The sequence below is a fragment of the Sciurus carolinensis genome, chromosome 3, assembly GCF_902686445.1.
Source record: "Sciurus carolinensis chromosome 3, mSciCar1.2, whole genome shotgun sequence".
Classification (NCBI taxonomy): Eukaryota; Metazoa; Chordata; class Mammalia; order Rodentia; family Sciuridae; genus Sciurus; species Sciurus carolinensis.
Genome location: NC_062215.1, coordinates 65279707 through 65562958, shown reverse-complemented (window position 1 = coordinate 65562958; position 283252 = coordinate 65279707). Strand labels below are relative to the sequence as shown.

At 49.9% G+C, this 283252-nt stretch overlaps 3 protein-coding genes, 2 long non-coding RNA genes and 1 pseudogene across 16 annotated transcripts; 2 read left to right on the top strand and 4 right to left on the bottom strand.

Annotated features, from left to right (window-relative positions):
- Positions 1-903: 903 nt before the first annotated feature.
- Positions 904-6307, bottom strand: LOC124979419 (nascent polypeptide-associated complex subunit alpha-like; annotated as a pseudogene).
- A 44668-nt stretch (positions 6308-50975) lies between these two features.
- Positions 50976-196879, top strand: Ksr1 (kinase suppressor of ras 1). Of its 9 annotated transcripts, none has more exons than XM_047543352.1 (21): positions 50976-51415; positions 132334-132474; positions 155892-156039; positions 160152-160611; positions 163039-163043; positions 165266-165326; positions 167306-167389; positions 168489-168550; positions 168650-168756; positions 170344-170512; positions 172762-172803; positions 175003-175057; positions 175796-175844; positions 176587-176966; positions 178869-178965; positions 182185-182318; positions 182927-183058; positions 184181-184316; positions 189324-189457; positions 192017-192097; positions 193910-196879. In XM_047543352.1, the coding sequence occupies exons 1-21, from the start codon at positions 51209-51211 to the stop codon at positions 193986-193988; spliced, it is 2763 nt and encodes a 920-aa protein (XP_047399308.1). In that variant the 5' UTR covers positions 50976-51208; the 3' UTR covers positions 193989-196879. The 9 variants fall into 9 exon arrangements, with proteins under 9 accessions (XP_047399308.1, XP_047399309.1, XP_047399312.1 ...); XM_047543360.1 differs by lacking the exon at positions 50976-51415 and adding an exon at positions 117436-117489; XM_047543353.1 differs by lacking the exon at positions 172762-172803 and having other exon boundaries at positions 50978-51415.
- Positions 183342-193059, bottom strand: LOC124979109 (uncharacterized). Its single transcript, XR_007107634.1, has 3 exons — positions 192531-193059; positions 184231-184298; positions 183342-183680 (listed from the first exon to the last, which is right to left on the bottom strand). It is a non-coding gene; the product is annotated as an uncharacterized LOC124979109 (long non-coding RNA).
- A 5104-nt stretch (positions 196880-201983) lies between the features above and the next one.
- LOC124980650 (uncharacterized) lies at positions 201984-218793 on the bottom strand. The gene is made up of 3 exons (XR_007107836.1): positions 217886-218793; positions 205665-205746; positions 201984-202118 (listed from the first exon to the last, which is right to left on the bottom strand). It is a non-coding gene; the product is annotated as an uncharacterized LOC124980650 (long non-coding RNA).
- Positions 218794-221426: 2633 nt separating this feature from the next.
- Lgals9 (galectin 9) lies at positions 221427-237102 on the top strand. 3 transcript variants are annotated; one of them, XM_047547087.1, is made up of 11 exons: positions 221427-221527; positions 226818-226909; positions 229177-229378; positions 230188-230298; positions 231129-231215; positions 232786-232821; positions 233328-233378; positions 234001-234042; positions 234510-234598; positions 234754-234916; positions 236480-237102. In XM_047547087.1, the coding sequence occupies exons 1-11, from the start codon at positions 221489-221491 to the stop codon at positions 236624-236626; spliced, it is 1059 nt and encodes a 352-aa protein (XP_047403043.1). In that variant the 5' UTR covers positions 221427-221488; the 3' UTR covers positions 236627-237102. The 3 variants fall into 3 exon arrangements, with proteins under 3 accessions (XP_047403043.1, XP_047403044.1, XP_047403046.1); XM_047547088.1 differs by lacking the exon at positions 231129-231215; XM_047547090.1 differs by lacking the exons at positions 231129-231215; positions 234754-234916.
- A 1953-nt stretch (positions 237103-239055) lies between these two features.
- On the bottom strand, positions 239056-283015 carry Nos2 (nitric oxide synthase 2). 2 transcript variants are annotated; one of them, XM_047544471.1, is made up of 27 exons: positions 282850-283015; positions 281091-281286; positions 269130-269214; positions 268295-268408; positions 267120-267268; positions 262564-262726; positions 261611-261702; positions 260634-260775; positions 260373-260512; positions 258937-259111; positions 258744-258845; positions 255207-255401; positions 254085-254167; positions 253577-253721; positions 253383-253487; positions 252108-252157; positions 251568-251742; positions 250484-250616; positions 248848-248926; positions 247743-247924; positions 246624-246787; positions 245504-245711; positions 243885-243972; positions 243362-243483; positions 242125-242273; positions 241092-241286; positions 239056-239595 (listed from the first exon to the last, which is right to left on the bottom strand). In XM_047544471.1, exons 2-27 carry the CDS (start codon positions 281198-281200, stop codon positions 239500-239502), a joined length of 3441 nt encoding a protein of 1146 aa, XP_047400427.1. In that variant the 5' UTR covers positions 281201-281286; positions 282850-283015; the 3' UTR covers positions 239056-239499. The 2 variants fall into 2 exon arrangements, with proteins under 2 accessions (XP_047400427.1, XP_047400429.1); XM_047544473.1 differs by lacking the exon at positions 281091-281286 and having other exon boundaries at positions 282850-282883.
- Positions 283016-283252: the final 237 nt, after the last annotated feature.

Genomic DNA, 283252 nt, shown 5'->3' with positions numbered 1-283252 from the left:
AGCTTCCCCGGCACCCAGTTGGGTAAAGAGGCAGGAGGAAGCTGAAACCCAGGGAAGACCGAGGATGGTCAGGGAGAGGGATGGGGGACCTCCTGCATTCTGGAAGTTCAAGCCTGGTCCCAGAGGTCATTTGAATGTCCCTCCATTGTGACTGGATAATATCAGCTTCCTCCCCATCCCTTTCCTCCAGTGGCCACTGCCATCTCTCTCTCAAGGCAGCTCTGTGGGACCCTGTGACTGTGGCACCCCACTTAGCATTCAGGAAGGTCTGTCTGCTGCCTTCTCTGGACTCATTTGAAAATTCTTTAGATTTCTCCACTTCAGTTTACTTCTGCTTTCTGCATACTTTTAGTGGTTTCTCCAGGGATTACAATGCCTATTCACAATCAACCACTTACCATTACCCCCACTTACCACCCTGTGCTTTGTACTGGGATTACCACATGGATTATAGCCACAAACTTTATAAATTCCACAGGGACTGTGTTAGAAATCTCTATTCTCTTTTCCTCTCCTCTCTCCCCTACCCTCCTCCTCCTCTTTCTCCTTTTTTGTTCTTTGTGGGCCTGAGAATTGAATCCAGGTGTGCTCTACCACTGAACCACATCCCCAGTCTCCCCTCTTTTTTTGAAACAGGGTCTTACTAAGTTGCTCAGGCTGACCTTGAACTTGTGATTTCCCTCCCTCAGCCTCCCCAGTTGCTGCTATTACAGGCGTGTGGCCCCACGCCAGCAGAAATTTTTCTTTAAACAGTCAAATCTATTTAAAAAAATAAAGAGGGAAAATAATCAAATTGAGTCACCCAGATATTTTTCATTTGCAATAACATTTGTTTTTCCCTCCAACAAGGAGCCACGACTTTAGTAATGACAGAAACAGTGTTAATTTCCAACTGAGCTGCAGTTACCCTTTCAAAACACCCAAAGAGTTCTTCCCTTTCCGATGGTTAAGTTGTACTGCTATTCTTCTTCGGGCTGGGACTGTCTTTGCTCCCAACACATCTGCTTGTGACATGGCCAGTTCTGTGTACTTCAGGACCACATCTGTTTTATCAACCTCTTCCTCTTCACTCTCCTCTTGTATAGTTGTAGTTGTGTGTTATCTTGAATATTTTCTCTTCTTATTTTTTATTTTTTTGGTACCAGGGATTGAACCCAGGGGCACTTTACCACTGAGCCACATCCCCAGATCTTTTTTGTATTTATTTAGAGAGAGGGTCTCACTGAGTTGCTTAGGGCCTTGCTAAGTTGCTGAGGTTGGTTTTAAACTTGGATCCTCCTGCCTCAGTCTCCCAAGTTGCTGGAATTACTGGCATGTGCCACCATGTCCAGCTTCTTGAGACAGCTTGACCTTGAACTTTGAATTTCACAGCAACTGCTAACTGTGCTTACTGAGAGAAATCCTCAATCCTGGCTTCCCCTAGAACTCTGCAGGTATCTCAAACTGGGCTCTTATAGACATATGGTTTTGTAATCACAGAGGATATTCTTAGGTCTTCAGATAATGATTCTAGTAATACCTTGTTGAAGACCCAGTTTAGACAGAGTCTTCCTCTTTTTTTGTTTTTGTTGTTGTTGTTGTTTTCGTGCCAGGGATCAAATCCCAGGCCATGAGCATGCTAGGCAAGTGCCCTACCACTGAGCTCCACCCCAGTCACTGTCCCTCCTTTTCAGTCTGACTATCGTGATCCACTCACTGACTCTTCATTGATTTCAGCTGCTGCCGCCAGTTGGCTTGTTTGTGGTTTCTCCTGTGGAGTCTTGTTCCTCGAGCTCTGGTATTGATTCATCACTGTCAGATTCTGTTCCAAACCTACATGGAGAAAGTGGAACCAAGATGGTGGCTGAAAGGGAGGGAGAACATTTCTAATAATCTTTATTCCTTTTTGAAGATTTGGATTTTCATGTGGCATCATTTTCCTGTAGCCTGAAGAGCTCTTTTTGACATGTCTTATTAATGAACAAATTAAATTCACAAATTCTTCATTTCTTAGTTTTTTTTCAGATGTTTTTATTTCTCTTCCTCCTTCTCCTCCTCATCCTTCTTCTTTGACCAGGGATTGAACCCAGGGACACTTAACCACTGAGCCACATCCCCAGCCCTTTTTGTATTTTATTTTGAGACAGGGTCTTGCTGAGTTGCTTATTTATTTTTATATGGTGCTGAGGATTAGACCCACTGCCTCACAGATGCTAGGCAAGCACTCTGCCACTGAGCTATGGCCCTAGTCCCTCATCTTCATCTTTGAAAGATAGTTCGTCCTCAAAATATTATTTAATTAATTTATTTTTTGGCACCAGGGATTGAACTCAGGGGCACTTGACCACTGAGCCACATCCCCAGCCCTATTTTGTATTTCATTTAGAGACACTTAGCACCTCACTGTTGCTGAGACTGGCTTTGAACTCATGAGCCTCCTTCCTAGCTTCCCGAGCTGCTGGGATTACAGGCATGCACCACTGAGCCTGGCTCATTTTTTTATTTTTACTTTTTCCATAGGAAAGATAGTTTCAACTACGAAAAATAAAATTTCTTTTGTCACTTTTTAGACATTGTTCCACTATCTTCTGACCTCCATAGTTTTTGATGAGAAGTTGGCAGTCAATCAAATTCTTGATGCTATGTATGTAGCATGTTGTTTTTCTCTGGCTGCTTTCAAGATCTTCTTTTTATCTTTGAACTTTAGATATCAGTTTGATTTGATATGCTTTGGCATAGTCTTCTTTTAATTTTCCCTGCTTAAGGTTTAGTGAGCTACTTGTGTTATGGTGAGATCGTAATAAGTTACCAAATCAATCTTAAAGCAGGAGATGGAACCATCTTTATTCACCAGTTGGTGGTCCAGATTCATCAGCTGGTGGGATGGAGGGGCAGACTGAAAGTCTGAACCCTTTGACCCCCTCTAGGGGTTAGAGTATACCTTTTATACCACAAGTAAAGCATGTCAGTACATTAATCATAAGTGGTTATTGCTATGACTAAAGAATCGTTACTAACATCTAGACAATTCTGACAGGGTACATTGTCCAGGAAAAATGGGAACCAAAAAGTTATGCTAAGCAACTGTTGATGGATACAGAGGTGTGGTGTTCCCATGGGAGAAACATTTCCTATGTGACATGGAGTCTCAAGGTAAAATGGAGTCTGTTTGGTCATTGCCCATATAGCCTGGCCCATAACATTTGAAATTTTTAAAAAATTGATGTATTTCATCAAATTTGGGAAATATTTGGCTATTTTTTTCCTCCAAATATTTTATCCTGCCTCACTCTTTTTCCTCTCCTTCTAGAACTCCAATTACTTGTATGTCAGGACTTATGATATTGTCCCACTGACCCCTGAGATGCTTGTTGCTTTGCTTGCTTGTTTTTTTCTCTGTTCTTCACATTGAATATTTTCTGTTCATCTGTTTACACATTCACAGAATAGTCTCCATTCCGCCTCTATTCTGTTATTCAATCTATCCCTGAACTGAGATCCTGCAGAATATTATATATTTCTGTTCTTGAATTTCCATTTCTTTCCCTATGCCCCACTCCCAATTGCCCTGCAATTTGGTTCTTTAAAAAATCAATTTTTATTTCTCTTCTGAAATTTCCTATGTTTTCACTCATTCCTGGTCAGAAGGCTCTAATTTTAATAAAGTTCAATTTGTTTTCCTTCCTTCCTTCCTTCTTTCCTTCCCTTCTTTCCTTCCTTCCTTCTTTCCTTTCTTCCTTCTTTTTTCCTTCCTTCCTTTCCTGCACCAGGAATTGAGCCCAGGGGCATTCTACTACTGAATACACCCCCAACACTTTTTATTTTTATATTTATTTATTTATTTGGTACCAGGGATTGAACCCAGGGGTGCTTTACTAATAAGCCACATCCCTAGCCTTTTAAAAATATATTTTATTTAGAGAAAGGTCTTCACTAAGTTCCTGAGGCTGGCTTTGAACTTGCTCTCCTCCTGCCTCAGCATCCTGAGCTGCTGGGATTAGAGGCATGCACTGCCACATCCTGCACGCTTTATTTTTTATTTTCAGACAGGGTCTCACTAAGTTGTCTAGGCTGGACTCAAACTTGCAATTTTCCTGCCTCCGTCTCCCAACTTGCTGGGATTACGGGAGTAAGCCACTATGCCTGGAAAGAACATACGTCATAAAGGAATAGGAGTCTATTCTGCTGTTGTGGGGACTCTAGTTTCTGTTATATTTCTCCAAAATATGTTGATTTAAAAAGAAAAAATTTTTTTTCTGGACAATTCACTTCATTCTCTCCTCTTGGATGGCTGCTCAAGTCTCAGTTTAGTTTCCCGCTGAAATGTTTTCCATGTGTGTGGTTCAGGGATCAGTCGGAGATTTGGGGCAGAGTTTATATACAGGATCTAGAGTTCCCTGTCTTTGGCTCTCTTCTATGGGGTTCGGTGTTTCATTTTCCAGAACCTGTGATTGCTCTGAATTTTGTCCTCTAGTTCTTTAGTTTAGAAAGACTATAGGTTTCTTATCTGTGCTACACAGATTGCCCTACCCTCAAGATCAGGACCACTAAAAAAAAAATGGGTAACTCAGTGGCAGAGCACTTGCCTAGCATGAGCCAGGCTCTGAGTTTGATCCCCAGCACTGGGGTCGGGGTCGGGGAGGAACTTATTACATGCCATTCCCTTCCTGTAAATGCTGACCGTCATCCTGAGTCTATTTATTTTATTCATTTGGCACTGCCTTGTGGGCTTTCTTTCTTCTTGTTCTTCTTTTAAAATCTTATTTTGTCAGGAGTTGTCATCTGCCAGGTATGGTAGCACACGTATAATTCCAGCTACTCAGAGGCTGAGGCAGGAGGATTGCAAGTTCAAAACCAGCCTCAGCACCTTAGTGAGTCCCTAAGCAATTCAGTGAGACCCTGTTTCTAAGTAAAATATAAGGAAGGGCTGGGGATGTGTCTCAGTGGTTAAGTGCCCCTGGGTTCAATCTCTGGTACTACTTCCGCCCCCACAAAGAAAAGACTAAATGAGCTAGGTCATGTGAAATTCAGAGGATTGTGCTTGACGTACAGTAAGCACTCGTTAAATGAGACCTGGTAGGGTGTTTCTGCTCTGAGTTGGAGGTGATCAAGGGGATGGCACAGGGGACTGGACACTGCTGGAGAGGCTGGCTACTTGGGATGGCAGCCTGCTAGGTGGTCTTCTGCTATCTCAAGGCAAGTGGCAGGACACTCTAGCCCGGTGTGAGCAGGTCTGTTTTGTGGGTAAGGAAACCAAGCCCAGGGACCTTTGTGGCAGAGGCAGAGGTCAGGCCAGCTCCCCTGGCCTGCCTCCTTTCCATCCTGCTGAAGTGCCCATTCCCCTTCAGGGAGCCTGGACAGTGGGCCAGGACCTGTTTTTATTTTTCTCTGGTAGGCGGTACAGTTTCTAGAAGGCACACAAAGAGAGGAGGGAGGTCACTTAAGAAGGAGAGGAGTGGAGGGGGAGGGGAGCTGGCGGGTGGGACTGGGGAGGGAGGAAGAAGCTGTGCTGGGCTTGGGCGGTTCTGTTTCTGGTTTGGGGCTGGATGTGGGCCAGCAGCCAGCACGGCAGCTGCCAGCCCCTCTTGGGGAGCTGGCACCACATTGCGACAGAACGAGAAAGCAGGGAGGGGTGCCCGGGGCCTTGCCAAGGAAAGGCCTGCGTATTGGGCTCTGATCACGTTATCCCTTTCACCCATGTGTTTAGTGTTCCAAAAACCTCCTCCTGGACAGTCTAAGGGTCTCTTTTTCACAGATGGAGCTCAGGAGGCTCAGAGAGGGTCCATTAGGAGCCTGAGGAAGCTCAGTTTGCAGAGCTGGGACGCTCCTCACCATACATGGATCTGCCTCTGGCATCCCAAGTTGTGGCCTGGCCAGGTGAGGGGGACCCAGGCGGCTGCCTGAGCGAGTCCTCTCAGTCTCATTTCTCTGTCCACACATGGCAGGCTCTCCCTGGAACCCATCACACAATCCCCAGCATTCTGTGCACCAATTCCGGGGGAAACCAGTGAACAAGTCAGGTACCATCCTTCCCTCTCAGAGCTCCAGGACAGCGGGGGTCCTAAGGAGACTGCTGGGTGGGGGTAACTTTAAATCCTCCCCAGCTTCCACACAGTGCGCCAGTTCTGAGTGTGGTGAGGGTGCCACCTCTTTACCACAGCTGTGCCGGTGTCACTCCCAGGCCGCCCAGCCACAGGGGGGCGCTGTGAGGGCCGAGCTTGGGATTTCTCAGACCCTACCCTCTGGCTATCGCAGGAACCACAGCTCTGTCTATGCCCCTCAGGGCCTTTCCAGCTCCCCAGTCCATCATGACGACCTCTAAGGCCATGATGTTTCTCCCTTCCTGCTCCAGGTATGTGGGGAAGACCAAGACCTATGTCCTCATCCTGGCCACACCTCAATGTTGTTGCAAAGCCTCATGGAGGCCATGTCTCACCACAGCTGCAGGAGGTCCCTGGGTCCAGCCGGGCCTGGCTCTCAGCTGAGGACACGTCCTATCCTGTGACCTCTAGACATGCTCCCCATCCCACCCCACTTCCCTTCCGACATGCCAGACTTTCTCTGGCCATTCAGGTTCCAACCGGGGCTGCTTCTGCCCTTGCCCAAAGACCCAGCTCTAAGTCGGGCAATCAGTTGGGTGTTTCCCACTGAACATGAAGTCGAGGCTCTTCCTCAAAGTTGATCCCCTTTCCAGGTGACAAACCTTGGGAAAAGCGCGGGAAGCCATGGATTCGGATCATCTGACTTCCTGAAGTTGGTGGCGAGAGGTCAATTGGGTGTCTGCCTCCATGTTGGGGAGAACACTCTCTCTGGGGCTGCAGCTCAGTGGTAGAGTGCTTGCCTAGCATGCTGAGTTCCATCCCAAGCACCATAAAAACAAACAAAGAAATAAATAAGCAAAACCCCCTTTCACAGTTCTGAGAGTGACCCTGTGGTGGGACTTACTTTCTCTATTTGACAGAGGAGAGAGAGGTTAAGCAACATGCCCAAGGACACACAGCTAAGACACAGCAGATCTGGGATCTAGCACCAGTGCTCCTATTCCTGTGCCACATTGTGGTGCTTTCTGGTTCTCCCACCACCTTCCCTGAACCCTGAGGACAGCGGTGCCCACCTCTTCCCCTCACTCCTCCCCCTTTCATCTCCCCAAGCCATTGAACATTGCTCTTCATCTTTTGCTCTACTTCCCTCTGACAGTCAGAATCCCCTTCCCCCTTAGTGCTAGAGAGGGTTCCAGAGAGAAGCACAGCACTTACAGGTCACAAACATGCTGGGACACCAGGATCCAGGTGACTCCCAAAGGGATCCTAGGGCTTCTCACTGAACCATGTGACCTGAGCTACAGAGATTCTGGTTGGTGACCCAAGAGAATCAGGCACAGAGAAATCAGGCCAGAGATGTTTTGAAAGATGACATGGTCTGAGGGGTACCAGGGGCCCCTGGGGCTGCCCCCATGATCAGGAGGTCGGATTTCTCACCACCCATTCTATTCCAGCCGCAGGCTGCTTTAAGCCAGGGTTATAAATAGCTGGGAATATAAATGTTGGGTAGAGAGCAGAATTCAGCTTGCTCCTGGGCTGGGAAACATGAAGTGGGAGGAGGGTGGTTGGTCTGGAACCAAGCTCGGAGTTTGCTAGAAAGATGTCTCCACCAGGAGCAGCTGTGAGAGAGACCTGGGCTGTGAGCTCCACCCAGGGTGAGCTATCATAGGATCCTGGGATTCATACCCACCCTGCTCTGGGTACCAAGGGTCTCTAAGTCCATCCTGGATGACCATGGACCCTTCCTCAGGGCTGGGGATGCTCTGCTAGGTGTTGGGCACTGCGCACAGCATGATACCATCACCGAGACAAGGGCATTAAAGATGACCACTCTCCAAGCAGCCTACACCAGGAAGCACGTTCAGCACTTTATATATGATGCTGTTGTTGTGTTGTGATTGTTAACATCAACGGGACACAATAACAGTAGCTACCATTTCTTGAGCATCTTTTATACTTGAGGCACTGGCTTAGGCTCTACAGATTACCAACACAACCACCGCCTCCTCCATAACCAGACTATCATTTCTAGCCCACTGACCCCTACCATGTAGGAAACTTATATTGTCTAGTTTAACTTAGTTGATCTTTTTTTTTTTTTTTTTTTTTTTTTTTTTTTTGGTGTGGTACTGAGGGTCAAACCCAGAGGCATTCTAACACTGAGCCACATCCCCAGCCCTTTTAAAATTTTTTATTTTTGAGACAGTCTCACTAAGTTGCTGAAGCTGGCCTCAAACCTGTGATCCTCCTGCCTCAGTCTCCCAAGTAGCTGGGATTACAGGCATATGCTACCATGCCGGATTTAACTTTGGCTAGTAAGTAGCAGATGGGGATTTGAACTCATGTCTCTGACTCTAAAACCTTAGCTCTTCCCAGCACACATCCTTTCCTGATGGAGAATGGACAATGGAATGAACCAGTGAATAAAGGACCCTGTATTTGTCCAAGGTGACATGCGGGATTTTTCAAGCCCTGAGAGGTCAAGTGGGTGGTTCAAGGTTGCAGTGCCGACAGTGAGGCAAGGAGTCCAGCTGTGCTCTCATGCGGCTCCCTCACAAACCTGACTCCTCAGAGCAGGAGTTGCCCCTTTTTGGCAACTGCCTTGCCCTTACTCACGCCTGGGATGTGGTGAATTCCGATTTCCATGCCGACTCATTTCCCACCCTTCAGGGAGCCTGGCGGATTGCCAGGCCCAGGCCCTGCCCCTCTCCAGGCAAGCAGCTAACTGCCACCGGCTGCCAGGTACTGGATGGTCGGTTTACTATCTCCTCTAGAGTTGGAGGGCTCTCCCAGATCCTGCTGGGCAAGTAGGTGCCTCAGGGCTGCTGGGTACCTTGAACCTCCCCACCAGGGCTTCCTGGGACCACAGACGTTGAGGGTCAGTACAATGGTGTGGAGACAGCTTTGTGGCCAAGGGAACACCACGACCTCGGTTGTTTTGTGAGTGGCGTCGGGTGTACTGGGGATTGGACCCATGGATGATCTGCCATTGAGCTACACCCAGTCTTTTTAAAATTTTTGTTTTGAAGCAGGGTCTTGTAATCCTCCTGCCTCAGCCTCCTGAGGAGCAGTGACCATAGGACTGTGCCATCACGCCCAGCAAGGTCCCTTTTTTTTTTTTCCCTAATGGGGCGATGGGGAGCTGGCCCCCCTGGCTCTGCACTGTCTCCTGGGCTCTTCCCCAGGAGCCAGCCAGGCGTGACTGTGCACACACCCCACCCCACCCCCGTCGGCTCCTGCTTGGATGGAGTGGAGGGGCGGGGCCTCCTCGGGGCTCCTGCCGGGCTCCCTGGAGGGCGGGAAATGAGTTGGCATGGAAATGAGAGTGTGCTGTTAATCGGAGCATGAGCGAGGGTGAAATTGGTGCCAAAAGTTCCTGCTCAAAGCATCAAAGCAACAAGGAAATTTGTGAGAGAAACCCTGTGCTCAAGCCATGGGAGGCAGACGGGTCTCCGACATAGGTCATCTCGCTCGTCAGGGGTTTCTGGCAGGCGACAGAAACCTGACTCAAGGTAGCTTAAGAAAAAAAAAAAAAAAGGTATTTGTTGACTCACAGTAAATAAAAGAGTAGGCAACCCCATCCGAGAGGCTCCAGGGCTCATCCCTGCTTCTCTCTGCACATCACCTTTTGTGACAAAGTTCCCCACTTGATAGCCACACCCTACTTCCTCTTTAATAATAGAATCCCTTTATTGTTGAGGAACGGCAATGGGCCCATTTACATTTCTTAGGGGAATGGACAAGGAGACATAAATGGAAACCTTCAAGTGGGGTTTCTAAAATGCTCTTAAAGGACTTATCCTTGCCTCTTCTCTCCTCTTTCTACCTGGAAGGTGGGCTTGAGGATTGGTGCTGAGGCAATCATCCTGGGGCTAGGAGAATCATCTTGGGCTAAGAGAACCTAAGAGAACTTAGCCCTGACACTGAGCCAACACACACAATGCCAACTTCTGGAATTCTTTCCATGTGAAAAGCCACTGCGGTCAAGCCTGTTACCTGGGGCTAAACTCGGTTTTCCAAGAATACATCTTCCCTCTTTGGGACTGTTTTTTTCACTGTCAGGGAACATGTCTCCAATAGCACTGAACCTGGTTCCTCAGAGCTTTATGACCAGAGAAGAAAAGGAATGTCTCTCCCTGTTCTAATTTGAACTCAAAGGGAAGGACTCTGGCCCAGCACCAAGCACCACTGGGACCAAGCACCACTCTCTTGGTGGCAATGAGTCTAGGAAGCAAGGTCCTTTGATTGGCTAGGCCTGGGTCACATGGCCTCCCCTGTGACCCAGCAAATGGGGTCTGCTGCAGAAGAAGAGAGAAAGGAGTGCTGGGAGAACAAAACAGAGTTCTCGAGCTTCATCAACTCTGGCTCTACTGTCCATGTGTCTTCAACTGTCGTCCAGTTGTGTCAACACCACCCCGGAGGATATCCGGATGCGACTCACGCCCGGGACAAGGTCCATACATCCATCTTGTGGGCTTATTACTATTTAATGGTGCAGTTTGAGATATTGGGTGCCCACCACCTGGCCAGGTGCATAGACAATGTTCTTCAGAGAAGAGAGGATGAGTGTGCCCAGGGTCGAGCTGGCTGATAATATATGTAATTCTCCTGGGAAGAAATGTGCAGATTCTCAGGCAAGCTTCTTTGGAAATCAAATCCCACGTCAATCATTTGATATTTGAATTCAAAATGTTTCTTCTCGGTTGAGCTGTCTAGCCATAAATCAGTTGTGGGCACATTGTGTAGGTCTTTGAATCTGGTGACATTTAAATTGATGATGTTTTTGTTCTAGTGATTCTGGTACAAGCATGTGGTGGAGATTTTGATTATCTAACTAAAGAGACAGGTGTGACTGGTCATGCTCATAGATCCTGGTCTCCATCTACTAAGGGCCTCTTTCTTTCTCTATAAGAGCCCACCTCTCCACTTGGGGACTCCACTTGCCCTATATACTAACAATAAATATTGTCCGTTCTTCTACACATTTACATTCTAATGGATGTGCAGTGGGATTTTGTTTCCTGATCACCATGACCCATTAATAAATAACCCATTTAGTGGGTCAAAATGTTGGATTTCTTTTGTAATAAAAATATTTAAAAATTGAGTGCTGAGGTTGTAGCCCAGTAGCAGAGTGCTTGCCTAGCATATCTGAGGCACTGGGTTCAAGACTTAGCACCACATAAAAATAAAATAAAGTAAAGACATTCTGTTCATCTACAATGACCAAAAAAAAAAAAAAAAAAAAAAAAAAAAGGGAGGGCGCTGGGTTAGGGTTTAGGGTTAGGGTTAGTAACTCAGTGGTAGAGCGATTGCCTTGCATGTGTGAGGCACAGGGTTTGAGGCATCACACATAAATAAATAAATAGAAAAAGGTATTATGTTTATCTATAACTAAAAAAAGAGTTTAAGAAACAGGATAAAACTTTTAAAAAATATTTTAAAATTGATTATGATAATTGCCTGTGAATATACTAAAAACCATGGAATGGTACTTCTTAAATACGTGTATTGTGTGGTACGTAAATTCTATCTCAACAAAGCCTCCCAGGCAAAAGCCGATCTTCAAGGAGCTTTGAAATGGTGTTCCTAAGGAATTTACTTGGGAAACAAAGATTTAAGTCGGGCCACCAGGGTTTCCCCTGGTGCCCTGGAGGACAAGATGCTTGATTCTCTTTTGGCACTGGAAGGACTTTTCCTCTTTTTTTTTTTTTTTTTTTTTTTGTCTTTTTTGGAACTTGGGGTCGAACCCAGGGCTTTTGCGAATGCAAGGCAGACGCTTTGCCACTGAGCTACATCCCAGCCCGGACTTTTCCTCAATGAAGGCAACACGGTTTCCTTCACCAAGAGAGGCAGAGTTAGGGTAAGTGCCCTGCATGATGACAGTCTCTTTTGACAGAGCAGGGACAGAACCAGCCTGGGTAAGTGTGGAGCACATTTCGTATCTTCATTCACCTGTGCATGTCACAGACCATGAGCAAGTGAACGTGCTGAGCTCCTCAGACCCAGGCAGCGAGGACAGGCCCTTTGGTGCTCATTGCCAGCCTCACCTGGGACCCAGCAGCAGCATTTCTGGCCCTCCTGGGTGGTACCCTCTGTCCTGGCCAAGGGAGTCAGTCACAAATAGCACAGTCTGGGACACCAGTTGGGAAGCCAGATGGGAAAGTCTGGAGCCTGGGGAGGAGCAGACACAGCTTTGTTCTCAGCCCTGCTGCTTCCTGGGTGACCTTGGGTGCAGCATTTGGTCTTTCTGGGCCTCTGCCTCCTGCTTTGGGAAAGTAGAAGTGAATTTCTGCTCTTCTCCCTCCATAAGCCTTCGGGAGAAATTCAGCTGGAGACTTGAGGTTGGAAGGGCCTTTGGTGCTGGAATCTGTTCTCCACTCTCCCAACCAAGTGACCTGCTCAAAGCCCCCCATGACCAGGAGGCTCACTACCTCCTGTATCACAGCTGGGCAGCTGTGGCCATGGCTATCAGCAAGCCCTTCCTTATATTGAATTGGTTTCTGTAAACTCCTCTCATTAGTCTTAGTTCTCCCCCTTGGGACTTATGAAGCATAACAAACCCCTTTGCTGGGAACCCGGCAGGGCCCATTTTATTTGGCCCTCTGGCTTCCCTAGGAGCCCTGAGGTGACTCCACTCAGGCAGCCTAACCTTTCTTCCTTGTTTAGGGCCACATCTGCCCATTGCAGCCCTCAGGCTCCTGGCCTGGCCCTTACCTCTCCGGCCTGGGCATCTGCCCCAGCCTCCCAACCCCTCTGAGGCCTGCTGCGCTGCCCAGCTGCCACTTCTGCCTGCTGCCTGTGTGACCCCACAGCTTCCATAAAGATCTGACAACTCCTACCTGGCCCCAGGAGGCCCCTGCACCCCACTGTGGCTGGTGCTCCTGGTCGGGACGGGGGTTGTCCCAGTCTGAGCATCCCCATCCAGCACAAATACAGTGAACAGGGCCCCAGGTCCTTGATGATGGAGACCATGCCTGTTCATCTCTGTGTTCGCATCTGCTGGTGAACCCCAAATCCATCTACACCATCCAGGAATGCAGTGCCTCACGCTGACCCTGGCCTCCAATGAAGCCTGACTCAGGCAGGCTGACCCTCGCAGGAGTGGGCGGGACAGAGGAGCATTACCTGTCTCTCCTTCTAGAAGCCACCTTCTATCAATGCCCACCTCTTTAAGATCATGGAGAGAGAAATCTCTAGCCACCTGGGAATGCCATCCTCCTTAGGTGTGTTGGTATACATATGTCGCACCCTCATCCCCCTGGTTCAGTACCCTGAGGGTCATGAAGTCCCACCAGATAAAGTCCCCAAGATGGCTAGGCTGTGAGACTTCACCAGGTTCTTCCTCTTGGTCCTCAGGCCCAAGCCTTCGCTTCCTTGTCTGTGTGTGGAGAAGCTGGGTCTGCCACCCCAGACTGGTGCTCCTCGGCCAGCACCAGGCTCCCTCACCCCGCCCTGCGTGACCCTGCTCCATCAAGGGTCTCAGCCCACCACGATCCCTGGACGGGTTGGCTAGAAGCAGCCACGTCCTGCACATGGCTGCTGTCTGGGTGAGTCACTGTACCACGGCGTGTTTATTAGGACGGCAGGAGCTCATTTGCCAACTTTGGAGCCACGGGAGCTAGCTAAGTTTAGCACAAGCCGTGAGCGTGAGGACGCTGTGTTCCTTCTCCTTCTGGCAGAAGAGGAGCCTTGAGCTATTCTTTTCATCCTTAGCTTCATTTACCACTAGATCTGCCTTCTCCCAACACAACGCCTCTGTAATTAAGGGGGAAACACCCCCAATCGTGCTAAGGCTGGAAAGCTTCGAATCACTGGAATGTCTTAAGGAATAACAAAAGCTCAGGAAAAAATAAGATGCTTTAAAGCCTTAACTTAGATGCGCTTCAGTGGGTGCCTGTGGATGGGCTTCGTAGGGTGCAGGGGCCTTCTGAGTTCTTGTGTTTTTCTTTGGAAAAAGTGGCTGTGGCTTTTATTGGATTTCCGAAAGAGGTTCACAACTCCTCCCTAAAAGCCATCAGTCTGAGATTTAGTAGAAGTCCACCTTGAACCTACGTGGTAGAGTCCTCCTGAGCTTTGTGGTTTCCATGAGTAGGTGTTAGAGCTCTCTCAGAGTTTGCATTGTGAACGAAACCCCAGAACCTGCGACCGGTTGGGTGTGCTCCCGGCTAAATCAGACACTGACTGGGTCCCACATAGGTAATCAAGGGCTGAGCGGCGCTGGTCCCTCCCGTCCCCTCTGTTTGGTCCATGCACAGTGATTTGCTAGTTCTCATCCTGGAGAATTTGTCTGCCAGACTTTAAAGCAGGTGCTGCTTCTGCCATGGGCTACCTTTAATCAACAGAGCTCCTCCCTGTCCACCACCTTGAACCCCTAAGTCCTACAAACTTGTGATGCTTGGTCTTGGCATGAAAATTCATGTGAGTGTAGCTGAGGTCTGAAGTAACTGGGAAGGTAAGTCTGCTGTAAAAAGAAGACATGTGATGTGTTCAGCTGTCAGAGCCCACGACTGTTAGGGTATCTACAGCACCTCCAAGCCTGTTGCTGGCCCCACAAGGTTAATGCGGAGTTATGTATATCCTGCCCTAGGTCTCCAGGATGTGAAATCAGGAAAGGGCAGAGTTCACCTGGCATTCTAAGTGGTCAGGAATTAGTTCCTATGCTAACAACTCTGCCTCTGTTGTATGGTCTGGCCATTTAACTGATGGCTGCTGTTTGTCTTAAGGGCCATATGGGATCCAAAGGCCCAGACTCAAGATTGATATCAGTTACTTGTAGCGTGATCTCTGGGAAGTCACAAAACCATTAAAAACTTTATTTTTCCAATTTAAAAAAATAGTGGAGATAATACATCTCTGCTTATACCTCTAGGGAAGGGTTTGGGAGGGAAAAGAACGAAATGTTTATTGACTACTGTATGCTGTTTATAATTGTTGTCCTTTTAAAACTCTACAGTCTCCCAGAAATCTCCTGGAGTTGCCACAAGAGCACTGAGAACCAGAATTCGGTAGCTGTCTATTGAGCACTTTCTTCTAGGTACTGGGGGTACAGCAGTGGGCAAAACAAAGGTCCCTGTCCTGGTGGAGGTGACATTCTAGTAAGAGAAACAGACGATAAGCAAGTGAATATGTACAATGTGTTGGGGCGGGGAGGGGATGACGAAAAATGAAGTGGAGGTGGGCTTGGGGTGCAGCTCAGGGGCAGGCACGTGCCTAGCATGTGTAAGGCCCTGTGATTAACCCTTGCAAAATAAATAAATACATACATACATACATAGGAAAGAGAGAAGGGAGTGTATCTTTTTTTTCTTTTTTTGCACCCGGACAGAGACTTGAAGAGTATGCACTGCTCTGTGATAGGGTGATGTGTCAGGAGTAAATCAAGAAAGTGAAGGATACTAGGTGCAGTGGTACAGACCTGTAACCCAGCTATGAGGGAGGCTGAGGCAGGAGGATCCTAATTGGAGGGCAGCTTTAGCAGCTTCACAAGACCCTGGGAATAAAATTAAAATAATAAAGAGGACTGGAAGGAAAAAGAAAGAAAGAAAGAAAGAAAAAAAAAAAAGTGAACGAGCAGGCCAGCCTCTGAAGAGAAGGCTGGAATTCTCTGAGAATTCCAGACAGAACAATGGCCCTGAGATGGGAACATGTCTGGATTATTTGAGGAATGGCGAGTGGTCCCTGGGACTGTGGAAGAGGGACCCTGGGGAAAATGGTAGGAAGTCAGGACAAAGTAGAGATCCTGGGATTTGGGGACCATGGATGTGTAAATGTATTGCAAATAGTTAAGCAGTGTGCATGATGCATGCATCTTTCCAATCATCTGAACTTCAGAACTTGGAATCTTTTAAATTTTTTAAATGTAAATATATTTATTTTTATAGAGGTACATTTTGCATAAGTGAAACACTACAGATTATAAAAGTGCCATCCAGTGAAACCACCACCCAAATCAAGATACAGAACACTTCTATCACCCCAGGAATCTCCCTGTACACTTTCCAGTTGATGGCCCACTTCCCGGAGGCAAACACTGTTCTGATTTCTATCACTAAAGATAACTTTCCCTGTTGAACTTTGCATAAATGGAAGATAATGTGTTAATTTTTAAAAATGTTTTAAGTTGTAGATGGACACATTTATTTCTATGTGGTGCTGAGGATCAAACCCAGTGCCTCACATGTGTTTGGCAGGTGCTCTACCACTGAGCCACAACCCCAGTCCTATAATGTGTTATTTTCTATAAGGTTTCTTTCACTTAGCATCAATTTTTTTTTTTTTTTTTTTTTGGTATTGGGATTGAACCCAGGGGTGCTTACTTGCATGAGCCACATCCCCAGCCCTTTTTCTTTTTTATTTTGAGACAGGGTCTCCCTAAATTGCTGAGGGTCTTGTTAAATTGCTAAGGCTGGCCTTTAACTTGAGATCCTCCTGCTTCAACCTCCCTCATTGCTGGGATTACAGGCGTGTGCCACCATGTCCAGCTTCAGCATCCATTTTTTAGAATTAGGTATTGAACCCAGGGATGTTTTACCACTGAGCTACATCCTAAGCACTTTTTATTTTTTATTTTGAGACAGGTTCTCCCTAAGTTGCTGAGGCTGATCTAGAACTTGTGATCCTCCTTTCTCAGCCTCCTGAACTACTGAGGTTACAGATATGCACCACTGCACCTGGCTTGATGTTTTAAATTTTGATAACAAATTTACCCATTTTTTAATGGGTAATACTTTAATGTCCTGCCTAAAGAAATCCATGGCTACCCCAAAGATCAGAGATATTTTCCTATGTTTTCTTTTAGAAGTTTTGTAATTTTATCTTTTTTACCTATAGGTGTGTGATTCATCTTGAATTATGTTTTGTGCGTGGTGTGAGGTAGGGGTAAAAACGCTCATTTTTTTTTTTTTTTCATACTGACATCTATTTGTAGAACATGGAAGTCTTTCCAGTTCAATCTCACACAAAAATTCTCCCATGAAAGTTACGATTAACACTCTCTTTCCTAGGACTTTCTCCATCTGCCTCAGCCTCTGAAGATGAAACGATGAGTCTGAAAGAGACAAACCCCCAGACTGAGAAAAGAAACCTCAGCAAAGCCTCAGTTGCCCATTTGTCATTCCATGCAGCTTTAGCCTCCCTCCTTGCCTAGGCTGCCTTTCACATCCCAGGCTCAGAGCCAAGGAGGGCAAAGACATGGAGCAGGATGAGTCAAAAACAGGAGTGAGGGTTAGGAGATCCCCCCGGGGCTGAGCTAGGATAGATAGGTTGGAAGCTGGCTGATTCTTCAGGCCCTGCTCTAGCGTGAACTTGTGTGTCCACCTCCAAGATGCATGTTGAAACTCAAATCCCCAATGTCACAGTATCAAGAAGTGAGGCCTTTAGGAGGAGATTGGGTCACTGAGCAACCTTATGAAAGGGATGGAGGGCCCTGGCTGGGTGCCTCTTTCCCTTCTGTCTTCTACCATGTGAGGACTCAGCGTTCACCCTTCTGCCACCTGAGGATGCAGAAAGAAGGCCCTCACCAGACACCAAACGCCAGTGCCCATGTCTGGAACAGAAAGGGTTGGTTGCATCGATGAAGTCTGCAGGAATGTCCAGTTGTTCTCACATTACTGAAATGACTTTGAACTGGATTTTCTGTGATATGAGCAAATTCTTGAGTTGGGCCTGAAAAGCTCTTTGTTTCACAGGAATTTTAGGTTGTTTTTGGAAAATGTGCAGTGGGAAATGCCCACATGTGTCTTTTTTGCTTGCTTGTGAGTTCCTCAGGAGGGAAGACCGTGACCATGCAGTGGTCTGACTGCTTCAGCAGCACATGGTTTGGAAGGGCTGGACCACAGGGGAAATGAACTACTGTGGAGGGAAAGGTGGAAAAGAGAATCCGAACTCCCCATGTAGGACTTGGGAGGTCCTGGGAAGCATACTCAACCTCCAGGATCCTCAGTATTCTTGTCTGTGAAATCTAGGGGCCTAAGTATGGCTCTTCTAAGGTGTTAGGGTCAATCTAGTGAATAAGATAACCTAAGCAAGTTCTGATCACAGTGCAGCTGCAGAGGGTATTCTGGCCTTGTGGGAGGAAAGGTTTTCTCACCAGCCCACTTGTCTCACAACTCTGAGACTCAATTTTCTCAGTCTCTACAAGTCATAAAAGAAAGACAAAGAAGCTAGTACTTATGATTTCTGCTGAACGTCTGTCTTAGTCTACCTGTGCTGCTATAACAAAATACCTGAGACTGGGTAATTTATAAAGAACAGAAGTTTATTTTCTCACTGTTCTGGAGGTGGGGAATTCTAAATCAAGTCACTGGCGTTTGGTGTCTGGTAAAGGCCTTCTTTCTGTATCCTCAGGCGGCAGAAGGATGGAACTTTCCTCACATGGTAGAAGGCAGAAGGGCAAGAGGCACTCAGCTAGGTCCTTCTGTCCTCCTTTTTATGAGGTTGCTGATATCAAGGTCCAATCACCTTCTAAAGGCCCTGCTCCTTAACACTGCTGCAGTGGGGACTTGAGTCACCCCTGGTGACTAAAGAATCACCAGGTCTTTTGCACAGCACCATACCTTTGCCAGGGGGTGCCTTTTATCCTCAAAGTCAGCTCCCTCGTGCATGTCTTTCCTGCTCCCACAGCTGACTGCCCTCATCTGTCCTTCCACAGCCCTTGTCCAAACCTTAATTTCCAATGTCTCCTGGACTGTATTATTTGCCCTTATGTCCACATCCCCTGTTAGAACATGAGTCCTTGAGACCAGGACCTGTTATCTTTCACTTCTGTGTCTCCTTTCCTAGCACAGGATCTGTCCAGGTCGCCTTCGCTAACTGCTTAGTATTAAAAGGATGGTTCAAAGAAGGTGCCAGAAACCTGGAGACAACAGCTGAGTCAGTCTGGAACTTCCTAGTGCATAGGTGTTTGCAAGCTAGTACCTAAGGCCCCTTGCTAGCCATGGGGTGCCTCAGCTTCCTCGCCTAGAGGAAAGGGAATAAAAATAGCCACGACTTTGTGAGATGGTGTAAGGATTGCCTGGTCAGCACAGGGAAAACCCTGAGCTCTCTCTGGCATGTTTCATACACCATGAATTTGTCCAACCATTGTAGTTATTGTGATTTATGATGATAGTATCTTGCTTTCACGTCAAGGCCACAGGGTGCTAGGCTGCAGCCTGAGTGGCCCACCCCAGGGCATGTGCATCTGGTACCTTGTTCTCTAGCTCACCTAGACAGGCACCTGGGCCTGGGCAAGGCAGAGGGGACGGGGAGAAGGGACATGAGGGTTGGCAGCTAATGCTGAGAGGTGTGTGTGGTCTGGACAAGTTGGGTGGACTGATATGGCCTCACCTGAACGGGGGAATGTGGAGACCTATGCATGGGACACCCAAGTGCCCACTAGCTGGTGCAATGGCCTCAGAGCTGGACATTGGCCAGCTACAGGCCAAAATTTCCTTAGTCTTTCTTCTTTTTTTTTTTGTTTTCTTTTTTTATTGTAAACAAATGGGATACATGTTGTTTCTCTGTTTGTACATGGCGTAAAGGCATACCATTTGTGTAATCATAAATTTACATAGGGTAATGTTGAGTCTTTCTTCTTTACTGGGACTATTAGGTGACTTTTAGTGTTTCAGTACCCTAGATAATCTTGGGACCCATGTCTTTGAATATAGAGCTTCCCTTACTCCATGTTGGGAGTGTTTTATTAATTTTTTATTTTCCTGCAGCACTGGGGATTGAACCAGGGCCTCATGCTTACTAGGCAAGCATGTTACCACTGGGTTACATCCCCAGCCCTGGGACTATTTTCTTAAAGTAGATTACTAAGAAGTAGAATTAGTTCTTGAGTCAAAGGTTAAGTGCTTTTAAACAACGAAATTATTTTCCGAAAGTTATTAATAATAGTCTAAACTAAATGGAATAAACAGCTGGGATTTAAAAAAAAAAAATCTGTCCCAAATCCTCTTTTTTAAGAAATTGTTGTTTTTCAATCCAACTGATCCTGGTGGGCCGTCACTCCAGCTACCTCTTCCGAACCCAGGTGTCCTCCCCCAGGAATGGGCACACCACCAAAACTGAGACCCAAATAGGCCCAAGTAGGGCTGATCACAATCCTTTTTGGGATGTATGTATGTATGTATGTACGTATGTATGTATCTGTTTCCCCAAATAACTGATTGCTGATCTTTCTTTCTTCCCTCCTTCCTTTCTCTTCCTTCTTTCTTTCTTTCTTTCTTTCTTTCTTTCTTTCTTTCTTTCTTTCCTTCCTTCCTTCCTTCCTTCCTTCCTTCCTTCCTTCCTTCCTTCCTTCCTTCCTTCCTTCCTTCCTTCTTTCTTTCTTTCTTTCTTTCTTTCTTTCTTTCTTTCTTTCTTTCTTTCTCTCTCTTTTCCTCCCTCCCTCCCTCTCTCTTTCTCTCTCTCTCTTTCTTCTATTCATTTTTTTTACTGGGGACTGAACCCAAGGGTGTTTTACCACCAAGCCACATCCCCAGCCCTTTTTATTTTTTCCTTTTGAGACAGGGTCTTGCTAAGTTGCTTAGGTCCTTGCTAGGTTGCCTGGACTGGCTTTGAACTTGGTATCCTCCCATTTCAACCTCCTGGGTCACTGGGTTACTATGTGAGCCACCATACCGGGCAACATCTGATGTTTCTGTATGAGTAGATTTGGATCCCGCCTCTTGGAATGCCACCCCTGTGCAGTGTGATCTTGTTATCCTAGCAAGTGGTGCCATTTTGACTTGCCCCATTACTGGGATGTTCATCTTGTCACTTGATTAAGGTAAGGTCAGATAGCCTTCTCTTTTCTCCTTTGTAATCAATACTTTTTTGTGTATGGGAAGTTACTTTGAGAGAATGTAAATATCCTATTTCTCATAAAGCACTCAATTTATGTGTTCACTTATTTATTTATATCAGTATGGACGCATTGCTTTCTATTTTGGCCAATGGGTTATAATCTATTTCTCTCATTACTTATTTTGATACTCAAATTGCCCTATATTAAGCTAGTAGGAGTTCCTTCAAGCCAGTTTTTGTGTCCTTTTGACATGTCCCATTCTTCTTTAAGAACTTCCTTGCTTTCTGGTTTAGTAAGATATTTTGGGTTCATTTTGTACTTTCCCAGGCTCAGCTTTGGAATCAGCCATTTCTCTAAATCATCTTAGTTCCTTTTAGTGTAGAGTTGCATTTAGAAGCCCTGGTCTAGACCCTAGGTGTGCTTAGGGGACACCCTCCATCTCTCTCAATCATACTCTCTGTGTTCACATCTTTTGGGGAGTTTTGTCATGGACTCAGAAAGACAGTCTCTTTCTGGAATTGCATCTTCTAAGATCAGGTAACCCTGGAAGCTATGGGAGAATCTTAGCTCTACATATGAATGAAGTCAAGCAAAGGCAAGAAGATCTAAGAGGCAGAGAAATGGGGTCTCATGACATCATTAGATCTGACCATGCCTGAATAACTTGAACATCTTGGTTGCATTGGCCAATATGTTTCTTTTTGAATTAAAGATAATATGAATCGGGTCCCTTGCAACTGAAGGATCCCCGATCAACATACTAAATAGCTAATGAGTGACTCAGCTGTGCCTTTGTGTTATAAGATGTGGGTTTCAGCTTTTTGATTTGTTTCCCTCCAGAGCTGGAGGGCGGGGAGTTTATCTCTGTCTGGCTCCTTGTATATCAGTATTTGAAGCTGCAACTACATCATTACCTGAGTCCCTAGAGTCCCTTATTGCTCCACATAGACTCCCTTGCTTTGATGTTAGTCTCTCCTGAAATGACGTTGTACCACTAGACATGGTGGCACATGCCTATAATCCCAGTTGTTTGAGAGGTTGAGGCAAGAGGATCACAAGTTCGAGGCCAGCTCTAGTAACTTAGGGAGACCCTGTCTTAAAAGAAAAGAAAAGGAGATGTAGCTCCATGGTAGAGCTGGATTCAATCCCAGTATTGAAGAGAGAGGGAGAGGAAGAAATGTAATGAAGTATTTGGAAAGAACATTATTAGCTCCTCCATGGGTCTGTCCCAAGCATGAACAAAGACTGACCTTCAATGTTTCATGGCCGACTGGGCTGCAGTGGTTAGCTCAGCCTTACTGAAGGCTTGGCAGTAGCAGGAGGCAACTGCGAGGTTGGAAGAATGGATTTAAAACTGGAAGCAAACAAGGACTGTTCTTGGGGGCCTCTTGCCAAAGCTCCCACCCAGGCTCCTTGTTAGCCTCTTTTCTGCTCTAGAGTGCTGCCTTTGCCTCCTCCCCAGATCAGGAGGTAAACCTTCAGCCCTTCTGTTTTGGACTTCCCATTTGCCCTTAAGCTTCCCATTTTTCTAGGTTAACTGGTTGAGGAGCTGGGGGACCCTCCTGGACATGCCCTGGACCACCCCCATGCCACATCTACGCACTCACAGGTGCCTGTGCTGTCTTCTCCCCCAAACCAGTGATTTTTAAAGGAGTTCAGTCAATGTCTGTATACTGAAAGGGGAAAATCCTGTCCCTAAAGATAATACCAATAGCAAAATTCCCACCTGTGCACATTCAAAGCAGCCATTGAGGGCTGGTCCTGGTCCACCCAGCAAAGGATCGGGTCTCAGTCCTGGAGTGTTTTTTCCCAGAATAAGAGGGACCTTCCAGCTAGACTCATGGAAGGCTTTTCCTCCTCCAACACAGAGCAGGGAGGCTTTGAAGTGAGTGTTTCCAAGACAGTTTCCAAGGTCTCAGATGAATGTCTGGACAAAGCTTAAGGTCCCAGCCTGTGGACTTCCCATCCCCCTCCCCTCTCCTCTTGCTAGGGACTCTGGCAAGTCGGGCTGACCCAGCTCAGCCTGGGGAGTGGAAGAGGCCCCTGCTCTCCAGGGCAAGCTGCAGGGCACGGGGTGGGGCATCTCTCTTGTCCTCATTAAAGACCAGCCGGGTTCTGAGGAAGGGCTGCAATGATTCTCAGATGCCCATGGAACCTGGAATGAAGCCAGATGTCAACTCCAGAGGTTGGAATGAAGTAACCCAAGGTCACACAGCTCGGGACAGACTGACCTAGGAGTCCAACTAGTGCCTATAGAGCCTTTAGTTAGGCCAACAGCCTCCACAAACTATTTGCAGAATCTGCAAGTTTCATCTACCCAGACATGGCTGCCTTATTCTTGCCCTCAAGGAAGTTTCTCCTTGTCTATCCTAAGTCTCTCTTGCTGTCTCTCCCACTTTGTTTCCTTTGCCCCATGCAGAAACACTCCTTTGGCAATGTTAGGTCCTCCAGACCACAGCCTTCTCTCTGTCCTCACACAATCAAGAAGTCCACCCCAGGCTGGGAGTTTAGATAAAACCTTCCTTCCAAGCCTTTCCCTGATATCACCTGTGTTTCAATATTGACAACAGGCACACACTTTTGTAACTAAGTGTTTCCATCTAATCTATATAAGTCATAGAACTCTACCTGTTCTCTCCATCTCCTCTGCTCCAGATCCTGGAGGCTCCCACTGGGGTCATTTCCTGTAGAGACAATGGCTTCCTTCAGTTAGTATGATGACAAGAACACAGTTCTCTGGGCACCTACCAACTGTGGCTTTGTGGGAGTCTCTGGCCCTCTCTGAGCGTCAGTTTCCTCCTAAGTCTGTGCACACTGGACGCTTTTAAGGATCAATGGGGGTGTTTCTTCCATTCTGAAAAGACTTTTTCTTTAGTGGGGACATGTGTTGAGTGTCAGGCATTGTGTCACAGCTAGGCTCAGTCGCTTTCGATGAAGCAAGTAAGGTGTCCTCTGTACGTGCCTGACACACTCTGGGTGTTGAAGAAATGGGTTGCCCTCCTCCCTCTCCAGTCTGGGAACGATCTCTTTATATTTATTTCACTGGAAAATTTCCCATTTCTCTGCAGTTTCCCAGGAACAAGCAGTCTCTGGTGTAGTTTTGCAAATTAGTACATTGCTCTGCAGATGGCAGGCCTGAGATCAGAGAAGCACAACACGGTACAAAGTCACGTGGCAAGCTTGTAGGTGGTTGAGAAGACGGCGCCCCACTGAGCTGTGGGCTCTGCTTCCCGGCAGGGAAGATCCAGGCTTGCTTGGCTCCCCCTCCCCCATCCGCACCATACAGGTGTGCCGACTGCTCTCCAGCTTATACCTGCTCCAATAAAAACGGGACTTTATTAACTTGTGTATCTGAGTAGTCCAAGGACGGTGCAGGCGTGACTGGATCCAGAGCTCAAACAAGGTCTGCAGGTGGTGTCTGTCTTATGTCTTTTCTGTTTCCTTCTCTCTGTTGATTAAGTCCTCTGCTGACCTTCTTCCTGCAGTGAGGAATTCTCATGTCAGCCCTGCTTTTGTTTCCAAATCACTTAGCACCTCAGTGGGAAAGATTACCTCTCCCAACGGATGCAGTTGGAAAATCCAGAGAAGTCTCTGATTGGTCTGCCTGATCATATGTGAGTTCCTGAACCAATTCCCGTGGATGTGGTATGGGAGTTTTCTTTTCTACTTCTTATTTTAGTTTATTTTATTTTGGGACCAGGGTTTGAACTCAGGGGCAGGCGACCGCTGAGCCACATCCCCAGCCCTATTTTGTATTTTACTTAGAGACGGGGTCTCACTGAGTTGCTTAGCGCCTCTCCATTGCTGAGGCTGGCTTTGAACTCACAATCCTCCTGCCTCCTGAGCTGACAGGCGTGCACTACCGCATCTGGCTGGTGTGGGCGTTTTAGCAGGGGCCTGCATCTGCCCTGGGAGCTGGGATGAGGAGGGGGGTGGGGCAGCTGGCCAGCACCATCTGGAATGAACACCCTTCACCCCAGGAAGAAGGTTGTGCTGCCAGCAAGGGGAGGACTGTGGGATGGACAAAAGCGGCAGGCGTGGGCCTCCAGTGGCCTGAATTCCAAAGGCATGGGACTATACCCAGAGCTGCTGGCAGGGCCTCCACTTCTCGTTCAGAGAGGCTGCAGGGACGGAAGAGCATGGTTATTGGAGTCAGGTAGATCTGTGTGCAAAGTGTAGTGCTGCTCCTTATTAAGCTATGTGAGACTGATCACATTATTAATTACATTATTATTATTAATGTGACACTGATCACTTTCCTTAATCTGTCAAAACTCAAGTTTCTGACTGGGTATGGTGGCCCACACCTATAGTCCTAGTGACTTGGGAGGCTGAGGCCAGAGGATAACAAATTCGAGGCCAGCCTTAGCAACGTGGAGGCCCTAAACAATGCAGCAACACCCTGTCTCAAAATAAAAAATGAAAAGGGCTGGGGATGTGGCTCAGTGGTTCAGTGCCCCTGGGTTCAACCCCTGGTAACAATGACAACAACAAAAAACCCAACCAAACAAACAAAAAATTGCGTTTCCCTGTGTGTGAAATACGGATAACCGTTTCTGCCTCACAGCGTGCCATGAGGGTGGAACAAGTCAACAGAAGGGACCGTTCATCAGCTCTGATCTCTTGGCCTTCATTCCTGACCTCCAGCTGGACTTCTGGGTCTCAGCCACAGACCTGCACCGGGCCTGGTCTGTCCCTGGAGCCCACGTGCCCCTACCCGCGGGTGGAACTCACTGGGGGCCTCACTCTGACAAAGCAGCATCAGGTCTCGCCGAGAGATGGTGCACGTAGATTTTGTTTGTTTGTTTTTTCCCTCTTGGTGGAGAATGTATGGTTTTGACAGTGTCACAGAACAAATAGAACCTTGACTTATGGGCCTCTGTTTATGTGCCCGATTTAACTAATCATGCTTCAGCTTCCGTCGTCTTTCTCTTCCCAAGAACGCTATTTTCCTCAGGGATCGCCTTTCTTCCTATCTCCCTCCCTCCCTTCCCTTCTTCCTTCCTCCCTCCCTCTCTTTCTTCCTCTTGCCCTCACTCCTTTCTAGAAATACTCCCGTGGTCCTCGCGGGTGCCCGGCTCTGGGCTAGGTGCTGGGGGTCTGGTTGTGAACAAGATGGACACAGCCCTGCCTCCATAGAGCTTATCCCGGGCCCGGGGATTCAGATGTTAAATGGCGGTCATTCAAGTCCAATTGTGAGTGCTACAAAGGAAGAACACACAGCTATGAGAGGGCAGTTGGACCTGGCCTGGGCTAGCCAGAGGGCTTCCTGAGAGAGGAGTCATCTTAGCCTGGCTGGAGTTATTTGTGGAGGGACAAGGGGAGTGGAATGAGGCAGGAGATCCCATAGCAAAGACCGAGCGAGGGGCACGAAGGGAAGGGGAACTGGGCCTTCCAGAAGAAGACAGGGCCAGCATGGCTAGAGGGAACAGGGCACTCGGGAGAGCAGCCGGAGACTAGGCTGGGAGGCACTCAGGGGTCAGATCATGCAGGACCTGAAGGCCACCCTAGGCTTTTGGCCTTAATTCTACAGCCTTGAGACTCCAGACTGCACTGTGATGTAGAAGCGAGACTCTCACCAGGAGGTGGCACCTAGAGGTATTTTGCTAGTCATTTCCAACTTGATGAGAAACTATCCACTGCTTCAGTCACCACGCAGAGTGTCACGGCACAGCCAGCTCACGGCATGGGGACCAGCGTGCCCTCTGCTTCTGTCTACTTTCCCTGGTCTCTGCCTCTGGCCACCTGACCCACAGTCCCTGCTGGTCCCTCGTCCTATTCAGTTCAACTCTCTGCTTGGCCCCCGCTGCGAGCTCTGGCCCCCTGCTCTCTGGGCTCATGCAGCCCTGCCCTGGGCCCTCAGGCCTCACTAGGAGGCTCTGCACTGCTTCACTGGGCCGGAGTCAGGGCCCTCTTCACATTCTGTGTCCGACAGAACCTCAAGGAGTTGATTTTCTCAAGCACCCTTTTGTTCCAGATGCTGCTACTGAATCATTGAACACCCTGATAACATCTGTTCTCTCAGAGGCCTTGTAAATAGTTTTCCTTGGAGGCAGGAGCTGCTGAAGAAAACAGCTGCCTGGAAGGTCCAATCATCCCATGGAGTGTTTTCTGGAAGAGTCACTACCTGCCAGGCCTGTGCTAGGCACTGGGATATACCATGAATGAGGCTGGATCCCTGTTCTCTAGGTGCTCACAGTTTAGGGAGAAGTCGTGGTGGGAGATGGCCAAACAGATGTCCACAGTGTCATGAGATAAGTGGTGTGCAGGTGTAAGTTTTCTGGAAGGCCAGAGGAGGAGCCTATTTCAGCCTGGGGAGGCAGGGAAGGCTCCCTGGAGGAGGTGTCCCATGGCTCAAGCTCTGGAGGATTCATAGGTGTTAAACAGGCTGGGTCAGTAGGAGGAAAGAGACCCAGGCAGAGAATTGGCTTGAGCCAGAGGGAGCCTGGTGCCCTTGGAGAACTGCAAGGTAACAAGGGCTTTGTGGCATGGAGCCTCCCAGATTGGAGATGCTTGGCAGGCCAGGGACCACAGTCTTCCCTAAGGGGGCACCTGAGCTCTTTCTGGTCCTTCCCTTCCATGCCTCCTGAACTTTCCCTGCAGCCCTGGGGCCCAGGTGTCACCCATCTTTCTGAGTATACTGTGTTCAGGTGGGAAGGACTCAGCCCTTGCCCACAATTCAGCATCCAGGCTGGAGACGAGAGACACGGAGCTGTGGATGTGCAGCCTGTACCGAGCCCACAGGTCTCAAAGGCAACACATCAGTGACGCTTAAAGACTCGCTCCTTTTTGTTTCTTTTTTTCTTTTCTTTCCTTTCTTTCTTTTATTTTTTATTAATGCAGGGTCTCCTAAGTTGCCCAGGCTGGCCTTGAACTCTGAATCTTCATAACTGGGATTGCAGGCATGTGCCACCACACCCAACTAAGACTCATTCTTTAAAAAAAAAAAAAAAACAAAAAAAACAACACCAAAGTACAAAAACAAAAACAAAACCCAAGGTACAGCCAGGAGCAGGAGCACATGCCTATAATCCCAGTGACTGGGGAGCCTCAGCAATTTAGCAAGACTTTGTTTCAAAACAAAACATAAAAAGGGTTGGGGATATAGCTCAAGGGTAAACACCCCGGAGTTTAACCCCCCCACACCCACAAAAACAAAAACAAAAAACAAAAAACAAAAACACAAGGTACAGCTAGATACACATAATGAAGAATCTGGAAGATGTCACACCATGAGGTCATCCTCTTGGACTTAGCTGAGGAGGAGGGATTGTGGGTATTCTTCATTTCCTTCTTAAAATTTATCTGTTCTTTGTGAGTTTATGCAATTGGCAGGTACTGTTTTTGTGATTAGAAACAGTAAAGGTATGGGAAGCTTTTTTTGGGGGGGGGCACTGAACCCAGGTGTGTTTAACCCCCGAGTCACATCCCAGCCCTTTTTTATGTAGAGGCAGGGTCTTGGTATGTTGCTAAGGCTGGCCTCCAACTTGTGATCCTCCTGCCTCAGCCTCCAGAATGAGAGGGATTACAGGGATGCACCCCCACACCCCATACGGGAAACATTTTGTAGAAAAAAGCCTAAAAGCCAATCACATCTACAATAAAATCTCAGTTTTTTAATAGAATATGCAGAGAAGAAACATGGAAAAGAAATGCACAAAAACATTAAGAGCAGTTGTCTCTGGGGGCTGGGGTCATTAGGAGGCCCACCTCTCCTGTCAATGTCATCTTTATAGTGTTCCTACCCAGATTTTAATGTACTGCATGAACCTATTCCTTAAATAGCCTCCTAATTTGTCTCCAGACTTCCACCTGACCCACCCAAAGGCTTCCCATGGCATTTGTACTGGAGAAAGTACGTCCTCCCCAGAAAAAGTCCCCATTCTCTGTGCCTGGTTCACTTTTACTCATCAGTACTCAAGATCCCGCCAACGTCTTTACAGATTTCTGTTTTTTGCCCCCCATACTGAAGATAGAACCTAGGGGTACCCTCAACCACTGAGATACATCCCATCCTTTTTATTTTTTTATTTTGGGTCAGGGTCTCACTAAGTTGCTGAGGTTGGCCTCAAACTTGTGATCCTCCTGCCTCAGCCTCCCCAGTCATTGGGATCACAAGCATGGACTATGGCACCTTGTCTAGAGAAGACTTCTGCAGTGACATGCCACCCAGGTGTCCATTTATTCCAGGACCAGGGTCTTAATTCCTCAAGCTGAAGTTTGACATTCATGGAGAATTTCCCTGTGGGAAATGTTCTGGCTGAACGGTGCTGCCTGGGACAGCCCACACCCATTGCCTAGTCCATCGAATGAAGTGGCAGGGAGTGGTAATAAAGGCCCAGACCGCTGGCATCACTTCAGAGTGACATGGAAGACTCATCTCTCTGAGCTTCATGTGGGCTTGACCAAGACCTTTGTTGTAGCTACAGTGCAGTTTGTCTCTGTACCTCGTCCAGCTCCTTCACTCTCCCGCCAGTGCTGGTCCCGGCTCTTCCCAAGACACCTCCCTACCCAGTGTCACCTTCCTTGACCTCCTAAGCCAGGCAGCCTCCTTAAGTACATGCTCTTCCAGGGTTCATGCTCCCTGGTAAGTTGTACATCCACCGAGTAGTCTGGCCAACGTCAGCCTCCGCCATCAGCCGGAGCAGGCCAGGGTGGGAGTCCTAGCTGAGCTGAGCACCGCATTCCGCCATGCTCACGTGTCGCCGAGGAATATTTGTGGAGTGAACAAACGAGCTTATTAACCATCTGATCTGCTCCCTCAGGAGGTCTTCCACTTAAGACTATGGGTTGTCTCATTGGTTCATTCAATAAATATTTACAAAGAAAAGCTGGATCCCCTACCTCTTAACATCAAAATCATTCCAGATGGATCAAAGATGTTTATGTATGTGTAAGAAAATAAAACCAAGAGAGTTCTAGAAAAAAAGACAAGTTTTAGAAACTAATTTTGAAATATTAAGAACCTTTATAAACATGACACACAAAACATGACCACATGGAAATCCCTGGTACCCATCCTCCAAAAAAACGTGCAAAAATAAATGGGGGCCACTTATCCATGGGTCTTGGTTCAATAAATTGTGAGGGATCCTTGGAATGCAATTCTTGATTTTTCTTTTCTTTACTTCCCTCTCTCTCTCTCTCTCCCTCTTTCCTTTTTGGTACTGGGGATTGAACTCAGGGGCAGATGACCACTGAGTCACATCCCCAGCCCTATTTTGTATTTTATTTAGAGACAGGGTCTCACTGAGTTGCTTAGTGCCTGATTGTTGCTGAGGCTGGCTTTGAACTCGTGATCCTCCTGCCTCAGCCTCCTGAGCCACTGGGATGACAGGTGTGCACCACTGCACCCGGCTCTTGGAATGCAATTCTTATACATGCATTTTAAAGAGCGAGGCCTCCTCTATGTGCTGACATGTACTGGATGCACATTTGGACTGTGCATGCATTCTCTATGTATGGGGAGAAAGAGCATCAGGGAAAAAAAAACAGGGAAAAAACATGTTGTAAAGTAGGCATTTCCCGTTTTGGTGGGGGAGGGAAATATGAAGATGTGTGTGTGTGTGTGTGTGTGTGAGAGAGAGGGAACGTGTTAACATGTGCACAGAAGATGCATCTGAGGAGGCAGCACCAATATTTACCCAAGAGGACCCAGGGATTATGAGCAGCTCTGTCATGCTTTTCCTTTGTGTTCGACTTAGTGGTGACAAGTTTTCATTACTTTTGTAAGTGCACAGGAGGGATGGTGTGTGCAAACGTTGGAAGAAATAGATGCATTTCGGACAATGTGAATAGTGGCCCAAGGAAATAGCAGGAAGAAGGGAGATCAGGCAGGAAGATGGCTGCAGATGGGCCAGGGTAGCCGCTCTGGGGAGGAGCCCACTCTTCATCCTCACCTCCTCTCAGACTCTGTTGCTGCCTCCTGGGCTCTGCCCACCTTGGACTGCAGGATTTGCTGCAGCCTGCTCCTGCTTCCTCTTCTTTTCTCTAGCTGCACTGTCTTCCTCTGAGATTTCACCCATGCTCCTGGCCATGAAAGTTCTCCATGGGGCCACTCCCACCTTCTCTCTGCTTGGGCTCCCTCTGTGCACAGGCTCAGGTATGGAACTGCCTCTGGGCATCGAGTTGGCATCTGTCTTAGTCCATTTTATGTTGTGTACAAAAATGCCCAGGACTAGGCTGTACAAGAGAGGTTTATTTGACTATTGGGTCTGGATGCCATAAAGTCTAAAGTCATGTCGTCAGCATCTAGTTGCATTTGGTGAGGACCTTTCAACATAGCAGAAGACATCACAGAGAGAGACACGGCCAGTGTGCTTGCTCAGGTTTCTCTTCCTCTTTATAAAGTCACCAATGAAATCATGGGGTTCCCACCCTCATGACCTCATCTCATCCCTAATACCTCCCAAAGGCCCCACCTCCAAATACCACTAATGCATGAGCTCAGGGATTAAGTTTCCTAAACTTGAACTTTTTTTTTTTTTTATTGTAAACAAATGGGATACATGTTGTTTCTCTGTTTGTACATGGTGTAAAGGCATACCATTTGTGTAATCATAAATTTACATAGGGTAATGTTGTTTGATTCATTCTGTTATTTTTTTCCCTTCCCCCCACTCCTCCCACCCCTCTTTTCCCTCTATACAGTCCTTCCTTCCTCCATTCTTGCCCCCTCCCTAACCCTAACTCCAACCCTAACACTAACCCCTCCCACCCCCCATTATGTGTCATCATCCACTTATTAGCAATACCATTCGTCCTTTGGTTTTTTGAGATTGACTTATCTCACTTAGCATGATATTCTCCAATTTCATCCATTTGCCTGCAAATGCCATAATTTTATCATTCTTTATGACTGAGTAATATTCCATTGTGTATATATATATATATATATATATATATATATATATATCACATTTTCTTTATCCATTCATCAATTGAAGGACATCTAGGTTGGTTCCACAATCTGGCTATGGTGAACTGAGCAGCTATGAACATTGATGTGGCTGTATCTCTGTAATATGCTGATTTTAAGTCCTTTGGGTATAGGCCAAGGAGTGGGATAGCTGGGTCAAATGGTGGTTCCATTCCAAGTTTTCTAAGGAGTCTCCACACTGCTTTCCAGAGTGGCTGCACTAGTTTGCAGCCCCACCAGCAATGTATGAGTGTACCTTTCTCCCCACATCCTCGCCAACACCTGTTGTTGCTTGTATTCTTGATAATCGCCATTCTAATTGGGGTGAGATGGAATCTTAGGGTGGTTTTGATTTGCATTTCTCTTATTACTAGAGATGTTGAACATTTTCCATATGTTTGTTGATTGCTTGTAGATCTTCTTCTGTGAAGTGTCTATTCATTTCCTTAGCCCATTTGTCGATTGGATTATTTGCATTCTTGGTGTAGAGTTTTTTGAGTTCTTTATAGATTCTGGAGATTAGCGCTCTATCTGAAGTATGATTGGCAAAGATTTTCTCCCACTCTGTAGGCTCTTTCTTTGCATTGCTGATAGTTTCCTTTGCTGAGAGAAAGCTTTTTAGTTTGAATCTATCCCAGTTATTGATTCTTGCTTTTATTTCTTGTGCTATGGAAGTCCTGTTGAGGAAGTCTGATCCTAAGCCAACAAGTTGAAGATTTGGACCTACTTTTTCTTCTATAAGAAGAAGGGTCTCTGGTCTGATTCCAAGATCCTTAACCCATTTTGAGTTTAGTTTCGTGCATGGTGAGAGATATGGGTTTAGTTTCATTCTGTTGCATATTGATTTCCAATTCTCCCAGCACCATTTGTTGAAGAGGCTATCTTTTCTCCATTGCATATTTTTGGCCCCTTAAACATGAACTTTTGAGGGACACAATCAAATCACAATGGTGTCAAACTCACCACATCAAAAACTCAGCCTTTGACTTTCACCCTCTCTGCCAACCTGCTCCCCAGCTCTGCAGTCTTCAGCTCTGTAAGTGTTGCTACCATCCACCCTGTGGCCTGGGCCAGCCACATAGAGATCTCCTGACTCTTTCCTTTCCTTCTATCCTCCTTCCTATCCATTAAAAACATTGACCTGGGGGCTGGGGAGATAGCTCAGCTGGTAGGAATGCTCGCTTCGCAAGCACAAGGCCCTGAGTTTGATCCCCAGTACAGCAAAAAAAAAAACAAAAAACAAAACAAAAAACATTGACCTGTTTTATCTCCCAAATAGTTCTCAAATTGTCCTCTTCTTCTCCATCAGTTTTGCCATCCCTAGTTCAAGGTATGGAAATAAATGAAGACCACTCAAATGAGCACAGGCAAGGATTATTTATTCAGAGGTTGCTAAAAAATGAAGTCATCCACCATCATCTGTGTTTGGCAGAGCCTTTAAAGTAGGCAGAGGGGTGGGGAAGCTTTGGGGAGAAAGAAAAGAAACTCTCAGATGGCCAGATTGGAGGTTGTTGGCATAGGGAAGCTGGAGGTAGACTAAGTAGAAGTGGGGCATCCTCTCTGTATTAGTCTGTTTTCTGTTACTGTAATGAAATACTCAAGGCTAAATAACTTACAAAGAAAAGAGGTTTACTCAACTTACAGTTTCAGAGGTTCAAGGGGATGGTGCTGGCATCAGTGTGGCTCTGGTGGGGGCCCTCTTGGCTATCTCACATCTTGGTGGATGGCATCATGGTGGGACAGAGTGCTAGAGGGAAAGGTCACATAGTGAAATAGGAAGCCAGAGGGTGATTCAGAGATCAGGATCATTCTTTTATTACCCTCTTATGAGAACTAACCCAGGGATCCGTAAGAATTACCTCAATTCCTCCTGAGGGCAGCACCCTCAACCTCAATGACCTAATTATTTCTCACCAGGCCCCATTTCTTAAAGGTTCCACTGTCCTTTCTAAGATTGCCATACTGGGGTGAAAATTCCAACACATGAACCCCTGGAGGATACATTCAACCGTTTCCAAACCACAGCACTATATGATTGGTTTGGGACACATATTTGGTTTTGTCTGGTTAGTCTGAAGTTGGAAGGAGGGAATGAGAAGGCAAAATAAAGGATACTGGCAGTTATTGATCAAGTCCTGGCAATTTTAAATCAATCGCCATAGGGGTTATGGTTTAGCTTCTTGGCTGCTTGCTGTAGACTGTAGGTCAGAATTTCATTTGTTTGTTTGTTGGTTGGTTTATTTTTGTAGTGCCAGGGATGGAACCCAGGGCCTCACACATGTGAGGCAAGTGCTCCACCACTGAGTCACCCTCTAGTCTCCAGAGTTCTCTTTTTATACAGGGTCTGGCCGTTATCTGTGGGTATGCTCAGTCTCTCAAAAATGGCTATCACTGGGTGCTGTGGTGCTCACATGTAATCCCAGTGGCTCAGGAGGCTGAGGCAGGAAGATCGCGAGTTCAAAGCCAGCCTCAGCAACTTAGCGAGGCCCTAAGCCACTTCATGAGAACTTGTCTCAAAAATAAAAAGGGCTGGGATGTTGCACAGTGATTAAGCACCCCTGGGTTCAATCCCTGGTACCAAAAAAAAAAAAAAAAAAAAAAAAAAAAAAGACTATCACCTGTCACTCCTTCAATTCCATAGCCTTCAGATGGTTCTCTCTGCTTCTACCCCTGCCCTTCGAACTCTGATGTACCTTTGAAGAGCTCTATAGGAGAGCTCCTCCAACCTGCTACCCCTCCTCCCATGGCTGCCCTCTGCACGCAGAGTAAAACAGGGTTTCCTCCCTCGTCCTGTCTGCTGGCCCCGCTTGTTCTGCCTCAGGGACTATGCCTGTGCAGTGTGGCCCCTGCTCGCTCACCCATCCCCAGGTCTCTGCGTGAGGACCCATCGTCCCAGGTTCAGATGGAGTCTGGACGACCCTGTCTGAATTTACACCCACCTACCCCTGCCGAAACATCCTTCACAGCCCTTCCTCACTATCTGAAGTTATCCTACTCCCTCATTGTTTTCTTGTTCATTGTCCACCAGAATATCATCTCCACGAGTGCAAGGTCCATGACTGACCCTTCAATAAAGGGGCCCCTCCTGCTGAGCTTGGAATCTATTAAGTGTTCCGTGCGTGCGAGCTCGTGTGCATGCACACACACACACACACACACACACACACACACACACACTATAAGTAGAAAAGGCAGGCATTCCTAGAGATCCATTCAATGTTCTTTTGCCCTAATTCTGGGGACAAAATATATCAGGCTACAACTTTGGCCAGGACTCTGCCTAAGGAACTCAGAAGCCTTGCTGGGGGACATGAACTGCAGTAAAGGAGATTTACGGTCACTGGGGGTGGCCTATTCTTTTGTTCTTAGATCATCTCCCCAAGGACCCTTTAGCCAGGTGAAATTGAAGCAGGAACCTCCTTACCTCTGATTTAGCATCTTCAGCAGCCTTGCCCTCTGGGAGATGTGTCTCTAGGATGCAGACTCTTAGGTGCCAACCCCAACCTCCAAGAGTGCCCGCTGGCTGGTCTGGGTGAGGCCTGAGAATCGGCAGTTTTTAGTTTTAAAACATGGTGCTTGCTCATGGCCTCAAACAAATAAAAAAGAGTCAATATGAAAAGTCAGTATAACCTCAAAGACGGTCCCCACAAACCCACAGCAAATATTTTACCTCTTTTAAATGATTATTTGGATTTTCCTATTTGCTTTTTTTAAAACAAGTTTGCATGACCATAAGGGTTTCTAGTTTTAGCATTATGTAGTAGCTTCACCCTGTGCAAAGTGAGGGTTTAGCTCTCTTTCTCTCCCTGTCACCCACTCTAAGGCCCACTGTTCTGGACCTCCTGGAACCACTTCATTCTACTTTGGCTCAGAGAACATCCGGGACTCATTCGCACTGCCGTAATTACAGCAGAACAGTAGCAAACTCTGGTTAGTTTCCTGTGCTGGTTTGTTTTCTTGGGGGTCGTCATCACTTTGTTTATTGTTTGGTTGCTTCTCAGCTTAGTTGAATCCTTTTCCACTGGTCCATTGGCTTTCCAACTTCCAAACTTTGGGAGCTGTCGGGTCTCCTGCGGCTCCCTTCTCATATCTCTTCTCATGGAGAGAGGTCATCCTTTTCCTACTGTTCTGATGGATTTTGGGGAAGGAGTGAAATTAAGTACAAAGATCTTCTACCAGTTTATAGTTTGTCTTTTCACACTTTCTCCTTCTCCTTCTTTTTGGTACTGGGGATTGAACCCAGGGGTGCTTAACCACTGAGCCACAGCCCCAGTCCTTTTTATATTTTATTTAGAGACAGGATCTCACTGAGTTGCTAAGTGCCTTGCTAAATTGCTGAGGCTGGCTTTGAACTTGCAATCTTCCTGCCTCAGCCTCCTGAGTCACTGGGGTTACAGGTGTGCGCCACCACTTTTTTTTTTTTTTTTTTTTTTCAGTGCTGGGGATTGAACCCAGGGCCTTGTGCTTCCAAGGCAAGCACTCTAGCAACTGAGCTATATCTCCAGCCCCACACTTTCTTAATGGTGTCCTTAAAAGAGCAAAAGTTTTAACTTTTAAAGTCCAATTTAGCAAATTTAGTGTGTTGCCTATCTATAAAATTTTCATGGGCATATCTATTTGAAAATGCTAGGTGACAGGATTTGTTAATGGATTGGATGTGGGAGAACTGAAGAATTAAGATGGAGTCCTGTGTTCTTGGCTGTCCAAGGGGAAGATTGGTGTTGCTGAGACGGGGAAAGACCACAGGACAGCAAGTTGGGGTGAGGGATCAGGAGATGGGTCCTCTACACACCGAGCTTGACTTGGTTAGAAATTCATGTGGTGATGCTGAGAAGCAGCTAGAATCCAGAGTTCTGAGGTCAGCTTATAGATAAGATGGCTGAGTGAGTCCAGAGGAGACCCTCAGGGACTGAGGGTGACAGACGGTGATAATGGAGATAAGATTACATCTGAGATAAAATCTTACTGGAGATTCCATGGTGTTTTCAGCTCTTGTGTCTTTGCATGAGAGGATTTCATGTAAAATATAACAGTTTATTAGAAAAAAAAAAAAAAAAGAAGGGGGAAGGACCCTCAAGGGAGAAAGTGGGTTCCCTCAGAGAGGAGAGTGACAACTCACTTCTTCGTGTCTCAGCTCTTGTGTGGGTAGGAGGGAGATTGTTAGAAGGTCTCATCCAAGTATCACCTCTCTGCTATGGACTGACAGACTCCGGTGGCTAAGAACCTAAAGGCAACTCTTGGTCATCTTGGCACATGCTGACAGGTCCTAAATGGAACTGGGTTTACAGAATCTTTGGTTGGTGGGGTCCAGCCCTAATTGTCCTGCTTTCCTGGGTCTGGAGATCTCTGGTCTATGGTATTTGCACAGGGCCTTGCTTAAGATGTCTTAGCTATTAGGCCCTTTTGAGTGAACCTGTCCTGGCCCTTTGGTTCTAACTCCCTGAATGTATCTATCTTTCTCCTGTCGTGGGAGGAGTGGATTTCAGCACTGAGACCAGGCAAAGGTCCTAAAATAGCATCCTGTCAGACCTAGCTTTGCCACTGAGGCAGGGCTGCTGAGGAACTAATTTGCTCTGGACTGAATATTTTCTTAAACTCCTGACCTCCTGCTCATGATTAACTGCTACCTAATAACAGTAGGAGGAGACCATGGCCTGAAGGGCCCCAGGGCCTCCGCAGTTAGAGGCTGAATGAAGGAGGCCCAGCAAGAAGACCAAGGAGCAGCCTCTGGGATGCAGTTCATCTTCCGCAACTTCAGCTTCCCATAATAACTAGGGATTAGTAATTGACATACTTCCCCTGGGTGGAGATGAGGCTCTGGAGATAGCATCCCAAGTGCCCAGGGCGGTGCCTTTCGAAGTAAGTGTTCAGTATGGAAACAACTACCTTATCTGAACCTTCTGTAGAACCATCACACCTTGCCTGTGGCCTCGGCTGTGAGGTGATGGCATCTATGGAGCAGGCTGGAGCCCCATGTGGCCAGGCAGCTGGGCAGCACAAGATGCCAGTGGCTGGGGTGGAGAATGGGACACTGCCAATGACTTACAGTAGGCTTCGCTCCCCAGGGAGGCCCAGACTCCCTCAGGCATGTGGTCTGGCTGAGTCCTGTGATTAAGGAGGGTGAGAGTTGTAATTTTGCTCTGAAACCTCATTTTACACCCCTGATCCTTGAAGTCTGGATTGAAGGATTAGTCCTGGTTGCCCGAGGCTGACCACCACTGGCTATGTAATTTGTAGAACCCAAGGTAAAATGAAAATCACACCTCATGAAGAATTTCAGATGGTTACCGAAGAGCATTAAATCAGCCATAGGGTCCCTAGTGCAGGGTCTGGGTAACCAAGTCATGGACCCTGAAGCTGGCCCTATCCAACACTGCCTAGTTTCTATCCGAATGATGGGGAAAGGGGACGCTGGAGGGTGTGAAGAGGAAGATGCTGGCTACCCATGGTTTGGAGAGAACATTCTGGCATAGTGTGGATAGTGAGTCAAAGGGAACTGCTTGCTGAGATGGGGTGAAGCCCACTTTAGATCTGTTGGGGAGGAATTCAAGAGGAGTGGAGCCTCTCTCTGGGACATGGCCCTGCAGCTTCCTGTCTCGCCACATGCCTGGCTCCCTAGGCCCTTTCTGTGTTCTCGGCAGAAGTCTCCTGGGACTGCCATTCTGGGATGTGTGTGTGTTCTTTTATTCCACTCCCTTTTGGTAGGAAGAGAAGCTTCCCGATTGACATGGGGCTGAAGACAATTCTCCCTGATGACAGCAATGTGGAGGCCACAGCCCCTCCCTCCCGGCACCATTGATATCCCTCAGGGAACTGTGGGCTTGGGATGTCCTGTTGAGTCATTTCACACTGCAATCCTGGCACACAATGTCAGTGACATTTATAGATACAAATAGAACAATACAACTCAAAAAAAATAATAATAATGAGCCTGAGCCAGGTGTGGTCGTACTCACCAGTAATTCCAGCAGCTCTGGAAGCTGAGGCAGGAGGATCTGCCTCGGCAGTTTAGTGAGGCCCTAAGCAATTTAGCAAGACCCTGTCTCAAAATAAAAAATAAAAATGGGCTAGGGATGTGACTCAGTGGTTAAATCCTTGATACAGTCCCTGGTACAAAAACAAAACAAAACAACAACAAAAAAAAAACGTGTGCAGAAGACAGTAAATGGCCTGACCTGGTGATATATCCCCGTAATCCCAGTGACTTGGGAAGGGGAAGCAGGAGGATCACAAGTTCAAGGCCAGCCAGGGGAATTTAGCATGACCTTGTCTCAAAATAAAATAAAAAGGGCTGGGATGTAGCTCAGTGGTTGCCTATCATATGTGAGACCCTGGGTTCCATCCCCAGCCTAGCGAAAAGAAGAAAACAGCACACTGTTCCTGAAGGCAGAATTCCAGGCACAGGGGTCATTATGGCGAGTGCTGTGTTTGCAAGCAGGTGCCAACATCTTCTTCTGTCTGGGATGAGATTAGTGTTGCCCCTAGTCCCAGTGAAACAGGTCCTCCCACAATGTTACATCCAGCTGTGAAACATCTTTAGGTTCAGTTAGCCTGCTTAATGAAACAGGGAACCACAGACTTTATGGAGTACCATGATATGTACCAAGGTCCCTCGCTCAGAGAGCTCACAGTCCACTGCAGAAGGCAGAGGAGGAAACAAAGATTGAGGGCAGGAATGCCCCACCACACTTGGGACAAGCATTGGAGACTTTGGCCTCCGGGAGGAAGTGAGCTGGCGGGCCTGGAGGTGAGGGAATGGTGCTTCCAGGAAGAGTGACCCCGAGTTCTGAGTGGTGGGTTGGATTGCAGGAGTGAAAGGGACTGGGTGGTCTGTAGGCAAAGGGCATTTGAAGATCAATTGACTTGTGACTCCATAAGCCTAAGGACTTAGGCTACATTTCTGGCTGTTCCAAGAAGAAAGCCCAGAGTAATACCGACTCCCTGTGACTACCAACCCATCTGGAAGGTGAGGAGGGTGAGCTGGCTCAATGGTGAAAGGACGTCTAGGTGTTACAAGAGCAACGGGACTCTAGAAATGCGATGCATGATCACTGTTAATTATATTACAGGTGTGGGAAGTGACTTTTGGTATTTGGCTCCCAGGAATGTTTGAACCAGGGCTCAGAAGTTGCTGGAATACCTACAGGCAGGCCACCAAAGCAGGGACACTGGAAAAAATGAAGAGTTTGGTTTCAGAGAATTTACCCAGAATTATGCAATCAGAAAATCTAAAGAGGCTCTTTCATTTTAGCATACACTTGAATTTTGTCTTTTGTGGGCTTCTTCTTTTTCGTTTTTGCAGTGCTGGGTATTGAATCCGGGGCCTTGCACATGTCAAGCATCGTTCTCTACCACTGAGAACCCCCAGCCTCTGGATATCATCTTTATTTTAACTCATATTGGTGGAAATGGACACCATAATCTCCTCAATGCTTTGACCCTGGAAAGACCACTGCATGACCTGTAATTTCTAGTCACTTATCAACCCCTTCCAAACATCCTGCCATAGCCAGCCACTGGCCCTCGGTTCAACGCCCCAGTCTACCTTCATAGCTCCCTTTGGCTGCTTATGACCATTGGGAAGCTTCTGGAATTGGAAGATCTTATAATAGTTATGGAAATGACTAGTATTATTGCAATGTGCTTACATGCTCAGGGCTCAGAGACGGGATTTGCATGCATTGTTTCCTTAATCCCTGTGACAACCTGCTCAGGCAATTTACAGATGACACTCAGAAAGATAAAGTGACTTGGTTAAGGTCACACTGTTAATGAGGGTTAGAAGTGGAATTTAAACCCAGGGCATCTTCTGCAGCCCTGGTCCTTGATCTTTCCTCATGTTGCCACATGGAGCCTAGAACTAGAGGGGCAAAGACAAGATCTCACTTTAAGTCTTCAGTTTTTGGAATTAAATGACAATGACATGGGACCTTATCTACCTCCTACTTCAGGCTGCCAAAGTCTCTGCTCAGGTTACTTTCATGCATATGTGTAATGTATGTAAGTATAAATTTAATAGGAAAGGAAGATTCCTTCAAAGAATCCAGTATAGGGACAGGGGGTGTAGCTCAGTGGTAGAGCACTTGCCTAGCACATGTCAGGCCCTGGGTTCAATTCCCACTACTGAAAAAAATCCATCAGAATATTTACATGTGTATCAGGAAATCCGGTCTTGCAAAAAGTACAAAACCGTTTTTAAATTATTGACTTCATCTTGCTATGTGACATTTGCAAAGTCTTGTACTCTTCATCTCTTCTGCAACTATTTATTTAGCACCTGCTGTGTACTGTGCACTGTTTGAAGTACCAGAGATTTAGGAATGGACAAAACTGCTGGATAAGAAATTCCAAGATAAGCAAGGAAACAAATCTGCACACCAACCAGGATGATAGACAGCTACATGGAAGGAACAAACAGGGCAGCATAACACAGTGACAAGGGCCAGGGGTGACTGTTAGAGAGTTTGGCCAGGGAAGGTCTTTCTGGGAAGGTAGCATTTGAGGTGACAGCTTAAGGATGAGAAAGCACCATGCTTCTAGTTGGGGTCAACCTGAGAGAGGAGCCAGCGAGAAGTTTAAGAAGTATCGGTCAGAGGGAAGGAGGTCAAACAGAGTTGTTTAAGGTCCAGGAAGCCAAGAGGTGGTTTTTTTGTTTTTGTTTTTGTTTTTCTTGTTGGTACCAGGGATTGAACCCAGGGGTGCTTAACCTCTGAACCACATCCCCAGCCCTTGTTATTTTTTATTTAGAGACAGGGGTCTTGCTGAATTGCTTAGGGCCTTGCTAAGTTGCTGAGACTGGTTTTGAACTTGCAATCCTCTTACTTCGGCCTCCCCAACTGCTGGGATTACAGGTGTGCACGCTGGCTAAGAGGGTTGTTTCAAGGAGGAGGATGTGGCAACGGTGCTGGAGAGACTGTCCTTGCGATTTGGAAGGTGGAGATCACTGGTGACTTTAAAAAGAGGAGTATCAACTGGCTGTGGTGGTGCATGTCTGTAATTCCAGCTACTTGGGAGGCTGAGGCAGGAGGATCCCAAGTTGGAATCCAGCTTCAGAAACTTAGGGAGACCCTGTTGAAAAATAACCAAAGGACTGGGGATGTAGTTTAGTGGTGGAGCCCCACTGGGCTCAATTGCCAGTACCAGTAACATGCACACACACACACACAGAGGAACTTCACAGAAAATTTTTTGGGCTGTGCAACTAGTGGGCTGGAGAAAGTCTGCATGGTGAAGAAGTTGAGTGCAGACAATTCTTCCGAGAACTTTTGCTATAAATGGAGCAGAAGCTGAAAGGGGATTTGAGGACAAGAGGTGTGCTAGAAAATTTCCTAGCCAAGATTTGTGCTCTGCCCATTTGTGTCCCACTCTGAGCTCTGGGAGAGGGATCCTTTTGTAGGGCATCGCAGAGACTCTTGCTAGGTCACTTCAAGATGCCTCCAAGGGGAGGCAAAGGCAGGAGAGCTGGAGGCTGGAAGAAGGAGAGGTGGGTGCTCCTTCCCTCTGCTTAGGTGAGAGCAGTGTCCCCTACATCTGCAGTCCTTTTTGGGCTGCCTGGTCCTTGATGGCTCTCAGAACACTCTCCTTCCCCTGGTCCTTTCTGCACAGGAGTTAGTTACCACACGCTTGTCTCTGAGGGACTTGACTTCCTTGTTTGTTCTTTCTCTTTGTAACCAGCCCCTTCTTTGATGTCAACTAAATCATCTGAGTGAATTCTAATTTTAGCCTGACAGAGCTAGCTAGCTTGCCTTCTTCCTTCCTTTTCTTTTCTTTCTTTCTTTCTTTCTTCCTTTCAATTCTTTCTTTCTTTCTCTTTCTTTCTTTCCTCCCCTCCCCTCCCCTCTCCTCCCCTCCCCTCCCCTCCCCTCCCCTCCTCTCCTCTCCCCTCCTCTCCTCTCTCCTCTCTCTCCCTCCCCACCCCTTCCTGGGAGATATCAGAACATGTTTGTGTGCACACGAGAATGACAGGGCAGAAAGGGAGAAAACAATGATTGAGGGAAAAGCAGGATACTTGCGGAGTGGAAGCTAGGAGCCTGCTTGAGAGGATGTGATCCAGAGTCCAGGCAGAGGTCATCGGCCTTAGGCTTGAACAGGATGCCTCTTGTGTGGTCCCAGCAGAAGTGGGACTCCTGGGCACAGGGGCAGGAAGGCTGGCGGATTTGTCTGTTGGCTTCTGGTTTCTCCGTGAAAGATGTGCCAGGATCCTGAGCTGAGGAGTGCAGGGTGTTTGTGGAGAGAGAGAAAAAAAAGTATGAAATAGCCATCCTGGAGAACAGGAAAATGAACTTTCTAGGAAAGGCTGGTAGGATTGCCAGGCGTGAGGAATGCCAATTTGAGGTTTGTGGTCATGAATTTAAAGGGCAACCCGTCAGCCAGGCTGCATGCTTTCCCCAGCATCGTTTGGTCACTGGAGAAGGTGGAAGGTTGGGTTTTGTGAGGCTGGGAATTAGCCAGGCTCATACCGTGGAAGGAAGGGGACAGGCTTGTTGGATGTCAGCCAGGGATCGATAGCCAAGATGGAGTGTGGGTCTCTGTAGGGCAGGAAGGGATAGAAGAACATGAACCAGTAACAGTGTAAAGGTGATGAAAGCGAATGAGAGCTGGGCACAGTAATCCCAGCGGCTTCGCAGGCTGAGGCAGGAAGATCAAATGAGTTCAAATGTGGCCTTAGCAAAAGAGAGGCGCTAAGCAACTCTGCAAGACCCTGTCTCTAAATAAAATACAAAATAGGACTGGGGATGTGACTCAGTGGTCGGGTGCCCCTGAGTTCAATCCCCAGTAACTCCTGCCAAAAAAACAAAACAAAACAAAACTTAATGGGCCAGGCATCGTTCTCTACCACTGAGCTACACCCCCAGCCTCTGGATATCATCTTTATTTTAACTCATATTGGTGGAAATGGACACCATAATCTCTTCAATGCTTTGACTCTGGAAAGACCACTGCATGACCTGTAATTTCTAGTCACTTATCAACCCCTTCCAAACATCCTACCATAGCCAGCCACTGGCCCTCGGTTCAATGCCCCAGTCTACCTTCATTGCTCCCTTTGGCTGCTTATGACCATTGGGAAGCTTCTGGAATTGGAAGATCTTATAATAGTTATGGAAATGACTGGTATTATTGCAATGTGCTTACATGAATGGGAGGCTGAGGCAGGAGGATCACAAGTTCAAGGCCAGCCTGAGCAATTTAGCAAGACCCTGACTCAAAATAAAAAATAAAAAGGGTTGAAGATGTAATTCAGTGGTAGAAAAGAAAGAAAGTGGCTGGGAGATTTTGATGAAGTGTAGGAATGGAAGAGAGGAAGCCAGAACCCACAATAAATGAGCTGAAGCGATCTGGAGATTACTACAAGAAAACAGAAGGAGCCAGAGCACCATGTAATACCTTGATGGCTTCCAATGGGCAAGGATTTTGGAAGTAGAGGAGGATAAATGGTTTGGATGGCAACTGGAAGCAAGGAGAGTACACACACCACCTCCTGATCTTTCCCTGCATCTCCCAGAGCATTTCTGTGTCTTGCCAGCTTGCTGACAAAGTCCATGATAACGTGGGTGTCTTTGGTTTTAAGGATGAGCAGATTATTTTTCAACTTGGTTCCTTCTTGCAGCCTGACCCAGAGCCTGGTTCTGTCCACGCTGCAGTGGTGGTAGTGATGCGTCTTCTAGAAAGAGCATCTATAGGTCACAATCTCTCAGTATCCCTAGAGAGAAGTCCTGGTTTCTTTGCCTTTGAAGTGCATTCTGTCCTTTGTGTTTTATTTACTGCTGTGTGTCATTCCTTTCTGCTTCATTTTCTTGACCCCTCAAGTGTGTCTACCCTGCAGGGAGGGATTATTTTATTCTTTTGTGTCTTTCTCTCTCTTTTTAAAATGTGGTACTGGGGGGGCTGGGGAGATAGCTCAGTTGGTAGAGTGCTTACCTTGCAAGCACAAGGCCCTGGGTTCAATTCCCCAGCACTGCAAAAAAAAAAATAAAAAAAATGTGGTATTGGTGTCAAAACTCAGAGTGGCTCTACCACTGAATTGCATCCCTGGACCTTTTTATTACTTTTTTTTTTTTTTTTAAGTTTTGAGACAGCAGAGGCTGTCCTTTGAACTTTCAATCTTCCTACCTCTGCCCCCGGAGTCACTGGGATTACAGGTGTGAGTCAGGCTTACTACACTCATTTTTAGGGATGAGGAAATAACACCTCAGGAGGTGAAAACCTTTGCCACGGTGAGGTAGGGTCTACTGAGTCTGAGGAGCCTTACTATCCAGCTGGGGCGACAGGTAGGGGAAATTAAAATAAGCTCCATATGCAAAATCCTTTGGGAACCCAGAAGTGAGATTAATTCTGCTGTGGAGAGGGGGGAATGCAAACTAGATCTACAGGATGAGTGGAGATATGTAGGGAGAGGGGCTGCTGACAGAAGAGAGGGTCTGAGCAGACACTGTGACGTAAAATCGTGACCCAAGACTGTTGAGTAAGGTCAGAGGGAATCTCTAGTTAGGCAGTGTTCCTAACCTTGTCTATAGACCTGGGGTTCAAGGCCAGCCTTGTGGGTCCCCCCCAACCCCATGTTGTGAGCCAGTCTCGTGGGTATCTCTGTATTATACATTCTGGAGAGATGCTTTTAACTTTCATTACATTCTTAAACTGGGACATTGACTCAAGCTTATCTGGGTAGCAGATAAGCTTGGAGAGGTCAGCAGGGCCTGGGAAGGAAGGGCCTTGGGAGCTTTGCTCAGGAATTCACGCTTCACTGTGAGGTCCACTGGGAACCTAGGGGTTTCTAGCTGCGGAGCTGGAGCCACGTGGGACAGGGCTTAGGAAGACACATGGGCGTACTGCCCCTTAGAGGGGACATTCTCTTATAAAGTGATGTGCAGTGTGCTCGCCATATCCATGAGTTCTGCATCTGTGGAGTCTGCCAACCTCAGATCAGAACTACTTTAAAAAATTCCATCTGTATGAATATATATAGATTTTTTTCTTTCCCTCAGGGCTGGGGATTGCGCCTAGGGCCTTGTGTGTGCTGGGCAAGAGCTCTTAGCACTGAGCCATGTCCCCAGCCCCTTAGACATTTTTCTTGTCATTATTCCTTACACAAATCAGTAGAACAATTATTTACATAGCATTTATGTTGTATTAGGTATCACAAGTAACCCAGAGATGATTTAAAGTACACAGGAGGATACAGGCAGGTTACGGTCAAATACCACACTGCATTTGATTTGTTTTGCTTTGGAGACAGGGTTCCCTCTGTTGCCCAGGCCTAGCCTCCCTAGTAGTCTGGGCTACAGTTGTGTGCCACGGCGCCTGCCTTTACCATTTTATATAAAGGACTTGAGCATGTGCAGATTTTTGTGTCTGTAGGGGGTCCAGGAACCAATTCCCTGAAGATACCAAGAGACAACCATATTATTCACTGCTGTAACCCAGTGTGGCCCAAGGCTGAGCACATATTTGGGATTTAGTGAATATTTGTTGAATGAATGAAGGAGTGAGCATGGATAGTGTATGTGATAACAAGAAAAGGGATCTCTTGAGGGTGACTCCACACATTTCTTGAATGATCTGACTGAAGGTGGAATCCAGGACCCCAGGGTTGGCCCACGCTGCCCTAGGCTCTAACAGGAGTCTGCTGACTCCTAGGTGATGCTGGAGGTGGGGGCGGAGGCAGGGGAGAGTGGGTGTGGCCACACTTGGTGACCCAGTGTCTTTGAAGAAGTGGAGGCTCTGCTGCCAGGATAGCCAAAATGCTTTCTTTCTTCCTTCCATGTTCAACCTATTGGCTTGTCCTGTTGATGTTGGCTCCAAAATGTGTCCTCTGTCCCCTCTGCTTCCTCCATTTCCTCCACTCCCATCCAGTTCCTGCTTCTGTTCTTGCCCTGGCCATCACAGTCTCCAAACCAGTGCCACTTCTGCTCTGGTCTCCCTACTGCCCACTCTCCATGTGGTGGCTAGAGGGATCTTTTAAGATTTCTTCTGCAAAGAATGTGTCTTTCTTTCCATATACTGAGAGAGCTGTGTTTCCAAAAGTTTAATAGACATTTGGGTATTTTGCTGAAATGCAGGCTGTGATTCAGTTGATCTGGGGTTGGGACCAAGACTTCATTTCTAACAGGCTCCCAGGCCAGGCAGTTGCTGCTGCTCTTGGACCACATTAGGAACAACAAAGAATTAGAGAAAAATTCAAACTTCCTCCCCATGTCCTACTTTATCTGGCCCCTGCCCAGCTGTCCTACGTCATCACCAACCTCCTTCTTTCTCATTGCACTGTGGCCACATTGGCCTTCATTCTGTTTGTGGAGTGTGCCAAGTTTTCCTGCCTCAGGGCCTTTGCACGTGATGTTTTCACTGCTTGGAATGACACTTTTCTGGTGTATACATGGCTTCCTTCTTTTCTTTATTCACATCTCAGTTTAATGATCAGAGACTACTTCTCTCACCATCTCATAGAATGAGGTACTTCATCCCCTTGGAACTGTCAGGTATTTGCTTCGTAAATTTCTTTACAACACCCATCAGTCTCTGAATTTATTTTGGAAATTTATTTATTTATTTATTTATTTATTTATTTATTTTCTGTGGTGCTGGGGATTGAATCCAGGGCCTTGTGCTTGCGAAGCAAGCACTCTACCAACTGAGCTACATCCCCAGCCCGGAAATATATTTATTGATCGTGTTAATGTTCTGCCTCCATCCTTTCATGTGTTCCACATGGATAAAGACTTGGTGTCCTTTACTTGGAGTCTATCCCCAAGCCTGACACACAGCAAGTGTCCTTTTCACTTTCGTTGGGTCTATGCATGAACACGTTCCCATGGTTGCTTTGTGGTTCAGATGCATGTGGGGGAAAACTGAGAGTGACATTAATGGAGGTGCCTCAGACAGAGGGGTGGGAGGAGGGAAGGAGCAATCTTTTTATACTGAGGGTGCTTGCAGAAAGGTCTCAAGAAACTGGAGATGATATTGAACCTAAGAATCAGCACATGATACTTGCATTCATCTAAGAAAAGAGACTCTGGAAGGTGGGGAAGAGAGTAACTCATATAAGTGAAGTGAGTTGGTGAATCATTTGGAACAGTGTAAGGACACACATAGTATTTATTAAATAAATAAGTTGAACACTTATTTTTATGACCATCACTTCGCATAATCATGTTTACCCTGAAGACATAGTATCTCTGTCTTGCAAATGAGGAGCGGTATGATGAGTTAGAGGACTTGCCCAAGGTCATACAACAATTCAGAACAAGCTGACAATCCCATTTCCTAAAACAGCTTTATTCAACATTGTAAATGCCATACTGCCCTGTGCCTGGTCTTTGCTTTCTGCTCTGCCACATTGCCTGTTAACACCAGATGTATTGTGCATTCTACTTGCTTATCTGTCTCCTCAGAATATAAATTCCCTAAGAGGAAAGATCTTTGTTGTGTTCACTACTGTTTTCCAGAGCCCAGAACAGGGCCTGCCACATAAGTAGACACTTAACAAATACTGAATATTCAAGGGATGAGTGAGGCATATTTTAAAGTCCTTTCTTCTTCACCTCTAAGAGGTGGTTCTGTAAACGTGTGGCTGACAGAACATTTAAATTCAGTTCCAAGAGCTGAAGTCCACCTGAGATGGACTGGGAAGGACAGCTGAGGCCTATGAGACCGAATGCTCTCACCAACAGAAGGAAGAGTGACCACAGAAGAGGGAGCAGCTGCTTGCAGCCTGGTGGCAGAGCAGCCAGGGAGCTGACCTTGCCCAATCTCCAGCCCCGACGCCACCACTATGGTGGCATAGATAGGTGTAGATGCCACAGGCTAGCAGTGGCCTTTCTCAGGATGTGGCTTCCCACAGAAAGTGGCCCTAGAGGCCCCAGGGCAATTACAAGCTGAAATAAGTGCATAAATAGGCACTTACCAGGAAATCTCTTACAAATCGTGTTAGTCAGTTGCTCAAGTCTGGCAGCTGGAAGTTTTGAACCAGTCAGGCAGAGTTGTGGATGGTCCCTTGAGATGGTTCTCTCTGGCCTACTGACCTTTCTCTGGACCATGGTTCTCAGAGTGTGGTCCCCACACTAGTAGCATCAGTATTACCTGAGAACGTGCCCAAAATGCAAATTCTCCAGGCCCATCCTCGACCTATGCAGTAGGAAACTATAGGGGTAGGACCCATAATTTTAGGAATTAACAAGCCTTTCAGATGATTCTGATACATGTTTGAGTTTGAGAACCATGATTTCAGTTTCTCTTTCAGGGTATTTGTTAGTTTGATGCAATGGGTGGGGTAGGGATAAGGTAAAAATCAGGGCTGGGGGACTCAAATATAGTACGGGGGTCCTGTTACAAAGTGAGGACTGAATCAGTGATTATTTATTTATTTGGTACCAGGGATTGAACCCAGGGCTGCTTAACCACTGAGCCACATCCCTAGCCCTTTTTATATTTTATTTTGAGACAGGGTCTCACTAAGTTGCTAAAGGCCTCACTAAGTTGCTGAGGTTGACCTTAAACTTACAATCCTCCTACCTCAGCCTCCTGAGTTGCTAGGATTACAGGTATGCATCACTGCATCTGGATTCTTAATGGGAAGGGACTTCCCATTAAAAACTTCTTTTTATTTCAGAAAATCCTGAGGAGGGGTTGTCAAAAGTGCATTTTAAAGTTACCATAGTTTTCTTTTTAAGATCTGATATTTAATTTATTTTGAAATGTCAAATAACATTAAAGGAAGGTATGATACAAACCACCACCCAGTACTGATTGTTTTAGTGTCTGTAGCTCAAACAAGAATAAAATTCTGGGATCTCACGTCCTGTCCCATCCTCAACCTCAAAAACAAAAACAAAAACAAAAACAAACAAAAGAAAAAGACTCAATTCTATCCATTCACAGCCCCCTCACCACCCCAAGTGCCAAGGCCTCAGCTGGTCTGAGAGATAAGAGAAATCTGGCATAGGGCCTGCCTAAGAGCTCATGAGATTGGTTGCACAACCAAATGGAGCCTTTATGTGGGCCAGGCACTATGTTGTTATTTGGCTCTGTGAAAAGGGTGCAAAGATAAATTAGCCAGCGGTTTCTGTAATCCAGGAGCTTAAAAGAAATAATTCAGAGGGGGGACATTTCTTTTGTTTGGCAGATGTTGGAAATACAGAGGAGTGGGACCTTTGATCAGAGTCTTGTTTTTTCAGAATTGCCAGATAAAAGAACACATGAGGTAGACTGATGGCAGAGGAGGGTGAACGCCTGGGATGGGGTTGGAATGTGAAGTAGGAGGAAAAATACTGGTCCCTAGCTGTCTTGCTGCCATGCCCAAGGACTTCGTGGTCCAGGGCCTTATTAGGAGGGCTGAGGTTAGACAGCAACACTTGGTAACATTTACCCATGCGTCAGTAATCACGGTGGGTGCTGCACATACATAATCTTTCACGGGAACCCTATGAGACAGGCATTATTACCATTCCATCTGACTGAGAGGGTAACTCAGGTGCTCAAAGGAAAGGCACTTGCCCAAGTTCACACACCAGTCAGTGGTGGAGTCAGAATCTGAACCCAGGCTGTTTTGCTTCACAGAGCTCAGCAGTAAGTACGTGGTGACAAGACTATGCACTGCTCCCGGTGTCCAGGCTGGCCTGCTGGGTTGGGGATGGCACACTTATTTTGGTGAGTAAATAGGGTCCTGAAAATCCTTTCGTTTTTCTTCATGCTGGATCATTCCCTTTGATGTATACAATCCAGAATAAAGTGCTATGTGAAACAGATACAGGATTCGCCCCTCCCCCCCAGGGCTGCGGATCAGCCCAGCACATGCTAGGCAACTGCTCTACACTGAGCACACCCCTAGCTTGGGAAAAATTCTTTAAGCACCTTCCTATTAGATGGCGGCCCCTAAATCCACATACAAATTCCGGAACCTCTACAGTCCCCATCTTCCAGGGATCAGCTGCGGCAGAGGAACTGCAGGAGGAACCCCCTCCTCCCGTCTAGGGGGCCACGGGTTGCTGCCCCGCCCCATCCGGGGGTCGCGGGAAGCTCCTAGGCGGGGTTGCAGGGAGGGGAGACTAGGCTCCCCTGACTCTGCACACTGGGAGGAGCCGGAGCTGAGCAACCCCTCGCCCGGCACCAGGCGGGGCCCTCTCTCACCGCTCGTGCCTGCTGGGAGGGAAGGCCCAGGAGCGCGGCGAAGGGTGCGGGCGGGGGCCCCCGAGGGCGCGGGCCGGGTGGCAGGTGCGCGGAGCGGACTACAAGTCCCAGCATGCCTGGCTACCCTGACCCGGCCCCCGCTGCCGCTTAAAGGCTCCGGGAGCAGCAGCCGTCGGGTCGCCGAGGCTTTCGCTTTGCTGCCGCGCTTGGGCGGCGGGAGGAACAGACTCAGCGGCCGACTCTCCTGCAGCCCCGACTTGAGCTGCACGGAGGGCTCTCCTGGTCCAGCCCTCCAGGTTTGGGGCTTCCTTGCCGAGGCGCCCGTGCCCCCGGGCTCCCCGCCTCGGCCCCCCGCGGCCCCGATGCCGAGGCATGGATAGAGCGGCGCTGCGCGCGGCGGCGATGGGGGAGAAGAAGGAGGGCGGCGGCGGGGGCGCCGGGGCCGCGGCCAGCCGGGCTCTGCAGCAGTGCGGGCAGCTACAGAAGCTCATCGACATCTCCATCGGCAGCTTGCGCGGGCTCCGCACCAAGTGCGCTGTGTCCAACGACCTCACCCAGCAGGAGATCCGGACCCTGGAGGTAAGGGTTCGCTGCCCCAGAGGGTCGGGGACCCGGGCTGGGTGCGAGAAGCGGCCCCAGCTCACTCCTTTCCGAGTTGCATCCTGGAGCTTGGTCTCCCCCTTGAAGGCTTCCTCCGTCCCCTCCCTCGCTGATGCGGCAGCTCGAGGACCCAGGATCAGCACTCACCTTGGGCAGGATTTTTGGAGGAGGGGGCGCGGAGTGGGAACCGGGATGGGAGCTGGAGGAGCAGGTGACCGGCGTGGGCTGTGTGTTGAATTCCCCTGCCAACCTTCTCTTCGCCCCCCACCCCCTATTTCCAGGGTCTGCCGGAATCATTGTCCCACTGAGTCACGCGTTGGACTTTTCCTCGTGGGCCGGGGTGACGGGGAGGGGGAGGTCCCTTGAAATGTGAGCACAGGTCAGCTGCTCTCTGCCTTTCCCTCCTGCCCTGGTCCGGTTCTTTTCCCTTCCTTTCCTCTCCTCCAGGTCTTGTCTGTTGCTTTTCATAAAGTGTTTGCTGAAACTGCATTTTTGCTGTTCAGGCGTTTGGTACTTTCCTTATGCCACAGCCTTTCATTCCTCAAAATGTAATTACCCACTGCCTCCCCCAGCTCCCCCCTAAACGTGGGGTTTTGGCTTAGGAAGGATTATGCTGGGGAAGGAAGCTTTTGGTGGGAAGATGACACTACTTAAGGGTTTCTGGTAGAGTCTGCATCAAGTGTAAAGAAGAAATAAGATAGGTGGGCCTCCTCTCTCAAATTATAATCTGGGAAGTACAGCATTAAAAGGATTTGGAAGAATCAGCCAGAAGGGTTGTTTCGGTTCTCAGAAGGGGGAGCTCCCCCATCCCCTTACACAATAGAGGGAAACTAGTACATTCCCAACTTGCTTTTGTCCAGGGACTGGTAGACCTCTGAAATTCTAGGGGCCAGTTAATAGCTACCCTGCCTTGAAGAGGGTCCTTGCTATCATGCATTGCCACATCTGGTCTCCTGTAGGTTTTGGGGATGTTTTGTTTTATTAGATCCTCAGTGCACCCACCCCCTTGTTATTGCTAATTGCCTCTGCCAGCTGTCAGAGGGCAGATAGGATGGTCATTGCCATAATTATTCAAAGACCAGTCCTCCCTTCACACACACTGCAATCCTGAATCTTTGTTTGATCCGAAATGCTGGGAGTGACTCTCCCTTAGTTTTATTTTCTTAAAAGCTACAAATCCAGGAACATTGGAAGAATCCAATTAGTGTTGGCTATTATTATTATTATTATTATTATTATTGATGTTCTAGCAACACTGACCAGGGCATTGCTTAAAAACCAAGCCAACCAAGTCCTCCAACATGTCTTTCTGTATGTGGGCTGCCGTTTTCCAAGTGAAACTGAGTTCTGGAACACAGCTGAGTTGTTTGCCCAGCAAAGTTCAGTTTTTAAGCCGACACAATAGGGGGCCTGTGTGGCTTAGTTCTGGGAGGAGGGGTCGTTGTCCAGCAGTGTGTGTCTGGTTGGACCGCTGTGTTGTTGGGCTGAGAGAATGTTCTCTGTGTTGGCCTGTGTCGGATGGTCCCCGTGTTGCTCTGAAGTGTTCCTGGATTCCAGGGTGAATGTAGGAGAATGGTGTGCTGTTCATTCTCTGCAAATGGCCTTTTATCCTCCAGGTAAACTGACTTCTAGTCTTGCTCATTTAGATAAAGGTGCAGCATTGTGACACCCCAAAGCGTCCAGCTGTTGGGGTCTCAGTGCTGGTTTACTCAGTGGCTTCTCTGATGAGTGTGTTTTAATGGTCATCTCTGGCAGTCAGAAGGCCAAGAAGGCCCAAAGGCAATTTGCAGTGTGAATGAGGCTAAGGCCTACCTCCCTGTTCTTTCCACTGTGGTATGGATTTGGGGTCACCTGTTCCCTGAAAAGGCAAGATGGGAGATGCTCTTTGGGTTAGGAATTTAGACCCCTGGAACTAGTTTCTGGAGCTGCCACCAGCTAGTTTGGGTGAATAACTTTTTCCTGGAGGCTTAAACCTTATCTGCAAAATGAGGGGGCTGGCATGGGTCTCTGAGGGCTCCCACAGCTCTGCCTTCTGTGCTTTAGTGAAGGAGACTTGGTCGGGTTGAATGAAGCATTAGTGAACACTTTTATTCATATCCATATTTTAGAACAATTCTAAAATCCAGATTTACCGGACTGATAAAGTAGAAGCTAAGTTTATTACTACAAGAATCTTGATAGGAGCAGTGTAGTGAAGCTCACAGCTTTGAAAGCCATCTTGACTTGGTCTGTGTGGCCTTGGGCAAGTCCCATGACTTCTGTCAAGCTCCCTTGTCTGTTAAATGGGGATGGTCTGCTTACACCTGTGGCATTTTAGCTAGAAGCTCCCTGGTGAGTATCCAGTGGTATCCAGGCCCTAGGGCCTCTTTCAGAGAAGGAACTTCTTACAGCTGGCTCTGATTTCCTAGAGGTGGATGACACAGTGCAGGAAGTAATCCCAGCAACTGGGTGGGGGTGGCCCACCCCCAATCGCACTGGAGAGGCCAGGCGGGAGGCCAGTGTCCCTTTGGCTTTCTTTCCTGTTCTGCAGACTCCTCTTACCACCAGACCAGGCCCCCAGAGACTATGCTTGCGACATTGGATTCCTGGCTTTTGAAGAAGGGTCTGGCCACAGGGCTTGGCTTATGCAACTACATCAGACTTCTTACAGAACCTTAGGAACCACAGCCCACTCTGGTCCTCATTAAATGAACACTTAGGAGGAGAAGCAGCACGTGAGATGTCTCTGGAAGACCCTGATCAGAGGCAGGCTGCTGTTGCCCAAGATCTCAGGTTGTGACTGGCGTTCTTGGCTGCCCCGTGACAGATTTTCTCTGTGGAGCCATTCAACTTGGATTGAAAATGGTGGAAGAGGCAAGGTGTAATGTTACACACACACACATACACATACCCTTTTCCTCTCTGAATGGAATGGGCAGGAGAAACAACCAGAGTCAATCTATAGACAAGTTGTAGGACTCATTTTATCCTGATTGCTCCTGGTGCCTTCTCTCTTTGTCTCAGACCCCTGAAAGGCAAGTGGACTGTTCCCACTCCCCAGTTGTGCTTAAAGAGGGATACTTGGGGGCTGGGGAGATAGCTCAGTTGGTAAAGTGCTTGCCTTACAAGCACAGGCCCCGGGTTCGATCTCCAGCACCACAAAAAAAAAAAAAAAAAAAAAAAAAATAGGGATACCTGGCCTGCCTCACAGCTGGGTCTGTCTCAAACCAGTTCATCCCTTCATCCTCTGTGGGTTCCATATGTGTTCTGTGCTGGTGAGATAGGAGTATGCAAAAGCAGATGTTCTCATCACCTGGTGAGATTCACTCTTGGGGGGTGTACCAGGGATTGAACTCAGTCATTCAACCACTGAGCCACATCCCCAGCCCTTTTTTGTATTATTTAGAGACAGGGTCTCTCTGAGTTACTTAGGGCTTTGCTAAGTTGCTGAGGCTGGCTTTGAACTTGTGATCCTCCTGCCTCAGTCTCTCCCCAGATTCACTTTTTTTGGGTATGTTGTAACTTGCTCATCCCTGCCAGCCCTCTAGCCCTTCCCAGATACAGTCTCGGCCTTACCCAGGCTCCCTACCTTGTGCTTATGCAAGCTGACTGGAGACATGCTCCCCAGGGGAGAGGACATTGGGGGCCATGGTAAGCATAGTCTTTGTGCACTTTGACCACTTCTTTGAGAAGTTGCTCTGGAGCCAAGAGGTACTGGGGGCGGGGGTGGTGGTGGTGGGTGTCAGGTCAGAGAGGCCTGATCCTCACTCAAGTGGACTGTGCAGAGGTCAGATCCCTGCTGTATGGAGGACTTCAGCTTTCCCTGTGCCTTCCATGAGCATCCACATAGTACAACTGCTGGAAGTGGTGAGGGGCATCCCGTGTCCTCGGATCAGGTCCTTGGGGCACACGTGGACATGCTCAAGCTGCTGCTGTTTCCTGAACTCCTGCTGGGCAGCTCTTTGGCAAGGGTTCTGACAGGTGGGATCCCCTCCTGTCTTGGGGCTTGAGGGGCACTTTCAGTCTAAAGGGGGGTTGCATAGGTGGACAGCAGTGCCTCCAGTGCCCCGGCTCCCAGGGAATGCTAGGCACTGGGCCCTGCCCTGGGAATCACACTGAAGTGTTAGCCAGTCCAACTTCTTGGCTCCATGGGAAATAATCCTAGAGACTTGGTGACTTCTCCCAAGTGGCTCATCCCTGGCAGAACTGAGACTGAAAGCTGGCTTTCCTTTCCTGACTCAGCCACTGTCCTGGAGTGTGGCATTTCTCTGCCTTGGTTTTAACCCTGTGCCTGGGTGACTGTAATCTTCCTTGAAGGAATGCAGAGTTGTGGTACTGTCCCTTTTGGTGTCCACTTTCACCTTGGCAACTTTTTCTCGGGACAAACCTACTTCCTGAGGGCCTGGAGGGGGACCTGCAGTTTCCAGAGACTGTGAGCTGGAGAGGGCTGGGGGTGCTGGAGGGAGGCCTGAGCACATATGCAGCCCAGGACAGTGTAGGAGCATGAAGACTGGGGTTTGCTGCCTGGGGACAGGGGTGGGGATGCTTCTTTACTTTCTGGGCTGTTTCGTCTTCTCCCTGTGGCCTGGGTTAGCTCAAAATCCTGGAAAGTGGCATTCTACACCAGAAGTATTCTCATCCTGCCTGCCGTCTGAGTCTGGAGAGGGACCATGCAGTGTTGATGACCTGTGGTGACAGTGTCTTGCGGAGAGGTGTGGAGAAGTAGAAAGCCAGTGACCATGTCTCTGAGCTGTGCTTTAAAAAAGGGCATCCTTCCAGAACAGGCTGTTGGAAATCTCTCTTCACGTTCAGCTCAGAGGGAAGCTGAATAGTTGCCTCTGGGGTTGCCAGGAATGACCTTTGCACGGAGAGGACCCACGCAGAATGAGGAACATTCTTGGCCACCTGCTTTGTGTCGAGCACTCTGCTAGACTCTTGCCTTATGTCACTCTGTTGAACACTTAAGATGACTCTGTGAGGTTCTATCCCTGTTTTGAAGATGAGGAAATTGTGACTCAAGAGGGATTAAGAGACAGAGTAGGTAGTTGAACCTGAGCTGACTGTCTTGGGAGCTCACATTCTGAACTTTACAGCTGTCTGTAGACATGGTGGTGGCGGTTCTGGTCAAGGTCATGACTGTTGACACCAAGGAAATGGCCAATAACAAAAATCAGGCCCAGGGGCATATGGTGCCTGGAGTCTCCATCACTGGGCTGATTGGTGGTCACCCCAGGCTGTCCAGCCTTTGGCATGGGGCTGTGTCCCTCATGGCCAGCCAATCACATCCTCACAGACAGGCTCTGTCGGCAAGCCCTGAAGCAACCGGCCCAGGGCTGGTCTCATTCTGAGAAATGAGAAGCTGTCTGGAGATCAACTTACTCATAATTTTTTTAATGACTCCCTGCCTTATTCTTTCTAGACAATTCTTCTGATAAGTAGCATGTTCTTTAGCAGTCTACTTTTAATTAAAATATTTTTAAAAAGGCAGACCAAAAAAAATCCCTCATAGTATCACCTCTGAATTAATTCCTGAATATTCTTCCAGCCTTTCTACTTTCTACTCTCTGTATTTGCACACAAGCGGACACCAGTGCTTATCAATGCCTTGCACATGTTGTCTTTCTCAGCACTGTGGCCCGCGGCACCACTACGGTGACTGCACTGTGGTTATACCAGGCATTCTTCTAATCAGACCCCAATGTTGACTCTTCAGGCTGTTTTTTCAATAAACTATGCTACAATGAGTATCTTCCTAGAAGTGGAATTGGCTGGATCAAAGCTCTGTGAACACATTTGATGTCTGTTCATTTAAAATCTCCAGGGTGTGACATTTTCCCCACTTCCCAGTGGGAATGCCAGGGTTTATGAAATGGTAGCCTTTATATGTTTATCCCTTTGTTACTACATTTTTGGTCATGTCCAAGTCCAGGTTTTTTATTTATCTTTTTATTTTTGCAGTACTGGGATTGAACCCAGGGCCTTGCACATGCTAGTCATGTGCTGTACCACTGAGCTGCATCTCACTTTTCGCTATTTTTTATTTTGACACAGGTCTTTCTAAGTTGCTGAGGCTGGCCTTGATCTTGCCATCCTCTTGCCTTAGCCTTCTGAGGTGACAAGCTAAGGTGACAAGCTTGTGATCACTGTGCCTGGCATGTGCAGGGGTTTATATAAGGAATGGGACATGACCTGGTGGCTGAAGTCCTGTCAGGATTTCTGGGTTCTAGTTTTGTGGTTGCTTGTGTCTGAAGTTCTGGGTTATGTGTCAAGGATTGTGGGTTCTAGTTTCATGGTTGCCTGCAGCACAGGGGAGTCCCCTTGGGCTGACCAAGTAGAAGGACCTTTCCTGGCTCCAAGACAGCAGAGGGGGAGCACTGGACTTGAGGTCTCTGTGTCTAGGCACTGGTGGCCTTTGGGCAGTGCACAGTGCCTGGTGAAATCTTGCTCCCTGGAAGCTCAGGACACACTTCACGTGCTACAGCCTGGGTTCAGCAGTTACAAATATTGATCAGAGGGCCTTTGGGATGCCTGGCTTTGGGGTCGATTTAGTAGACTTGGAATTGAACCCGGGGCACTCTACCACTGAGCCATGTCCCACACCCTTTTTTAGTTTTCATTTTGAGACGGGGTCTCCCTAAGTTGCTGAGGCTGCCCTTGAACTTGTGATTCTCCTGTCTTAATCTCCCGAGTGGCTGGGATTCTAGGTGTGCACCTCCATGCCTACCAACCCTTTCATCATGCAGGTGTGGAAACAGAACATGGGGAAGGGACTTGCCAGGAGCACCTGTCAGGGAGAGTTAATTGAGAGAGGTCAATAGAGCACCGAGCTGGGAGTCAGACCTGGGGGCTCAAGGACTTATGAATGAGGGGGCTGGGGAGATAGCTCAGTTGGTAAAGTGCTTGCCTTACAAGCACAGGGCCCTGGGTTTGATCCCCAGCTCTGCAAAAAAAAAAAAAAAACAAAAAACAACTCATGAATGAGACATGATACTACCTTGAACTTGCTTTGCTGACTGAGGGGGGACACAGCAGGCTTCCAGTTCTATTTTCCAGGGACGTGGGTCTCTACCTCAAGGGTTTTCCTGCAAGAGGAAGCAAATGGGTATGCTCCTTGCCTGTCCAATGTCTTAGGGATCCTGAGGATCTGACAGATTCTTGGAGAGTCCTCTGGCTCAGCTCATGTGGATCATCTTGAGTCTGTGGCTGCGAATTTCAAGGCCTACCCAGTCTTCCGTGGAGATCCCCTGAAAACCTTCACTCCTGTGGGGCCTGGTGTTTGTCTTAAAAATTCATGCAGATTTTTCATTCTCTATCGCAATCTATTTTTGCTGGTTTTGCTGTCAAGATAATGTCATAAATTCTTTCCAGCTTCTTCCAAGAAGGTACCACCTTTTCATCCAGTATCTTTGTGTCCGTCTTGGCTTTCTTCCTGATTCCAGAGCAGGAGAGGGCCAGGTAGACTCTGAGGACAGCTGTCGAGATGAAAAAAATGCTTTGTCATTTATTCCCAGGTGACTGTTTCTCATCAGTCCAAGCAGCCGCCAGTGACATAGCAAATCTGCATATTTCTGTGTGTCTGTATTTCTGTGTTGTCCTGGCATTTGTGGCGGCAGTGTGCTTTAACCGGGCAGACTGCCTTTCTGGATGACAGGGCTGAAGTCATCCTACTTGCTTGCTATTTTTCCTCCCCCTTTTCATTTTTCTACCCTCAGAATAATTGTGAGAATGAATTAAAACTTGTGTTCAAAGTTAAAAAAAAAAAAAGGACAGGAAAATAAAATATGTGGTATGTGAACTAGGCCAGCTCTGATGATTAAAATAACGTTTTGAGCAGCATAAAGTGTATGCTTGTATTGGCAACATATTGATCCCCAGGGTTTTGTTTTCTGTGAATCTAATGAGATGAATGGGGTGGTGGGGCCTTCTTTCATGTGGTCCCTGGAAGTTTTGAGTGCCAGATTAGCCAATTAATTTGTTTAGTTTTTGGTACTGGGGATTGAACACAGGGGTGCTCTACCACTGAGCCACTTCCCCAGCCCTTTTAATTTTTAGATACAGGGTCTCACTAAGTTGCCCAGGCTGGCCTCGAACTTGCAATCCTCCTGCCTCAGCCTCCTGAGTTGCTGGGGTTACAGGCATGTGCCACTGCGCCTGGCTGGTTTACTTTTAATATGGATTAGCAGGACCAACCTCACTCCTGGTGCACACAGAATTTTTTCTGATAAGTGAAAACAAACAAGAAAAACAAAGTTACATGTAATTTTTGAAAAGTGACCTCAGTGTTCTCACTCATTCAGCACTGTCTTGAGGACTCTTACCCCATCAAGAAGCCTGGGACCCTTGGAGAAAAAAACAAATGCAGCCTTTCCCATACTGTATCCTGCAAGATGCTCCTGGGAAAGAGGGATTCGTATAACTTTGAATGTGTCACATGTCTGACCATCTCCCTTCTGGAGGTCCCGAGCATGAGGATTTGTGTTTTAAAGGCCCTGAGAATTCCTGCAGCAAGGGTTCCCAAACTTACTCATCCAGAGGGTCTTTGCCCCTTTGAATGTGGTTGGAAGCACAGCCTCAGCCATGAGTTGGGAAAGACCGGAGCTGTAGGCTGAGTGTTAGCTAGTGTTTTTTGTTTTAGGTTTTATGAAATGGGGGTCTCTTTTGGAGTTGCAGACAGAATCGGGCCTGGTGAAGAGAGGCTGGTGTCCCTGCAGACTCAGCCAGCCTTGAGAAGTTGATTTTTGTGGAAGGAGGTGTTTTACTAAGGGTGGCAGAGGGCTCTGGGCCCCAGATTAGCACTTAAAGACATGGTTCACCTTTCCAGCAAGAGGGAGATCGTGGAGGAAAACCGTGCCCAGAGCCATTGTATCTTGCCTTCTCTTGGCCTCAGGTGTGCCTAGCTGGTGCCGAGGACCCTCCAGGCCCACGGGGAACCTCAGGGTCCCTCTGGTGGGCAGAAACACTGCAAGAGAAATGCAGCCAACTGTGGGTGTGTTTGAGCCTGGGGCTGAGTGGAGGGAAGGGCTGGGCTGCAGACGAGGAATGCTTTTTAAAAACAAAAAAGGAAATGCTGGCTCTGAAGGGAGAGGAAAGGAAGCAGCTTCCTGTTGCTGGTGGTGGCTTTTTGGAAGGCGGAGCTCTTTTTGGCCCCATGACCCTCAGAGGCCAGGGCTGGCTGGGGCCGCTCTGGGGGCGCTAGAGGGTGGCTCCCACAGAGCTTCTGGAGGTTTCAGAATGACAGCGCTGCTTCTACTCCATTTCATCTTCCCCAGATCACTGAGTCAAATGGATGTGTGGTTTCCAAAACAACCATCTATACCTGTTACAAAATGGATGTGTCATCAGAGCTGACATTTACTATGAGCTTACTCTGCTGCCTGGTGCCCTGGGTAAGGGCTTTGTGGGGCTTGTACGCCTCAGTAGTCTTGGAAGGAAGGTCCTCTCATTACCCCTGTTTTACAGATGAAACTGAGGTGCAGAGAGGTTCAGTGACCTGCCCAAAGTTACACAGCTAAGGAGAGACTGAGCTGTCACTTGAACCTGGACAGTCTAATTTTTCCTGCCTCCACCACCCAGCTGGCATTTGTAAATTCCTTTCTGCTCCAGCTGGAAAATCAGTAGGCACAGTGTAATTAATTGAGTGTGCCTTCCTTGTGCTAGGTAAGCGCTCTACCACTGAGCCACACCCCCAGCCCAAGTATTAAAGACTTCTGGTGGCCTTTGGGTTCCAGAGGGCAGGACCAAAGCTTGGGCCAGGCCGTAGTGATTCTTGGCTGAAATACTTGGGTCTTAAGTTCACATTTTTTTAAAACTTTATTGTGGAAATGTTCAAACTTATACAAAAGTCGAGAGAAGGTAATGATGATTCCTTGGTGGTGACTCTGCAGTAACCAGCTCTGGCCAATCATGGATCATCTAGCACATTTACACTCTGCGTAAGCCTGTTTTTTAAAATTTTTATTTTTGTTTATTTATTTATTTTTTGGTACTGGGGATTGAACTCAACCCCTGAGCTATATCCCCAACTCTTTAAAAATATTTTATTAGATACAGGATCTCACCGAGTTGCTTAATACCTTGTTGTTGCTGAGTCTGACTTTGAACTTGCCATCCTCCTGCCTCAGCCACTGGGATTAAAGGCGTATGCCACCGTGCCCAGCTATTTTTATTTTTGGTACTGGGGATTGAACCCAGGGGCACTTTACCACTGAGGAGCATATATATATATATATATATATATATATATATATATATTTTTTTTTTTTTTTTTTTTTTTTTTTTTTTAAAGATAGGGTCTTGCTAAGTTGCTGAGGCTGGCCTTGAACTTGGGATCCTTGTGGCAATCCTTGTGCCTGGTATTATAGGTGTGTGCCACCATGCCTGACTTTGAAGGGAATTTTCTTTTCCTTTTTTTTTTTTTTTTGTGGTGCTGGGGATTGAATCCAGGACTTCATGCAAGCTAGACAAGTGCCTTACCACTGATCAACACTCCCATCCTTTGAATGAGTCCAGTTTTGGAAATGATGACCTTGGGCCTTTAGTGTCAAGGAAGCAGAGAGACCCAGTGAGATCTTCTAGTCCAGACCTTTGTCCCCAGGTAGAGCTGTACTCAGCAGGCTTTTATTTATTTATGTATTTTTCTGTGAAAAGGTGGTTTTGCTTGCCTTCACTGTTCCCAAGCGGGCTCTGACTCCTGCCAGCCTGCACAGCTCCTATTGTACTGGAGACCACTGTCGAGTGAGAAGCCTCTTCCCTCTTCCTGCAGCCCTGTCTGGGGCAGTACTGGGAGTGTGTAAGGAGGCCGAACACCGAGCCCTCAGTCACACTGTGTGACCTGCCCTGCAGTCCTGGACACCCTTTTCCATGGCTCTACTGATGCCTTGTTGCATTGTCCACATCATGAGGATGAATGTACTTCTGTCAGCATCTATTGAGTGCTGCTGCGTGTGGATCCCAGGAAGAAGTGTCTTTGAGTAACAGGCCGATGCTATTCTCTCCATTTCTGAGGTTCCCACCTGAGTGTGCCCCAGCATCCAGAAGGAACTTTCATGTCCTTTGCGGTTCCATCTCATGGCTCTGCTTGGTCCTTCCCGAAATTCTTTGCTCATGTCTTTTCTCTGTGGTCTCTTGTCCCCAACAGAGGGGTTTTTCTTTTGACGGTTTTGCTGTTTTGTGTTTTGCTGTATTTCTCGGTTGCTCTGTCACTTGCTGGCTGATCTGGGTTTGGCCCCCAGCACCATCATGATGTCATTGCAGGAAAGGACGGTGTGGAGATACTCAGCAAGGGTGTCAGGGTGTGCATGGGCTTCTGTGGGGTGAGAATGACACATTCATGACCCGTTTTTGCATTGCAATGTCTGTGGCCATGGGCAGTTCTTAGATCTTTGCACCTCAGTTCAAAAGGGAATAGGACTCTTGTGAGGGGTTATGGCATGTGTGCTGCACAGTGCCTGGGACTTAGTAGGAAGTATCTTTTGGTCAATTTTTTTTTTTTTTTTTTTGTACCAGGGGTTGAACTCAGGGGCGACCACTGAACCATATCCCCAGCCCTTTTTTGGTATTTTATTTAGAGACAGGGTCTCACTGAGTAGCTTAGTGCCTCACCGTTGCTGCGGATGGTTTTGAACTCAAGAGCCTCCTGCCTCAGCCTCCCGAGCCCCTGGGTTTACAGGCTTGAGCCACAATGCCCAGCTTTCGTATATCTTTTTAAACCTCCTCTTGCTTAACATTATTCTAAAAGCTTTCCTGTGTTTCTCCATCATTTCCCTTTCTGTCAGTTTAATTGCTGCGTGATATTCTGAACAGTGGATATGCTGTTATTTGCCAAAGCATTTCCCCTGTTATTGGACATTTTGGTTGTTTCCAGATTTCTGCGATTACATAAACAGTGTGACAGGCGTCTTTTTCATATAGGCGCCTCTTTATTTTTGTTCTTATTCTGAATTTTCTGAATTCGTTTTCTTGGAAAAATTCCAAGGAATGGAATCATTGGGTCAAAGGGCATGGATCCATCCCTTTCTTTCCTATCTTCTTTCTGTGATAGGAATTACTAAACTGATCTACATTTTATGCTTTTTGAATGCTGGTGATCTTAAAAATTGTGCTCCTGGGTAAGTATCTTACATATTAATAATAATAATAATTTTTTTTTTGTGGTGCTGGGGATTGAACCCAGGGCCTCATGCATGCTAGGCAAGTGCTATACCAGTGAGCTGCACTCAACCCCCTATATATTATTTTTAATAATCCTCTTTGGGCTGAGTATGGTGGCATACACCTATAATAATCCCAGCAACTAGGGAGAATGAGATGGGAGGATTGCAAGTTCAAGGCCAGCCTTAGCAACTTAGTGAGACCCTGTCTCAAAATAAAAGAAAAAGGGCTGGGGATGTGGCTCAGTTAAATCCCCAGTACAATGGCAAAAGATAATAATCCTTTTCGGCCTTTGTGCCTTTCTTCTTTTCTCCACTCCCTGTAATAAAACCTTCTTTGGCCTTGTTAATTTATTTTCCATCTTGCATTTGCTAGTCATTTCTCTCTTCTGTCCGTGGATTGCATGACTGTTGAGCCTCTGCTGTGAGCCAGGCACTGGGGAGAGAACAGTAAAGACAGAGGAGTTCCTGTAATGGAAAGACAGTAAGCTGGTAGCAGACACAAGTGGTGTGAGACAAAGAAAACCAGAAATGCATTAGAGAGTGATGACAGTGGGAAAGGAGGTCACTGCTTTAGTCTGGGTGGTTGGAAAGGCCTCCTTTCCCGAGAAGAGGGGTGCTTGGACTGAGTTTCAAATAATAAGGCCACTGTAGCCTTGAAGGAGATTCCAGGCAGAGGGACCAGCATGTGCAGGAGTCTTGGGGCAGAAGCCAGCTTGGTATGCTCAAGGGCCAGAGAGGTGCCTGGGACTCAGTAGGAAGGGAGGGCACCCCCACCCCCACCACACCCCAATGGTGTTCCAGGCACGGTTCTGGGATATCAGTGCGCATAAGCAGTGCATTGTGTTCCAGAAAGTCACCTTTGCGGGGGAGTTTGCGGATGAGTGAAGCCACAGAAGGCGCTGATGAGGTGTAAAGGAGGCTTCCAGGCGGCACCGCTGACTCATCTGTGCACCTAGGTGTGCAGGACTCTGCTTCCAGCCTTCGCTGTGGCAATGAGCTTAGTTCTCTGATGTAAGTTCTGGCAGGTCCAGCCTGGCTGGGGGCACCCTGGATCTCTGCCAGGGGAGGGGGCCTGGGAACCGAGGTTGCCAGCTCAGATGTGGGGCTGCCCAGACCAGGTGTGAGTGTCTGGCACTCACTTATGGGAAACACGCCTGAGAAACAGACGTGGGAAACCCCCTTCTTCCTGGGCTGCTCCGCCCTGCCCCGTTCTTGCTCTACAGGGGACTTTGCACTGTGGCTCTTGCTGGGAATAGGGACCTGGGGACATTGTTCCCTTGTGGCTCCTTCCTTGGGAGAATGAGGTTCGAGGGATGCATCTGAGGAGGTCTAGAATGTGTTCACTTAGGGAGGTGAGGGCCTCGTGGCATTCTGGGGCATGGACCTGCTGGAAGATGTTGGTTGCCATTTTGTGGGGCGGAGGATGATGATGCAGGCTAGGGGGTCCCTGATGCCAGAACAGTGCCTGGCATGTCACTGCGGGCCGAGGGGTGTATCTTCCCCCTCACTGTGTCCCAAGCACCTTTTTGGCCTCCAGACTCTACATGCTCTGATACGGTGCCAGCTTTGACCAGAGTTAATGAGCTCCTTGGGTTCCTCGCACAGGAGGGAAGGCCAGATCCTGGGAACAGACTCGCTTAGACTCCTGGTCCCCTCCTTCACTGCTGTGACTCAACCGATTCAGACGTGCCGATTTTTACATAGCAAGCTTTTTACAGGAGTTCAGTGATACCTTTATGAACCTACTTTGAGGATGAGGAAGTAGGGCCGAAGACATCCAGTACTTGGGGGAGTTGGGGTTCAACTTCTAGAATTGTCTGAATTTCCATTTCTGTTTGTTTCATTGAACCTCACAAATCTGCTTGACCTTAGGGGTCTTGCTTGAGGTAGGAAGAGATCAGAAAAGGCTTTGTGCCGGCATTTTAGATGAAATAATGCTGGGTGGAAAAGGGTTTGAAAAATCTCTCCTTTTTCTTACCATTTGAAGGGGTGGAACAGGATGAAATAGCAGCCTGGGAATCTGGAGTAGCATAGAGAAGGAGGCAGAGCTAGAGGTGGGTGGCTCCTGGCCGGTGGAGGCTCTCACCTGATTCCTCAGAGTGGAGTATTTCCATCTCAGTCTTGCCTGTCTTTGAAGCACCCCAGTTCGAAAGGCAGCTCTGTTGGTGGTACTCGGGCTGATGGAAGGGGCTTTTGCAGTTAGACTTTAAATGTTGGTGGCCAATCGTAGAAGAAGGTGACAGGTCCCTGGGGAGATTCCCCTCAGTGGCCCTGACTCACTGTGGCCGAGGGGATGAAACAGAGCAAGGAAGAATCCATCAGCGAATGGAAACTTGCCTTTTTAGGGGACAGGAAACCTGTTCTGTGTGGTTTGCCTGGTGGTTTGTGAGGAGAGGTGAGCATTTGAGACAAAGCCCTGGGCTACTCTTGTAGCGACATCCTTGACACATTTAAGAATTTTAGGAAGTAGTTTAGAAAGAAAAGAAACCCAAAGTCAAAAATATCACTTGTAATACTGGTGTGCAGACAGCCATGTGGGTTGCGATTTGCTATGTGGCCAATGGAAACTTCTCCTCTTGCACACTGCCCTCCTGCCTTTGACCCGTCAATCAGAGGGGCCTTCTGACTATTCTTAGACAAAGACTTAGGTGGCCTCAAATGACCAGACCTTGTCTTGGGCATCTAATAGCTTACATTAAACTTCTTCTCTGGCCCTGTTTGGTTTAAGCAGTTTCTTAGTCTGGCAGGATTTATTCTCTGAGCACCCGGCTTGTCAAAGCCCCAATCCCATTTGTGACAGCAAACTGGCCCTTCTTACTCTGGCTGCCAAACCAGGCCATGCTTGATTTCTAAAAATCAGACCTGCTACTCCCTGGGAGAAGTGGAGCACATGCAGACTTGGCCCGCCACCTCACCTCCTTGTCCCTCCTTTTTTCCCATTTCTGATCTCAGGATGGGCACCTTGGCATTGTTCTGGAAAGCTCTGCTGGTCCATGGACCACTTCTGTCTTTGGATGTAAGACCAGGAAGGTGAGCAACACCCCATAGTAGGTGAAAGCATAGGTTCTGGTGCTTGATGGCCTGGGTCCAAACTCTGCTCCCTCCCTGACTATCTATGTGTCTTTGGGCAAGTAGGTTAACCTGCCTGGGCAATAGTTGGCCCATCTGTAAAATAAGAATTGTAATAGGGTTGTTGTTTATAGTAAATGAGATAAGCTATGTGAAGCACAATGCCTGGCACAAAGTAAGAATTTTTAAAATTAATTAATTAATATTTTTGATACTGGGGATTGAACCCAGGGGTTCTTTACTATGGAGCTACATCCACAGCCCTTTTTTGTTAAAAAAAATTAAATTAAAAAAATTTTTTTTTCTTTTAACTTTGAGACATGGTCTTGCTAAATCTCTGAGGCTGGCCTTGAACTTGTGATCCTCTTGCCTCAGCTTCCCTAGTCAGTGGGATTACAGGCATGTGCCACAGCACTTGGCTGAGAATACATTTATATTGTGCTGTGTATTCTTTCACCAAGTATTTAATTAGCACCCGTTCTGGGATGGGCCATTATTCTGGGTCTAGTGAAATAATAGTGAACACAATAGATACAAGTATAGGCTTTCTGGAACTTACGTTTTAGTGCTGGGAGGAGATGTTGACAGTGAATAAATATGTAAAATATGTTGCCTGTTAAATGGAACTGCTGGGGATGCAGGAGGAGTGGGACAGGACTGCTGGAGCACCCTAAGGAGGTGGAACCACAGGGAGTTGCTGGCTGCCAGGTGCCACCTGCACACACAGACCCTGGGCCTGGGGAGAGGGACAGAAGAGAGTGGAGTCATGAGAAGAGAAGATTGCTGGGCTTCCTGTGGGCTCTTCACTGGCCCCTACCTCTGTCCTGTAGAATCTGAAGAGATTTTGAAACTCAGTCCTCATTTCTTTCTTTCTTTCTTTTTCTTTCTTTTTCTGTTTTTTTGAACCCAGAGACACTCAACCACTGAGCCACATCCCCAGCCCTTTTTATGTTTTATTTTGAGACAGCGTCTTGCTGAGTTGCTTGAGGCCTCACTAAGTTGTTGAGGCTGGCTGTGATCCTCCTGCCTCAGCCTCCCGAGCTGCTGGGATTACAGGTGTGCGCCACTGTGCCTGGCCTCAGCCCTCATTTCTTGGTGACAGTGGAGTTTGGGTGCTGGGACTTGACCCTACTCTGCAAGTCCATGCTCCTGACTCATACATGCTGTGCTTTCTGACCCTGTGGCAGGTGGCAGACCACAGCCTGCCCTGGGCCAGTGCTCTGCCACCCCCTCAGACTGTCACATGGGCGAGGCACATGTACTCATTCTCTGTGCATTTATTGATCACCTAGTGTAGTAGATCATGCCTGCACCCTCCTGGCGCTCCTCTCCCCATCAGTGACACCAGGATGATATATCACCTTTGATCCCTTTTGTCCTTCCATGGGAGTTTTCCCCGAGGCAGTAGCACAATAGAAAAGCAGAATTTATGAGGCTACTTGCATTATCTGTAATATAGAAAAAGAAAGCAAGGCTGTCTGGTGTCAGTGGGGTGGTTCGGTGCGCGGGGCCCAGCGCGGGATGGCTGGGCTGTCGTGCACACAGATGCTAATTACTAAGGCTGTGTAAGAACCTGACCGTATTTGTAGTATTACCTTAAGTGGAAATAAATACAGAGGAAGGCAGAGTTGTATGCATGCAGCATTTGTAGTTGCACAAATTGGTCAAAAGATATGTTGATGGAAAAAACCCTGGAAGTAGAATGAGCTGGGTGGGGTCTGTGTTTCTTTAGGAGAAATTCCTTGAGTGTTCCATTCATTTGTTTATTAAGTAATGAGAATGTGAGGGCCCGCCACGCTGCAGGCGCTGCGCTTGTGCCCAGTCACCATGTGGTCTGTACTGGAGGCCCCTGCCCTGGCAGGCACATTTTACGGTTTCTGAGCCCCCTTCCCTCCCTGGTGCCCACCTTTCTGGAACAGAATGGAGATCTGGTCTTATAGATTTTCCTCTGGGCGCCCAGGGCTTTATTGAGCCACCCCTGGATTCTGCTGAGCAGAATCTGGAATCCACTGAGCTGCCACTCTCCTGAGGTCAGTGGGCTGTTTCTAGCAGGCTGTCCTGTGGGAACCAAGGCTGGCACGGAGAGGGCTCCTAGGTATCACAGTCGTGCTTGAGTGACAGCTGGGTGCTGTCTGTGGGTTGGTACTCAGCTTCCAAGGGGTGCTGCCTTTCTGACTGTGGGGTCCTCTGCATGGGGGGCCGTCCAGAAAGGTGAATGTCAGCTCTGGCCCTGTCTCCTAGGTGCCAGCGCTCACAGGGCGAACATTGTCCTGGGAAGCCCCTTGTTGGCTTGCCACGATGATTCTTGCTGCTCATACTCCAAGGAAGATCTCTGGGTGTATGTGGGACATTTTTAACATAGTGGCTGCTGTCTATGTTCCGGGCTCTGGGGTGGCACTGAGAGTATTATACCCTAAGAGTCAACTGCTGGGATCACCTGGAATGCTGTTCTCACCTCCTTTGTACAGGAGGGAACTGAGGCCCAGAGAGGTGAGTTGGCTTCGTGAGTGTACACAGAGTTTCACATGGGGTCTGGCTGAGCCGTGTCATAACCCAGAGCGGTACAAGTGTAAATTCTGGCTACACAGGAAAAACTGCAATGGCCGGGACCCTTCCCCGCCTCCCGCTCCCAGCCTCCTAGAATGCCATTGCTGCCACACCATTTGCCACACCAGAGGCTTCAGGGACAGCTTCCTATTTAAACAAAGGGTGACTAGAGCCCTTTAGCTGTAAGGAAGGACTTCCTCTTCCTTTAAGGATGAAGACTGTGTCAGGACCTTTAACTCAGAAGTTGCAGGGTCCCGTCCAGTGCTTGGCACTTAGGAAGTGCTGAGGAATTGAACGAAGATCCTGGAGCATGTGTTGGAATCCCTGTGACTTTCCTGGAAAAAAATTGCATGAGTCAAAGCAAAAGGCCATGCAGAGCAGGGCTCAGGAGTGTGGCCTCCAGCATCGGGCAGTCTGGGCTGGACTGTTACTAACCTGGTCAAGTTATTTTACTTTTCTGGGCAGCAGTTTCACTGTCTGTGAAGGGGGACAGCTGTAGTACCTGCTGGTCAGGCTGCTGTGCAGATTAAATGAGGAAATGTTTGAAGCAGGTGCAACAGTCCTGGTTGATAAACCTGAGTCGTAGCCATCACTGTTTGTTTGTTTGTTTTGGTACTGGGGATTGAACACAGGGGCGCTTACCCACTGAACCATATCCCCAGCCCTTTTTTATATTTTATTTTCACACGGAGTCTCCCTGAGTTGCTTAGGGCCTTGCCAAGTTGCTGGGGCTGGCCTTGAACTTGTGATCCTCGGGCCTCAGTCTTCTGGGCTGCTGGGATTATGGACGTGCCTCCAGGCCTGGCCTCATCCTCATTGTTTTTTGTTGTCATGCATGAAGTTAAATGGAGGGGAGTGTCTAGGGAGAATCCCCAGCTCCCAGGGTGGATTCTTTCCCTGATTGTGGTTTCTCCACCCTCATGTGAGGACCACTGGGGAGTGGGGTGGTGGCTTATCACTCCAGGAGGATTGGATGCAATTGGAGGCAGGAGAGTCTTGGGCAGACCCAGGTTGGTGGCTCCTGGGCAGGCCCCTCATTTTCTGGGAGCTCATCTCCTAATCTGAGAAATAAGAAGGACTAGCTCTGGGATGCTGAAAACAAGGTCAATACTGGAAAGCATGTACAAGTCACAGGCCCTGGCGGAGTCCTCCCTCAACCTGGAGGGCGGGGACTGCCCCATCCGTGTGCCCTGAGGCCTGGACCAGCAGGAGAGAACCAGTGGGTGACTGCTTTCTCTTTCTGGCAGTGGCACCGTTGTTACCCATGTCACCTCCCTTTGCTCTTCTTCTCGTTCTGCCTGAGGCAGTCAGAAGGAGGTTGGGAAGGTGTCTTCTCCTAGTACAGGTGACAGGGATGGGCCACTCTGACCCATGCTGGGTCCATACCTGCTTTTCCTGCTCAGACAACTAGCTCTCTTCTTCTACTTCAATGACCTAGGACACAAATGACAGGCATTTGGGCTGAGATTGGGACTTCCCTTGAAAGATGGCACCCCAGGCCTCTGCAGGGGATTTCTCTTGCTGGGACCCTTGTGGCAGCTGGGCGGTGGGCTCCCATGGGATGGAGAAAGGCTTCAGTGGGATGTGATCATCAGGTGCAGGAAGAAATTGTGACAGTTGAAAGGAGCCTGGCCCCAAGGGTCTGCGAGCACTGGCACTGTGAGACCACCCTTCAGAGTTGATGGAGGAGGATCGGGAGGGGTGTCCTGTGCCGCGGGGGGCCTCTGACTCAGGCAACAGGCCCTGCAGCGTGTGTTCGTGTACTCACGCACCTTCCTTTGTGTTGGTTAGGATCATATACTGTGGACCTTAGATCAGATCTCTGATCAGACTCCTGTAGATACTCAGTTTTGTTGAAAACCCAGGTGGTTCTTCCCTGCCACCCCCTTAAACTAGAAATTGTATTTTGGGGTCTTTAATGCAGTTCTTAGGAATTTTGTGTTTTGCTTGCTGCTGTGAGTTACCGCTTGGACCACTGAGTTGGGGGCCTATACCTGGGTCTCCTGGGAACTGATTTAGTCACCCAGCTTCCTTGAGCCTCACTTTCCTTGTGTGTGGAAACAGGTTGAGGGGATCAGATGGATTTCCTCTGCAATGCCTTTCAGCCCTGTGGTTCTGTCTCTTCACGGGCCAAACTAACAGATAGCAATTGAAGTGCCCAGCACACATGCACGGTTGTTAACCCGGCATGCTGTGTGTTGTATGCAAGCTATCATGTGGTTCTTGGTGTGGCTCAGCCTCAGGCTCTCCTGTTGTGTGATTGGGGCCTGTGGAACCCCCATCCTATCTGCTCCGTGCCCTGGTAATTGCCAGTGGCTGTACGAGGCCACCAGCATTGTGCAGCCATCTCCGTCCCATGGTGATCCATCTGAAGACGGGTTCCACTTCATTCTCCTGCCCTCCCAGAGCTGTGGATTTTATTGCTGAAGGCCCGAGGCTGCTGATGCTGACAGTGAGCTCAGAGTGGTGGGAATCCTGAGTGCTGTCGTGCCAGTGCGTTGACTGGATTCTTTGTTGAACCTGTTTTCTCATCCATCAAATGGGGTCGCTCCTTTCTCAGGATGGTCATGCACTGTGACGATGCATGCAGCCTGCTTAGGAAAACACATAAATACTGTTCATGGTGATGCTAATAAAGAAGAGTTACTGTGATATGGGGTAAAGAATATCTTGAAAGGAATTGAGAAACTTAGGAAATCTGTAATCTACAAAACTAATTTTGAATTTAAAAGATCCAGAATTAATTGAGTGAATACCATTTGACTCAAAAGCAGGCAAAACGTTTGATGGGAAACCTGGGGGAAGTTGTAGATAGATGCCTGAGAACATGTGAGGTCAACAGGCAGGAAGACATACCTTGCCTGAGGTGGGGTTGGGTTGTCAGTCCATCCTGAGATTGCAGGCCAGGGATTTAGAGTAGAAGCCAGAGTCAAGGCTGTTGTTTCTATCCTAGAACAGCAAAGAGAAAGCCCCATCTTTTGGAGCTGCCTCTGCAGACATGGGCCTGCACTTCCTCTCTCTGCTAGTAACTGCAGTGGGCATTGAGGAACCCATTGTTTAAGTTTGTAAGATGCAAGTTCAGTGGTCATGTGAGTGTAGGCACTGAGGATTCCTGTTAAGGAGCTGCTAGTACCAGGCATCACCGTGCTGGATTTTATGGCCTTTAAAAATAACAGAAACTTGCTATGAAGAATTACTAGTTGACACTGGGCGTTCCGGTGCATGCCTGTAATCCCAGCTGCTCTGGAGGCTGAGGCAAGAGGATCGCAAGTTCAAGGGCAACATAAGAAGACTCTGTCTCAAAAACAAAACATCCATGAAAATCGAAGAGGAACAAAAAAAGAATTACTACTTGAAAAAATGATAACAGTATAACACTAAGAGAAAAAGCAGGTCACCAAACAGTATGACTTCAGTTAATTATTATTGTTTTTTGGTACAGGGGATTGAACCCAGGGATACTTACCACTGAGCCACATCCCCAGCCTGTTTTATTTTTAAATTTTGAGACAGGGTCTCTTTGAGTTGCTTAGAGCTTTGCTAAGTTGTTGAGGATGGCCTTGAATTTGTGATCCTCCTGTCTCAGCCTCCTGAGCCGCTGGGATTATAGGCATGTGCCACCATGTCAATTATGACTCTGATTAATTATTAAAAATAAGTGGAGGGAAAGAGAAGGATATGCATGGAGTTGTCAGTGGTGGAACCTTATCCCTGAATAGTGGCATGAGAGTTAACTTATTTTCTTGTTGTTCTCCTTTTTTTCCCCATGTTTTTCTTCAGTAAACCTGTATTTCTCTCTCTCTCTCTCTCTCTCTTTCACACACACACACACACACACACGTATACACATATATACACACATTGGTGTGTATATATATATATATATATATATATAAACACATATGTATTTCATATATATGTGAAATATTTTAAATGGATTTCTATGTACCTTAAGATTTAACAAGTGTTTCCCGCATTTTATTTTTGTTTCCACTATAAAGATTTAACCATTTTATTGCCCGGATCTTTTCCCCAGCTCAGCGCACGCCCCCGCTCATGTGATATGGCTTAAGTCTACAGATCAAAAAATAGAATTTTTTTTTCAGGTGTGTGAACTAGGAGCTTGAGAACAATGAGGGAGAAAATGGAAAATTCACAAACCAACTTGTCGACAGGCTTTTTTTTTTTTTTTTTTGAAGTGAAATTATGTGTTCTTAAAAATAATCTAAAACCAGGGAAGCGAACGTTAGATCCTATCAGCTCAGTTGTGAGTGACATAAAAAGAACAGGCAAGTGCTCTTCCTCTGTGACTTTACGTGTCATTTCTGAGATCACTGGACTGATTTTCTGTTTTAGCTGAAACTCTTCTCAAGGGAACCAAGGGCAGAGGCCCTGAGGCACAGAAAAGCCTGAGATTTGTGCCCTGTCCCCTTGGCTGCACCCCATTCCCAGATGTGTGGCTGTGGGCTGCTGCCAGCTGCTAGCCGAGTCCCTGCCTGGGAAGGAATTGCCTTCAGCTGAAGCAGTGTCCTCCCCTAAGTGAACCCCCTCCCCATCCAGACACTGGGGTACAAAGGCGGGTCCCCTCACCTCCTTTTGGGACAACTCCAAGGGCCAGCCTAACTTCAGAGGTCCCCGTGGGATTGGCTGAGGCCTCTGTTGCAGCTGACTGGCAGCCCAGCTGTCCCTCTGCCAGGCCAGCTTCCCACACCCTCTGTAGGCAAGCTTCTGGCATGCAGACCTCCATCTTGGAGGCTGCTTCTTGGGAAACCTGCCTTAGATCTTGTTTTGAGGTGAGTAGTTTGTGGAGAACAAAGTGATACACCCTGCCCAGCGCTGACACTCCTGCTGTTATTAAGAGTGGAGATTACAGTCTGGGGTCTCCTTGCAGTCTTGCCCCATTCAGAGCCTGTGGCTTAGATTGTTGGGGTCTTCAGGAAACACAGAGGGCCATAGGCACGGGTGGCAATCTGTTCACCCCTCCGCCGTGCCTGCCCTCAGGTCTGCCCTGTCCACCACCTACTTTGGCTGTGCCCAGAGACTGGCCCTGCGCCTTCTGGGGCAGGTGACCCAGATACAGTCCTACCCTCCAGAGGACTGTGGGTCTCAACCTGAGGGCGTCCACTGTGCCCAGACAGCCTATGCTTCTGCCGAGGCCAGCACCTTTGACAGCTCTTTGCTTGGGGCTGCTACCCTCCAGCTCCTGAAATGTCACCAAACCAGGTGACTGTTGGTGGAGGGATGGTTGCTTCCTCTGCCTTTGGGGCCAGTTGATGCCTGCAGGATGGAGTTACCCCTCTTGGGTGTGACACTGTGCCTGCTGGTCCCACCCCTAGAATCTTGGTCTGCAGTCACAGTGAACTGCGCCTCCCTGTTTCATGCCTTCAGGCCTCCTCGCCCTGCAGTGCCAGAATTCTTCCTGTCTCGCTGGATGTCCCCTCTCATCTGTTTCTCTTTCCTGTCTTGTCTCCCCATCAGGGCATGTCTGAACGTCTTCTGTTGGAGACTTCCCTTGCCTTTGGTCTTTTGTAGCCCCTGGCTCCCACGAATGCTGGGACCTCCTCTCCCTGTCTTTCCTCGAGGACCACAGCCTCCAGCGAGGCTCCCGGTGCCTCTTGTTAAGACTTTTCATCCTGTGCTCCCAACATAGGTATTTTCACTTACAAGTTATGCGCACACACTGCTGTGTTGTGATGTGGCGCTCTCCATTATCCGAGTACACCTAGGAAGGTTCTGTTTTCTTCATGCAGCCGGCTGGGGGCCTCTGGACAGGAACTCCCTGTGTTTGTGTCGGGGGGATTGTGTCTCCACCATATCCTCCCACCCAGGGAGAGGCGAGGCCGACCTTGCTTCACCATGAGAAGTTAGTCTTGGGTGACAGACCACTCGCTGGGGGAACAGACTGTGCAGGGAGATTGATGTGGCCTTGGTCAGTCCCAGCATCTGAGGCTCTGGGGTGAACCACCCACTGGAGGGTTTTGTCCTGTTCACACATTTCAGAGGTTGATAATAATGTTTGTCATTTACTTGGCAAATATTTACTGAGTACCTAGTATACTTCAGTCACCCTGGGATGTAAGGGGTGGGGGTACAGAAGGATGTCATTTCAGGAAGCTCTGATCCCTCTGCCCAGTAGTAATTGACCTGTAGATACCCAGCTTCTGTTGGGAGTGAGGAGGGGGCCGACCCTTGGTTTGAACCTTGACCCTCTTGGGGGAAGACGTGGAGGATGTGCCAGGCAGAGGGTGGGCATCCAGGGAGCTGCATGTTGCTAGTTGTGGCTGTGAGGTGTGGGGAGTTGTCTCTCATCTGTAAAGCCCATCTTAAAACTCTTCCAAGGTTAGGTGACTAGGGCCCCCCACCTTTTTAATGTGGTACAGGGGATTGAGCCCACGGGTGCTCAACTCTCCACCACTGAAGTACATTCCCAGTCCTTTTTTGTTTGTTTGTTTGTTTTGTTTTTTTAAAAGACAGTGTCTCTCCAAGTTGCCCAGGCTGGCCTTAACCTTGCCATCCTCCAGCCTCAGCCTCCTGAGTATCTGTGATATCAGGTGTGTGCCACTGTGTTGGGCTGGCCTGAACCAGGTCCCATTAACAGTGCTCCCCTCTGTGGGATTTGGGGGATGGAATGTTATTCTTGCTTTTACAGGTGAGGAGACATCCCAGTGAGGATCCTAAAATTTCCCAATGAAGGTTAGTGACTGAACCTGCCCTACCCGCTTCCCTAGCCCCACAGCACTGCTCCCGCCATCAAAAGGTCCACAGAGTTCTTGTGGTAGCTGACTCTTTATTAGTGGCAATGAATTTGCTCTTCCTGGACTGATCACTCATCTCTCTCACCAGGACCTCATCTCTCAGCCTATGAGCCTGGTGTGGTGTTAACATGGGCTGATGAGGTCGTCAAGGCCCTTGGTCTCAGCTGCAGCAGAGTTGGCAGTGGCAGGTGGGTGTGGTGGTACATTCCTGTAATCCCAGCAGCTTGGGAGGCTGAGGCACGAGGATTACAAGTTCAAGGCCAGCCTCAGCAATTTAGTGAGAACTTCAGCAACTTAGCAAGACCCTGTCTTAAAATAAAAAGAGTTGGGGATGTGGCTCAGTGGTAAAGCACCCCTGGGTTCAATCCCTGGTACCAAAAAAAGGGGCCGGGGCAGTGGCATGGATGGATGCTTCTTGCTTTATGAGGAACTCTGGGAGCTGCTCCCTCTGTTCTGCTCTCTGCCTGGCTTGCATGCTTGGGCAGCTCCCTCTTCTGGGGTTCTGCTGGATGGACTTCTGAGTGCAGGAGTTGGGGTAACAGCCAGGATGGCTTCCTTCAGGCAGAGTGGATTTAGAGGAAGCCCAGCACCCTGTAAGAGGCGAGGTTCCTCATGGACCCGGCTGCGTCTCGCACAATGGCTGGGGAACGGGCTTTGGAGCCAGACAGGCCCCGGTTTGCCATTTGCTAGCTCTGCAACCTTGGATGAGTTACAAAGCTTTGATTTCCTCCACTGTAAAGGGGGATGATAACACACGCGCTGGAGGACTGGGAGGAGCCCTGTGCAGTGAGCCTAGCAGCCTGCCTGGCCTGTATTACACTGTATTGTAAATGTTCTCCAAATGTTAGTTCTAATTATTTTTAAAGCTCCCACTGTGCCTGGCTCACAGTGGGGTACTTTTGTTGAAAAGAATGTCTCAGCTCAGGTCTGTTAGCATTTGTTGAATAGAAAGTATTAAGATTTGGATTGAGTTGTTTCTGGCCACCAGTAAATGGAGCAGGCATGGTGGATTCTTACTGCAGGGGAAACGTCCTGTTTTCTTGACTCTCCCTCGCTCTGAGGTTTTATGACTCTTCTGCACAGCTCTTCAAGGATTTTCTTCCATGTAAACATGTGGGCAGGGGTGGTATTTAACAAGGTGGTTTGGCTCCGGGTGCCCACCCGTTGGCATGGGTCTGGGATCTTATGGCTGGTGAGCTGGGGAGTCTGGTGCCTGGTTGCTGGCATGAAAGCCTCAGGGTGAGCACTTTCCCCCAGGATGTGGTTTTGACTGCAAAGTGGTCAGCATGTGGAACTCCCCCAAGTGGGTTTGCTGGGCAGTGGTTTGCTGGGAGGATCCCCACTGAGAACACACGCATGGCCATGCAGGTTGATGGTCCCCAGGTGTCAGGAAGGGAGGTGGGAGGCACGGAGCCATGTACCCACCTGGAGGCAGTAATCCCCAGGGGAGAGGGTTGGATTCTTCAGAGCTGGTGTGTGTGTGGGGTGTCTAACCTTGACTGTGTCTCCCGCCTTCTATTTTTGGTTCCAGGGGTTGAACCCAGGGGTGCTTAACTACTGAGCCACTCTCTGGCCCTTTTCGTATTTTATTTTGAGACAGGGTCCTGCTAAGTTGCTTAGGGCCTTGCTAAGTTGCTGAGACTGGCTTTGAACTTGCCATCCTCCTGCCTCAGCCTCCTGAGTTGCTGGGATTACAGTTGTGCCATGCCTGGTTTAACTGTGTCCCTTGACTTCTACCCTGGACTTGTGGGTCCCTCTCCTGATTCTCCCTGCTCTATCTGTGACTGCAGGTGAGGAAGGGACTGCAGGAGGTTTGGCCAGGCCAGCCGGGGTTCTTTGCGTTTCAGAAGCCTGGGAGTCTCTGGTTGAGAGCAGGAGGTAGAGAGTACTGGCCTGCAAACTGGAGACCTTGGCTCTGAGTCCACCACTCACATGCTGTACGACCTTCGGCACTCACACTCTGTGATGCCACTTCTTCAGCTTCAAAATGGGGAAACCGACCCTTTGGGTACTTTCCTGATCTGTGATGCTGAAACACTCTGGAGCTACTGTTGCGTGTGTGTTTAAATGGGCAATTCATGCATGTGGTAAAAGACTTTGAGAAGTTATAAAAGGATATAGAATAAAAGAGGAAACCTTCTTCATATCCCATCCCTCTGCCCCCAGAGACATTCACAAGAGTTTTTACAGATGTTCTGTTTGTATACACCCACAAATAGGCACACATTCCCACCTTTAAAAAAAATTTGAATTGTGAAATATTCAAAAGCATGTGCAAGGGCTGGTGTGGTGGCTCAGCAGTACAGTGCTTGCCAAGCATGGGTGAGGCACTGGGTTCGATCCTCAGCACCCAATAAAAAAAAAAAAAGTTAAATTCTTAAAAAAAAAAAAAAAAAGCACGCGCAAGCCCGGCATGGTGGCATGTGCCTGTAGACTCAGCTACTCAGAAGGCAAGAGGAATGCTTGAGCCCAGGAGTTCAGGGTCAGCCCAGCGGACATAGCCAGACCTCGTCTCTTAAGGAGAAAATAAAAGGCTTGTACAAAACATACACAGAGTATAAAGAATAATGCCCTAGACATCCATGTACCCATTTCTCAGATTAAGAAACAGAATCTTCCCTGCCCTTCTCTGCTCCCCACCTTTTATCCAAATAGGAATATGCTCTTTATGCTCTTTAGTGCTTAGTTTTTCTTTTAAACTTATAGCGAGAAGATTGGCTCTCACGTGTTTCTCCTTTTTAATAGAGGCTTAACATTTCCTCTACGTGGCTGTTTCTTTATTAGTGGAAGTGCTTCGGTTTTTAACCGATTTCCTCCTGATGGATGTTGAGGGTGTTTCCAGTCTTCTGCTGTTACCAACAATACTGCAATACTTTTCCTGGCTTGCAGGAGCTGACACTAGTGAAAGTGTGCTGTAAGAGGTCTATTGCATCAGCCCCCCGATCTCAGTCGTTTCCAGAACTTGGAAACACTCAAGGAATGGAAGCCCCGATGGCTGTGCTCTGCTAGCATGGATGTCCCTGCCACTCTCCATGCAGCTTGTGGGTGCCAGCATTTCCTGTCTGATGGAACACCTTCCTTGAAGCCCCTGGAACCTGCTCTGGGGGACCTTAGGATCCCCAGCTGGACCCCCACTTGGGTGCCCTTCACAGGTGTGCTCACAGGCAGAGCGTGGAGAAGGGCGCTGCTGGGAACGTGGCAGCAGGCCGTGCTCCAAGGAGAAGAGTTCCTTTACTTTTGATTATGCAATGTCCCTGTGAGGGCCCCGTTCTGCTCTTCTGCTTTTCTTCATCTTTCTGCAGAAGGGCCTGTGGCAGTTTGGGGTTCGGGCCCAGGGCACTTGTGTTTTTGAGATGAGCCTCCTCATTTTCCCTTTTCTGCTCCATCGGCCTCTTCCTCATTTCCTTTTCCCCTTTCCTCTCTTTCCTTTTGTTCTTTCTCCCTTCATCTGCCCTGTAGACTAATATCCTTGTACCGTGGTGGATTCTGCCCTCCACAAGGGCAAGAGTTCTGACCTTTCCTGTCTCTTCAGGTTCTGATTGTGGACGATGCCCAATGTGAACTTGTGGGGTCGTGGAGCTCCAGTCAGGGGTCAGGAATTGGGGCTTGGGGTGGTGGCTCCCTTTGCTTTGCCTGTCTAGGGTTGAGCTGGTCTTCTGCATGGGCCTCCTTCCTCTTGTTCAGAATGTGAGGCTTTGAAGTGGGGAGGCCAGAGCTGCTTGGAGGAGGTGGAGAAGAGTCAGCAGAAGGAGTGGTTGGTGCCTTGGGGTCTGGAGCTGAGTGGCTGAGGGTCCTTAGAGAGGAGAGGAGGTGGAGCCACCTTCGCAGAATGTTCTCTTGGTTTGCCAATCTGGGCAGAAAGGGGTAACCAGGAAGCTTGTCACCTAAAGTTGGTTTCAGTAGGCCAATGCCTGGAAGCGTGTCTGTCTCTCTCTCTTCCTGTCTAGCTCAGGCCCCTCACTGGAAGGTTTCAGGAGCTGGGCAAGTGCAGGGACTTGGGCATCAGATCCCTTAGGTCCATCCTGGTTTCACCTCTCACCAGCAACTGGGGATCATTCTAAGTCTCAGTTTCTGCATTTGTAAAATGGGACCTTTGAGAGGATCAAATGAGATTCTAAAGCTTTAAGCACACAGTAAGTGCTGCATATGTGCCTTTTAGGTGGTTTTTAAAAAATGCTTTCTGTAAAAGATAGTAATCCACTAGTTCATGTTTCATGGAAAAATAAATTTATTGTGAAATGACTAGAAAGTTTTGTGTAAAAGTAACTTTCATCCTCCTTGCTGTTAAAAACCCAGATGAAAGGTGTCCTAGAGTTTGTGCAGTGCTTTTTGAGCATTTTAATTGGAACAGTCCTCCTGTTTCTCCCAAGTTGAAATCACAGGGAAAGCCTGCACGGGAGATGAAGCCAGGCTGCACTGGCCGAAAGGGGGGGTGGTGGGGTACAGAATGCAGGCAGCAGACGCCCAGGGTCTTCCCGTTGCCCCTGCGCCTCTCTCCTGTGGTCTTGGGAGCAGTTTGCAACTCTCACACGTGGTAGAATTTTGCGAATTGGTACTACCTTTTTGAATTGTGATTTGACAGTACTTGTGAACACTGCAAATGTATATTCTTAGGAATCAGCAATCTCACTTGGACTCTGACAGCTGTAGAAACCTGTGTGCATACCAGTATATTCACAAGGGTGTTCATTGTATGGAAAGAGAAAGATGCCTAAATAGCCAGGAATGGAGAAAATCTGAATCAGTTTTGAAACACTACAATCATAAAATGGATGAGACAGCTCTATGGATGGTCTTGGAAGAATTTTTGGGATACAGTAAGTTAAAAAAATACAAAATGCAGAACCATATATGTAGTATAATTCTATTTTCTTTTTTGTTGTGTGGGGGATTGAACACAGGACCTAGCATACACTCTAACTACCACTGAACTGCATATCCACGGCCTGATTCTATTATTATTTTATGGAGATAGGGTTTCACTGTGTTACCCAGGCTGGTCTCAAACTCGGGGCTCAAGAACTCCTTCTGCCTCAGCCTTGCAAGTAGCTGGGAGTATAAATGGGTGTCACTGTGCCCTGTCCAATCCTGTTTTTGAAAAGCATCTGTATATGTATCTCTGCCTTTGTGGATATGTATATATACACACAGATACACAAAGCACTTGAGCTCACTAACGCAGGAACCAGCTGGGAAGGCTTTAGTCCAAACTGCCAACAGTACTTTATTTTGGGGGGATGGAGAGGAAGCTGATGTATGCAGATCATCTTAGAGCTAAGAAAATAAGTCCCAAGAGGAACAGGTGGGTTTGCCCAGGTGGCGCAGGTCTTTGCTGGAAGAGAGTAAAGGGACCCTGATGTTACCAGCTTGCCAAACAAACACATGCAGGCCCCTTGCTCCTGTCTTGCTGTTGTCCCCAGCAGGCTGGCTCTGGGCTGCGTCCCTGCTGCGCTCTGCTCACCATCTGTTGAGGAAGCAGTTGATAGGCTGGTAGCACGCCTCCCTCCCATGTCTAATTTAGCAAGCCACCCTTCTTTCAATAGGCCTCCACAAGGCTGTGGGATCACCCTTTAATTATTTACAGGGGTCAGCCACCTGATGGAACTCCTTTGCTGGAGACAGACGGTACTGACAAGCAGATTAGTAGCACATCGAGCAGGGAGGCGCCAGGAGGGTGGGGGCAACAGCTACTAGTAGGTGGCTTCAAAATAGAAATTTGTGAAGCATTGAGGAAGATAAATTTTAAACGTGGACCATCTAGAGGCTGTGGTTCGGGGTGAGTGGAGTGGCAGGCGTCGGCCACACATGTCAGGCAGCCTCACTCTCCTGGCCAGCTTGGGAGGGGGGCCTCCTTAAGTCATCTCCCCATTGCTCTGAAACTGGTGTCTGCTCACAGTCACACATGTGTGTTCCCAGAACTGTGTTCCTCTGGGAACGCTTGAGCATCTATTTCGAGATCTTTTTCCAGAGTCAATAGACTTGTCCCTGAGACCAACCCTGCCATGTCACCTTGAACAAGTCATTTGCCCTCCCCTGGGCTGAGTCCCTGATACTCCTAAATCTGGGGATTGGGAGAGGAGAATTATAGGGTCTCAAAGCTCTGAAGATTCTTTGAGACATAGGCACATATATGCTGTTTGCAGGGAGAGAGCCATGAGCTAGACAGAGCTCCAGAATTTGAACACCATATTTTTGTGCTGGCCAGAGGCAGAACTGACTGTGAATCCTTGTCCGTTGCTTGTTCGCATTGAGATTTGGGCCTGGAGTAGGAAGGAGTTGGGGCATATTTTGAGCCCATCTGCAAAATGGAGTTCACTGTACTTGCCTTGCAGAACAAAGATTCGTGAAAATGTGGTTAAATTCCTGACACGTGGTAGGTGCTCATTAAGTGGTGTTATGCACTTAGTGCTTAGCATTCCAAACCCTGCTTTTGGTCTTAACTGGAAAATATATTCTGCATAGGGAAGGAAGTGGGGGGTGATCTTGCTTTTCTACAGACGTTGCTCTGTAGAAAACGTGGAGCACCAGCTGGGATTTGCCAGCCTTTCCCAAAGCATCCTGATGATGATGAACATTCATTGTGCATTCGACCATGTGTGATGCATATGACGACTCTGATCTTTAAGTCTCATGGAACCCTATGAAGTACTAATCACTATTATTGTTCCCACTTTATAAGGGAAGCAGTTGAGGCTTGATGGGTGTGCACAAGGTTATATGGTCAGAGCTGGGACTGGGGCCACAGCTCTCAGATCTCAGAGTCCTCATTCTTAACTTTGTGCACTTTTCTAGATAGGAAAGGCTTTGAGGGATCAAGAGGAGCTCCAGTTTTGAGGTTACAGCTGTGAAACACCCAGACCAGGGAGGAAATTGGGCTCTTGAATCACCTGGTTGATTTGCCTGACATTCACTATCAACTCCACCTTGTCTTGTGTCTTGTCTGCCCTGTGAGGCAGTGGAGCCCCATGACCCACATAGGCCAGATGATTCCATTTTTTTGGGTTTTGTTTGTTTGTTTTTGTTTTGTTTATTGCAGGTGACCTTGAATTACCTAAAACCCAGGGAAATGTGTCATTAATTTGCCCTTGTAATAATGCTGATTTCCCCCCTTCTATTGGTTTTAAATAACTCTTCCTTCTGTGTTGTCAGGCACTTAAAAAGCAGCATCACAAAAAAATCCCAACCCTAAACTCTAATTACAGGGTATGGAGAAGAGGGAGGGGCACTGAACAGGAAATAATGGGCTCCTCAGAGCATTCGAAGTTGCACTGGTTATATTCCTGAGCAGAGTTGAGGATTCTTGCCTGCTGTTGGGAAGTTAAAAAGCAAATCACCCCCAACCCCCATCACCCCGCCACCTCAGTCAAAGGGCTTAGCTGCTGATTTCACTCCCTTTAATTTGAGATCTCTGAGGCTCCCCTGTGTGTGTGATTGGCTGGGCCTTCGCCTGGCTCTTCCTCTGTGTGACTGGAGAGAAACTTAAGGATCCTGAGGCTGCTTGGTTTTGTCCCTACCTCTTGGGGCAGTTGCTGTCACTGTGGAACTTTGATGTCTTTGGTGGTTTGGAGCAGAGGCCTGGAAATGCTTGTGTGTTGGGGGTGGGGTGGGGTGGGGGTTTGGACCTGGACACAGGATTCCTTCCCCTCCGTCTGACAGCAGAGGAAAGAAGTATACAGAGAGCCCAGCACGGTGGCACATGCCTGAAATCCCAGTAGCTCCGGAGGCTGAGGCAGGAAGATTTCGAGTTCAAAGCCAGCCTTAGCAAATTAGTAAGGCCCTAAGCAACTCAGCGAGACCCTGTCCCTAAATAAAAAATAAAAAGGACTGCGGATGTGGCTCAGTGATTGAGTGCCCCTGGGTTCAATCCCCAGTACAAAAAAAAGTATACAGAGTACCTCCAGGAATAAGGAGGGAGTCTCGTAAGGGCATGTAAACAAAGGCTTGAAGTTGAGGGTGAAGAGGCCAGGGGGTTTCCGCAGGGAGTGTGTAGGTCTTCCTGGAGCCACCTCTGCACTGTGCTGAGATTACAGGGGTGGGGAGTGTGGCTTGGCATGGCAGTCCAAGCAGGTCAGCTCACTGGGCCTATGAAGGAAGGGAGGGAGGCAACAGCAGGTGGCAGTAACTGGGAAGCTTGTCCTTATCCCAGACATTAAAAAAGTGAAAGGGACAGGTTACCCAGAGTCACATGACTGGTCAGGCCCTTAAGTGGACCAAGGATGTGAGCCCCTGATTCACCCCTGCCTGGCTCCAGCTGAGTGCATGTGTTCCTAGAGACCGGCTGGGAGACTGATATTCGAGATTCTGGAGACTGAACAGGTCTTTTAACTTGCATTTTAAAATAATAAGGAACAGGAAGGAGATTCCTGGCATTTATACAGTTTAAAAACCAACTAAACTAAAAAAATCTTGATGGAGCCATTTGCCTGATGGGTTGGCAGCCTTGTCCATCTTGATTTCCTGATAATGAAGGCTTCTCTAAGAGTGCCCTTGGGTGGTGTCCCTTTCTAAGTTCTCTAGGAAGCCTATTTTGGACCCTGGCCGCTGACTCAGTACGGCCTGCCGGGTGGCTCCCTGTGCCTGGGAGGCGGCCCTGGCAGTGTCCCTGGGCCCAGCCCATGAGCAGGTGCGCCAGGTGATCCTGCTCCCACTCAGTGGCTTGAGAGACAGTGAAGGGGCCCCTGGTGGGTCCAGCTGGTAAGTGGAGCTTCCAGGAGGGGGAGGGAGAGGGAGAGTGGACCCTGGTTGGAGACCTTGAGAGGCTTCAGGTGTGCTGAGTGGGTGTGGTTTCTACACAGAGCCGAAGGCCTTTACCTGTTGGGCAGAGAAAGACGTTGGAGTGGAACTTAGCTTTGGAGAAGGCGCCTGCTGGAAGCTTGGCTTCGGCAGGGCAGGAGCTTGCAGCATTTTAATGCATGTGAGCCTCAGCACCCCTGGGTTCTGGAGGCATATTCAGCTACTGTGCCTCTTCTTTGTCCCCCAAGTTCTCTAGTATTAATCTCACTTCCCTGGCCTTGTCCCAGGTCTCGGTTGGCAGAAATGCCTAGTTTCTCTCTGTGTGTCTTTGTGTGAGACCGTGCATGTGACTGTGTTTCTGTAATTAAAAAAAAAAAAAGTTCGGGGTGGGGGTGAGGTGCAGTGGGCAGCCTGGACCAGGAGTTTGAGGAGGTCCCGGTGCCTGCCCCAGTGATGTTGTAGGCCTAGTTCCTTGATCTCCCTGGGATGCAGCCCCCCGTCTGCTTCCAAGGGTGCAGATGGGCCACTAAAGGAAGGTTTGGCAGTCATTTCCAACGTCCCTTCCAGCTCTGAAATCCTATGAATAGTGTCGTCCCGTGAAACTGTCCCCACCCAGTAACACATGACTGCCAAGCGGGTATTTTAATCACTGTGAGTTCAGAATAACAGGGCAAGTTCTCACAGGGTACATTGCTTCGTTGATCATGCAGCTGATAGCAGATCCATAGTCGCTTCAGTTTTCTCCAGTTTTCTTGTAGCTGTCTCTGAACAGGGGCAGATGCTTCCTTTAAAGCTGTAATCGTACATATATTTTAGGTGGAATTTTATTTGCCCATTAGGCCAGTAAAATTTTGTTTCCTAGTGTTGCCCCTGGAGCCAGAGGGAGCAGTTTGGAAGCGCATCCTTTTGGGGATGGGATGCGATGCGATTGTCAGCGAACCACTTTTATGGTTAGGCAACTAGTAAAGAGTAAAAGCCCTGGACCCTTCTGAACTCTGCCCCCCAGCCCCATGAGGAGCCCCAGGCTCTGGTTTATTGGGACCTCATGGCCCAGTGGTCAGGCTTTGCATTTTGGATCCTCTTTGGCCAAACTCTTGGGATAGCTAGCCTTTCCTCCAGTAACAGCTTATTTTGGGTAAGATACTTGGGCCTGGGGGTGGGGGTACTTTTTGTTTGCCTGAGGGGGATGCCTTATTTCCAGTGACCCAGATACAACCAGAAAGAGGCAGCCAGGATGCTTCTTTTGTCTGTCTCCAATTATATTTAATAAGATGGGAACCAGGGAGAGGAGCAGAAGGGATACTTACCCTGATTTCCCCTAAAATAAGAAATCCTAAAACTCATGAGTTGAGTTTTAAAAGCTAGGTAATTTGCTGATCTCTTTCTCTGTTTTGTCCAGCCTTGTCACTGATTCTGCCTGCTTTTAAGTCTTTGAAGTTTGTTGTAGGAGATTTCCTGGTCCCTTCCCTTACACCTGCCCCTTCTGACCTCCCCAACAGAAGGAAAGGTGCCTGCCCAGCCAGGCCTCTGACTTGCAGTGCCACTCTCAGGAACTTCTGGGGGGGACTTGGGGACTTGCAGATGCCGCGGTCACCAGCAGGCGAGGCCTGGAGGAGCTCAGGTTCATGACAAAGCCCTCGACACCATTTTAGAGGGTTCAGGGATTCTTAGGATTCCCATCCCCCAGCCAGACTTGGTGCCTTTTGCTCCTGTTAGCTTTTCAAACTATGTAAAGACTAACACTGTCTTGGGGGAGGGATCCTGAGGGACTGGCAGGTGCTAGTGAATTTGCTAGTCGCCACAGCTCTGCCATGTCACTGTCTAAAGTGAGAGAGTGGGCCAGCAGGGTGGAACTCTGGATGCAGCCACACAGGCCTGCCCTCAGGGACAACTTTGTCAGTCCCACAGAAAGTTTTCCAAGCCCCATGTTTGTCTTCATTTTTGTATAAACAGGAAGTATTAGACCCTAATTCCTCTGGAATTTCTATGGGGCAGCAGTAAGTGGGTTTTTCCTCTCTATCTCCCTTTTGGGAGAGGGGCATGCCAAGCTGTTTGTTGAGGTCAGCAGATGAGCAAATGTTGGTCCCTAACTCTCCCCCCCTCCCTCCCTCCCTCTCTCCCTCCCTCTCTTTCTCCCTTTCTTTTTTGCTGAACTGGGGATTGAACCGATGCATGCTAGGCAGGTGCTCTACCACTGAGCTACACCCCAGCACTTACTGTATTTTGAGGCAGGATCTTGCTGAATTGCCCAGTTGCTGGCCTTGAACTTACAATCTTCCTGCCCTGGCCTCCTGAATAGCTGGAATCACTAGTGTGCCACTGTACCCAGTGGTCCTCGGCTCTTTCAGTTGTACCATTTTGTGCTGTGGGACATCCAGGGCTTGCAGTTTGTGTCACTGATAGTCCCATTCCATTGTGTAACACTTCCACAAGGGTAAAGCATGTCAACCCCATGCAGAGACCCTGAGGCTCAGTGGGGGAGGCTGAGTCCAGCTCAAGGGTAGGATTGTCCATCTGTTAGGCCATCAGCAACCCCAGTGCCTTTTACTTCTCAGTACTGCTGTCATTTCTGGCAAACAGCTAAGCACACACACCAAAGAGTATCACCTCAGATGATTCTAGATGATACTGGATGTGGTGTGGATTCCTTTAAGTCCCATAATGAATAAGCCATCTCCTGCCAGCCCCCTTACGGTCCAGTTTCTAAGGGAAAATAAATCTCCAATTGATCAAACCCCTTTAAAAAACTGTCGGTCCCATTTTGCCTCTAGAAGAAAGTCTGGACACAACTTTCTTTTTCAATAAGCAAGGAGGGAGACTTGGAGCAGGTAGACCTCAGAATCCCAGCCTTCCGCAGGCAGCAGGGTCCAAGAGATATACTGACATTGTTTCAGTTTTGCTTGTTCTCATGGAAACCTCTGTATGGCATGGATGCTGTGTCCCCCTTACGGTAAGGATATAAAGTTTCCTTTTAAAAAAGTGAACAGATTTAAGAAAAACCTGTTAAATACTCGCCCAAAGCCATAAGCTGCCAGTACTGGGGAAGCCTGCCTGCAAGTAGGAGGGCCCGGGTGTGGGTAGGGAAGCCTCGGCGGTGCCTGGCTGAGGCGACGCTCTCTTTCGGGAAAACCTGGCAGTGCAGTGCGTGCACACCCACAAGACGGCCAGGGCGTCGGTGTCTTTCCAGGATGGCGGGCAGGTTCCGGCAGGCTTCGCCACCACACGGGGAGCGTGTGCTCAGCTCTTTCCTGCAGCAGTCACGCTCTCGGCTTGCGTGTGTCTGCGGGCCCGCCGACTTCACACACACCTTGGCCAGCCGCTCTGTTTAGGAGAGTTTAACCACAGGGAAGCAGTCCAGGGGTTTCCAAGGGAGGAAATCCCCAGTGGACCATATCCCCTTTGTAAAACTCTTTTCCCATTTTCCACAGTCCAGGGGTTCTCGAACCTTGATCATTATCGGGATTGCCTGGGGAACTTGGTGCAGGACAGAGGCCCAGTCTCTGTCCCATTGTGCCTTTTATGCCCTCCAGGTGTTCCCACATATACTGGTGTTTGATGCTGTGGTCTAGGTCTGGATTTCCCCACTGGCTGTCCAGTGGGATGTCAAAAGCCGTTACATCTGTTGAGGCCTTGATCCCATCTGCGAGGAGCAGACCTGGAGTCTGGGGTGGGGCCTGGACACTGGGATTGAAAACTTTTTTTTTTTCCCCGGTGGTGCTGGAGATGGAACCCAGGGCCTTGTGCATGCTAGGCAAATAAGTGTTCTATCTGAGGTACGTCCCCAGGTCCCCAGCCCATACTGGGTTTTCAAAATTGGTCCCCAGGTGGATTCTATTGTGTGGGCAGGTGGAGACCCACTGGCTTTGCCCTAAAGACTTAGGGGAAACTACGTAACAGCCTGTGGGATGTTCTGGATAAAGAAGCAAAGGGACCCATGAGACATTTAAAGAAATCACTGTGGCTGCAGAAGAAGTGCACAGAGCTGAGTGGGGTGGGGAGGACTCCTGTGGGAAAGCAGGGCTGGAGAGCGAGCGGCCTCAGGCTGTGAGAACAGCTCCCGAGTGTCAGCAGCTTTGAGAGGTGCTCCAGGCTTTGAAAGGGCTCTTGAAGATGTGTTCAGAGCAGGCAGAACAGGGGTGCGATAAGCTGGAGAGCTGGTGTTGACTTCAGGAGGTGGAGGACCAGGACATCTGCTGTCTGTCAGGTCTCTGGGCAGCACGAGTGACCAAGCAGGCTTGAGGAACCGGAGGCAGAGATAGGTGCAAAGATGCCAGAAAGCACAGGCTGCCTTAGCGAGGTCATCCCATCCCATTCCCAGGACTTAATTCTCTGGGTGACTGTGAACCTGGCCATTGCCCTCACAGGGTTGTTAAGGGTCAATTTAAGGAGGAAGACCAAGGCCCTGGAAGACTGAAGGGGGACAAAAGTTGTCCCAACTTTTAATAAGTAGGAAAAAGTGAATTCCTGAAACCATAGTCTATGGACTTGGGCTCCACTTCCAAGAAATTTCCAGACAGCTTGGTATGCAGCTGCTTTGTGAGCATGTGTGGAGCCTGGCTGGGTCAAGGCAGTGGCTACTTTTCTTTTTTCAGAACAAGATGTGCCAGGTTGGCTGTGCCTGGTCTGGCAGGTAGCCGACCATAGGACTGCCCACCAGTGGGGACCCTGTGCCCAAAGCCCCTTGCAGAGTGCTGGCCATCACTTCAGAGGTCAGGGGCCCCTCTGGGGAGGAGGACATAGGGAGCTACCAGGTTCTGGCCCTAGCTCTGTCAGACCTGGTACCTGTCCCTTTGTACATGTGAACACTGAATCTTCAGCACAGCGTTACTAGGAGCAGATCAAACTTAGTGGAGCTCCAGGAGACAGAATTCCCAGAAAGGATCTGCAAGTTCTGTACTAATGGTGACTGACATCTTCCAGGCCTCCCCACTGCCAGGCATGGTGCTAAGAGGACACTGTGTGAACTGCAGAATGCAGAGTTGGGGCCGGGGCCGTGTGAAGTCTGTAAGCGTGATCGCTGATGTTCATCGCGCCTTCCCTTTGTGCCTGACTCCTTTCACGTGATGTCTCCTATAATCCTCATCGCGACCCTACGAGGCACCATTCAGGCTTGTTGTGGTTGCTCTGGAGACAGGACATTGGCTCAGGCTATCAATTAAGTCATCACCATCATCGGGAGTTATCATAATCTTCCTCAGTGATCCCGGCGCCTGGCACAGCGGAACACTTTGTGTACACTGTCATTCATCTTCATAATAACTCTCTGGAGATCTGGGGATTATTGTCCCCATTTTGAGGTGGAGGACTTTAGGATCCGGTGGGCCACTGTGACACATCATGCAGATTTCATGCCAGAGACTCAAAGCTGTTCTTCAGTTTAGGCCATGAGTGTTGCCTGGCTTGGCGAGGCTGGTATGGGCTGGACCCCTGCCTCCACGCCCATCTCCTGGGTTGGCACCTTAATGCAGGGCTCAGACTGCATGGCCTCAGGTGGCTGTGGGCCCTGACGGATGATCAAGACTGAGAACTTGGCAAAGCCAACTAGGTATGGTAGAGCTGGAATTTGAAGCCAGGTCTGCCGCTCCTGGAACTGGGATTCCTATATCAGGGCAGAAGAGAGATTCCCAGGGCATGCCTTGGAAGTGGTCCCTTGCAGACAGAAGGCTTCCCCTAGCTGGTGGGGGGAGGGTGAACTCGGTAACCCCAAAGTGCCCCTCTGCTGGTTCTCAGAGCCCATGATTCAAGTAAATCTGTAAAAATTTTAAGCCTGACACTCCTCCTGCATATTCTCTTAAAATCAACTTCATCCTTTCCTCCCATTCCTTCCCCCAGCCTGGGTGAAAAGGCAGGGATGTGGATGCTGGGTCAGGGGGTGGCCTCCAGCTATGTGCAGCCTTACAAATGGTCAGTGTAGACTTGTGGGTAACTGAGTCCCTCCTCAGGGCAGAAGATCCTTTATCATCTTTCTGTGCTTGCCCACAGGAGCATCAGCATGTTCCTGGACCCGCCTCCAGTGGCTGACATAATCGCCACTCCAGGCATTTGACTTTAGTTCTTGGGAGCTAGGGTGCAAATGGCAAGAATTCTGTACCAGCCTTGGATTCCCTCTGGGCCAGGATGACCTTGGGCCAAGGAAGTGGCTCCCCTGACTCTCTGAAAAGAGAAATCCATGCCTGGCTGTCCTGCCTCTTCTCACAGACAGCACTGCTGATAGTAATAGTAACACAGCGAGTCCTCATTACTCACAGGAAACCACCTCACCCGCAGCCTTCGGGCCAGCCTGTGCCAAGCGCTTTACAGCTTTGCTTGCTTGATCCTTTGAGGTGGGCGCCGTTATTATTCTTTTTCTGCAGATGAACAGTCTGTTAAGGTGTTTCTGAGCAAGAGATCTTCAGGGAGGAGGAGGATGTCATTATTTTCTGTGCTCTTCAAGAGAGGTTATACTTCTCGTAAATCTAAGCAGAGGTTCTCAACTAGTGTGATTTTTTTTTTTTTTGTCCCCCAGGAGACATTTGGCAATGTGTCAATGATGAAATTGTCATCATTTTGGAGGAGGAGAGTTTGCTGCTGGCCTTTTGAGGGTAAAAGCCAGAGATGCTGTTTAACATCCTGCAATGCACAGGATGGCCACCTACAACTAAGAATTATCTGTCCCCAAATGTTAATAGTGTAAGGTTGAGAAACTGATAAAGAGAAAAGGAAACTGTAGTCAACCTTTCACCCAGTTTGATATCATTAGCGTCTGCAATTTACCATCTCCTTCTGGTTCTCGTTCCACTGAGCACGTGGTAGGAATGACCTTCCCTACCTTCTCGAAGTGAGTACGGACACACTCATGGGCCAGTGAGCTATGAGCGGAGAGTACCTTGATCCTGGGTGGAGACCTTGCAGAGCCTTTGTAATATGCCACATCCCCTCAAGGGGTCCCCAGAAGGCGGAGCGCCATCAGTCCCCATCAGAAGGTTGGGATAGAGCTCCTCACAATGGACATGTGGTATGAATGTTGTTGAGGGTTGTTTGTTACCATGGCACAGCCTATCTGATCCTGACTGATGTCCTTTAAATAGAACAAAAATAGGAATTTAGGATTGGTATTAGGCAGCTGGCTATGGAAGCTGCAGATGGACTGACACTCTGGTACCCTGTGTCCATGTGTTGCTCATGGTAGTGAAGATACTGTACTCCACGTTGAAGGGAGTTGAGAAATGCTGGCAATTTGCTTTGTAGAGGAAATTGGAAGGGATGTTAGGGGATCAGTCAGCCCTGACTAGACCTCTCTGGGGTCCTGAGGCTTAGTGACTTACCCAGCCTTTGTGAGTCCCTTGCTGGGATCCAACAGCTATACCCAGACGGGGCTTTGCAAGCCTGGACCACACTCACCCACACTTCCCCAGTTCAGTAAGTGGTTTTAAATCAGTTGCTGCTCTGCAAATGTTTTGAGGGCAAAGTCCATCTTTACCTTCCTAGAGCCTCTTGCAGCCTCTGGCATGGTCTTGTTTGTTGAGTTCCGGATGCAGGGGCAGGGTAGAAAGCGGGCCATGAGAGGTGCACCTGGGGCTCTCGGGGAAGAGAGGACCTGAGATGGCTGGCAGGGACACTAAGGCCACTGAGAGGTGGGTAAAGAGTGGGATTGGGCCTGGACAGGGAGGAGAGAAGAAGGGCAGGGCACTTTTCCCTTTGCCGAGTTTCAGACGTGTAGGAAGCACCCCTCTTTAGCGGGCCCTGGGGAGGACTCAAGACTCCTTGTCTTGGCCTGGACAGGCACTGCCTCACCTGAACAGCTTGTGTCCTGGGAGGGGTGTCACATATGGGAAGTGGACTGAATGCTATTAATGCTGCTCATCACATTCAGAGGCTCCAGTAAGGTCATTTAGTGCCCAGAGTGGGCTCACCCTGGCATTGAGCCACAGCCATTCCCAGCAGTCAGAGCACAGCCAGCTTGAGTCCTGCTCCCAGCCACCTCAGTGTTCCTGTCTATAAAATGGGCAGGATCTGAAGCTTTCCCTGCCCATGTGCTGCTGAGGTCAACACATGGGAGGGCCTTGTCCTGTACAGTGGGGTCAGAAGCACTTGCAGGTTGGAAGGAAGGAAGGAAAGAATGACATTAATTTCCAGCCACTCAGTTCAGGCCCTCAAGGAACTCTTGCCTGGAGGGGCATTGGGATGAAGCCTGGGGCAGACTCAGATGGCACCTGTCCAGTGGGTATGGCCGGCTGTGGGCAGGGGCAGTGCTAAGACACATTCAGTGGGATTGTCCTTTGATCCTATGGGAAGTGACTGGGGAGAGGGCTCTGGCTTCTCACCTCCATGTTCTAGGTGCTTTGAGCTTCAGGTGTCAATCCCAGTGGGTTGTGGACTTTGGGACAGACCCCACTTGCCCAGCCTGGCAGCCTCTCCCCCAGTGCCCACGGGCCTGCGTGTGCGTGCTTCCTGCCAGTCAGCCCACTCCCTGCCCACTGTCCTACTTAATCCAGAGGTTTGGTTCCTCATCCAGGAAGGTGCCAGCAGTCTCTGCCTCGGTTGGGTGATTCATTTGGGTGCCTGCCACAGAGTTGTTATTAACCGCCAGAGACACGATGTGGCCAGAAGGCTAGGGGCCAGAGTGCCTGGGTTGGAATCCCACCCTCGCCACTCCCTGGCTGTGAGAGCTTGGGCAAATCATTAATCTCCCCGTGACGCGTTACCTTATCAGTCAAAGACATGGTGATGGAACCTGCCTCAGTGGGGCCGTTGTCTGCGAGAAGGAGTGTGTGTGGCATCTGCAGAAGGCTGACACCGGTGAGATGTTAATGATTAATATTTGTGTTACGTTTCTCCCATTTGGGGCTGGGATTGGTGTCCCTGAGGGTTTGCCATCAGCCACGCCTGCACCCGGTTCTTGATATAAATAATTGATGTGGTTTCAGTCTTACTTAAAGTACCCTGCCAGCGTGGTTCAGGTCTGGACTCCCGGCCTCAGGAAAGACCAGGCCAGCTCTATGCATAGTTGGCTCTCTTGGTCAAACTCTCATTTTTTTTTCTTTTTTTTCTGAAGATAGCTGCCTTTAAAAAAAATGCATTGCAAAAACAAACAAACAAACAAAAAAGCATGGCATCAACAGCATAATACTGCAAAGCTAAATTGGTTTTTGCCCCACTCCGCAACCAGACTGTTTCCACGTATCCTGCTTTTCCCCCGTCCTTGTGTAGGCAGGTGTGCAGCTAGTAGTGGATACTGAGATTAAAGAGCAAAGACGCTTGTTAATGTCACCACCCTCAACCTCCCCGAATGCCTCAAAACCCCAGACTAGAGGGCAGTAGTAAATAAGTCTGGGTTCTGGGTTCTGGTGGACTCTGGTTCAATTTGGCTTTGGCCCCTTGCTGGCTGGGCCATCTGGGTAAATTAGCGTTGCTTTGGAGAGACAGCTGTCTGTATCTTGAAGCATGGGAACAACTATTCTAACTCATGACTTGGCTGCAATAATTCAAACAGGTAGAATAGGTAGAAATTCTAGCTTAGAGTTAGGCATGATGGCACATGCCTGCAATTGCAGCTGGTCAGAGAGCTGAGGCAAGAGGATTGCAAGTTCCAGACCAGCCTCAGCAACTTCGCAAGATCCTATCTCAAAATAAAATGAAAGGGAATGAGGATGTAGTTCAGTGGTAGAGTGTTTGCCCAGCATGTGTGGGACTCTGGGTTTTATCCCCAGTACTTAAAAAATTAAAAAAATTAACTTAATATGGCTGTTTGATAAAGCATGCTTTTTATTGGTTATAAATATTCACTGTAACATTTTAAATGACTACTTGAAGACTGTTGTGTACATATAACTGGATTTATCTAATCTGTGTCTATGGTTGGACATTTTTAAATTTCTACCTCTCCCTTCTGAGCATCTCTCTGGAGGGAGCATTTCGAGGGCTGATTCTGACCCCAGAGTCAAACTTCCCCCTTTGCATACCTTGGTGTGCCCAGGGGTTTGTCCAGGTAACAGGTGACCAGAGGCCTGCTCAGGGTCAGCCTTTACCCCCCTTCTTCCCCCATGCACCCACCTGGGATCCCCAGGCTGTGTTTTTCTCTTCTCTGATCTGGGTATTGGTTCAGCTCCCTGGGGGACCCTACTTTGGGCTCTACAGATGTCATGGGAACCCCCAACCCTGCCCAAGCCTGAGGAAGAAGGAGGGGAAAGCTTTTTTATAGCCAGACACACAGATACTTCCTGTCAGCCCCCAGCTCTCCGAGAAATCAGCCCCTTTGGGAATTCAAAGAGAAGAGCCCCACCCATGCCACCCTTCACCCCAAATGCCCAGGATTTAATGAAAAAAGACGGTCACACTGTCCAAAAGCACTTTCTGCCATAATTGAGGTGTTCATTTTGCCTTTTCCAATATGGTCGCCTTGGCCGCTGAGCGCTACAGATGTGGCAGTCTGAATCCAGTTGTGCTCTAAGTATAAAAGTGAGTAGAGGTTTTAGAAAATGTGAGCAAAATCCTGTAAAATAGCTCATTCTTTTATACATTGGTTTTGTGTATTTTATTCAATTGTATACCAGTGATGTTTTGAGTATGTTTGGTTAAGTAAAATTTATCATTAAAATTAATGTCATCTCTTTCAGCTTGTAATACAACTGCTAGAAAATATAAAAGTCCGTAGGGTCTTCCATTATATATTTTTTTCAGTACGAGGAATTGAACCCAGGGGTGCTTAACAGTCTCATCCCCAGCCCTTTTTGTTTTTTATTTTGAGGCAGAGTTTCCCTGAGTTGTTTAGGACCTTGGTAAGTTGCCGAGGCTGGCTTTGAACTTGCGGCCCTCCTGCCTCAGCCTCCTGAGCTGCTGGGTTTACAGGTGTGTGCCACTGCGCCAGCTCTGTTATGCTTGAGCCAGCCAGTTATGTTCTAGAGGGTGTGGACTGGCTGCAGCTGTCCTGCCCTATGGATGGCTAGCTTGGCTTGGGGAGGGGAGAAGTGAACCTCCTGGGCAGCCCCAGCTCCCTTATGCCCTGGGCCCTCCTCTCCCAAACATGCCACCTGGGTTAAGAAGGAGCAAGTGCCTGGGTGTGTGGTGTCCACGGTGGCAGCCACCTGGTGATACCTCTGGGGCGTTAGGAACAGGAGTTCTCTTGGGGTGGGGTGCCTGGTTTTGGGTGGACTTTGGGAGCATGAACGTGGGCTCGAGGGTGTTGCACTGGATAGAAGACGTAATGAGCCTTGGCTGGAATCCTGGCTCCAGGCAGTTAGAGCAATGGTGCCAGCAGTTGGTGCCTGTGGCCTGCCAAGCCCTGCGCTGGGCATCCGTCCACCCACTGAGCTCTCCCACCAGGCGGGAGGTGCCGTGATTCTCATTTTGCAGAAGAGGATCGCGAGGTCCTAGGTGGCGACAGACTGGCCTGGAGTCCTGCTATTCAGTGAGTGGCAGGAGCTTGTAGTGGCCACCCCGTGGGATTCACGGTCCTGTTCTTTGCTCACGTCTTTCCTCTCTGAGACCGGCCTCCTCTTTCCCTCCAACCCTCACTTCCTTGTGAAAACAAGGGGGGCTGGACCCCGGCTTGCAGGTGTGGAGCAAGGGCAGGGCCAGACACTTGTCCTGCAGAGGGGACAGGTGCACTAGTGTCCCCAGGCCTCTTTCCTGTGGTTAATAGGTTTGGACCTGAATTTTCCCAGACCCACAGAGAAACCAAGTCCCGAGAGGCTGGGCAGCAGTCCTGAGCTCCCTCTGCAGTGGGAGTAGTGAGAGGCCTTGGTCCCTGCACTCAGGCATTTTCCTATCACCCGCTTTCTGCACCAAGTTTAAAAGCACCGGTAAATATCTGTTAAAGAGACCAGAGGCGTCCATTGTGCAGTGTGTGTTGGGGGAGGAGGGGCAGACCCAGCTTTGGCCTCATGCCATTACCCAGGGTCCTTGGATGGGGCAAATTTGGCTTCGGGTAGTGGAGGTTGTTGTATGATCCTGGTTTCTGAGGCTTAAGGACAGTGCCCCCAGGGCCAGCCCCTCTCTCCACCCCTCTTCTTAGCGTCCTGAGGAGTTGGGCAGTCTCTGCCTGCACATATCACCTGGCCCATTGCTCACAGCTTGAGGCTGCCCAAGATAACCTGGTGGTTTTCCCCTTGCTGGTTGACTTCCAGTCCTGCCTTCTGAAGGCTGAGAGTCGGGGCAGAAGCGGCAGTCTGAGGAAGCCACCCCTGATGAGCCTGGAAGGACAGAGCCACCCTCCTCCGCTGCTTTCTTGGCACAGTCGTCCCCAGGAAGTCTGGCAAGTCTCTTCACCTCCCCGGGCCTCAGTTTTCCTCATCTGTAAAAGGGGAGTTATTGGTGAGGCTCAAACACACTCCCAAGAGTTGTAAGGTCTAAGAACACATTAAAGGGCTCGGTCAACAGTAGAACATGTGGCACCGTGGGACTGGTCATCTCGCCTAGTTTCATGGACACTTTTTTTTAGATATGAGGGAATTGGAAAGAGCATGAGAGCTGGAGAAGTCCCAGGCCTAACACTGCATAGCTCAGTGGCTAAGTTAAGGTAACTTAGGTGATGCTGCCTCTCCACCTCAGTGTCCTTGTCTGTAAAATAGGCTTGTTGAGATGATTTGACTGAGACATAGGTGCCTGGTCTGGTCATAGCAGATGCTCAGTTGCTGCCTTGTTTTTCTGACGCTCTGGGTGGGGGTGTGATCTGCGTGGCTGAAGCCTGTCGAGAGATTGCTTGTCTAGGGTGGTTTAAAAGTGTACAGATTTCCTGGCTCCCTTCTCTGCAGGGAACACATTTATATCCTTCTCTGAGCGTCCTTCAGTGCGCCCCAGGCACACTCCTACAGTGTCCAGAGCCACTTTACCCTGTGACAATGCACACAGAGGGCCTACGTGTCCCTTGATGCTCTCAGCCATCTCACAAGCAGGTAGCATGGCCATTGTCCCTTAGAAGACAGTCTCAGGAAATAGGGGTGAGCATCCCTGCGCACACACAGCTCCTGGATGCGCCATCTAGAAATGCTAGAAATACCCTCGTTGTCAGCCTTCTTTGCTCTTTGCTCTTACTCAACAAGGCTGGGCGCAGTGGCGTTCGCCTGGAATCCTAGCAACTTGGGAGGCTGAGACAGGAGGATGGCAAGATTGAGGCCAGCCTTGGCAACTTAGTGAAAGCCTGTCTCAAAATACAGAATGAAAAGGTCTGGGGATGTGGCTCAGTGGTGAAGCGCCTCTGGGTTCCATTCTTGGTACCAAACAAAAAACAAAACAGAAGTGAGGTGAGGAGTCTTCCCATCAGAGATTTTAGTACATTTTTCTCTGGCAGAATGGTTGCCCGTGAAGTGGGAGACCAAGAACGTGTGGGACAACTGATTGGGGCTGGCCGAGCACAGGGGGTCACCTCTGGCCATGTGTGGGACTGTCCTGCCACCTCAGAGCCAGGGAGGATCTGCCATCTCTGGCCCCGAGACTGAGAGCTTCGAACATTCTGGGAGGCAGCAGGGAGCAGAGCCCTGCCTGCGGGAGGGAGTGGAGGGGGAGGCTGGGCACGGAGGCTGCCAGTGCTCCCCTGGGAAGGAGCCGGACACCCACCCACGGGCACTTGGTCTAGACCTGAGAAAGGGAGGGTAGCAGCTTGCTCTCTGGAGCCATCAGATGCCACTTGCGAGGGGCTTGTGGAGAGGTGGGCCACGATTCCTGTAGGCCCCCGGGGGTCGGGGCCGGCCTCTCGCTCCTGGGCAGGCTCCTGGGTTTGGCTGTGCTCACGGAGGTGTCTCCATGGAGGCTGTGACTTACGACTGGCGTGGTCAGCCGTAGCTTAGGACAGGGAGGGGTCCTGAGGCAGGGTCTGCACCCCAGGGAGAGCGTCCCCCGTGTGGCCTGGTGAATTCCCTCCCTCTCGCCAGTAAGGCCATTGCCATGGTTATGGCAAGCGTCCAGGTTGGTTTGCCTGCTGCCTCTGAAAACGGCGGGTTCTCGAAACTGGTTTTGGTGTCAGGTAAGGATAAGCTTCCCGAGCCAGCAGATGCTCCCTGGAGGTGCACTGTGCACTCCCCAGGATAACCGAACCCGCCACCACAACGCAGTGGCCTTCTGTAGCCGGACGTAGTCTCATGTGCCTGGAGTTAGCTCGAGCCCCCTCTTGGAGCTGGGAGTGGACCAGGGCCGGGCCCCTCGTGTCCCTGCTCTGAAGTCCTCGCCCTGCCTGGGTGCTGGCCCTGGCCCCGCCCCACTCTGCCCTGCAGCAGCCAGTCGCTGGAGAAACCGGTGTGTCCCACCTTTCTCTTCCAGAGCCTGTGATTCTGACCCAGGGATGGATGAATTGCTGAACCTTCGTCAGTTTCTGGCTGAGCATAACTGTGAGCAAGGAGGGCGCCAGGGGCCCCAGAGGGATCCTGAGGTAGTTCTACTGAGTCCCTGCAGTAGGCTGGGTGTGTACCCAGACATCACTCGTTTCCATTTTGTTTTTAACTGTGTATGTTGTAAAATGTAACAGATTCAGCGAAGTGTGCAGGACATGAATGTATAGCTCAGTGAATTGTCACCAAGTGAGAACCCCGCAACTGCTGTCCATCAAGAGACGCAACTGCTGTCCATCAAGAGACGGACCCTGCCAGCTCCCGGCAGTCTCCCTGGTTGTCAGTCACTGCTGAGGGGAACCTTAGCCTCTTTAGGAGTCACTGCCTTGTTTCTCCAAACACCATGATTTAGTTTTGCCTGTGTTCTGGATTTTTGTAAGGGAATCGCAGAGATGGATGTGTATGTATTTGGCTGCTTCTGCTCAACATTGCTTGTGAAATCCAGACATCTTTCTTTTTAGCTTTTTTTTTTTTTTTTGGTACCAGGAATTAATCACGGGGCACTTAACCACTGAGCCATAATCCCCAGCCCTTCTTAATATTTTATTTAGAGACAGGCCCTTGCTAAGTTGCTGAGGCTGGCTTTGAACTCACGATCCTCCTGCCTCAGCCTCCCGAGCTGCTGTGATTACTGGCGTCCGTGCATCTTTCTTGCATGTAGTCCCATTTGTTCATTTTTACTGTGGTGAGTGGTGAATGATTGGCCCACTTTTGCATGTGTTCTTGATGGACACTTGTTTTGTTTGCAGCTTGGGGACGTTACTGAAGATTGCTGCTTTGGTCGTTGTTGGACACGGCTCTTGTGAACCTGCCTGTGTGTGCACGCACATGCACACTCGTGCACGCTTTCTGCCGGGTGCAGCTGGCAGTGCAGGCAGCCTCACGTCAGCCTGTGAGCCGCTGGGGAGGGGCGGCGGAGCTGTGTGTCTGTCAGGTCCCCAGGGAAACTGGTGTATTCCTTGGATCGTCTCTGAGCTCCTCTTGGGGACACGGCCCTTTTCCAGGTGTTGGGGGGTATTCGAGTGCTGGAGCGTGTGTACTACTCATGTTTAGCCTCCGCAGGTGGCGCTCAGGGGACATAGAGTGGGGCAGTAGGAGAGGCTGGTTGGGATGGTTGGACTGGCTGTGTGGGAACAGCCCGTCTATCACAGTCCCCCAGAGTGGACCTGGGTGCCCAGCCCCTTTAAACCTTGGTGTGTGTCTGCAGCGTTTCCTCCCAGTGACCCTGGCGCCCTTCCAGCGTATCCAGTGGAGAGTAGTCAGGAAGGCCCAGGCCTCGGCCGAGTCTCCTGGCCGCTGGTTGTGGCACAGCTCAGCTTCTAATGTGTTTTCATAATCAAGGCAGAAAGGCCCCATTGTGGCACTAACGCCTTTGCCATAAAGCACTTTTTGTTTCCCAGCAGAATTCCAAGTTGCAAAAGCAAGTCAGCTTAGCAAAGGCACAATACCAACTAATGGCCAATTGCCACTTGCAACAACCAGGCAGGCTCCCAGCAAATAACATTAGCCAGCCTGTGTTTATGGGGCACCCCAAACACACACACACAAAAACTTTGCAGGCTACTTGCAGGGACAGAGTAAGATAGTAGGAGTGGTGTTTATGACCCTGGAATTATTATCTGATATTAATGTGTCAGGGTTCATTTGGCTCCATATTTCAGAAATTTGAATAACACTGGGTTAGACAACAGGTTCTTTTTCTCATGAAGCAAGAAGCTCATGGTAGGCATTCCTAGGGCCCCACGTGGCTTCCTTCTGTCTTTTTGCTTTATCATCCTCGGCACATGGCCTCATGCTGTTAAGATGGCTTCTTTATCTCTAGGCTTTACATCTGCATTCCAGGTGGGAAGTTTAGGCTTTTGCCAACTAACTCTCCATTATTCATTTTAATGAGGAAAACTAACTTCCTGAAAGTACCAAGTGTAGGCTTCCTCTTACATCTCATTGTCTCAAACTGAATCACATGACAACCTCTGGGTGCAAGGGATCTGAAGAACTGAGCCTGTCGTTACCTGAACAAAATCAGGACTCTCCAAAGGGGAGGATGGACACAAGAAGGCCACTGATACATGGCAGGTGTCAATGTTCACTGCATAACATCCACAAACATCCACAAGGGAACAAGTCGCTTCTCATAAAATTACATTTCCCTGGTAACGGAACATTATTCCTGTAAGCACCAAAGTGCATTTTAATCACTCAGAGAAGTTCAAGAAGGCACATATATTTTCTTCTAAATAATTTCATGACTCTCTCCACCTCTGCCCTGTGGCTTAGAAACTCTGGGGGCTCTATTGAAGGGGGTTTGTGTGGTTGCTTCTGCTCTCCAAAATGACACTCTTTGAACCTGGGGTCTGCTGTGTAGGTCCCCACTTCTTCCATTGCTGTTGCCACATCTTGGGACTTCTGCCTCCAAATGCTCTGCTTTCTAGAGTTTTTGGACGGGAGGAGGCAGGTTACCAAACGTAATGGACATGCGGGGACAGGGGCGGGGTTGGCAAGGCTTGGGTGAAAGCATGAAGGGCACCCTGGTTAGGGAGACTTCGTGAGGGGGCTGGTTAATCATTCTGGGGCATTCAACGCCTCCTGGCCTACCGGATAAGAGAATCAGCTTCTTCTTATATCATAGCATATATTTAAATGAGGGGCGGGAGTTTCCACTCATATACCCTAATCAAGGTGATGCTGGGCATTTTTTGGGGGGGGTACTGTGGTTGAATCCAGGGGCCCTGTACTACTGAGCTACATCTCCAACCCTTTATATTTTTAATTTTGAACCAGAGTCTTACTAAGTTGCTGAGACTGGCCTCCAACTTGCGGTCTTCCTGCCTCAGTCTCCTGAGCGACTGGGATTACAGGTGTGCACCCCTGCGCCCAGCTGGACCGTTGTTTTTATGTGCTGACTTCATGCTGATTTCCCACCACCACTTGAAATAACTCCCATCTTCCCTCTGTGGGGTTTTCCACTATCAGAAGAAAGTCCCATTTGATAAGCACAACATGTAGAAAACCCGGTTCTATCTCATCGAGGCCTGTCACATCCAGGCAGCAGCCAAAGGAGAAATCAAAATAGTTAACTGTGTGACTCTGGGCACACAGTTAACTAATCTGAGTTCCCTAATCTGAGTCTGTTTCCTTATCTGTGAAAGGAAGAGAATAAGAATTGCCTCAAGGTTGGTGTAAGAAACGAATGAGAATGAGTGAGTCAAATAGTGGCTAGCAGGTAGTAAGTGCTCAATAAGAGCCACCGTAGTCCGTCAGAGGCAGGATGGCTGCGGTGGGATTGGGCCACCCTGGGAAGGTATCTGGAAGAGGTCACTCTGAGCCATGTTTACCTGATGACAGAGGCAAACCTATTGTTGGGACAACACCGGGGAACCAAAAACAGATGTCTCAGTGTGTCTTTATCTGTTCCCTTTCCGTGATGTTCCAGAGTGAAGTCCCCCCGCCCGCCTTCTTCCCTTCCTTCTGTACTTTTTATATAATCTGATTATCAACTTATAATATGTTCGTCATGAAAAATTAGAGAAACAAAAACATAAAAGAAAATTCAAATATCACTCTTAAAACGGCATGTGCGAGACCGACTGGGTGGGGGAGAAGCCCAACAGGCTTCAAAGAGGTGGGACGGTGCTGTCTTTTCATTTCATGGAATGGCGAATCGGTGTTGCTGACACACCCGTTCACGCCACTGGATGGATTTTGACCTGGAGTTAGAAGAGACCACACAGAATCAGAGGCTGACTGGTCTTCACGGGTGACCTTGAGGAGTCCTCCCTGGGACCGTGCCTGTGTTGCTGGACTTGCTTTTGTCTGAGGGACGTCATTGGGCTCCTGCATTCTCTAGTTGTAGCTGGGATCGTGTGTGGGGAGACCGGGGGCCCTGGAATGATTTTGGCTCGAGGCAGGAGTGCACTGAAGGAAGAGGAATCGAAGCAGGCAGGCGACCCAGGCGCTTCCTTCACTATGTCATCTGGGAGGACCTGCTCTGTGCCCACACCAGGACAGGTGCTCCTGTGGCAGAAGTAAACAGGGTGAGGCACTGTGCCCTCGAGAACGTGAAGCTTCCAGGCTCAGACAGGAGCTCGCTCACTGAGGGAAAGATGTTTGATCAGAACCAGCTTAGCTGGGTGGGGCGGTGCCCCCCTGTCCTTCCGGGCACTCAGGAGAGGGAGTGAGGTGGGATAGGACATCCAGGGAGCCCAGGAGCTTGAGACCAGCCTGGGCGACTCTGAGACCTGGGACTCAAACAGGCAGAAGCAGTTAGTGCGGAAGGTTGTTTGGGATGCTTGGATTGACATCCGGGCTGGCCCCAGGGAGCCCGGGGGAGGGCCTGGGGCTGGGTGATGGGCCAGCCGGGCTTCAGGCGAAGGGCGTGCCAGGCAGAGGTGTCAAGGAGCCTGGGTGGATTAGGGCAGCAGCAAGATGAGGCAAGAACTGCACCTTCCCTTTTCCCAAACCATTTAAAAGTGGGCGGGGGAGCCGCACTTGAGAAATTTGGCATGAACCTCAGTATTCTTAAAGGGAAAGGAGGGGTGGTACTTGCTTCAAAGCACACCAGTTTTCTTTCTGGAGAATTAGAGATTTTCTCCCGAATCGTCATAGAATTAGTTGCTCTTAACTGGCCTTTGCAATCTCCCCTCCTGCTGGGAGCCCAGAGCCAGCTTGTGCCAGGTCTTCATGATCTGTCTGTGGGGGTTGGGGACATCTACATTCATAGTTGGTGTTCTTTGCTGACGGGTTCTGTTTGAAGGCAGAGGTGAGAGCGAGCCTTTCATAGGCAGAGGCAGGAAAGCCTGAGGCTGGGATGCTCTCAGGAGAGAATGACCCCTAGCCCCTGCACCCCAGTGAAAAAGCTCCTGGCCAGGGACAGTGGCACCCACCTGTAATCCCAGCAACTCAGGAGGCTGAGGCAGAAGGATTACAAGTTCAAGACCAGCTTCAGCAACTTAGTGAGGCTCTAAGCAACTCTGGGAGACTCTGTCTCAAAATAAAATACAAAGAAGGTCTGGGGATGTGGCTCAGGGGTTCAGTGCCCGGGGTTCAACCCCTGGTACTAATAAAAAGCCCCTGTCTACATAGCGCTGGGTCCACGTGCAATCGCCTGCTGCAGTGGAAATGAGGGAGAGAGTCCTTTAAGGGAACTGAACCCTGCCCTGGGTTCTGTGGTAGGACACATGATCTGTAGCCTGTGAATGTAGTCTGTTAGTGTGAGGCCGTCGGGACTCAGATGTGGCGTGGTGTGTCCAGGCTCATGTGGTCTAGAAGTGACTGGGTTGGCACTCACCCTGGGCTTGCTCGACCCTCAGACCTTGAACCTATTGCCCACTTTCTGGGCTGCAAGGCCACTTCTGGGCCTCACAAGCTGCCACCGCTGCTGCTGATAGTGGCGGTGGGGTTTATGCCTGATCAGAGTCTCCCCCACATAGTGGCTTGCGGTAGTCAGCCCTGAGTGTGGTTCTCTTGCAGAGAGAGACTGGGGACTTGGAGGGAAGGTTAAAAATTGTTTGTATATTACCTGGATGGCATCACCCCTTAACATTCCAGAGAGCAGAAATTCGGGAACCACTGCCCTCACCCCGGCCTTGGGTTCCCATTCTCTAGATGCGGGTTCAGGCCTGCGCTGTGGGCCATGGAGCAGCGCTGGGGCTGGATCAGCTATGTCTGTAGGACTTCTGGAGGCAGGCAGCCAGAAAGTCCTTCTAAGTTGTTGAGTTCAACAGCACTATTCCATGTACCCATTTTACAGCTGAGGGAACTGAGACTCCTTCTGCCCTAAGCATTTGGTGAATCTATGGTGTTAGCACAGTTTCTCCTCCGACCTGGCTGCAGAGGGTTTGATGCCAAGAACAAGTGGCTGTGGTGAGGGTCAGTTAGTCTACCACACTGCAGGTTGCCGGACTTTGGCTTGTCCCTAAATGTCCCCACACAGCCTTACCTCAGATGTCACCCATAGGGCCTGCCTTGTGAACATTCAGTAGTGCCAGGTTGTGGAAGGATTTTGGTTTTCTTCCTCCAGTGCTGGGGCTGGAACCCAGGCCTCCGGCATGCTAGGTGAGCGCTCTCACTCTGAGCTACACCCCCAGCCCTTGTGGGCGCACGCACGCGCGCGTGCACCAGCCTAGCTGTCCCCATCAGGGAGCGGGGACAGTACCGCTGCACGTGGCAGTACTGCTGGGAGATGAGGTGCTGCCGCGGAGCCAGGCCTCAGGGAGTGGCCGGGGAGTTGTAGCTGGTCACTCCACTTCCTTCCCATAATGTCGCTCAGGTGGGTTACACTGTTCCCTTTTCTCAGTTTCCAAAACGTCCGAGTTCATGTGGCCGGTGGAGTTGGACTTCCAGATTCTCTCCAGTGTGCCATGAGAAGGTTCCATTTCTCTGGAAGGTGGCCTTTGGTAAAGAGACTCAGGTCACATCCTGGGACGCTTTCCTCTATCCGAGTGGTGCCTGTTTAGTAGCAGAATGAAGCAGGTAGATGTCACCTGTGGATGGTTTGATGTGCCAGTGGGGATGGGGAGGCTTAAAGTCTGAATTTGTGGCCAACAGAATAACCAGAAGTTAAATGAATTACTGTTTCAAAAAGGCTTAGAACTCCTAGGAAGCGTTGTGCCCGCTGGAGCGTTTGTTAGATAAAATGAAAATAAATAAATTAATAAAATGCTAGTAATAGCACTGGCCCCACAGGCTCCCGTCCCTGCTGGCTTTTCCCTGCAGGGCATCACAGTGGAGCTTTGTTCTTCGGCCCCTCTGTACAAACAAGTGACCAAGTTTCCCAGGACCCGGCTCCCTCCCAGTCCTGTTGTCCTCCTTTCCCGAGAGAAGGGGCCCCCTGTCTAGTGGTTAGGAGGGACACTGCCTGCATCCTGTGAGTACCCAGTTTCTAATGAGCCCAGCAGTGAGTAACACCTGCCCCTTTGGCTGGCTGAGGGCAGGCAGACCCGGTGAGCTTCCGGAGTGTGGTTCCCATTTGCCTACCTACCTGTATCCCCAGGAGAAGAGAACAAGCCATGAGGCCTCTGATCTGCCTCTGCCTTGGGCCAGTTGCGAGTCAGTCTGTAAGAGGGGATTTACAACCCCCCACCAGAATACTGTTCAGGACAGTGGATCCTAAACATATCAACAAGTGGGGCGTGGTGGTGCACGCCTATGATCCCAACAACTTGGGAGGCTGAGGCAGGAGGATCCTAAGTTCAAGGCTGGCTCAGCAACTTAGCAAAATCCTGGGGCTGGGAATGTAGCTCAGTGGTGGAGTGCCACCAAAAGGAAAAAGTGTGTTCACCCACACCGGAAGGGAGACGGAGCTTGGGTGAAATTCTGTCTTCCATCTTCTGTTGTCCCCTCTGCCTTGTGCGTTATTTTCTACTGTATCTTCTCACAGCATCACAAGTGTTTGTTCTCTCTACTGCATAGGGCAGTGTCCACCTTATGGCTGTTGGCCTGCATGGTGCCTGAACAGATCAGGTGTCTGGTCAGTGTCGTGGAGTGGGAGGGTGGAACCGGACTGTGAGCGCTGAGCTGAGCTGGGCGGAGCGTCTGTCTTCTGAGCCCCTGGCTAAGACGGTGAAGGCAGCTACGCTCTGCATTCAAAGCGTGATCAGATGGAAAATTCATGCCTGGCCAGACAGAGTTGGACGAACGGGATGGGACGGGCTGTGAGCTTGAGCCTGGGAAGACTTGCTTACCTAAAGAGAAACAGCTTCTGATGCTCCTGTGACCCTCCCGCTCCAGGCCCGGCTCTGTCTGGCCCTGCCGCCCAGCTGGATTTTGCGCTGCCAGATCCAGTATCCGTGTCATAGCTGGAATCTGGCTTGTTTGGAAATAAACGTGTTGGCTTCTCTCCTGCCTGGGGCTTTCCTTTATCAGGAGACACTCGTCCCAGGTGAGATGTGTCTGCAGTCGCCTGCGTGCTCTGGGGAAGAGGGCAGGCTTGGCAAGAGGCTCAGACACCTTCCACTAGTCTTCAGGATGGCATCTGGGGAGGGCTTAGGAAATGGGCTGGGTGTGAATGAATTTGAGGCATGGTGGATGCATTTTTTTCCCCCAAATGCCACGTGAGAGCGCCCATTTCCATAGCGCAGGGAGACGCCATCCACATTGTGACCAAGGCAGTCTCTTCTCTTGCCTGGGCCTGCAGGAGTCCATTGGTTTACCACTACCAAGAGGGTCTTCACCGTACCTAATAAAGCTAAGGATGCACGTGCCTTCTGGCAATGGCCAGAAATTTTACTTCCAATGTGTCTATTAGAAAGGGACAAGTAAGTGCTTGAGCAGAACCCTGGCTCTGCACTGTAGCATTTTCCATGATCGTGAAAAACTGGAAGTGACCTCAATGCCTGCGGGCAAGGAAATATGTCAGTAAATGATGGTGTGTTCACACCGGGTAGTTGCATCCAGTGGCCACATCTTTCTTACATGAATTAGCCTGGCTTCTTTTAAGAAAAAGATGGGTAGAAAGTCAAGTCAGAATATATGTAATAATGATATAATTCCCGCAAGGTAAAACAAACAGAAACAGGGTAGCAAAAAATATAAAATCCCAGACAGGAAGAGTGTGTTTGCATATTTGAAATATTTTCTTTTTTTTTTTTAAAATGAGTCATGTTCCTGACATCAAGTTGCTTGCAGTCTAATATGGAAATTAGCAACGTGAATATTAATGTTATTATTGACCAGGACAAGGAATTCAAGAAGACCCCCATTTGGATGGAACATTAGTTAAAGTGGGATTCAAATAACAGTAGCTCAAACAAGTTAGTTTATTTTTCTCACACATTAGAGAAGTCGGGAGGTGGGAAGGCTAAGTTTGGAAGTTGGGAGGTGGGAAAGCTAAGTTCGGTATTGGGTCTGCAAAGTCATCAGGAAGTCAGATTCCTTCCTGCTCACCCCTCAGCCATTCCTTACCCTTATGTTCCAAAATGACTGCTGGAACACCAGCTATCACATCATCTTTCCAGGAAGCAGGATGATGAAGGACTGAAGAAGGATGTATCTTTTAAATATTTGATTTGAAATCACCACCTGACGTTGTGTTTACATGTCACTGGGCAGATGTTAGTCACATAGCTGGGAGCAGCTAGGGAAGATGGAAATGGGCCAGCTGAATATCGGCATTCTGTTAGGAAAAAACGAGAATGGGAATTGGGAGGAAGCTAGATAATGAAGATAAAAGAGGAGCTTGGCTCTGACCTGCTGAGCTCCAAGTGCCTTGGGGCCACGCAGGCTGGCCACACAGGCTGGCCACACACTTGGGAGTTGGGGAGATGGGCGTGGGGCTTGAGAGAGCCAGACTCGGAGTTTCTGATTCCGGAGGCGTTGGCATGCGGTGGTGGTGGGGTTCCTGGAGAGGAGGCTGCTGAGCTCTCCGAGAGGGAGGAGAGCCAAGAAGCCAGGGGTGGCCATGTCTCGGGGTGGGAGAAGCCTGTGCCAAGTGCCCTGCCAAGGCCCAGCAGGGCGGGGGCATGAGCGGGAACACAGGCCCTGGGGCTTCTGCAGGGGGGGTTTCGGGGGAGTGGGAGGCCCAGATCATGGGGTCTGCACACTGAGCAGTGAGAGGGGGTCTCGAGGCCTTTGGGTTGAAGGGAACCTGGAAGGAAAGTGTTTCTTCAGCCCAGGAAGACTTGGTGCTGGCTAGAGGCTGGAGGACAGTCCCTTCAGGGGGCTGGAGGGACACGGGAGGCGAGGAGGTGGAGGAACGGCACTTGGGTCCGGTCCATGGGCTCCGTGGTCTCTGCACAGGGGCTCATGGAGCCGCACTGGCCCAGCGCTGGAGAGAGCCAGGACGGAGCTGGAGTGTGTAGATCTGCTGAGCCGGAGGGGGCTCGCAACCCGACGTTGAGTGACCCCAGCCACCCACAGCGCCGTTTCCTCCAGGAACAGAGAAGACAAGGGGTCAGGGGGCGGCAAGCCGGGCTCGGGAGCAGGCGTGGGGCCTGGACAGCGATGTGAGCTCAAGGAGGGTCAGTCGTAGTTGGTGTGCTCTGTCCTAAAAGGCGGAGAAGGGTGGCGCACGTTTAGATCTCTTCTCATTGGAAATGAACGACCCAAAAGCCGGCGGCCTGGAAAGCCGTCAAGCTCAGAGCATTTTCCCACCGCTCCGAGCAACTGATCATTTCGGGTACGAAGGGCCGGTGCTCACTCAGCCACATGAGTGCTTCTGGCTCTCTTGGCGTGCTCGATTGTTCTGGCTGTTTATTTACTATTATCTGTACCTGCTTGTCACCTGGGAGGCAGGCAGGCTGGGTTCAGGCACCAGCTTTGCCTTTTACCAGCCTCTTACACAGTGGGCCCCTGTACATTCGGCCAGACTGTGCACTGCACAAGGGGGCGAGGGGATGCTGAAACCCATACCACGCCTACCACCAGGAGGTCATGCAGATGGCAGGATGCCACCTTCCCATCTTCATGAAGACACTGGATGGGCTGGTTCTGGCTCTGACCATGGGCAAGTGACTTCATCTCTCTGAGCATTGGCTTCTTCTTCTGTTGGGAGGATGAATAAGTTACTGTAAGTGAGGTACTTGGAGCAGTGCCTGCCCAATGGTAAGAATAATGGTATGGATGAGCCACTGTGATTATGTTTAGAAGGGGGGTTTGCTGAGCCTCCTGGGTTTCCTGGTTTGCCAGCAACTGGCACTCAGGAGGGGGCGGGGCCCTTGGCGGCTTACAGTTTGGTTGCTGAGCTTGCATTTCTTTTCAGAACATTCTTTTTAAGGCTTCCACTTTGCTGGGACACTGCTGCTTACTCTTGGGGCAGCTGACCTTGGTGTTGCTGGTGTCCTCTTTGCCCAAAAGGATGCAGTGGTTGGGGAGGCTGGGGAGGCTTGCTGTGTAGACGTTTGCCTACATTTTCTCCCCAGGTGTCAGCCTGGAGATGTAGGTGGGTTCCAGGGGAACGAAAGCAGCGCTCGGAGCCAGGACTGCTTCCTGGAGAGCCGTGCTGCACCCCCTGGCAAACGTCTATTCCAGAGCTGCACCCTGTCTTCTCACCCATTCCTCTTGGGGCACAAATCAGATGGTGAAAGAAGCTACTATCTTGGCTTCTATCAAAGGCTTTATCCCGGTTGTCCTCATCTTTAGAACAGGTGCATTTACATATTCCTTTGATTTGGGGATCGCAGGGAATATTTCTGAAGTAAGGATGCACGAGCGCCGTCTTGACTCAGCACTTCTTTGTTCTGCGCACATGCTGTTCTCACAGCGATGGCGGACCTGATGCGTGAATGTTCCTGCCTTACTGGTCGCATCCAGGATGGATCTTGCTTTCTCTGTCAGTAGAAAGGGCTCTGACTGCACTGGCTTCCCAGAGAGTCGACAGGCCCCAGGCTGGTGCAGGAAGTGAGTGCTCTCAATAAGGTACCGCATTTAGTCTCCAGAGGACTCGAAAGCTCAAGGGTGGCCCAGTCATTTGTTAGAGGTCACACAGCTGGAAAACAAGACCAGGACTCGACCAGAGGTCTGTCTAACCCCACAGTCGGGCCCTTTCTCCTCACACCACAGACCCATGCTGTTTCTGGCTTCTATTTTCATCCCAAGTGGCTCAGGAGGCCAAGGCAGGAGGATCTCAAGTTCCAGGCCAGCCTTAGCAACTTAGCAAGACCCTGTCTCAAAATAAAAAGATATATGAATAAATAAAAAGGGCTGGGGATGTGGCTCACTGGTTAAGCGCCCCTGGGCTCAATCCCCGGGACCAAAAAAAAAAAAAAAAAAAAAATCCTAGGATGGCTGCTTCTTCACCCAGTAAGACCCCCACTGAGTCTTCTTTCAGTCCACAGAGCAGTGTTTTATGATCATAAAAGCAGCTCGTGTTCTGTGTAGAAAATACAAAGAAAGAAGATCATCAAATAAAAATTCTCTGTTTCCAGTGTTTATTTTGCTCCAAAATATGTTGACCCAGAAAAAAGAAAATGCTCTAAGGTCAAAATAAAAAGGTACCTGGTCATCATGCTGCTCGCATCCTTTTCTTACCATGAGCTGCTGATTTGCTGGTGATGGTGTCAGGGACACCTCATGTCACTGTTCTTTTAAAAACAGGACCTTTTTTTACTAGCCTCGCGGTTTCTGTTGCAGATCGGGGAAGGCGGCTTGCCTGCTTCCCCACGGGGGGAGCTATTTTAAGAGGCACTTCCGGGAATGGCCTGATGCTCAGGCTTGTTTCTTTAGAATAAATTCCTAGAAGGGGAGTCGCAGGTCAGGACTGCGAGCCACCTGGCTGAGCTCCTGCCCCAGGAGTAAGTTTCTCTGCTGCCCTCCTGCGAGGTGGTGCCACTTAGCGTTCCCACTGTGGCCCGTCTAGACCCAGAGGACCACAGGAAGTCACTGCCGGTGTCACCAAAAACCTCCACCCCTGTGTGTTTCACGGGTGTAAAATGTCCTTGCTTGTCAATAAAGTGGGGAGGTTTGTTATGATCACCTGTACTATAATTTGATTTTCTTTCGTTTTGGTACCAGGGATTGAACCCAGGGGCACTTAACCACCAGCCACATCCCCAGCCCTTTTTATTTTGGATGTTGAGACAGGGTCTTGCTGAGTTTCTTAGGGACTTGAGAGATGTGGAAGCTGGCCTCGGACTTGGGATCCTCCTGCCTCAGCCTCCCAGGTGGCTGGGATTACAGGCGTGCACCACGATGCCCACCTACAATTTTCTTGAGATGAGCTTGTCCATTTTCTTGGCCTGTTTTCCTGACCTCTTTCTGGACTCCCACTGGTTCTTCAGGACCGACTGCAAAGCCCTCCTTTTCCATGAACTTTTCCTGCTGCTTGGTTTTTTCTCTAACCTGTATGTCTTTTCTTTCTTTTCTTTTTGGCAGTGTGGGCCATCCAGTCCAGGGCCTCACATGCTGGACAGTGCTCCACCACTGAGCACCATCTCTCCCCCTGATGTTTTGGCTTTCACCCCTGAATTCCCCCTGCCTTGCATATCATAAGACCTTTGCCAAATACCCTTTTGCATCATCCCCTGATAGCTTTGGTCCCTACTAGAATCCCTGGTCTTTAGGGTGGCAAGTGGATCTCATTTCTGTATTATTTGGCCTGGTCATCAGCAGGGACTCTGTACTCTTGAATGGATGCACACATACTTTCTTTTTCATAATAATAAAGCCCTGCGTCTCAGCAAAATGAAACTAATGCTGTGTTGTCCAGGTCTTCTCTTCCTTCCCTCCTCTTTCCTTTGGAACCAGTGAGGTCTTGCTGCACCTCCAGACTTAGCAGGGCAGGTGAGGAACCTGGAAGCCACTCCTGTGGGATGACCGGGCGTGGGGCCCAGCTCGACTCCTCTCCAAGCAGAACGCTAATGGCCAGCCACGCAGAACTTTCTGCCTGGCTGGAAAAGAATCCATCACATCTCTTGACAATTTAAAATGTATTATTACCAGTAATAGCCCCATAAAATCAGTACCTGGTAATTACAGAACATTCAGAAAACAGAAAAGTAGAAGAAAGAAAACGATTACCTATAACCTTCCCACACCAGGGCTGGCGTTTCTTGGCTTCTTTTTTTGAGGGGGGAGGGTTACTGGGGATTGAACCCAGGGGTGCTTAACCACTGAGCCACATCCCCAGTCCTTTTTTGTATTTTATTTAGAGACAGGGTCTCAGTGAGTTGCTTAGGGCCTCACTAAGTTGCTGAGGCTGGCTTTGAACTTGTGATCCTCCTGCCCCAGCCTCCTGAGAGGCTGGATTATGGGCATGCACCACTGCACCAGGCCCGGGTTGGCATTTGTACAGGGTTTTCATTCAGATGCATTTTCTAGGCAAAGATGATTAAGAGTTTTTCGGACGTAGATGTAGCTATCTGTCAGGCAGTTCCCTGTCCTGCCTTTGTCACTCAACAGAGTAACACAAAAAAGCTTCCTGTGTTTTTGTAAACTTGTTCGGTGGTTTAATCATATTTTATTAAGTGGTTTTACCATAACCCACTTAGCTGTGCTTCTGTCCTTGGTCCTTGGGTCATTTTTTTCCCTGTGTGGCTCTCATAACAGCTGCTGCATGGACAGTTCCCACGCAGTTTTCTTTGGTAGCCAAGCCCCAGGACCACTGGCCCGTGCCAGCCCTCCCCCACCCTCTCAGGGACCTGTGCCCCATCTGCCTCTGGGTTTGGGTTTCTCAGTATCTGCGTGTAGCAATACATTGAGAAATGGCTTCCTTTTTCCTTGAACCTCGAGGAGGCTGCACACAAGAATGCAGACTCATGCTTGGCAGACTCAGGGCCTTGTCCCTGCACCCAGGAGGATCCTCCTCCCCTCTCAGGCCTGGGGCAGGCTGAGCCTTTGGAGGGATCCTGAGCCACCTCCCTGGCGAAGCTTCTCTTCCCCACCTCAAGCCAAAGGAGGTGGCCCTAGTCATGTGCTCCGGGTCCCTGTAGGGATCCAAAGGGAATACCTGGCTCTGTTTTCTGTGGGGTCTCAGGTGTGGCTCCTTCATGGGAACTCTGCTCCCTGAGTTGTGTGAGTGAGTCTTGGGGAGGAGGCCACCCTTCTGTGGGGGCTGCTGAGATGGGAGCTGTGCAGGACAGGCTGCTGAGCCCCAGAGCCGGTCTCCCTGTAGCCAGCAGCCCTCCTGAGGGGCCTGTGTTGTGGGGCTTGGCCTGCAGAGTGACATTGCCCAGGTTCGCATTTGCCTTGACAGTTATTTTATCTGTCTGGCTCTCCTCCCTCCGTGGGGATAGTAATAAAGCTGACCTCCCTGACAAAGTGAGTTAGCTTTCACACCCTTCTTACAACAGTCCTTGGTTTGCTGAATAAAAACAGGCAACTGACCAGCCACGAAGCCACTGCTCACACAGCAGGTGGAACCCAGGCCTCTGCCCTCCAGCGAGGGGGAGGCCGGTGCAGAGCATCCCAGAGCCCTGCGGTCTGCCCCAGCACTGCCTTTTGGCTCCGCATGATTTTGACCATTTTGACCAAGTTGCTGCTGGTCTCTGACCCTCATTCTTCCCGTCAGTTATTTACATATTTGTGTGAGATGACCCCAAGGGCCCTTCTCATCTGAGAACCTTCTAGGATTTGGGGTTTAAGATATTTCTGATAGATGGATCCAGTCCTGCCAGGAACCCCTGCTTGTTGTCACGTCCTTGGTTAGGGCTGCACAGATAGGAGAATGGGAGGAGCCGAGCCCTTTGGGGTTCCCCCAGTTTCCTCCTCACGTAGGTGAGTCTCCGCTACCTGGAGTGTTAAGTAGAGTATGATATCCGGGTCACTTGGGAAGGGGCCGTGGGAGTGTGAGACGTGTGCTGTCCTGCCTGCTGGAGCGTGGCCTAGGTGTGGGCTGCTCACTGAACCACGCCGGCAGAGTGCGCCCAGGCCGCTGGCACTGCTGCTTGCTTGCCTGGAGGTCTGCGTGTGAGCGAAATCGGGTCTTATGCAAGATTGTGTGTGTGTGACCAGGTCCTTGCTCTGGTTCTTTCTGTCATCAGGTAGGAAGGAGTCGGATGTGACTTGCAGCCCCTGAGGAAGATGACTGTGTGCTCATGAAGCGGGTTAAGACTGGTGAATTCTCTCCCAGGTGCTGCTGGGGCCCCTGGACCTTGTGGAAGGTTCTGGCTTGTTTGGGGGACAGAGCAGCTCCTGGACACATTGCCGGGGTCTGTGTGCTGTGTGTCCGTGACTTGTCCCACTGCTTCACTGTTGGAGCACTGTGGGAAGAGTACCTCTGTACCACAGGTTGTGGCCAGGGGCCCTCCTGTTAGGTCCAACTCAGTGCCTGAGCCAGGGGTGCAGCCCAGGGCGTGCACATCTGCAGAGTGTGAGCGGGCCCTGGCCTGACCAGTTGGGTAGTGTTGGGTTGGCTCCCTGACCTCTGGGTCCTCATTCATAAGTGAGAGTACTCGTACCAAGATGCCAACCAGGCCTGGTGTACAGAGGTGCTGCAGATCCCAGGGAGGTAACGTGCCTGGGGGTTAAGAGTGTGGACTGCTGGGGTTCCTACTCTCCCTCAGCCCCTTCCTAGCTGCGTGACTTGACTTCCTCGTCCTTGGTTTATCCCTCTGCAATGGGGATGGTGTCTGGGCGTGTCCCGTAGGTTCGCCAGGAGGGCCGTGGGAGTTAGTGCATGTAAGGCATTTAAAGCAGTGCCTGGCACATGAGCACTCATCATTGTGAACTGTGATAGTCTGATTTTCCTCAGTGTGGTCATTTGGTTTCTGGGAAGTTGGCAACCTACCGCCCTGTCTTTATTTTGAAATGGGTTCCCTCTGTGTCCACCTGGAACTTGTCTGGACTGGCATATGTGTGCACATGCACGTCTGTGTGTGTATGTGTGTGTGCATCTCGTATCGAGCTGTGTCACCTCTGTCCCAGCCCCAAAAACAGCTCCTGTTCCAGCCCATGGGCTGGGCCCTCCTGGGCTGGCTTCTTTGGGTTGTTCGCCTTGGTAGCTGTTCTGGTTTGCCTGGCTCTTCTGCACAGGTCACTCTCAGGGCTTCGTGTCACGTGGTCTGCTGTGGCTGTTGACCTGCTCTTGGCCTCTTGAGAATCAAGTGAGGTCCAGGAAAACCATCCTGGGGTGAGCACATTCCAGCCACACCCCGCCTCATCTGCATTTGCCCCTGTAAGGAATGTGTGAGGGTAGCTTGGAATTTGCCGTGTAAATGTGCTCATCCAGGAACATGTTTAAGAATCTTAAAAATAAGTCAGATTCCAACTGCCTTCAAAGATATGTAGAGGTTGGAATTTTCACAGTAGAGGTGGCTGACGGTGAATGCTGACTGTCTACCCCGCAGAGTGCTAGTAAGCACTTACTGTCTCCTGCTTCCTCTGTTTTATAGAAACTGAGGAATAGAGGGAAACTGAGGAAACTGAGGCATAGAGGGGTTGAGTAGCTTGAGTCAAGGCAGCTTGTCAGTGACAGAGCTGGGAAGTGCCTGGGTCTGCTGGACTCTTGACCAAGCACTTGACTGTCCATCCTTCATAGGCCTCCGACTGCGCTCCTGGGATTGCCCAGCAGTAACATTCTGTTATCAGGGCACTTTCTCATTCCCCCAGTGATTATGTTGGTGACAGGAGGCAGGTACAGCTGTCAGCCAGGGTGTGCGGTTCTTGGGAAGCTGTGCTGTAGGCCTTCAGCTGCTGTTTGTTGGAGAGGGCACCTGGGGTTCTTTGCCTCTCCCAGCCCCCGGACCAGCTCAGTCTTGCTGCAATTTCATTCCTGGGGTTGAGGACTGATTTCTTTGTTTATAAAAATCTCCTAAACCCCACATCCCCTATTACCCAGATAAAATGGTCTCACAGGAGGAGAGCTTTGAAGATTTTATAACAGAGGAGGCTGTGGCTAGTTGAATGGCCTTTGCGGACTCCTTCTGAAGAGAGGCAGATATCCTCGTCAAAAGACCCCGCCTTCCTTCCTACAGTGACCCTGCGTGGAACTCAGTGTTCAATCTGTGGACTTGAAATCATGCCTTCCTTTGGGGGAGGAGTGCATTGTGGATGTGATGCTGTTCTGTGTTACATGGCTTTGGCCACGCCACCTCTGAGCCTTGGTTTTCATCCATGTAAAATGGCCCAGCACAGTGCCACATACCTGTAATCCCAGCAACTCGGGAGGCTGTGGCAGGAGGATCACAAGCTTGAGGCCAGACTCAGCAACTTAGTGAGACTCTGTCTCAAAAAATAAAAAGGGCTGAGGATGTGACTTATTGGTAAAGCACCCCTGGGCTCAGTCCCCAGTACCAAAAACAGATAAATAAGACGAAGATGGAGTAAGTCCTAACACATTTGGGGTGAGGATCAAATGAAATGTCTCTGAAATGCTCCTTAAGCCGTAAAGTGCTGTGACCCAGGGTGAAGTGCTATGTCCAAGTATCCGTAAGCATAGCCGTTGTGTTGGTGTGCTTCACAGCAAGAATGGACAGTCCTGTCACTGGTGGGTTGCTTGGGTTTCTTTGGTCTTATTCAGAATGCAGCGTGGGAGTTCAGTGTCAAGGGTGGTACTTAGGCCTTAGGTGAACTGTGGATTGTAAACAGGGTGCCCTCTGCCCTCTTGTGCAGGGCATTTGTTTCCATTGCTGGTTGTTCTGCCTGTCCTGTGGAGCCTGCAGACACAGCAGCAGACTGATATATTGACATCCTTCATTCAACTGGGCACCCTTTGAAGTCTTCCCTGCTACCTGGTCAACGTCAAAGGCATGACCTTCCATGATTAAGACTGCAGAGAAGGAAAATGCAAATGACTATTTGCTGGCTGCCTACAGCTCGCAAGCTGCCAGACGTGCATTGTATCATTTTGTCTGCTCTGCGTCTTTTGAGGCCAGTCCTTTCCCCTTGCTTACTGAATGTGGCTTGGATACATTCTGTCGTTGACCCCCTGTGCCTAAAGTAGGAGTTGAGGGTGACATTTGAACTTGGGTCTGTCTGACTCTGATGCCTGTGATCTCTCTAATTGATAGGGGGAGATGGATGGATCAGTGTCTGTCTGTCTGTCTCCCTGCCCCCTTCCTCTCCCTCTCTTACAGGTTTGAGAGGGGTGGATAGCATCCGCAGGGCAGACTGCCTGGAGAAGGCCCTGAGTCTGACCGCTCTGGCAGGTGAGCTGTCTCCAGCCCCTGTCTGACCCTGCTCTGGGGCTGCAGGGAAGAGTAGAAGGTGGCCTGCTGGAGTGGTGTCTTTTGCTCTTTAGAAGTTCAGGGTCCCCTCCAGCTGGGAGGTGGGGCAGGTGCAGTGCTTAGCAGTGGAGGGAGGCCACCTGGGCTGCCTGCTGGCCGTAGGCTGCGCCCTGCCAGGCCAGACCAGACCGACTGCTGAGGCTTCCTCTCCACAAAGTGCCAAGTCCTAGTAAATCAAGCCACAAACCCAGCTCTGCGGGGTTGGCTCATTTGCTGGAGAAACTCAGTGCTTCAGTTTCCTGCATTCCAGGGGATTGGTATGCCAGAAATTCCCTGGACAAGCAAGAAGGGAAGTCTTGTCTTCATAGTAAAAATTCTAATAAAACATCTCTCGAATCTGCTCCTTCCTTTCCACCCACACCGCCACTCACTAAATTACCTTTTGTTCTCATCATTTGCTGAATTGCGGTGGCTTCTTAATTGATTTTCCTGTCTCTCATTTCTCCACGCCCACTTCAATCTGTCCTCCACACGGTTTCCAGAATGATGATCGTTCAAAAATGTGTATCTGATCACGTTTCTTCTAGCACTTCCCTCCCCACGCCTGTACAGTTGAGTGCAGATGCCATTGTGTGGCCTTCCGGGACCTTCTGGAACTGCCTGCAGCTTTCCGGGACCTGCTTGAGCTGGTCCTGGGCCCCTTTGCTCTCCTTCCACTCCCCATCCCCTCTAGTCTCCAGCTACACACTACACCCTTAAGAAGAAAATTCCTTTTTGACTCTGGTCTTGCTCATGCCTTGTCCCCCTCTGATCGCCTCCCCTACTCCTGTCTGTGTGCCCCACCCCTGCCCCACCACAACCCTTTGAACTCAGTTTAGGGATTACCTCTTCTCTGAGTGTTTCTCAGGATTCCACCCACTCCACCCTAGAGCTCTGGGCTGTCTTTTGGGATCGCGTGGTGTGGACACAGACCTGTGTGGACACAGACCTGCATGGCACCGAGGTGGTGCCCTCCATGCGGCACCCACTCTCCTGGTCTGGCAGGTCTGATGAGGCCCCACTTACGCACTTGTTGCCTTGGTGGGGCAGCTGGCAGGCTGCGCTTGGCTGGCATGCCTTCCCTCTGCACGCACGCTCCTCGCGGAACCTGTTGAACCCAATAGCCCCAGACCACGATGACAGTCTGTACTTGTGTCACAGCCTCAGATGATCCTGCAACCCCTGCATGGGGGGACAACTCTTATGCTCATTGCCAAGAGCAGGGGCTCTTCCCCCACCCCTTTTCTGTAGCATGTGCGAGACCCTGAGCGTCCCGCTTCATTGCCACCCCCACCGTGTGCACTGCTGGAAATCGAGTCACCGAGTCTAAGAACAGGTGTGCTGGAGGGGTGGTATTCCCGAGCAGTAGGACCACATCAGGTGGGTTAAAACAACCAGGAGTCTGCCTCTCGCTGCCTCTTCTGTCCAGCTAATGTCCTGCTGTACTCCAGGTCCTACATAATGGAGCGGAAGGTACTCTACATGGATTGTAGTACGTGAGGGTACTTTTTGAGTATATGTAATGCTCTTAGCCTGTTACCTCATCTGTGAAATGAGATTAGTAATAGTACCTGTCAGAGGATTAATGTGGTTATTAGATAATACACTTGGAATGCATACCACAGCCCAGCACATGGGAATACCCAATTTAAAAAAAAAAATGGTGGTAAAATTAGAATTGAAATAAAAAAAATTAACTCAAAGGTAGATTATAGACTAGACAAAAGAGATCAAATTATGAAACTTCTTAGAAGAACATCTTTGTGGATGAGAACTTGGCTTAGATTTCTTAGGAGATAAAAAGCACAAAGTAAAAACCAACAAAAAGATTGATAAATTGAACTTCATAAAGGTAATGAACTGCTCCTTGACATTTTGAAGAACTTTTGGAAGAATGCTTTAGAAGGGCATGTGGTCCCCTCAAAATGAAGAAATACCCTTTTTTTCCTCTTGTAGGTTTTCTTGTAGGTTTTCTGGAAGCCAACAAGAAACATTAGCCTTAGAATGAGGTTTGGAATAGTGTGGGCTTAATAAGTATTAGAAAGGATTACTTTGGTTGTAAATTATAGACATGTGACCTAAACAGGCCTTAGTGTTTCTTCTGCATAGTTTGGAGTTGGAGGCATTCCTGCTCTGAGTTAGCGTGAGCGATGTTGGCAGTGATGGTTCCCTGGCTCGGCACTGCCCCAAACACAGGTGGGCTCTGTGAATGGGGAAGCAGCCAGGAGTGGACAGTAGGTAGTAATGAGCAGGAACTAAGGAGGCACCCATCAGCATTCCAGGGGAGTTCGCCCTGGCATTAGTGTCCCAGGCACACATCTGCCCTTGACCCCTGGCCCCCTGCATAGCCCTTCATCCTCTTCTGTGATGACCTGAGTTGCTAAGCAAACAGTCACGTCTCCTGAAAGGAAGTCCATTTCTCTCTCTAGCATCCAACACAATCTCCTGCTCATAACAGGTGCGTATTGGTCAGAGTTTGAAGCACCTTGTCTTCCTCCATCCCTCCCTGGAAGGGAGTCTTGAGGATAGGAAGTTGGCAGGGTCCATCTTTGCCTTCAGGTGTGGCCTCTGCCTTCTTTCTAGGTCTCTGCTTGGTACTTCATACCTGGGTCCCTCCCAGGGTGGAGGGTCAGGAACTCTCCAGGGTCACCTGTTGTTATTGAGGAGCTCAAGAGTAGACCAGCTCTGTAGTTGTGCCCATAGGCCTGGTGAACTTCAGACAGCCACATGGAGCCTCTGAACTGGCTCCTGGGCTCTGTGGATGAAGGATCTGTTTGTGAGCAGCACACACCTGGACCACTTTCCCTTTAGTTTCCCAGAAGAAGCACTGAGCGCTGGAGTGTGGGAGTCACGGATGTGCAGGGGTGGGTGTTCTTGCTGACTGCTGCTTGGCCTCCCGTGTTCCTCAGCCCGGTGCATCTGTGGACACGCCTTTGCCCCCACCCCTGAATCCCTCAGGCTTGAGGACCATGCTACATGGGACCAACACTCCGGAGGATATTTGTTGTCTGTTGAGTGCCTGGATGCTGGATGGGTCTGCTTCTCTCCCTTACCTTATGCAGTCACTTCAGGCCCAGGGAAGTTAGGGGGAAAGTAGGTGTCTTGTTTTCCCACTGATGATTTAGCCCAGTTTGTCGCCCTGGTCCTCAAGGACTGCTGGCACTAAGAACACAGAAGGGGTGGAGGGCTCATCGTATTAAATGGAGGCAGGAAGCAAACCTTGAAAGGGTTAATAGATTATTTCAAGGTCTTTTCAAGGTCAGTGTTGCTTTATGAAGAGCAGTTTTTTGGAGAGGGGTACTAGTGATTGAACTCAGGGGCACTTGACCACTGAGCCCCAGCCCCAGCCCTTTTTGTATTATATTTAGAGACAGGGTCTCACTGAGTTGCTTAGGACCTTGCTAAGTTGCTGAGGCTGGCTTTGAGATCCTCCTGCCTCAGCCTCCTGAGCTGCTGGCATTACAGGTATGCATCACTGCACTGGCTGGTTTCAGAGCAGTTTTTTATTTGGCTTGTTGTTGGCTTTTCAGGTAGATGCTGTCTTAGGACATTTAGGCAAATGCAGTGTGTGTGTGTGTGTGTGTGTGTGTGTGCGCGCACGCGCGTGCGCACACAGGCACTCTGAGAATTGAACTCACTAGCATTATAGTGAGCTACACCCCCAGCCCTTCAAATTTTATGTATTTATTTATTTTTGAGACAAGGTCTTGCTAAGTTGCTGAGGCTGGCCTTGAACTTGTGATCCTCCTGCCTCAACCTGCCAAGTCACTGAGATTACAGATGTGTGCCACCTTACCTGGCCAGATGCCTTCCTCCTCAAAGTCCTGTTCTGACTCACAGCCTCCATGAGCATGAGATGGAGCAGCAGGTGTCGCTGAGGAAAGTCTGGTCCTTGGTCTTCCCTGCTGCCCAGCTCATGCCCCCAGTTTCCTAGGAAACTGTGAGTGCTTTTAACTCACTGGGTCTCCTTTCCCTGAATGACAAGGGTGCTCCTGGCGTAGAGGAGCCAGCCAACTTATCAGCGCTTCAGGGCAAGGTCCCCTGAACCCACCCCGCTGGCCCTGGCATGCACTCACACCCATCAACAAGGCCAAAGAGTGACCTGGTTTTGATTCAGCTTGGGGCCGAGCCTCCCATCTGCAGCCCGAGGTCGGGTCCTGGAGCTCAGCCCTGTGGAGCCCAGGGCAGGGCGGGAAGCCCTGCGTTCCCAACGTTCCCAGCTGCGGCTACTCTCGCCCCTGGCCTCCTTGGGAACGTCTCCACTTGTGGTCTAGGGCAGACTTGTTTGTTTGTGTTTGAAGTTCCCCGACTCTGCGTTTGACGTCAAGGCAGGATTGCTGGTGGGAGGCTTGGCAGGGAGGTTGTCTCTGCACAGATGCACACGTCTGGCAGCTTCCCCAGAAGAGCCGGGCGCAGGACGAGCTGGGCGAGGGGTGGCTGTTGCGAAACACCCGGCCTGAGGATTGAGGTTGCTTATACTTTCTGGTCGCTCCACTTTCCGTGGTCCTCCCTTACTCTGTTTCTGAGCTGCTAGCGTCAGCCCCTCTGGGGACCCTAGAGGGTTGTGCTCGGAGCCCAGGGCTGCCTCTGGTGCCCTCTGAGCCGAGTGCGTGGTCAGTCCATGGAGCTGTCAGCTGCATTGTGACCTCCAGAGGCCTCCTTACGTTCTCAGACATCATTTTGCAACAAGTTGGCGATGGCATCCAGGCCAGACTGCTTAGCTGGCTGGGTTGGCAGGCAGTCCTCAGAGGCACCCTCCAGCTTTGGGGCAGAGTTGGGAGACATAAAGGAACATCAACCCTGAGACCTGGGCAGAGCAGCCAGTGGAGGCGAAGGGGCCACGGCTTCAGGGGCCATCCAGGGATGGCTGGAGCTTTGGTGACTAACAGAGGTGTGGGATGCTATAGACGGGGACTTGGCACTCCAAGGACCAAGGACCACTGTGGGTGTCCACTTACGTGGGAGGAAGGAGGCAGGATCCTGTGGGTGCCAGTGAGCTGAAACTGGTCCAAAAGCTGTACCTGCCTGCTGGAGCTCTTGAGTAGACCAAGAAGAAAGGGATGGATGAGTGACCTGGCCACCAGGGGCTTCATCTCATTCTGCAAAGCAGGCTGGGGTCTTGAAAGGGGTGGCCACAGGACCAGACAGGGCGGGGGCTGGTGTTAATGGATGTAGTGCTCATTTGGAGTTGGGGCTCAGGTGTAGCCCAAAGGTGGGTTCTTACAAGTTAGTACCAGTGGCCATCAGCCTGTTGTGTGACGAGGCCCATTTAGGGGACGTGGTGAAGCCTGCAGCTTTTGTCATGGGGTTTGCCGACTGGAACAGTCTGGGTGTTGCTGGATTGGGGGCTTTGGGTGGCAAAAGAGGTGGGTCTTCCCCGCTGCCCCTCTGCTTGCTCCAGTCAGAGCAGCGTAGATGAGCTAAGGGCCGCAGGTAGCAGGGCCATTATTTTGGGAGATGGTGTGGCACAGGGAGACAGGAGCATTTAAATTAAATCCCTTCTTTAGCCACAAGACTCAAAAAAGTTATAAAGCTCTTGGTGCCTCAGTAGCCTCATTTGTAAGAGGGGAATAATAAAATGCACCTTGTGTCTTGGGGGTTTTAACACCTGGTTTCGCTATTTCTGAGTGACCAAATAATGAGCAGCGACGTGTCGTGGTGCTGAGACGGGACTCAGAATGGTGGGCATCACCACTTGCAGGGTTGGCAGGCCTCCTTAGCCCCTGAGAGAGCCCCGTGGGCTGCCTGGCACCCCATGTTGCCTCTTTTTTCTCTCAATGTTGAGTACACAGTTCTTGACAAAAACCGGGAGGAGTCGATAATGTTTTCTCTTACCCAGGGCTGTCTCTGTGAAGGGAATGACATTTGTTAGGGGCATTGCCAGCTCTCAGGTTTTCTGAACAGTGGGATGTCACCTTGTGCTGTCAGACAGGTACTGTCAATCCTACCTCCTGGAGTTATTATTGAGAATCTAGGGAGAGAAGGGGATGCAGTACTGTAAGATGGAGATATACGTATGTATGTATGTGTGTATGTATGTATGGTACTATGGATTGAACGCAGGGGTACCTACCCACTGAGCCACATCCCCAGCCCTTTTTTATATTTTATTTTGAGGCAGGGTCTTGCTGAGTTGCTTAGGGCTAACTTGCTGAGGCTGTCCTTCAACTTGCGATCCTCCTGCCTCAGCCTCCAGAGCTGCTGGGATTACAGGCATGCACCACTGCATCCAGCTGATGAAGGTCATTAATTCTACCTGAATGACAATTGAGCATCCACATGATTTCCATAGTGGAGGGAGCCTGCTGCTATACATGGGAATCTGGCCTCTGTCTCAGCCCATGCCTAGGGTTCATTTGTCCATTTATGTTTCAACATCTTTCATATCCATCACCACATATCAACCTCCTGCCCTGCTCCAGAGACACAGAGACCTGGGCCACTGATAGGGTCCTGCGGCAGCCCCCGTCCGAGGCAGCATTAAGGTTGCAAGCACAGATCATGGATTTGTGAGTGACTGCCCATGGAAGGGAGCTCCCCAAACCAGGCCCTGCAATTTCAGGGTGGAGCTTGACTTGGTTTGCAAAGTCAGTTGTCTGGAAAGAGGTGTTTTCTGCAAAGGTGCAAGAAAGCCTGGGTGAGGTGTGACCCGGCGACCCCTGCCAGAGGTCGGGAGGCTCCTCTTCACTGAGACATTCTTGTGCCATGGGTCCTGTTTCGTGGGTACTTTGTGTGTTCCGGTTGCTGAACCAAGCCTTTGTAGATTGAGTCTGCAGTGAATTCAGTGGTGCCACTTCACAGACACGGAGACCAAGATGAACTGAACTGGTCTCTGCCATGCAGCTGGTAATTGATGGTGCCCAGGATGGAACAGGTTTGCTGGCAGCCTACCTGCTGCCTCCTTTGCGGGGAATGTAACAGTTAACTAATGGCCTGGTTGCCTGTCCCAGGTGCAGTGCACGGGAGTGACTTGCTTGCCTGTTATCGCTGCACCCCTCATCCAGTCTGTGACAAGGGCTGATCCCCAACCAGCCAGCCACCCCGTGGAAGCCTGTGAGAGGTTTCTGCTGGGATGCCTGTTCCAACGGGCATAGCCTCTCTTTGGGAGGCAGGGTGACCACTGCTGTGACTCCAGCTCCACTGTGGCAGCCTCCAAGACGTGGGTGGTTCTGTGGCCTCAGAGCTGGCCTCCCAGGTCAGCCAGGCCCCAGGATCACCTGTGAGGTACTGGAAACCCAGGGTACCAGCAATGGGGAGGCAGATTTGGGCCCAAAGTAAAGGAAGAGCCTTTTCAGGAGAAGTGTTGACCCATCTCCTGGCGCTCTGAGCAGAGCAGATGTGTAAGACCTCCATGTTCCTGGGGATCCTGCAGTTCCAGGAGTGGCTTCCTTTCCCTGTGAAATTTCTCTCACCTGGTGGCGTGTGCTTGGCTGAGGCCTGACTGGTGTCCGCTCTGCACAGCATCTGCTCTGCTGGGCCCACGCTCTTCAGGGATGGCTCACAGATCTCACTGTCACTGAAGCGATGCTCCTGGCAGCCGCCATTGGGGAGGCTAGTGACCAGGTCATGCTTGGAGCAGTTGGGGTGGCAGGTGACATTTGAAGTTGGTGAGGATGCCAGATTAGGGGTGCACATGCTCCTGTGGGCAAGCACCATTCTCCTGGTGACATTCCACTTGGTCATGCCCTGTGGTGCAGAGGGCAGAGCGAGGGCCCCGAGGAGAAGGGCTCGGGTTTCCTGGAGCTGACTGGACCAGCCCAGGTCCTGCTTTTCAAATGAACGTGCCTGATCCCCACGTTGCACCAGCATCGTCCCGAAGGCCAACACTGGCTTTCAGCGTCCTTAGCCCCACCTTAGATTGGGCTTGATTTCACCCGTGTAGTCCCTCCTGCCCAGGAGGTCATAAGAGAGGACCTGAGGACAACTTGATGAGGACACCACCCTCCATAGCCACCACCGAGTGAGCATCTCCCTCAACCCAGGCATTTTGCCAAATATTTAACATCCATGTTCTCTCAGGTGAGCAGTCACAGCAGCCTTGTAGGTAGATCAGCCCTGTTTCACACATGGAAAAACTGAGGCTGGCAGGTTGCCAGCTCTTGCCTGTGCTCCCCAACCAGGGGCTTTGAGGCCGGTCTGTGTGTCGAGAGCTGGAGGTCTTCCTCTCAGAGCCGTGCTGCCTTGTGGGTGTGACTGAAGTAACCAAGAGTGATGTTGGGGACCTTTATTTTTCTTGCTCGAGCGGAGCACGTATGTAAGTAGCAGCTCACTTGGCCCCACTCTCTGTGAATTGACACTCTGTAGGTGAGATTGACGCCGAGCTAAACGTCAAAGCCGGACCAGAGCTGGGTCTAGCAGTGGGGCACGGCTGCTTTCTGTGTACGGTGCATCTGGCAGTGCCCACCGCCTGCTTGCGGGCTGACTGGAAGCTCTTCTGATCTTCCCGAAGCCAGGCCGAGTGGTGAGGGAGGGGTAGGCTCGCACTCCCACAGACAGGGCATATGGGGCCAGGAGACTTCAGTTCCCGCTGAGTCCTGGTGACCCCCTCTGGCTGCAGGTCCCGTCAGTGAACCAAAGGTGCTTTTCTATTAGGGAAAATTTATATTTCGTAGTTTTTGTAGTTCAGAGAAGATAATGCCACTGATGACAGGTCTCCTGGCAGGCCCTTGGGCTGGACTGGCAGGCCCTGCTGCCTTTTGTCTGGGAAAGTAGCCCTTTGGTACATCTGTGAGCGCAGCAGCTTTCCGAAAAGTAAAGAGCAGTTCTGTTTAACTGTGATGGCAACCGCTGTGTGCCAGGCACCTCCGTTCTTTGTGAATGAGGGGAGCTGTGCTCCTCCGCAGAACCCAGGTCTGCAGGTGGCAGCAGCTGCCTGGACTTCAGACCCACTAGCAAAAGGGTCACAGTGCACTCAAGTCTTCCCTGTTCCTCGGGTTGGCAGGCCAGGTGAGTGCGTTGTGTGGGTGCAGTGAGGAGTCACTACTTTGGGCTCTTGTAGGGATCTCTAACGGTTTAAGAAAAAAACATGGGACAACCCCGGGGGCAGTGTTGCATGCCTATAATCCCAGCAACCTGGGAGACTGAGGAGGGTCACAAGTTTGAGGCCAGCCTGGACAACTTAATGAGATGCTGTCTCAAACTAAAATACAAGAAGTGGGGCTGGGAATGTAGCTCAGTGGTAGAGCACTTTCCTGGGTTCAGATCTCCTGCACTACAAATCAGAACAACAAACTGCTCACTCCTTTTCTGGGGAACTCGCCATGGTGTTTGAGATGCTCAGACTCCTGATCCATCATTTTTCCAATGGGCATTTGTTTTCCCGCTATCATTTTGATAACCTGAAACCTCTCTAAGCTCCAACATGCATCGTGTTCATCTCACCATCTCTTTCAGCAAAGGGTTTAAAATACCAAACAATAGCTAGGCACAGTGGCTCACACCTGTAATCCCTGAGGCTCAGGAGGCTGAGGCAGGAGGATCACAAGTTCAAAGCCAGTCTCAGCAACTTAGCAAGGTCCTAAGCAATTCATTGAGACCCTGTCTCTAAATAAAATACAAAATAGGACTGGAGATGTGACTCAGTGTTTGAGTACCCCTGAGTTTGATCCCTGGACCCCCCAAAAATAAAAACAGTATAAAATAGCAAACAAATCCATATGCAACAGAATGAAACTAAACCCCTATCTCTCACCCTGCACAAAAATCAACTCACAATGAATCAAGGACCTTGAAATCAAACAAGAGACCTTACATCTTTTTTTTTTTTTTTTTTTTTTTTGGGTGCTGGGGATCGAACCCAGGGCCTTGTGCTTGCAAGGCAAGCACTCTACTGACTGAGCTATCTCCCCAGCCCCAAGACCTTACATCTTATAGAAGAAAAAGTAGGTCCAAATCTTCACCTTGTTGGCTTAGGATCAGACTTCCTTAATAGGACTCCCATAGAACAAGAAATAAAAGCAAGAATCAACAACTGGGATAGATTCAAACTAGATAGCTTTCTCTCAGCAAAGGAAACTATCAGCAATGTGAAGAGAGAGCCTACAGAGTGGGAGAATATCTTTGCCACTCATACTTCAGATAGAGCACTAATTTCCAGAATATATAAAGAACTCAAAAAACTCTACACGAGGAAAACAAATAACCCAATCAACAAATGGGCTAAGGATATGAACAGACGCTTCACAGAAAAGATCTATAAGCAATCAACAAACATATGAAAAAATGTTCACCATCTTTAGTAATAAGAGAAATGCAAATCAAAACTACACTAAGATTGCATCTCACCCCAATTAGAATGGCGATTATCAAGAATACAAGCAACAATAGGTGTTGGAGAGGATGTGGGGAAAAAGGTACACTCATACATTGCTGGTGGGGCTGCAAATTAGTGCAGCCACTCTGGAAAGCAGTGTGGAGATTCCTTAGAAAACTTGGAATGGACCCACCATTTGACCCAGCTATCCCACTCCTCGGCCTATACTCAAAAGACTTAAAATCAGCATACTACAGAGATACAGCCACATCAATGTTCATAGCTGCTCAATTCACAATAGCCAGACTGTGGAACCAACCTAGATGTCCTTCAGTTGATGAATGGATAAAGAAACTGTGGTATATATATATATATATACACACACACACACACACAAAATGGAATATTACTCAGCTATAAAGAATAATAAAATTATGGTCTTTGCAGGCAAATGGATGAAATTGGAGAATATCATGCTAAGTGAGATAAGCCAATCTCCAAAATCCAAAAGGCGAATGATCTCACTGATAAGCGGATGATGACACATAATGGGGGGTGGGAGCGGGGCTAGAATGGAGGAAGGAGGGACTGTATCGAGGGAAAAGAAGGGTGGGAGGGGTGGGGGGGAAGGAAAAAATAACAGAATGAATCAAACATCATTACCCTATGTAAATGTATGAATATGTAAATGGTATGCTGTTACTCAATGTACAAACAGAAACAACATGTATCCCGTTTGTTTACAATAAAAATAAATTAAAAAAAAAATAGCAAACAGTGTGCCAGGCACTATCCTGGTTCTTGGGGTTCTAGTGGTGACGAGGAATACAGACTAGGGCCTCTGTAAAAAGTTAGAATTGACATTCATAATTTGGACTGGTGTCTGGAAGACTCTGGAAGCTTCCTGGAGGAAGAGATGACTAAACTCATTGCAGGCAGAGGGATCGCTGGGAAGAGCTTGTCTGGCAGAGGGTGTCTCAAGGCTGACCAGGGATGGGTAGGTTGGAAGGGACTGAACTGGAGGAGGCCACACACTGGCCGAGCCCAACTGGCTGTTCTTTGTGTTGGCCAGCCATGACCAGAGTCTTGTACAGAACAGATATGTTATTAATCGCTCCCAGAGGTATGGCCTAAGAAACCCTGTGCTGGTGACAGATGGATTCTGCCAGGAGCCCATCTTCTTCAGTTAATGTGGAAAAGACTGGTTTTGAGTTTGCACAGCTGTTTGACTTATAGCCTGTCTTGGCCTAGCCCTGTGCAGTCATGGCTTCAGAGCCGTTGGGAGTGGAGGGACAGACTGGCTGTGGGAAACGTGGGGATAAAGCAGATATCCTTCCTCTGCCACTTATGAGCACATGACATCTAAGCACATGTCACTGCAGGTGTAGTGATAGGCACATGAGGACAGAAATGAATGAGGAGGACATGGTCCCCGCTCTGATGTATGATGGGGGACCTAACCTTGTCATTTGGGGGCTTCCATACTAGAGTTCAGCATGAACTAGTCATTCCTGTTTTGCAGACGAGTGAACCGAGACGCAGAAAAGCGAATGAACTTTCTTGAGGTTGCGCAACCTATAAATGACAGATCTGAACCTGGTTGTGCTCCATTGAGGGGTGTGTGTGGTTCTGTGCCCGGGAGCTCAGGTCTGCTGAGAGAACCTGCTGTCAGCTGGAGTGTGAGGCCCACCACTGTTGCAAGAGGGGAACGAAATTCTAATCCTGATTGGGTCTGGGAAAGTGGTGAAGGGAGGGTCCAGTGGACAGAAAGGACAGTTTTAGCAGAGGCCTCAGGATAGGAAATGAGGCAAGTATTTGAAGAACAGCTGGCAGGGAGTGTGTGCCTGGAAGGTGGGGCAGGGATAGGGTGGGGTGGAATGGAGATGAGCCTGGAAAGGGAAGCTGGGGCCCCGATTTTGGAATTTGTCTCTGGTTACATTGGGAGGGATGGATCCAAGCCTGAAAGAGGGATCTGAGTCCTCCTACTTAGAACTTCACGATTGAAGTGACATTTGTGTCAATTATATTTATCCTGAAGAATGTTCCCAGGGGCTTAGGTTTCCTAATAGAACAGCAATTGCACTTCTTATGTGGCATTGGTAGCTGTGAACCTCAGCAGGGTGTTTGATTAGCGATGTCTGCTCAACTCTGGAAGCCTCAGGCAGTGTTCGATTAGCAGTGTCTGCTTGGGTAGCACAGGGGCAGGTGGTACTGGAGTGCCCTGGCCTTGCCTCTGTGTCAGTGCTCTTGCCACCCATCAGAACTGTACAGTGGAGTGTCCCCTCTCTAGCAGTGGCTCCCACATGATACTGACCCTTTTGGCCGGATGCTACATGCTACTTCTGGCCACATGCTACTGACCCTGAAGGTAGCTGGATTTACAGGATTTGGGGCCAGTGACCCCAAGAGTTGTTAGATTGGTGACCAAACTGGATTCTGGGGGAAATTCCAGAAGGGCTGATGTGCCAACTGGTTTTTATTGTCATTAGAGGTCTCATTTCACACTCAATCCTTTTAACCGTGGGGGTTCTGTATCTGAGGTCTGTGGATAGAAATCAGGGGTGTCCGTGAACATGGGTCAGAAATAAAACAGCACCTTTATTTTTCTTAACCTTACCTGAAATTTAGTCTGTTGTCAAATCAGGTTGTAGGCAACGAGGCACAATCAGCAAATACCTGTGACTCAGCCACCAGGAGGGGTCCCAGTTATTTTCATATCATATTACCATGTGGAATTATCTGAAAAAGATGGGGATACTGACCCCAACTTTAGTTACAGTTATAAAACTCATTGTTAGATATTATTTAATACTTTAATAAAGAAGTTTTTATTATTCCATCACAATATCATGTAATATTTTGAAAAATAAATTTAAATGATTTTTGTTGTAATCCTCTTTTATTTTGTGCCTTTAAAAAGCATTGTTCTGGGGCTGGGGCTATAGCTCAGTGGTAGAGCTCCTGCCTCGCATGTGTGAGGCACTGTGTTCGAGCCTTAGCACCACATAAAATTAAGTAAAGAAATTTTGTCCATATGCAACTAAATTTTTTTTTTTAAAGAAAAAGCAGGGGCTGGGGAGATAGCTCAGTCAGTAGAGTGCTTGCCTTATAAGCACAAGGCCCTGGGTTCGATCCTCAGCACCCAAAAAGAAAAAGCATTGTTCTACTAGGTGCAATGGAGCACACCTTCTCTTAGCAAGCCGGGCAGCTGAGGCAGGAGAATCTTAAATTTGAGGCCAATCTCAGCAATTTAGCAAGATCCTGCCTCAAAATAAAATTTACAAGGGCTGAGGATGTAGCTCAGTGGTGCAGCACTCCTGGGTTCGATGCCTAGTACTGTACAGGGGAGTGGGAAGCCAACCTTGTTCTTAGAAATCACAGCCTCCCCAGACCACCATAGGTGTTCATGGCCCCAAAATTATTCACTGCAAACTTCTGTCCTTATTGGGAATTGGGTGCCTTCCTAGATATTTGAAATTTAAAATTATTAACTTTTTAGCATGTGTGTTAACAAGAGTCCTTGCTTTTTAGAGAAGTACACTGAGAAGTTTACAGATGAGAGGAGAAGGGATGAGTTAACCAGACACAGCCTGCTGCCCAGGGCAGTGGGACCTGGGAGTCTCTCCCAAGTGGCACATTCCTGAACCAGACTTGGAAGGTGGTGCTTGCCTTTTGGGGAAACCTGGAACTCAGGCCACTAGAGTCTTGTCACCACCTCAAGAAGCTCAGCTTGTCTCTGGGTTGATCTTGGTCAAGCTCGGAGGCCCCCTGGTTCTCTTTGGAGGGTGTGCTCGCTTCCGCCTGTGGAGTCTGCCTGCCTGGTCTCCTGCTGGATGTCCCCCCACGTTTATAGTCCATCCCTGTATGTCTTGCCCCTGCACCTTCCTCGGTCCAGAGAGGGACACCCAATTGGAGCCAGTGCTTGGCCTCAGGCTGTCCACTTGTCTGGAATTTGCGTGCTTTTTTTGGTGTGGATCCCTGAATACCTACTTGGGAACCCTAGTCCAGGGCTCTTACCAGCCCCGCCCCATCCAGCAGTTGGAGCGGGCACTTTGGGTACCCAGGTCTCCTGGGCGGGAGCAAAGTGCTGTCTCCTCTTAACCTCCCTGACAGGGAGCTTCTATTACACCCATTTTCTGGAGGAGGAAACTGAGGCTTTCCTGAGGTTAAGTAACTTGTCCAAGACCACAGAGCCAGTGTGACTAAGGCCCTGGATCCTACCCCTGGCAGCCTGAAGCTAGGCTGAGGGTCTTCTGGTTGGAAGCTGGCCAATCTTCCCTGAGCCCCCCTGTCTTCCATGTTGGCAGTTTCCAACTCTACGTCCCACAGGTTAGAAGGCCTGCTTCTGTTTAATCTGGGCACTGTTCTGACCATTCTTGCTCTTTACTCACTGAGGAGCATGGGCCCGAGGACAGGGCCATGCTGGCTGTCCTTGGGTGCAGCAGGGGTCTGTGGGAGGCTCCGCTGAGACATGCTTTCTTGGGCTGCTCATGCCACTAGTGAACACAGCCCTTCCTCTCCTGGACTTCCCGCAGGCAAAACTGGTGCGCTACATCTGCAAGCAGCGGCAGTGCAAGCTGAGCGTGCCCCCCAGCGACAGGACGGCCGAGCTCAACAGCTACCCGCGTTTCAGTGACTGGCTGGACACCTTCAACGTGAGGCCGGAGGTGGCACAGGTATGTGGGCAGGACGCAGGTCAGGGGGCGGGGTGTGAGGGGTCAAGCAGAGAGGCCACACAGACCCCGAGGGTGAGCTTCACAGTGGCTAAATCTTGGGGAGGGGCTGGCGGGAGGGGGTGCCAGCAGCAACCAGCTGGGCCCTACTGTAAATGTGGTTCCAGCAGGTACCCTGGGTGCTGTTGCCTTCTAAATGGGGCAACCTGAGCATGCTGGTCATGCCTTTGCTTATCACAGTGACAGCAGCCAGCTTTTCTGGAAGCTTTGGCTTTGTAGCAGATGCTACCTAGTATTTGAAAACATAGTATCACTTCTCACAAAATCCTATAAGGAAGTTATCATTTTTGCTCTTTTATTCTTAAGGGGATTAAAGCACAGAATGGTTAAATAGCTTGTTTAAAAATCACACAGCTAATAAGTGGTAGCCTTGGAATTTGGGAACAAGTCTCAGTTCAGTTACTCTTCTGTTACGCTGTGTCTTCCTCCCTTTATTCTGTCTTCTCATTCATCCCACTAACCTATTGCTCAACCAGTACACGTGGAGAGCGTGCAGTGCCAGGCCTCAGGGGCACCAGCGCTGTGGAGCGTCAGCAAATCAGTACTTGGCAGGAATGGTTTACCCACTCAGGTCTTGTAAATGCACTACTTTCATGCTAAAATTTAAAAAGATCCATTCAGACTGGGAGTGGTGGCACATTCCTGTAATCCCAGAGACTTAGGAGGCTGAGGCAGGAGGATTGCAGGGTCAAGGCCAGCCTCAGCAAGACTGTGTCTCAAAAAAATAAAAAATTTTGGGCTGAGGTTGTGACTTGGTGGTAGAGTACTTGCCTTGCATCTGTGATTTTGATTCTCAGCACCACATATAAATAAATGAATAAAATAAAAGTCCATCAACAACTAAAAAAATTTTTAAATAAATAATTTTGAACAGAGCTGGGGATGTCTCTCAGTGATGGACAACCCTGGATTCAATCCCCAGTACTGGGGAGAGGGAAAAAAAAAGATGGGCTCTTGCTGTTGTATTAAAAAAAATATAAATTCAATATAGATGAATACTTTGGAAAACAAAGAGAAGAAAAAACAATCACTTCCATGTTCCCACCACTCAGAGAAAATTAATTAATTTCAAGGCAGGGTCTTGATATGTTGCTCAGGCTAGCCTTGCATTCCTGGGCTCAAATGATCCTCCTGCCTCAGCCTCCCAGGTAGCTGGGACTACAGGCACATGCTGCTGCTCCCAGCTTTATATTTATCATTTACTTATTAATGTTTTATTGAGTGCATATGATGTATAGGTTAATTCCAGCTGCTGGCTATTAGATAGAACAGTGATTAATTTTATTTTCAAAGCAATTTGAATTCTTAGGAATATTTCCCAGGAGACATTCTTGGATGGGAAGTGACGCTAGCATAAAAGGTTCCTGTCTTGGGGTAGGGACCGAGTAGGGACCCCACAGGGGAGCTCTGCTCTGACACACCACTGGAACTATTCTAGGCCCTGGTGACCCTCATGTCTGTGGCCTGGGCCAGTTCTTAAAAAACAGGCAGAAGGGGTGGGCTGATGTGAAGGTCAAAGGAAACTGCTTTGTGGGACAGAGGTTCCCTGAGCGTTCGCCAACAGTTGTATGCACGCATGTGCAAACACACAAGCACACACATACAATTTATGTAATGAGCTCCATCCCCATCCACCTCCCCACCCACCTTTCGGTCCGAGAGTTTTCTCCATACAGCAAGAACTTGTCATGAGAGTCACAGGTTTAAAGCCATGGACCTGGAGATTATGTAGAACCAAATAGCTCCTCCGGTCCCGCAGCTCCCTCCCTCCCCAAAATCTCAGAGACAGAAAAAAATCTCTCCTCACCTTCACATCAGTGCTTCCAGTTGAGGAGACTGTCACAGAGCTGATGGCAGGACAGACCTGAGGTTCAGGCCCAGCATGCTGGGCTCCACACTCCGCCTTTGCACTCCTCTCTTGTCCTGAGCCATCTTTGGCAGATGATCTCACTCCCCGTGGGATTTCCCGCCAGTGATCTGCAAGGCGCCGGACACTCAGCCCTGTCATGCCCATCCTTAAGAAAGGATGCAGGATTTCTGGGACGATGGAGGCTGACTGCCGGGGCTTCTTTGTCTTGGAGAGCTCCTTGGTGGCAGCCAGGACTGGAGTCTTTTCATCCAGGCCTGGGGGTAGCAGATACGGGACCAGGCAATGTTTGAATCACAAAGTCATGAGGGATGCAGCGGAGTTGGGTGGCTGATGAGCTCCTGCTAGCTCATTTGGATCCTGGGGTGAGGCAGGTAATGAGCCCAAAGCCAGGTGGCAGTGGAGAACCAGGATATTCCTTGGACAGAGGGCTCTGTGGGCATGGAGGGCCCAGGAGCTGGAGCAGAAGCACCTCCCCCTATGCAGTGACCTCTCTACTTGGAGATCATGAGGCAGCTCAGGAATTACCGTGCTCAAGCAGGCTCCCGTTTGTCCCTGCTACACACAGGTGCATGCTGTCTTCTCGCCCCATCTCCCCATTCAATACGTGGTACCATCATCCACCCAGCTGCTAGAGCTACAAACCCAGGGGCCACCTGTTTCATTGCTTGCTTACCCACAGGTGCAGTGCTGGAGCTGGGCCCATTATCTGCCCCCGTTCCCCTGCTGGTACCAAGGACAGCAGGAGGAACCTGGGCTGGGCTGCAGAATCTGCCTCAGGGTGCCTGAGGTGGGTGCACCCAGCAGCATTTTTTCTTTTTTTTTTTGGAGGCAGGATCTCACTCTGTTGCCCAGACTGGTCTCCAGCTCCTGGGTTCAAGTGATCCTCCTGCCCCAGCTTCCTTAGTGGCTGGGACTACAGGTGTGCTTGGGTTTGAAAAGCGACAAGCACCCATTGACTGTGTGTTACTCCGCCTTCCCAAAGCAAACTTTCATGATTTGAGTTATAATTCAGTGTTACATTATTTACTGTGCTGCTTAGATTGTTCCAGCTATGACCATTGAGAGCTGCTCCTTCAGGCTGGTTCCTGTGTCCTCTGTCTTGCCTCCTTTCTATTTTGGTTTTTGAGCATGTCTTCACTTCCTGACATGATACCATGCTATAGCCTCATCTCTTATTTTCCAGCTCCAGTCCTGGAACCACCTCTTTCTCCAAAGAACCCTAGGAGCCATTGTTTTGCTTTTGCCTTTATTATTATTTTTTTAAATTATGATAAAACACAAAGAACAAAACTTACCATTTAATCACTTCAGAGCACAGTTCAGTAGCATCGAGTACATTTACATTGTTAGCCATCACACCAGAAATTTTTCATCTTGCCAAAGGAACCATTGCTTATAAAACATTGGTTTTATTAGAAGATATGTGTTTATTATGGGGAAAAGTAAAGCCAAGGAGATAAAGAAGTCCCTCCTCCCTGTTCCCAGGAGTTGACTCATCTTTCTGAATATTTTCTAGTCTCACTTTCCTCTGTGTATGGTCCCTTTTGCACATGAGTGGTTGGACCAGATGTTTGATTCTGAAACCTGCTTCTTCCCCTTAATGGTCTGTACTTTCTATGATCATAAACACTGTTACCAAGAACATCTTTGTGCACCTGTGTTTTTCTGTTGGAAAATCCTGGAAGTGAAGTTGCCAAGCTGAGTTTTAATAAATGTTGCCAGAGTCCTTTAACATACAATAAGACAATCAAAGCAATCTGCTCAGCCTTTTAAAGCTAGCAATGTAGAGAGACTGTCACGCCAGCCGCGTCTGGGCTGGACAGTAACCTGCATAAAGACCTTTTTCACACTTGTGCTTGGTTAGGAAGTAGGTAGGACCACCCTGTCCCTATGCTCCCTAAGAAAGTGTATAGGACCAAAGGGATATGGTAGCACATGCCTATAACCCCCAGTGACTCAGGAGGCTGAGGCAGGAGAATCAAAAGTTCGAGGTCAGCCTTGGCAACTTAGCAGGACCCTGCCTCAAAATAAAACATAAAAGAGGGCTGGGAATGTAGCTTAGTGGTAGAGTTACCATGGCCTCAATTCCCAGTACTAAAAGAGAAAAATAAATTGTTAAATTGTGTAGGGCCATATACACAAGAGACCAGGGTCCCTGGGTGTCTTGAGTGGTTGCTGTGGTGGTGGGCCCTGATTCCAGCCTGCCCGCCTTGCCTCAGGAACCCTCCCTGATGCTCAGCCCTCATGGATGGCATGTCCTCTGCTGTGTCAGACTGCCCTGTGCCTTGGAGGCTGAAGATTAAGTGGCAGTGTCTCCCTGGCTTGCCCACCCTAATGCCTTATCCCGCCTACTGTTTAGGAAGCTAGAGAGTCCCCAGAGGACAGCTCAGCTCCCCGGAGGGGATGCCAAGGTCCTGCCAAAGTCCAGCTCTGGTGTTCAGGCCTGCAGGGGGAGGGGTTTCCCCTTGTCAGACTTCAGAAAGGACCTAATACCCACCAGGCTCTCCAGAATCCTGGTCTGGGAGGAGGAGCTAGGTCCCCTGGTCCAGTCTGGGGGATGCTTCTAGTGCTGGCCCTCTCTCTGCCTGACCCTGAAGTTTGGCCTGAGGACAATCTCCCCCAAAGTAGTTCACATTGTAGAGCTCAGCTCTCTGAAGAGCTAGTTCCTAATTGGTGTGTGTGAGAGAGGTTTGGACCAAAAAGCCCCACCAGGATCAGGAGGGAATTGGGAGATAATTGAATCCATGCAGTATGGTGTCTGCCCCTCCCTTTCTAGGCAAGAAATATACACACCTGCTACAGGTTGTAGCATGGCCGCTGTAGGTCCCCACGGGAGGTGCTGCAGGTAGACCAAAGGTGCCTACTACCGTGTCCAGGAGCTAATGTCCCGTGGAAGCAGGATGGCCCTGTATACCTGTGGCTGTGGATGACCAGGTGTGGGGTGCAGGCGGAACCTGAGAGTCCAGGGGAATCTAGAGTGACCATGCTGCCTTTTATATCCTGTGAGCTCTTGGGCAGGGGACTTCATCCCTCTGGGCCTCTGTTTACCCGTATGAGAACTGACAGGTGAGATGGCCTTTCCTCAGTTTATTCTGGATTGTAAAGGAGCCTAGTCAGGGAGAAGTTATGGCAGGTGAAGTAGTTTGGGGTTCATGTAGATTGGCGTTTTCCCCAAACCCTCTGAATGGTGGCCTCGCCTCACGTCTCTTCTCCCATAAATCATCCTACACTCTCCTTCAGAGGGGCCCGGGTAGCATAGTGCTGTCCCACTGGGATCCTGTGTAAAGCGTATGCCCCATCTCATGGCCCTGCAGATGGGAGGCCATTTCCCATCCCCCACCCCCCATGCCCCCAAGTCAGGCTTTTCTCTCCCAGATTTTGAGCAAATCCTTCTGAAGTAATTTCAGCCAGCTTTTCTTTTCTAGCCCACGCAAGGAATGATCAAGAAGCAAACAGAGAGCCATAGACACTGAGAGAAGGTGTATTTTAAATTGTTTTCCACCCTCAGTGAGTGCAGGGGTATTGTAAGTCAGCAAGCAGAGGCGCTCCCTGCTCCCCGACGCACAGGGAACCACCTTGGTCACAGTTGGCGACTACCTGGGCCAGACCCCTTCATGCATGTCATGTAAACTGACAGTACACATTTGTTCCCTTCCGGGTTTTGTTGGCTTAAACAGGGTCTTTCAGTATGTATCATTTTGTAGGGTTTTAGTCTTATCTTTGTGTTAGTCCACAAAAACTCAGCTTCAGCAGAGTGCGTGGTACATGTCTGTAATCCCAGTGACTCAGGAGGCTGAGGCAGGAGGATTGCAGGCTTAAACCAGCCGTAGCAATATAATGAGGCCCTCAGTAACTTAGCAAGACCCTGTCTCAAAATAAAAAGAGCCAGGGATGTGGCTCAGTGGTTAAGTGACCTTGGGTTCAATCCCTTGTACCAAAAACAAAAGAAAACAAAAAATTCACTTTTATTCTTCCTTAACAGTAGAATAGGAGCTGAAGAAATAGCTCATTCTGGAGAGTGCTTGCGTAGCATGCACAAGGGCCACAGTTCGAATCTCTGGCACCTCCGAGGGGGGAAAAATAATAGTAGAATAGTAAGAGATTTCTTCAAGATGTCTTATGGTGGGCTGCAGTGTGACTCAGTGATAGAGCACTTGCTTGGCATGCCTGAGACCCTGGGTTTGAGCCCCAGTACTACCCAAAAAACCCAAACTGAACAGAACCCAGCTTTCCTGTGAATGACGAGGTCCACCGGGTCACATAGGTGACACAGTGATGAGGCAGGAGCCTGTCTGAGAAGAGGCCTTGTGCCCAGCAGCATGGCGCCTGGCTTATGGGAAGCCTTCGGCAGGTATTTGCTGGGTAAAGGAATGACAGGAATGAATAGAAGTCGCTGTGGGATGAGGGCTGGGGACGCTAGGCTTAAAATGAGGTCTGTCTCATAATCCAGCCGTCTGCCTACCAGATCCGTGAAGTCTGGCAATTTCCTTTTGCTAATCTGTCAGTGCTTTCCACACCACAGGGTGATTTGCCCCAGAGCTGCTCCGGAGGCCTCTGGAGATGGTCCTCAGGTGCTAGGATTTGTCCCTTCATCCTCTTTTGAATTCTCTTTTGTTCTGGACCCTTCATGGTTTCCTGACTAGGCCTGATTTTTCCCTTGGGAAAACACATGAATCACACACAGGTGAAGCCACGAATATATCTGGTCCCCTTGTTTCTTTCCAGTGTTGCCTTCCTGGGGTGTCCCTGTCCCTGTGGGGTTAGCTAAATATCACCTCAGCTTTTGTCTACAGGTTGGACAGTGTATGTGCTGGGTTTCCTGGAAACATGCCTTTTCTGCTGGATGAAGAGAGTCAGCGTGTGTGGACGTGGTCACAGGGTGATGGTGGCACTTGTTTCCTTCTTGCTCCACCTGAGTAGGATCTCTGCCCCTGTGGCTCAGAGCCTGCCGTGTTGATTCTGACGTGTGTGACCTCCGAACCCTCTTCTCTTCCTTCATCTGTGAACTGGAGACCGAGAGCTTGGGTGATGCCTTCCTGTGACCCAACCCTTAGCCCTTCACCTAGGGGACCACTGTCCAGTAGAACTCCCCACAGTGATGCAAAGGCTCTGCATGGCCCTCTCCAGTGTGGGAGCCCTTGAAAGGTGCATAGTGCAACAGAGAACCTGAAGTTTACATTTTATTACATTGTGGTGAATTTTAACCTAAGTAGGCATCTGGCTATAGCTGCACTGGGCAGTGCAGGACTAGTCTGCCTGGCGGGTCCTGTGCCCACAACTGGGGTGCCCCAGTGCTCCAGGCTGCCACCAGGTGCCATGATGGGCAGACTTACCCTGGACAGCTAGGGAAGATGTCCGGGAGAGCCAGGAAGGGAAGGAAGAGCACCCAGATGAGGGAACAGCCTCTGTGAAGACCCTGAGTTTGAGAGAGGCAGAGCTGGCCTCCTAGGAAGCACTTGAGAGAAGGCTGCCCGGGAAACTGGGTGGGTTCAGAGAACTCCTGGCGTGTGGAGCGCAGGGGTTGGGCTTCTCAGGGAATGATTGAAATGTGTGTGTCAGAGTGAGGGAGGAGGAATGAATACTGGAATTGTTTTAAGGAAAATAAAACTCCTACTAGTGAGAAGGCAGATTCACCCTGGGGTCGGATGAGGAGCAGGGTGCCTGTGGAGACAGGGCCCGGCCTGGAGGGCAGGCAGAAGGACTGGGGATTGGAAAGGAGGGGGAGGGCGAGTCTGGAGGCAGGGACCTCGCCTCCCTTGGGCACTGTGACAGTTTCCAGCCTCCTGCTGTTCCACAGGATAAATCTAAACATCATGGCTTCATGTTCTGGCTGCAGCTAGGGAAATGAGTCCAGAGCCTGCTGGCAGGGAGCCATTTTTTTTCCTCCAGCAGTTTCCCTGTTGGAAGTTGTTGAAGGAAGTGTGAAACGCCAGCTGGGATCAGTTCCAGTAGGCAGATCCCAGTGGCTGGTGGCTTTTGAGCTGAAGGTGCCCCACAGTCTGGTAAGGGCTTTTTTTTCTTTCTTTCTTTTTTTTTTTTTAAATTGTGGCCTGACAGTCTCTTTGTTCTTTCCCCTCTCCCCTTGCATTTCCAGGTTTAAAGGAAGGTTTTCTCTGGGTACAAAATGGAAAGCTACCTGATCTCTGCCACCATATTGGATTCCCACTGGCTGGGAGTCCATGGCTCTGTGTGGACCCATAGCATGTGCAGGGTGGGAGAATCTATAAGATCTAAAACAGAAAATGCTCCAGAGTTGGGCCCCAGGGTTACAACTTTATCAGCATGAGTCCTGTGGCCTATCACCTCTCTTCTTATCAGCCATTCTGGTCCCCTTTGAGAACCAGTGGCCCAGCTGCTCTTCCAGCCTTGCTTTATGGCAGTGGGGAGCCTCCAGGGGAAGCAGCACGCATCCCATGAACCTTGTGGAGGGATCTAGACGTCAGCCCCAGCTACTTGCACTGTCTGGATACAGTACTATCTCCTAGTACTGAGATTGCAGTACCAGGTACTGGATTTTAGTACCATCTCGGTTTGCTGGACTGCAGAGCCCTGCCTCCCCATTTAGGTGGGGGGAGTGGAGGCCCGAGGGGTGGACTGACATGATGCCGTCACTGAGTCCAAGAGAAGGTGACATTGGAAAGTGGAAGGAAAGGGGCAAATGGAAAGTCCCAGAATTTTGTATCTACTATTCTGCTTAATCCTTGTGCCTGGGGCAGGAAGGGTGGAGATCCTGTGATCCCCATTTGATAGCTCAGCAAACTGTGAGCTATCAAATCTATCTCAAAAGTTTATTTTTGAAAGACCACAGCTAACAGAGAAGGTGAGTGATTTGTCGGTACCACACAGTGAGCTGAGGGCAAGGTGAGAACTCGACTTGAGTGGTTGTGATCCAAACCCTGGTGTCCTTCTCCACAACTTCGTCATCTGATATCTTACCTAGAGCAGCCCAGTCTGGGGCTCCTATGTGTAGTCACATCACTGAATCAGTGGCCTTCCGTCCAGCTTTTCTCTCTCCCCCGTTCCATGCCACACCTCCTCTTCCTTTCCTTGACATCCTTTCCTTATACATCTGTTGATCGCTTACCTGGTGCCAGGTTACTTATCACAGGGGATTCATTGATGAGCAGTTCATTCCTGGGGGTGATAGCTGTGGGGGTGCACATATCTGCAGATACCACGGTGCAAAGCTGCTGGATGGCCCCGGTGGAGGAAGGGATGAACTGTGGCAGGTCCAGAGCCGAGGGTCTCCTCCTGCACCCTCTCCTATCCCTTTTATTACTCATTCATTGAGTGTGCTGTTGGCACTGATTGTGTGCTGGGTACTGTTCTAGGTACTGAGTTCCTGTCCTCATGGAACTCACATACATCACTCTGTCCAGGTGATGAAGTAGCCAGTTTTTCTGGTCCTGAACTAAAGTACCCTCTTTTTAAGCTTTCAAGGTGGGGGTGCAACTAGTTTCTAGAAATAGGAAATATCCCAAGCATGAGCATTCTCCGTGCCCTGTACTGCTCAATGGTTTGGACAGTTGGCACATCTCTCCACTCCTTTGGATTTCCGGGCTGCTGAGTCCCATGCGCACTGCCTAGACTGAAGCACCCTGTGGACAAGGACCTGGCCTTTTCACTATGACTTTATCCCCATTTTGGGCATGTATTAGGTATGCTTGTTGAGTGCTTGATGTCTTCATTGGGTTTTCATCACTGTGACCCAAACACCTGATGCAGAACAACTTAGAGAAGGAAAAGTTTATTTTGAGACCACAGTTTTGGAGGTTCAGTTGGGGGTCGGCCGATTCCTTGGCTCTGGGCCTAAGGTGAAATGTAGGATCATGGCAGAAGGGATAACAGAGGAAAGTGCTCAGGTCATGGCAGCCAGGAGCAGAGAGAGAACCAGGCACCAGGGACAAAATATAAGCCCACATATAAGGGCACACCCCCAGTGACCCACCTCCTCCTGCCATGCCCCACCTATCTACAGTTACCACCCAGTTAGTACATTCAGATTATTAATTGACCAAATGGATCAACCCACTGGTTGACTTAGAGCTCTCATAATCTAATCATTTGCCTCTGAACATTTCTGATTTAATAAAGGAATTTTGGGGAGACACCTCATATACAAACTACATTTGGATTCAAATAGGGAAATCCAAAGAATTTTGGTCCCAACCAGAGTGGTAACACATAAGTGCAGTCCAGGCTACTCAGGAAGCTGAGGCAGGAGGATCGCAAGTTGAATGCCTTTGTGGACAGCTTAGCAAGACCTTGTCTCAAAATACAAAAAAATAAATAATAAGCAAACACATAAAAAACAAAAAACAAAGGACCAGGAATGTAGCTCAGTTTTAGAATCCCCCTGGCTTCAATCCCCAGTTCCACCAAAAAAGAATGGAAGGAAGGAAAGAGTGTCACGGGAGCCCTTGTCATCTGGGCCAGTGAAGGTGGCACTCTAAGGTTCTCTAGGGAGGGTGGGGATTAGCTGTCAGCTGGTGACTGCAGCTGGTTGCCTGGCTGCCTTGGGGTGGACAGGCTGGTCTTGAGCTACCTTTGTGCCTAGAACCCTGTGGTGAGAGGGCTTTGGTGTGGGTATATGCTGAGCCACCTCTGGGGCCACAAGCTTCTGAGTTGCCAGCACATGTTTGCTGACCCCCTCCTGGGACCACCTCAAAGGCAAGATTGCTCTGCACAGATCTGACACAGATCACATTGGAGAATTTTTTTGTGTGTCAACACAGTTCTGTTTGAATTATTAGAAAGCAAGAGCCTCTGTTTTCATTAACTTTCTTTTTTAAAAAACAGCTGCACCTAAATTCCAGTGTCCCCTGCTCCCAGCAGTAGGCTTTGGGTCAGGAAGCAGGGGTGGAAAGCCACATTGCTTTGAGTGTGACTTCTGTAAGTAGATGGCCCAGGGCCTGGCCTTGGGAGGCAGACAAAACCCTTGGTTGCCGTTTGCCAGCAGTATGACCTTGGACAAGTCCCTTGCCTCTCTGCGCCTGTTTTCTCCTCCAGCAGTTGTTCTAGCTAGAAATTTAGGAGTCATTTCTGACACCTTCCACTTTCTCCACCCCACGTTAAAGTGTACTGGCAAATCCCATTGGCTGGATTTCCCAATCCATGTCCCGAACCCATCTGTGTCTCCTTTTTGTCCCCATCTTCTCCTCCGTTGTTGCAGACACTGCTTGGAGCTCCTCACCCTACGTCATTTTCCACAGTGACTTTTCCCCTCCCTGTGTTTTTCATTCTTCATGAGTTAAGATGATTTTTCTTAAAACCCAAATCCAGTTAATCTCACTTTTCTGAGTTACATGCTTTATTGGTGTCTTATTGTGCTCAGCGTGAAATTCAGAGCTGTCTCTGGTGCCTTTGAAACCCTGAGGTCTTCGGGGTCCTCCTCCTCTCCTCACTCTGCCCTGGCCATAGAGCAGTCAGACTGTTTAATATCTTGGCTCAGGGCCTTCGCATGTTCTATTTCCTCTGCCTGAGAAGTCCAGTACTGGCCTCAGTTCATCCCCTCATCCTCTGCAGGGGCTCTGAGAGGCCCCATCTGACATTAGATGCCCCTTACAGCCACCACTTTCTCTTAGCGTGCTCCTTCCATTTTATCACCTATTTGCAAATCCCAATTGCATATTTTAGTTAGTTTCAATTTTTTTTTCGAGGTGCTGGGGATCAAATTTATTTTTTTATTCTGTGGTTTTTATGACACTGTGAGCTCCCTAGGGACTGTTCACTGTCGTGCCTCCAGAGCTGAGTGAAGTGCTTGACACACACTTGGTAGTTGGCAGCTGCTCGTTGACTGGATGGATGAAGGATGGATGGCGGGTGGCTAGGTGGAAGAGTGACAGGGTACCAGGTACCCAGTAAGCACTTACTTAGTAAAAGCTCTTAGATTCTCCTCCTACCAGTGAAAACTTTTCTGTAGCAGGTTCAAGTACCAATGAGCTTTAGAGAGAGACTTTGAACAGCTTAGACAACTCAAGGCCAGGACAGTCTGGCTGCAGGGCTTAGACAAAGCTCTTAGCACATAGCTCTTGGATAGTCTGCCCCATGTGGCAGGCATGACGGGCACAGGCAGCCCGGCCTCACTTCCTTTTACTAATTAGTGCCTATCCATAAAGAGCTGCTTCCCCTAGAACTATAGCTGGAAACCCCCCGGGAGGTTTCTCATTGGCTTGGCTTTGGTCACATGATCATACTGTATCACTAGGTGAGGAGAGAACTCTAGTTGGCTTAAAGGGCTGGGCCTTGCCATGAAACCTGAAGGTTCAGGGCCACCTGCACCCAGAAGTAGATTCCTAGAGGAAAGGTAACCCTGCTGACAGAAGGAAGGACGGAAGGAGGAGGCATGCAGAATCTCTCAGATGTAGCTGGGTGCAGTGGCACATGCCTGTAATCCCAGTTACTCAGGAAGATTGCAAGTTCAAGGGCAGTCTGGGCAATTTGGTGGGACACTGTCTCAAATAAAAAGGTATGGGAATGTGACTTAGTGGTAAAGTGCTCCTGGGTTTAATCTGCAGAACTAAAAAATTTTTAAAAATTGATATTATGAAAAAAATCTGAGATGCAATAACAGCTGCTCCTGTGGCTTCTGCAGCACCTTGTCCCCCATGTCCATAGGAGAGGGTCATCTGGGAATCTTGGGTGATGACCGTGCCTCCATTTCCCATCAGGGAGCAGAAGTCCTGTGTCTGGGGAGAGGCCCAGGGTCCCTTGCAGCTCCCAGGACAGCTTCTGCAGAGATCTAGAACTTAATAGTGAGCCTGTCCCCAGGTTTCGTTTTTAATAACATTTCTTATTTTCCTTATTTGAAAGTAATCTTTATTTTAGAAAATAGAGAAGAGCAAAGAAAATAAGACAACTGTGATGCTACCCAGAGACAATCATTGGTCTTGATTTCTTGGGTTTTTTTCTTAGTATCCAGTAATTTACACGTATGCTCATGTTCAAAATGTGAAAAGTATAGAAAAGAAAAATAGCTGCTGTTTATTGGCAGTTTATCTCATAAAATTACTACTCAGAGGGGAAAACACTGTAAACATGGCACAATTCCTTTGTTGGACTTTTTTCTTTCTTCTAGTGTAGTTTATTCACGAATTTATGCTATGATTATTGAGTGACTGCCTCCAGTGTGCCTGGGACTGAGGGGCCCACTCAGTCCTCCCTAGAGCCCGCACGAGGCAATGCTGTCATCTTCATTGTGCGATAGAGGTGGAGAAACTTAAGTGACCTGTCACTTACCTGAGGTCACTTAGATGGTGCGTGGTGGAAGCCAGGAAGCCTGACTGTGAACATGAGTCACAGAATCCTCTTCGTCGTATTTTCTCTCTCTCAGTCCTCATGAATAGGACCATGTGTACATTCCCTCTCTACTGCTTGAGAGATTTTCCTTTTTAATTTTATTTTTTAATTATTTGTTAATATTTAAAAGCCAGTTTTCCAAATCTAAGTACTAATGTTCATTGTAGGAAAATTCAAAACTTCACAAAAGCTTGAAAAAGAAAACAAAATCCCTGCACAACTGCACCAGGCGCTGCTTGCTCGCCAGCACCTCACTTTCTTTACATTTCTTTTCTGGTTCACAGAAAGCAAAGGTTGCTGTTTCCGGGTGCACGGCTGGCAACAGACAGCTGAGCGTGCTTTTTGCGGCTGTCTTGTGTGCTGTCCAGGGCATGCTGCAGGTCACAGGGTGCTTCCTGTGGGTGTTCAAACCGCCCGGTCCTGAATGTGGGAGAGGCTGCAGGGGGCTCGGTGGCAGTTGGAGTTCATGTGGAGGTGGGGGTTCCCCAGATGACTCACTGGGAGGAGGGAGATGACAGTGTTCCTTGTTGATTCAGGTCCTTCTACTTTTTGGAGGGAGGTGGTCAGGCAGGAAAACCTCTCAGCCTGGGTCCCAGTAGCCTGGGTCCCAGCCCCCTCCTGCAAGGCCACCAGAGTCTGCCTCACACCCAGCACCTGCTCTGGGAGGTATGTGCTGACTCCCCAGCTCCCAGGCACAGACTATTTTTGGCTGCAGTGACTGTTCACTATAGTCATGAAAACAGAACCCCCCTCCCTGCCTTGCTCTTCCCCGGGACACTGCACTGGGGGCCGGGGCTGACGAGGACCCTGAACTCGACCCCCTTGCAATGCACTGCCTGTGGAGCTGGGTGATGGCCAAGGCTTCCAGGGGCACAGCAGCCCCACCGCCCGTCTTGCTGAGAGAAGCCCAAGGCCTGAGCCGGCCTGCGCTAGAGGAGGGTTGTGAGGTAGGCACCAGGGTCCAGTCTGGGAGGCCTTTCCACAAGTACCCACAACAGGTACGTGTGGCTGGACTTTGAACCCTTGCTTTACAAACTGCCTGTGGAATGTGCCTGGGGAAACCTGCAGAGTAGGGGAGAAGTGGACTTTTTCCTTATCTTACTCCCTGTCTTATGATAAGGTGACTGGGGAACAATCCGAATCTTTCTAAAGCACCCCCCACCCCACCCCAGTGCTTCTAGTGAATTGTTTTTGATTTTTTTTTTTTTTTCATGCTTCTAGTTGAAGTAGGTTACATGCTTGTTTGGGCCTACTGTGTTCAGAGAGAGCGTGGGAGCTGTGTCTGTGTGGGCTGAGCTGCCCTGCCTCTCTGGTTGACCAGGCCCGGGGGCCAAGCTGCATGCCATGGGTGTTGACTTTGGAGTGACTGGACCAGGATCTGAGTCCAGACCCTGTCACTTACACACCATGTCTTCGGGTAACGTAATCTTCCTGAACCTCAATTTCTTTGGCTACTGAGCAGTGGTGCCCAGGCTACTTATTGAGTGGCAGTAGTACCAGTAGTTGTTATTTTCATTATTAAACTGATTGAAAAATATTTGGAGGACTGGGGGTATAGCTCAGTTAGCAGAGTGCTTGCCTTGCAAGCATAAGGCCCTGGGTTCAATCCCCAGCACCGAAGGAAGGAAGGAAGGAAGGAAGGAAGGAAGGAAGGAAGGAAAGAAGGAAGGAAATTTCAAGAAGTATTTTGAGAAGCTGAGTAAGAAGCAATGTGTCCCAGCTCAATGTGGATCTCGGGTCTCCTTTCAGAACCTGCATGCTTGAATGTAGCTGGCAATATGGGGTTTCGCATCTTCTTTTCAAAGAAGAAAAGTATACCCCGTCACCAAAGCATGAGTGGGTAGGGTGGAAAAGAAGGTGGAGATGGGGGTTTCCTGTCTGCCCATCATCTGCTAAGCCACCAGGTACTCAGGTGTGATCAGGCTGTGAGGGGCAGCCCAGGACCTGACTGCTTCTGGATTGCATAGGGCTCAGGCCGTGAGGCATGCATGTGGCTTGGCGTCCCACAGGCAGCAGCTGATGAGTCTTAGGCAGGCCTCGGGAGTCTTCCCTGGCTTCCTTGTTGGACCTGCTCAGCGCAGCTGGAAGGAAGGAGACCTTTACCTCTGGGTAGGGATGTCTGCTGTGGGAGCCCAGGAGCCCTCCCCAGGGCATAGGGAATCTTGGTGTGGGTTCCAGGCAAGAGTGTGGGAATCTTGACCTGGTCCTGGTGCTGTTGTTTTGGGTGACCCAGGCAGGGTCCCCTCCCTTCTCTGGGCCCTGATTTTCTCCTCCATAAAATGGGCATTGGGACTAGATTTTCTCGGAGGACTCTTTGGCATCTGCCTTTGACTTTGGTAAATGTTTTCTTCTCACCTCTGGGGTATCCACTGGCCCCTTTTAAGTCCTCAGAATCTGGGAGCTATAGCAATGGCCTCCTGGCCTGCGTCCTGGCCACCTGCTCTGAGGCTCTGTTGGGCTCTCTTGGCTTTGAGGCCAGTGCTGCTGTGGGGTGGGAGTTGTTCTCATCATTTCTGGAAAAGTACAGAGAGGGCTGAGAGATCTCCTGAGAGATCTCGGGCTCCCGTGTGGACACCCATGGGGAGCTCTGACACAATGCTGGCTTGTTGGCAGGCAGAGAGCCTGGTTCTCAGGTCTCCAGCTCTGCGCTCCCTTCCTTCTGCCCAGCCCATCCCCCTCCTCGACAGACAGACAAACCCCTCAGAGGACGAATCTCACTCATTGAACACTGGATCCAGCTCTCTGGTGGAGGGGGTCTGATTTGGCTCCTGTCCACAGAGGGGACCTTCAAGACTGAGATTGAGGCCAGACCTGTGTCCTGGGCCTGTTGGCCACTGTGGGCGCACTCTGGAAAAGCTGCCCCGGCTGGCTGGATCCAGAGCTCTCGCCCTGTAGATCTGAAGGAGGTGGTAGGTACAAGATGGGGCTCATGGGGTTCTTTTTAATGGTGAGTTTGAACAGGGGAGAGTTAGAAGGGGGAGATGTTGGGGACCAGATAGAAATAACCATGACCAGAGGCCTGGCCACACCTATTTATTTGTGTCAGCCCTCAAGAGAGCTGGGGTTCCCTGTAGAGACACATTTCAAGCCTGATCTTGCCCCTTACAACCTATGTGTGCTGGGGACAACCCCAGCTTCCCCCTCCCTTCAAGGAGGAGTGTCCTGTTGGGACAGGACAGCATATGTTCACCTGCTTTCTGTCACCCAGGTGTTCTCCTCAGTACTGCATCAACAAGGAACACTAGGGACAGCTCCCAGGAGCCGCTGCCCTGGAGCAGGCAGGGTGGGGAGGGGTCTCTGAGCCCTGGTCTGCTCAGCACCAGCCCCTCTTACAGGATCCTTTCTATGCAAGAAGGGACTTTCCCACTTGCCAGTTCCCCAGGAGCTAAGTGTTACCCAAGGGTTAATGTCACTCCTACAAACCATCTCATTGGGACATCAGTATTCCTTTAGAATTTTTCAAAATATATCTTTAAAAATTTTAGAGTACCCCCCAAAACTAAACAAACAATTTTAGAGTATCCCATTTTTGTTTTGAACTTTATGGAGGGGTTTTGTGGATGACAGTGTTTCTTTCAGTTTTACATCTGCAGACATGCTGGGTGTGTCCAACACAGCCTCCTCCCACCATTTTGGGAGAGACCTGGAGTCATGGGGGATCACCGGTCTCCCAAGCTGGTGTGTGTGCATGTGTGTGTGTGTGTGTGTGTGTGTGTGTGTGTGTGTGTGTGTATGTGCGCATACACATGCACATGCGTGCACTCCTCTCATGCTGAACGTGTCTGGCCATTTTCAAATGGTAGCCGAGATGAGCAGTTTTAGAAGTGTGTGTCGACATGGGTGATGGACGCGGCTGCCTGAATGGCAGCTGTGGGGCTGGCAAGCGCCTGTCCTGGGTGTTCTTCCTGCTGATGGTCTGCTAGGTCTGATGGGAGAGACAGCAGTGCAGGGGGTGGTGGAGAAGGAGCAGCCGCGCAGCCCAGGGCCCAGTGCCCAGCGTGGTCGGTGGGTGAGTATTGAGGTACTAGATGACCCAATAGATACAGGGCCAAATTTTAGTTTTCTGTACACTAAGAATGTTTTTCATATTTTTAACGAGCAGGGGAAAAAGCAAAAAAAGAATATTTTGTAACACATGAAAATGATATGAAATTCAAGTTTCAGTGTCCCTAAATGTCATGGGAACATGGCCACACCTGTTTATACACATGTTTTTTTGGCTGTTTGGGTGTAACCATGGCAAAGAGGAAGAATGGGCCTTTCTGTGTCAATGAGGGAGCTGGGAGGCAGCCCCAAGACAAGCTCTCCAGGAGCTGATGCTGGCCCTGGAGGGAAGGTGGTGGCATGGTACAGCTGGTAGTTGGAGGTCTGTCCCGAGCTGAGCTGGAAAATACCAGCCCCCTCCAAAGACCAGGAGAGGGAACGATGGCAGCTCTGAGGCAGCTGGGAAGCAGGGTGAAGGGGTTAAAGGGAATATGGAGAAAAGACCTTCGGGGGAGCCCCTGCAGCTGCTGTCAACCCCACTGCTGGAGGAGCTCACCCTAACTGGCCCTGGTAGGGCAGGGTGGAGTCAGAGAAGCCAGGTGTGACCGTGATGCCAGTGGCTGCTGATGAACTCTGCCCTGGGAAGGAGAGTTCATTCCCTTCACGGAGCCAGACAGTGGCACCAGGCATGTATAGAGACAGCCGTGCCTCAGCCTCACATCATGCTCTCTGGAACTTGCCTCATCAGGACGTTTTGAGGATCGCACATGCTGATCTTTAACAGAGTTCTAATAGTGCCTGGCACCCAGGAGGTGCATAGTAAATGCTTGTCATTGCCCCTTTCTTCACCCCTTGTCCTGTATCCCTCCATCCTCACTGCTGTGCCGTCTTTCTGAGAGTTTCAGTTCCAGATGCACCTAAGTGTAGATCACACCAGTGTGAAGACTGGAGACAGCTAGGCCTTGGAGATGCTGAGGCACGTGTTCCCAGGACCCCTTGAGCTTGGGTGAGGCTGGGGCTGATGGAAGGAAGGTGGGCCTCACATGCCAACAGGCCCAGCCTCAGGCCACAGCCCTGCCCTGGCTAGGCCCTTTCTACCCTGGTCTACCTCTGCCAGACTCCAGGCCCCACGGCGGATGCCCTCATGGTCCCTACCCCTAGGAGTTCTGATTTGGCTAGTCAGAGATGGAGCTAGGGCATCTTTTAAAAGACTTTCAGGGAATTCCAGGATGCAGCTGGGGTTGAGGGCCACTGATCTTATCTGATCAAACCTACTCATTGTGTAAATGAGAAAACCAAAGGCCAGAGGGGGCAGGTTCTTGTCCAAGGTCGGGGGGTTGGGAGGTTGCACGGCTCAAGCCTGGCTCTTTCCTCTGGCATGCTGGCCTCTGGACAGTGGGTGGGGCAGCTGCCCGCACCCCTCTTCTTCCAGGAGAAGCTTTGCTCTGCTCATTTCCTGGGGATGGGATGGTGAGGAGGCTGGGCCCAGAACTGTCCCCAGGCCTAGCCAGTGTCCTGACACTTGCTGCTGATCTCTGAAGGCTACCCACCCAGCCTTGCTGCCTTGGCCCCTCCTTTGCCTTCCAGAAGGTCTGACTATTATCCTCCAAGTCTCACTCCTCCTCCCTCCTCAGCATGAGGGGTGGGAGCAGGAAGAAGGAACATCTGTATGGTGCCCCTTGCCATTTGAGGTGTGCAGCCCCCCTCAGAAACAGCCCTTCTCCTTCCCCAGGCTTAGAGAGATGCATAGGCTCCCCGTCACTGTCTGTGGGGCTCCCTCACTGTTGTGACCAGTTTCTAGGGACCAGTTAAGGGTCCTGGCCCTTTAATTCTCCTGCAGACAGGAAGACTGGGGGATGCATTGCCCACAGCACAGGGGACTAGGTGCCAAATGGTCCTCGAGCAGCACCTATGGAGGCAGAGCCCTCACCTTGCTGGCTTATGTGCCTCAGACTAGGACGCTGAATAGAAATGCAGAGTGTGGATTTGTGCCTTGGCCTGCCCTCTCCCCAGCTCCCCTCAATTCTGACTTGAGCTGTGACATGTCTCTGTGTGTGGCCCATACCCAGGCCATGAGGCCCCTGGCACCACACAGACGCTGTAAGTGTGGATGGCTCCTGGTGCCAGTCGTCACAGGTTTCTAAGTATAGACTCTAGTCTGCCCTGTGGCTGCTGGTAAGTCCTAGGGTACCATCTGATACCCAGGGTGGCCTGTGACACCAGCTGCCACCAGCTGCTGAGGGGAGGGGCAGCTGTGTTTGGCCTAGCCTATCTCCACGATAGAGAACAGAGAGACCAGCAGCAGTCTGTTATGGCATGGCTTAATTGTCACAGACCAGGGTGACCTCGGTGCTCCACTGACCCCAGTCTCCATTATATCAGAAAGAATAACTCAACACCAGCTACTGGAAAGCACTAATCATGGTTTGAGAGAGAGGCAGAGCCGCGCCAGGGAGGCTGTGTTGCTGCCGCCCACTCCTGTGCTCCCAAACCCTGAGGCAGGTGGGGGCCAGGTCCGTGTCTTCCCCAGTGGAGTGGACACCCGCGCCTTCTCTTTGTGGCTTCTACTTCCAGTTTCTTCTTTAGACAGAAGCTGGGTTGGGCAGCGGTTCTCCTGGAAGCAGTATGGACTCCCAGCCTTAGTCCCTCTCCAACTCCAGGGTGTGGGCAGGTTATACCCTTGGCTTCGAAATGACCCAGCATCTTCTGTGGGCTTCCAGGCAGGTGGGGTGCCCTCCCAGAGCTCAGGGCCCTCCCAGATCTGAGAGGGTGCTGAGTGGCTTCACCTGTGAGCGCATTTTCAACAGGAAGCCACGCTGGTCCCTAGCTCGCCTTCAGCTAGAGGTTCTCCAGAGGCAGACTTGGCTGTGCCTGTCACTGTGGGGTGTGAGGTCTGGGGGCTGCTGAGTTGCTTTGGGATGTGGTTGAGCCATGATACTAGGCCATATTAGGGCCGCCCCTGGGGGTGGTGCTGCTCAGAGACTGGGCTAGCAGGAGGCGCAGACAGATAGGAGGTGCTTTTTCTTTGTGCCTGTCTGCTTGGATTAATTAACTTTGTCTCCCGAATCAGTCCTAGGAGTCAGGTGGCCTTCCAAGTGCTGTTTCCAGGATGGATGGCTCACTGTGAAGCCTGGCCGCCCAGCGTACCTGCTGCCGGGTGACATTCCTCTACATGTGCCTAGAGAAACAAAGCTTTAGAAGTCACTGATTAGACCGACGCTTGGAAGACATGGCATTCTTACAGGGTCTCCAGATGAGGCCTGGTGGCTTCCTATAACCCATGAATATGATTTGTTTTGTCTGTCCATATTTGAATCAGAATCAGTTGCCATCATGTAAAAATCAACCACTCAAACATAAAAATTCAGATTTCTTTAATGCTCTGAGGTCTGGCACCCCTCCACGACCTCGTCCCTCCAAAACTTGAATAAGGGCAAGAGTGGTTTCTCATGAGCATCACTGTTGCTGCTGGTCACAGCAGAAGGCACCTGCATCTCCTTAAAAAGAGATCCAGGGGCCACGCAAGTCCCTCCTTGGTCCCATTTCTGGCCAAGGCTGTGTGTTTGAGATCCTTGTGGAACTAAGTGACTGCTGACAGGGGCTGGCTCCATTGACTGCAGCTTCTAAAGAGACCAGGGATGCCCCTGCCCCTATTTAGTCATCCAGCTGCAGGGAAGTGGGATTGGACAGTGGAACAGTCACTCAGAAATTATGCTACTACTCTTCAGTGTGGATGCTGTGCTGAGCACTCTGATTTCATCGGTGAGGGAAGGTGTAGTTCACACCCCAGGATGCAGGCACTGAAAGTCTAAGGGCCCCGCCCGGGAGAGGCAGAAGCAGCTCCAGTTTAAGGAGGGTATTCGATGGTCCTTTGCCCCAGCACTACTGCCTGCCCTCCAATGAATTGGAGCAAAAAGAGGAAAGGGAGGGAAAGAAAGGTCATCCTTTGCCTTATTTGAAGGGAGTAGACTGATCCCCGAATCCTCAGGAGAGTGACATTTTCCAGCTTACTTGAAGCTATAGGGAAATCTTTTTCTTTTTACATTTTTTAAAAATATATATTTTGAGGAAATGGGTTTGAACACATTCTTTTTTTGCAGAGCAGGAAGGTTTGGGGACTGGACCCAGGTGTGCTTTACCACTGAACTATATTTCCAGTTCGTTTTATTTTGAGACATGCTAAGTTGCCTAGACTAGCCTCATCCTTGTGATCCTCCTGCCTCAGCCTCCTGGCTGGGTTGCTGGGATTACAAGCATGTGCCACTGTACCTGGCCTCTGTCTCTCTGTTTGAATCAAGAGCAAAGAACATTCCATTTTATATTGTAGTTCTTTTGAAAAGTAGGTAGAAATTATTTACTTTAGTTTACTTGGAAAAAATAATTTCCCCTAAGAGGGAACTACTTCGTCCCAAGGTTTTGCCAGGTTAACAAGTGACAGCCTAGGGTATGGGATAATTGAAGGAGCTTTGGAGTCTGGCCCAGCTGTCTACTAAGTCACATGATTCCCTAAGTATGAGTAAAATGAACTGAGCAGCATCTTCTTGCTGAGTGGTTTAGAGGGGAGGTAGTGTATACAAAGTGCTGGGCAGACTGTGCTGGCAAATGTTTTTAGTAATGGATTTAATTATTTTATTTGATAAATTGAAACAGTATGGGCTGGGCAGGAGGAAAATAAAAAGGAAGGAAAAAAAATCCCTGTTTGCATTTCATTTAGGTTGTAGTTTGGTTCCTGGGCTTGGTTCCCTCTAGCAGATCTCATTTTCCAGAGAGCTTCTAAGTCTGCACAGCCTGGGGGAAAATGCACGTTTGTCCACCTTGGCGGACTGACATCATCTTGTAGTGGAAGGCCATTGGTCACAGTCCCAAGTCCTCTCATCTGAAATAGATGGTGGGATTTCAGATAGGGACAGGGAGAATGGTGGTCCCTCTTGCAACCTGGTCTTCAAGCAGATAAGGGAATTCAGAGAACCTCTCCTTGCACTTGGGTGGGAGAAGCAAGACAAGGTTAGAGGGACCTGGATTCGGAGCCTGCTCTTGAGACCTATTAATTTCCTTTATATCAAATTGCCCAGCATGCCTAAATAAATAAATAAATGAGCCATACCTTGAGTCTCTTCCTCTGAGCCCCAACATGACTCTATGTTTGAGGCCCCCACTGCCTTGCTGGCTGTCAGCTGGGTGTCGCCCTCTCTCTTAGAGGCTACCTGAGAGGCCACCTGCATTTCTTCCCTGGTGGTCCTCTCCATCTCCAAAGTCCACATCAATTTCTTTCTACATTTAAAGTCTCTGCCTTCCTCTGTGCTGCTGACCAGAGAGAATCCTTTGTTTTAAAGTGCTCTTATGATGAGATTAGGCCTATTGGGACATTGTCCCTCTTGGCATGTAATGTAATCAGGAATAACTACCAGGGACAAAAACACAGAACCACCTTAAAATTCTTCCAGTCAACTGGGTGCAGTGGCACAAGCCTGTAATCCCAGGGAGCCTGAAGCAGGAGGGTTGCAAGTTTGAGACCCTCAGCCATTTAGTGAAACCCTATCTCCAAACAATAAAAAGGTGTGGGGATGTAGTCAGTGGCAGAGCACCACTGGCTTCAGTCTGCAGGATAAAAAAATATTATTCCCCCTCCACTTTCCTCTCCTTACTACCTGAGTGATTCTGTCCAGGTAACATGATGGTCTCTCTGACCCTCTTTCTTCAGGAGTTATGGGAGTTCAGTGGGTGATTTTCACTGGGTTAAATACAGTAAGTGCCCCTGTAGCACTTGGTGATGGTTGTTTTTAATCCTCCTTTTGCAAGCCAATTTTATTTGAAACCCACCTTGTTTGATTCAGATGCAACACAGTTGTAAAGGGCTATCTTTGCATTCTAAAAAAAGTTGTCACTATTTGTAACTTTCCTGTGCCAAAGAATAACAAGAAACTAGGGGTAGCACGTCCTGTCCAGGCCTTTCTGGTGTTTCCCCCTCCCGCCACAGGCTCCAAAGTTGACGTCTCCACTCAGCTGCTGTCTCTGGGAGTGTGGGGTGTGGGGGTGAGAGCTCGCTGCCTGTGTCCGCAGACAAGTGGTGGCTTCTGGGCGGAGGCCCCACCAGCAGCTGGCCCCTGCCACTCAGCCCAAGGAGGCCCGGCCAGGCGGAGGAGGATGAGGTGGGTGGTGAGACCTGCCTGCTCACAAGCTCTCTGGCTGTCCCTTCTGTGCCCCTCAGGAGATCCCTCGAGAACTCACGCTGGATGCCCTGCTGGAGATGAACGAGGCCAAGGTGAAGGAGACGCTGCGGCGCTGCGGGGCCAGTGCGGAGGAGTGCGGCCGTCTGCAGCAAGCGCTCACGTGCCTGCGGAAGGTGACGGGCCTGGGTAGGTGGGGCCTGCTTCCCTCTCCTTGCTCCGGCTCTGCACCTGCCTGTCTCCCTAGGCCTGGCTTGTTCTTGTGGGTGGGACCTTTGCCAAGGTGGGCAGTGGGGCAGGGCAATCAGGGCTCAGGGTTTCCGGGGCAGCCAGGAAAGGCCAGAGTAGAAGTTCAAGAAGTGTGTGATGAGCCTGGGCCATGCCAGAGGCCTCCCAGTGTATGTGGGCTCTGGAGCCCGGGGGATCTGGCCACTTTCAACCCAGGAAAGCTTTAACCTTTGTGAGGAATCCCTGGCCAGTGTGTGGGTCCAGCCCAGCATGCTCCCCACCCACCCCTGACCTTCCACCAGCTTCCTGCATTTGATCCCTGGTGGATCCCCATTGGCTCCTTCTCAGCTCCTGTCCCCACCAGTGGACTGAGCTCGGGTCTCAGAAGACACACACTATTGTGGGTTTAGCCTGAGCCAAGCACAATGAGAGAAATTGTAGGGCTTTTCAGCTGAGAGCGTGCGCAAGGCTGCCCCTGGAAAAGTGTGTAATCCTGGCATTAGGCCGGGGTCCTGGGGAATTATTTGCAGGCTTTCTAAAATCTTGCCTTGGAAACCGCTTCAAATGCCTGACTTAACGCTCCTGCTGCCACACAGATAAAGCTTTAGAATGAGCCTAATGAATGGAATTAGGCCCGTTTTTAATTATCTGAGCCGCCTGTCTTATCTCTGGCTGCCTGAGGCTTAAGGAAGGCACTGAGGTTTATATTCTCCTTTTTTTTCCCTCCTGCTCCCAGAGAGGACAAGATTTGATTTCTTTCCTGGCCTCCTCTGAGCACAGAGCGCTGTGTAGAGAGTTTCACTCAATGCAGAAAATCTTGATACTCCAGGCAGGTGCTGGAGATAAACATGATGGAGACATGATCAGCATTCTCATCCTCATATTTTACAGAGGAGGAGACTGAGCCCCGAGAGGGGAAAGGGCATGGTCAGGGACACACAGCAGTTTGTATCAGAGCAGTGATTGAGCCTCAAATGCCAATGGTGGTGAAGAGTAGGACTTGCCTCCTGAGCTGAGATCTTTGAAGTGACTCATCACCCTCCCTCCTGGATACCTGGATTTTAAAGAATTGTAGAAGAGCCAACTGTTGAGTGGTAGTGAGCCATTTGAGTCCTGAGGGCTGCTGTCTGCCTGTCCCAGAAGCCAAGATAGGGATCACTAATTTCTTAAACACCTACTGTGTGCCAGGCTTGTGACTGCAGCCGCTGCCAAGGTGGTGTGCTGCTCAAAGCATCTGAGCATTGGCGTCATGTGGTGAGGTGCCTGGGATCCCACACCTGGCATGGGCCAGAGCTGGGCCTTGAACTCTGGTTTCTCCCTTAGAGGGTTCTTTGTCCACTGTGCCCAGGAAGAGGACCTGGAGAAGGGACCTTTCCAGGTTCTTTCTTTCACTCAGTCTCATCTTATGAGGCCCCTGCATCCTCGGCTGGCATGTGCCCAGGATGAGGGTCTTGTGTCTGCCCAGTTGTGACCGTACTTCACCAGCACCTGCAAGGCTGCCAGAAATGCCTCTTGATAGGGTCATGCACTCAGAGCATCTGCAGCGCACCCCAGTAGGGCTTGGTGAGGGCAGGCTAGTTGCAGTAAAGATGAACCACAAAATCCAAGTGCCCTCTGCATGGCTTCTTAGGACTCACACACCTGCATGGCTTCTTAGGACTCACACATCTTGGTCACTTATTTAACCACACTGTGCCTCAGGTTCCTTGTCTACACTGGCAGTAATAGGTAATAGAAACCCCTCTCTCTTAGGATTATTGTGAAGATGAACTGGGTTAAGGGATTGTGCTTAGATGCTCTTTCCAGCATTAGACCTATGGAGTGATGGAGGAAAATGTTAGTATCATGTCCCTTGTGGTGTCTGGTCTTAGGTGAGTGAAGGGTAGATCTCTATGCTGGTGAGTAGAGAATGATCTTTCCTGCTGGTTCATCCCTTCTTTGTCCACAGCAGACGTCACTCATCAATCCCTCAACTCTTCTATCGAGTGACTCCACTCATTCTCAAGCCAATCAACTGGTGTTGCCACTCATCTCAAGACTCACTATCCCTGAGTTGACCCAAAGTGGTGGTGATTAAGTAGGCAATTTGAAGAATACTGGGCTTGTTTCTTTTGGTGGCAGACTTACGCGTAGATTCATGGGACTTATTTTTTCATCCACTCAACAAGAAACACATGCCCAGCGCCTCCACCAGGCCAGCACACAGGCTGGAGGGTTCATGGCGGCTGCAGTTCTAAAGGAGCCAGCAGCATGGGAACCCAAAGGCTGACTCGTTCTGCCCAGTTGTTTCAGTCAGCTTTTTCACTGCTATAGCCAAAAGAACTGACAAGAACAATTTTAAGGAGGGCAAGTTTATTTTGGGACTCATAGAGTTTCAGAGGTCTTGATCCTTAGACAGCTGAGTCTATTCTTTGGGGCCTGATGTGAGGCAGAACATCATGGTGGAAGAGTGTGGCAGAGGAAAGTGACTGAGAACATGGCACCAGGAAGCAGGGAGAGGGAGAGAAGGAGAGAGAGAGAGAGAGAGAGAGAGAGAGAGAGAGAGAGGGAAAGAGAGAGAGAGACAGCAAGTGTGCACGCTCCTCACCAGGATTAAATAAATACTCCAAAGGCAGGCCCTCAGTTACCCACTTCCTTCAGCCATACCCTGCCTGTCTTCAGTTACCACCCAGTAATCCCCGTCAGGGGATTAATGCACTGATTAGGTTAAGGCTCTCATAACCCAATCATTTCACATCTAATCCTTCTTGCATTGTCTCACATGCAATTTTGGGAGATGCCTAATGTCTAAATCATGATACTAGTCAACTCATGACTAAAAAGTCATACTATGAAGTGGGGGGAAGGCAATTTGCAAAGGGAATAAAATGCGCTAAGAAACCCTATGAATTGTGAAAGCCACACCCCCATGCCACAGGTGGCCGTGCGGGCTAGACTTGACCGCCTCTGAGAGCTAACAGGAGAGCTCGTTACCACCAATGCTGTTCCACTGTGTCCAGCCACCTTAGCACTGTGGGAAGGGTGTGGTGCGTAGTCAAGATAGAGGGGTTCAGCTCCCATCCCCCCACTTTCTTAGCTGTCTGACCTTGCTCAGCATCCGTGGCCTCTCTAAATCAGTCACAGGGACCTCGCCTGGACACCAGGGAGAAGAGAACACTGTGGGGAGGACCTCAGGAAACGAGGGGTGGAGCACATCATGAAAGGGCTCCCCTCCTGTCCTTCCACTTGCCAGTGTGGAGGAGAGGAAAGGAAGTACCTTCTCCTTTCTCTGAGAACCTTGTGACTCTTGCCCCTGCCCTTGACCCTTCAGTGTCTCCCCATCTCCTCTGGATCAAACCCGAAGTCCTTAGCAAGACACCTTCTGGAGCTGACCCCCGCTGGGCTGATCCCTCCATATTCATCCCTTGCCCCTCCTGGGCTCATCCTGAGCTCTTGGCACACAGGGCTCTGCAGTTACATGGGAAGGTGACAGTCCTCGCTTGCCTTTTTGTGTTCCCTCAGCCTGGTCACCTTCCTCACCTCCTCCCTGCCTGATCAGCCTTCACCCCCAGGCTGATGGTGCGCCCTCCTCCCTCACAGAGTCCTGTGTGTCCCTGTCCCAGTTCACAGACGCTGTGTTACACGTCTGTCACCCGCTGGACTCTTCACACTTGGGAGCAGTGTCTTTTTGCATACCTTAACGTCCAGCGCCAGCAGAGTGCTGGAATGCAGGGACCATTGTGCATTCTCTCACTCTCCACACACCCCAGCTTCCCTTCCTGAGTGGCGTGGGTTTCCCAGCTTGCTGCCCCCAGATGTGACAGTAAGAGCCCTTCGCAAGCCCTTCCCTTTCTGGGCCTGTTTCCCTATGCACAGCGCAGACTAACTTGCGAGTGGCAGCTTCGTGTCCACTGGCTGATGTGGGCAGTGCTGTGGGGGTGAGAGGCCCTCAGAGCCACGTAAGCTGGGAGCTGGAGCCTTCTGCTGAGGATTGGTGCCACCTCAGACGAGTGTCCACCTTTCCAGACCCTGCCGTTGCACCTGTAAATCCCTTCTGTCCCCAGCCGTATGTGACTCAACTCCTTGGCCCACAGGAGGTGAGCACAAAGAGGACTCGGGCTGGAGTTCATTGGATGCTCGGCGGGAAAGTGGTTCGGGGCCTTGTGCAGATACCTTCTCACCAGCCAGCCTGCCCTGGCCCCCAGGGAGCTCCCAGCTGGGCAGAGTGGGCAGCAGTGCCCAGGGACCCCGCTCCATCTCCGTGTCAGCGCTACCCGCCCTGGACTCCCCAGCCCCTGGCCTTGGCGAGGGCCTCTCGGACACCTGTATCCCCTTGCACGCCAGTGGCCGACTGACGCCCCGCGCCCTGCACAGCTTCATCACCCCGCCCACCACACCCCAGCTGCGCCGGCACGCCAAGCTGAAGCCACCACGGACACCCCCACCACCCAGCCGCAAAGTCTTTCAGCTGCTTCCCAGCTTCCCCACGCTTACCCGGAGCAAGTCCCATGAGTCTCAGCTGGGGAACCGCATCGACGAGGTCTCCCCAATGAGGTGAGTTTGGACTATGGTTTTCTTCTTTGAAAGGACAGAGAAAATCAACCAATAGAGAAGCGTATGAATTAAAAAGCAAAAGGTACCCGTGTCTCTCAGTCTGTCCCCACACCACCTTAGCACTTCAGGCTGAAGCCCACTAGATTTCTTTCTTTACATATACACACAAATGCAATAGTGCATGTATCAGTCAGGGTAGGCTGGGTTAGGCTGCAGTAACAAACAGCCCCCAAATCTCAGGGCTTAAAACAGCAAACATTTATTTCTCACTGGTGCTAGTGGTTCATTGTGTGTCAGCCTCCTTCCAGGTCACAGGCAGGCCAAATAACCACTATCTGGAACATTGCTGGCCACTGCGGCAGAGAGAAGAGTGCATTCTAGATGTTGTGGACTCACAGTTAAGTACAGTTGGATCTCTGTATCCAGGAGGTGCACATCTGAGGATCCAACCAATGCAGGATTGAAAATGTTTGAAAAAAATAAGTTATGTAGTATGTAATTAAGCCTGTGATGGTTGTGTCTGTACTGAACATGAACACACTTTTTTCTTGTAGTTGTATTAGGTATGATAAGTAACCTAGAGATGGTTTAAAGTATACAGGAAAAAAATGCATGGGTTAAGCCAGGTGTTATGGTACTCCTGTAATACCAGCAAATCAGGAGGCTAATAAGGCAGGAGGATTACAAGCTTGAGGCCAGTCTCAGCAACATAGTGAGACCTTGTCTCAAAATTAAAAATAATAAGAACTGGGGATGTAGCTTAGTGGTACTGTGTTCAATCCCCAGTAACCCCACCTCCCCAAAGTGCAAAGGTTGTAAGTAAGTACTATATCATTTTATTGGGCATTTGTGGATTTTGATACCCATGAGGGAGTCTTGGAGTCAGTACTGAGCCAGTTCTCTGTGATACCAAGGGACAACTGTACTCTTTTTCTTGGAAATTGTTGCCATCCATGACTTTCCCAAACAAGAAAATCCAAACATGCAATTCTCCTATGTGCCCAGAAGAAGGGAACTGGAATATTTGACTCAAATATCTTTATTTATTTATTTTTATTTCCTATGTATTTTGAAGACGTGGTAGTCACATGATCCAAAGTGCAATAGCACTGTGACCTCGTGTCCGTCTGTCTCTTAGGGGTGCGTGGTAAAAGTGCAGCCCCACCATTCTTACTGAGTCGCCCGTCTCCCCTTTCAGGAGCCCAGCAGGTTGTCAGTTGTACACATAGCTGTGATAATTCAGACCTCGTTTTAAAAATCTCGTCCATATCATTCCATGTATAGTCCAACTTGTCCTCTTTTGAATGATCTTTCAGTCACTGTTTTGCTGTTATAAAGACCGCTTCTGTCTTTATGCCTTCGTGGGCAGAATAGAGGAAAAGGAGGTGATTTTCTTTGGGTCCCTCCTACCTTTTTGTATCCCTGAGAGCTGAGGCACCTGGCTTCTGTCCTTGACCTAAGCACCCCTTTTCTAGAAGGTTCCTTGGGCCCTGATCTGTCTTGGGCCATGGAGTCCTGTTTGCTGGAGTGGGCTTGTTCTGCCTGTCCTAATGCAGGCCATGTTGGGTCCAGCCTGGGATGGGCCCTGGGAGCTCAGCTGATTTTCAGTGTGCCACCCAAGGAGAAGAAACGAAGTGTTTCCTGTGCTGCTCCTGAACAGGCTGTCCTTCCGGCGCCTGGAGCACAGTGATAACCACTGTTGCATACAGAGGGGGCCTGACAGTTAGCTAAAGCCACTGCGCATTTCTCACATTCTCCTGAAAAGAGCAGCAGGAAGCTCGGGTCCCATTCCTCTGATCCAGTAGGGTGCAGGATCCCTAAGATTCTGAGCTCAGTCACCTCCCCCAGGTCACTAGAACCAGCACTGACATGGAGCTCAAACCACCTTGGCGAGCCCTGAGGGCGGGCGCAATGTCTTCCTTCCTCCCAGCTCCCGTGTCCCTGGGGGCAATGGCAGCCCCACAAGAGGCATTTCTCAGAGCATATTCCCACCTGGCCCTTCTCAGGGTCTACCTTTCTGCTCTGCATAGCTGTTATTCCTGTCCTCTTTGCCAGCCACAACTCTCCAGCAGACTGACCCAGTTTAAGGGTCATGTGACTTAAGACTCTTGAGTCTCAGTTCCTCAGCTATGAGCTGGGGTGGCCTGTCCCATGCTAGGGAGGCTTAAAGGAGCTGACAGATTAGAGTACCAGCACAAGGTGGTGGGTCACCATCCCCAGGAGGACCCTCCCGGCCCTTCCCATTGAGGACACGTCTCCACAGAGAATGCAGCAATTCCCACAGTCACTCAGCCATCCTGGCCCCAAACCAAGCCTCTGCCCCTTGTCCCAGCCCCTTGCCTGCTCTCTCCCTAGGGATAATGTTGTAGGAACATGCTGAGCCAGCATGGTGACATAATCCCCCTCTCTCCTTTTTGTCTCCTCCAGGTTCGGTAAGAGTGATTCATTTTCATCTCTTCTGCCACCTGGAGTCCATGTTTGTGGTGCTGTCCCCATCAGGGGTGGATATCTTTGACCCTCTCTTAGCCTGCCTGGCCCTTCCATAGTCCAGAAGCACTGGCACTGGTAACCGCTTCAGGAAGTAGTTATAAGACAGGTGGCCTTAAAATGAGAGCCTGGGAACTGGGTGTGGTGGCACATGCCTGTCATCCCAGCTACTTGGGAGGCTGAGGCAGGAGGATCACAAGTTCAAGGCCAGCCTCAGCAACTTAAGTCTCAAAATTAAAAAAAAAAAAAAAAAAGTGCTGGGGGATATAGCTCAGTGCAGAGTACCCCTGGGCTCAATCCCAAGTTAGTTATGGGAACAAAAAAAAATGATAGCTGGGCCTTAGCCCAGCCTCTCTGAGTGTCACAGTCCACACAGTCCAGCAATGAATCCTGTCTCCACCCTGCCATCTCTGTGGTGACCTCTTTGACAGACTCTTGCTCTCTGGGCTGCTGTGATGGAGAGGGAGGTGCCATCTGCCAGGTTTAGGTGGACGTGAGCTGTCCTCAGAGCCTGGCTGGTGTCTCAGGACCCCTCCCTCCAGGAGAGAGACGTTGCTTGAGGCAGCTCTGACTTGGAGAGTACAGATGTCCTCTCGGGAGGGGAGGAGGAAGCCCAGACAATGCTGGACCCCTTTCTCCACCCCTCCATTTCCAGGTTTGGAACAGAATCTCGAACATGCTGCAGGACCTCTCACGAGTCAGAGCCAGGGAGGCAGCCGCGTCTCTGGCATCCACTTTTAATTGAGTGGAAATGCAGGGATGCCTAGTTTTGCTTGAATGAAAGAACAGTTTCTTTTTACACCATCCCTAGCTGGCCAAGGAGACTTGGGGGCAGGCAGGGTCCCAGGAGGAGGCGGGATTTAGCTGGCAGTGACAGTGCTGCTGGAACCCCAGGGAGGTGGGGCATATGGAAGGAGAGAACTTGGACATCCCTGTCCCAGGGAACACGCAGAAGCCCCCAGACCCTTAAGAAAGCCTCAGAGAAACATCCAGTGTTTCCTGTCCCAGGGACAGCACAAGCCCTGTTGTCATCCTGTTGCCGTGGTGACATGGGAACTGCAGAAGCAAGGCTATTCAGCCAGTATTCCCATCCAGGTCAGGAGCAGGGCTGCCTGGCATGTGTGCCATCTTACTTCCCTGTCCCCCACCTGTGGTCAGTGGTACAAATCACAGGTTGCGTTCAGAGCCAGATAATTGAAAACTCAGTTGCTCCTTGTCCGTCTCTCAGGCTGGCCACCAGCCCCTTCTAGAGCCCTGTGTTTTGACAGCCTTGGGTTCTAATGGGGGTGTGGAGGGACTCGGGAAATTGCGAGGCATCAGCCCTGTGGCGATAAGCCAGAGAGCTCCGGGTGATAGCATCGTGGAGACCCTGGTCATCAGCCTTTTCTCCCCATTAAATCCCGTTAGTGTGGGAAGGATCGGTATCTCCACCCTTCCCCTTGTGGTGATATGTGATCACCTTAAGGTGATCCAGCACCAGCTGTGCGCAGGGCCAGCCTTCAATGGCCCAAAACCATCATGCTTTAAACACTGGTTCCAAGGGGAAGTCCAGATCAGGAGAGGGTGCCCCATGTCCTCCATGGAGGTAAGCAGAGGGACATCTCAAAGCCTATGACCCTCTCTCACCCAGGAAAAAGGGTACCTGAGATGTCTCTGGAGCCTCAGACTCTAGGGCCCCAGTGGGCCTGGTCACATGGGAGCTTCATCTTGTCCCTGCTCTTCCTGTCCAGATCTGGCGAGGGTGATTCTCAGGAGTGCTTCCTGGGTGCTTCTGGAAGAAGGGTACAGGCCGAGCCGCGTGGCTAACTAGCCCTGTACCCACCACCAAGGTCAAGGTCAAGCTTCTACTTCCACCTGTGCCCTGTCTTCTGCCTTCAAGGCTGCCTCCACCAGAGCAGAAACCCACGGGGACAAGCAGGCTGAGCCCTGCAGAGACAGGTGGGAGCATCTGCTAGAGAACCAGCCGCGTGTGAGGGAGGTCGCATCCATCCCCTGGCCTAGCTGCCTGCTCCTGTCTTGATAGGTTTTGGTTCAGGGAAGCACTGCTCTACTGTGTGACATCCTTGCATCCTTTCTGTTCTGTGATCTCTGAACTGGAAGGTCACAGGCATAAGCTGTCCTAGGCAGAGCTTCCTCAGCTTGCCCAACCTGGCCTCTTTCCCTGCAGATCTCCCACATGGATCCCCACAGATGGTACGAAGGGACATCGGCCTCTCAGTGACACATAGGTGAGTCCAGGTGGGGAGGGGTACAGAGCTGGGCTGGGACCAGAGGGGCTGGGAGCCCTGCTTACTGGGGCATCTGTCCTGGCCTAGGGTTCTTTGCCTCTAGCTTGCCTGCCCATCGCCTTTAGTGACATAAACCTTGTCACCAGCCATGTGGGCTTGCTGGGCCCTCACCTGCCCCTCCTTGTGTCTCTTCCTCACTCTCCCCTTCCCAAGACATGGGTCCCAGGATAAATAGGTTCAAGTCATGGGAAGGAGGAGCCAAGAGCCTCTTCTGCCCACTTCTGTGTCGTGAGGTCGTAGGCTGACCTCACTTTGGGAGCTCTGTGGAGGTTGCAGAAAATCCATGTTCCCACTCCTCCTCCTCTGGATTTTAAACTTTTGGTAGCTGGCGCTCCTACGTGTAGAAGGCGGCTGATACGGGCCATGATGTGGACAGTGCAGAGGTCTTGGCCTCAACACTCCTGAGGTGGTGTGTGCTGGCCCCAGAGGCCTGGGTAGTGTCTCATTGCCCCTGGATGGCCAGCGGGACAGTGTCTTGGGACACCCAGGCTCTGGCTGTCCCTGTTTCAGCTGTTGTAAGCGTGATAGGGAATGCTGTTAAGGACACTGCCACTTGCCAGGGCCTATCATATCCCAGAGGGCAGCTACAGGTCCCCAGGGTCAAGCAGCATGTCTGAGGTCACGCTGCCAGCGAGACAGAGCTCGAGTCCAGGGACCTCTGCTTGGAGCCTTGTCAGAGCTGGAACGCCCACACCCATAGCCTTGGCAGGAGGGTACAGGACACCCGTGGGCTGGGAGGTCAGGCCCGTCACCTACCTGTCCAAGCTGGCTTCTGGCCTGTGTACTAAGAATCCTGGGCCTGCCTAACTCTCGGGTGTGGTCATAGTGATCAAGTGAGGTGACGTTCGAGGACACACTGCATTTATGGTGCTACTCACATTCCTCTAAAGCTAAGGTCTATCTGCTCTTAGGTCTTCCAAACTGCAGGCTGGCCTAGTGTCTTTCTGGAGGACACTACCTGCTCCAACCCTACCAGGCTACCTTTGTTTTTCAATGTTTTAGACTTGGGACTGAAAAGGCATTCCCGTGTTCAAAATTTAAAAGGTTTAAAAAAGTAGAAAAGTCCTCCCTCATCCCTGTTCCTGGATCCCTGATTTCTTATGTATCTACCTCCTAGATTGTTTTTATAACTATCAAATATGTATATTTGTTTTTTTGCTTTTTATTCCACACAATAATATATATATACATAACTATATACTATATGCACTGTTTTATACTTTGCTTTTTCCTTTTTAAAATTACAGAATTTATTTAGAGCAAAATGCACGTGTGAATTTATGTGTATAGACCCTGTTTAGACCATGCAGATGCAGTATTAGTACTTTCAAGCACACCAAAAAGTTTGCTTTGGCTCTTCCCAATTGATAATGTCACCACTGAACGATTACTACTCCTGTCTCCCATCATAGATTAGTTTTTTCCTGTGCTTGAACTCGGTATAAATGGAATCGTATCAATACTGTACCTTAGTTTTATTACTGGATGGTGTTACTTGGAGCTCATTTTATATTTGCACAAAGTATTTCCTAGTTTTATTTTCTGACTGCAGTGTTCTTTTGTATGGCTGGACCTTGCTTTGGTCAGTCACTGGTGATGGACACAGGTCATGTCTAGTCTTCCTGCAATATTCATACTGCAGAGACGCCTTGCCGATTTGACACTTGGGATATGATCTGTTGGTAAAGTTCTGGGACTCGAATTGCTGAGTCAAAGGGGTTGCCCTTTGGTGATTTTGATTGCTGTTGCCAAATTTGGTACCAGTAACCACACCAGCTTGGTGGACAGTGATGACTTTGTGGCTGGGAAACCTACATACCTCGGGAAGCGGTGGCCCCTGGGAGAGATGTCCTGGGGCTCTGGGATTCAGCCAAGAGTCTCAGTTCCCCTGGGCCCCGTTCTGTGTCCACCCCTTGCAGGTTCTCCACCAAGTCCTGGCTGTCGCAGGTCTGCCACGTGTGCCAGAAGAGCATGATGTTTGGAGTGAAGTGCAAGCACTGCAGGTGAAGGCCGAGGGGGAGGAGCAAATGCTTGGCGTTTAGGAGCAGCCCATCACTTCCTCCGTGGCCTAGGGTCAAGGCCGAGTTCAAGAGTCCTCCCAACCTGCTGCCCGTAGGCCCATGCAGCAACCAGCCTAGGGGAGGTGGCATGAGGCGCTCCTGCAGGAAGCGGGTATTTGCAGTGGGCTCTGGAGGATGAATAGAAATTTAGCAGGTAGACCAGGGGAGAAGGAATGCAAAGGCAGGGAGGGAAGCAGGGCCTGTTCTGGGAACTGAAAGGAGTTCTGAAGTTCGGCCTTATGCCTTGGCACACGAGGAGTGGGAGATGGGCAGGCAATGGTGAAAACAGTGTTGGCTTCTGAATGGGGAGAGGGAGAAGTTAGATTCTGTACAAAACCAGCTTTATTTTCTCAGCGCATTGTAGTTTCTATGGGAAAGAAGGACAAGTGGACAGCTGATGACAGATGACTTAACCCACACTGTTCCCTATCCTTGGCTTTAAATGGGGGACTTCCAGCTTCCGTTCAGCATGGAGAGCCGCAAATGACCCCAGCCTCCACACTGCCCTGCTGCAGCAGTGTGAAGTTGGTAGGGCACCAGCTATCAGCCCACTTTATTGATGAGAACACTGGGGCTGAATGCAACCTGCAGAACCTAAAGAAGCCACCAGCAGTTTTCATTGCTGAGCCTGGGGCTGACCCTCAGGCTGCTCAGCAGGGGCTTGTGCCCAGGGACTGCACTTGGGACCCCCTGGGCTCTTGGGTAATGCATACATTCTCCTCATTTGTGTTTTGTAAGTTCAGATTTGCCTCAGTTTTCTGAAGGTGGGTGGCAGGTCTCCTCTTTAGATGGAAGAAATACATGCGTGACCTGCAGTGAGTCACAGAGGGTGTGATGCAGCCTGCCGGGCCTCAAGGAATGGGTAGGTGACTGCAGAACACAGCATGTGAGCAGACAGTGGCTGCTACTAAGGTGGAACAGTGTTTGGAGTTAATGTTTGCTGAGACGTTGTGGAAACTGAGGCAGTTGTGGTTGAGCGCTCCAAAGCTGCTCAGCTGATGCTCACGGCCCTCCCAGCGCCTACTTTTGCCTCCTTTATCAGGTTGAAGTGTCACAACAAGTGCACAAAAGAAGCCCCGGCCTGTAGAATATCCTTCCTCCCAAGTGAGTGCCCCGCCCTCTCCCCTCTGCCCTTGGGTATGGGGTGAACCTTCCTTAGCGTGATGTGCACCCTGCTAACGGGATTCCTCCCATTTCAAATAGTAACAACGCTCCGACGGACAGAATCCGTCCCCTCGGACATCAACAACCCTGTGGACAGAGCAGCCGAACCCCATTTTGGAACCCTCCCCAAGGCGCTGACCAAAAAGGTATGGTCCTTGCTTCAGGTGGGAGGGCCGTCCTTGCCTTCCTGTACAGTGCCCCCCAGTGGAGGCTCGGTGGGAACGCAGGATGGAACTCTCCCGGGCCTGGGGACCTGTGGAAGCCATTGCCATCAGGGATCCTGTCCTGGCCTCTCAGCAGGCTCCTCGTTCTATCCACATGGTGGTTGTGCAACTTTGGTTCCCACGCCCTTTCTCCTCCTCTGAGCCAACATTTCCTGAGCGCTTACTATGTGCCAGGTACTTTTCCATCAGTGATTCGTTTGACTCTTAAAATAACTCCAAAGGGGGCCACAGTTGTGACTCAGTGGTGGAGCGCTTGCCTAGAACGTGTGAGGCACCGTGTTCAAACCTCAGCACCACATAAAAATAAAATAAATAAATAAAATGAAGTTAAAAGAAATAGCTCCAAAGGGCACATACTGATTTCATCAATGGGGAAACTGAGCCCAGGGTCCTCCGAGAGCCCGTGTGCCTTCTTGCCAGGTCTTCACATGGTGGAAAGGAGGTGTGTGCCTCTGGCCTCTTTGGTAGAGGCACGGGTCCCGTTAGATGGTCCCACCCTCACGAGCTAACTGCTTCTTCAAGGACCACACAGCTTAGTACTTGGTCAGAGTTCAGCAGAAACCCACAGCTCCTTCCTTTCCTGACCAGCAGGGGCCCACTGCATCAGCTTTGGTGGGCTCCAGAGTGCACTGTGCATTCCTAGCCTCCAGGGCCTGCCGAGGACACATGTCCAACTTGGCACTTGGCCCTGTTTGAGCAACTCTCTCCCACCCTCTGAGGCACTGGTGTCCAGGAAGCACTGGTCAGCCAGGGCTGCTGATTAGTCACCTTGAGCCCCCACTTGCTTTTGGGTGTGAAGGGAATGACATGAACATTTAAGTTAGGACAACTGTGTGGACCAGCCCTGACCCAATAAACCAGCTCCTGTGGCCATCTTCTGGAAGCTTCATTCCAGCTCTGGAGTTCTTGACACTCCAGGATGGCTGGTAGCACCAGCCCGGGTTGTTGCTTCTCTCGGGGTTTTGTAGCTGTATCTGGACTGAGAGTTCCCAGTACTCTAGGGACAAAGTCTGCAAAGACATTCCTCATTTTCTTCCTACTTCTAGGAGAGTGCATGGCACATAGCAGATGCTGCGTAAACATTTGTCAGAGTCTAGATTTAATTCATTTAAAAAAGAACCTACTGTGTACCCAATTCAGAGGCAGGCAGGCACTGGGCTGGGAGAGATGGGCCAGCAGACTGCCTGAGGACATCTGCAGTTGAGGAACTGTAGTTGCAGTGCCCTGAGGGAGAGCTGCTGGGAGCTGTGGGCGGGACTCGAAGAGGAGCAGGTCCAGCCAGGGTCCAGCAGGGGCTTCTGGGAGGAAAGTATGTTGGAGCTGAAATAAGAAAGATGAACAGGATCCTTCGAGAGCAGGGTCTCTACATGCAGCCTTCCCCAAATATCAGACCTGGAAAATGTTACTGCTGGAGGGCGGTACCCGAAGGGCCTCCTTTGCAGTGGGAAGGTGGGGGGCAGCTGGGCAGGGCAGTTGAGCCCCACCTATTCCCGTGTTCTGGTCCCACAGGAGCACCCTCCAGCCATGAACCCCCTGGACTCCAGCAGCAACCCCTCCTCCACCACATCCTCCACGCCCTCCTCGCCGGCACCCTTCCCGACATCGTCCAACCCATCCAGCGCCACCACACCCCCCAACCCTTCACCTGGCCAGCGGGACAGCAGGTTCAACTTCCCAGGTACCACACCTCTGGGCTTCTGCGGATTCTCAGGGATGCATTCAGAGGGTCCCTCTCCCCCCCTGCAGGTTCAAGGTCGAACACTGCCATCACTGAGGGCTGGTGTCTGTGCAGTGCTTACCTCAAGGACAGTAGGTCAGGTCAGTGAGGTCACTGCACCCATTTTATAGATGGGGACACAGAGGTTCAGAGAGGCATGGTTGCCCTGAGTTTTACAGTCCATAGGAACCAGGGCCAAGCCCAAGTCCCCTGACACACAGCAGACTGTGTGTCCTTGGCATAATCCCCACACTGTCCTCCTGTGCTTATGGTGGCTTTTGCTGAGCATTGTCACCCATTCAGGGCTGGCTTCTGGGCCCCCAGTTGGCATAGCAGGCAGCATAGTGAGCCAGAAAGCCTAGGACAGAGCTTTTGGGCCTGACACCTACACATTCCATGATTCGGGCCAGCTACCCAAAGGAGATCCCTCACTCCTTTCTCATAAAACAAGGAAACCATGTCAAGTTAGAGTTAAGCGGTACCCATGGTACAGATGAGAACACCGAGTCCGCACAGGAGTGCTGGTGGAGTGGGCCTGAGCCAGGCCTGACCTCTAGTGCGACGCACAGCCCTGAATGCCCAGGTCTGCAGGAAGCGGCCTCTCCTGCCCTCAGCTGCCAGCAGGCCAGCCTGGGCGTCCTACCTCTCTGAGTGACAGAGCAAAGCCCGTTCACCCCTGTTGGAACTAAACTGCTTTCCTGGCTTCCCTGGCAGCTCCTTGTCCTCGGTCTCATTTGCAGTCCCATAGGAAGAGGGGTGGGCTGTGACGCTCCTGTTTGCTCCAGGCCCAAATGCAGGGCCTCTGCCCTCCTGCACTGAGGGGTCCAGCCATACCCCCATCATGGTCCCACCAGTTCCAAGCTGGGGTCACAGAGGTGCAGCTCTCTCTGTGCCAGGAGATACCCTGGGGCTACACACAGCCGGGTGACTTCCTGGGTCCATCTCACCAGGGTCCTGGGAACTTCCCTTGGGGGTGGTGAGACAGATTTTTAGGGCTCTTTCTCATTTGCTTGTTTCTTTGCCTTAATATGCATGTGGCTGGGTATCTCCTGACAGGAACACCTCCTCCCAGCACGCCCCACCCTTCTGCAGTGGAGCATGGCCCCTTTGATTAACCTCCTCTCCCGTTCTACTCTGTCATTATTCTCTGAAATTGTCCCTTTTTAAAACCACCTACTTTGGCTTTTCCTAAAAGGAAGGGTCTGTTTGAAAGACAATAGCCCCAGAAAAAATTCCCTTTTCTGAAACCCTGTAGACTTTCACTGATGTCCCCTAGGGGCCTGGGCCCTCATTGTCTCCTATGTGGGGCCTTTGTCCCCCAGGGGCCTCGACTCTTCTTGTTCTGAGATCTTATTAGACCATCAACCCCTCTGGGGAGGGGCTGGGATAGTAGTTAACCTGGGGAAGGAACTGGAACTCCTGCCATCCACCTGCTCCAGGCTGCGTAGGAGCGAGGGTGACCCTGGGAAAGGTTAGCCTCCTTTTCCAGTGAGGCAGCTAGAGATGTTAATCAACTCCCAAGGTCCCAGAGCCTCAGGGCAGAATTGAAGTTAGAAGTTGTTTTAAGGTGGCGATGGCACACAGCGGTCATTCCAGCAACTCAGGAGGCTGAGATGGAGAGAATCTCTGGAACCCAGGAGTTCAAGGCCAGCTCTGGCAACATAGACTCCAAAGTACAAAACAAAACAAAAGGAATGATTCCTTGTCAGATTCCAGAACCCAGTGCCTCCCTTAAGAGAGATCCTTGTGGGAAACCAGGGGAGGAGGTTGAAGCCCTCCCTGGGTCAAGGTGGACTGGAGGGCAGGAGGCCATTCTCCTGCATGTGACACAGTTAAAACTTTCTCAGAGCCACCACTTTTCCTCAGTGCTGTCTGCCCTCCTGGGCTCACCTGCATTTTCCAGAGCAGTAGGGGCCCTTGCTTTTTCCCAGAGCAGATTGCTGGACTCGGCTCTGGAGCAAGGCCCTGGAACCCCAGTCCTCCATGGGGAGCCCTGTACCCTGGGGCTCCTGCCAGCACCCATTTCCTCCCAACTCCTTTCCTCCTTCGTGCATGGCTCAGCCTGTCCTTGCCAGGCCCACCTGGGGTGGGGCAAGCGGGGCAGGGCTGTCCTAGCCCATTAACCAGTTCTGTCTCCCGAGCCGTGTGCCCCCTCCTCCCTTGCTGCGTTTGCTGTTCTGTGTGTGACTCACCTCCTCTTCTGTTTAAAGCTGCCTACTTCATTCATCATAGACAGCAGTTTATCTTTCCAGGTGAGTCCTGTGCATGGTTCCACTAACTGACCCCTGCTGAGACCCCCTGTCCAGCCCACATGACCCTCTCCCTGGGTACTTGAGCCCATCATGGCTGGGCAAGGGGGCAAGTGTCCAAGAGGTGGGCCCTTTGGATGGACAGTGCCTTGCTGGGAGGGACCCTGGAACCATCCGCTCCAGCCTCTTGCACATAGACTTCAGGCTGCTTGTTAAAGGTCACCCTGCCAGGAGGTAGCAGAAGCAATGAGAGGAGAGGGCTTCGTTGCTGATGCCGCATGAGCATCTGTCACCATGTCCTCCCCTACACAATGAGAGGGAAACACTATGTTTTACAGAAAGGAAACCCTTCCTCCATTCAGCCGGCCTCACCTTTCTGAGCCTTGCCACACAGTGCCATCTGCTGGCCACCATCGGAACTGCCTTATTGCCAGGCCCAAATAAGACAATCCATTCATTTTCCCTTCACAAAAATTGTTTGGCACACCCTCGCGTTGGATTGACCTGTGTGCCAGCGTTTGCATCTGACCATATTCTGCCCCTAAGTATTTTATAATACCAGGACTTTTTTCCCTCTAGCTGAAGGCAGCAAGCATGGTGGGTCTGTCTGTAACTGGTTGTTTATTCTTGGAGTTAAATAAGACAGTCTTGAAGTCACAGTGTTTCAGTTATTCCAGGATTTTTTTGTTCCCCATCTTGGCTTCATTGAGGATTGACCTGAAGAGCTTGTGAGTTCTCATCCACGTGGTTCTGCTTGGGTATTTGCAGGCCAACAGTGGTCAGGACTCTGGGATCAGCCCCCGTAGGCTCGCTCTGAACAGTTGAGCTGCCTCTTACGGTTTTGTATCTGATTTTGTTGTCCCCCACACTGCCTCCCCAGATCCTGCCTGATTGCTAGCTCTCGGACGTGTCCAGGGGAGTGCCCCCAAATTGGGAAAACATTATTCTTCTAGAAGCATCCATTTTGCCCGGGAGATGTCAAGGGCAGGGGAAGGAAATACTTACGAAAGCAAAAAGTGAACATGTTTTGGAGCAGAATGCACAGCATTCTTAACTTTTAAGGAAAAGTATGAGCCTTCAGAGATGTTTGCCTCCAACCTGGGCTGTTTCTCCCCTAATCTCCCAATCCACCCCTCAGGCATGTACTATCTATGGGAACACTCAGTCTAGGTTGGGTGGGTGGTGGAAACCGCAGGCTGCCCCTGGCGGGCTGCAGATGTGATGTGGTGATGTCCAGGGAGGTGCTGGCCGAGGCTTCTGAGGTCCAGGGCCCCGATTGCACAGGCTGCTAGGCGTACGTGTGCCGTTGCCCTGATAAGAAGGCCTGCAGCTTCTGTCAGCTTCTCCAAGTCTTGAGGGCCCAGAGATGCTCATGTCTGGTTCCTCTGACCTTCAGAGGTAACTTTGGAAGAGACCTAGAGTGTGGTCAGGGGATGTCTCATGGCTGAGCAGGGAGGTCTTTGTCCAGGGCAGGAACGGGGCTGCTGACAGCTTGAGCCACTGCCTTTCTTAGGCAGTCTTTTTGCTGAAAAGAGGGAGCAGCAGGGAGCCCACACCAGCCCTGGGATCATGGACTCTGTGTAGCTCTTTGGTCCCCAGTTGGGACCCATCTCTTCTGGGGCTACAGTTGGGAACACCCCAGACCCAGGGTCAGCCTCAGTTGCCCAGGTTGGGCCCCCGTCATGTAGTGGTGACTTTCCTTCTGCCTGAGAGCCCCTGCTGATCCAACCCTGGAAGCCGAGGAGGTGGGGCCTTTGCTCTGGAAATTCCCAACACCAGGTGTCGCTAAGGTGCCCACAGGTTCTGCCATCAAGTGAAGAAGTACCCTGCTTTTGAACAGTCCTGGTGACTGGCTCTGCCTCAAACAGGAGACCCCTCTACAGAGGTGGCTCTGGCCGCCCACCCCAGCCCACAGCGGTCCAGTTAGCCTTTCCACTTGCATGTAGGGTGCGGTTGGTCACAGGGACCGGTGCTCACTGAGGCGTCACCTTCTTCATCCACCAGAGTCCCTTCCCAGGATGGAGCTCAACATTAGAGGCTGAGTCTGTGTCAGGTTTGAGGGATGAATACAAGTTGGTCCTGGGGGAAGTGGCCTGCAGGACAGTGGCAGCCACTCGGGGAACATCAGCGTCCCTGGCTTCAGGCTGGTGTCTGAGGCATGGAAAAGTAGTCTCACCCCTGTTTGTTTTTCATTTCCTCCAGACATTTCAGCCTTTCCGCCCGCAGCTCCGCTCCCTGACACGGCCGACAGTGCCCGGTATGTGTCCCTTCTCTTTCTGAGTCTCTCTTCTCTTTCCTGAGGCTGCACCCCAATCCTCAACCCCCACCCTGAAATCTCTGACCCTCCCTTCCTGGACAACGCCACACCCCCAAGCTGGACAGATGGAGAACTCGGGCTATTTCACCCGTATTTTATTTACCTTCTATCAGCGCAGTTAGCGTTGGGTGGGGCTGCGTGTGACCCAGGAGGGTGGACAAAGGGCACTCGAAGTCAGAGACACCTACTGAAAATAGCTCCCATTGGGTGTCCTTTCCCCCAGGCGGGCTGTGTCGGCACCGACTCCCATCGCCTCCCATGTCCTAGCCCAGTGAAGCCAACATTGCAGTAGGTGTCACCTGAAGGCACTGCCAGCTCAGGGCCACTAAGCTCCATAAGGTCACATGGAGGACAAAGTGACAGCTAATGGATTCTAAGTCCTTCCTATGTGTACTCTGAACCTGTGTGTGGCAGTGACACAGCCGAAGGGGCCTTGTTGGTTCCTGCCCACCCCCCAACCTCTGTCACCTCCCTCCACCCTCAAGTCAGGCTGGAGAGAAGGCTGAGGCCAAGAATGGGTGCCCCTGGTCCCCAGCCTCTGCCTGTCACCACAGCATCCAACCAATGGGTGGGTTGCAGTGAAGGTCCAGGCCTGCCTGGTGGCCTTTTGTCTCAGGCCTCACCTGGGAGTCCCCTGCTCAGCCCAGAACCTCCTTAACAAGGCCCGTCTTACCTTAGGCTCGACGACCCACCAAAAGCAGATGTGTTGGAGGTTCCCGAGGTGGAGGTAGGTGAGACCCACAGACGGACGCTGCTTTCTCCTCGGGTCATGGAGGACTGTGGGGGGAGAGCAGGTGGTGCCTCCTGGCAAGGTCCCCAGGTGCCCCCTGCAGCAGGTGCGGGGGAGGACGATGAAGCATGCCCTAAACAGGCTGTCATTTGCTCTTCTGTTCTGGAGGCTCACTGGAATAAGCTCTGAGGTCTCAAGGTCCCCCACTCCCTGTCCAGAGCCCCGAACTCGGTCAGTCTGGGAGGGGTTAGACGTCTTGAGGTGTCAGAGCTCACCAAGTGATTCTGATTGTCAGGAACCACTGTCTTGTCCACTGAACTGAAGTGCAAACTGGCCTGGATCCCTGCCAGGCAGTGCAGCTTGCTGGCCCAGGCAGTCAGGAACTCCACGTTCACACAGGAGAACGCCAGAAGGGGGCGCAGTGACGTCCTTCCCTGCCAGGGACATCAGGGCCTTCCCAAACAAATTAGACGTTGCTCACAGGTAAATCTTGGAACCTAGGTAGGATGAAGGTCCTGGGGATCACGTGGTCAGCAACTGCATTTAGTGGATGAAGACACTGAGGCCCAGTGATAATAAATGACCTGTCACTGTCCCCAGCAGAACAGAGCAGAGTGGTGGCCAGACCCTGGCCCTCCTGACCCCGTGCCTCTCCTCCCCCACCTGGTGGGGACTCAAGGACAGAGAGGAGAGCACCTGGACCTGGTCCCCTCTCTATTTGTTCCTACTTCACTTTCAGGCAGAGGAGCCAGAGGCTGGAAAGTCAGAGGCCGAAGATGACGAGGACGAGGTGGATGACTTGCCAAGCTCCCGCCGGCCCTGGCGGGGCCCCATCTCTCGAAAGGCCAGCCAGACCAGTGTGTACCTGCAGGAGTGGGACATCCCCTTCGAGCAGGTGGAGCTGGGTGAGCCCATCGGGCAGGGCCGCTGGGGACGGGTGCACCGTGGCCGCTGGCATGGCGAGGTGGCTATTCGCCTGCTGGAGATGGATGGCCACAACCAGGACCACCTGAAGCTCTTCAAGAAGGAGGTGATGAATTACAGGCAGACGCGGCATGAGAACGTGGTGCTCTTCATGGGGGCCTGCATGAACCCCCCCCACCTGGCCATCATCACCAGGTGAGCAGCCCCAGGCTCTGGTTCTCGCATCAGCCCAGCCTCCCCTTCCCCGGGAACCCTGCTATTTGCATAGGAGGTGTGGGGGTTTTAAGTAGAGGCATAAAGAAGAGAACAACAACAGGAATAAATCCCCACTCACGTAGCCCCAGTGTCTTTACAAAAATAAATGAGCTGATACCTCTCCGAGGAGAGAAAAAATTCCATCCTTCCATAAAAGGTACAAGGTGAAAGCTGGTCACCTGCCCTCCCCCCAGCTGGGCACTAATCCCCAAAGATGGAGGAACATCAGCACACCTTCTGTTAAAACAAAGGAGCTGGCCTGCGCTCAGGATTTTTCCTTTATAAAAATACACAGGAAAGGTCATGCTGGCTCATACCTTGCTTTCCTCACTTGGTTGGAGTTCTGAGGTCCACTTTTCTTTCTCTATTCATTGGTGTGCTGGGGATGGAACCCAGGGCCTCGTGCATGCTAGGCAAGTGCTCAACTCCTGGGCCACACCCCAGCCCCTGCCATTTTGATGTGTTTCACCCATTTCTACACCAGGAAGTGCCCACGGGTATCCTGTGCCCACAGGCATGTCCCCTCCCTAGAGCAACAGGGCTGTAACACTGGAACAGTTTTGTCCACAGCATTTAAGAAATTAATTAACCTTAAAATCAGGAAAAGCAATATGAGGTCCCTAGAGAAATTCTGAAATATACATAGAAGTTTCCAGAAGAACCTAAGCATCACACTGTTTCTATCAGACCAAGAGATCCCTCAGTAACATTCTACCGACATTTCCCATACCTGGACCCTGTGCTTTGAAAAAACAGCAACAATGTAATGAACAAATTAAAAATTTCCATTTTGCTTCTGTCAGATCTAAGTAACCGCCACAGAGGCCTCCTGAGCAGTATTTGATCACTTAGGGACCCCTCACCAGGGACATGAAATTCCAACCAAAGCAGGACAGCCTGATGCCTAGGGAGCCTGGCTGTGGTCACACCAGGTGACAGTCCCCAGGGACACCTGCTGCTGCCATCCCGTCGTTCATTCATCCATCCTTCCTTCCTTCTCTCAGTTCCATAAGAGATTGGAGTCAGTGGAAGGGGATGCACCTAGAGAAGCAGCAAAATATCAATTATCAACCACTCAGCATGTTGTAGAATGTGCTAAGGGAGACGGAAGCCAGAGAAGGAGCCGTCGACATCGCTGCACCCTGCCCAGTTTGCAGAGTCTTTTGGACTCCAAGAATCTTGTCTCCAAGAGACTGCTCCTAAAACCCAGTCCCTTTCCCTACGATGGTATGAACCAGCTTCTCCCTGGGACAGCGGAATGAACCGCAGCTTCTCTGTGGGTCCTTCCTCACCCTGGGTCTCAGGAGTCGCCAGGGTGGAGGCCCAGACACAGCTGCTTTTCCAGTTATCACTCTGGTGCCCCCGACGGCTGTCCCACTGCCTTTTCCCTAGTTGTACATTCCTTTATTAAGAAAAAAAAAAAAAAAGAAAAAAAGCTCTGAAACCTAAAAATAATAAGAGCAATAATGAGAATCTTCACTGTGAACCTCAGAGCCTTCAGGTGGCCTCTTGTGTCCCTAAAAGGCCCCGTTCTTCCCCTTTTGAGTTCTCATGGTTGTGGTCCTGCCTTCCTGCTGAGGATGGGCTGGCTGCCCTGGATCCCTGGGAGCCTGGTGACCGTTTCCTTGGGCCGCGACAGGCCTCAGGGAGCGTGTGAGCGTGTGCATGCGTGCACCTGCAGTCCTGCCCAGCGGGGTTGGTGTCGGGCTTAATGAAGGCCATGTGTGTTGAGGGGTGCTGAGTCCTGCGGAGGCAGGTGGGCTCTGTTCCCCCACAGCTCCACAGGGTGGGGTCAGGCTGCCTCGGTCCCAGACCTCTGACCCACCCCACCACCCTCGACAGCTTCTGCAAGGGGCGGACATTGCACTCATTTGTGAGGGACCCTAAGACATCTCTGGACATCAACAAGACGAGGCAGATTGCTCAGGAGATCATCAAGGTAAAGGGGCATCGGCTGCTGGAGGGTGGATTTCCAGCTGGTCACAGAGCTCCTGGCCTTCCTCCTGCTATCTCTGCCTGTGCCAGGGTGGTCTGTGGTGCTGTTTCTCCTAGCTGGAACTCCCAAGGTGGGGGCCCTTCTTCCCTCAGTCAGAGCTATTCACTTGGTGTCGGCATTGATAGAATTGAAGTAGTTGGGAAGGGACTCGGTTCTGTTCTGAAGACAGTTTGGCTCCTGTTCACACCAGCTGTGTGACCTTGGGCAGGTGGTTTAGCCTCTGTGAGCCTTGTGAAATGGGGATATCAGCACAACATCCCTCACTGGATCTGTGCAAGAATGAAATGCAGTCCTCTGTGCAGACAGCATTTGGCACAGGGCGAGGTGTTTGGTGAAGGTCTATTAGGATTGGTGATGGGATGGGGGTTGGGGGCTGGGATTTAACTTCTAGGACACAAAAAGACCCACACTTTCTGCCTTAAAGTTTCCAAATCCAAGTTCCCCCAGGGGGAGGGGCGGGTCCCCAGGCTCAACTCAGGCAGCTCTTTTCCTTTCTTTCATCATTTTTAAAAAGTAATTCATTAAAAGTGAAAGTAAAGTGCATTGGCTGCTTTCTTTAGCAACAGACAGGCCCAAATAAAAATTAGAAAACTGATGGTTGGGACTTCCTCTTCCTCCTCCTCCATTTATGCTGAAAGCTTTCTTCTTCCAGCTCACCAAGTTCCTTCCTTTCCCTTTTGTCTTTCTCTCCTCCCTTTTCTCCAGGCTGTCGTGTGTGTGTGTGTGTGTGTGTGTGTGTGTGTGTGTGTGTGTGTGTTTCTTTAGAAGGGTAAAAATAAAAATCACAGTGGCATTTGTGGACAAACCAAGGTTGCATGTGCTGTGTCCCGAGGCTAAGTGAATGAATGAGAATCTTCCATACCAGAGCTGAAGGGCAGAGCCTCAGAGGCCAGCAGGAGCTGGGGTGGTTTCCTCCAAGCCCTGTCCCCCCACGCTGGGGTCCCTGGGGCCTCTCCTTATCTTCAGAAGGCGAGGCCTGTCTGGCTGCTGAGTCATGGTGAATGAAGCACCTGGGGACTCCAGGGCCCTGGAGGAGAATTACTGAAAGATTTTGGAGGGGCCTCTGCAGGCTTCTTTGGTTTCTTTCCTGCTCAGACACCACCTTCCTCCCCTTTTGCTTGGGCCTTCGGGTCACTACTTCCTTTGTACAATTTTCTCTGATGCTCTGGGCATCAAAATAAATAAAAGGGGCCTAACTCTTGGTCAGAGGGTTTGCAACTTTGGGGTGGCTATGGAAACATCATGAGAATTGGTATTCCAGACCCCACACTTTTCATCTTGTCTCTGTAAACTGGCTTCTTTCTGGCTGTGACACCTGTTTTATAAATAAGGCTCAGAGAGGTAGCGCAGCTTGACCTTAGCTGGTCCCTGTCTGGGCCTCTGTTTGGCCACCGGGGAGGGTTTGTGCCTTGGTTTGGTTGGGAAATGGGCAGATGCTTTAAGAACAACCAACCTCTTGCATCCAGATGAGGATTTTGGGAAGAAGCCAGCTGCTCTTTCCTGGGGTTCCCTGCCTCCCTGGCAGGCTGGGGAAGGGACCCCAGCAACCACACACACTCCGCCCTTTCAGAGGGGGTGGGCCTTGTTTAAATTCTCCTCCAGCGCCCTCCAGACCCGCCTGGACTGAGCTCTTGCGGGGCTGAGTTCATTCTGGTTCTGCCTCATGGTTGGTTGATTGTTTCCTTGATGTGACTGGTTTGTCCCTAGATGTTACCTTCCCTTCACCCTGAGACCCCTTTATGACCAGGGAGGTGTCTGCATCAGGTGTAAAGCTCCCACAACTGTGGGAGGTCAGGGGGCTTTTCATCATTTTGACCAAAATGCCTGACAAGAACAACTTGGAAGAAGAAAAATTTATTCTGGGCTCCTGGTTTCGGAGGTCTCAGTCCATGGTCAGCCAACTTCATTGCTCTGGGCCTGACATGAGGCAGTGCATCGTGGGGGAAGCGGGGGAGCTGCTCAGCTCCCTGCAGCCAGGAAGCAGAGGGAGGGAGGGGCCAGGCCCAGGTAGAGTCGAAGGCCACGCCCCCAGTGACCTGCGTCCTCCCACGAGGTCCCATCTCCCAGTACACTCAGCTGATGAGGTCAGAGTTGTTGCCTAAAAGCCACCTCTGAACCTTGCTGCTTTGGGGACTGTGCTTCCAGTTCATGAGCCTTTGGGGACATTCAAGATCCAAACCACAACAACTTTCTGAGCAAGAAGGCATCCTTTTCATTCATGGTCTTTCCCCTGTTTTCCAGGGCATCAGATTTGCAGGAGGCCTGGGTTTGGGGGTTGAAAAGAGCTTTGACCTTGGATGCAGTCGTGCTGTGTCGGGTCACCTGTGTCATGAATTTGACCCATCAGGGTCCCGTCCAAAGGCATGGGTTAGAAATTTCTCACCACTGCCCTTGCACTTGACAGATAAGGAGACTGAGGCTCAGAGAAGTTAGCACTGTGTTCAAAGCCACACAGGGGGCACAATCTGAGCGGAGAAGGAACTGGAAGCCTGGATTTCACTTTTAATCTAGGGCTCCTTTTACCACAGCATGGATATTGGGAATGCCCAAATTTGGGGACCCTTCTGGAAATGTCTCTGTCTTCCTGTCTGAGAGCAAGGACAAGCTGTGCAAATCCTGATAGAGACCCCAGCTCATTTGGGCACTTTCTGATCTAACCCAGAAATTAAAAAAAAAAAATATATATATATATATATTTATTTGTTTGTTTGTTTATCTATTTATCTATTTATTTATTTATCTAGCTAGTAGTGCTAGGGATCAGACCAGGGCCTTGAGCATGCTAGGCAAATGCTCTACCACTGAGCTACACCCCAGCCAGCATCCTTGATCTTTATACTTTCAACCTTCCTGACTCCCCACCAATCACCCTGTCCATGTTTCATCCAAGTGTGAGGTGGCTGTTTGGCAGCATGACAGTGTGGAAAGAGTATGGACTGGCTTAGGGTCAGATCTGAGCTCTGCTACTTAACTGCTGTGTGGCTTTGGGCAAGTGACTTCCCCTCTCCGAGCTTTAATCATTTGTAAAATGGAGACAGCATACTGTATAGGATTATGAAAATTAAATTTGGGCATTTGAGTGAGGCATCCAGTCCAGGGCCTGGCCCAGGTTGGAACTCGGTCACCATCACCTTGTCTAATGCAAGGCTCGCTATCTTCCAGGGTATGGGGTATCTTCATGCCAAGGGCATTGTGCACAAAGATCTCAAATCCAAGAATGTCTTTTACGACAATGGCAAGGTGGTCATCACAGACTTTGGGCTGTTCGGGATCTCAGGTGTGGTCCGAGAGGAACGGTGAGTTGACCCTGTGTGGCTGGTGGGACAGGAGGGACTGCATGCTGGGTGTGCTGGGGTCCATGCCCTTGGCCCATGTGGCTCAGAAGCAGCCCTCCCCGCAGCGAAGCCCAGGCTGCTTTGGTCCTGCCCTGTGGTTCTGGTCCAGAATCAGGTCTGGTGATGTTTAGATCCTCATGGCACTGGATTTGCAGGACATCTGGGCCCCCTGGCTCACATGTGGCCTCGCTGCTCACTGACTTGGGTGAGGGACCGGGGTCATGTCCCCATGATGAGGAAAAGCTTCAGGTTTTATTTCCTCTGGTCTTAAAGGGGGTGGGGTGGGGAGAAGAGCTGTCTCCCAGCACCAGGGAGAGCAGCAGCCGGGCTGGAGCGAGTGTGCCACCCTCCAAGCGCAGAGACTTGAGCACCTTCACAACCATCTCCCTGCCAGCACCGTCCCTGTGACAGTCCCCAGAAGCCCCTGTGCAGGAGCAAGAGCAATGCTCAGTGCTCAGGTGCTGCTTCTGCCTGGCGCTTGGGAGGTCTGCTGGCCTCAGGGCAGACGCGTGCCAGGCGGACCTCTGTGCCGCCCGCTGACGGGCCTGTGTTCCTGTCTGGGCCTCCAGGCGCGAGAACCAGCTGAAGCTGTCCCACGACTGGCTGTGCTACCTGGCCCCTGAGATTGTGCGTGAGATGACTCCCGGGAAGGACGAGGACCAGCTGCCCTTCTCCAAAGCCGCTGATGTCTATGCATTTGGGTGAGCCAGCCCCTGGTGCTCCAAGATCGGGGGAGCCCCAAGAGAGGGCCCTGGTGGCCATTGGGGGCAGGTGCTGTTCAGAGTTCAGGCGTTAGAGTGAACACCAACCTGGTTTTCAGTCACGGTTCTGCCACTTATTGGCAGAGTGACCACGACCTTGACCAGCTCTAAGGTGGGGAAGATAACAGCACCTCCAGCAGGTTTGTTCCATGAGGACTAAATTAAGTCATGGAGTAAAATGGTTAACACGGGTTGTCATTCTCACCTACTGACCCGCGGGGACACTCACCGGACCTAACAGAACCGTCCCTCCCACTCTGGGAGGCCAGGGCATCCGGCCAGCCTCTAATGCCCCCCACACAGCTGGGGGCCAAGTGAGGAGTGCAGTGTGAGCCGAGTGTTCTAGTAGCCACGTTAAAAAACAAGCAAAGTTAGTTTTAAAATGTCATCGTTTCAGCGTGTAATCAATATAAAAAATTAAGGAGATAGTTTATATTCCTTTTCCTACTAAGGCTTCAGGATCCAGTGTGTATTTTACATCGACAGCACATCTCAGTCCACGTTTCAGCAGCCCCAGGTGGCACGTGGTCCCCACGTCGGACAGCGCAAGTCGTTAGCGTCCCTGTCCCAGGCAGTGGAGAAAGCAGAGGGGATTTGCAGAGGCTGAGGAAGGCTCACCCCAGCCACCCTGCGCTCTTGGGGTGTCCGTCCCACTGGGGTCCCTCGGGGCCGTCTCTCCTCCCTGACCTTTGACTGTGTCATTGCGGAAACACGATGTGTCCCTGAGTGGGGCGTGGTGTTTTGTTACTTCTTCAACAACCTCGTGACACAGGCCTAGGCTCACTCAGGTTGAGCAGCTGTGCAGGATCTCAGCTAGAAAGTGGCAAAGCTGGGTTCCTGCTTGGGCCGAGTGACCCCATCACTGCTTCGGGCTTCTCACCACCACCATGGCAGGATTGGAGGGACCTCAGGGATGCCTTCATACCATCCCCCAAAGCCCCGAGGGGAGGAGGCCTGGAGAAAGATGCTGGTCCTCAGGCTTGGCTCCTGGCTCTGCGGCAGCCAGGTCTCTGGCCACAGAGCCCCCAGATGTGAGCGCACCCTGTGGATGGCTCTCCACAGGACTGTCTGGTATGAACTACAAGCAAGAGACTGGCCCTTTAAGCACCAACCTGCAGAGGCCTTGATCTGGCAGATCGGAAGCGGGGAAGGCATGAAGCGCGTCTTGGCCTCCATCAGCCTGGGGAAGGAAGTCACCGTGAGTAGCTGTCTGCTCTCAGAGAGGGACGCAGGCCTGGAGGTTGGACTGGGGCACATGACCTGGCTGCCTCTCATTGAACCACCAGGGAAGGGACCACTGAGGGGGCTCTGCCACCTGAGGTGTCAAAATAGAGACCAAAAACGATATTTGCTTACTGAAAATGAGGGAAAGCAGGGAAACATAAAGAAAAAATAAAACCCATCCCGTATCACCCCCTGTTAAACGTTTGTCTTCGTTTCCTTCCAGTCTTTTTTTTTTTTTTTTTTTTTTTTGAGACAGGGTCTTGCTAAATCACTTAGGGCCTCACTAAGTATATGAGACTGGCCTCCAACTTGTGATCCTTCTACCTCAGCCTCCCGAGTCACTGGGATTATAGGGGCGTGTCACCATGCCCAGCCCCAGTCTTTTTTTAAAGAGTAAATTCTTATATAATATGTATATGAAAGAAGATTTTAAAAACCACCACTCAAAATACAAATAGTGGGGTTATGCTTTGACATCAGATCTTCCTCCATAATGTTTTTCTTGACTGTTCAAGAACAAATCAAAGTTTCCATAACAAACTTGTTTTCACAATGCCGATTCTCATATTTGGTAAATTCTCGTTTCTGAATGGTTTTTATTTAATGGTTTCCTTGCATTCAAAAGTTTCCTTGTCCGGGCACAATCCTATGTAAAGAACTCCTGGCCTCGGCATTGTGGGTGTGAGTGGGGGTGGGCGCGTGTTCATGTTCAGGCATCAGGTGGGACCAGACAGCCTTGTCATTGATAACTCCCTGAGCAGTGAAAGCAGTTGTCCAGGTTTAGATCTCTGGAGGCGGGGTTTCTAGTTGAAGTCATGAGCCGTGTTGGCAGCTCATCACCTACAAACATGAGTCCAGCCTCATCTTCCTCAAAGACCCGATAGATCTCAGTAGAGTCCTTTATGGATCGGTAGCCAGCAGCTAGAGCATCTTCACTGGGCTTGTTTGAAGTGGCATTATGTTTGATTCACTTGGTTCCACGGTGGTGCCTGTCATCTGGTTCAAGTGCAAGATATTTGTACAGGTACGCTTCCCAAGAAGGACATCAAAGGCTCAAGCACAGCTCCTACACCAGGCTTTGGCCCCTCGATAGCCCTGAAGCTGGGGTGCTAGGCAGGCTCTTTGATGAGCCGTCCCCTTGCTCCTGAAGTGTCCTCTGGGCCTTGCTCTGGGCCTGAGCCAGTCCGAGGCTGCCTTCCCCAGGTGTCCTTGAGCACCTTAGGAAGGTCATGGTGGGCTCGGGACCTGGGGTTGGGCCCCTGGGCTGGCCGCAGCCTCCTTGCCTGGGCTCCGATGGCAGCCAGAGCAGCTCATAATGTCTCTTCCACGTGACATTTTATTTCGCTTGTTATCTCACATCATCAGCAAATCCTGTTGTCTGCCTGCCTCTGGCTGCACTGTCATGCTTCTGAAACTTTAGGTGGAGGCCATTTCCAGTTTTCACCTTCATAGTCACACTAGTAAGGACAGCTTTGCGTAAACCAGAGTGTATATCTGTTGTATCTGAAAAAAAAATACTTGTATCAAGTTCTCCTGGTGACCACCTGGGTTCCCCTTCCGCATGCTTGGCACCTGGGAGCAGAGCGTCAAGGCCCGTCCCTGGGGAGAGGAAGGTCTGGAGCAGCGTGGAGCTGGCCCGAGGCAGCAGGGGAGGCAGGGCTCGGTGCTGCCAAAAGTCAGACTCATCTGGCAGCTTTTTAAATACACCAGGATCAGGGCCTCCCCCACAGGAATACTGATTTAATTGGCTTGGGATGAGACTAAGGTCATAGTTAATTTATTTGTTTTCTTTTATTTTTTTTCTATAAAAAGCTCCTTAGATAATTCTAGCACCCAGCCAGAGTCCTGAAGTAATTGGAAGGCTTTCTTTCAGTGAGGGATTAATGCTGTTCTTGAGTGTTTGGGGTCCTTCTTGGAGGACAGATATTTTGCACTTGAACAAGATGGCAGACACTGCTGTAGAAGAAAGTAGATCAAGTGTAATATCAGTTTAAATGAGCATCTTCAGGTGCCTGAACCAATGGGAAGGATTTCTTTTAGACAGGAGTGTAGAAGCCTTTTAAGAATAGATTGAAGCCAGGTACAATGATGCACCTCTGTATTCCCAACTACTCAGGAGGCTGAGAAAGAAGGATCACAAGTTTGAGGCCAGCCTCAGCAACTTAGCAGGATCCTATCCCAAAATAAAAAATTAAAATTAAAAGAACTGGGACTGTAGCTCAGTGGTGGAGCATCCCTGGGTTCAATGCCCAGTACCAAAAAGAAAAAAATGGAGGGGATGGTTATATATTGAAGGGTAGCACATGCCTGTAATCCCAGCAACTTGGGAGGCCAAGGCAGGAGGATTGCAAGTTTGAGAACAGTCTTGGTAATTTAGGGAGACCCTGTCTTAGAAATGAAAAGGGCTTATTGTGAGGCTCAGTGGTTAAGTGCCCCTGGGTTCAATCCCTATTATAAAAGAGAGAGAGAGAGAGAGAGAGAGAATAGATTGAGGATGGGGAGTGAGGAAGTGTTCTAGAAGGCAGGTTCTAGCTCAGGAGAGTTGTCTTTCCTGGGGGGTCTTGTCTTTTCTCTTTTCAACACGCTGCTCTTGGGGACTGAGGTGGGCATTGGTGATAGAAAATAATTTTGAATCCTGGTCAGATGTGGCTTGTTCTCTGGGTGTGCTTTTAGCCACTGGAAAGGTAATACGTTGGGATTACATTTTCTTCTTTGTGGGCCTGTCTCTTCCACTTCATCCAGTCACAAAGGCTCCCAATTGTATTGGCTTCACATTTAGAACATGACTTTCTGTCAGTTTTAGGTTTTAGATTTTTCCTGCCTTTTTTCCCCTTCCTGATGAGGATTCCCTGTGTAACCCAGGCTGACCTCAAATTCCTGGGATTGAGCCTTCCTCCTGCCTCCGCCTCCTGAGTAGCTAAGACTGCAGGCATGCTTCACTCGGCTCAGCTTCTTTTCTTACTGATTTCGTTTTTTGCTTTTGTTTTTGGGTACTAGGGATTGAACTCAGGGGCACTCAACCACTGAGCCACATCCCCAACTGTATTTTGTATTTTATTTAGAGACAGGGTCTCACTGAGTTGCTTAGTCCTCACTATTGCTGAGGCTGACTTTGAACTCCCAATCCTCCTGCCTGAGCCTCCCAAGCCACTGGGATTACAGGCGTGCGCCATGGTGCCCAGCTTTTTTTCCTGTTGAAAGAACAAACACCTTTACCACACTCCTGAGGTCTCTGAGCTCCTTCTGCCTTCTGTTTATTGAATGGAATCTGTCTCATACTTTTCAGAGTCTGCTTGTTTTGATAATTTAAATCAATGGAATTTTAGGCTTTCTGCACTGCTGTTATCCTTCTGGGTTTTGGCTTTTTTTTTTTTGTTTGCTTGTTTGTTTTTAATTCATTCCTGGGTCACTTGCACAAGTCTTCATATTTCATAACTTTCCTCCAGCAAATTGAGGGTGAAACTGAAAGACACTGCAAAAGTGTCCTTTTGTCCTCATACCATGAGTAGAAGTCTAGGTTTACAATAATTTTCCCTCAGAACACAAATATTTTTCTCTGCTGTCTACTGATATCCAGTGAGTTATTACCGCATCTGCTGTTGGACTGATTCTTAACCTTTTATAGATGCTCTGTCTTATTCTTTCTAGAAGCATCTAGGATCTTTTCTTATCCTTGCTATACAAAAATTTCATAAAAATGTATCTCAGGTTTTCAGTTTTTCTTTTTAAAATGAGATTCTTCTGTTGGGCCTTTTCAGCTGAAGCCTCTTTTTTCCTTTGAAAGTTTCTGGGAAGTTTTGTTTTTCTCTTTGATAACTTCCTGCCCTGTTGCTTGTTTTCTCTTGTGGAAATTCTCATTCGGTGGAATTCGGTCCTCTCAGTGAGTCTGCCCTTTCCGGTTTTCAGTCCCTCCCCATCTCAGGGTCCACAGCCTGGGGCATTTCCTTGATTTTTATTTTCTAGCACTGCTGAAGTTTGGGGTTCAGAAATGATGTTTTCAATTTCAAGCACTTCCATTTTTATTGTACCCTAATCTTCTTGTTGTTGTTCTTGTTGGATACACGACAGTAGAGTGTCTTTTGACATATTGTACAGGCGTGGAGTATGACTTATTCCAATTAGGATCCATTCTGGTGGTTGTACGTGGTGTGGTTTCACTGGGGTGTATTCATACATGAACAGTGGAAAGTCAGGTCCAGTTCATTCTCCTGTCTTTCCCATTCCCATCCCCGCCCTCCCCTTCCTTCCCCTTTGTCTAATCCAGTGAATTCTGTTCCTCCTGATCTTTTTAAATGGGTAGAGTACCTCCCTCACACATACACCTCTGGCAGACAGGGTTTTGTTCTGATTATCTCTGGCCTTTCTCTGTGTTCGGGAGCACACTCTGGCCTGTGTTGCTGAGTGTCTGAGCACTTTCTGCTGATGAGCCCGTGGTGGCTTCTCCTGAATCACAAGGCTGGGGGTGTGCCGAGCACACGCATGGATCGGAATGCCACAGTGAGAGGGCTTTCCTCTGCTGGCTCTCAGCTGCCACCCTTGTCTTGGTCCTTCTTGTCACTCCAGCCTCCGTTCTGGGGACACCGAGGCCCCTGCCTCCATTGCAGCCCACCCTGCCCATATTCCCAGCGCCTTGCATTTCACCAGTGAGCTTTGTGCCTTCCAATTTCCATCTTCCAAGAACCAACCCGCGCCTCACTTCTCTTTCCCATCACCCATCCGTTCACCTGTTATTTGGGAAGGGAGGGTCTAAGAAGGAAGGAGGGGAGCAGGCAGGTTCGTGTGTTTCATTTTAAACTGGAAGCCTAAGAGCTCTTCTGAAATACAGTTATTTCTCAGCACTTCACGTCACAGGGTGTTTGGGGCGGGAGGACACCAGCTAGGTGCTTGAGAGCATCAGAGGGACCCTTTGTGGAGGGTCCTGGCCATACGCCCACCCTCCTCCCACCAGCTCACACAGCACTGATGGCAGCTCCATTTGCAGGAGATCCTGTCTGCCTGCTGGGCTTTCGACCTGCAGGAGAGACCCAGCTTCAGCCTGCTGATGGACATGCTGGAGAAGCTGCCCAAGCTGAACCGCAGGCTCTCCCACCCTGGGCACTTCTGGAAGTCAGCTGAGTAAGTTCCCCTCCCCTGGGTCCCAGAGGGCACTGTCTGCTGGGCCCGCCCCCTGCTCTGGGAGGGGTGCACAGAGCACGTTAGCCGAGGGTTTTGGCTCCCTTTGACAGGCAGACTCCTCCAGCTCACATGCGTGAACATCAACGTGCCACTGTTACCAGGCCAGCCCTGATGCCAGGCCAGGGTGAGGCTAGAACGAGAAGGTTCTGCCCTGGGAGGGGCAGGAGGGCGGGTTGGAAGTCAGAGCCACCTGGGTGCTAAGCAACGCCACAGTAAGCAGAGCCAGTGTCATGAGAATGGCGTGACTCAGATCCCGTGCTCAGCTCAGAGCTTATGAGCACAACAAGCTGTCCCCTTGTGGGGCCGTGTCACTCAGCCTTGTATGGTACCTGACTTGAAGCCCTTCCCCTCTCTACGTAATCACACAACCTTTGTACCCCTGGCGTGGTTGGAGGTAGTCGCCACAGGGCAGGGAGGCCACTGTCACCTCTCTTGCACCCTGTCTTGTTCCCTTCCTTCTGTCTCTCTGGTGGCCTCACCCGGAACGCTCAGAAAGAGACCTCTGCCCTGCCATGACCTTTTGTGGGGATCTGGGGCTTTAATTCTGGGTTCCAGTTTCTACAACTTTAAAAAGTGGAGGTTGGGTAAAATCCAGGGGGAACAAACTTTTGCTGAGAGCCATCTGGTAAATATTTTAGACTTTGCAGGACAAAAAGGAAGTTCCTGCTGTTGTAGGGCAGGACCCCCCACAGACAAGTCGTAGGCCACCAAGCTCACTGTGTGCCAGCCACTCTTGGTCATGGAAATCTGAGTTTATGTAATTCTCACACATCGTGAAATATTCTTTTGATTTTTTTTTTCCCTCTGCCAACCATTAGAAAAGTAAAAATCATTTTTGGTCTGTGGATTGTACAGGAACAGGTGGCAGGCCATAGCTGGTGCCCAGGTTGGGCTCCTGGATTGAGATGAATAGCTTTAGACCTTTTTAAGACCAAGGACGCTTTCTGAAAGTGAAACCTCCACGGAGCCCCAGTGTTCAAAACAAACAAAGGGGAGCCACCCTAGATGGGGAGTCGAGGGCCTGGTAGCCAGCTGCTGGCAAGGCCGCCCTGGCCCCCAGCCTGTCTCCACTGAGTCCCTGGAGAAGCTGCAGGCCCAGAGTTCACCCCTGGTGCCCAGATGTGTGGAGACAGCGTTCCTCTTTCTGGAACAGGTCAGAGAGGCCTGCTGGGGATGTCTGGGCATATGTTCTTTTAAAAACCCTTTGATCAAAACTTAGCTCATGGCCCTGTCTGTCTTGCCCATAACTGGCCATGTCCTTTTTTGAGGACCCACCAGACTGACTGGGTCTTAAGCTTCAGGTGAGGAGCAACCCAGCATGAGTCACCCCAGCAGAGTATAAGTGGGAGAAATGACTGAAGAGAAACTGTAAACTTGGCAGCTTTAGGCCAGTGGTGGGGGTGGGGGTGGGGGACGATGTGGCATCTGGGAATACTACATCTTCTGATGTAGTATTAGGTTCAACATTGTGATCTTAGGGTGGGTCGGGGCCCACTCCAGGTTGAGCACCTCATACCTGAAGTGCCCGGGACCAGACATATTTTAGACTTCGGTGTTTTTCAGGTTTTGAGTCATTGGCACAGACTGATTGAGCATCCCTAATCCATGTTGGCACTCAGAAAGTTTCAGATTTTGGAGCATCCGTGATTTCAGATGGGGGTGTTCAGCCTGTACAGATGTGGGGTAACCGTGTAGCCATTAGAAATATGAGCTCGAGCTCACCCTTGCAGCATACCTGAGGATGCATAGGTGGCCCAGGCGGGCCTCCACCAGGGAGGAACTGTCATCTAATCAGGATAAAGATGAATAGACATGCTTCAGAGAAACCTCCATGCCACAGGACTCTCGTCACTGTGTCCCCAGCACCTACCTCAGTCCCAGGAACAGAGTAGCCAAATGCAAATTCAGAGAATGAATAAGCAGATGATCATGACAGGCCAAGTGACATGAAGGACACAGGGCCCTGTGGCCACCTGGGGGGCTGCAGAAGGGGTCTTGAGAAAACAGTCATCAGAGCTGGGTGTGAGCAGGAGCCCTCCCAGCAGGGCGCAGCAAGGCTGAGCTCCGACCCGCTCCTGACAGACCTCGGGCCTCTCCGTGCGCAGCCTGGGTGCTGGCATTCAGGATGGCTCCCATTGCCTGAAAGGCAAATAGCTCCACCTTCTCATATCACAGATGGGAAACCAAGTCACAAAGGGGGGCCGTTAACTTGCCCAAAGCCACGAATTCCAGCCCCTGGAAGGGGAGGCCAGCAGCCTGGAATGAGCCTGTCCAGGCTTCCTGGTCACAGTCGCCCTCCGCACGCACAGCTTCTAATTCTCATTCTCTCTTCTTTCCCATTGGCCTTATGGCTTTTTTATTTTGGGGGGTGGCGGATGTGCTGGCCGGTCCTGGCGTCTCCCCCTGTCCTGCCATCCTGACTCCTCCACCCGTCTGCCGTCCGTGCTGGGCTGGACTGCGCTCTTCCCACTCCTGGCGAATGGCCGTGGGCACCCCCAGCCGCTGGCGGAGCCGCTACTACGGGAAAGGACGTTACGGCCACCCTGACTTTAAGAGCTCCTGTCCAGTTCTGGAGGAATAGTGTGTTGCGGTCGTTTCTCTGGCTCCCTGCCTGCGTGTGTTGCATCCCTTCTTCCTGTCTGTGCATCTGGCCTCACTCTGCATCCCAGCTTCTCCTAACCATGTGGTTTTGTTCCCGTAATCTAAAGTGCAGCTGAAATGGCCTCCAGCCAGGGCCACCCAGAGTTGAGTTTTTGTCAGTGGAAGAGAGAGCCCCACCATATATGGCCTGTCCCCAGGGAGGGGGGAGAGCTTGGATCATTGACCTGTGCTCCCAGGGCCCCTCCTCTGGCCAGATGTCAAAAGAAGGGAATCCAGTGAGCGGAAGTGATAAACTCCAAGGTGTCAGTTTTGATAGTCAAGGGCTAAGAAGCCTGTATAGAAGCAGCCTGTGACAGTGCCCTGGGGCAACTTGGGAAAGGTTCTTTGTGCCCAGGGTCCCTTCCAAGCTTACCCTGCTCCCAGCCTGAGGGGTGGAGTTGGAGGTGTCCCTTTCTCTGCAGGGAGGATGATCTCCTGTCTGCTGCCCTTGGTGCCAGCTCCCTGTGGGCTCAGGTTCTGACGCTGCTCTCCCTCTTCTCTGTCCCCTGTAGGTTGTAGGCCTGGCTGACTTGCTTGTGCCAGGGGCTTCCTTCCTCCTAATCGACAGCTCGGCTCTGCGACTTCTGCTAAAACTCACAATGCCCAGCGGGCACTAACCCAGGGGATACCATCTCTGCTGCTCCAACTTCTCTCTCCAGACTTGCTCTGTTTGTTTTTAAAATCAGTTCCCTCCCCTCTCCACGTGGCCTGCGTGTGCCTGGGTAACTGCTGGTGAGGATCAAGGATCTCACTAACCTCTCTGGACTCCCCAGAGAGGTGGCCCAACGGCTTCTAGCCGCTCTCCTGGACACAATGACTGTCTTCCTCTTGTCCTTCCGGGGGTTGTCTTGCTTCTGTCTGTCGGGTGGCCCTGTTTACTTCTAACACCTGTGGTCAGAGCACAGGGGAGGTGTGCTTGGCTTCTAACCTGTGAGGATCCTGTCCTGCAAGGAGTGGAGTGACTTCAGCGCTTCCCCGAGGCCAGCACCACTGGGTTCCTGTCTGTGTTCTCTGTAGACTTGGGACAGTAGACACTAAAAGTCTGCGACCTTGACAGATGCTAGTTCAGAAGGGCTATGTCCTCAGCAGCACACTCAGAAAAGTTGTCCTAAAGCAAAGTGGAGCTTGTCTCCCAACAGCTTCACTATTGGAAACGAAGCGTCTGCCCCCAGCCCCACCCCCACCATTACTCCCTTCACATCTGCCAGGGCGCTGCATAGATGGACCCCAGTTCCACATTTGCCGGGGTGGGGCAGATGGGCCGCTGCACTGCTCTCTGAATGCAGATGGCCACCTGCCCTCCCAGCAAGGCTGCTCACTCTGGATCTCTGGAAGGGGGCTCTAGGAACCTCCACCTCAGTCTGCCTTCCAGGTGGCCCAGTGGCCCCAGTATTTGAGCACCGTTTATAGAAGCTTGTGGTGTCGCTTAGGTTTCTCTTCTCTCCTGATTCTACGTGGAGCCGGTGAGGAACTGTTCAGATGAGCCCACAGCGGTTATGGTGCACCCGGGGTGCCAGGGAGTTAGAGGTGAATGAGCCACATCGCTACCCCCAGGAGGGGAGTGTGACTGAGGCCCAGAACTCGGGGGACCAGGGGCAGCTCTGCCAAGCCTGTGGGGTGAGCAGTCATTGCCGCTCCTTGGTCAGGGCCGGGTCCTCTGCTAAGCTTCTGGAACTAGCCTATTCCTTAACCACACTAACAGTGGTGGAGACCAGCAGGGCCATAACCGTGTGTTTTTGTTCCTCTTCACAGCATTAACAGCAGCAAAGTTGTACCCCGCTTTGAAAGGTTTGGCCTGGGCGCCCTGGAGTCCAGCAACCCAAAGATGTAGCTGGTCATGTGGTTTTTCTGCCACCCATTTATGTCTTTTTGCAAACGTGTTTCTAAAACACACAACCATTCATCATGACAAAAAATATTACACACTCCCGCCTGCCCAGCGCTGCACATGAGGAGCATGAGTTCTCCATTCAGACTGTTCGTCACAAAGACATGTGGGCCCTGGAGATGGAGCCACACCTGCTGTTTTAGATGACACCAACAGAACCAGATCTGTCTTGACTGACGGCACTTGTTTACATGTATGTTTCTGCTGAGCGGACTGGATGTTTTACAATAGGTAATAATAAACGGTCCACACGTAGGGGCGCTGGCACCTTGGGATGGTGGAAGTGGCTGTCCCTTCTGAAGGACCCTGTAACAGTGAGGGCCCAGTACTGGGCCAGAAGGAAGAAAAGCATCATGATTATGGCTGTTCTTGGGGAGGAGGCACATGGCTTGACCTGGCCTCTGCTTTGACCCTAACACCCATCAGTAGGGAATCTCCCTCCCTGGGATTCCCCCCTTGTCCTATCAAAGGAACATCATCCTTTCCTCATCTTGCAGCAAAAACCCTGGCTGGGAACCTTGCTGGATTAAGAGGGTTAGAATTCCCTAGAGAACTTGGATACACCTTAAGACCCCTCTAAACTAGGCTGTTGCTGCTGGAAAAGAAGAGACAGACTCTAAACAGCATCTGGATGGTTCCTAGCCAGGTTTTTGCTACGTGGTGAAGAACTCTCCACACGCTGTGGAAATGTGTTTCTTGAAGCCCGCCGACAGGCACTAAGGTAATGGGACTCGCCTCTGTGTTTAAACACATCCCAATGCGTGACTGACATCTGACCCTAGAGCTGAGGCCGCCCTGGTAGCTGCTCTATGAGGGAGAACAGGGAAGCCAGCAGAGGGGTAGAACTAGCCAGCAGAGGCCTGAGCCCCACTTTCTGGTGATCCTGGCACTTTAGAAACCCATCCTGTTCTACTAGAAGGTTCCAAAACTGCCTGCCTCTTCCACTTCCTCTACCTTATTGAAACCCCTTCACCCATTCCTGACTCCCCTCTCCCTGCTCAGAGCTGAGGTGGGGGCGTGAGGCAGTCCAGCCTTCCCAGTTAGACCCCAGTGAGCCCCCACACCTGCAGAGCCCTCTCTGGCAACATGAGGCCTTTGGCTTGTGTCCATTCAAACTAGCAGTCGGGGGAGACTGGCTTTGGGAGAGGCTTTGATGTGACTGACCCCCACTTGTCCTCCGTAAAACTGTCACACAGAAAAGTTCCCAATGGCAAAGAAGCCTTGAAGTGGAGGTTAGGTCTCAGGGGGCTACACAGACAGGAGAGTGAGCAATGGGCCAGAGATGCGGTGGGATTCAGGCCTGGAACCTGTGCTGTCCTCTGAGCTCAGACAGGGGCAGCCGTGTGGCTCCTACCCCTTTCAGTGAGGCCACCTCATAAAGCCCCAGTCTTGAGCCTTCCTGATGTCAAGAGTCTGGTCCTAATGTCACGTACTACAGGCCATGCTGCCGAGAAGCCTGGAGACCACCTCCTGCTCTCCAGGCCCTTTGCCTGCCCTCCTTGGAGAGTGCGACTGCACAGTGGTGCAGGCTACCCAGGACCCGCATCCTTACCTTTCTTGGTCATTGTGGGCAGGAGAAAGAGGACTAGGCCAGCTGGGGTCAGCGCTGTGTAGGCCATTGCATCTCTGTAGTGGGTTTCTTATTCTGCCCCATCTTCCCCTCCGCCTGCCACATCAGCCCTCCCTGTGATGTCCCCACTCCAAAGCCGTGTGGTGTGTGGCCACTGCCTCTGTGGCTGCAGTACACCCACAGCTCCCAGAGGTGACTGCTTGTGTGTCTCTGGACTTCACCTGTCTGCCACGATGCTGGCCTTCCCCCTGGGCAGAACCCCCACACCCCCCGACACACACACATGCTGCCGTGTGACTGGTCAGCTGCTGGGTGTGTCCGGCTCAGCTCCTCCCCATCCCCCACAGAAAATCAATCTCGCTTTGTCTCGTGAATGTCAAGGTTCAGAAGGCTCCCTCATGGTCTTGTGCAAGTGCTGGGGCCTCAGAGGTAGGAATAGCCGCAGTCCCCTTCTTAAGGAACTGATGGTCTTCCCGGAGTCTGGTATCTGCCAGGAACCCCACCTGGCCTTGATAGTAGGGCTAAGGTGCTGGGGACCCTCTCCTTCCCCTCCAAGCCTAGACAGCCTCTGGCTCTCTGCCTGTCATTTAGGAAAATCCTCCACAGTGGTCCCCCTTCTCCCTTTTTTATTTAAGTGACTGTGAACTGAGGTTAGGAAGACGAGCTTGCCCTTCTGTGTGCCTTCCCCGTCTGCCTTGGATACGCATGAAGGATGACAGATACTGTGAATTCAGTCCTCACAACCCACTGTGAAAGGGATGGAGAAGGCTGAGGGCTCGCTGGGGCTGCGGAGCTCCCCGCTGGGGTCCAAAAGTGGAGCCCAAGAAGTTCTGGCCCTTCTAGGCACCCCCAGTCCCCAGTCTCACCTCCAAGGCCTTTAACCACCAGTCTGTGGTCTCCCCGGGTTTCTTTCTGATTCGGAGCTTGAATCCTGGCCAGTCCTGAGCAGTGTGTAGCAAAGTTGACCTCTCTATGTCACCAATTCAAAATACCTTCTGACATCTCCTGGCATTTCTTCCTGTGGTCCCAGTGGGAAGTGACAAGCCCTGTAAGGCTGCTGTTGTGTAGTGACTTGGGGGCACAGCGTAGCTCTGGATGTCATCAGTATGTATGCACCTGGCGTCTTCCGTGGCCACGAGGCACACCTTTGCTTTTTTGAATGTGATGTAAAATTTGTACAGTAAAAGTTTTTATATTTTCTATCAATTGCGTTTGTCTTCCAGAAATGCTATTAATTTAAATTAAAATGGTTAGTATTAACGAATGTGCTGTGTCCGGGTTTTTATTGTTTCCATTTCTGTTTTATCACTGGTAAGAACACAGGCCTGGAGCTGAGCCAGGCCTGGGGGTCTGCAGTTTGTGAATAAAGTTATACAAGGTATCCTGGGGCTTGTGTTCACGTTGGTCAGTTCTGGATGAGTATTGGGGACCACTTGGGTGATGGCATAGGGTGACAGGAATGGAGGGGTCACAGATTAAGGAGCTCCTTCCAAAGGAAGGTAGAAGAGCCAAGCTTGGACCTCAAGGGCAGGTGTCTCTGGAGAGGATGTCTCAAGGCCCATGATGCGCAAAGAGAATCACCAGCCCAACAGTAAAGATGCTCCCAAGCAGACCTGGACCCAGGTGGTCTCCCTGGGCTGAGGTGCCCTTTGCCTTATAGAAGCCTTGGGTTTAGGAGAGCAGACCTCGTGTTCTTAGAGGTGCTTGGAGTAAGAAGAACAGGTAGAAGAGAAGAGGCAACATCACATGGGGCCCCTGCTCTGAGCGGGGAAGTTGTTCATTGAGCCTTACCACACCTTAATCTCATCCTTAGGACAGTGCCTTCAAGTAGGCATTGTGATGTTTCTGCTGGGCAAACTGTTAAAAAAAAAATAAAAGGTAAGATATTTACCAGTGACCACATAGCTGGGGACTAGTCAGTCCAAGTCTTGACTTCGACCTCATCTGAAGTCATGGAATTTACTAGCCAGCTGTTTGTTGAGTTCCTAAGGTATTTAAAAGATAGTGCTAAGGAATGGAATGCTTTCCAAGACAGATCATACGATAGATCATAAAGTGAAGTCGCAGTAGATTTTAAAAAGAGAGCAAAGTATCTTACCTGACAACATGGTATGAAGTTAGAAATTGATAACAGAAGACTGAAGAATACACAGATTTATGAAAATTAAATAACTCACTCTTAACTGATGGAGCAAAGAAGAAATCACAAGGAAAATCAGAACATACTTGGAGATGAATGAAAATAAAAATACGAACATACCAAAATCTATGAGATGCAGCAAAAATAGTGCTAAGAGGGAAATTTATAGCTATAAGTTTAAATTTATAACTATACTTAAAGCAACCTAACTTTACAAATTAAGGGGAACCGTAAAAAGGAACTAAGTCAAAACTAGTGAAAGGAAATAATAAAGATTATAACAGAGATAAATTAGAGAATAGAAAAATGTTAGAGAAAATCAATGAAACCAAAAGTTGGTTCTTTGAAAGGATCAACAAAATTGATAAACCTTTAGGCAGATGGGCTGATGGGGGAAAAGAAAAGATCAAAATAAATGTTGCATGTCACTGATCATCAGGGAAATGCAAATCAAAGCTACAATGAGATGCCACGTCACAATCATCAGGATGGCTACTAACAAGATAGACAATTTATTGGTGAGAACATGGAGAGACTGGAGCCCTGTGCACTGCTGGGGAGAATGAAATAATCTGACGGGTCCCCAAAATAATTAAAAATAGAATTACCATCTGATCAGCAGTTGCACTTCTGAGTAAATACCCAAAAGAATTGAAAACTGTCTTGAAGAGATCTTTGCATACCTGTGTTCATAGCAGGATTATTCACAATAGCTAAGACATGGAACCACCCAAGGGTCCATTAATAGATGAATGGATAAGCAAAATGTGGTGCACACATACAATGGAATTATTTGGCCTTAAAGGCAGGGAAATCTGTCTGCAATGTGCTACAACGTGAGTGAACCTTGACCTCATGCTAGGTGAAGCGAATCAATTGCAAAAAAAAAAAAAAAATATATATATATATATATATATATATATATATATATATATATATATATATATAATTCTTTTTAAATTAGACTTGTCAAAAGAGACCCGGGCTAAGGGGTGGCGCTCAGTGGTAGAACATGTGCTTAGCATGCCCATGGCCCTGATTTTGATCCCCAACACCAAAAAAATAATAGAGATACTCAGAATGGTGGTTGTCAGGGGAAAATAGGAAGTTATTATTTACTGGGTACAGACTTTCAACTTTACAAGAAGAATGATAAGGATGATGATGATAATGGCACAAAGATTGCAATTAAATAATTGCATAAAGATTAATACCACATAGCCCGGCACGATGGCACACACCTGAAATCCCAGAGGCTCGGGAGGCTGAGGCAGAGGATCTCAAGTTCAAAGCCACAGCAGCACAGCAAGGTGCTAAGCAACTCAGTGAGACCCTGTCCCTAAAAAAATACAAAATAGGGCTGTGATGTGGTCGAGTGCCCCTGAGTTCAATCCTCAGTACCTCTCCCAAAAAAGATTAATACCACTGAAAATATTAAATTTATCACCACTTTACAATGGTTAAGATGGTAGTAACTTTTATATTATTTTTATCTTTTAATTTTTTTTCTAATTAGCTATGCATGACAGTAGAATGCATTTTGATTATTTGTTAATAAAAAATGGACAAAGTTAAAGGGAAAATATCTAAAAAGAACAAAGCTTTTGAAAAAAAGAATCTTCACAAAACAGAAAATGAAGAGGGAAAAGTGCTAAGCACAGGGACAGATGACAAGTTAGCTCATGAGTGCCCCAAGCACGGGCGGCCCTCAGTCTGCCTGGCAGGTTGGGGGGGTGAGTGGAGCTGACCTGAAGGCTGAGTAAGTAAGCCAGGGGAGGGCCAGTGCCCAGGGGGAAGGTGCAGGTGCAGGACCGGGCTGCAAGCCCCTGGGGTGCTCAGGTACTCCGGCTGTTATAAATGGAACCTGGGGAATAGGGTGAACCTGGAGAGGGTCCTGTAGGTGCCACACCGAGAAGTTCAGCTCTAATTTAGAAGTGGCAACCCTGAGGAGCCACTGAAAATTCTTGACCAGGAGAGGGGCACAGGGTGGAAGGCTTCAGGGGCTAACCTAGAGGCAGGGGGGCGGGACGACGGGCAGAGCGTTAGCTGACCCCCGTCTGCCTGTGGATGGTGAAGCCTCACTGGGCAGGCCAGGCCTAGGGAGGAGGCGTGGGCGGGAGGAGTCCCATGCTTGGGGCACATCCTGTAGAGACCGCAGGAGTCAGAGGGCAGCAGGGAGGTGAAGCCTGGGTGGAAGGCACCCTTGACAATGAGCAGCACATCTGAAGTCGGGGGAGTTCGTGAGACTGGTTGGCAGAGATCAGCTAGTTCTTGCCAAAGCCTGTGCCTTCTGCCTTCCAGCTCTGGGAACAGAGTGAGCCCCATTCCTCAGCCTGGCCTGCAGCTAAGATCTACCCTGGACCATAGATACCTCTCACAGGCACATCTCCACCCCTGTCCCCTTTGGCTGACCAGAAAGGAAGCTGCCTCCAAGGGTAACTTGAGAAGCCATGTGTTGAGGGTCAGTAGCACCCCATCAATCTGGGTGTCCCAGAGAATGGAGGAGTCTACCTTGATAAACTGCCTGGGATATTTATATATGTATTTATGGCATCAGGGATTGAACCCTGGGTGCCCTCCACTGAGCTACATCCGCAGCTCTTTTCATTTTTTATTTTGAGACAGGGTCTTGCTCAATTGCTGAGGCTGGTCTCAAACTTGCAATCCTCCTGTCTCAGCCTCCTGAGTTGTCAGGATTACAGGTGTGCCCTACCACACCTGGCTAATACCTGGAATTTTTAAAAATTTTATTGTTTTTAAATTATAAAAGTCATTCAGGTCCACCAAAATGCAAATTATTGAAATGACAAGAAAAAAAAAATATTAATGAGCTTGGCTCCCTCCTCACCCTCCCACTTTCACTTTTGTCACTTTTCTTCTGATCCCGCCTTCCTGAGAAGAGCAGTGTTAAACTTGGAGACTGTGCTTCCTCATCTCCCTATGCTGCATATAAATATGGCTTGGGGTGTGGTTATTTTATTCAGTGACCATATCACATATGTGTATGACATGGATCACACCTAACATAGAGCATGTATTTTTTCCTGAAACTTATTTATGAATGTATCAGGGTCATTCTCCCCAGTCCACTCATGTGGATAGAGCTAACCCGGTGTCTTAATAGCTGCATGATAGCCTGCACTGTAAATAGCCCAAGGTTTATCTAAGTACCCTTCTGATGGACACTACCCCAAACCTGAGGACCACCTTTCGTTGGGATCACCTACTTAACTACTCTTCCCTTTCACCTGGTCCCCAGCCACACTGCTTCCCCTCGCCTCCTTTCATGTCCGTCACACATGTACCCACACAGACATAGGCATATACACGTCGAGACCCGGATGTAGACCCTGATGTTTCCTTCCAGAGCATACAGCATCCTGGCCACCTGCCCTGGTCATTCCTGGCCCTCCTGTTTCTCCCTGTCTTCAGCCACCTTCACTTTAGATACTCCTTGACCCAGGCTTCCTCTGATTCAGGTGGAGAGACCCTCCTTATAGATTTTTCCATAAGGTTTCTGGAGCTCCCTGACTTTTAGCCACCCCAAGGTCATTCGCCAGATCCAGAGCTTGCCTGGGCCCCAAGAGGTCATGCCAGGGGCCTGGGCCTCTGTATTGCTGCAGGTTGTCCTACCCTTCCCCATCTGTGCAGGGGAAGGACCCCAACTGGGGTCTGTTTGGTTTGGCCTGCAGAGAGTAAGAAATCTATTTTAAATGAGTTGTCCAGCATCTGAAAACAGGAAGAACTGTTTTCCGGAGTCTGGAGTTCCGGCTGCTTCAGGCCACACTGTACTGGCCTTGCTAGGGGCAGCCCTCTGCGCTTCTGAGCACAGCTACCCCGGGGCCAGGCAGACTGTGTACTCCTAATTCCTGGAGGAAAGTGACATTCTTTTACCTATCAAAAGTGGAAGAGAAGTTAGAAGGACAGACCCTGTGTGTCCCACTCAGCCAGTCCACTTACTCTCAGTGTACCTGACCCCTTTAGAAAAGTGAGATTTTCAAGAAATTAAGAAGCCCACCAGTCAATTGGAAATGACAGGTAAGACCACAGGTGTGAAATGGCAGAACATCAGTCCTTTCCTAAAGGCCAGGGGTCCTCAAACTGTAGTATTGGGACCAGTAGTGTCAGCAGCACTGGGAGCTTGTTACCAATAGAAATTCTCAGGCCTCACCCCAGACATACAGCATCAGAAATTTGGGGCTTGGGGTTAAGCAGTGGTGCGGGTTCTGACGCAAGGATTCCTGCAGAGGCACCCTGCCACTGGCAGAGGTGGGCAGATCTGGACACCGTTCTGTGCATCTGCAGAAACGTGCAGGTCTGGGCCATGGTCCACCTGTGGTTTAGGTTTGGCTGTGAAAGTTTCCTGGAAAAGAAAACCAGTTTGCGCCTGTAATCCCAGCAAGTCAGAAGGCTGAGGTAGGAGGATAAGTTCGAGGCCAGCCTTAGTAACAGCGAGGCTCTGAGCAACTTAACAAGACCCTATCTCAAAATAAAGTATAAAAAGTGCTTGGGAAATTGGGGTGGGAGGGAGTGGGGGAATGGAAGATAGAATGAGACAGTCTGTATATACATGTATGATTACATGAATGGTGTGAATCTACATTGTGCACAACCACAGAAATGAAAAGTTACACCCCATTTGTGTAAAATGAATCAAAATGCAGTCTGTAAAAATAAAAATTTAAATTAAAAAATGTAAAAAATAAAATAAAAGTAAAGTTCTATTTCTCTTAGAAAAAAAAAAAGTGATTGGGGTGTTACTCAGTAGTTAAGCAGCTCTGGGTTCAATCCCCAATACCAAAAAATTTTTTAAAAATTAAAAAGTAAAACACCAGTTTGTCATCACTTGCCAAAGAAGTCAGTGCTCTTTTTTGCTTTTCTGCTTATGTTGTGGGGAGAGAGCGAGCCCCCACAGTCCCGGAAAAAATGTCACAGCTCCTTTCCTATGCTTCCACCACTAGGAGAAAGGTCAGACTTCCCAAGCCACCAATAACTGTGATCTAGATTAAGGGTTGCAAAATCCTGGGGCCAGGAGTGTCCTTTATCAGTGAAACAGAGCATGTGCTTGCTCATGGACTCCACAGGAATATTCTTCATTTCTCAGCTGGGACAGAGGTAAATTTTCTTCATTTGTACAAAGAATTCTCTCTCCAGGTTTTTTTTTTTTTTTTTTTTGTGGGTTTTTTTTTTTTTTGTTTTGTTTTTTTTGGTAATAAACTCAGGCTGTTCCAGTTTGTTTTCCTATTTTGATAGAGACCTAAGTATAGATAGACACTTCTGCCTTATAAGTGAAAGTGCAATATCAAAAAGGCTGTTGACACTTGTCCTTGGTGTTGGGGGACATTAGAGAGAGGTGAGGACTGTGGCTAACTGTGGCATTCATTCTAAGGTGGCAGCTGCTACTCAGCTCTGGTAAATTGCTGCTTCATGAGAAGGAAAGCACAGTATTGCCAGAACTTCCTTTTTTGTTTTTTGTTTGTTTTTGTGGCACTGGACATTGAACCCAGGGCACTTGACCACTGAGCCACACTGCAGCCCTTTTTATTTTTTATTTTGAGACAGGGTCTTGCTAAGTGGCTAAGGCTGGTCTCTAACTTGAGATTCTCCTGCTGCAGCCTCCTCCCAAGTGGCTGGAATTCCAGGCATGCATCACCATACATTTGACCAGATATGGCACATATTCTGTTGTGGATTGAACTGTGTCTCACCCCCCAAATTCATATGTTGAAACCCTAAACCCCAATGTAACTGTGGAAAAAGAGTCTTTAGGGGAGTCAGTGAAGTAATCAGGGAAAGACCCTGATGGAATCTAACTGGTATACTTATAAGAAGAAAAAGAGACACCAGGAGCGTGCCTACGCATGCTCACACACGTGAGGACAAGCAGGTGGCCATCTGCAAAATGAGGAGAGTGACCCACCCTGCCAAAACCCTGGGCCTGAGCCTCCAGGACTGTGAAAAGTGAACTCTGTTGTGGAAGCCACCCAGCCTGTGGTGCGCTGAGGCCGCTTTTGAAAATTGATACTTATCCTAAAGGTGGCTTCCCGGTGGCAGAGTGCTGGGTGGGGGAACTGCTGACATGTACTAATTCTGGTATCCGTCTGGTCTGTTGCCTGGACCCTCTGGACAGAGGGACAGGGTCAGGCAATACCTCAGCACCAGCCTTCCGGGAGCACCTGAGTCCATGAAGCTATGTAAGCCACATGGTGACTAAGACATTGTGACAGGAAGGTGGATCTGGAAAGCAGGAAGCCAGGAGTGCCCCTGGGTCTGGTCACAGAAGCAGGGGTGCCACGGAGCAGAGGAAGGGGCCTGAGACATGAAGCCGAGGGAGACATTTTTAACACACAGGGCTGAGCTCCAAGTACACCCTGGAGCTACCCACGCTTCTGGTAGCTTTACTGACTTCAATAAAGCGAACCTGCAGCCAGACCAGTCTCTTTCTTGCCTACTCTGAAGGGGACCTGCTTGTATCAACAGGGGCCGGGCAGGGAACATTCTGCACGTGACCTCAGCAGTCAGGAGCTGTCACTCACGAAGCACCGTGGAGGCCTGGGGGATGGTGGGCCATTCACTCCCTTCCCCTGGGCCTCTGTGGCCTCGTTTTAAAGACAAAAGCATCCTGACGTTTCTCTGGGTAACAAACCAAACCAAAACTTAGCAACTTGTGTGTATGACTCTGGATCTCGGGCAGCTCTTGGCCTCATCTGGGTTCCCTCATGCACTTGGGGTCACCTGAGAGCCAGGGAGGGTCTAGGGAGGACTCTGTCAGGTATCTGAGCCTGGCTGCCTTTGGTCGCCTCCCGAGAGTCCTTTTCATTCTGCCTCTAGAACACACATCCCCATGTGGAAGGGGGACCGTCTCAAGACGGATAAAGCAGAAACTGCAAGGCCTTTTAGGGGTTAGCTCCAGAAATAGCAATCACCTGCCACATTCCAAGGGCCACAGCCAGCCACAAGGCCACTCCAGATCCACAGGTAGGAAAGTAGACTCCCTCTCATGAGAGAAAGAAGAGTAGAGTCACATTGTAAGGAGTATGGGCACTGGGGAGTATGGCTCTTTGGGACCCATTATTGTACCGAGCTATTCTAATAAGCATAAAGATGGTCCCCCAATAACAGCGGTTCAACTTACATTTTTTAGGGGGAGAGGGGGATTTGGGATTCAACTGAAGGGCACTTTACCACTGAGCCACATCCCCTGCCTTTTAATTAATTAATTAATTTTGGGACAGGGTCTTGATAAATTGCTGAGGCTGGCCTCAAACTTGGAATCGTCATGCCTCAGCTTCCTGAGCCACATCTGGCTCGACCTACAATTTTTTGATGTTACAATAGTGTGGGAACCATACACATTCTCTACAAACTGTTCTTTGAGTTTTGAGTCTTGGTCTTTCCAGGGCCAGCAGGATGCAATCTGATGCTCTATGGCAAAGCCAAGCCAGCCACGGCTCCCAGGCAACCCCTGATCATGAGGGGAAATGGCTGAGACCCCACAGTGCCCTGCATGGCTCAGTTCTGGGGTTGGGTGATGAGGTGCATGCACTTGTGACTTTACAGTGTTTTCAACTTACGATGGGTTTGGCAGGATGTAACCCCACTGAGAGTCAAGGGGCATCTGTATTTTTAAAGATCTGTCCAATATGAGCCCTTAGAATTGAAGTCCTCAGAGGGGACAAGGTCTCCTGCTGTAGACTGACCTGGGGAGGGAAAGCCAGGTCCCCTCACTGCTCCCTGAGGCTGCTTGGAGGAGGGGATTGGTGAGGATCCAAACCTCAACCCTCTCGCTGTATGACCAGGCACAAGTTCCTGTACCTCCTGGAACCTGGATCTCCTTCTCTATGAGGAGAGTAGAATCTTGCTACAGGACAGAATTTTTCCAAATAAATGAAGCATGGGAAGCACTTACCAGGTAGAACTGGAAAAGCCTAATGGCTGCTGCCTCCACCAGGGCCTGTATGCTTCACTTCCAGGAACACCAGGCCTGTTCCCTGGAAAAGGAGCCACACACATGGACATCAGTGACCCAGTGACTCCTTCCCTCCAGTCCAGTGGACTCTGGCAGGGTATGGTCTTCTAGGTTCATAGCATGCGTGTGGCCTCTGACACTAGTTTCCAGGGTGGATGGAGATTTCCACCTTCCACTGACACCCACCTTTAAAATGTTCTTAAACATCTGTGGCTCCTCTCAGGAGGGATCTGGCCAGAGGCAGAGCCACTGTGGAGCAGAATGCCCTTGGGCCTCTCACTCCCGTACCCCGAGCACCAGCTGGGGGTCTGCCACCTTTGCCCTTGAGTGCATGGCAGGGCACCTCTCTAGGGAACAGAGGTGGTCAGGAAGGAGGTACAGGAGGCCTGGGATCCAACTCTTACCCTGTCCTCCAGTGCTGGGTGGACTGAGCCTTACATGGCAGTCTGGAAGGAAATAACCATGTGCAGTGGCTCAAGACTGTAATCCCAGTGGCTCAGGAGGCTGCGGCAGGCGGATTGTGAGTTCAAAGCCAGCCTCAGCAACTTAGCAAGGCCCTAAGCAACTCAATGAAGACCCTGTCTCTATTTTTTTTTTTTTTTTTTTTTTTTTTTTTTTTTGGTGGTGCTGGGGATTGAACCCAGGGCCTTACACATGGGAGGCAAGCACTCTACCAACTGAGCTATATCCCCAGCCCGAGACCCTGTCTCTAAATAAAATATAAAAAAGAACTGGAGATGTGGCTCAGTGGTAAGTGCTCCTGATTCAATTCCTGGTACAAAAAAGAAAGGAAAAGAAAGAAAAGAGTGGAAGGAAATAGGTCTGGAGTTATGGAAAGAGAAGCCTAGAATTTGCCACATTTCTGGAACACCACAACCATCACTGTTTGTAGGTGGGCACAGTCACCATGAGGACTGCTACAGGAGACAGGAGAGCAGCTGCTACGTGGAGAAAGCACCATCTGATTTTAGTTGGTGAGAACCACTGAGTAATATGGCTTCCAAGAATAATAAAAATAATCTTGCACTGCATTACTAGAGGTAGGGTGTCTAGAAACAAGGGAGGTGAAGCATCACCTGTGCGTTGGGTTCCTTGGGATACATAGTCTAGTGTGGGGCACACACCAGGAAGCCAGAGAAAAGGCTCAGAGAGCAACCGTGAGTGACCACTGCAGGCCAGAGCCATGCAGGGGGTTTTGCATATATCCTCTCCTTTCCTATCAAGGAAGCTGTGTGAGAAAAGCATCAACCCCCTCCTTACAGAAGGGGACACCAAGGGTCACTGAGCTGAAATAATCAGCTTGGGGTCATCCGGGTGGAAGGCAAGGGAGTTTGGCCTGGAAGCCAGGCTCTTGCTTTGATGCTGGATCTGGAAGGAAATTGCCCTTCCTTCCACCTACATTTTCCCCAGGAGGTCCCTGCATAGAGAAGGGAGTGGACTCTGCAGCCTCCACCTTGTTCCCTGCCTCTCCTCAGCCCTGGAGGACAGGGTGGACAGGACCCAAAGCTGAGCCAGGCGCTCTGGGCTTCCCCTCCCCAGGCAAAGGGAACTGCTCAAAAAGGAATCCAGGAGACCGGTTCCAGCAGAGCTCTCCTCAGCCCCTGGGAACACAGAGCAAGAGTCACCCTGGCCCACGCTCCCTGCAGCAGATATCAGGTTCCATGAAAGGCATCTGAGAAGAGGGGCAGGGACGTGCAGTGGTTAGCAGGGCGGCCATGACCCTGGGCTGCCTGAGGCCCAGCTCTGGACTTTCCTAGCTGTCTGACCTTGGGCAAGTTGGTTGGCCTCTTCTTGCCTTCGTCTCTTTCCATGTGAAAGGGGCACAGATCTTTGCTTCGACTTCATAAAATGACAGAGGATTAAACGTAAGGTGCCCAGAGTGTAACCTAAGCACATCATCACCTCTGAGCAAGGATTAGCCGTAACAGAGGCTGGCCAAGCACTCTCCCTCTGTGCCATGGTCCCTGGTAGAACAGGCGCTGCTCTCGGCCAGTCCTCTCTGTACCCGTGCCCTGCATCTGTTTAGTGACTCTGGCCGTCATTGTATTTTCTGAATATTTCTAGCTTCAAGTGCTCTTCCAGATTCTTGCTGCTCCCCTCAAGAGGGGAGCACCCTCACTGCCTGGGACTTGGGTGGGGCTTGTGCAATCGCCTCAACATAGAACTTACTGGAAGTGGCATAGCCTGGCTTCCCAGACAAGACTGCGTAGAACCTCCACCTGGTTCTCAGAATGCTCCCCCTGGAAACCCAGCCAGAACATGGCCAGGGAGCCCTGTGGAAAGGTCATTGCTGGTGTGCCAGCCACGCCTCCGGCCAGCTTCTCAGCAGACACCCGCATTCCCCTGTGCACAGGTGAGCAAGCAACCTGCAGAGATCCCAGCCCCGCCCCAGAACCAGTCAGGTGGTGCCAAGTGGAGCAGAGATGAACTCTCCTCACCTTGCCAGGCCCAAGTTGTAGATGTGTGAGCCAAATATACGCTGTCATTGCTTTAGGCTACTGAACTTTAGCAAGAAATAACCACGTACCTATAATCCCAGTAGCTCAGGAGGCTGAGGCAGGAGGATTGTGAGTTCAAAGCCAGCCTCAGCAAAAGCAAGGCCCTAAGCAACTCAGTGAGAAATAAAATACAAGAAAGGGCTGGAGATGTGGCTCAGTGGTTAAGAACCCCTGGGTTCAATCCCTAGTATGCTCCCCTCCAAAAATAAACAGAAGGACTAGGCTGAGGCCAGGGGACAAAAAGGCGGTCAGTGTAGGTTATAAATGACTGAGTCAGAAAGATGGGGGCTGATTGGGGAAGAAATGAAATGCTAATACCTTCAGGACACATCCCCCTCCTCCACCTGTTGCCAAGGTGACCTGCTTCCAGGGATTGCCCCTCCCTACAGGGGGGCTGTTAATGAACGAATGCCTCCTGGGCCTCTCCTTTCCTTTCCTGCCCAAGATCACTCCATCTTTGGCCCACCTGTTGGGTCACTTGTCACGTGTGTATGCAGGATGCAGGGGAGGAGAGCATGAGAACAAAGGAACTGTAAAATGTGTAAAAGGGGCAGGACCGCCCCCCCTTCCTCAGACACCCAGCTCTGGGGTCCCTTCTCTATGGAGAACCCTGATTGATTCTCATCCCTGGTATCAGGGATGTGGCTTAGTGGTTCAGGGCCTCTGGGTGCAAACCCTGGTACCAAAAACTAAACAATCAAGACAGCAACTAGTTGAATCTGTCCCCAGGGGAGCTGTTGGGCAGCTGGACAGCAGGTTGCTGGTTGCTCAGGCAACTACCGCAGGCTACCTCTTCACTGACAGCCCGGGGGTGCTGTGGGGAGGAGGACACACACTGGGGAGCCCGACTGCTCCTGGTGCTCCTGGTTCTGCCGTGCGTGGCCCTGGGCGCCCCTCAGATTCTTAGATTTGTTCACTGTTCAGCCCGGTAGGACTGACGGGAGCTTTAACAGAAACACCAGATGCAGGATCCCCAGTGCCCACTGCCCAGCAGAGCCGCATCGGTGTCCTTTCCTGGGGAGTGTTTGCGGTGCACTCAGAGGGTCTTTGCTCCCCAAGAGCAGGAAGACAGAAGAGCAGTAGCTGAGTGGGCGGGTGAAAAGGGGGGCGGCTCCCAGGGCAGGTGTGACCTCCTGGGCAAACAGCACCTGCTCCAGCCAGCTGTCATCGGTTCCTCCCAGCTTGCGTGGGGACTGAACCCAGAGGGGGGTTCCTCTGAAAGTGGACAGAGCTTGGCTTTAGGGCCCTTCCCGCATGGCCCATGGCTTCCAGGCTCACAGACTTTTGCAGACTCTGCAGAAGTTGGGCTCTTCTAAATGAGCTGCTGAGCACTGCTCTCTCTTCCCACCGGAAGCCCCCAGCATTTCCTCCTGCGTCACAAGGTGTGCCAGAGGCCTTGTGCTTTGGGGGTGTGTCAAGGGGGAGATGAAGAGGACGGTACATTAGAGTGTAGTGGGGTGCGATTGTGGGGTTCACAGCCACATCTAAGAGCAATTCAGTTACCAGTTACCCCAGCTGTTGCCTTAGGAACCCCTCTGGGACACTCCTCCTGCCCATGGTGCCAGTTCACCTGGTCCAGAAACAAAGGTAAGCCACATCATGAAGGAAGGCATCCTGCGGTCCCTGGCACCCAAAGAATGATCTATTTTCTCTCTAGAAAAGAGGTCCAATCTCCATCACCTGAAGAAGCAGTCAGTGTGCAGCTAAAGAAGTGGTATTGAGCAATTCATTAATAAAAATATATGATTTTTTTTCTGGGTTTTAGGATACTTGGGGTAGGGTCAACTTTTTAAAAATGTGTAATTTATTTTGATATCTTTGCTTACTCAAATACATATTTACTTTAGTATCTGGTTTTGTACTCACAATTCCGTACGTTTTTCCTAAAAAGGGCCACCCAAATTGTAAAATCTTTGGGACCCACAAAACCTGGATACACCCCTAACAGGATTCATTTTTGTGTAGGGAGGCAACAGACCCCGCTAAAAGACTTATTTTTCAGTCTCTCTTGCAGATATGAGTAACCACGTAACTAAGTTCTAGAAATGGAGGGAGAGAGAAGTGCTTGGGACTTCCAGGAAGTCTCCTGGGAGGGTGGGAGCTGACTGATCTGAGAGGAGTGCCCTTTGCTCCTTCCCTTCTTCTCCCTTCTACTGCCTGGAATGTAGATGTGATGTCTCGCTCAGGCCCCAGCAGCCACTGTAGTTCATGAGGTAACTAAGGATGATTTGGAATACAATTGAAAGTCTGGAGTGGTAGTGAGGCTGCCTCCCCAGTCCTAAGTTACTGATATCCAGCCTTTTTCATTTGGGAGAAAAACAAACCCTTATATCTTATTCAAGTCTAAATATTTGAGGTTTTTCTGTTAATGGTTGCCAACACTGATCCTAAATTGTATGATCCTGAGAAAGTCACTTTCCCTCTCTGCGCCTCAATATCTGCAGAAAATTGAAATAAGGCATATTTCCTAAGCTTGTAGTTCTAATATTTCCAATCATGTACTACATTTCTAAATCCTCCAATTCCATGTACCACCAATATATTATTTATTTAAACTGTTTATTTAAACTGATCTGTACTTTAAAACATTTATTTCGTACTTTGAATGAAACCCCGGATTCCTGTAATAATTCTGTGAAGATTTTCAACTTTAAAAAAAAAAATTGTTGGTGGTACTGGAAATGGAACCCTGGGACCCTTTACCACTGAGCTCCATCCCCAGCCTTTTTTATTTTTATTTTGAGACAGGGTCTTGCTGGCCTCGTATTTGCCATCTTCCCATCTCAGCCTCCTGAGTCACCGGGATCTCAGGTGTGTGCTAACCATACCTGCCTCTCAACATCTCTTTTTCAAAGAGTATAAGGGCTGGGGAGATAGCTCAGTCGGTAGAGTGCTTGCCTTGCAAGCACAAGGCCCTGAGTTTAAATCCCCAGCACTAGGGAAAAAAAAAAACAAGAGAGTGTATAAGATCATTCTTTTATTTCCATCTCAGTAAGTGACCAGCTCACCTGACTGATTTTGACAATTATTTTCTGAATCATCATACTATTTTAAACGTATTGCCTTTTTGGAAATTGGAGACTTGGGAAAGTCCTGGTGTGTTTGTAATTTGACCCCACAGGAAGTTTATTTCACCAAGATTAGACCTTCCTTTATATAAATAGACTTCTCCCAAAAGATTGAGACCGCTTGGGCTCTCTCACTATAGCTCACACCTGAGGGTCTGAAATTTAGGGGGATCCCTCAGGAATTGGTCTTTGTTCATTCAAACAAAAAAATGTTTGAAGTGATTTACCTGAGTAGCCTTTTGGGGGGGTGTGCCTTAGCCATACATGGGTGCCATCTGGGCAGGTTCCCACCCCACACTGCCCTTTGTGTGCAATTTGGGGTATTTCAGGATCACTTACACACACAGGAAGGGCAGGTGGGATTGGCCACCGAGAAGTGATCAACTGTTCTTAGAGATGGGCCGGCAGCGCCCCTGTGGCTGCCCCAGACGAGGTGTCTGCTGGGGCCTGGTTGCACAACAGACCACCTGCTGTCTCAGCCAAGTCAATATTGTACCATGACCTTGGCCGGCCCTAGCGCAGTCCTTTATCGGGAGTGATACCAAGTTGTGAAAGAGCTCTTCCCGTAACACCAGTGGCCAGGTAGTCCCCACATCACCACCCAGCTGGACCCCACCTCCGAGCCCCCTGGCTTCTCACCTCACCTTGGCCAGTCTTTCCTCCTTGCTGCTGTTTGAAGTATCGTTCTAAAACACAGGACACTTGGCCTTATTCCTCCACTCACACCCTTCCTCCAACTCCTCCAGGTGCTCAGGAGAAGATGCTAACTGCTTTGCCTGGTGCAGAAGGGCCTCTGGATGTGTCCCCGCTGGCCTCTCCAGCCCCATCTGACCTAGCGCCTCACTCACCACCTCTGCTTTGCAGTCCCTGGAGGTGCTTCCTCTCCCTGGACACACACAGACCTGCCTGCTCTGCGCCTGATCCCTCCATCCATGGCTGTCCTAGCCAAAGCCCCCTCCTCTCGCTCCATCCTGGACTCACCCCACCTGGTAAGACAGGGAGGCAGATATAATCTATGGGATGTTCATACCACCATCCACCAGCCTCTTCGTGCCTGGCAAGCATTAGCTCATTTCATGCTCACAATGACTTCATAAAGTAGGCCTGTTGTTGCTCCATTTTACAGATGTTCGGAAAGGGAGGCTTGGAGAGTGGAGGGACTTGCTGGGTCCACCCAGCTGCCTGACCCCCTCTTCCCTACTGAACATACTTTGCATGACTGAACATAATTTGTAAAACCGCCAACCCTCTGGAGGGAAAGAACAACAACCTCTTGGTCTCTAGTCCTCAGAACCAAGTTCAGAGCCTGGCGCCCAGTAGGTGCGCCCAGTAAATGGCAAATGAGTAAAAGGGCTGTTTCCTCAAGGGGGTTTTGCTTTCCTCTTTCATTAGAATCTCCTGGGCTCTGAGGAGGACTCATGGGAATGTTGCCAAAAGCTTGGTCTTCATTCTCCATGCCAATCCAATAATGAGGACATGGTTTTGAGAAAAAGGAAAAAGAAGGTCCATTACTTTGCTAGCAAAGGAGAAATCCAGGGGACTCCTGTCCCAGAGGAGGTGATTCTACCCATCCACAGGAACAGGGGCTTTTAAAGAGGTGACTCAAAGGCTACATTCCACACGTTCTCTGTCTGGAGTTGGAATTCACTTGTTAACTTGGGAGATAGTCATTTCTGAGATCTTCTGGTGCCATCCCCAAAGTGTGGATTACTTCGTTCCTATGATGGGTGTGTGCTCAGGGACAGATAACTCTGCCTAGGATGGTGAAGAAAGGTAACCCTGTTTCCCCTGAGATTACAGGGGGAGAGATCAGGGAGAAGCAGGGAGAGAGGAAGAGAAAGAAAAATGTCTATTTTAAAAATCAGTTGCAGTAGCAGAGCAGCAAGGGTTACATTCAAAGCATAAAGTGGGCCACTGTTACAGGAAGTCCTGTGAATCTGGGCACAGGGTCTCCCACTTGTGTGGGCCCCAAGAGAGCCCTAGCAACATGTGTCCCTGGCCATCTATTTTTGTAAATTATGAGTGCACAACCATCGAAATGAAAAGTTGTATCCCATTTATGTACAATGAATCAAAATGCAGTCTGTAAAAATAAAAAAGATTTTAATTAAAAAAAGACTTTCTAAGATGCACCCCAAATTTGTAATCTTTGGGATTCCAGAAACCTGAATCTGTGGGGGATGTTTGTTGAAAACGCAGATTTCCAGTCCTGCCCACAAGGCACAATGTTGTGGAAGATTCTTGGCTCAGTCCCCTTTGTTCCCTGCCAGGTTAGAAGGTCTTCCTGATTCCCAGCTGACAGATTTGCATTAGGGTTCATTAGAGACTTGGCGCCTAGCTGGGGTCTGGTCTGCTAATATCCATCCCTCTCTGTTCCTGGAAAACAGCTAATGCCCAGTGGAGCGGTTCCTGAGCGCTGATGGCATCAGTCTCTGCCCTCCCACCAAGACCTGCTTGCTCTGCCGGGCGACTGGAGGGAGGGGCATGGGCAGAGGAAGCCTGCAGTCCTGGACCCTGCCCTCGCCAGGGTCCCTACTTTACCTCATGAAGGTGTCCTGCCTCCTTTTTCCTGAGCCAAGTATCCTCCCACTCCACCTCCCTCCAAATTTGCATTCTTTATCAAAACACTTTGATTCTTGGGGTGGGACAGAGTGACTCACAGCTGCCAAGGTGCAAGAAGGACAGACCTGGCTGCAATTGGTTCCTCTGTGTGACCTGGAGTCCCTCCCAGAAAGCCTGACTGCCTTTCGATTTCCCCATACTTGACCGGAGTGCGAGAGCTCATGTGCGCCTTTGCCAGGAAGAGACTGGGAGAAAGAGCGTGGGAGCCAGGGGGACTTCTTCAGTGAGGCCCGGGGAAGACCTGAAGCTGGAGGGTGTTCTCTGCAGAGCATGCCCACATTCCTCCCTGAAGTCCCAGGGGAGGTGACAGTCTGGAGGCTGGAGTGGGGCCTGAAGGGTTATGGAAAATAATATTTCTACAAGATAGCTCCCCAGGAAAAATGGAGGGACGGTGTGGCTCAGGAGGAGGGAGGGGAAATCAGCCAAACATGAAACCTCTCTCAGCGCACCCTTTCCCAGTAGCAATGGGCCCTGAGGGAAAAGCAAACTTCCATCCTTCCCAGGTTCATCCCCAGCATCTCCACCAAAAGCAAACACTCACCCCTTCCCAACCCAGTGCCTCTTGAAGGAAGGAGGCAATTAATGAATGCTGGACCCTGAACTTTGACCTTCCCCTCTGGCAAATTAGTCCTAAATGGAGGCACAGCAAATATTGAAACTCTGGGAAACAAAGGATCCCAGAGAAAGTAAAACAATGGGCAAGATTTGAGGATTCCCTTAGGATCTGGACTCCCATCTCCTCAGATAATAATGAGTTTCAACCTTTTTACAACCACCCTCCTAAGTTAAAGTTTCAACCTGTACAATAGCCCCAGACTGTCAAAACTGCACGTCTGCAGACCCCAATGAAACTATAAAAACCTAGACTCCTTCCTTCTGGAACCCAGTGGCCAGCTCCATACCTAGAAATGACCTCGCTGCAGAATAAAGGAAAGCTTGCTGATCCGAGGTTTGCTTCCCATCTCCTGCCTCCGTCATCTGTGAGCCATGAGCTTACAGGGACTGTCCAGGCTGCGGGAGGATTTGAGAACTTCTTTTATTAACACTTTTGTTGGTGGTACTGGGATTGAACCCAGGTGCACTCTACCACGGAGCTACACCTGGGATCTTTTTTAGCTTTTGTTTTAGACCTGGTATTACTAAGGTCCTGAGGCTGTCCTCAAACTTCAATCCTCTTGCCTCAGCCTCTTGAGTAACTGGGATTACAGGCTGGGATCACACAGCCCCTGGCCCGGGGGACTTCTTATTGGCATAGTTTGTGGTTGGTGACAGACGGTGTCTGTCTTCACTCTCTGCTCATATATAGCAGGGTCTTTTTGTTTTATTTTTTTTTTTTAATTTTGAATTATACTGGGAGTTGAGTTATGCTTGAGCCTCTCCAAGCCTTTTTTTTTTTTTTTTTTTTTTAAATAGAGGTGTACTTTACAGATGAATGAAAAGCAAGCGCTTAGGCGTGCAGGTCTTTGCTTCTGCAGTGCTCCATATGGAACCCAATGTGCTTCAGAACTGACCCTCGGGCTGTGTGAAAGCACAGCCTGGGATCCCTCCTTTAGATAAATGGGAAACCCTACTATGAGTGGCTAAGAGCAGGCCAGGGGCAGGTGGGCAGCAGGCTGGGAAGGGAAAAGGATGAAAGGAAGAATTTGATTCACTGTAAACAGGTGCTGGCGTCAAAGCCTAGCAGAACGTGCTCTTTCCTCTATAACCAGAAATCTAGGGGAGATCCTTGGGCAGTCTCAAGATTTTGGATTGTAGCTTGAGACACTCTTATCTAAGTCATCAGGGTCAGGAAAACCCCAACCTTTGTCTGGTTACACAAAAAAGGCAGGAGAGAGGCAGGACGCAGTTGTACTCAATGAGTTCTGCTCTGTGCCAGGCGCCTTCCCCGCTGCAAGACTGTGAGCCGTGCTCTCCTTGGGCAGGTGATAGAGTCAGAAGAGCACTACCCCTGGGGAGTGCTGACCAGGAGGGACCTGACGGACCCTCTGGGGAGCTGCAGGCATCCTCTATTTTGATCTCAGTGGTGGTTACATGGATGGAGACACGGGCAAAAATCAATTGCATGGCACACTTAAGATTTGGGCATTGTGCTCTTTACATTTGGTGCCTCGAATGAAAACAGCGACACCCTTGAAGGGCTTCCCATTGATTACAGGATGAGGTCTGGCTCTAGTGGGCTGTCTGGGACTGGTAAGAGCTGGCCTGCTCTCCTCAGCCTGGCCTCCTGCCCTCCGGTCCTTCTCTCCACACTCCAGTCCTTAACGTCTGTCTGTTCCTGAAGCTAAGGTGTGGTTTCATTGAGGTATTATCTAGAGTAAAACCCACCTCTCTTACCTACCAGAGTCTGCCTTATAATCCTCTTTTCTGGAAAGTTCTTCTCCAGTTACTCTCCCTCCTCACAACCCAGGCAGAGAACTGGTTCTTCCTCCCTGTGGGACTTCACACTCTCCCAGTTCAGACCAGCCCTAGGACCCCAACTCCATTGTGCCCTCTTCCCTCCTCTGCAGGGGCTCCTTCTCCTCTCCTGGACCCTGCCCCCATTCTCTTAGCATGGGTCAAGCCTGCCCTAAACACCTGACAGAAGAGCTTGGATAAGGCCCTAGTGGACAACACCTGACAGGGACCTGACAGTGGTAGATTCTCAACCTGAGACCATCTGACTCACATTTTTAAAAAGTTAATGAAGTAAAATATACAAAACAAAATTTACCGTCTTGATTTTTTTTTTTTTTAATTTGGTATTGGGTAAGGAACCCAGGGGTATTTAACCACTGAGCCACATCCTCAGCCATTTTCATTCTTTAGTTAGAGACAGGGTCTTCCTAAGTTGCTTGAGGCATCCCTAAGTTGCTAAGGCTGGCCTTGAACTTGTGAACCGCCTGCCTTGGCCTCCCAAATTTGCTGAGAGTTTTTGAGGAACTGCATACTGTTTTCCACAGTAATAGCACTTTCTTACATTTCCACCCAGAGTGCACGAGGTTCCCATTTCTTCACATTCTCACCAATAGTTCTTTCTGTTTGTTGTTGTTTGTTTAAGTATTAGCCATCCTAGTAGGTATGAGGTGTCAGATGCACATTTTGAAAAGACCTCTCAGTCCATTGTTGAGAACAGGGTGTTATCTGTGCAGCTAACTGTCTTAATCACCAGGATGCAGGCAGTTGCGACTGTACCCTCAAGAACCAATACAGCACAAACAGGACTGCTGAGCCCCCATGCTTATCGAGGTTGTTAAGAGATATTTGTCTGAGGAATGTGCAGCTGCCTAGAAACCTCATCAATCAAGGTCAGGGGGGCCTAACCCCGACTCATCTCCTGCATAGTTCACCCCTTCCCTCCACCCTCTTCCTCTAGGACCGTTCAGTTCTGGCGGGACCCAATGAGAATCAAATAGATTGGCAGGACACAGAGGAGGACTAATGTTTAGCTGTTCAAATGTTAACCAATAACGTACAGGTCTTTGTGTGTGAATGCTTGGAAATCTCTTAAATAGAAGGCTTTTTCGCCCCTGGGGCCGCTCCCCACTCAGCCATTGCAATGGTCTGAGAGGCTGGTTGCGGTCCAGGCTCGAGCTTGCAATAAAACCTTGTTGTGTGTCTTGCATTACCGTGTGTGCACTTTGACTCTCTGGGGATCAGTCGATATCGGGGACCAGTCAATATTGGACCCTAACACCATAGTGCGGAGAACCCAGGACTGCAGGCAGATGCCCAGGACTTTAACGTGAACTCTGAGAAGGCGTTTTCCTGAGGGCTGCCTCTCCCCAAGCTCAGAGCTACCCCAGGAGAGCATTGTGACTGAACGATCTGGCAAACTGCCTGCGTCAGAATCCTCTGTGGCCTGACACTGTGCCTGGAAGGCATCTCCCTGCTGCCTGTGGGTTTGACTGCGGACCCTCCCCAGGCTGTGAGGAGCAGGACAGTGCTCCTCCCTTGGGGAGTGGACTCACGAGTGAGGTCCTTTATGGTGACTCACCTCCAAAGCACAGGTTTTGCGAAGGTGTTTGTTTCCTGGGCTCTTGGTTGTGCCTCTGTCTTGTGAGCTCTGGGAGATTTTTTCTTTCTGACAGTGGAAGCCAGGGGACAAAAGGCAGTCAGTGTAAATGTAGGTAATGAATGACTGGGTCAGAAAGAAGGTGACTGATTCAGGAGGAAATGAAACATTAATACCTTGAGGACACTTCCCTCTCCTCCACCTGTTGCCAAGGCGACAAACCTCCAGGAATCATTCCTCAGGGGCTGTTAAGGAATGAATGCCTCCTGGCCATTCCCTTCTTTTTCCGCTCAGGTTCGCTCTTTTTGGCCACTAATCACGTATGCAGGAAGCTGAGAGAAGAGAGCATGAGAACAAAGAAAATCTAAAAGGTATGAAAGGGGCAGGACAGCACCACTTCCTCAGTCACCAGCTCTGGGGCCCCTTCTCTGCAGAGAAGTCTATCTCTGTTCTGTCCTTTAAAGAAAACTTGCTTTCTCCGATTGCCTGGGCATTGCTCAGGCGTTCGATCTTCACATCTGGGAAACGGGCCTGGGCCCCGAGTCTCATCACCAGCATCGACAGCATTTTCCGAAGATGATGTTTCCCTAGAGAAAAATGCACAGATCCTAGTTTGCCATCTGAGATTTTACAAGTGGAAACGTCCGTGGGACCACCACCCAGATAAGGTTCAGAAATTTGGCAGCCGTCAGATGGCTCATCTATGCCCCTCCCGGGCAGTGACTCTGGGGCTGACCACTACTGCGACCTGTTGTTGCGCTTGATGTAAATGGGGTCGTCACAGTCTGTGCCCATCCGTGCCTGGCTTCCTGTCCTCATTGGCGAGGCTCATCCATATTGTTCCCCACCCCATCCCGCAGCTCCTTTGTAGCTGAGGGTTGTACAAACACCACCTGTGTCTCTCCTTTTTCCTGTTAGTGACCATTTGAGTTGTTTCCAGTTTGGCACTGAGATGGGTGAAGCCATCCTGAACAGTCATGTAGCTTCTCCATTTTCTAGGGTAAATATTTAGGAGTAGAATAACTGGGGTATAGAAGAAGATATTTGAGTGTATGACAGCCCAAGCAGTTCTCCATCCTGCAACAAATGAGAGTTCCAGTTGTTCCAATTCTCGACCAATCAGCAATTGCCTGCAAGTGACACGCCATGATAAAATCGTCACTGGTGTTGCAGCATTGGAGAGGATTGTAAAAAATGTTTTCTTTTTTTCTTTCCTTTCTGCTCCAACTTAGCTGTCTCCTTAAATCCAGTCAAATTCTGTTCGATCCAGGAACATAATGGAGTGGAAGGTGCAGAGGGGACGCGTGGCCTCAGTCTATGGGAGCATCTCCTAGAAGTCACTCTTTGCAAGCGCTGGTGCATCTCAGTAAAGCACAAGAAGGAAAAGAGGTGCAAACATACGTGTGACCTGGGGCACCTTCCATCACTTAGTGCCTGTAGAACCCTGGTCTTGGTCCCCTCTCTGCCGCTCTATCAGAACACATAGATAGGTAATTCATACACAGTGGAAGTCTTTCACAGTGGAAGTCTATTTCCCTGTGCTCTGGAGACTGGGAAGTCCAAGATGCTGGCATCCGGTGAGGTCTTCTTGCTGTATCATCCCAGGCAGAAGGTGGAAGTGGGGCAGGAGATGGCAAGAGTGAGGACAAGCGATCGAGCTTTCGGCCTCAGCCCTTCATAATCCGCATTAATGTATTCTCTAGGGTGAGACCCTTGTCACCCCAGCACCTGACACTTCCCATTGGGTACTTCTCAACACTGGTGCCTTGGAGAGTGTTTCCAACGTGTGCTTTAACTGCTAATCCCAAGTTTCTTTACTGAGCCTTCTCACTGGTGTGTGGCATGTGGCGTGCGGCGGGGACCTGACCGACTTCAGTTAAGTGTATGGAGGTGGCTCCGCTCCCACACCGCCTCCCCTGTGTAGTGTTCTATTGTCCTTACCTGGATGCTAACTCAAATTCAAGGCAGTTTGTTTCAAATGGTCGCTCCCGCCTCTTTCCATGTCCTTGGAATGTTCTGCTGTGTTCATAGCTAACTCTCCTGCCCATATTAAAACTCAGGAAAAAGTAGAAGATAGGTAGGAAAGAAGACGAATTCATGGAGGGAGACAGGAAGCTCCTGGGGCACCCCATACTCCAGGATGAAAATGTCCATGATGGTGTTTTTCTTGCAAAACTGTTCTTCTTACATAATTAAGTCTTTACAAAAGGAATAGAAATTTAAACGGGATACTTTTTGGAGAGCCTAAGAATTCTCCAGTAGTTCAGGCTGCCATTAGTGAGCGGTGTGGCCTTGGGCCTGTCCTTAGACTCTGAGCCTCAGCTGCCTGTATGTGTGGTGGTTGAAACAGGCCTTCCCTCCGTTACAGCTGAGCAGGCCTGGACTCTGCCATGGAGCGTGCCTGGAAGACGCCACATGCTTCTGGACAATGTCAAGGAGAAACTTCCTGCCATGTCCCTTTGAATCTTTATGAACCAAATGGGACCTGAGCTCTGGGTGGAGCACCTGAGGAGAGAGAAGGGAAAGGTCATAGGGCTGAAAGTGTCCCTTTACTCCCCAAGTCCCTAAGGATAGGGACCGACTTCATGTGAGCGTGGGAACAGGAGACTAAGGGAATCATTCTATAAACTGGGCCCACCGTGCTGACCCCCACATGCTTTCTTTTTTAAAAAGCAATTTCCCTGTAGCCCTGCCTGGTTCAAGTCAACAGGGTGTCACATTCCTCAGCAAACCACCTGCAGGGCTAGCAGGCCCAGAATGCTGATATGAGGAACGCAGGTTGCCCTGAAGGGGGGACTTTGGTGACCCTTAGACAGACCAAATCCCAAATCAGGAAGATAAAGATAATTCCCCCCAACCATAAAATCTGTAAAAACAGGTTCCAATGAGAACCAGTCAGTAGGGGCCCTAGTGACCTAGTTGTCATATGCAGTGGGGACTTGGAAGTCTGACATCATCCTGCTGTCAGTCAAAAACCAAGAGGTGGACCAGGGTGAGATTCTCTGGAAACCTCCTCAGGACCCCCAATAAAATTGAAAGGCAGCTGGGGCTGTAGCTCAGTGGCAGAGCACTTGCCTAGCAAATGTGAGGCCCTGGGTTCAATCCTCAGCACCACATAAAAATGAAATAAAATAAAGGCATTCTGTTCACCTACAACTACAAAAAATTTTTAAAAAAAACCAAAAACCAGGGAGGCAGGAGGGGCGTGCTGTCCTCTCCTGCCTGAGAGCACCCACTTTCTCCCTTGAGAGTGTCCCCTTTCCCCCTTTCCTATCCCTTCTAAGAAACTCATGTGTGTTACTCTGAGTGACCTGCGTGATATCTTTCTGGCATGACTGCAAGAATCAGGAATTGAAGGGGGGTCTCCGTGCTGCCTCAGTTGTACGAAGGCCCCAGCCCTGTCACATGGCCCCAGGCCTGCGACCCAGCACCTACCTTCCTTTCTGCAGACCCGCTCCCTCTGGCTCCTCCCTGTTGGATAACCGCCAAATTGCTTTGGTTTCTATTTCCTTGTTACGTCCCGCCTGTGCAGAGCACTGCCCGGCGGCTGTGAAAGGCAGTGGTGGCCACGGAGGTGGTGGAGAAATGGCTTTCTGCGGAGCCCAGCCTCCCTACCTGAGCCCGGTGAGTATCAGGGAGTGGTTTCAGGACTGTCCCCAGAGAAGCTGACTGCCACAGCCCTGGAGAGGCAACTCTGGATCTCCCAGGAAACAGCTGGGTGGTGGGTGGGTCGGGGGGCATCCAAAAAGCATGAGATGGACGGAAATGCCTGATTCAGCTCCTGTTCCATGCCAGTCTCATCTGTGCCTCTTGGGACCAGAGGGTGATAATCACCATGGTCCACGCATTTGACAGATACTCTGAGCTCCCGCTGGGTGCCTGCTCCATTTGAGGTGCTTGGGATAGACAGGCCTAGTAGCTTCTAGAAGGGTGATGGTTAGGGTAATGGGGATGCCAGCGGGCTTCTGGGAGATTAACCACCCTCACTCATAGTAGTTAAAGCACTTACTCTGGAGAGGACCTCCCTGGTTTGGTAGTTCACTAGCTGAGTGATCTTAGGCAAGGTCCTTTCTCTGGGCCTCAGTTTCTACATCTGTGAAATGGGAACCCCCTCGACCCTCCCCCACATCCTAAGGTCGAGTCAGGACTGAGTGAGATAGCACATTTGAGCACTTCCTGGCACACTGTAGGTGCTTTTGGAGTGTTCAGTGTTATTAGGAGTCAGGGGGCACTGAGGGGGTATCTGTGCTCTGAGGACTGAGTCGGAGGTCACAGGCATGGGAGTGTCCAGGAGTCTGCAAAGGGCAGCCTTGGAGGTGAGGCAGAGGCGGACTGTCCATGTGGGCTGCAGAGAGCCTCCCACACCTTTCTCCAACCCGTCTGTAGGTGGCCTTGTTTGAACCCTGTAAGGTTTATTATCCCCACTTTATATATGGAAAAACGGAGGCTCCAAGAGGTTGAGGGACTTGCCAAATGTCTCCGGAAGGGAAATGTCAGAAAAAGAAGGGGAGTCCACAGAGGGAGAGACCGATCCTGGGAAGCAGGAACGCTGCAGCCCTGGGCCCAGGAGCCTTCCAAGGTGGTTGTGTCCTGGGTCAGACCGGGGACATTGGGCTGACAGAGCTCTTCCCACAGGTAAGGGCTGAGGGGGTCGCAGCAGGGGCCAAGTGTGGGCTGGCGGCTCAGGCCTCCCATTTGAGCCCACGGCAGCCGAGGCCTGGGACCTGGTCTGACCTTCTCAGCGGTGGCCAATGCTGCCCGCGTCCCTCGGCCGCCCTATGGGGGCTGCTGGGGTGGGGCCTGCAGGGTCAGAACAGTTCCCCACAGCATGTACGCCCCCTCGCCGATTCGCCATCACACGGGAAATTACACACATTTATTATTCTGATGATTAGCTTTTATTTGGATTTAGCAACGAAAATTCCTGGTTTTCTTTCAAGTCAGAAAGAAAATCCTCCTGCAGGCAAGAGAGAGTTCAAACAGGACTTGGGGTACAGACAAGAACAAGGACGTGAGCAGTCCCTATATATGTGGGGCTGGAGCACCGCCTCACAGGGTGACCTGCTGACCTCTGGTAGTCTGAGACGGGCTTCCTCGCTTCCTCGTAATGCTGACACTGTTGTGCTGAGGAATGGCGCCCGCTGTGAGGGCCTGGCTTGGGAACCCTGCATCTACTGCTAGTCAGCCCTCTCCAAGGGCCAGAGTCTCAGGCAGGCCTGTGAGGCTAGGAATAAGGATGTTCTGTGCTTCATTAGCAGCCTGTGTGGTGAAAGCATGAGTTCTGGGGTTCAAATCCCAACTCTGTCCTTGACCAGCTGTGTGACTTTTGGCAAGTTACTGAACCTTTCTGAGCTTCATTTTGCTCCTCTTTCAAAGTGGCACTAACAATGGGAAATCGCAGGCCTGAAAGGTTGGCTACCCGCACGACCTGAGAACTTCTGGGGTTGCAGGGCCCTTGCTAAAAGTCATGTGCTGCCTCCTGCTGGTGGGCAGCCCCACCGCTGGTGCAGGACTGGGTACCCTCCGATGACGCTGGACCAGCAGCAGGAGGCTGTCCCCACTTTGGTCTATAAGGTCCAGCTCTGCTTTCTGGACTTCCAGACAGAAAGAGGAGGGGAATCTCCAGCCTCAGGAGCAGAGAGCAAGTTCTGGCCCAGCAGAGGGCTCGATTGGCCCTGATGCAAACAGCTGCATTATCAAGACTGAGCCTGAGACAGGGGCTTTCCTTGTGGCATCTCAGCTAACCCTCCCCGAACACAGCCAGGCTGCATTATAGTCCGAGGAGGGACTGGAGCTCGGACAGATCAAGTGACTTACCCAATATCACAACTGCTGGCACAGGGAGCTGGGAAAGGAGCCAAGGCCAGTGGGCCACAAACCCAGCACAAGATGCCACCCTCCCTCCAGCAGGATCGAAAAGCGGCTCCCATTATGTCCTGCTAAGAGCTTTCACTGACAGGGACTGGTCCCAATTCCACAGGAGCCTTAGCTGGTCAGGCCTCAAACCATTTGTTCTCTTACGGTGCTGGAGGTCAGAAATCTAAAATCAAAGTATTGAAAGTCTGAGGTTGTAGCTCAGTGGTGGAGCGCTTGCCTGGCATGTGTGAGGAACCAGGTGATTCCCAGCACTGCAAAGTGTCAGCAGGTCCGTTTCCTTCTGGAGCCCTCAGGGGAGGTGTTCTGCGGCCTTTTCCAGCTTCTAGAGGCTACCTGCATGCTGTGGCTTGCTCAGGGCTCCTGCTTCCATCTGTAAAGCATGCCTTCTTGGGGCGGGGGTGTGGCTCAGTGGTAGAAAGCCTGGTTAGCATGTGCAAGGTTCTGGGTTAGATCCCCACCACCACAAAAAAATAAAAAAGTAAATTAAATTAAATAAGCCATAATCCCAGTGACTTGGGAGACTGAGGCAAGAGGATCTCAAGTTTGAGCCCAGACTCTGCAATTCAGCGGGACTCTGCCCAGAACACTTTCCCCATTTTAAGTTCCTTAACCTAATGACATCTGCAGAGTCACTTTTGCCCCTTCAGGTAACATATTCAGTACTCAGTACCTTGCGGTCAACCAGTGTTATCAGGTTCTCCTGAAGTTTTTCAGAGATAGTTTATTGGTAATAAGTCAACGTTTGCACGCCGTTCCTCGGCACCCATTTTTTATACAGATGGCGTCACTCCACATCAGTGCTCAGAGTTCCCTCCTTTTTCTTTTTAAGGCTACATTGAATCTATCATTTGGAAATAGGATAATTTATTTCAACGTTTTCCTGTTGTCCTTTTAGGATCTCTCCAATCCTTTGCTGTTATAAAGAGGAAATGAATACCCTTGCTTATTTGTTGACACTCAAAACAATCATTTTCCAGAATTTGGGGACACCATTTAAAACATTTTGAAATCTCACAAACCTTTTTTTTTAGAAACTGTCACCTTAGAGATTAAGGTCCTCTGTGCTGCCCCATGATCTCTACCTTTCTTCCCCCCCACAGGGCTTCTCTGTCTTACCCCCAAGAGCCACCGAACCCTGTTTTCTCTTCCTTTTTTCTTTTTCTTTCTAATCCTGGGAATTGAATCCAGAGCCTCACACGTGCTAGGCAAGTGCTCTGTCACTGAACTATCTCTCCAGGCTCTTTTTATCTTATTTTAAGACAGGATCTCAATAAGTCACTGAGGCTGGCCTCAAACTTGAGATCCCCCCGTCTCAGCCTCCTGAGTCACTGGGATTACAGGCATGCACCACCATGCCTGGAAGCTTTCTGTTCTTCACACCTCAGTGTGAATAAGCTTCCATGAAGGGTGTGGCTTCCCAGCATGCTGTGTTTTAAGTGTTATCTCTTATGATAGATAAAAAGCTCTGGTGAGAATGTCAGGCTTCTGCAAACAGGGGAGGGAGGTATTTTCCAATACCCTGGAAAATGCTTCCTCTCACACTGTCATGCAAGGTCAGCTGCCGGTCAATACCCTTCAAATCCATGCATGCCATGCTGGTCCATAACTATTAGGCTGACTCTACTTCACGGACAGGGGTGACAGCGAACTCCGAGACACAGAGAAGTTGTGATTTGCTCAAGATCACTAAAGTACGTAATGATGAGTTCAGACCTGTCCTGAGCGGCAACAAGAGACACCTTCCTGAGATGTCCTTTGGCAGTAGCATCTGCCTGGGGTCTGGGCCCAGTGCTGGGGCCAGCCCTCAGTTGGATGGGCTTCTGTAGGTTCCACATTGTCATTGACTGCAGGACACAGGCCAGAAAGAAGTGTCAGTGGGCTGGACTTGGCGACTGGTGCTTTTTGGTTGAGCTACAGTGTTTGTTTCACTTGCTAACAAAGAAAATTCAAATCCGCAGTGCAAACAGCATTAGGGCAATCCACGCCCTTCCCCAGCCCCCGCCCCCCACAGCTGATGAACTTTGCCCTATCTCGCTTCCTCCCTGCCTTGGCCCACTTCCCTTTCCACCCTTGGGTTACTCTGAAGCAGATCCAGAGAGCATTTCCTTGCTATAGGAACGCACACATCCTTTATGGAGAACTCTTTCCCCTAGGAATGAAAATGTTTACTCAAAAGATAATAATAAATCTATATTTCGGGCTTACTCTTTAAAATTCAGAAACCCCGCCAACACTGAGCCTGGGTGGCAGTCATTAGTTAGAGCTGAGTGGACGCTGCCACGTCGGATGAGGGGTGTGAGGTCCCCTCTGCCCCAGTCTCCACCACTCCCTCTTGGGGCTCATATGCATCTCAGCCCCTGCTCCCATAAACAACTAATTTTTGCAGGGAATTGACCTACAGGAGATGGTAGAGTAGACAGTATGAAAACCACCCAGGAGACAGGACCGCGCTTGAATGCAGGTGGCAGAGCCATAGCGGACAACAGGCATCCCAGAAGTATGCTTTGGAAGTCACCTATTTGGGAATTTTGCCCAGAGAGAAGGCGGCAGGGTGAGGATGAGGGTGGCAGAGAGGCACCTACGATGTGCCAGTGTTCTCCCTGGACTTTTTCTCACTGCTGACGGAGTGAGGGGTGGGGCCCGTCTCTATTGTGCGGAGGAGGAAACTGAGGCAAAGATCTCAATAAGCCTCCCTAGCCACTGAGGGCTGGGGCAGCAGGGGTCGGCTCGGCTGCTACTAAAGCTTGGCTGCTTCTGCATCCGAAAGGCCCTCCTTATGGCGGGTTCCTGGGTAGTCACTTCCTCTCACACTGTCATGCAAGGTCAGCTGCCAGTCATGTCCTCTCGGAGTCCAGTGGTGTCCTTCTCATGACTTTGGAATGTCCGTAACTAACCACATGGCTTCCGCCTCTGCAGATCTCTCTGAGGTTGGGACCCTACCGGTTCCATTCACGGCCACATCCCCAGGCCCTAGCACGGGGCTCTCACACCCAGGCGAATGCCAGCCAACTGATGTCCCCACGTCTTCTTCCTGCAGATCGTCCCCTTTTCTGGGATAATCCAAGGAGGTCTCCAGGAGGGACTCCAGATCACTGTCCAGGGGACCGTTCTTCACTCCTTTGAAAACAGGTATAGACATGGTGCTGCTGTGGTCTCCAGCCCCGTCCCTTAGCCACCACAGGTGCTGAACCTGGAGGGCCGGGCCCTGCCCACATTTCCCACACCACTGTGCATGGGTGCCATCAGCATAGACTCCAGGGCTCCCTGCTCCAGAGAACTCAGTAAGGAGGGAAGTGACCCAGAGGTGCAAAAGCAGAACTCCTTTTATTCCGGTGCTGGCTGCGCTGTCTACTTTGGAGCCCTCTTTCTGTGGATGTGTGGAAATATTTAAAGTTCCCATCAGAAGTAATTTGGTCTCTTTCAGTTTTAAAGTATTTTTTGGAAAATACTAAGTCAGCCAAAATGCCCATCAGTGCTGTTTCCCCCCCTCCTCAGTGAAGTGGGGCTGTCTGGGAAGGGGGAAGAACTCATATGTCCTTTCAGGCTGGAGGGATCTCTGACCCTTACACAGGCCTGGCTGACCTCTGCTGAGCTACCCTGTCTGGGTGGTGCAGAGGTGTGTGGCCTTTATCAGGTTTGGTTGCGGGTCTACATGGCAGCTGCCTGCTGAAGTCCTCAGTGCCTACAGAAGCCCCTCTTGGGTTCAGGCATCTGTCTCAATCCCAGAACCCTGTCATCACCTTACATGGGGCACTAGGACCTTCTGGATCCTCTTCACACTGAGGTCTTGGCTTGGCAATCTGGATTTGAATTGACTTCCTCCACCATTACCATCGCTCCAGGGGGACATGGCCATGTGGCCATGGGACTTCTCCAGGAGCCCTGGGAAGTCCCTCAGAAGACTCCCCCAAAGCCCTGCCCTGGATTTCGACCCCTTTCTCTCTCCTCTCACTCGCCTGACCCTCCTCCAGCACAAGGAGGAACTCCTACTTCTGCCTTGTCTCTAAGAGACTGTCCCTCCTGGTCTGTGCCTCTGCCTTGGGAACTTTTGCTCTCTCCCTTCCCTGGAGCAGGAATTTTCAAAAGATTTCTGAAGTTGGAGAGCTGCCAAGGGAGAAATACATCCAGAGATATTTCGAATCAATATTCTCCATCAAAAGAGAAATGACTTTCATTTTGTGACTCCAGGTGGTTCTTAGCACTCCTGGAGATAGGGCTAACAGGGATGGGACTGGTTCTGGGCCCTCTGTGAGTTCACAGAGCAACCTGACTTGAAGGATGAGGTCAGTGCTCAGCTGGTCAGAATGTTCCAGAACGTGCCCTCTTCCAACAGAAATCAAATGGGCTCTACAGGAACTTAAAAGGCTGTCACTGGGGTATGGTGCAGTGCTGGGCACCATGAGGGACAGAGAGGACAGAAAACCAGGGCCCTGCCCTGAACTCTGGGTGGGCTGGGAGAACAGAGAGACCAACGCAGCAGGCAGAAGCTACGTTCATGTAGAGTTTGGGAGGGAGAGGCCCCAGCGGACAACCTGAGAGTTGAACTTGGTCTCAGGGTCTGGATATGACAGGGAAAAGCAGAGCCATAATGAGCCCCCTTGTGAACGAGTTGCCCTGGAAGGTTCTTTGGTTTATAATTGCTCCAGCTGTGCCCCAGAGGGAAGCTTCCGTGACGAGGGGCTTCATCCCCAAAGAGAGGGGTGAACATGCACTGGGGCTTCCTGAACATGCCCTCACTCAGTCGTCCCTTCCTGATTCTGGCAACCTGAGGACAGTGTCCGGGGGTCTGAGGCCCAGTTCACTTGACCTCAGGGTCACCACTTCCATACCTTATGTGTTCCCCCAAACACACACCAATATCCAGTGAGCACCAGACTCCACAAAACTTCACACAGTGGATTTTTCGTGCTGGATAGCTCGTATTTATCCCACGCTTCTTCTTTTAGACATTGTCATTGTATGTGTCTGCCCACTGATTTCAAATGATCTTTAAATTTGTTCTTTTCTTTGCCAGTTGAACCGGTGCAGCTGGCTTCCAACACCAGCCCCGGGAGTGTCCCCTTGGCACCGAGCCTCTCCCTTCTAGGTGTACTTAATGCTCCCCATCTTTCACATTCGTTTGTAATTAGTTCCCAAGACCCAGGCTTGCTGCCAATGCCAGCTCTTTCCCTTACCCATTTTCTACTTACTTTTCTAGAAAATCATTCTAGAACAGTAACATGCAATAATTGCATGACAACATATTAAATCCAAATTAGATGAACAACAACAAAAGATGCCAACAGATTCGTGTCCACCATGCAGGTTATATGCAAAGAAGTCCATGGTGCCAGGCCCTTGGGTTCTGATGTTGGCAATGACCGTGCCGCGGAAGACTTTGGTTTCCCTCTGCCTAGGTTTGCTGTGAACCTGCAGACTGGCTTCAGTGACAAAGACATCGCTCTCCACTTCAACCCTCGGTTTGAAGAGGGAGGGTATGTGGTCTGCAACACGAAGCAGAGAGGATGCTGGGGGCCTGAGGAGAGGAAGATGCAGATGCCCTTCCAGAAGGGGAAGCCCTTTGAGCTCTGCTTCCTGGTGCAGAGCTCAGAGTTCAAGGTAAGCGGGAATCCCTCTCCCTGTCCCTGCAGGCTTGGTGAACAGCTTTTAAATAATCACACTGATTGAGATCAAGCCAGAGCGACACCACTACACAGATCACAGGACTGTGACTTTCTAGATCATCACCTGTGGCTACTGGTCTCCATGCATGGGTTCACCTGCATCTGCAAGTGCACCTGTTGCTTCTTTTACTGTGAAAATAAGAACTAGTTATGTCACCATGGTGTTTTGGGGGGCTCCTGTCTTTAAAGCTCAAGTTAATCCCATTCCCCTGTGGTAGTCATTTCTCCACTTCTGGTAACATATCTCTTTTGGCAGCCTTGTTCCAGACTTTATCCAGGTTCTGGTAGCCTGTGGTTTTGTAAGTCCCTGCAAATTACCTTTGCAGGCAGAGCAGTGTGTCTGGGCTTGGGAACCCAGGCCGGGTGAGAATGTTCTTTCTGTGCTGTGTGACATGGGGTTCCCTGCTTAGTGTGCGACCTGGGATCCATTCTCTCTCCCCATGAGCATTTTTATGCATATTTAAAAGATACCCTGGGTGAGCTGTCACCAGAAAAACGAACCAGCTGTAATAAACAAACAACTGCTGGAACACAAAGCCAACAACTGGAGACTGGGGTCGGAGGCATTTGACCCACGTGTTCCTGACACTGGCACAGCCCTGAGGGCCGCTGATGCCCCCGCGGAGGGGGGCTGGCTATGAAAAGCAGGCTCAGGCCTTCCTTTCCAGAAGCGGGGCTCCAGGAGCTCGGCCGTGCTCCTGCCCTGGCCTGGACTCCTCCCTGGAACGCGCTCTCTTTTGCCAGGTGATGGTGAACAAGAACTTCTTTGTGCAGTACGCACACCGTGTCCCCTTCCATCGCGTGGACACCATCTCCATCACTGGGCCTTTGCAGCTGTCCTACATCAACTTCCAGGTCAGACCGAACAACTGGCACCCATGTGGGCTGGGGTACAGGGCCCCATCTGGCTGTCTAGACTCAGTGGGCCCAAAGGTACCAGCCAATCTCCTCCCCAGGTGGCTTTGGGCACATGCTGATTGGGGAACCAACCAGTCCCAATGTTTGTCTCCCCCCTCCTCTGTCACTCTGCCTGGCCTGTGTTGCTGTCTCTGTCTGAAGTACCTGCTTTGTTCTCCCAGACCCTGCAGTCTCTCCTCTGTCTGTCACTCTCTATTTCCACCCTGGTTAGCAGAACTGGAGGTTCCAGAAAGAAGCAAGCAGAATCTGGTTCAAATCCCCAGCTCTTGCCATCTCACTATCTGTGGGGGAGCAACTTCACTCCCAGCCTTGGTTTCCTCATCTGTAGAATGGGCACAGTCATTGACATGGGGTTGTGTGGCTCCATGCTACCATATATGTCAGAGGGCACAACTCTACAGCCCATGTCTTCATCTCTGTTTTAAAATATGTAAAAGCCAAGGAGACATCATGCGAAGAATGGGAAGGTTGGGGTATGCTGGGCCTATAGTAGCTCCTCAATAAATAAGAGCTCCTTTCCCTGGGAGCCTCATCCCTCACATTCTCTCCCTCCCTGACTCTCTTCCTGGCAGGGGAAGGACAGAGAGAGGGCGAGGGAGGGACTGCCCACCTGCCCTTACTCACCCAGCTACCCCTTTCCTCGAGCTCGACCCGCCTGGTCCTGAGCTGGCCTCTGTGTGCCTGGCGGCTCCTCCCGCCCCGACTGCTCCTCTTCCTTGGCTCCATGGACGCGCCGCATCAACCCGTGGTGCCTTTTGTTTTAACAGAGGTCTCCCGTCCAGCCGGCCTCATCCTCGATGCAATTCTCCCAGCCTGTTCGTTTCCCACCAAAACACAGGGTGCGCAAACCAAAAGTGAGTTAAAGACGGAGGCCCCGGGAGGCTGAGCAGATAGCAGGAAGGACACAGGGCCCACAGGCCACTCCAGCGCGTCACACCCGCTCAGGATTCCCCGTCTGCCTCTGCCGGGCGCCCAGAGCCGGGAGACCCTGGATTTCTACCCCCTTCCAGGGTGCCCACATCTCTCCCTCCCCAAAGCCTGCGCTGTGGTCCAGGCCACAGTGACCCCTCACTGTGACCACTACGGTCTAGTTCCTCACACCCACTTGCCTTCCGGTAGCACATCCCATCTCCTCCCTCCTGACTCGAAACCTCAGGCTCTTCTGAATAAAGCCCCAGGTCCCCAGAAGAGCGCAGCAGAATTTTCCCGGGATCCGTCTGGCCCCACCTTCCTGCCTCCAGCCCAGTCCACTCATGAAGTGTGTGCAGCCTCTGCTGCTACCTCGAGGCCTCTTGGGCCACCATGCTTTTGCCCGTGCTGTTCCCACTGCCGAAACCACCATCTGCCCGTCTCACCCCAGCAAACTCCTAATCGCATGCACTGTGATTCTCTGCCTAGGTGTCACTCCTCCAGGGAGTTTTCCTGTCTGGAAGACCGTCAGATGCTCCCCTCTGTGTCCCCATGACCTTTGTCCATATCTGTGCCTTGTAGTCGCCATGTCCTGTTATAACCATGCTTGTGTGTCTGTCCCCGTCACTACACGACCTCCTTCCCTGTGCCCACAAGCCCCCGGAGCGCTGGCATTGTGGTACCATTATTTGTGCACTGGCACCTTGCACAGTGCCTGACATGAACAGGGACACAAGAAATGAATATGGGCTCTGGTTCCCACAGCCAAGGGGAGTAGAAAGCAAACCAGGGCAAGAGTGACCTGGGAGGGGCAGGATCTGGGACAGGAAGGTGAGTAGCCCTTCCCCTGGCCACTTGAACAGTGAGGGGAGGGGTCCGTGCTCTGTCTACTCAGCCTTCCCATGGACCACGATGACATGGATGTCACACTACTTGCCTCCCATCACACTAAATACAGGGCTGGTCAAGCTCCAGGAAACATTTGCAGAGCAACCCAGATTTGGCCCTGGCCTGGGGAGGATATAGGGTGTGGTGGATCCAGTCAGGCAGATGGGGTGCCATCTTGGATTTTCTCACTTGCTACCTGGGCCAGCCTGGGCAAGTTGCTTTGCCTTTCTGAAGCTCCAGGCCTAGTGAAACAGGAGTTAAGGATGCCTCCCTTACTGGAAAATGAGAAGAAACCCAGTGCACAGCTCACAAAGAGGCCTTCTACAAATGCTGTGTTTCACCTGATGGGTGGAAGAGGGCATCAGCTGTTGCCTCTAGGGACTCAGGGAAGCAATATGGTCTGTGTTGGACCCATCTGGGGAAGCCAAGGGGACATCCCTCTTCCCCAACCCTGAGATCTCGTGCACCTCAGGGTGAGAATCTGATGCCACAGGCTTAGGAAAGGAGGCGGAGGGAGGTGAGAGTTGAGAAGTCATTTCTGACCGCAAGAAGCCCCCCTGGAGGTAGGCAGCTGTGTCTCCCCCCACGTGGAACCAGCCATCGTTTTGAGTTTTCTTGTCCTTTCAGCCTCCAGGCATTTGGCCTCCAAACTCGGCTCCCATGGTAAGTCTCCTGCTCTCTCTTCCAGTTCTCTTCATTTTCGTTCTTCCTGTGGGTTAAAGGGAGGAGGTGTGGCCCGGTCCATCTGCCTGGCCTCCGGGATGCGGTGTGGAGACCTGAGGTTATGACTGACTGACTGATGCAACAGGAAACAACCTGGATGGCCACTTGTCTGCTGAAGGCCCCAGCATCTTGCGGGCAACCTCAGAGGCCTCACATTCCCCTCTCCTGCTTGCAAAGTGCAGCTGCGCAGAGGGAAATTCCCCTGAGGGGAAAGTGGGGCCAGAGGCTTCTTTGGAGCTCTAACCTTTGGCCCCCACATTCCCTTGAGCTTAGAAACCACTCTATTCACCCCCTCTGAACCCCGATTATAGCTCAAAGTTGACCCTCTTAGGAGTGTGTGTGTGTGTGTGTGCGTGTGCGTGTGTGTGTGTGTTGGTGTCCACTGGTGGCAGGTGGTGGCATTCACACTAGTGGGAGCTGGTTGAGACTTGGTTTCTTTCTTCCAGACTCAAACTGTCATCCACACAGTGCACAGCGCCCCAGGACAGATGTTCCCTGTAAGTCTAAAAATTCCTTTTTAGCTCACAGCCCCGTGGCTTCCCTCTTCAGCATCAGCAGAATTCCCTAGAGTCCCAGAACTGGTTTAGCAAGTCCCAAAGTAGTTTAGCAAGGAGGATGGGGACAGATGGGGCTAAGCCTCCTGGTCAGCAGACCTACAGCTAAAACTCCTTGGGACAGTGGAGATTCTGGAATGGTCATCAAAGAAACAGGTCCGCTAGGAATCAGAAGGGAAATGGTTCTTTCTGTTACTGAGAGATGGGAGGGTGGTGCCCCAGCTCCTGGATATGAGGTTCCTGGACTTGGAACCTGAGGACAAGTCTCTGCAGTGTCACTACTGATCACAGGCTGGACTTTTCTCCTTCTCCAGTCATTGCAAATCAGGTGGGAGCCTGGAGTGAGAGGGGCTTCCTTGGAGGTGCTGAGAGAAAGGTATCCATAATGGGGTCCAGGAACACAGCAGGAAGTTTCAGGTGCTGATGGGCATGGCAGGCGAGTGACAGAATTCAAGAACTGAGCCCTCACAATGCGGTCATGCTGAGCGGACTCCAGAGTGTGTGGGTATGTGTGTGTGTTTGCACCTGCATGTCCATGTTGAATTTCCTGGTTTCCTTTCAACAGAATCCTGGAATCCCGCCTATGGTGTACCCCAACCCAACCTATGTAAGTAGGTTTTGGAGAAGGCAGGAGATTCCATTTGTGTTGGGAAGGAGGGAGGGGAAAGGCTCCTGGGGATGATCCTCTGACTTGCATAATGAAAGACCATCCATTGTCAAGTTGAGATTTTAAAAGCATCCATGCAAATTAGAAGACTGTCCAAAGGAAGCTTTCAATTTTAAAGTGGTCTCTCCAGTGTGAGCAAATTATATGACCTTCCCTTTCTGCCCCAAGAATCCTTTTGTGTTGGCCAAAGTTCCTTTTGTGACAGTGTAAGCCCACTATCTTCTGGAAGGCTGAAAAGTTTTCTTTACTGAGCCATATAAAGAAGTCCTAGGGCTCCTTCTGGAAGATGTCCTGCTCACAGACATGGTTCTAGACTTTGCTGACCTGTGGAAATTGGTCCAGAGTTCCCTGAGGCAGTGGTGGCTCTCTGGCTGCTGCTGGCTGACATGTCCCCACCCTCCCAACAGCCGATGCCTTTCTTCACCAGCATACCGGGTGGGCTGTACCCATCCAAGTCCATCATCGTGTCAGGCACTGTCCTGCCAAGTGCTAAAAGGTAAGACAGGGCCTCCAGGGCTCTCAGGAAACAGAATGAGACCCCCAAGGGCTTCTGGCCATCTCCCTGGCTCCAGACAGGTTGGGCATTGAGGGGAGGGGCTGGGGCCCAGAGCTCTGTGGATAGAGAGGGTCCATGTGAGTTGCCCACCCCAGGTTCCACATTAACCTGCGCTCTGGGAGTGACATCGCCTTCCACCTGAACCCCCGTTTTGATGAGAACGTTGTGGTCCGCAACACCCAGATCAACAGCTCTTGGGGGTCTGAGGAGCGAAGCCTGCCCAGAAAAATGCCCTTCACTCGAGGCACCAGCTTCTCGGTAAGGTGCTGTGGCCTGGAGCTCAGAGAGGCTCATGGGGTGCAAGAGGAGATGGGGTGGAGGAAGTCTGGGGCCACCTGGAGCAGGATGAGGGCTGATGCCCAGAGAAATGAGAATGTTTGACAGGCTATTATTTTTATGGTTACTGCTCCCCCCCCCCCCCCCCCCCGCGCCCCTGCAGCAGGTATCAGTGTGTGCTTTCACATATGAGCAAACAAACTCACAAGGACAGGGAGGTTACTTGCCAGAGGTCACATGGCCAATCTGTGCCAAGTGGAACCCAAGAATGAGACACGGTCCGTTTACTCACATATTCATTCAGCAATCACTGGTTGACTATCTTATAGGGCCTACTTTGTAGGAAGTACCCCACTGGCTGTGGGTGCAGCCACAAAGCCGATGGACAGGGTCCTGCCCCCACGGAGTTCACAGTCTAGGCCGGGAGGAACAAGGAAACTGTGCATGAACGGATCATTGCAGAAAGGGAAACTCAACACTGGACTGGGGGGAGCCCTGTGAGGGAGTGGGGGGTGGGGTGGGGGCTGCTCCTGCCTTGTGAGAGGCGAGTGGGCCCATCTGGAGCAGCGAGGCCAGGGGCTGCAGGGTGGAGAGCCAGGGCAAGAGAGGTGTGGGCATAGCTGGAGGGCTGGCCACCCAGAGGGGGCCTCTCTACCCTGACCATGCAGTCCAATCACTTAGAGAGCTTAAAAAGAAAAATCAATGTCGGGGCCCCCACCCCAAGCCAATTTGGACCAATATGGGCCTCCATATTTTTAAGATGCGCCCTAGGTAGTACACTCTGCAATCAGGGTTGAAAATGACTGGCATGGGGCTTTGTGGGCCATGAAAGGAGCTTGGATTTTAATACAATGAGAAGCCATTGGAGCGTTTCCAGCCTGGGAACAATGAACTGATTTGTAGATAGCTCTGAGACCTTGGGTGACACAGTGCTCAGCGGCTCAGTTTCCTCCTCTATAAAATGGAGTAATAATAATGGAGACCTCATAGAGCTGTAAGAACGGAATGAGAACACAACTGGGGCATGCTTAGGGCAGTGCCCAGCACACAGCAAGAGTGGCGTGCTCGCCATCGCCATGGGGTGAAGGGCTTTTGACCTTTGTTCTCTGCCTGCCTCTCGGAGAGGTCTCTGGCTGTAAAGGATGTTAGGAGGCACTGCAGGAGTCCAGGCCCAGAGCACTGAGGACACAGATGGCACAAGACAGTATTCTTGTTCCAACTGGAGGGTGAGGGTGGGGTGAGGGGCGTGGCCTGGGGAGGCAGTTGGCTCAACTGGGAGGGGGTCGGGGAAGGCTGGGGTTCCAGAGGGTGAGAGGAAGTAGGGAAGGCGTGCAGGGTGGGAACAGCATTCCAAGCTTGGAACAGCATATGCTAAAGTACCAGGGAAGGAGAGCACATGAATGGTTATTGATCTTTCAGTGTGGCCAGAATGCAGGTGGGGGGCTTATTAATGGCCAAGGCAGGAGGGCGGGAAAGAGGGAGATACAAGCCTGCATTTAGGGCTGCTGATTTTCCAAGTGGAAACAGCATGGCCTCTCTACCCAGGTATGGATCATGTGTGAAAGTCACTGCCTCAGGGTGGCCGTGGATGGTCAACACCTGTTTGAATACTTCCACCGCATGAAGAACCTGCCGGCCATCAATAACCTGGAAGTGGCAGGTGACGTCCAGCTGACCCACGTGCAGACATAGGTGGGCTCCCTGGCCTGAGGATGATGACTGGGACGTGGTGCTGAGTTTCCTCCTCATCTTCACTCCCCTGTCTCAGCCCTGGTCCCCCAAATCCTACTGTCCAAGAAGAGAGGCATGCCAGGTGTTCAGTACAGGTGAAGCTGTGTCACTCCCCTCGGCAGAGAGGGAGGTTCCTGAGCCTTCCGAGTGCCTAGCCCAGGCCTACGCTGAATGTGGCGTTCAACCACATTCCTGTCCTGGGCTCAACTCCAGTCCCCAGCCAGAGCTCCGTACTCCCAGCAGTGAGGGGACCGCCTCGGCCCCACCCCTTTCTCAGATAACCTCGTTCCCTCTCAACCTGCACCCTGCTTGGCCCCCCACCCCTCCAGGAAGCTACCCTGATTACATCCCACTGTCTTCCACCTATTTTCTTAGCAGGGTCTCTCCCCTTTCCCCAAAATAAAGAAATTGAAATAAAAATGCTTGCTGGCACATGCATGTGGGAAGCCCATGGCTTACTAAATGTGTCTGGAGACATGGGGGATTCTGTGGAGTTGGTGGTCCCTGCCGAGGGGAGCGGGAGAGACAGTGTGGGCTCCTTTGGGAGCCTGGCATCCACACCTACTCTCAGTGAGCCCCTTGCAAGCCTCATGAGAGTGCTGGAGAGAGCAGGCTGGGCCTGGGTTTCTTGTGCAGGGCTCCCTGGATCTTGGTAGCTGGGTGAACCCTGGATACAGCCCCATGCTTCAGAGATGGAGGAAGGGCCAGGACGGAGCCCACGGGGGCTGTGGCGGGGCCTTATCAGAACCTTGTGCCTGAGTGGGAGCAGGAGGCAGGTGTGATGAGAAGCTGACTCCGAAGTTGTCCCGGCATTGGGGTCAGGACATGCAAGAGGAAAGTGGCTTAGTGTTCAGGGATCAGTCAGTCGCTAGGCAGCATAAGGGAGCCCAGCATTGTATCCACGTGATGCCAATGTACTCTGCTCACTCCTCAGGAGCCAGGGTGGGACTTAAAGAGAGCTCAGACCAGCAGCATGGACATGACCAAGGAGTGGTTAGAAATACAGCACCTTGGCCAGGCACAGTGGCGCACACCTGTAATCCCAGTGGCTTGGGAGGCTGAGGCAGGAGGATTTCGAGTTCAAAGCCAGCCTCAGCAATTCAGCAAGGCCCTAAGCAACTCAGTGAGACCTTGTCTCTAAATAAAATATGCAAAGGGCTGAGGGTGCAGTTTAGTAGTTAAGTGCCCTGGGGGGGGAAGGGGGGGAAGAAGGGGGGAAGAGGGGGGGAGGAGGAGGGGAGCATCTTGGGCCCCACCCAGATCTACTGCACCAGAATCTGCCTTTTAACTCGTGTACATTAATTTGTGAGCAGCCTTGGACTAGGTGACTGGACTCTTGGCCAATGCTGTTCAAGATGCACCACTGTCATTTAAGGCACGAAGCTTTTCTGGGCAACAAGAATTTGGGAGGCCCCCTTCCCCCATTCTCCCACCCCCATTGGAGTAGCTGCTACCAGAAGTGGCAGGAGAAGAGGTAAGGGAGCCCATGAAGAAGTGGACCAAAATGAGGCTGGGAGCAGGATTTTTCTAGACCACCACTTGCCCCCAACTGAGATGTTTTTGTGGCTCTGACCAGAAGAAGATGCAGCTCTGTCTCTTAAAAAGCTCCCTGGTTGGGAGGCTGAGGCAGGAGGTTTGCAAATTCAAAGCCAGCCTCCACAACTTGGCGAGACCCTGTCCCAAAATTAAAAAAATAAATGGCTGAGGTTGTGGCTCAGTGATAGAGTGCTTGCCTTGCGTGCGTGGGGCACTGGGTTCGATCCTTAGCACCACATAAACAAATGAAATACATAAAATAAAGGTACTATGTCCACTTACAACTAAAAAAATTAAAAATAAATGTAAAAAAATCACTCTGGGGATGTGGCTCCATGGTTAAGCACCCCTCAGTTCAACCTTCCACCCTCAAAAGAAGCAGCTTCCTGGCTGGCTCCAAACCCAGAAAAGGACCACAGTCTCCCAGTGGGGAAAGGATAATGCATGCCCTCACCCTCCACAAAGTTTTCCACATGCAGGAAATCTTGTCTGCTTTCCCCATGTGCTAAATCACTAGTGACCAAACTCATCAAACAGGTGACTACAGAGCGAAGAAACCCTGAGATAGGGCAAAGGCCTTAGCTAAAATCCTGGCACTATGGGCAGAAACCCGCCACTCGTCACACCCTGTGTACGATGATTTCTAGGTGAAACACAGCTCCCGCCCCTTGCCTCTGCCCCACATCCCCACCGCAGGTGGGGGATCTTTGTCCATGTTGTGGCACCCAACAATCCTCCATAGAATTCAGATCTGCTTTCCTTATAAACCCCTGCCCCCTACACACACACACACACACACACACACACACACACAGGATGGTTAAAATAGAATGCATTTAATATAAATATTTATATTAAGGAATCATAGAGGGAAGGCCCAAGGAGTTGTTGGGAGCAGGCTGGGGTTATTTTTTTAAATACAGACATAAATAACTGTACAGAGGACAGCTAAATACAGTGTTGCGATAGTGCCTCCTGGTGGTCACTTAAAGTGCTGCCACCAGAACAAGGTTTCACCTTTTTCTCACCCACTTGCCAGGCCTGGCTTGCAGACTGAAACTTCAAGGGGCCAGGGAGGCCCCAGCGCTCCATTACCCAGGGAAGGGCGGGCTTGAGAGAGAGTGGAGGCTCCAACCAGTCCAGGAGGCTACTTGGTAGTAGGTCAAGTAAAGGGTTGGGGAAAAAATAACTGCTCGGAGAGAATTGCTTTTTCCCAAACCCCAGGTCCTTGACCTCAGTTAGAGAGTTGGCTCCACCCTTATATTCCATGCCGGCATCTTTAATTTCACCGGTGGTGGTCAGAGGCTGGTGTTGGGCTGTCCTGCTGCCCTGTCCTTTTTCACCTCGTAGGAGAACACAGCACCAAAGACATCTTCATGATAGCGCTTCTGGCTCTTGAAGGGGAAACAGGCCATGGTGTCAGCTCTGCTGGTCCAGCCACCCCCCATTCACCAAGTCCTGGCTTGGTGGCTGCCCCAGCTCCTCTATTACACGGAGCAGACTTTCAGGAGCCCTTCGCCTCCTGGTTGTCGTGTGGGGAGTGCGCTTGGATCTGAGTTATGCTCCAAGCCCCATTAGTGCCTGCTCTGGTGTGGATCATCTCAACATCTCCTCAAACTCTGCGGATGGGTGGCATTCCTACTTCCTGCCTAGTGCTCGTCTCATGAGATGCTCTAGCAAGTGGGACAAGTCTGAGATAAGTCTGTTTGGGAAATACTGTGCACTTTCTCTCTCTTCCCCCCACCCTAGTCTTAAACTGTCATGATACATAGAAGCAGGTTAAAGGCTCTGAGAGGTCTCATGGTACACCATCGTGTTTGCTTTTATTTAACAGAGCATATTCTAAACTATCTTGGAACCTTTTTGATGACAAATGTCTATCGACTCTGAACACATTTTGGGAAATGCCTGTGACCTTGCTGTTCTTCATACACACCAGGCTAATGCTCACCCCAGGGCCTTTGTGCATGCTGTCCCCTGAAGAAGAGTCTGGAATATCATCTCCCTTATTATCCACAAGGCTTCCTCCTCATCTCCTTCAGGTATCTTCTCAAATGTCACCTTCCAGTGACACCTTATTTAAAATGATATACCCCTAACTTTCCCTCAGCAGTTTCCCTGCTTATTTCTTCTCTGAGGCACTACCCCTTATACACATTCTGTCGCACCGACCCTTCTAGAATGTGAGTTCCATCCAGGTAGGGATTTTTGCTTGTTCTGTTTACTGCTCTATCCCTGTCACACAGTAGGTGCTCAAAAACATGTTGAACCTATGAATGTGTCTTATGAAGAGTTTGGAAGTGGTGAGCAGACGATGTGGAGCCAGAGGCAGAGTGCTGGGCTCTCCCTTCACTGCTGTTGCCCCCTAGGGTCCTCTTCCTCTGTAAAATGGGGGCGAAAATGGTGCCCCCCTCATGAAACCCTTGGAAGGAAAGGCCTCACGGGAATCCTCCCGAGGCACCTGGCCTATGATGAATACTTGACTGTTACCATCATAAAGTGGTGTCCTTCCCGCTGGGGGATGAGGCGAGCAGACAGCAACCTGATGCTTGCTGCATATGAGGCTGACAGAGGGGACAACCTTCCTGCCTGGTGTTTGTGACTCTGCTCTGGCTACAGAAATGCTTTTGAAAGGGGGCTGGGTGTGGCGGCGGAGTTTCTCTTGCTGCGGCTCTGCAGGTGGAAAGACAGAACACTTGGACCTGACTTCTTAAGGCGGACAGGCGACCACACCAGGATGTAGACTCAGGCTTTCCAATTGCCCGTCTGGACCACTCTAGGGTCCTTTGGGGCCCAGAGTGTTCTGGGACTCCTCTGGTACTGCCGCCCTGGTCCTAGCTTCTGTGGCCTGGCCCTTGACTACCCCCGACCCACGCACCAGCTCCGGTACCTTGAGCTGGAAGAAATAGTCCTCAGCCTGCTCTTCATTCAGGCTCAGCTTGGCGGCCACCAGCTGCTTCAGGGTGTGGGCCACATCTTGGGCCATGCGCACATCCCCACAGACGTAGAGGTGGCCTGAGTCCCCATGGAGCACGTGGAGCACCTCGCCAGCCAGCTGCTGCCGCAGGATGTCTTGAACATAGACCTGAAATCAGAGGAGGTGGGGGGTCTCGTCCCTGGTCCATGCTGGCCACCAGGAGTGGAGGAGGGGATGTCAAGGAAGTAAGCACCCTCCCAGCCAGGACTGTGGCTCAGGATGAGGAGGTACTGATGCCTAACCCAGCCCAGGCCAGTTGGGTCCCCCGATTTTCTCCAGATTTGCCACACTTCAAAGAGTCATCAGTCAAGTCAGTTCCCCTGCCCTGGGCTCTGATGCCTGCCTGCCTATACCCCAGAAGGGGAGCCTCCCAATGCCCACAGTCATGGAGCTGGGGTGCAGGATTCCAGGCTTCCTGTCACACCGAGGGTTCAGGAGACAATCAGGACTCTGCTCTTGTTCCACACCAGATGCCCAGTGGCCCCAGAATGGGGTGCAAGAGGAGCCTTCAGGGACAAGTTCATGACTGCTGAGCCGAAAGCTTGTTCCAACTCTCCAGGATCCTGGGGCAAAGTGCCCCTGGGAGTGCCAGAGCCCAGCTGAGGACGTGGTGGGAGCAGTAGCTGCTTTCTAACCTTGTCGGCTGGAGTGGAAACCAGCCTGGACCACCTCTCTCTGGCAGTCGTGTGTCCCAGGGGGCTGCTGGGGGCCTTTGGCAGGCTGGCTCTGGGGGTTAACCCACGGTGTGACCCTGAGTTGATCCTACCCCTCTCTGGGCTTGTCTCTTCTGGACTGGAGGACAGTGCTCTCCACAGTACCACCCCGATGGGTATCCAACCGTCTCTACTTCAGAGCTGAGGAGGTGCAGCTCAGAGAGGTGAGGGGCTGTGGGGAGCCTGGGCATCCGAGTGTGTGTCTGGAATCGTCGGTTCACTGTCACTCTTACCTTGGGCTGACCGGGCAGCCGAGAATAGGCTGTGTGCACCTCATGCAGCACCCCCTTCCGGGCCATCTCCAGCATCTCTTCCCTATACAGGTGGTCCTCATCTGGGCGGCGGCACCCGAATACCAGGGTCATGCGGCCACCCTGGAGCCCTGCAAGACCCAGCAGGCCGCAGTTACCAGGGCGGCCACCAGAGGGCGGATCACGGCTCTAGGGTGACCCACTAAAAATCTCAAGCATCCTCTCTGGTATTATCTCCATTTTACAGATAAGGAAACCAGGAAACAGAAACCCAGGACATTTAGATCACTCGTCCATAGTCACACAATTGAAGTGCAGACTCAGGACTCCATCCAGCTCATCAGAGGTCAAGAGTGGGGATTTTTCCCATTACTCCCAGAGGAATAATGCACAAGCCAAGGCAAACTTCAGAGAGAGGTCTTCCTCTGGACAGGGGCCAGTGGTGGAGTGGTGTGAGTGGTAGCAGAGTTCTTCCAGACAGGTGGTGACCACCTGATGCCCTTTCCTCACCCAGCAACCCTCAAGCTGTACCTTTTTTGGGTCCTATTTTATTTATTTATTTTTTTAGTACTGAGGATTGAACCCACGGGCATTCTACCACTGAGTATATACCTGGCCCTTTTTATTTTTCATTTTGAGACAGGATCTCACTAAGTTTCAGAGGCTGGCCTAAAATTGCAATCCTCCTGCCTCAGCCTCCCAAGTAGCTGGAATTACAGGAGTGAACCACTGTGCCTGGCTGTTATATTCTGTTAAAAAAAGATTTTTTCAGTATGAGGTAAGCAAATCAGAAGATAATGAAGGTAATTATGAAGATCACACATTCAGCTGGGTGCATGGCACCTGCCTCTAATCCCAGTGGCTTAGGAGGCTGAGGCAGGAGGATCACAAGTTCAAAGCCAAACTCAGCAACTTAGCAAAACCCTAAGCAACTTAGTGAGCCTCTGTCTTGAAATGAAAAATAAAAAGGGCTGGGGATGTGGCTCAGTGGTTAAGTGTTCCTGCATAAAATATCACACATTCGATACCAATCCTGGGCCAATACATTGCTCTTTTTTGTTTTGTGTTTTAGTTTTTTTTTTTTTTTTTTTTCCTTTAAAACATACATAGTTATTGTCCAAACTCATGGGACACAGTGTGGTATTTTGATACATGTATACAATGTGTAAAGATCAGACCAGGATAATGAGCACTTGCCACTGGTCACCGGGAGCTGTACCTTTGTGCTTAGCGTCATGGAGCCGCTGCTGCCAGAAACTGCGGAAGGGCGCAATGCCTGTGCCAGGCCCGATGAGGATGCAAGGATGGGAGGGGTCCTCGGGCAGCTGGAAGCCATTGGCACTGAAAGGAGATAGAAGGAGAGAGACCCCGTCCTCAGACACCCTGGGCTGGGTGCACGTGCAGGACAGGGGCTGGAACGCTGGCCGTGTGGCCAGGAAGGGGCGTTGGGGGACAGAGGAGAATGAGCTCTCGGTTGGTTTCCCACTACCCTTGCCCTGTCCAGGCACACCATCTCCACACAGGGGCCTTTTGAAAAAGAGCTCACCCCATTGTACTCTGGGCACCTGCTAGAGACTCAGCCACACTTTGCAGCCAGGAGATAAAATGGGGGGCCCAGTGTGACCCCAATACCGTCTTTGTGGGCCAAGTGGCCCAGAGGGGCACATAACCCCAGATCCCCCTCTTTCATCCCAGAACACCTAGAGGTTAGTGGTCCTACAGGGATGGGTGGGCACATTTACCTTCTCACGAAGCAGGGTACTGGGTCCTGGGGCATCAGGCTGCTGAGCCACGTGCTGCAGACGCCATGGTGGAGGGGACCCTGGCCACCTACAACCACAGAACAGAAGAGACCAATGGCCCGCGGGTGACCCTGTCAGCTGCTCCTCCCGCACTGTTGCACCCCTTCCGGCTGCCCACTCAGATGCTCTCAGAGCTGAATGAGGGGCTGTGTGTCCCCTGGTTCTAAGGTCCACTCTCTCCACATCCAGAGCAAGTCACCCCTTTCACCACTGCAGAAACTGAGTCCCAGAGAGGGAAAGTGGTTTGTCAGGTTGCTCAGGTGGTGGTGGATGGATCAGGTTCCCTGATTCTTTTTTTTTTTTTTTTTTTTTGGTACCAGGGATTGAACTCAGGGTATTCGACCACTGAGCCACATCCCCAGCCCTATTTTGTTTTTTATTTAGAGACAGGGTCTCACTGAGTTGCTTAGCACCTCCTGTTGTGGAGGCTGGCTTTGAACTCGTGATCCTCCTGTCTCAACCTCCCGAGCCACTGGGATTACAGGCGTGCGCCACTGTACCTGGCCTCGGGTTCCCTGATTCTTACTAGTGCTTCTTCCAAGAGTTTCTCCAGGGACCCTCCCAGTCCCCAGTCAGTTCAGAGGTGACCACTGCTGCATGTCCTCGAGGGTAGCCCTTGCTGGTGGAGCCTGGATGGGATGCCTCCTGCTCACTCTGCCTGCTCTGATATCTCACTCTTTCCTTGTGGTCCCTCCTGGGCTTCTGGCCCTGGTCCATGAGGAACTCTCTTACAAAGCAACACAGACTCTGCTGAGCTTTTAGAAGCTGTGTGACTGTTCTTCGTGGAGGACAGAGGGCTCCCAGATATAGCTGGATCCCAGCTTTGCTACCACAGACAATGCTGAGTGACAGGGACCAGGGCAGGGAGTCATGTGTGTCCAGGGGAAGAGCCAAGACCAACTTCACAAGGGATTGGCCTCCCTGGAAGCTTCATCATGGCTCTGGACCTGTTCCATCTTGGCTACATAATCGCAATCTCTCATTATTTCCATGCCTGTCTCTCCTCTGACTCTCTAGATACTCCCTGAGGGCAGGGGCTATGTCTGCTGCATTTCCACACCCACCCAGCTGAGAGATGTGACATAAGTCATCCCTGAATGAGTGGAATGAGTGAGTGAGTGACCAAGTCAGAACCACCCTGAGCTCAGACTGACTCTCAGGAGGACTAAGAATCACTGGGCTTCCCTTAAGTGTTGGATGGTCTCTACATGTGATCTCATTAAATTGTCCCAACAGTAGGACAGTACAGTGGTGGAGAACCAGGACTCAGCAGTTAAACAAACTAGGTTTGAATCTCAGTGACTTTGAACAGTGGCTCAGTCTCTCTGTGCCTTTGTTTCCTCCCCACACAGTACCAATCTTGTGGTTACTGACCGTATCCATTCAAAGGGGTGACCTTAGTGCCTGCTCTGTGGTAATCTCTCCCACACACCTCTGGGTGTGATTGACAACTCGGGGAGGGGGCGGGGCTACCACCCTGTTTAACCAATGAGACCAAAACTCAGAGAAGTTGAACAGCTGTCCAAGTATCGACTCCCCAGAGCCTCTGTGCCCCTCACCTCGCGTGTGGTAAGTGACCACAGCCACCGTGAGGTGGACCTCCATGGGTGTGTGGTCCTGGGAGGAGCTGATGGAGTAGTAACGGGGTTTCAGAAGCGGGAGTTGGGAGAGCAGGAAGGCAGCCGGTACCCGCAGCGACGGGAACTCCTTCAGCACCTCCAGGAACGTGGGGCTGTTGGCGAACTTCCACTTGTTGTATTCTGAGGGCTGAGAGTCAAGGGCAGGGTGAGGACTCAGGGTGCCTGCTCCCCAGAGGGCGGGCTGCCAGGGCACAGCATTCAGCCATCCACTCCTGCATCACACACTGTCCAGGGTGCTGAGACTCCCAGCCTGGAGAGGAAGTGCTCCCGACCTGGAGGAACTCGGTTGCCTGAGCAACATTTGTCCATCTGTGTGCCTAGAACTCTACTGTGGGCAGCTCAAGGGCAGGAATCAACTCCATTGCGATCTAGATTGGGGCAAGACTTTGAAAGCTGATCGATATGGGTTCGAATCTTGGTCAGACGCCCTTCCGAGCTGTGGAATCATCCTCATTATTTAACCTTTGTGAAGCGAGGACAGTGTCACTGCCCACATGGGGATGTTGTGAGAATTAAATGAGATGGCTTGTGTCAAGTCAGTACAGCGCAGCTGGAGAATATGGTCGTGGGAGGGTTGGGATCAAGATGATTAGCCATAATGAGGATGATGATAATGATGTCTGGTGCCTTTCAGCAAAGACTTGGGCCCAGAGAGCTGCGGGTGGGTTAATGCATGCTCTCATTAATGTGCTAATTCTGCTCTCTCTCTGTCACTACATCACTTATCCTTTCATCCACACCACCCCTCCTCCCCTGCTTCTCAAGTGCCAAGTTTTGAGAGGACAAGGACAGGCAAGACACAGTGGATCCCCTTTCTAGCTCATTTCCAAGGAAGTGCACTTTAGCCACATTCTGTTGGCACTCAGAAAAATTCAGTTTACTGCACACAACTGTGTCCTACAGCAGGGATGGCAGATGATGTCTGGCTTCCGGCTAGCCCTTGAAATGCCTCGCTTGGGAATCTGGGGTGGATCTTCTTAGAGGTTAGAGACCCACTCTGGGAGCTTCCCCTGCCTCACCCATCAACTCCGACATTCACCTGGCACAGGGTCTCCAGTCTCTGTCTCTCAGACTCCTCCGTGGCCAGCCTGGCCAGCTTTTGGAGCTGCAGTGGGGTTGGGGGTGTGGTGATGTCCAGGAAGTAGGTGAGGGCCTGGTGGAGGGAGCAGGGGGGCAGCCTCTTGTCTCTGATCCAGTAGCTGCCTGCAGAGGGAAGGATGGAGTCAGGAGGGGGAAATGCCCCACCAGGGTTTCTTGGAGGGTGATGAGACTCTGGGAAGACATACTCTATGCTTCAGCTGTAGGGGAGAGAAGGTGGTGCCTAGAGATACAGCTGCCAGGGAAGGCTGACCAATAGTCCTTTAATAGGCACCCAAGATGATATCCTGACAAACTCATCACGTCCTTTTCTGGCCTACACCTGTATATTAGCAAGATACCCACTGGTGAACTACAGACTCCCATGGACTAAATCTGCTGAAGACTAATGTACACCCCAGAGGCCTGTTGTTCATTTAGAGAAAAGCCCACGACCACAATCCCCTTGGGTGTTATGCCAAGAGGTGCTGGGTGAGCAGATCAACCCAGAGTGAGATGGCAGGGCTTAAGGAGTTCCAAGGGGCAGTGTGCAGAGAAGTCACAGCATGGGTCCTGGGGCAGCCGACCTGGATTCAAACTCTGGCTCCCCACTTCCTATCTGAGTGACTGAACCATGTGGCTTTGGGTTCCTTCCCTGAGAAATGGATATGATGACAAAAACTGTCTCTCTGGGTTTCTACAAATATTGAATGAAATCATGCATGTAAAACAGTTGGTACGGTGCCTTATACACAGGAACTCGATAAATGTTGGCAAAGACATTATTATTAGTGCTATTTCATCTGGACCAGAAGTCTGATGAACCACCAGGGCATCTCTGGCTACTCATCCTTTAGTGTCAGGCTCTTCCATTTTCTCCTGGTCAGGGAGAGACATGGCCTGGCTCTGCTTCTCTGATCCCCACTTTCCTATTTTGGCCTCTGTGCTTAGCGGGTGCATTCTTCGGTGTTGTCAGTAACAGCAGGGAGCCATTCCTACAGACTGGGGCTGGGCAGCTGGCATGGGCAGGGAGGGGCCCAGCCCTGGCTGGCTGCAGAGGGGCTCTCGGCAGAGGGCTCACCACTCTCGTCCAGGGCCTCCAGGCACACAGTCTGCTGGGGCGTGGGGCTGTCCACTATGCGCTCCAAGATGCCCTGGACCAGGGCTGGCTGGTTGCTTGGGAAAACTCCGAGGTGCTCTCCGGGCAGGTAGTTCAGGTCTCTGCTGTCCTCGCAGGAGAGTTCCACCAGGAGGGTGGTGCGGCTGTGGGAGGAAGGCCCTGGTGACTGCCAGGATTTCCTCCCAGCCCGCTGGAGGGCGGGCCAGTTTCCCCAGGAAATGTGCCCTCCTGTCGTTTTCCTGCCTAGTTCCTTGAGCCTGACTTGGGGACAAGGCATCACTTCAGGTGGGAAGACGCAGCATCCCATAGTTTCCCCCTGCAGAGAAGGTGGCCCTGCCTTGCCCAGGCAGCCCTCCAAGCCCCCAGGGTCTGGGCTAGAGGCTCTGCAAAAAGAGAGCCTCCCACTTGGAGATCTCTGGGCACTGGAAGAAACCTTTCCCTGTCCCCAGCACAAAATCCTATCCTTACTAGAAAAAAGTTCAGTTTTCGTAATAAACCTGAGGGAGGGCAGTACAGAAAGATAAAACCTAGATAATCCCCACCACTCATCTGCCTGGCTGGGAAATTTCCTTTCCTGCCAAAACTCCATGGAAGCTCTTAAGACTCAAATGATTTGTGTGTCTTGGCTTCTCCTTTCATGGACAACTCGTTGGTCAACTGAGGCTGGTCACAAAGACACACAGGTGGACACAGGTTAGCAGAACAGTTGATTCTACTGGTGGTTTTTTTGTTTTTGTTTTTGTTTTTGTTTTGGTACTGAGGACTGAACCCAGGGGTACTTAAACACTGAGCCATATCCCCAGCCCTTTCATGATTTATTTTGAGACAGAGTGTCACTAAGTTGCTGAGGCTGGCTTTAAACTTGCAATCCTCCTGCCTCAGCCTCCTGAGCTGCTGGGATTACAGAGATTACAGGTGTGCTCCACCATGCCCAGTTATGGTGGCCTCACTTCTAATGGCAGTAGATGCTTCTTTCCTTTTCCTTCAAGGACTGACCCACTCTGGTCTTTCATCTGTCAAAATAAAATCTTGGAACATCATTCAACAGCCCTGCATGATACCTTACCTGGATTTGGGACTCTGTAGATTCTGCTGGGATTTGAGCCTCATGGTGAACACCTTCTTGGCGTGCATGCTGCTGAGGGCTGCAGAGATACAGACAGGGAAATGGCAAGCGGGTTCCTGAGTAATGGTGAGGGAAGCCCCATGTCTGAGTCAATCATTCTCACACACTACCTGTTATGGTTTAGAAATGAACAGTCCCCTAAAGACCCATGTGTTGAAGACTCGGTCCCCAATGCAAAAGGTGGAGCTTTAGGGGAAGTGATTGGATCATGAGGGCTCTGGCCAGTGGATAAATAATTTGAAGTCATTACTGGGAATTGAAGGAAATAGGTCACTGGGGGCATGCCCTTGGGTCTACATCTTGTCCCTGGCCCCTTCCTCTTTCTGCTTTTTGGCTGCTGTGAGCTGAGCAGCTGTCCTTCACGATGGAGTCAGCTGGCCATGGACCGAAATTGTTCTTGTCAGGTTCGTGTCAGTCAGCTTTTTGTTGCTGTGACCAAAATACCTGAAAAGAACCACCTAGAGGTTGGGTTCACGGTTTCAGAGGTCTCAGTCCATGGTCAGCTGACTGCATTGCTCTGGGCCTGAGATGAAGCATAATATCATGGGGGGATGATGGAGTGGAAGAAAACTGTCAGCTCATAGCAGCCAGGAAGCAGAGAGAAAGAGAAAGGAAGGGGCAGGGACATGTATAGTCTCCAAGGCCATATCCTTCAGGACCTACTTCCTCCAGTCACACCTCACCTGCCTATAGTTACCACCCAGTAGCTCATTCAAATTATTAATCCATCATGTGGATTGATCCACAGATGGGATTACAGTCCTCACAATCAAATTATTCACTTCTGAATACTGTTGCACTGCCTAACACAAGAACTTGGAGAGGCATTCAGATCTAAACCGTAACAAGGTATTTTGGTCACAATGACAAAAAACTGACTAACACACAGTGGTGGCTATCTTTGTTTTCTTCTGTTTTTCCTGTTTCTTAATTGTACAGAAGTTCCCCTGGTCTGAGAGCTAGCAAGTGTGCTGCTGCTAAATGTTGGAAAATTAATTTAGAAACCAAAATGCGGGATGTCCCAGGGCAACTCCCTGGCTTGGGATCCACAGGAGGGCAGAGCTGAAGTTGGGGATGTTCTGGATACGCAGAATCCTGCAGGACTCTGTGCTCAGGACACAGGCACAGCATCCCCTGACCACAGCCTGGCGTCACCTCTGCAAAGCCTTCTTCACGCTGCTACCTTCAGAAAGCTGGACTCGACTCCCAACTGGTCACACTACCACTTGCTTCACCTCCTTGAACTTTAATTTTTCTGTCCCTTTCTTACAGGTTGAGTGTCAGGGTCTCTGAGATCACCTCCCATGGTATCCGCAGCAAAACCCCAGCACAGTCAGCCCTCTCCTGATACGGGTCCCGCTCCCTCCCAGAGCTTCCTCCTAAACAGCCTCTTCAGAGCCTGGGGTCCAGCTGGGTGACAGGCTCTGGGATTCGTCCAGGTAGACACCTGGTAGCCTGAGCCTGCTGCCTCTGTTCAGAAGGACCTGGTGGTCTCCTTGGTTTCGGGCTCAAGGCTCAGACACCCAACCCAGGCAGGAGGGTAAATAGGCCCCATGTGGTGCAGAGAGGCAGGTACCTTTGTTGAGGTCCAAGGGCTGCGAGTCCTGCACAAGCCTGTGGTGGCGAGGCTCCCAGGTCACGTTGCCCGTGTAGAGCTTGGGGATCTGAATGTGGTGCTTGCCTCGAATGTCAAATGTCTCACAGGCTGCCTGGAAGACGTCGCAGACTGGGGTCAATGCTCAGCCTCATCCTCACCACTGGGGCTGTCCATGTAGGCCCTCGCCATGGACCAAATACCAAGATCCGTGTTTCACAGAATTTTTTAGCACACGCATCTATGGGGTCACTACAGGGACTCAAAGAGGTGCCTGGGCTTGGTACACAGTAATCATTGCTATTATTATGAATATAATACTGACATTGTCTTGCCCACATGGCGAGGGAGGTTTGCATACTTTCCTTGCCTGATGTGAATCATGTGGAGAAGGCCTGGGCTTTGCAACCAAGTGCCCCCAGCTCAAGCTGTGGCTCCTGAGCACATTTGTTGAGCAAAACTCTTCCCTTCCATGAAAAGCTCCCTAGACCCACAGGCCACCTCTGCCAATAAAGGCCTACAGAGACACTGAACCAGATCCAAAAAGCTCAACCATGTGTCCTCTGTCCCTAGCTCTCTGTGGCTGGGAGAACCAAACAAGATGTGGTTGTTAGGAGGTGACCTAGAAGGCTGGGGTTGTGGCTCAGTGGTAGAGCACTTGCCTGGCATGTGTGAGGCCTTGGGTTTGATCCTCAGCACCACATGAAAATAAACAAGTAAAATAAAGGTATCGTGTCCATCTACAACTAAGAAATATTTTTGAAAAAGTAAGAGGTGACCTAGATCATCAGTGGGAAAAAGACAGAGGCAGAGGCTCCCAAGGGTAGGGGGGCATCTCGGCCACCTCTGTCACTCTAGGGGAACATGCACAGAGAGGAACTCTCCTGGGGAAGTGAGGAGAGCAGCCTTGACCTGAGTCCCCAGGCCCATAGCCCTGGCCCACACCCAGGACCATACCCACTGGGTGGGGCACTGGTCATGCCACCCAGGATGCCTGGTGCAGGCGGCTTGGGTGTGAAGGCACCTCATCATGAGTATTATGGGACAGCTGTGGCTGGGAACTGACCTTGAAGGTGTGCACGGCCCAGCTACGGAAGGCGTCCTCCTGCCCGCTGAGCTCATCACCTTCCCCCGTTGGGGTAAGCTGAGAGGCTCCCAGGTGGCACAACTTTTGGTCGATGTCATGAGCAAAAGCACAGAACTGAGGGTACATGCTGGAGCCAAGGCCAAACACTGCATACCTGCCCCAGGAGGACAACACAGAGACTCAGGTCTCACGCAAGCAGCAGCCTACACCACTGACCTGCAGGGCCAGTCTCACACTCTCCCGTGCCAGCTGAGCCAGGCCTGCTCTGGTCTTCCTTGACCTCTGGCCTTCACCACCAACTCCCATCACCAAATGCATGCTTAATGAGCAGACCTGGGAGAGGAACTCTTTTCCCTGGCTGGACCCACAACATGCTCAGAGGATAAACCTCAGACCAGGGCTCTCCCTGGGCTGGACAACTCCAGGAAGACGCAAGTATGCACAACCGTTTATCCCCAGATCCACGACTCTGGGCCCAGAGGCAGGGCTCAGCCAAAAAGGAGGGGGGAAGAGCCTGACCTGAAGGTGTTGGTGAGCTCCTTCAGCATGAAGAGGGATTTCTTCAGCGTCTAGAAAGAGAGGGAACCACAGAGTTCTCAGGCTGGGATCATACAAGCATGACTTTTCTTTTTGCCTGGTGGCCCATTTAAACACAGGTCACATCCAGCTGGGCTGGGCATGCCTGTAATCCCAGTGATTCAGGAGGTTGAGGCAGGAGGATTGCCAAGTTCAAAAACCAGCCTCAGCAACTTAGCAAGGCCCTAAGCAATTCTGCGAGACCCTGTCTCAAAATAAAATATAAAAAAGGCCTGGGGGTGTGGCTCAATGGTTAAGTGCCCCTGGGTTCAATCCCTGGTACCACAATAAAAACAAAAACAAAAACAAAAAAACATGGCCATATTTAGCAGAAGGATCCAGATCCACAATGGAGTTTGGTTTTAGTGAGGGGCCACCTGGCCAGGGCTCAGTGGACAAGTTCAGCTTGTCTCTGAGACCAGTCAACCATAGTAGCTCATGTGGGCCCTGCCCCTCAGAGGAGGATGCAGAACAACCCAGCTCCAGAAGGGCATCCACTGAAGTTCTCTTAAAGGACATGAGCCTTCCTTCTTGTTTAGAACCAGGTAAAAGCAAAAATGATTGACCACATATCTCTAAAGTGACCCTGATTTCCCAGGAACCCAGGATAATTTTAGGTGCTGTGTGATCCACCATAAACAGTGCCAAATCATGGAAGTTATTCCCTTTCTTATATTTCACTTTTTAGTTATTCTCTTCTCAATTAATTTTTCATCCTTCTGTGGACTGAGAGTCTCCAATTGGTACCATAGAGCTGTAACCTTTTTCTGTGTGTGTGCTGGGGATTGAACCCAGGACCTTGTGCTTGCAAGGCAAGAACTCTACCAACTGAGCTACATCCCCAGCCCAGAGCTGCAACCTCTTGAATACTTGCCTATTGCTCTAAAAAACAAGATGGAGCAGACCTGGTTTGGGCAGCCGCATTAGCTACAATGCAATAACTTTGGATTTCACTGAATTTACTTTTTGCTGGTTTTCCTTTTGTGAGAGTGATACAAGTTCCTTTAAATTTGAGCTTTTCAGTTAGAAAGTGTGTAGGTCAATTAATGAGATAATTATTAAGCATGTCAGAGGAAAGGTGGCCTGTGAAGGACCCAGGGTGACCTGGGCTCTCACTTCCAACCACCTTCTTTGTGGTATGCCAAATCCCCTTGGACTCTTTCTTGGTCTTCCTGGGCTCCACCAACCCCTAGATGATGAGGAGCTTGGGTCACCCACCTGTCCGTTGCCAGGGGAGTCTCCATTCCCAAATGTGCTGGTCACTACCAGAAGTAGCTGCTCCCGCTCCAGGTTGCTCAGGCTATACTCATCCATACAGAGGACCTGCATGACACCCAGGAGGACATTACACCTCAGCTCCCAGACTGGCCCTCCACGCTCTCCCCAGACACCTGTCTAAGCTGTCCTGGTACCTTGGGGTTGAAGGCACAGCTGAACAATTTCCCCAGGTCTCGTGCCAGCGCTTCTGATTTTCCCGTCTCGGTTGCAAAGAGGATCGTGACTCTGACTCGGGAGGACATGGTCTTGCGCATCAGCATAGAGGCAAAGAGCACAGCTCTGTGGGGACAGAGAGACAGACACTGTGTGCTGAGTCCTCTTCCAGAAGGAAGTGAGGGCCCCGGAGGATGGGAAGGAGACATGTTTAAAGTGGGCAGGTGGAGGGAGAAGCAACCTTCATTTCTCACCAGCTGTCCACCCTGACTAGTGGCCCTTGTCTTCCCTCAGCATCTACTTGACCCCTTTGGGAAAGGGACGAGAGGGAAGGCTGGGACAGCAGCATCTGGTGACCCTCAGAACTAGTGCCCAGATCTCTGGGCACAAAGAAGACTCTTTCTGTGTGCGCCCTGCCCTTCAAGGCCTGGAGGCAGAGGCCAACTGGAAGGAAGGGACAATGCAGACATGGATGGCCCTCCCACTCACTTCACCAAGACTTTGAATCGGATCTCTCTTCTCCTGGGTCTCTGCTTCTCGTCCTGCCAGATGTGGGTCTTCCAGGGCTCCACCTGCGAAAGACAAGGGTGATGTGGGGGTGGGGCAGGTGGCTTGGCTTGGGCTGGGGGATGTCGGAAAGGTAGAGGACCCTGGTCACCCATGGGGCAGGGGGTGAGCAGGTTGGTGCCCGCCACACCTCACTGACGCTCCACAAGAGAGGGCTCTGAGCAGCGTCCACACTGCCTGGCCCGCAGCCTGCTCAGTGACACCACAACCACATGGTTCCTGCTCTCATGAGTGTCCTCCTGGAAGGAAGAGGATTGCTTCTCTGGCTTTCAGTGTCTTATCACCAGGCAGGCTACGTAACTTAGAGTCTGAACTGGGATGCCTCTGAGAGGGCGAGGAGGAGCTCAACAGGCGTGAGCCGTCCTGGGCAGACCAGGGCACACAGCTGCCCAACTTTCCTCTGTGGAATGAGGAAGCTCCTCCCCAAATCGAACACACATCCTTTTTGATAAAATACGAGCTCATTTCAACAGTTAGTAGTCGTTCAGTGCATTCTGGGGTGGGCGCTGGGCCAAGCTGTTATGCAGACCAGTTCTCATGGAGCTGATGTCTGTCATTGTAGAGATGAGAGACTCAGAGCTCAGAGAGGTGGGCACACAGGTGGAACATGGCAGAATCAGCAGTCTGACTTCACCACGATGCGATGTGACAGTTTGACAGACTCCCCCAAAGAAGGCCAAACACGGAGGCATGTAAAATAGACTCCCTGGGGACTTAAGTCCAACAGAGTGACAGACTATGAAAAGCACAACGAAAGGAATTCCCTCTATACCACTCTAGTCATGAACAGGAGCTGCTCTGTGCCCTAGATTGGGGCCGAAAAGTATTAAAAACATGTCTCTAGGGCTGGCAACGTGGCTCAGTGGTAGCATTTGCCTTGCATGCCTGAGGCATCCACAGCACCACATAAAATGAAGAAATGAAAAATTAAATGTATCAAGTCTTTAAAAAAACAAAACATGCCCCTGCCCCCCATCCACGATGCACACACAGTCTCCACACCTGAGTTCTAAAAGGAAGGGGAGAGAAAGGCCCCTCCCTCACCTGATAGTAGTAGAATGGGGACAGGACATAGTTCAACATCTCCTGGTGAAACACAGGGGTGATGCTCCCAGAAACCGGAGGGACCAGCCAAATCCAGTCTGCCGGGCAGCCCCCGCGGGCCCGGTACTCATTCTGCATGTGCTTCATGAAGGACTCTGTGGCTGAGTGATGGTCCATGATGGTCACGTTCTGCTTCTACATGGGAACAGCAGGGAAGTCGAGATAAGGGGTGGGGAGAGAGGAGAGGCCAGGTAGCAACAGGGACACTTCCCAGGGAGCATGGGAAAGCCCTGTAGTCTGTAAAACAGAACAGCAACTCCTTCTGACCTTTCTGCTCACCTGCTGGAAATAAATGCCCAAATGGAGACCCTTCCAGAGCCTCCTAAGGAACCTAGACATCATCTCAGCACATTCAGTCCACCGATGACACGGTGGCCTCCCCTGGTCCTCGGGAGGAAGCCTCCAGCTTCTCATGCCCACAGGTCTCCCCACTGTCCCAGCCAGCGTCTCTCTCTGGATGCAGAGAACTCAAACAGCAGCCTTTATTTGCAGATAAAGAAAATACCACCCCTGCCATCTGTGTTCTCTCAGCCAAGAAGGAACTAGACTCCTCTGGGGAGAGATCTGAAGCACAGGGAGAAGGACTGTAAGAAGATGAACCACCCATGCCCTAAAATTAGAGGCCACAGGACCTGAGACAACCTGGAATGACCAACCAAAGCAGCACAACCCCTGCGTCTAGGGCAACCCATTTGGTCAAGAGACATATGTTCAGCATAGTGGTCCAAATTCTGATCTTTCACGGGCCAGATGACCTTTAGCTACTAGTTCCTTAACCTTGTGAAGCTTCAGTTTCCTCATCTGTAAGATGGGGTTGACAGTTCTGCATCATGAGGTTGTTGAAAGGATGCAATAATTTAGCACAATCAAAGCATCCAAGTTGTCAGTAGATGTTAGCTACTATCATTATTTCCATCTGCCAGGTACCACGTAAGGCCCTGGCATGACAGGTGAATGACAGCCCCTTTCTCTGTGTTAGACTGTTGGCTAACTAGAGGAAGCAGAAGGATGTCTGCCATTTTCACAGGGCCTGATGGGAGCCATGACAGAGGGGAACAAAGTCTGCTTGGGAAAACAGAGGCCCAGGGGAGTCAGGAGGGGCTTCAGGGATAGCTTCTGAGAGAGGCCAAGTCTTGAGAGATGGGTACAGGTTGCCCTAGATGCAGGGTAGGGGAAGGGGGCATTCCTGGAAGAAGATGCCATGAGTCAAGGCTGGGAAGGATGAGAACAGTCAATTGGTGCTGAGCCTTGCAAGGCAGCCAAATCTTTTTTTAAAATTTCATGTATAGATACTTTCCACTTAAAATGGGCTTAAATCTTGCTAAACCCATCAGAGTTTGAAAACAGCATAAGTCAAACATGCATTCAATACCCCCAACCTCCTGGACATCATGACATCCCTACACAGCACACTACAGAGGGCCAGATGGTGACCCTGATGCTGGCGTGGCTGACTGGGAGTGCCCAGTACCACAGGAGTTTCCTGTTCCCCATCACCTGCCCAGGAAAGATCAAACTTCAGAATTCCAAGTTCAGTTTCTGAATCCATATCACTTTTACCCCTCTGTAAAGTTAAAAATTCCTAAGTTGACCCATCCTGAGTTAGGGACCGCCTATGCATACACAGCAACTCCTCGGTGCTGGGCCAGTTTTAATAATATCTATGATAACAATAATAAATAATAACAGGAAAACTAACTCGCTGAGGGTCCACTGTGACCAGGCAGTGCAGCTGAGCATGTTGTAAGAACTGTCATTTAATTCTTACAATAGCCTAGGGAGGGAGGCCCTGCTATTATCCCCATCTTCCAGAGAAGGAAATTAGGCCACATCTTTTGAAGGTTATCCTGGAGGAGGGTGTCAAGGAAGTTCTGGAGACTTTCAAGCAGTGGAGGGGCGTGGACAGCAATGGTCAGGAGGCTCTGCAGATTTTCTGGGACATATCTAGATCCTGCCAGTGGCAGGGCTGATGCTGGGAGTCCCCTGGAGCCAGGATGTGTGGTCCAAGGCCAGCCCTTCCTGAGCGAGGCCAGCTCCAGGGTCACTCATCCTGTTCCTCTCAGTTCAGGGCCCCCTATTCCATCACGCACAGGATGGCTCTGCTTGTGGAGTGACACAGCTGTGGGGGACAGTGTGTGATCATATATATTGTGTTTACTACTTATGTTCTTGGCCTGGCATGGCAAATGCTCAAGAAAACATTGCCAAATGAATGGATGACTGTCCGTCCAGTGGTCTAGCCTCCAGGGCATCTGTCAGGCTGATGGGGATGGTTCCAGCTTCTAAAGTAATAACTTCACAATTCTGGGCCCCAAGCATAGGAACAGTGTGAGCAGGAACAGCAGATGGACCGGAGGACTTAGCCCTGTGTGGGATCAACCTGCTGTGTGTGAGCAGAGGTGGACACTGAAACCACTGCTCCTGCGCACGGAACTCACATTCATTCACTCATTCATCCAGTATAAATATTTTTAGCATCTGCCTTGTGTTGAACATTCTGCTAGACTAGAGGTGCAACAGTGAACACAAAGGACAAAGTCCCTGCCCTGTGGCTCCCCAGGGAGCTTTCATTCTAGTAGAAGAAACAAAGCAATGAAGAAAGACAGAAGTAGATGTGCTCTGGAATGCCAGAAACTGTGAAGAAAAATAAAGCAGAATTCAAGGAATAACAGAGAGAGACCAGACCCAGGTGGATGAGGATGTTGATTCATGTGGCAGTCCAGGAGGGCTTCTTTAAGGAGGTGACAACTGAGAACTGCAAGAAGGGAAGGAGCTGGCCAGGGGATGACTAGTGGGAAGAAAGTTTTGTGCAGAGTGAAAGTTAAGTGCAAAGGCCCTGAGGGAGGAGATTCTTTTGGTGAGTTTGAAAATATGGCAAGAATTTCAACATCACTGAGGAGTAGTGATAGATAAAAGCCAGACTGGAATCACTGGAATCACTGGAGGATGAGGAAGTAAAATGAGTTCATTCAACAGTTTTGCTGTAAAGATAAGCAAAAAAAAAAACCAAAAAACAAAAAACAAAAACAAAAACGACAGTAGCTGGAGGGACCCCTAGAGAACTGGGAGGCTTCACTGGGTTAGCTCTCCATTTCTTTCCTGCAGATGGGAGCTGGGGTCGCCTGACGGGAATGTTCCAGCAGAGGGGGAGACATTGATGATGCAAACAGAGGGGAGGGGGGTTGGGGGGAGTAAAGACCGTGAGAGATTGGAAGAGCGCAAGATTCAGCGTGCAAGTGCAGGGACTGACCAGTTTTTGGAGGCAAGTCATTGCCAGTGGCTGGACCAAGAGAATGAGCCAGAGGCCACAGCAAAGGCCTGCTATATGCTGGGGCCTGGCAAGCACTTGGCACATGCTGGGTGTTCAATTCTTGTTTGATGCAGGCCCAAATAAACAGTGCTGCCGGGGAACGTCAGCAGCAAACCAGGTCATCTTCTCACCAAAACATCTGCAGACCCACAAATCACCTGACATACCTGGAAACTATGGAGCACCGCGACGTTGATCTCCGTGACAGCCCGGTCTTTCCAGAGTGAGGCCAGCGTGTGCGTCTCCAGGCCCATCCTCCTCCCCACTTCCTGCAGAGACAGAGTAGCAGGGGTGAGGCGGTCCCCCCAACCCACCTCAGGCCACCCAGCCCCACACCCCCAGCTAGACGGTCCTCGTTACCTCCAGGATGTTGTAGCGCTGGACATCACAGAAGTCCCGCACTCCGATCTCAGTTCCCATGTACCAGCCATTGAAGGGGCACGCTGGGAACTCGAGGCCCCCCACCTCCAGCAGCATGTTGGACACAGCAGGCAGGGCATACCACTTCAGCTGCAGCTCCCGGAACCACTCGTACCTGATGGGAGGCAGAGCCAGCAGCAGTTGGGGACTCCATTTTTTGTCCCTGGCTCCTGCCTCCCCCCGCCCCGAAAAAAAAAGCTTCAGAGAGTCAACCGGGAAAACTCCTTTCCAAGTCTCTGAGTCACCCCACCAGGAAAGGTGAACTGGGCATACCAGATGTCATTAAATTCTACATTCATTCACTCATTCATCCCCCCACGCTAACAACCCAATAAAACAAAGCAGTTAGGAACTCCAGGGAGAGAAAACTGAAGCTCAAGTTTGTCCTCACCACTGGCTAGCAGTGGGACCTGAAGAAGCCTTTAGCCTCTCTGAGTCTCAGTATCCCCAACATCAAAATAGAGGTAAGAGAATCAAACTCATGGAGCGATTATGAAGTCAATACCATCCATCTGTATATTCAGTTATTTCACAAATACTTATAAATAAGCAGTTACTATGTGTCAGTTCCCTTCCTGGTTCTGGGGATATTCTGATGAATAAGAAAAGCAAGATCCTGAATCTCTTTGGCTTATAGTCACGTCTAGACTTTAAACTACAAAGAAGTACACAAATAAGTAAGAAAATAAAAATGAGATGATGTGTTTGTCTGAGGGTGAGAGTGGTCAGGAGAGTCTTCTCAGAGGAATGACATCATAGGAAATACTTTTTGATGAGAAGAAAAAAAAAAGACTAGAAAATTTTTGAGGAAAGGTCAGGTCCGATTGGAGGAACAAGAAATGCAAAGACCCTGAGGCAGGGTGGAGTTCAGTATTTTGAAGGAACAAGAAGAAGAGTTCAGCCCAATGCCTACACAGCCTTCATGTATGGAGTTATTTTTGCAATTTCTGAAAGCAGGTGCTAAACCCATTGAGTTCTCAAAGTAAATATAGCCCTACACTCCCCCATGGTCAGGAGAGGGACAAGTTGGCAGAGTTGGCCGGAGGAAAAAGGAGGCCTGGGCTACTCAGACTGAGACTCTCCAGGGGTTTCTGTCCTGAAGTCAAGCCTTCCCCAGCTCCTCGGGCCCATTCATCTAAGCCTCTGCTTCTCTTCTCAGTCAGCACATCTTCGTACGTTTGAGGCCAGAGAATAAAGTGCAGAATTGCTGCAGAAAGCAAAGGTCACTCCGCAAGCCTTGACAGCCAGCCTTCTGGGTGTCACCTGCTGCGGCTAGGCCTTGGGGGAGATGAGAGAGGCGTTTGATGGCTGCAGCCTGCGAGGCAAGGAGGGAGACGTGCCTGTCAATTCACTCATCCGTGCCCTCAGCCACTTACTTGGGATGTTCCATGGAAACCTCAAGCACAAGTTCAGGCGGGATTTCAAAGAACTCAGGGTCACGACCGTTGGCCTGCAGGACCAGAGGCAGCACGTCGAAGCGGCCATAACGAGGCTTCCAGCCCAGGTCGATGCACAGCTGGCGGGCAAGACAGGATGGGTGAGTTGCAGGCCCAGTACCTCAACTCCTCCAGGCTCCACTTGCCACCCACCACTGGGCTCCTCGGCTGAAGATCCTGGGGTCTAGGCTGGGTGGGTACCTGGGTGAACTCCAAGTTGGCGGGGTCCCCTCTGATGGTACCATCAGGCATCTGGTAGCCAGCATACCGGATTAACTGGGAATTCCAGACTCGGAAGTCATGCTTGCCATCGCTCCGCTGGGGGAACACGGTGATGGTCGACCTTCCCCAGGACAGGGATGGCACTGTTTAACATCTGGTGCGGACTCCCGGCCATCCCCCTGGCCCACCCCCCCACACTCTTCCTGCTCTACAGCCCCAGCACCGGAGCTGACGGAGCACCCACCCCTCCTCCCACCAGCCCCATCCTTCTTCAAGACCAGCATGGGGACCCCCAGGGAGCCCCCCATCCTTTATATGGGAGCCCTTTCTCTCCCAGCCCTGTATTTCTATTCCTGAAGTTGAGTCAGCCAGATGCCTGTCTAGTGCAGGTCATGGCTCACAGTGGGCTGGAGCTACATAGTTAGGTAGCCACCTCTGCATCCGGGTCCCCTGCCCCTTCTTCCCTGTCCCCACCCCTGGTCTAGTCCTGTGTTGAGCCCCCATTAGGTGGCCCCTGAGTGTTTTGCTAAACCCAAAGATGAGTGAATGACAGAAGGAGCTGTTAATCCTATCAGGGGTCGGGGTGGGGGACACAGTGACAAGCAGTGACTCTCCGACCTCTAAGAAACCGCACCAGGGCCATGTGCTAGAAAACCAAAGTCTCAACCCCTCTAAGGAGTGGGGAGCTCTAACACTGAAGTTAATTCTTAAAGTTGGAACTTCCACATGGTTCCAAGTCCAAAGGAAACCAAGGAAAATGGGCTCCTGGCAGAGGCTAAGCCACAGAGGCTGGGCTTGCCATTAGAGGTCCCTGAAGAAGGGACCAGATCTTTCTCCTTTTCTCTGTCCCTTGTTTCTCCTGGAGCCAGAGAGGCCTCCTCTAGCCCATCTGCACGTTTTGGCTAAACTGCAGGGAAGGGTGGGCCCCAACACAACCCTGGGAGAGGCACCCCCACCTGATGTTGCCGCCGTTGGTGGCATAACGGATGTGTCTGCAGAGGTGTTCAAACATCTCCTGGGCAGTGGTACAGCTCCGGGCATCAAAGACCTGCACACAGCCCACCCAGACCATGTCTGTCAAGGAATGTGTAGGGCTGGGGACGTAGCTCAGTGACAAAACAAGTATTTGGCATGAAGTCCTGGGTTCCGTCTCCAGCTCCAAACAACAAGCAAACAAAAACATTTCAAGGACTATGTGGACAGAGGCTTCTGCATTGATTGAAGCCCTGGGGGACAGCAGATGGCCTGCATGCCCCCACTCCCACAAGACAGAGGGGCCCAATCTCCTCTGCATGAATGGCCCCCGACTCATGGCTGCCCGTCCAGCCTTTCTTCTGCTCCCCTAGGGCCACCCACTAAGAAGAGCCCAGCAAGACCCAGATCCCAAGAAAACCCAAATTTAAAGCTCCCCAAGTCAGGAGCACCCAGCCCCAGCCTGATTCCTTTGCATCTTGAGCCTATTTTACACAGCCAGAGTTGGCTTCCCTGGCTTTTCTCATCAATTTCTCCTTCCAAATAATTCAGTCACAAAATGATCCTCCAGCGAAACGATGGCCCAGGAGTTTAGGATAAATAAAACGGTCTCTGGGAGCCAAGAATCCAGACACTTGAGGTAAACAACCTCTCTGCAGCACCAAGGCCTGGGCAATAATAAAACAAGGCTGTCGTTTGTGTCATGGTGGCATTTTAGTCTCCCAAGCTTAATACACAGAGAAGCATTAGCTAGAGACTCTGGTGTTAAAACGGGATTCTGGATTTCTAGAAGGGAGCCTCATGCTGAAAACTTGGGGCTTTGGCTAGTCTGTGGAGACCTGGGTGCAGTTCCACTGGGCTGCTCCAGAGCTAGCTGCTCGGGGCTCAGGGCCAGCCCACCTCCAGCGCCTCTCCTGCCCCAGGCAGAGAGGTTCACCTGCAGGTTGGACCATTGGATCCTCCCAATACAGCGGGGGGCATTGCGCCAGGCGAGCTTGGTGGCGAAGATGAGCTCATCTCCAGTCAGCTGGTAGGTTCCTGTTGTTTCAATCTCCTTTGTCACCGCTTCCACCCTGGCCAGATGTTCCTCTATTTTTGCCCTAGGGGACAGGAAGATATCAGGAAGACCAACAATGAATGACCTTAAATGGGGATTAATTCAATCCACAGAAGCAGGAACTGCAATCGGACACCAGAAGGGTAAGCTGTCCCTCACTGGAGACTCTCCCTCCAGGGCCGGCACTTAATGCTCTGCCATTGCCATGGTGAAGTTCTTAATCATTTGGAATGATGAATCTACATTTTCATTTTTACACCAGATCCTGCAAATTAGGAAGCCTGACCTGAGACAGTGGGAGGCCTTATTATTTCTAGGTACTTTTTCTCTAATATATTTTTTATTTGTTCTAATTAGTTATACATGGCAGTAGAATGCATTTTGACACATCAAACATAAATGGAGTCTAACTTCTCATCTGTCTGGTCATACATGATGCAGAGTTACACAGGTCATGTGATCATACATGCACATAGGGTAATAATGTCAGATTCATTCTACTATCATTCCTACCCCCATGTCCCTCCTACTCCCTCTGTCTAGTCCAAATTACCTGTATTCTTCCCCCATCCTTACTGTGAATTAGCATCTGCATATCAGAGAAAATATTCAGGTTTGGGTTCTTTGGGATTGGCTTATTTCACTTAGCATAATATTTTCCAGTTCCATTCATTTACCAGCCATAATTTCATTCTTCTTTAAGACAGAGTAATATTCCACTAGGTATATATTATAGGTCCTTTTTCTTTAATGATTCATCTTAGCAAGGGTTCTGAGCCTTCTCAGACACTTACAAATGTTGGAGGAGCAGAGTCCCATCAAGCCACAACATTGTCCTGCCTCTTTTGTCTTGGCTAAGAGAAGGTAGGCCAGTCCCACCTGTAGCAGCTTCTGTGCTCTGAGGACTCACTTTGAGCCAGGTACTGGGCAGAGCAATTCACAGACAGGGCCTCACTGCCTCTGTGATTTTTAAAAATCTTTTCGAGTTGGTGTGGTGACATATGCCTGTAATCACAGCCACTTGGAAGACTGAGACTGGAGGATTCAAAGTTTGAGGCCAGCTTCACAATTTAGCAAGACTTGGTCTCAAATTAAAAAATAAGAAGGTCTGGGGATGTAGTTCAGTGGTAAAGCACCCCACACCTGACTTAGAAGGTATTTTGAGTTTACTTCATAGTCAAGGGTCTCAATGGTATAGGGGTTAAATATCAGGCCCAGGAATATAAGTGTGGTCAAGAGAAAATCAGGAAACAGACCCTAGGGACAACAGCAAGCTCTGAGACATTCTTCACAAGCCCAGTCAGGCCCAGACACAATCTCGGGGTTAGGACTCAGCCCGCAGGGGCACAGGGAAGAGCTGTGCCCAGCAATTTCTAAACGTACTTCAAAAAATCCCAAAGGACAAGACTCTGCCAGAAAGACTTGAAACACACACACACACACACACACACACACACACACACACCAAGTAACCTTGAGATTTCCAATCAGCACCACCAAAGGTTTTCAAAATGGCAATAAACAAAACTATTTAAACTATCCTGTTCTATTCAGAACAAAATGGCCTTTCGGTGTGTGCAGAGTGTCTCAGCAACTCTTGATCAGAGAAGAAGCACAAAGACAAAACATTTGGTGATACTTATCCTCAAGGACATCCCTCCCATAAGGTACTAGGGGGGGCGGGGGGAGGGGTTGGTGCTCCCCCTCCCCAAACAAAACTTCTAGAAACATCCTTGACTCTGCGCTCTACCATAAAGACAGCGGCGACTGCTGTAACCCTAAAGTCTCCAACATGTATGGCAGTGTCGACACGTAAATACTTAAGGAAGATTCATTTTTAGTCTGTGCCCAGTTCCCTTACAGCTTTACGCTTTACCGTTTTCACATAGTCATGTTTCTGAGGCACAAAAAAATACAATGATGCCTCTTAACTCTGAAAAAAGTGAGTGGTTTTCCTCAGCAGCAAAGAGATTTGAATATAACGTTTGACACGTCATGGTCCCCAAATATGCTATTATCCTTCATATACAGAAGGTGAACAAACCCACTCAGCTGCTAGCAATTGTGGGGGATGGGCTGTCATTAATGATTCACACCTCGCAGGACCTCTCGGGTGTGAGAAGTGGAACTTCCCCATGTGAGAAGCAAATGAGTTTGAACAGCCCCCAAACACAGCACCCTGGCCTCCCTCCACTTCCTGACGACCATCCAATTACCTTTCAAATGTCAGTCACACTCCCGGTGCAGAATAGCATCAGGATCGTGCAGTGTCAAAGAGCTACGTGGTTAGGACACTGAGGCTAAACACCAAGGCTTCTGGTGCCAGCTGCCGAGGCACCAATCCCAACCCTGGATTTCAGAATATGTGCCTTCAAGCAATTACAACTCTATTGGCTTTGGTTTCCTTGTCTGTAGAATGATGTTGTGGAGAGTGTTAAAAATAACCTGATTAACATAGGGCCCTGCACACCCGTAGTGCCAAATGAATCAATAAGAACTGTGGCCCAGTGAAATCCATCAGGGAAAATCCCTGCAATCACAAAGGCTCCCTAGATAACAGCTGAGCTGAGACCAAAGACTGTGAGCTTTGCAGGTGCAACACACTTCTGTGGAAGCTGCAGGTGCACAGCATGCAAACCAGGCAGTGCTCTGACAGGTCTCAGCCTGGGTTGTACCTTAGAATCCTGGGGAGGTTTTGAAGAACACAGATACCCACTCCTTCCCCACCTTCCAAGACTCTGTCACCTTTGGTCCAGGGGACCCAGGCATCAGTGTTCTGAAAGCTCCCCAGGTGACAGCAGTACAGCCAGGGTTTGGTGACCAATGGCCTGGAAGATGGGGACCTCTTGCAAAGACTCCATGTCTCTCCCAGCTTGGACCTTCCAGGGTTGTAGTTAAGGGCAGATGGTATTGCTCAAAACCACTCTTTCCACCATGGGTCCCAGGTGCCCTTCTGTGACTCACTTCATGTGGTGAAGTGCTACGTGAGACTGCACCATAAAACCATACTGTCCTCCCAGCCGTAAAATAGCAAACCCAAGGCCTCTTCCATTCCACCATTCTGTCCTACAATCTCTTTGTACATTTTTCTTCTCTTTTCTTTTTTGGCACTGAGGATTGAACTCAGGGGCACTTAACTACTGAGCCTCATCCCCAGCCCTTTAAAAAAGTTTTTTTTTTTTTTTTTTTTAATTTCGAAACAGGGTCTCACTAAGTGCTCAGGGCTTCGCTAAGTTCCTGAGGCTGGCTTTGACCTCACGATCCTCCTGCCTCTGCCTCCTGAGCAGCTGGGATTACAGGCTCTTCATGCATTTTTATGCTTCAGTTTTACAGGAGTCTAAATCACATGGTCATCTATTTTATTTGGACAATAACAGCATTCTTAGAATAACAGCTCATACTTGGGTTCCTCTTACAATGGGTCAGGCACTGATCCTAGCACTCCATATATGTTAACTCATTTAGTCTTTATAAAAACTCCTGCAAGGCAGATATTATTATTATCACTATTTTCAGGCAGAGACAAAGTAATGTGCCCAGGGTCATGCAGCTTAGGAGGGGCACAGCAAGGATTGAACCTAAGTCTGTCACCATAATCCTGGCTATATACAGCATCATCATGATACTATCTATACGATTTCTCTGAATGTGTACAATTGTACATGTTGACAATAAAATCTACAATTGACAATTTAAAACAACTTTGCATGCCAGTGCCTGACACCGGGCTGGTACTTGATAATGCATTCAGTCACCTGAATGACTGACTATAGAAATTAAGGACTCCTAGCATGCCTCACAGAAGCCTCACTGGGTAGGAAGAAGAAGAGAACCCCAGGAACGTGGAGCCCCACCAGGTTCAGTGCAAAGAGCACCAGCCTGTCCTCTCCAAGTCAGGTGGCCTGGATTCTTACAGGGATTCAGTGACCTCAGGAGTGTCACTGGGCTTCCAAGTTCACACCTATAGGAGGAAGGACTTGACCAGGTGGTTTCTGATGTCCCTTCCGTCTCAAACATTTCATAATAAAAGAGTTCCTTTAAATTCACAATCAAGGTTGCTCAGAGATAGGGCACTGTTCTGAATTTACATAATCCTCACAACAGTCTATGAGCCAGATTCTGTTATTCCCTTGGAAGTTGAGGCTTCGAGAAGGTAAGGGATTTCCCAAGGTTTCAGCAGTGGTTAATGATGGAGCTGGAATTCAATCTTGTTGGCACCCCAACTCCCACTTTTTACCACTACTGCTATTCCTGAACTTTATCCCCAATTACAAGCACTTATTCCAGGACCTCTTCACTTAGAAAAACTATAATTTAGTCTGGAATCACTGGGAATCTGGGAAGGAAAGGGATCTAGGGTCAGAGGGTCATTGCTGGAGGTAGGAGAGCCCTGGGGAGAAGGAGGAAGCAGTGACATTGTAGGACGTAAGCCTTACTCTTTGAAGGAGTCATAATACTGGTTGACAAATTCAATAGCTTGAGGTAGAAGCTCATCCAGAGAGAGAGGCTTGTCCCTGGGTCCTCTGGTCAAACTTTTGGGGTTCATGATAGACCCCAGGCAAGATTTGGACTTGCAAGTGAAATTCTGGAAAGACAGAAGCAGGTCGTTAGTGTGGAGTGTGAAGTCTGGTCAGCTGACCTGGCCACCTCCCTCCTGCTGGCGCTTCGACTCCCCACACCTCCGCCACCCTGTGGCACCTCTTCCTTAGGGTCCAGGAGCTTGGGCTTTTTCCCCACCCAGATCTTTTCTTCTCTACTGGCTGAGTCCCAGTGGGTGTGAGCCAGGATCGTTCCCTAATCCTGGCCTCAGTCTCTGGTCTTGCTCCCTAGCCAGTCCCAGTTTGGTCCCTGGAAACATTTCATCTGTTTTCTTATTTAAAGAGGCTCCCGTGGCTCCTGGGGGAATACAAAATCCCAAAGCCATAGGATGACACAGAAAACATTCTGGAAGGAAGTATCCCCAGATATTAACTATGGTGGTTTCTGGGTATGGGGGTTGGGGAATCATTCTGTCTTCATGGTCTTGACCTTTTCTATTCTTTCCCACTTTACAACCATAGCATGAATTCTAAAGTCAGAATAAGGAACTTAAAAGACAGAAAGGAGGACTGGGGGTGTAGCTCTATGGTAGAGCATTTGTCTAGCATGTGCAAGGCCCTGGGTTTGATCATCAGCACTGTAAAAAAAAAAAAAAATTAAGACAGGAAGGAGCCTTAAAAGACATTTAGTTACTGGATGCTCCAACTCCTCTGAAATCTCTATATCAAATATTTGAATCCTTCCAGTGATAGGGAGCTCATTATTGCCTCACTTAGTTCAGTCTAGCTTTGGGCAATTGAGTTAGAAATTCTTCTTGATTTCTGTTAAAATTTGTTTTTTTAATCATTTATCTAACATCCTTGATTATCCATTATCCATTAGGGTGGTTAATAAGGAGTTGGCATAATTAACTTCCTTCTGAAATTTGTGGGAATGTTAGTCTCTATTCCCAGTGTGCTTTGTCCAGGCAGATGATTGTTTGCCCAGGCAGACCTCTGTTAATCCACAAAGGGCCCCCACAGCTTCACCGGCTTGGACAAAGATGGTTCTCCCAGGAGCCCCGACTTCTCACCGATTTGGCTTTGTGGTGAAGTGTGTCTTGCAAAGTCATCCCATTGCCCCAGTTTTTGATCCTCACGTGCTGTGAGCAGGATAGAGGAGGTGTGTTCAGAGATTCTGGAGATTTCTAAGAGGGAGAAAAAACAGGTTTTTCCAAGCATCTGAGATCCCAGGATCCCTCAGTTCTCCCGCAGGCCTCTGGGCCCTGCTCCAGCTTGGGTGGGGAGCTGTGAGTATGCACACAGGGGACGGGGGCAGTCCCCATCCCTCCTCCCTGCCCAGCAGTGAGGCCACCTGGGCCAGTGCCTGCTGAGAGCTCCAGGTGCCTGGGCCACTGGCCATGCTTCTCTCCTCACTAAGGCCCTGCCAAATGCTTGCTCAGAGGAATTGCAAAGGGAGAGACTCAGGTTAGATGTGGGGGAGCCTGTCACAGCCAATACCACCCAGGATAGAAATAAGGACAGGGAAGAATGTACCACAGCCTTCCTCTCCCAGAGGTGCCTAAGAGGAGGGGACTGGGATTGAAGGCTCAGCTGGTGAATCTGATTATTTGAGAACGTCCCACCCCTTATGATCATGACTGATCTCAAATCATCCCTCACCTATTGCCAGGCCACCTGGACAGGTCACTCAGGTGCTAGAGCACTTTGGGGACCACCACTCCTGGTCACCACAGACCATCCCACTCTCCACAGCCCTTCCTTGCTCCCACCCAAGTCCCTAGGTCTGGGACTCACCACCTAGAGCCTGGCATCCCACACCCCCAGCCCAGCCCACAGTAGGGTATCCAGCCTGCATCTGCCTCTGTGAGGAAGGAAAGGGCTTCCCACACCATGTGACCCACTGACCTTTGCCGTCCCCTGGAGGGGTGGAGGGGATCCATTTTGATGCTTGCTGAGGTTGTGACATTTGGGGTCATCCTGTGTTGCTGGGCTACAAAAGGAAACATCCATCAGAGATGGAGTCAGAGTGGACAGGGGTCTTGGAGTGCGATCCTCTAGTCCCCTCAGTGGGCAGACGGGGGACTGAGGTCCAGAGGGTGGGAATGAACTGCTCGTGACTTCCAGTCAAGGGGGACAGAGGGTGAGGGAATCAGTTAGACTGATCTCCCCACCGTTACCATCCTTCCTCTTCTTCTCTTTCTCCCCACACAAAAGGATATGAGGGACCTGAGCCAAAGCTACTGGCCCAACCAGCAACACACAGAAGTTCTGGGAAATTACCCTCTTCAAAAGCCAAGTGCTACCGTGGAACAGGGGCTGTGGACTGAGAACGGCTCCATTCACTCTACCCTCCCAGGTCAACAGCAGGCACTGCCTGCCACCTGCTTGTTTTTAGTGACTTGATCTTCTTATCTAAAACACTAAACTTATCCTGGTTTATTTACTTACTTTAAATTTTTATCCTGGAAAATGCAACACTTGTGAAAGTCGAGAGAATAATGTAATAAACTCTCATGGGTCCTTCACCCAGATTCAACTCAATGCATCAATTGTCAATCCGTGGCCATCTTGTTCAACTCCCAGCCTCTGCCTTTATTTTATTTGTTTGTTTTGACAGTAGTGGGGATTGAATCCAAGGTTTCCTACATGCTAGGCAAGCACTCTGTCACTGAGCTAAATTCCCATCACTTTTGATTTCATTTTATTTACTTATGTTTTGCAGTGTTAAGGTCTGAACTCACTGAGCCACATCCCCAGCCCTTTTTCTTTTTTTTTTTTTTTTATTTTGAGACAGGATGTTGCCAAGTTGCCTAGGGACTTGCTAAGTTGCTGAGGCTGGCCTTAACTTGCGATCCTCCTGCCTCAGCCTCCCAATCGCTGGGTACAGGCATGCACCACCTTTATTTTTAAGCAAGTCTAAGATGTCATTGCATCTTTATTGACATAAATAAAGAATAAAGTATTTCTTCTAGAAATACTTTCAAAGGGACTCTTTTAACAAACATATTGGTTTGATTTATTTTGATTTATTTTAAAACAGCAAGTTGTGTTTAAAGAAATGAACCTGTCCTTTGAAGAGGACATTCAGAAGTTGTCAGTTCTGGTTTGGGATTTCAAGTTCACCCAGTGCTGCGGGAAGCAGAAGACCTGGGTGCTGTCTGCATAGGTATATGAGCACCCCTCCAAAAGTCACACCCACACCTGCCTGCCTCTGGGGAGAATCATTCCATAGGGGCATCCCTATGGAATAAGCTTGAAAGCTTATTGTGTCCTGTGTTCTTGGCAGTGTCAGAGAGGGAAGGGTAAAGAATGTAATAAGGATCTATCATTTTCTTTATACATATCTATGAGATTGGAATATGAGTGACCATCGATCCCTTTTTTTTTCCCTTCAGTACTGGAAATCGAACCCAGGGATGCTCTATCACTTAGCTGCACCCCTCAGCCTCCCCCACATTTTTTTGTTGTTTTCGTTTTGAGACAGGGTCTCCATAAGTTGTGCAGACTAACTTTGAATTTAAGCCTCTGGGATTATAGGGGTGCACCACCACACTCAGCTTGAATTACCCTTATTATTGGAAAAATAATAACTATATGATCATCATTTAATTAACTACATACATTACATGCAACATTTGGTGATTTATAACTATAAAAAGATAGTATCTGGGCTGAGGATACAGCTCAGTGGGTAGAGTGCTTGCCTTGCATGCACAAGGTTCTGGGTTCAATCCCCAGCACCAAAAAAAAAAAAAAAAAGATAGTATCCCTGGAAGAGACTGTAGGTATGGTAGTCCTTCTTTACTTGTGGTTTCAGTTGCAGGAAGTCAACCACAGTTTGAAAATATTAAATGGAGCATTCCAGAAATAAACAATCCATAAGTTTTAAAATTGTATGCCATTCTGAGCAGCATGATGAAATTTTGCACCATCCCACTCTGTCCTGTCTGGGCTGTGAATCATCCCTTCATCCATCCAAGCCACACTGTATACACTAGTCTCTTAGGCTAGATCAACTCCCACTTTATCACAGTGCTTGTATTCAGATAACCTTTATTCTACTTAATAATGATCCCAAAGCACAGGAGTGTTGACACTGGCCATTCAGATTTGCCCAAGAGAAGCCATAAAGTATCTCCTAAAGGTGAACGTTCTAGACTTAAAAAAGAAAGAAAAATTCCATATGCTCAGGTTGCTAACATCTGTAGCAAGAATGAATTTTCTAATTGTGAAATTGTAAAGAAGGAAAAAGAAACTCATGCTAGTTTTGCTTGTTACACCCCAAACCGCAAAAATTATAGTATATGAGAAGTGCTTAGTCAAGCTGGAGAGGGCCTGAAATTTGTGGGTGAAAGACACCAACATAAAGGATGTTTGGACTGATGACAACATATTCCACCGGAAGGCCCTGAGTCTACAGGAAGACTTCAAACAAATGACACCAGGCCACATACTCCAAGGAAGAGATGATTACGAAGATTCAGGAATAAATTTGAACCGAGAAAATATATCAATTACTAGGGTGGCTGCACCTATTGATGAAGCAGCTGCTGCTTTACTTCTGGCAGAGTTGAAGAAGTTGACTAATGACATCAGACCACTGATATCGTCCTGGTTCCATGATACACATTCATATAATTTTAATTACAGTATATTGTTACAACAGTTCTATTTTCTTACTAGTTGTTGTTAATCTCTTACTTTGCCTGATTTATAAATTAAATTGTTGTTAAGTATGTACAGGGAAAAACAGTATTTATAGGGCTCAGTGCTACTGTGGGTTGGGCATCTGCTGGGTTCTGGGAATGTACACCCCATAGATGAGGGTGGACTTGTGTCACAAAGCAACCTAGATATGAATCAACTGATTCAGTATCCCTGTAAATGGCTGTCCATCTGATCATCTATTGTTATCTGGCAAAGAATCTTTGCTAGGTCAAACTTTGATCAGGCTTCTGGACCTTCTCCTATGCCCATCTGTGCTCTTCCTTGTAAAATACAACTTTAACGAGAACCAAGTTATTTTAGTGGTAACTTCCTGCTCACAATAGCTCATTGCCTTTTATAGCTGATCAGGTTCTTCATCCTCCACCATCCTCACGTGATGGCTCAGTATCCTGGGCTTGCTTGCTTGCTTTTTTTGTGATTCTAGGAACAGAACCCAGGCATGCTCTACACTGAGCTAAATCCCCAGCCCTTTTTATTTTTTATTTTGAAATAGTTGCCCATGCTGGCCTCAAACTTGTGATCCTTCTGACTCAGGCACTCAAATCTCTGGGATTACAGGTATGTGCCACTGTATCAGGTCATGCTAACCTCATCTTAGCAAGAATTTTGTTAGATTAGATTTAGACAGAATCCCCTTTACTCCTGATATGACCTCTTAGAACTTCTCTTTGAATTGGCCCCCACGCTGCTCCTTCGCTATCAGTCTCCACTTTTCCAAACTATTTTCCAAGTTGAGCCCAATCTTTCTCCTCCATTGCAAGACTCTGTTGCAGTGGTCCCTGAATAAAGTCTTCCTTACCATACTTCAACAAGTGTCACAGAACATTTTTTCCTATAACATTTAATTTTTTAAAAAGGACTTATATTGTTAAAAGGAAAGAACAGTATCTCTTCTTATCCATGCCCATTGGTTCATTTCCCTATAAAATTCAGTTTTAGCAAAGAACCCCATGAAATCAGACTAGCAAGAATCACCTACTCTTGATATCTAATCAGGTTCCTCATCCTTCACCATCCCCAGAGGATGTCCCATCATCCTGGCCTGTCTTCGGCAAGAATTTTATTTAGTTTGTTTAAACACAACCCTTCTTCCCACCAATGTTCCTTCCATCTTAGAACTTTTCCATTCACTGACCCTCACCCTGCCCATTGGTGATCCACTCCCACTTTCCAATGCTGTATTCCAATTAAGCCCAAACTTTCTCCTCTGTTGAAGGACCCTGTTAGAGGGTCCCTAAACCCAGCACAATTGTCCTGAATATCTAGAAAGTCTTTCTTGCTGTGTTTTAACAAATATCGTTAAATAATTTTTTCTTTAACACACTCACCTGGTCTGGACTAATGTGCTTCACCAGACCAAAAAAAAAAAAAGCCAATATAGAATAATCTGGACAGAAGATTATTATTAGGAAGAGATAAGCCATGGCTGAGCAGGCACCATGGGGCCACTTAAATAGGAAGATGTTTGGGGGTTGGGGTCCCCACAGAAGCAAGGCCGTAATGCTCTGCTCACTTGTTTGCCACCATTACTCATCCTAATCCCCCATCCCGTACCCCTTCTGGTTTCCTCTCATTTCCTTTTGGAGATAGGGTTGGACAATTTCATAAGAGTTGAATGATTTCATAAATTTCAAATCAGAAATGTCCACTAGTCCTCAGCAATATTTAGATTGAGAAACAATATCTTTGCATGCTTAATCATTTACCCCAAATATTAAAAAGCATCATTTAAAAGGGCTGTCAGAAAATCCACCATTAGGATGAGCTATAATTAGCCTGATGTTATGGCCTAGGGCTGGATGTTTAGATTGTGTCTAGTTTCTCTGCTCTTACAAATAATGCCTCAGAACTATATATGTGGTCTGATAACGGCTGTGTGTGTATAGAAGAACCTGGGGGACAGGCCGGTAAATGTTAACAGTGATTAGCATCAAGTGATGCGATCATGGGCAATTTTAATTTTTCTTTCTACCTTTCTGCATCTTCCAACTTTTTATGCTGGCTATAAATTCCTTTTGTAATTGGTATTTTTTTAATTTGGAAAAATGAATAGACAAGGCTTTACCCAGGCACCTGTGTCTCCCCTAGTTAGCAGATTTCTTTCAGCTAGGCGCTGCAAGATCCTGTGACCAGATGTCAGATGAGTACATTAAGACTCTGGATACTTGGTTCCAAATTACAGCATCGTTTATCCGAGCCCACAGACACTCATGCAATTTGACTAACCCCACAGCTGTGCCCGGACCTGCTTGGCCCTTTGCTGACGAAGGTCCTTCAAAAGGAACGCTGGTAGTGTGGTGGCTTGCTTAGACCTACAAAGCTATCTGCAAACCCTGGAGTGACAGGGTTGCTGAGGTCAGAGCTGTAATTTATAGCTGTCTGGGACTGACCCGAGAGCCCGAGTCCCCTGCTGTTGCCACCTCTCACCAGCCTACTTAGTATACACACCAAGTGAGTGGGGTGGCACTCCTCTGAAGGGGAATTTGTAAAAGAACATCTTTGCTCCCTTAACCACATCCCATCTAAAGTAGCAGGGCTAAAATATCAGAGAAGTTCTCAAGTGTTAACACATGCAGAATTCAGCCTGCACAGACGCCTTGCACGGTGCACTTAGGGCTTCTCTGGGTCATTTGTGGCTCCTGCATCGCCCTAAAAGAGGCAAGCACGCAGAGTAAGCCCTCATAGAAACAGGGGGAACATTCCAAAGCTTCGGTTTCTCTAGCAGAGGATCAGTGCTGGCCCGGCTGGACTGTCCCGGTGAGGAGCCATCCGCCCGCCTCCCTCTGTCGCGGACGCCTGGGCGGGCGGGGAGTACCTGGCTCCGCAGGGGCGACAGGCGGGCTTCGGTCGGAGGATCCAGCGCAGGAAACGGCACAGCCGCGGACGGGCCGCTTCGCACGCGGCGCTCAGTCCTTCGCGCATGGCCTGGTGCCGAGCAACTGCTGGGTCCTGGAGTCCGAGCGGCCGCCGCTTTATCACTCCCGGACCCCGCAGCCCCCGCCCCCGGGCGGAGCGAACGGAGGAGCGGCCAGGATCCGCGTCCGGACGCCGAGGGTCCCCGCGCTGGGCGCCCTGGCTTGGTGACCCGGCATTCCTCGAGGTGATCCCAGGTCCCCAGGCCCAGCAGCTGCAACAGTTGTCGGACAGTGTGGATGTCCTCACTGCTATTGAGCTGCATACTTAATGATGGTCAAAATGGTCACTTGTCACATATATCTCACCAGATAAGAAACTAAGGTAGGCAGTGGGCATGCTCTCCATCGCATTGCCTTGGCCGCCCTGGTCCTGCCACAGGGAAGGCTCTCCCTCTCCTTTTTCCACCTGTCAGAGCCGTAGGTTCAAATGCCATCTCTCCTTTCTCCTGCCTGGTCCCTCTCAGGTCCTGTGCTGAGCTTCCTTTGCCCCCAGGTGTCATAGTGATTTAGGCGCGTGTTGTCCTCTGGAAATGGTGGGTTTTCCAGGAGCAGCCTCAGCAATTGAACCCTCTCCCCAGTTCCCCAGCACGGGCCCTGCACATAGTGGGTGTTCAAGATCAAGGAGCAAGTCTCCTTCCCTGTTTGACCAGGAAGCACCTGGTGTTAGTATCCCAGCATTCATCTTTCCGGCTGCTGCTACCTCTCCTGGGATGAATAGCAGCTGAAATGCATGTCCTCTGTCTGCGCTCTCAACTAGATAGGCAGTCAGCCCTCAGCCCTCCCTGGACCAGGTCTTTACACCCTCTCCAGAAGATCACAAAGTCGTCTTCCTCATTCAGAAGTGAAACCAGGCATCTCTGAATCCTAGGCGTGTTCAACCTGGGCTGCAGCAAAATTTGTCCCTGGGTTAAGAGGTTGTGGGGGGTGGGATGTTTGGTCTCCTAGCAATACCAGTAAGGATCATAATAAAAAGGCCCAATTGTACATACTTCACAGCTTACAAAGAAATCTTTTTTGTCTGCTATTTCCTGTACATTTTACTAGTCAGTCAAGAAGTTATACGGTATGTCCATTTTCTATATGGTATGTCCATTTTATTGAGGAGGAAGTTGGGGACCTAGACAGTCTAGGACCTTGACCAAGGTGACATGTAGAAATGTTCTGCTGGGAAATTATATTGTTATAGTGTGTGCATATGCAAATATGTAACAACAAATTCCATCACTATGTACAACTATAAAGCACCAATAAAAAATGTGGGGAAAAATACATTTGCATTTCTAAAAAAATAAAAAAGAATCACTTTTGTTTGTTGTTATTTTGCTTTGAGATTGACAAAGTCTTGATAAATTGCCCAGGCTGGCCTTGAACTTGTAATCTTCCTGACTCTCAGCCTCCCAAGTAACTGGGATTACAAGAATGTGCCACCACTCCTGGGGGAAATATTTCTCTTCTGTATGTCCTGTGTGATTCCAGAAAGAAAATGAAAGAACAGGCAGGACTGGTGGTGACTTCTACAGGGAAACATCTGGGTAGGCATTTGGACCAGACACCTGGTCAGGTCCCTTAGCAGTCCTCTGGTCCTTCCTGTCTGGAAGGATGAGTGTCTCAGGGCTTTTTTTCCTGTGTATATTGCTCCTTACATTACAGGTTGATAACTAATAGAATTCAGGTGAGGATAGGGCTGCAGCCCTCTGGGGACCTTCCCAGCCATACTTCAGCATAGTAAATCCCAAACTCAAATCACAGAGGAATTGGTGTACATGTTTGTTCTGAGTCAACTGCAACCCAGATAGGAACACTTCCCTCAACTCTGTTATAAATTCCTTTTCTCTTCACCTAGATGATCCCACATTTGCCTTTGACTAACACATGGACGTGAGCACACATGCACCACGCTCACTTCTGAATCATGTGTGTATACAGTCTTAGAATCCTTAGCCACAGAGAATAGGTTATTGGTCTTATTACACCTAAATAAATTTGAAAATTATGTTCTAAAATAAAAATAAATTGGCTCTCATTTCTTTCAGACTAAAATTTCCTTGTATAGCTGCTTCCTCTTCCAGTAACATCCTCCCTGTCCCACACCTCACCAGGTGGTTGTAGTCCAGCTGAGTCACCTCCTCCAGAAAGCTGGCTGCTACCCACCCACTCTTTCCCACATACAGGCAAGGTCCTTGTGGTCTCCCCAGAAGAGATGCTTGACTATGGGGTCAGGCACCCACTCTTTCCAGCCTCCTGCCCATCCCTCTGTCCCACTGCATCCCTTACATAATGTATAAACCCTTTAACCTCATTCTTCATGGACTCCTCCAGAACCAGTGAGGAAGGCATCATTTCTCCCTTTCCTCCCTGACAACAGGAACTGGGTCTGTTTTCTGTGCTGGGGTCTTTCACAGTCCAGCACATGGTAGTTCCTCAGAGAGAGCCCAGTGAGTGCAGAGTTTGGACTTGGTCCAAAATCTCAGCCCCACCACTTTCTCCATCTTGGCCTCGGGTAGGTCACAACTTTACAAAACAAGGATAATAATAATAATTCCTGTCTTATTATTGACACAGTACCAAGAATACTCTAAATATCACTTGTTATTTTTAGTAGTGATGTGTGTAATTAATAAATGGCTCAAGCTATTCAGAAGGGTTTTGTAGACATCTTAACTCTCAGCACAAGTGCCAAGTGAATAGGACTGGGTATATAATTGTTAGTTCCCCTTTTAAAAGATTTTTTATTTTTATTTGTTTTAGTTAGTTTTATATGACAGCAGAATGCATTTTGATTCATTATACACAAATGGAGCACAGCTTTTCATTTCTCTGATTGTACACTATGTAGAGTCACTCCATTTGTGCAATCACACGTATACCTTGGGTAATGATGTCTATCTCATTCCACCATCTTTTCCACCCCAATGCCCCCTCCCCTCCCTCTCTCCCCTCTGCTCCATTCAAATTTTCTCCATTCTTCCCTTGCCCCCCTCCCTTATTATGGATCAGCATCCACATATTAGAGAAAATATTTGGCCTTTTTGGGGGGGGGATTGGCTTATTTCACTTAGTGTGATATTCTCCAACTCCATCCATTTACCTGCAAATGCCATACTTTTATTCTATTTTAAGGCTAAGTAATATTCCATTGTGTATATATACACCACAGTTTCTTTATCTATTCATCTATTGAAGGACATCTAGGTTGGTTCCACAGTTTAGCTATTGTGAATTGAGCTGCTATTAACATTGATGTGTCTGCATCACAGTAGTATGCTGATTTTAAGTCCTTTCTCCACCTTTTTTTTTTTTTTTTTTTTGGTAATGCTGAGGATTGAACCCAGGGTTTGCACATGCTAGGCAAGCATTCCCTCACTGAGCTACATCCCTAATCCAGCATGTAATTGTTAATGAATGGAACATGCCCAAGACCCAAAACATTGGCAGTTTCATGTAGTGGTTACAGGCCAGACAGCCCATTTGAATTTCAGCTCTGTCATCTGCTAACTTTAAAAGATCTTAAAAATCAGAGCTGGGGAGATAGCTCAGTTGGTAGAGTGCTTGCCTTGCAAGCACAAGGACCTGGGTTCAATCCCCAGCACAGCAAAAAAAAAAAAAAAAAAAAAAAAAATCTAAAGATCTTAAAAATCACTTTCATATTCTGGCCTCAGTGTCCTCATCTCTAAAATAGAAAAACACCAAAGTTCCTTCCTCATGCATTGCTAGAGTGCTAAATGAATTAATGTGTGATATTTCCTCTCCATCACTTCTACCAATCAGATTGGAGCCTTTCTACCAGCCCACCAGTGTGAAGAGAGAAAAAAGGACAGATGGTCAAGTTCAGCTCCCACTGCAGCTCAGAGTTTTGCCTGAGGGCCTGAGTTCAGGTATCCTAAATGAATGATCCAGAGACAAGGTAGTCCTCAGGAATAGCTGGCCATGCTATTGGAAACTTTGAGGAATCTGGAAGGAGAGGGACTCAGAATGGTCTGGAAAGTTAGGGAATAGGCTGGGTGGGCAGGTGGGAAGTGCCTTCTGTCTATGTGAGGTAATCATGCAGAACCCTGCCCTCAAGCTCAGAGTGGTGACAGGCAGTTGTAGCCACTGCAGGCTCTAGAGCAGGAGCATGCCTCGCTAGAAGTCAAGATTAGGAAGGCTAGAGTCAGGGAGGCCAGTTGGCAGGGGCGGCAGTGACGAAATGAGGAGGAGGGGGTGCAGCCATTGTCAGTCCGCAGCATTTTGAGCCTGAAGTGCCAACAGGACCTCCTGAGGCTATCCGACTCTGTGTTCTCATCAGTTGGTCTCTTGGTCACCACAGTGTGGCTGCCTGTTTCAAATGTTCTTTCCTCCCGTTCACCCCACACACTACACTGGGACAGTCTTGCTGGAGAATCTACAACGGCTCCCTGCTGCCAAGCAGAGCGAGTCCAAATCCCCCACCCTGCGTTGGAGCTCCCTGAGCTCTGACCTGGCCCTTCCTCTCCCAGCTCCACAGACACTCCTCCGGAGTACAGACTGTTTGCTTCGACCTCTGAATCTTTTCTCCCTCGCCCCCCTTCCCAGAATGTCTCTGCTACATCTCTCTGCATTCCACCCGCCCTTCAAAGTCCATGACGCACACCTACCAAGCCCTCAGGGGGGACTGGGCTTAATGTTGCTCAGTCCCATCCTAGCTGCCGACAGCAAGCACGGGATGAGGGCTCTAGCAGATGCTGCTTCTTGAGCGCTCTCTCTGTGCTAAGTGATTGACCTGTGCCACCTCCTTTAATCCTTACCACAACTCCACGAAACAGGCAACCCCCCGGATAAAAAGACATTGAGGCTCTGAGGCTGGGAGACTTGCCAAGGTTCACAGGCTATGATTTGGCAAAACCATTTCCTTATCCTCAAACCCATGCTCTAAACTGGGCGGCTCTTTGGTGGCCAGGTACAGTACACCTAGGACCTGCCGTCTGCCTCCAGGGAGCGCTCTGCCTATTGCATTCCCTGGAAAGGCACCTCTGGGCAGTGAGGCTGCACGGTGGCCCTGTGTCCATTGGGGCTTTAATTTGATTTGCTTGGTCATGTCATTGTTGATTGAATCTCCTTTCCGTTTGAGCAAGCCTCAACCCCCAGGCCAAGGGGTTGAACTCCTCTAGCATTCTCTAGAAGCCTGTGCACTGACTAGTTGGGTGACTAATTTTCTCAGCTCTGTGGTATATCAGGCTTACGTCTCTGGCTGGGGGACGAGGCATGGAAGAACACAAACTTTGGGTTCACATTTCAACTCTAATTACCTACTAGTCATGTGACCTAGTCATTCCCCTCTCAGGGCTCCTATTGCCTCATCTGTAGAATGAGACAATGTGCGCTTCACGTAGCCGCTGTGCCCTTCAGCTGAAATGCAAAGCACGTGAAGCATGTGGTGCAGCCCTAGCAAAGCCGAGGCGCTCCGTATGTAAGTACAGCCCTAACGTCTTTTGGGTGCCTACTGCATGCAAACACTCTCCAATTTCTTTACCCATTCCCTCTCCTTTCACCCTCAATGTGCTATGAGGTGGGTTCTCACCCTGCAGACAGGCACTTCTGAGGCTCAGAGAGGTTAATGTGCCCTGTGTCACACAGCTAATAAGAGACGGCACAGGGCCAGCTAGTGAGGCACAGAACACCTTTGACACCCTTCAGCAGGATGTTTTTCAAAACATCCAACAACTGGTAAGGTACATGTTCTGGCAAGTCATGGTAGATTCTGGTCAAGATGCTACCTGGTGGTAACCACTAGGCACAACTGCCTCCCATTCTCACATATTTTTGCTAGAGATTCCAAGCGCCCCAGGGCCAGTACTGTGCCATATCTCCCCTCTCTTCCACCCCTGTATTGGGGACTGAGCCCAGGGGCACATTACCACTGAGCTATATCCCCAGTTCTTTTCACTTTTTATTTTGAGACAGGATCTTGATAAATTGCCCAGGCTGACCTTGAACTTGAAATCCTCTTGCCTCAGCCTTCTGAGTCACTGGAATTATGGGTGTGCACCACCACACCTAGTGTATCCCTTTCTTTTTCAAATAGTGTCAGGCACTATGAGGTGCCCCCCAAAACAATGGTTACATTACATTCCAACAGAGACCTCCAAGAAAGAACCCGGAGATCAAGTTCATCAAGTATGAGAACAGGAGCAGAGAGAACACTTATGTGTCAGGGGCATGGAGGATGACAGATACCATGCTGGAGGTGGCAGCAGGGAACCCTTACCTGGAGAGTGCACTGGTGGCTTTCCCCACATTGTTGTTGATGTCCTTTCCCTCAGTCAGGTCATACTGGTACGATTTGAGCTTGAACAGAAACTTCCAGGGACAGGTCATCTTTGTGGCTTTGTAAAGCAGTTTTTTTTTTTTTTTTTTTTTTTTTTTTTTAATCTGGTCTCACTCAGACGTTCTTTGCTGCAGGGCTGAGGAAGGGCAAAGAGACTATGAGGCAAGGGTGAAGAACTTACAGGACTGAGGCTTCCCAAGGTGACCAGTTTACTAAAGAATCAAGTTAAAGTGAAGACAGGTCTTCGACAACTACCTCATCAGCACCCCCCGCCTGTGTTCCTATGGAGGTTGGGTTTGTGACCCTATGGACATAGACTTAATTTTACAAAGCTGTATAACAATCTGAAAGAGCAACATTGGACCTGTAGCATCACACCTCAGCAAGGACAAACCACATGCCCCATGAGCCTCCTTAGGGGTTCACCTGATATGGGCCAGGTTCATCCCCAGGCAGAGGCAAGGTGGGCTTGAGCTGAGTGGTCACTATAACACATCAAACATGGGCGCACTTGCCTGACTGTGCAAAATGAGATCCAGTGCCTGTAATTAGCCACTATCACATTACACCTGTGAGAAAGCCCTCAAGTCACAGCAGCCTTTCTTTTAAGATTCAACAATTGTAAGCTGGGCACAGTGGCACATGCCTGTAATCCAAGCAACTCGGGAGGCTGAGGCAGGAGAATTGCAAGTTCAAAGCCAGCCTCAGCAACTTAGCCAGGTCCTAAGCAACTTAGCAAGATCCTGTCTCAAAATAAAAAAAGAAAAAGGTTTGGGGGTGTAGCTCAGTGGTTAAGCTTCCCTGGGTTCAATCCCCAGTATGGAAAAAAAAAAAAAAAAGAGAGAGAGAGAGAGAGAAAATGAGACAGATTTGGCAATTGTTGCTGATCCTAAGTCAATGATGCTGCAAGTTCCTTTTTTATTATTCAAAGAGGAAATAATTATATGAATGAAGCTGTTGTTTTTACCATGATGTATTGCATGATATTGAGTAATATAGAATTAACACAACTGATTCCATTTTTAATTATAATTTGTTAACTCCCATATATATTATTAAAATAAACTTGAAAAAAACGAAGAGAAAATAATTATTTTTGAAAAATGCATTCCATTCTCGATATTTGAGATCATTTCCTTTAAAAAAAGATAAGGAATGGAGACCTGAGATGCAGCTCATGTTGAATTTTGGCTTCCCCATGGCAAACCTCCTCCTTCGGAACAGTTTCCCACTGGATGGCAGCTTGGGGATAGGGCTCACATCCAAGGTTCAAATCTTACCTCTTGCTAGTGACTCAACCTGGCTCAAGTTTTTAGCTGAAATTCATTTCTCCATCCATGAAGTAAGCTACAGTATCCACCTTACCAGAATTTTTGGAGGGAGGAGGGCTACATATTATAAGGACTGAATAAGATGATCTATGTAAAATACACATTCTTAGCAGGTGCTTCTCCCCACCTCATTCTGAATTTTCCAGAAAGTTTTTCCTAATGTAGCAACCACAGCAATTATTTGCAGAAAAGAAATCTGAATAAGATGCCAGGTTCAAATGTCCCAACCTCATGTTGGTATTTCTTTTTCTAGGTTTTCCATCAGCTTAGGGCTACAGCCAGCAAATTCCCACAGTTTTCTGAGGTCTCCCAAAGAGGAAGAACCAAAACCCTCTCCAAACATTTGCCCAGAAATGAAGATGACTCACCTCGGAGCAGCCAAGCTGCCTCTGTAGGACCAGCGCAAGCAAACAGGGACAATCTGACTTTGAGAACTTTGGGATTAGCTGAGACTGCCCAGTTCCTGCGTTAAGGTGGCTGAGAAGTTTCAGACCAGTGATGCTGAGCCCTCTGGAGCCAGAGCCTCAGTTTTCAACTCGCTGCAAAGTTCTGAGCACAGAGGCAGCCAAGAAGTATTTATACCCATTCAGGGTTATTCTGGAAACCACTTCACCAAGTTCTCTTATTTGCTTCCAAAGGGAGTGTCCCCAGCTGGGTATACAGTTAACTAATTCATGAGCGAGACTCTGCCTCTGGTGCTATTGCATCACACCGAGTGTAGTACATCCTTGGTAAATCTACCTCTTCCTGGTCCCAGGTCCAAAGCGGCAG

Coding starts and splice junctions, on each gene's coding strand:
- Lgals9 (XM_047547087.1), top strand. CDS start 221,489: ATGGCTTTCTGCGGAGCCCAGCCTCCCTACCTGAGCCCG. Junction 229,379..230,187: donor TGCAGAGCTCAGAGTTCAAG/GTAAGCGGGAAT, acceptor CTCTTTTGCCAG/GTGATGGTGAACAAGAACTT. Junction 230,299..231,128: donor TGTCCTACATCAACTTCCAG/GTCAGACCGAAC, acceptor TTGTTTTAACAG/AGGTCTCCCGTCCAGCCGGC.
- Nos2 (XM_047544471.1), bottom strand. CDS start 281,200: ATGACCTGTCCCTGGAAGTTTCTGTTCAAGCTCAAATCGTACCAGTAT. Junction 269,215..281,090: donor GCCACCAGTGCACTCTCCAG/GTAAGGGTTCCC, acceptor TTCCTTTTGTAG/CCCAGCAACACAGGATGACC. Junction 267,269..268,294: donor TTCACCACAAAGCCAAATCG/GTGAGAAGTCGG, acceptor CTGTCTTTCCAG/AATTTCACTTGCAAGTCCAA.
- Ksr1 (XM_047543352.1), top strand. CDS start 51,209: ATGGATAGAGCGGCGCTGCGCGCGGCGGCGATGGGGGAGAAGAAGGAG. Junction 132,475..155,891: donor TGAGGCCGGAGGTGGCACAG/GTATGTGGGCAG, acceptor TGTGCCCCTCAG/GAGATCCCTCGAGAACTCAC. Junction 165,327..167,305: donor GGCCTCTCAGTGACACATAG/GTGAGTCCAGGT, acceptor CACCCCTTGCAG/GTTCTCCACCAAGTCCTGGC.